Source organism: Salmo salar, chromosome ssa01 (genome assembly GCF_905237065.1).
Source record: "Salmo salar chromosome ssa01, Ssal_v3.1, whole genome shotgun sequence".
Lineage (NCBI taxonomy): Eukaryota > Metazoa > Chordata > Actinopteri > Salmoniformes > Salmonidae > Salmo > Salmo salar.
In genome coordinates this window covers 148,654,508-148,942,865 of record NC_059442.1, presented here as the reverse complement: position 1 = coordinate 148,942,865, position 288,358 = coordinate 148,654,508, and the positions used below count along the sequence as shown (strand labels likewise).

At 43.0% G+C, this 288,358-nt stretch overlaps 9 protein-coding genes, 2 long non-coding RNA genes and 2 pseudogenes across 37 annotated transcripts; 5 read left to right on the top strand and 8 right to left on the bottom strand.

Annotated features, from left to right (window-relative positions):
- Window positions 1-11,452: 11,452 nt before the first annotated feature.
- Window positions 11,453-25,218, bottom strand: LOC123728974 (zinc-binding protein A33-like; annotated as a pseudogene).
- Window positions 25,219-57,384: 32,166 nt separating this feature from the next.
- LOC106567816 (ceramide transfer protein) lies at window positions 57,385-112,081 on the top strand. 2 transcript variants are annotated; one of them, XM_014137581.2, is made up of 17 exons: window positions 57,385-57,712; window positions 57,912-58,094; window positions 59,355-59,489; window positions 72,268-72,384; window positions 77,918-77,995; window positions 94,208-94,315; window positions 96,012-96,147; window positions 97,298-97,381; window positions 97,609-97,859; window positions 98,055-98,141; window positions 98,272-98,364; window positions 100,535-100,630; window positions 100,829-100,961; window positions 106,958-107,028; window positions 107,210-107,338; window positions 107,630-107,759; window positions 109,423-112,081. In XM_014137581.2, exons 2-17 carry the CDS (start codon window positions 57,978-57,980, stop codon window positions 109,548-109,550), a joined length of 1,893 nt encoding a protein of 630 aa, XP_013993056.2. In that variant the 5' UTR covers window positions 57,385-57,712; window positions 57,912-57,977; the 3' UTR covers window positions 109,551-112,081. The 2 variants fall into 2 exon arrangements, with proteins under 2 accessions (XP_013993056.2, XP_013993064.2); XM_014137589.2 differs by lacking the exon at window positions 77,918-77,995.
- Window positions 112,082-112,502: 421 nt separating this feature from the next.
- On the bottom strand, window positions 112,503-131,345 carry hmdh (3-hydroxy-3-methylglutaryl-coenzyme A reductase). The gene is given in 19 exon segments (NM_001173919.1): window positions 112,503-113,831; window positions 114,005-114,159; window positions 114,251-114,409; window positions 114,514-114,654; window positions 117,398-117,858; window positions 118,116-118,273; window positions 118,380-118,538; window positions 118,680-118,874; window positions 125,209-125,314; window positions 125,316-125,415; window positions 125,744-126,003; window positions 126,359-126,519; window positions 126,663-126,782; window positions 126,968-127,180; window positions 127,504-127,588; window positions 130,034-130,121; window positions 130,258-130,369; window positions 130,541-130,742; window positions 131,303-131,345. Coding segments are annotated over 14 exon segments (2,079 nt in total). The 5' UTR covers window positions 130,706-130,742; window positions 131,303-131,345; the 3' UTR covers window positions 112,503-113,831; window positions 114,005-114,159; window positions 114,251-114,409; window positions 114,514-114,654; window positions 117,398-117,701.
- A 2,768-nt stretch (window positions 131,346-134,113) lies between these two features.
- Window positions 134,114-136,263, top strand: LOC106567829 (V-type proton ATPase subunit G 1). Its single transcript, XM_014137601.2, has 3 exons — window positions 134,114-134,340; window positions 135,180-135,280; window positions 135,472-136,263. Exons 1-3 carry the CDS (start codon window positions 134,259-134,261, stop codon window positions 135,643-135,645), a joined length of 357 nt encoding a protein of 118 aa, XP_013993076.1. The 5' UTR covers window positions 134,114-134,258; the 3' UTR covers window positions 135,646-136,263.
- Window positions 136,264-137,575: 1,312 nt separating this feature from the next.
- copt1 (High affinity copper uptake protein 1) lies at window positions 137,576-175,925 on the top strand. 6 transcript variants are annotated; one of them, XM_014136650.2, is made up of 15 exons: window positions 137,604-137,789; window positions 147,069-147,198; window positions 158,204-158,339; window positions 162,240-162,312; window positions 162,466-162,634; window positions 162,944-166,794; window positions 167,111-167,241; window positions 167,354-167,532; window positions 167,791-167,849; window positions 168,400-168,456; window positions 169,939-170,062; window positions 170,308-170,397; window positions 170,791-170,868; window positions 171,730-171,837; window positions 175,330-175,925. In XM_014136650.2, the coding sequence occupies exons 3-6, from the start codon at window positions 158,223-158,225 to the stop codon at window positions 163,143-163,145; spliced, it is 561 nt and encodes a 186-aa protein (XP_013992125.1). In that variant the 5' UTR covers window positions 137,604-137,789; window positions 147,069-147,198; window positions 158,204-158,222; the 3' UTR covers window positions 163,146-166,794; window positions 167,111-167,241; window positions 167,354-167,532; window positions 167,791-167,849; window positions 168,400-168,456; window positions 169,939-170,062; window positions 170,308-170,397; window positions 170,791-170,868; window positions 171,730-171,837; window positions 175,330-175,925.
- On the bottom strand, window positions 163,888-166,631 carry LOC106567795 (anaphase-promoting complex subunit CDC26). The gene is made up of 3 exons (XM_014137536.2): window positions 166,546-166,631; window positions 166,087-166,187; window positions 163,888-165,836 (listed from the first exon to the last, which is right to left on the bottom strand). The coding sequence occupies exons 2-3, from the start codon at window positions 166,165-166,167 to the stop codon at window positions 165,651-165,653; spliced, it is 267 nt and encodes an 88-aa protein (XP_013993011.2). The 5' UTR covers window positions 166,168-166,187; window positions 166,546-166,631; the 3' UTR covers window positions 163,888-165,650.
- On the top strand, window positions 167,162-173,630 carry LOC106567441 (U4/U6 small nuclear ribonucleoprotein Prp4-like; annotated as a pseudogene).
- Window positions 175,926-176,156: 231 nt separating the features above from the next.
- LOC106567435 (RING finger protein 224-like) lies at window positions 176,157-177,805 on the bottom strand. The gene is made up of 2 exons (XM_014136684.2): window positions 177,569-177,805; window positions 176,157-177,190 (listed from the first exon to the last, which is right to left on the bottom strand). The coding sequence occupies exons 1-2, from the start codon at window positions 177,803-177,805 to the stop codon at window positions 176,891-176,893; spliced, it is 537 nt and encodes a 178-aa protein (XP_013992159.1). The 3' UTR covers window positions 176,157-176,890.
- Window positions 177,806-194,886: 17,081 nt separating this feature from the next.
- Window positions 194,887-198,436, bottom strand: LOC106567788 (uncharacterized). Its single transcript, XR_001320170.2, has 2 exons — window positions 198,155-198,436; window positions 194,887-197,753 (listed from the first exon to the last, which is right to left on the bottom strand). It is a non-coding gene; the product is annotated as an uncharacterized lncRNA (long non-coding RNA).
- A 2,074-nt stretch (window positions 198,437-200,510) lies between these two features.
- On the bottom strand, window positions 200,511-242,374 carry LOC100380321 (phosphatidylserine decarboxylase). Of its 8 annotated transcripts, none has more exons than XM_045724544.1 (8): window positions 242,204-242,374; window positions 220,146-220,744; window positions 215,275-215,440; window positions 208,214-208,450; window positions 207,892-208,039; window positions 207,482-207,631; window positions 207,003-207,163; window positions 200,511-203,877 (listed from the first exon to the last, which is right to left on the bottom strand). In XM_045724544.1, the coding sequence occupies exons 2-8, from the start codon at window positions 220,319-220,321 to the stop codon at window positions 203,602-203,604; spliced, it is 1,314 nt and encodes a 437-aa protein (XP_045580500.1). In that variant the 5' UTR covers window positions 220,322-220,744; window positions 242,204-242,374; the 3' UTR covers window positions 200,511-203,601.
- A 9,430-nt stretch (window positions 242,375-251,804) lies between these two features.
- On the bottom strand, window positions 251,805-272,858 carry LOC106567778 (uncharacterized). Of its 2 annotated transcripts, none has more exons than XM_014137509.2 (10): window positions 272,438-272,858; window positions 271,407-271,800; window positions 270,903-270,963; window positions 269,577-269,891; window positions 263,019-264,996; window positions 262,816-262,872; window positions 262,392-262,596; window positions 258,333-258,466; window positions 258,143-258,214; window positions 251,805-255,434 (listed from the first exon to the last, which is right to left on the bottom strand). In XM_014137509.2, exons 2-10 carry the CDS (start codon window positions 271,779-271,781, stop codon window positions 255,164-255,166), a joined length of 3,468 nt encoding a protein of 1,155 aa, XP_013992984.2. In that variant the 5' UTR covers window positions 271,782-271,800; window positions 272,438-272,858; the 3' UTR covers window positions 251,805-255,163. The 2 variants fall into 2 exon arrangements, with proteins under 2 accessions (XP_013992984.2, XP_013992993.2); XM_014137518.2 differs by having other exon boundaries at window positions 262,392-262,593.
- A 3,728-nt stretch (window positions 272,859-276,586) lies between these two features.
- On the bottom strand, window positions 276,587-282,188 carry LOC106567759 (uncharacterized). 13 transcript variants are annotated; one of them, XR_006758157.1, is made up of 5 exons: window positions 282,118-282,188; window positions 281,665-281,789; window positions 281,388-281,474; window positions 277,256-278,165; window positions 276,587-277,049 (listed from the first exon to the last, which is right to left on the bottom strand). It is a non-coding gene; the product is annotated as an uncharacterized lncRNA (long non-coding RNA). The 13 variants fall into 13 exon arrangements; XR_006758154.1 differs by adding an exon at window positions 280,298-280,414 and having other exon boundaries at window positions 277,256-277,612; window positions 278,056-278,181; window positions 281,388-282,187; XR_001320156.2 differs by lacking the exon at window positions 282,118-282,188 and having other exon boundaries at window positions 277,256-277,612; window positions 277,701-277,874; window positions 278,056-278,181; window positions 281,388-281,967.
- A 152-nt stretch (window positions 282,189-282,340) lies between these two features.
- On the top strand, window positions 282,341-284,863 carry LOC100196280 (vesicle-associated membrane protein 5). Its single transcript, NM_001141309.2, is given in 3 exon segments — window positions 282,341-282,461; window positions 283,825-283,968; window positions 284,221-284,863. Coding segments are annotated over 3 exon segments (378 nt in total). The 5' UTR covers window positions 282,341-282,458; the 3' UTR covers window positions 284,452-284,863.
- Window positions 284,864-288,358: the final 3,495 nt, after the last annotated feature.

The window sequence follows — 288,358 nt, the reverse complement described above, 5'->3', positions numbered from 1 at the left end:
GGAAAAGATCCAAGAGGTGTAACCATAGTTGGCCATAACAGTTACAAGAACAACCGACAGGTGCATATCTAAAGGGTATTTAGTCTTCCCTGTGGCTCAGTTGGTAGAGCATGGTGTGTGCAACGCCAGGGTTGTGGGTTCAATTCCCACGGGGGGCCAGCACAAAAAATAAATAAATGAAATGTATGCATTCACTACTGTAAGTCGCTCTGGATAAGAGTGTCTGCTAAATGACTAAAATGTAAAGGTGTCCAATGACCTAGAGCACATATAGAGTACTAGTTTTGCTGACTCCTTCTGAAATAAATAATTGCCACATACGTACTGGAAAATTCACAATACCTACTGAATCACTTTTTATAGCTACTGTTTACAGGCCTCCTGGGCCATATACAGCGTTCCTCAATGAGTTCCCTGAATTCCTATCGACCTTGTAGTCATGGCAGAAAGTATTCACATTTTTGGTGACTTTAACATTCACATGGAAAAGTCCACAGACCCACTCTAAAAGGCTTTCGGAGCCATCATCGACTCAGTGGGTTTTGTCCAACATGGCTCCGGACCTACTCACTGCCACAGTGATACTCTGGACCTAGTTTTGTCCCGTGGAATAAATGTTGTGGATCTTAATATTTTACCTCATAATCCTGGACTATTGGACCACCATTTTATTACGCTTGCAATCACAACAAATAACCGGCTAAGACCCCAACCAAGGATCATCAAAGCCGTACTATACATTTTTCGGACAACCCAAAGATTCCTAGATGCCCTTCCAGACTCCCTCCACCTACCCAAGGATGTCAGAGTACAAAATCAGTTAACACCTAACTAAGGAACTCAATTTAACCTTGTGTAATGCCCTAGATGTAGACGCACCCCTAAAAACAAAAAACATTTGTCATAAGAAACTAGCTCCCTGGTATACAGAAAATACCCGAGCTCTGAAGCAAGCTTCCAGAAAATTGGAACGGAAATGGCACTACACCAAACTGGAAGTCTTCCGACTAGCTTGGAAGACAGTACTGTGCAGTATCGAAGAGTCCTCACTGCTGCTCGATCATCCTATTTTTCCAACTTAATTGAGGAAAATAAGAACAATCCAAAATGTATATTTGATACTGTCGCAAAGCTAACTAAAAAGCAGCATCCCCCAAGAGAGGATAGCTTTCACTTCAGCAGTGATAAATTCATGAACTTCTTTGACGAAAAGATCATGATCATTAGAAAGCAAATTACAGACTCCTATTTAAATCTGCGTATTCCTCCAAAGCTCAGTTGTCCTGAGTCTGCACAACTCTGCCAGGACCTAGGATCAAGGGAGACACTGAAGTTTTTTAATACTATATCTCTTGACACATTGATGAAAATAATCATGGCCTCTAAACCTTCAAGCTGCATACTGGACCCTATTCCAACTAATCTACTGAAAGAGCTTCTTCCTGTGCTTGGCCCTCCCATGTTGAACATAATAAACGGCTCTCTATCCACCGGATGTGTACCAAACTCACTAAAAGTGGCAGTAATAAGGCATCTCTTGAAAAAGCCAAACCTTGACCCAAAAATATAAAAAACTAAATCGGCCTATATCAAATCTCCCATTGCTATCAACATTTTTTGAAATAGCTGGTGCGCAGCAACTCACTGCCTTCCTGAAGACAATGTAATCGAAATGCTTCAGTTTGGTTTTAGACCCCATCATAGCACTGATAGCGCTCGTCTCAAATAAAACTGAAGGACCTCGGCGTTACTCTGGACCCTGATCTCTCTTTTGACGAACATATCAAGACTGTTTCAAGGACAGCTTTTTTCCATCTACGTAACATTGCAAAAATTAGAAACTTTCTGTCCAAAAATTATGCAGAAACATTCATCCATGCTTTTGTCACTTCTAGGTTCATCCAATGCTCTACTTTCCGACTACCCAGATAAAGCACTAAATACACTTCAGTTAGTGCGAAACACAGCTGCTAGAATCTTTACTAGAACCCAAAAATTTGATTTTATATTACTCCAGTGCTAGCCTCTTTACACTGGCTTCCTGTTATGGCAAGGGCTGATTTCAAGTTTTACTGCTAACCTACAAAGCATTACATGGGCTTGCTCCTACCTATCTTTCCGATTTGGTCCTGCCGTACATACCTACACGTGGTCACAAGACGCTGGTCACAAGACGCAGGCCTCCTTACTGTCCCTAGAATTTCTAAGCAAACAGATGGAGGCAGGGCATTCTCCTATAAAGCTAAATTTTTATAGAATGGTCTGCCTATCCATGTGAAAGACGCAGACTCGGTCTCGACCTTTAAGTCTTTATTGAAGACTCATGTCTTCAGTAGGTCCTATGATTGAGTGTAGTCTGGCCCAGGAGTGTGAAGGTGAACGGAAAGGCACAACGAACCGCCCTTGCTGTCTCTGCCTGGCCGATTCCCCTCTCTCCACTGGGATTCTCTGCCACAAACCCTATAACAGGGCTGAGTAACTGGCTTACTGGTGAACTTCCATGCCGTCCCTAGGAGGGGTGCGTCACTTGAGTGGGTTGAGTCACTGACGTGATCTTTCTGACCGGGTCTGCGCTCCCCCTTGTGTTTGTGCCATGGGGGAGATCTTTGTGGGCTATACTCGGCCTTGTCTCAGGATGGTAAGTTGGTGGTTGAAGTTATCCCTCTAGTGGTATGGGGGCTATGCTTTGGCAAAGTGGGTGGGGTTATATCCTGCCAGTTTGGCCCTGTCCGGGGGTATCGTTGGACAGGGCCACAGTGTCTCCCGACCCCTCCTGTCTCAGCCTCCAGTATTTATGCTGCAATAGTTTGTGTCGGGGGCTAGGGTCAGTCTGTTATATCTGGAGTATTTCTCCTGTCTTATCTGGTGTCCTGTGTGAATTTAAGTATGCTCTCTCTAATTCTCTCTCTTTCTTTCTCTCTTTTGGAGGACCTGAACCCTAGGACCATGCCTCAGGACTACCTGGCCTGATGACTCCTTGCTGTCCCCAGTCCACCTGGTCGTGCTGCTGCTCCAGTTTCAACTGTTCTGCCTGTGGCTATGGAGCCTTGACCTGTTCACCGGACGTGCTACCTGTCCCAGACCTGCTGTTTTCATCTCTCTAGAGACAGCAGGAGCGGTAGAGGTACTCTGAATGATCGGCTATGAAAATCCAACTAACATTTACTCCTGATGTGCTGACCTGTTGCACCCTCTACAACCACTGTGATTATTATTATTTATCTATGATCATTTGAACATCTTGGCCATGTTCTGTTATAATCTCCACCCGGCACAGCCAGAATAGGACTGGCCACCCCTCAGAGTCTGGTTCCTCTCTATGTTTCTTCATAGGTTCTGGCCTTTCTAGGGGGGTTTTCCTAGCCACCGTGCTTCTACAACTGCATTGCTTGCTGTTTGGGGTTTTAGGCTGGGTTTCTGTACAGCACTTTGTGACATCAGCTGATGTAAGAAGGGCTTTATAAATACATTTGATTGAGGTAACTGCAGCAGCAGAAGACAAGGCCTGGATCTAGTAGTTGTAGTATGGCTAGGCCTCCTTATAGATTTTTCCGGTGGTATCCCTGCCTCAGAGAGATGAGTTCAGACAAGCAGCTGTGTGGGAGTATTTATGATGCCATAGTGAGGTTGATTCAGCCTCCATATAGACCTATAGTCACTTCTCCCACAAGAAGCCAGATGGGGGGCTTGATCATTATAAAGACTTGAGTTACCACTAACAAAGTAGGCCTAAACTAAAGTGCTTTGATCATCTGAGGGGAAAGCCCCATGATAAATCCAACACAGTGGCAGTTGCATTCAGAGTGATTTAGCTACATTACTGCAAAAAAATCCACACTCATTATAATCCAAACCAATTTGTTGGTTCACTGGTTAATGAATGCAAATGTTTTTGATAGGACAGCACGTGATCATCTGTAATCACTTATATTGCCATGGATCTAGATTTTTTTTGGTAAACAGCATTGCCAACAACATTTTACCTAGGCCTGCTAAGCCACAGATAGAACAATGGGTTAGTAAAAATCTTTGACTAGGCTTTGTGTCGCATCTTCGACAGTAATTTATGTTTTGACAGAATGAGTGCGAGGAGGAGAGGCAACAATGCTTGACTGTGACAATCAAGCCCCAACCGTCTATTGCTGCTGACAACACTGGGCAGATTCTCCGCGGCAAAAGACAACATTGGCCCACAACACTCAGCTGGTAACCGTCAATTTCACCGAACAGGCCAGGGACAAGTGCTGTTCACCATTTGAATGAAAATAGCCTTTTAAACGCTTGAAACAGCTAGCTAGTTGCATTCAATTGGACTTGGATGCCACGCTATTCAATTCAAGTTCAAATTAATTTGTGTAGCCCTATTCCCATTGCCTGCCTAGTCTAATTGACAGTAAGTAGCCTAAAGCTCAAGATAATACCTGAGAGCTTACAGTGCCTTGCAAAAGTATTCACCCGCCTTGCCATTTTTCCTATTTTGTTGCATTACAACCTGTAATTTAAATTGATTTTTATTTGGATTTCATGTAATGGACATACACAAAATAGTCCAAATTGGTGAAGTGAAAAACATTTCTGAAAATTCCATAAAATGTATATGGAGAAGTGGTACGTGCATATGTATTCACCCCCTTTGCTAAAAAGCCCCCAAATAAGATCTGGTGCAACCAATTACCTTCAGAAGTCACATAATGAATTAAATAAAGTCCTCCTGTGTGCAATCTAAGTGTCACATGATCTCAGTTCTGAAAGGCCCCAGAGTCTGCAACACCACTAAGCAAGGGGCACCATGAAGACCAAGGAGCTCTCCAAACAGGTCAGGGACAACGTTGTGGTGAAGTACAGATCAGGGTTGGGTTATAAAAAAATATCCGAAACTTTGAACATCCCACAGAGCACCATTAAATGCATTATTAAAAAATAGAAAGAATATGGCACCACAACAAACCTGCTAAGAGAGGGCCGCCCACCAAAACTCACAGACAAGGCAAGGAGGGCATTAATCAGAGAGGCAACAAAGAGACCAAAGATAACCCTGAAGGAGATGCAAAGCTCCACAGCGGAGATTGGAGTATCAGTCCATAGGACCACTTTAAGCCGTACACTCCACAGAGCTGGGCTTTAGGGAAGCATCCAGAAAAAAGCAATTTCTTAAAGAAAAAAATAAGCAAACATGTTTGGTGTTCACCAAAAGGCATGTGGGAGACTCCCCAAACATATGGAAGAAGGTACTCTGGTCAGATGAGACTAAAATTGAGCTTTTTGGCCATCAAGGATAACGCTATGTCTGGCACAAACCAAACACCTCCCATCACCCCAAGAACACCATCCCCACACCATCATGCTGTGGGGATGTTTTCCATCGGCAGGGACTGGGAAACTGGTCAGAATTGAAGGAATGATGGATGGCGCTAATGTAACCGTGTAGGTTCCGTCCCTCTCTTCGCCCCAACCTGGGCTCGAACCAGGGACCCTTGCACACATCAACAACTGACACCCCACGAAGCATCGTTACCCATCGCGCCACAAAAGCCATCCCCTTGCAACGCAAGGGGAAACCCTACTTCAAGTCTCAGAGCGAGTGACGTCACTGATTGAAACGCTATTAGCACGCACCACCGCTAACTAACTAGCCATTTCACATCGGTTACACTAAATACAGGGAAATTCTTGAGGGAAACCTGTTTTAGTCTTCCAGAGATTTGAGACTGGGACGGAGGTATACCTTCCAGCAGGACAATGACCCGAAGCATACTGCTAAAGCAACATTCGAGTGGTTTAAGGGGAAACCTTTAAATGTCTTGGAATGGCCTAGTCAAAGCCCAGACCTCAATCCAATTGAGAATCTGTGGTATGACTTAGATTGCTGTACATCAGCAGGAATCCATCCAACTTGAAGGAGCAGTTTTGCTTGAAGAATTGGCAGAAATCCCAGTGGCTAGATGTGTCAAGCTTATAGAGACATATCCCAAGAGACTTGCAGCTGTAATTGCTGCAAAAGGTGGCTCTACAAAGTATTGACTTTGGGGGGGTGAATAGTTATGCACGCTCAAGTTTTCCGTTTTTTTGTCTTATTTCTTGTTTGTTTCACAATAAAAAAATATTTTGCATCTTCAAAGTGGTAGGCATGTTGTGTAAATCAAATGATACAACCCCCCCCAAAAAAATACATTTTAATTCCAGGTTGTAAGGCAACAAAATAGGAAAAATGCCAAGGGGGTGAATACTTTCGCAAGGCACTGTAAGTATTAGGCCTACTATGGATCAACCGACCCGATTGATCTGAGCAAATGGGTTAAATCAGAGAGGAAGAGATAATCTTTGGTTAAATAGCCTGAAACAGGAAATGGTCCCATAGGACACATAGGCCTACCAACAACCGATGGATCCAACCACACATGAAGCAAAAATACACCTCAAAAGGGAATGCAATTAACATTTGTTTTACGTCAACAAATAGCCTAAAATAGTAATTGGAAATAGTATCATGAGTTTAATTAGCACAAAATGTATGCAAAAGCAACTCATTGGATTGCACAACACTTCCGATAGCTACTCACCCCAACACTTCAGATTTTCATGGAATCCAATGGGCTGCTTTAGCCTAGCTAGCATAGCATGAGGACGAAAAAGGCAGTTTAATTAAAAACTAGCAGTATTTCAATCTTCTCGATTTGTTAGTTCGGATAATGGGATAATTAGGAGTACAGCAACATATTCCATTCCTGGACTTGTCACGTATACTCCCTCTCCGGCCTCTAGGTCATCAGGCTGCTGATTATCCCGCACACCTGTCATCATAGTCTCGCGCACCTGCGCCTCATGACAGTCACCTGGACTCCATCACCTCGATTATCTTCTCTATATCTGTCATTCCCCTTGGTTCTTTCCTCAGGTGTTATTGACTCTGTGTTCATGTCGGTGAGTTGTTTGTGGTTCGTGGTTTATTATTTTTATTAAAAACACTCACTCCCTGAACTTACTTCCCGACTCTCAGCACACTTGTTACAGGATTAGGAATGGTATACAGTAGTTCTTTCCCCAGACCAGGTCACCACAGACAGTTAACCTCTGAGCCTGTCCTGCTCCTATACAGTGTCTGGATTTACTGCCTCATCTAACGGTCTGGTGGGACATCATCAAGCTGTCTTCTCCTGGCTTTTTGGTCGTCAGTCTTGTGTCCTCTGCTAGGTCATTTAATTAAGATTGGGTCAGAAACAGAGGAGCTCAGGCCACACCGCACAACAGACAGTTAAAAAGCACACACAAACCGCTGTGTATCCTCCCTGGCTTGGGGGTCAGCAGCATACAAACGGACAGGCATACACAAGCAGGCACACTCATATGCGCACAGCTGGACTGCAACTGTATCTTTGACATTGCGTAGCGATGCCTGGTGAGTTGGTGGTTGACCCAGAGAGCTATCCAGTTCCACCTCTGAGCTCCTCCTCCCCCACAACAGCCCAAAACCACCTGTCACCATGGAAACACATGTTTATCACTGAAGACAACATGGACCTGATGGAGATCAACATCCTAGACCACTGGAGCCTGAAGATGGGCAGCCAGTAATAGGTGCCAGTCTGGAGGTGATCCACCAATCACAGGCCTTTGTCTGGATGCGATCCACCAATCATTATCTCTAACCTAACACAATGATATTTAACAGAAGACAGCATTTCAACCTCTCCTATAGGCCAATGTATGGTCTGAGCTGAGGAAGTGGAAGGTGGGGGCTGTGGAGCTGCATGGCCTGGAGCTGAGGAGAGAGAGGAACACACACATTACACACACAGCCTCAAACAGCTGAAACACACAGAGGTGTGAGGGCCAGAAGAGGAGCCAGGTACTCTTGCATGCATGCACTCACTCACTCGCTTTACACACACATGTACATGCACATCTAACACATATATACATACACATTAGCAATAGTTTGACAGGCAGTGTGTGTGTTGTCAGGTGATCAAGGAGCTGATGTGTGCGATATAGATACAGTGGGCAGACAAGCAGTTGACCAGACCCTTAACACACTGGAGAACCTGCTTCTTTCAGGCCTGGGAAGAGGTCAGAACACACACACCGCCTCTCTCAGGCCAGAGTCGGCTCAATCCACCTCGCCTCTCTGACAGTCCATCACTACATCCTCAACGTTCTAGTACAGTACACTGTCTCTCTGTCTTAACATTCCTTGGGAAGATCTTAGAGGTTATCATATCATCAGACAGTCTGTCACGTTAAGACACCCCTTCAAATTAGAGGATTCGACTATTTCAGACATACCTGTTGCTGACAGGTGTATAAAATCGAGCACACAGCTATGTAATCTCCATAGACAAACATCGGCAGTAGAATGGCCTTACTGAGCAACAGCAACTTTCAACGCGGCACCGTCATAGGATGCCACCTTTCCAACAAGTCAGCATGACAATGCTTCTGTGCACAAAGCGAGTCCCATACAGAAATAGTTTGTTTCGAGATCGGTGTGGAAGAACTTGACTAGCCTGCAGAGAACCCGGACCTCAATCCTATCAAACACCTTTGGGATGAATTGGAACCCTGACTGCGAGCCAGGCCTAATCGCCCAACATCTGTGTCCGACCTCACTAATGCTCTTGTGGCTGAATGGAAGCAAGTCCCCGCAGCAATCTAGTGGAAAGCCTTCCCAGAAGAGATCAGGCCGATATAGCAGCAAAGGGGGACCCACTTCATATTAATGGCGATGATTTTGGAATGAGATGTTTGACAAGCAGGTGTCCGCATTCTTTTGGTATTGTAGTGTATCTCTTCCCCTGTATGTGTTGCCATATTATATCATCAACCACTGCAGTCTCTCTTACATCTACTCTGTAGTCACATCATACACACAGGTATCGCTTCCCTTACCGCAGGTCACATGTTCCCATCAGTGTTACATCAGACACCACAGTCTCTCCCTTACGTTAACGCAGCACCACCTAAAGCATTACTACAGCAGCTCTCTCTCTGCCTGTCAGCTCCTCCATTAAGCCTAATAGTCATCTACTGGGTTATGGTTTATGCTAGTCATACAACTCTGCAGATAGCTCTGAATATGGATAAGTATAGCTACTAGAGGAGGAATGGCCACGCTTCATGTACAAGCCGTTTTACAGGCTAGAGATGTGATATCTGTGATCAGTTACCCGGCCCAGTATTTGTTGTTTCCATGAATTCATCAGAATAATACCATTTCTTCTTTCCCCCTGTAAAGTCAACTGGCTTTCTTCTTTAAGTAGACAATTAAATATGTTATCTTATAAAATATATATTTTTAAACAATAAGGCCAGATGGGGTGTAGTATATGGCCAATATATCACGGCTAAGGGCTGTTTCTTAGACATGACTCAACGCAGAGAGCCCGAATACAGCCCTTAGACGTGGTATATTGACAATATACAACAAACCCAGAGGTGCCTTATTGCTATTATAAACTGGTTACCAACGTAATTAGAGCAGTAAAAATGAATGTTTAGTCATAACCGTGGCATACGGTCTGATATACCAGGGCTGTCAGCCAATCAGCATTCAGGGCTCAAACTACCCAGTTTATAATGTAGAATAATTGACTATTCAACTTTGACTATACAACTGTTTTGGTCCTGAATCTTGGCTGTGTCTCTGTGTCCTGGTCTGTGTGTGTCCTCCTGCCCCAGGCCCAGGGTGGCAGGCTGGCTGAGCACCACTACAGGCTAGAGAGGAGTGTGTGGGCCGGATGGCAGGGCACGGTGGAGTCAGAGGGTGGAAAGGGAGAACCATAACAAGGCAGAACAGATATGTCTACAGCTGGCTGAGGTTTTTACATCATGTGTGTACAGTAAGTGTTTCTGCCTTGAGGTGTGTGTGTGTGTGTGTGTGTGTGTGTGTGTGTGTGTGTGTGTGTGTGTGTGTGTGTGTGTGTGTGTGTGTGTGTGTGTGTGTGTGTGTGTGTGTGTGTGTGTGTGTGTGTGTGTGTGTGTGTTAGACACGAACGCGTTAACCGTGTGAGTGAATCCCCAGAACATGGCAATCATCTGTGTGAGTCATCTTTGCTGGATAGCTTAAAGGTCCAGAGAAAAGAGACAAATAAGGATGCGTTGTAGACAGGTGCATCAGCAAGCCTCGTAAATATAAAACACATTTTTTTATTTAGTCAATTAGTGGTTCAAAACCAAGAGGGGAACGTACAAGTGCCTGCAGTGCTTTTGCAAAGAGAGAGGGAGAGATAAATAAAGTGAGAAAGTGATTGGGGGGATGGGGCAGAGAGAGGACAGCGCAGCAGTGTAGCCTAGTGGTTGTTCATTAATGTACACCACTACTGTTACTAGGAAAACCTGTCACTCTACAACAGCCTTACTCAATATATGTACCGCGGGCCGGATCCAGAACGGGCTCAATACGGGCCGCGGGTCCCGACTAAATTCGTCCGAGATTTGATTACTGGTATCATATGAACACACATAAGCAGGGACGGACTGGGACAAGAAATCCGACCTGGCATTTCTAACACACTGGCCCATTTCTTCCCTTGAGGACCCTATTATTGGCTAGATCATCATTACACCAAAACCCCAAGCTAGACAGACCCACTAGGCTAAAAATGGACTAACCCATCTAACATTTCCCATAATTCCAGATGACAAGTCCGCCCCTGCAAATAGTGTAGAATTCGAAGAAATTTGCTTTAAAATTTGCTAAAATGTTCCCTTCACACCAGGGCATACTGTGTAGAACTGCAGGAAATTGCACATTTTTCTCTCTGCCAACAAGAGGGGTGTGAACAGTTTGGGGTCGCATGGTGGGGGTTTGTTACTACGCCGATAAATGACAACATCCATCTGGACCTTTGTCACTTAGGAAATGTGTGTGACCGGACCTTCTCAAATAGTGTTTGAGTACCGCTGCTCTATATGATACAAAAGAAGAAACGAGAACAGTCCCTGCAACCACTCTGTCCCTGTTCTCATGGTGTAATATTTTTTCTAGGCTCATATACTGACCTCTGTATTGTGTACATATACTAGTCTTATTGTGATGCTGTCACTAATAGACATATTCAGTGGAAGACTATTGGCTTTAATATCCACCATTCACAATGGACGTATGCTGCATGAGCGTAATATACACACTTCAGTCAGCACAGACATTAGATTATAACTAACACATAACATTTGCACAACAAATTCAAACACATACATTCTGAACAGCAGGTCACAGTACACACAGCCTAGCCCTAGACACTTGCAGTATATATGTACATGTAAGAATACACATGTTATACAAAATATCTATGTACTGACATTTTTTATACAGTATGGTTTCTGCAAATGTAACTGCCACTGAGTTATTTGAATTCTGTGATAACAGCATCCAAATCCAAACGTTTACGAACACAAATGTTTATAGCTCACTCAGAAGTGAGGCTTTAAAAATCAGAGCCTGACAATAGAAAACTTAGAGACTGACAAGCGAGATGATCAGAGGGGCAGAGTTTTTACCATCATTATTTTTGAAAGGGCGGAAGTATGGATAGAGTTTCTCAGTGAAGGTGCAACCAGTGAAAGAGTAGATACGAGACCTGGCCTCTACATCATAAAAGGAGACTTGACTCTCCTCATAATCCACAAATACCCCCACCTTCTGAGGCTTCTCTCTCAGGGAGAGGCAGACAGGAGAAGAGGTATTGGCCTGGTACTGATACCTATTCCTCAGCCACACACGCCAATATCCATTCTGAGGGCTCAGTGTAATGTAACCCTTCCTGTTGCTGGACTCTCTGGTCACTCCTAAATTCCAATCAGTCTTCCCCTTGACCTGCACCTCATAGTAGAATTTCCCTGAGGAGAAGCCCTTCTTTCCAAGGATACCGGTACATAAGGAAAATCTATTTGGGTTGTCAGGGAGATTCTGTCTTCTGTCTACATGTCTCACTTGTTTCCTATCCTCAGACAGGCTGAGACCGGGATGTGCTGTATCAGGGTCCAGAGTCACATCCACTGCATACTGCTGAATTCTCTTCATTGCAGTATCATACATCAACTTCTTCACTTCTGTCGTGTCTTTGGGCACCATTAACTGAAGACATGTTTATCAAAATAACTCCCTGTAATTATTATTACGCGATTAAACTGATTAATCATTTAACTGTAATTAACTAGGAGATCGGGGCACCAAGGAAAATATTCAGATTACAAAGGTATAATTTTCCTAATATAACTTTCCTATATTATAACATTATATATTATATTATAGTATAGGCCGATTATCTTCTGGTTTAAATGGTGTATTTTACCTCGCGTCAGTCTCATTCCAAACGTCGTAAATTGTTGTATCTGCACGAACCCAGTCTTTACTCAAAGTCATCCATACATCAATTGTCTTAAAATAATTGATTTACTAAACTAAGTAATTCACAGAAAGCATACAAACAGTAGTTATCGTTACAAAGAAATGGTAGAGGAATGTTCCCTAGTGGGGCTAAACCGGCATGGCGGCTTGTTAAACAAAGGGTGGTGGGGGTCAGCTGAGAAGACACTACAGAGTTGATAAATATTAACAGTTGATATGCTAATCCTTTGCACATGAACGCTCACTCATTCGGAAACAATTGCAATCAATCAATATATTTATGCTCAGTGTTTCGTAGTGATCTTCGTTGGAAAGGTCGTTCTGTTGGAGAGTTCCCTCTCTCTCTCTCTTGGTTAGAATGGATCTTTCAAAGCGACATTCATTAATGTCGTTATAGAATGGATGTTTCGTCGGTCTTCGCGTTCAATGATAGAATTTCTAGCTGCAGACTATTAACCTGTTATGGCTAGGGGGCAGTATTTTCACGGCCGGATAAAAAACGTACCGGATTTAATTTGATTATTACTCCTGCCCAGAAACTAGAATATGCATATAATTATTAGCTTTGGATAGAAAACACTCCAAAGTTTCTAAAACTGTTTGAATGGTGTCTGTGAGTATAACAGAACTCATTTGGCAGGCCAAAACCTGAGAAGATTCCTTACAGGAAGTGCCCTGTCTGACAATTTCTTGCCCTTCTTGATTATCTCTATCCAATACAGGGGATCTCTGCTGTTACGTGACACTTCCTACGGCTCCCATGGGCTCTCAGAAGGCGGCAAAAAGCTGAATCGTGGCTTTGCAGGCTCTGGCTGAAAAACATTAGCGCGTTTGGATAGTGGCTGGTCACAGTACTGTGAGACTCAGGCTCGTGCACGAGGGGATCCCATGCTTTTATTTTCTCTCTCTTTGTACGTATACACGCTTTCCCGGTCGGAATATTATCGCTTTTTTACGAGAAAAATGGCATAAAAATTGATTTTAAACAGCGGTTGACATGCTTCGAAGTACGGTAATGGAATATTTAGAATTTTTTTGTCACGAAATGCGTCGTGCTCGTGACCCTTATTTACACTTCGGATAGTGTCTTGAACGCACGAACAAAATGCCGCTATTTGGATATAACAATGGATTATTTTGAACCAAACCAACATTTGTTATTGAAGTAGCAGTCCTGGGAGTGCATTCTGACGATGAACACCAAAGGTAATCAAACTTTTCTAATAGTAAATCGGAGTTTGGTCAGGGCTAAACTTGGTGTGTGTCTAAATAGCTAGCCGTGATGGCTGGGCTATCTACTCAGAATATTGCAAAATGTGCTTTCACCGAAAAGCTATTTTAAAATCGGACACCTCGATTGCACAAAGGAGTTCTGTATCTATAATTCTTAAAATAATTGTTATGTTTTTTGTGAACGTTTATCGTGAGTAATTTAGTAAATTCCCCGGAAGTTTGCGGGGGGTATGCTAGTTCTGAACGTCACATGCTAATGTAAAAAGCTGGTTTTTGATATGAATATGAACTTGATTGAACAAAACATGCATGTATCGTATAACATAATGTCCTAGGTGTGTCATCTGATGAAGATCATCAAAGGTTAGTGCTGCATTTAGCTGTGGTTTTGTTTTTTGTGACATTATATGCTAGCTTGAAAAATGGGTGTCTGATTATTTCTGGCTGGGTAATGTCGTGGACGAATCAGAATTAGTTGGGTAACATAGATAATTAAGATGTTTTATTAGTATAATATGCTTATTTGAGGTACTTGTCATTAGAAAGTGTCCTTTGGACTCTGGTGTCTTTTCAGTTGCACGTCTACCTTAGCTGGGGCTCAGACACTTGGGGCCCAGAGAGGGGAGAGGTCAGACTTGTCGTCATGAGAATGTATCTTTACCTATTTCTTAAACCATGTGAAGGGATGGCGTGATTAACCTCTATGGGCTAGGTGGGACGCAGGCGTCCCCCCCGTGGTGCACTCCATCAACAGCAGGTGCATTTCAAGAGCGGCAAATTTGAATCCAAATAAATGTCAAAATTCAAATTTTTCAAACATACAACTATTTTACACCCTTTCAAAGATAAACATCTCCTTAATCTAACCACGTTTTACGATTTCAAAAAGGTTTTACGGCGAAAGCATAAATTTAGAGTATGTTAGGACAGTACATTTACAAGAGTTGTGTGTAATGTTTTGTCAATTCAAAGACAGGGTCACCAAAACCATAAAACCAGCTAAAATGATGCACTAACCTTTTACAATCTCCATCAGATGACACTCCTAGGACATTATGTTAGACAATGCATGCATTTTTAGTTCTATCAAGTTCATATTTATATCCAAAAACAGCGTTTTACTATGGCATTGATGTTGAGGAAATCGTTTCCCTCCAATAACCGGCAGTCAAGTCAGCATCACAAATTAAATAATTAAAATTAGAAAACATTGGTAAAATATTATATTGTCATTTAAAGAATTATAGATTTACATCTCTTGAACGCAATCAACTTGCCAGATTTAAAAATAACCTTACTGGGAAATCACACTTTGCAATAATCTGAGCACTGCGCCCAGAAAAATACGCGTTGCGATACAGACTAGTCGTCATGTTGGGGAGATCTAAAATCGAAAATACTATGTAAATAATCCATTACCTTTGATTCTCTTCATCAGATGTCACTTCCAGGTATCACAGGTCCATAACGAATGTAGTTTTGTTCAAAAAAGCTCATCATTTATGTCCAAAAATCTCCGTCTTGTTAGCACATGATCTAAGCCCGCCGGACTTCACTTCATGAACGAGGGGAAAAAATATATTTACGTTCGTTCAAACATGTCAAACGTTGTATAGCATAAATCATTAGGGCCTTTTTAACCAGAACATGAATAATATTCAAGGTGGACGAATGCATACTCTTTTATAACGTATTGGAACGAGGGTACCCAACATGAACTCGCGCGCCAGGTGTCTAATGGGCCATCATCGTTCCATGGCTCTTGTTCGGTCAGATCTCCCTCCAGAAGACTCAAAACACTTTGTAAAGGCTGGTGACATCTAGTGGAAGCAATAGGAAGTGCCAAAATATTCCTCAGCCCCTGTGTTTTTCAATGGCATAGGTTTAAAGGTAATACAACACATCAGGTATCCACTTCCTGTCAGAAAATGTCTCAGGGTTTTGCCTGCCAAATGAGTTCTGTTATACTCACAGACACCATTCAAACAGTTTTAGAAACTTTAGAGTGTTTTCTCTCCATATATAATAAGTATATGCATATTCTAGTTACTGGGTAGGATTAGTAACCAGAATAAATCGGGTACATTTTTTTTATCCAGCCGTGCAAATACTGCCCCCTAGCCCTAACAGGTTAATGGGGAACCAATGACTTGTCTCCACAATGTCTGTGAGCAAGTCACTCCCTCCTTTTCTTTATTGTGGGGAGGATTATGGCAGTAAATGGACCCTTGTATGTCCTCTCTTAGATCTCACACTTATCCTGTGATAATATATGGCCTAGAGGCTCACTCCCCCCAGTGAGCCTGTCCAGGAGTGGGGTCAAGAGGGGGTTTGCTTGAGATGGGAGTATCTAGAGTTGACAATTGATATATGCCATTGGATGAAATAGTTCTGTTCAATACCGTACCAGGGAGGGACGGTTCTAAGGAGACCAGATACTGGGCTATACCATTAATCCTGTTGACATAGCAGTTACTGTCTGATGTGTTTTATGGATATCTTGTCATACAAAACGTAACCTTTGTGAACTGTTACTAAGTATCTGTGGTTTGTCAATGTACGTTGAAGGGGCTGTATCGTTGCTATAAAAGATCCCTGTAGCCATTCTGTAATCACCTCATTAAATGATTCATTCGAGAGAGTGCATTATTGGGGGTCAAGAACTTTTGCAAAAGTATCTTAAGTATTAAAGATGTAGTTTAACTCGGACTGGTGTGTTTGTAACTCCTCATTTGGTAATGCGGAAATTAGCCACCACATTTGGCGACGAGGATGGGATGTGAATCTTCACTTGGTGATCGCTCCTGACGACCTAGGTAAATCGTGCACGAGGGATCCCTCAAACTTGGGATCTCAGGGAAACCACACTTCGGGAACGAAGCAGATGGACCCACCTTTGATCTGAGAGGCAGCGAGCCGAGTGGATACCACATTTCAAACATCGTTTTTTTTAAAGAAAGAGGTGAGCAAAACACACTTGAAGTCAAGTTTTTAGAAATTAGCCTCTGTTACGTAAGCTCTGAGTGTGTATTCCTTTGTGAGGGGGGCACCTTGGAGGCGTAAACAGGGCCGAGTCAGAGGAGAGCAATCTGAGAGTTTGCGGACTCAATGATACTCTGCCACTGGTCGGTTGCGGGCGACCTAGAGCCGTCCTGACACTGAATTGATCACAGTGGGGATTGGTGCGGTTTGTGGGGGTGAGGGGCCAGGGTGACTGTGTGTGTTCTGTGTGAAACATGGTACTTGGTGAAGCCCTATTGGAATAAGGACCTAGTTCTGAGAATGTCTGTGTGACTGTCTAAGTGACCCTCAGAGGTGGTGAATTCTAATTATTTAAAATGTGCTAGCCAGGTATGCCCTGGGTTACTCTGTGTGAGTATTTTGTTAAAGTTACCACTAGGTAATCTTTGTAGGAGCGTTCTGTGTGAGCGTGAGTAGGTTTACTCTGTGTGAGTAACCTTTCAATTATGTTTTGCTGTTCTGTGTGAACATCGGACCAGTTCTGTGTGAGTATCGGGCCAATCCTGTGTGGGTGATCCTTAAAGTTCTGTGTGAGTACCTAAAAGTTTCTAACGTTTTATATGGATTTTGTGAAAATATGATAAATTGTATGTGTGTGTATAATCGATTACTAGAGATTTGATAAAGTAATGCTGAGAATATAATTAGATACAATTTAAACCATCCATTCGTAGACGTACGTAGGTTGGAGTTGGTATCTTTAATGGATAATTTAATAAAGATGAGGTTTTAAGCGTTATTAAACTGTCTACAATGTTTGGGAAATTGTGCTCTAGAAACTGATTGGAGTGTGTCCACTTTTGGTTATCTTACCCTAACGATGTAACTATAAATGCTTATTGTATTATCCCCGTCTGGGTACAACAGTTGAAACTGTTTTAAGGTCTGAAACTGTTTTATTTTTCCTCCCAGTATGAGAGGAGTTGTTGGATTTATTGAATAAACCGTTTTCCATAAAGTTAGAGCGAACTAAGATGGAATCTCGACGTAGTTTATAAAGTCGGACAAAGCCTAGGGTTACCATCAAACTAATTATCATTGGCTGATTTTAATATGATGAAGTAAAGTAATTGAAATACGTTGAGAAAACATAATCTACTTTTATTAAAAGGCGCAAGATCTGTTTCCTAGTCTATGAATGTTGATTTTACTCTTTGACTGCTAATCTATTCATTTGGCATGTGAGAATCATGGCCGGAGTAACGCTTGGACTTTGAAATTAGGGCTATTTTCTGGGAATTGTCTCGGTAATATGTGCCTAATTTTACGACGACAGACAATTGTGAATGGGTTTATTTGCTGGAAGTCTTGTTTAATTAAATAGCATTGGTGGTACAGAGGTAGAATTCTCGCCTGCCACGTAGGAGGCCAGGGTTGGTATCCTAGCCCATGCACCAGGGGACTAAATGTTAATTTAACTATTGAAATGTTTTGCCTGGAGAGATACGGTTGCTAGCGTTTGTTTAAGATATAAATGTAACGTTTTGATAGCTTGATTAGTTTAAATTGAAAGGCTATTTCATTAGAAAATAATAGCGAGGGAATTTTGATATAATACGTTGTCTGTTGCTGGAACTGACGTACAGAGAAAGAGTGGAATGAAGTATGTTATAAGTATGGCGATTTACATGTTACTTTTAAAGTCTTGGATATTTCATAAGTGTGAAGCTGAAAGAGAAGAGGAAGTTGTAAAGTTTGGTTTTAATCTTACTATAGAGGTAAGGCAGAACGTTAGTTGAGTAGTGGGTTATATTTTTGCTTACGGGTAAAACAAAAGATGAGAAGAGAATTGGTTATGTGCGCTGGGCTATGCTTGGGCTATGTTTGGCTGGAAGGAAGGATTTTGTGATGTGAAACCTGCTTATTGATTCTTGGTTTGAATGTTTGGGTAACACCAGTGAATTAGAGAAGGAAGTTTATGTATTTAAACATTATACTCTGTTTCCATTACGTGGAACAATGTCAGGACAGTACAGTGAATTGCAGGTTGAGTTAATTTTATTTTACAGGGACAGTGCAAATTCATCACAGTTGTGCGTGTGCTTGGCCGGCGTGCGGGTTCCTGTAAGACGTAGAGTCGCAAGATAGCGCGAGGACGCGCTCTTTGTGAGGGGGGTGAGTGTAAAGGAGGTGGTGCGCGCTAAAAGCGTTTCAATCGGTGACGTCACTCGCTCTGAGACCTTGAAGCATAGTTTTGTTACTTCTGTAGTAAAACAATTTCATATGTTTTGGAAATTAGCTAGGTTGCATTTGGTTATTTGAATTACCTTTTTCATTTGCTTTTAAAAGAGAGGTTGGAATCAAGTATGATGCAGTGGAACTTTTTCCCTGATACATAGACATCTGTCTCAAGGGCATCAGTTGTTTTCTTTGTGAGGAACATGCAGACTGTGTTTTGTGTTTTATTTTTTATTTTATTGAGATGCAAACATGAGTCTCTTAGCAACTTTGTCATCTCAACCATTACAGAAGTGAGTTCTTGTGTAGGTTGTTTGTTAATTGCATGCATTTATCACTGTATCATCTGCATACATTGGAACTTCAGACTCTGTACAGACAGAAGGAAGATCATTCATGTATGAGCTGAACATTATTGACCTTTGGGGAATGAAAACATTGTGTATTATGAGTGGAAAAAAGTTAGTTTTGATTCTTATGCTGATAAGACGGCACACTTTTTTAAGGTTTTAGATTTGTTAAACAACAAGGTTTGTTTTTACTAAATTTATGCAACAGGTTGAAATGATTTGATTGCTGGAAAGAGGTTATGGGTTTGTTTATTGTTTACTGTTTATTTTTGGTGTTGTTTTCACTTAATTAAACATTGTATTATCTGATGTGTTTGAGTAGGATTCTTTCCTCCAGGACGGATGAAAGTCAACTGAAGTATGTATGTTAAAGGCGACATGAGAGAACACGTCTCAAACTACATTTTATTAAATGCCTGGGATTAAATATTGCAGGAACAATCCAAAGGTGAAAAAAGCTATCACATATTTGTTGGACATTGGTCTAGTAATGATACCAGGATAATTGTATCTAAGGGTCAATTAAGCATGCATATACATTGATGCAGATTAAAACTAATGATTAATGATTTGAGGGAGCACAGTGGAATTATCATTAGGTTTTGTTTGTAGTTAACTTTTGGGTTTCTGAATCAGTTGTATAATGAATGCTAACGAAGTGTTTTGTGTTTGTCTTTGGGAAAATGGGGATTTCATTGTCTCTCTTTGGAATGTTTCCTGGGGCTATAATCTTGGGTGTGTGAGATTGAGGCTGTAAACTACCTAAATGGAAAAGGCCTGGACATGTTTTGTTTGTTTTTACTTTAGGGTTTGATAATACCCACACACAACACATTTGTTATTACTATTTGTTGGTGTTCTTAAAATAGTATGTTTGATTTGTTTTTCTCTTTCCTGTGGGATTGGTGAGTTTTCCATATGACTTAGTGCTAAAATATCTTAAAGGGGTATACACATGGAATTTTTTGATTTTTTTTTTCTCCCTGACTTTTAATTAAAGATGTGGATTCTTTTGATGATGAAATGTTCTGGATACCAGTTATACAAGAGGCTGAAAATGTTTGAGTTTTTACATTTAATTTGCCTAAAATAGTAATGAAACATTTCTGTGAAGGGGTGGTTTGTCTTATGACCTTTGTCTGGGCTTTCCTGTGTGGTCTGATCAGCCTCATGGGAAAGCCATTTGGATAATACATTTTAGGTCATTTGTTATACTGATTTCAAGGTAATTCGTGGAATGTGCAATTATGATGGAATTTAAAGTTCTTAGACTTTGGACCTATGTGATATAGGGCATTGCCTTTCACTAAGGGTAGGCTGCTTGAAGTCTGTTTTCCTATGACCATATAGGTAAATTATTTTTTCTTTGTGGAGGTTTTCAGAGTTGTGATTTTCATTTGATTATGTTATTTGACATTTTGTTTTATCTTTTGATTTGTAGTAGTGTTTTTTTAATACATTACTCTCATGGAGAGTCATGTGTTAAAAAAATGAGGGAGGATACAGTCCTTTGAGGTTTTGGATTCAGTTCTTTGAAATTTGGATTAAAGTTTACACACCTTGAGTGATATGTGAAGGAGTGTATTGTTGTGTTGTTTGTTCTGTTCTATTCCTGATGGGTTATAGGTCTAACTTCCTGATTCTGTGACTCTGCGATGTAGTTGAAATTGTGATGGGAAGTATTAACCAATGTGAAAGAATAATTTCAATAGAATGTGTTGTTATTCTCTTTGAATAATGTTTAGACATTTGTATTAAGAATAATTGGTAAAAGTAATCATTTATCATGTAGTTAATGAACTGAACTAAACTGTTGTTCTGATCTGTTCTTTCGAGGTTATCATGAAAAGTGACATCAGACGGTATCTTAATGCATGGAAGAGATAATTGGACCGAAAAGTGTGTGTACCTCAAACCCCCTCTAATTGGCTGAAGAAGGAGTGACGAAGGCGTTAAATATGGCCCTGTCCGAACCATTTCTACTGAGAGGAATGGCCGAGCCAGCAACCGGTGTACAGTATCCGATCTAAGCTATCAACTGCTTTTCTCTCATGTTTCTCTCAGGAGTGTGAGAGGAGTCCACGTGGAGTGAGCATGGGGAAAGGTGCTGTTCTAAACTTTTCTTATGTTGCTGGTATATCGGTTGACGAATGGACAAGACATAATGGGCATCTAAGGTGAAACATTGACATTGGGACATTATAATGGGTCATTCACTTTGAACTTTAAAGCTATCTGAAGAAGAACGAAGAGGACGCCAGAAGAATCAGTGCCTGGAGAGAGGGGTTTGGTCAACTGTGCCCAAAACTGTTTAGACTTTTGGGGTATCAGGTTGATTGTAGAGGTCTACACCACGTATAATTATAGTAATTTAGATTAAGAATGCATTGAGATAGTGATCTGTAGAATAATCGTGATAAAATTGTTAATAGTAGAAATTATGGGATAATTATACTGGATGTTAAAATGAATGTACATTCTGCTAATATTGATGTTTGTTTAAATTGAGTTGTTACTTTGAGTGATAAGACCAATTTGAATCACTGAGCAATGTCATTTTGAAATTTTGGTTGGATAATTAACTGAGTTCTAATTATGATTTTAGTTGGAAATTGAATGATTCTTAAAACTGAAGGATTGATTTGAGTTGAGTATGTTAAAATCTATATGAGTGAAGCAATTAATGTGATAGGGATGATTGTTTTGATTGTTGTTAAGAACTAAAGATGTTGAGGTTATTATAAGCATGCCATGGTGAATGCCATGGGTGAACTCTGATCTGGAGAGTGAAAATGATCCTAATCTATTGGATCTATAGGCATTGCCTTATGAATAGTGGAATCATGATGCTTATCTTGGGTGATGTTCATTAGGCACCAAGGGAATACATTTTATTTTAACTAGGAGTCACTACCTGGATTTGTACAACAAGATATGCTAATTTTAGTTTTTGGGATGGAAATAGTCATTTCCAACACACTATGCTGATCCATTGGAGTGTGATAGATAACTAAAGATGATTTTATTAAACTTCATTGGTGCATGCACTGCATTATGCATTAATTATGTGATTTTTACTGTCTATGGAAAATATAGCTTTGAATCTCATAAACTGTATGCATTTTTTGTTTTTCTTCATGGGTTCGTGCAGGTGACTGTGTATCATAGCATTCCCAGACAAATTGCTAGAGTGTTTAGTAAATGTTGGGGGATGGTAATAAGAGACAGTGCTGAGTTTCTTGGGATGTTATGTGCAGGAACCCCATGCAATGAGTTATTGTTTTGTGATTTTTGGTATATGTCGAATATATGTATGTTCTATGTGAATGAACGTTCTTAAATCTGGTGATTTTCTTTTAAGTTGAGAGGGGACACAGAGGGATGACTGTCTTTTCTGTTGTGATGAAGCCTGTGTTTAGACACTGGTTCCGCTGTAACGTTACTGTTCTGATTCTCTAGAAGGGACGGAGTCCCTTGAGAGGGGAATGTCGTGGACGAATCAGAATTAGTTGGGTAACATAGATAATTAAGATGTTTTATTAGTATAATATGCTTATTTGAGGTACTTGTCATTAGAAAGTGTCCATTGGACTCTGGTGTCTTTTCAGTTGCACGTCTACCTTAGCTGGGGCTCAGACACTTGGGGCCCAGAGAGAGGAGAGGTCAGACTTGTCGTCATGAGAATGTATCTTTACCTATTTCTTAAACCATGTGAAGGGATGGCGTGATTAATGGGGAACCAATGACTTGTCTCCACAATGTCTGTGAGCAAGTCACTCCCTCCTTTTCTTTATTGTGGGGAGGATTATGGCAGTAAATGGACCCTTGTATGTCCTCTCTTAGATCTCACACTTATCCTGTGATAATATATGGCCTAGAGGCTCACTCCCCCCAGTGAGCCTGTCCAGGAGTGGGGTCAAGAGGGGGTTTGCTTGAGATGGGAGTATCTAGAGTTGACAATTGATATATGCCATTGGATGAAATAGTTCTGTTCAATACCGTACCAGGGAGGGACGGTTCTAAGGAGACCAGATACTGGGCTATACCATTAATCCTGTTGACATAGCAGTTACTGTCTGATGTGTTTTATGGATATCTGTCATACAAAACGTAACCTTTGTGAACTGTTACTAAGTATCTGTGGTTTGTCAATGTACGTTGAAGGGGCTGTATCGTTGCTATAAAAGATCCCTGTAGCCATTCTGTAATCACCTCATTAAATGATTCATTCGAGAGAGTGCATTATTGGGGGTCAAGAACTTTTGAAAAAGTATCTTAAGTATTAAAGATGTAGTTTAACTCGGACTGGTGTGTTTGTAACTCCTCATTTGGTAATGCGGAAATTAGCCACAACAGTACTCTGCTGACATAATCTAATGTTTTGCTTTCGCTGTAAAGCCTTTTGAAATCGGACAGTGTGGTTAGATAAAGGAGAGTCTTGTCTTTAAAATGCTGTAAAATAGTCATATGTTTGAAAAATTGACGTTTTTGTATTTTTGAGGAATTTGTAATTCGCGCCACGCCTATCATTGGATATTGGAGCAGGTGTTCCGCTAGCGGAACGTCTAGATGTAAGAGGTTAATTAATATCAAAGACTTGTTATTATTCTGTCGGTATCGATAGTTTAACCACGTGGTATGGTTACTTCAGTAGAGGGATGCATGGTCAAACCTATTGGCCAACTCGTAATGGAGTGGAGGCCTGGTCTGAAGAAAGTAACCCTGGGTGGGGGTTTTATTCGGAATGACAGAAAAAGGCTGTCTCATGACACCAGGTCTTGTCTGTGTCCCTGGGGGCGTGCCGATGACTGAGTTAAGCTTTGAACAGAAATACAATTCTATCATATTAACATCAGTACATAGCCTCTCAACATATTCCAAATAGCTTTAATCTTATTAAATCATTGTATACAACCATTTAGATGTAAGTCCCATAGCTGAAGCTATTATATAAACCTTAGTATGGTAATATGGTACTATTGTCTCCAATGAGTATCACAAAATTGTACCAAGCGGACCAGTTCGTAGCTGGATTCTTCACTGATCTTTAATACCTTCTCCAGAACATAAATGTCGTTCGGTTCCCCAATTCTGTGAGTTGGAAGAATTTCCTTTGTCTCTCTATCAAACCCCTCTCTGTCTCAACTGGGCCATGCGGCAGGACATTCTCCTTTAGAATTTTATGACCACCTTCACAGGGCCTGGGTAGGGAGAGGTAGGTAGGGGGATGGTGCAAGGGGGAGGGGGTCAACTGTGCTCCCTGTTTCCAGAGAGAGGGCAACGTCATGACACTTCACTCCAGAGTGTCTCCTCCAGCTTAGACACAGCTCGCCTCAGGTTCCCCACACCCAGACTGGTGTGAATACTGATCTCAGACCAGTCCTTGGTGGGAGGTAGGGTGCTGAGGGATGGGGAGCTCTGGAGGAGGTGGAGCTGCTCCAGCTCAGTGCTTGTCCTCTGTAGCTCAGCGATTTCCTGCTGCAGCTCTTTAATGAGCCCTTCAGCCTTCCTCTCTGCTGCTTTCTACTTCTCCTCAATGAACTCAGCCTGGCTTTTCTCAATGGAGTGCACCAGAGCAATGAAGACCTGTACGCTGTCTTCTATCTCTCCCTCTGCGTCTCTCTTGCTGATCTCTACTAAGTGTTTTATATCCTGAACCTTCTGAAGTCGTTCCTGAATCATCTGCTGCACTTCTGCCTTCATCTTCCCCAGCTGAACTTTTCGCTGTCTATACTCTTTAACTAGAGGGACATTGTAGTGAGTCTTGTGTTCTGTTTTCATGCACAAGAGACAAACACACGTCTGGTCAGTCCTACAGAACAGCTCCAGGAGTTTGTTGTGCTCCTTACACATCCTGTCTTCTAGGTTCTCCACAGGGGCAATCAGCTTGTGTCTCTTCAGGGCTGGGGCTATCTGATGCGGCTGCAGATGAGTTTCACAATAAGAGGTCATACACTCCAGGCAGGACTTCAGAGCCTTGAACTTCGTGCCAGTGCAGGAGTCACAGGCCACTTCTCCAGGCTCGGGAGGGCGTTGGTCTGGGCTGCTGGTAGTGTTCACTTGAACTGACTTCCTGAACTGAGCAGCCATCTCATAATTGAATATTGCGGTATGGTTCTTGAAACATAAACCCTCTACTTTCATATCACATCAAAATAATTTCATATTACATTAAAATAGTTACTGTACACTGTTTTAGCACAGTTGTAGCCAACAGTATTATTTTGTGACAAGTTTGTGGTGTCTGTCCGTTTACACACAGGTGTTCAGAGACGCAGATAACTAATTAGCACAGGTAGTCCACTCTGTTTTCCGTTAACAAGCACAGTAAAGTGGAAATATGCCCGTGTGAGAATCCTAACCCTATCAAGGTGTGTATCAATTTAACGTTTTGTTTTCTGAAAATTGTTTCTCGCCAAGATTAAAGTAAAGGTCCTTAAAAAGCGATGCGCGTTAATGTTCAGAACGAACGTTGCGGCTCTTATCAAAACGCTACCCCCTTACAGAAAATTCCTTCGTCCAATGACTCTTATGTGTCATTTAATGGAACTGAGAGTCATGATCAAGGGCTAGGTCAATACATCGACCTACTCACCTGTGTATAACTGTGGTTGCTTTCTCTACTGTTTCTGTTTGTAGTACTGTATCAAACAAGGCTTAGAGATTGCATGTAGTTGTTTCTTAAGTGTATGCGAGACTGTCATAACATGTACAATACACACTCCGTGTTTCCAGCAAAATTTTACTTCAGCATGACTTGAACATGCTCCTCCCCAATTTTTACTGTTATGCGTTTTTTCTGCACTTCCTGGTAGACTTAACCCTTTACATGGCCTAACTCTTTCTGACAAACTGATATAACTGATGTTTTTCCCAAAAAATTTTTTACAATTTTATTACCCCCCCCACACACACACACACACACACACACAGAATGACAAAGATTCAAATACATGTTCGTGCTAATTGCTTACACTCAGACATGCATTTTCTACGCATATTTCCTATTATAACTGAGTTGTCCCTCCTGTTCCTCCTCTCCTCTGTCTCTCCGGTATTGCAGCAGGTCCAGGCTGAGGCCCAGGGGTTGCAGAGGGAGATACAGTGCTATCAGGAGGCTGTGAAGAAGGCCTTTATGAGAGGAGTGTGTAGCCTGAACGTGGAGACACTGGGCATGTTCCACTCAGGACCTGGAGGAGAGGTCAAATGTGAGAAATAAGTTGTTATTCCTCTCAAATGTAAAGACAGAATACTTGGGGCCTAATTTCTTTATTCCATTCACTCATTGCATGAACTAATCACTGATTGATGAAAGTATAATACAGTGGAGACATGACCTATCCACTGACAAAGGGTTTAGTTAGGATACTTAAAGAGAGGTAGGAAGGAGTCAACCAATCTTTTTTTGAGAGCTTTCTCATTTCACTCATGTTGAATCCATACAGAATCATTAACTGCACACCACACAAGCTCTGATCATTTAGTCATTACTCAATCTGTCATTATTCTCCGTTCCACCTTCCTCTGCTCTGACGGTAGCTGGGCTAGTAAACAGTCCTTCATGACCTGCAACCATATTTGCCTCTCTCCGTGGATTTGCGGGCTTGGTGCGTGCGTGAGTGTGGGTGTAGAGAGGTGGTCTGGTTAATTAGTGTGTAAGTTATGGGAGATGTTCCCCCTGATGCGGGTGACGAGTGTAATTCAGTGGGAGAGGGAAAGTGCTGAGTGGACTGGGCCTGGTTGGGTTGGACTGCCTGGGGAAGGTCACGGTGCTCTCTGTCAGTGACAAACCATCCATACTCTACACCAACACTCACTCACTGGCCTTATGCTCCACTGTTCCTGAACATTGGAGGATTGGTTGATTTCCAGTTAAGTATACATTTTTTCAAGATGATTGACAAGAAAAATAAAGTCCATTCCATCGGGTATCTCACTGCACCCTCAAATGCCATGTCTTGAAATATACAGACAGACAAATTAAAAGTACATTTACATTGTAATACTTCTGACAGCCATCTTTCCAAATCCGCCCATAACTTTTGGACTTCATAACATTCCCAGAAGGCATGAATTATTGAGTCATTAGTAGTTTTAAACTTCAGACATGACTCTGCCATTGTGTTGTAGAATTTGTACATTTTGTCTCTTATATAATAACTTCTATACATTAATGTATACTGGATTAAGCATACATTTGTGTTATGTTCAAGCATTCCCTCCATCTTGTTCTAATATCAGTCATTTTTAAATATTAGTTCCAATAGTTCATATTTTGTTCTAAGAGATTGTCAGTTTAATAGGCTCTCTGCAAGGTTTTGGATAGCTTAGCTATCATATGAGTATCCTTTTCTGACTCAAATAGGATTCCCTGAAGATTTTTCTGACGTCCAAAAGATTTCAAATCGAAATTATGTGAGGTGAAAATATCTACATTGGTCAATCCAAAATTGCTTTTTAAAGCTGTTATGGAAATTACCAAGTCATTTACGGTTCCTATGCTTTTTGTTTTTAATGTAGACCAATTTATCTGTGAATTCTGAATAGCTATCCAAATATTGTTCCATAGGGTTGTGTTTTTAGGGAGTGATATTGGTTCTTGTAGAGTATGTTTCATTTTCTTCCATATTGTTATAATGTACTTAACTAAGGTGAGAGGTGACTGTATAGTTCCCTTAAGGAAAAGCACCTTTACTAAATCTGCTTTCTCTGTGAGAGCTTCCCATGTCTGGAATACACTGCCATCAGACACACATAACTGCACCACATATCACACTTTCACAAAATGCATGAAGACATGGCTAAAGGTCAATCAGACTTGTGAACATAATCCCTAGCTGTGTATTGCCGCTTTCCATGTTGTCTGTTGTCTGTAGCTTGTGAGGTGTGGAAACACTGTTGTTTTTATGGATTTTGTCTTGTTGCTTTTTGTTCTATGTTGCTCTGTCTGTATGCTACATCTTGCTTGTCCTATGTTGCTCTGTCTGTATGCTATGTCTTGCTTGTCCTATGTTACTCTGCGTGTGCTCACTGTTCAATGATTGTCTATATTGTAATTGTTTTTAATAACCTGCCCAGGGACTGCGGTTGAAAATTAGCCGGCTGGCTAAAACCGGCACTTTTACTGAAACGTTGATTAATGTGCACTGTCCCTGTAAAAATAAAATAAACTCAAACTCAAACTATGAAGTTGTTAATGTTCTTAGCTTTATCCTTAGAAAATAGACACTAAAAAAGATTCTGGGGATGAGCATGCATGTCTTCAATATGTACCCATTGTTCCTCTTTAGTGCATTTAACTATATGAATTGATACAATTCCAAGTCTGGATGGTTAAAACCACCCTCTGACTTTGGAAGAAGTAAAACTTTTCTTTTTATTCTATGAGTTGTATTTGCCCATAGAACGTCTGTTATGACCGAGTATGCTTTTTTTAAAGAATGTCTTCAATAGGGTAATTGGTATTACCAAGAGTAAACCTAAAAACGTTGGGAGCCATACCATTCTGAATAGGTTTATTCTACCTGTAAGATGTATGGGAATATTGCTCCTTTTAATTAGATCTGCTTTCTTGAATAGCTTTTCTTACTTTGAGAGAAAAAGGAGTAGTCTTTTGTAGTTGGGAATAGTACATCTCCAGGTGTCGTGTAAATTATTTGTAGAGATGAGACCCTCTGTCACGTTCTGACCAGTATGAGGGTTATTTTGTTAGTGTAGGCTGGTCAGGACGTGGCAGAGGGTATTTGGTTTATGTGGTTTGGGGTGTGTGTATTATGTAGAGGATAGTTGATTTATGTATTCCGGGGTTTTTTGGTCACTGCTCTATGTTAGTCTATTTCTATGTTCTTTCTAGTTAGTCTGTTTCTATGTTTAGTTAATTGGGGTGTGGACTCTCAATTGAAGGCAGGTGTTGTCTAGTTGCCTTTGATTGAGAGTCCTATATATTAGGGTGTGTTTGTAAATTGTGGGAGGTTGTCTCTTGAATTGCTGTCTTTAGCCTTCAAGTCTGTATTCGTCGTCCATCGTTTAGTTTTGTTTGTGTAAGTGTTTTCATTAAAGTTAATTATGAGCACTCAACCCGCTGCGCCTTGGTCCATTCCAGACGACAACCGTTACAGAACCTCCCACCAAATCCGGACCAAGCAGCGGAGGAAGGAGCAACAGGTGGACTTTGAGGAGCAAAGGGAATTTGAGTTGGACCAACGGGAGAAATGGACATGGGAACAGATTATGGCCGGAGAGGGCCCATGGAGAAAATGGAGCGAAGACCGGGAACGCTACATGGGAACACGACTGGCGTTTAAGCCGGAGAGGCAGCCCCAATAATTTTTTTGGGGGGGGCACACGGGTAGTTTGGCAGGGCCAGGATTGAGCCGCAAGCCAAATCCCCGTGCTTATTGGGGGCAGCCTATTATTAGTCAGGTCCCGTGCGTTGGAGTGATGTGCACGGCGTCGAGGCCGAGTATTCACAGGCCGGTGTTCGCAGTACCTGCGCCCCGCATTTGTCAGGGGAAAGCGGGCATCCAGCCAGGAAGGGTGGAGCCAGTACTGCGCTCGAGACCGCAAGTGCGCCTTCACGGTCTAATATATCCTGTTCCCGCTCCTCGCACTAGCCCTGAGGTGCGTGTTCACAGGCTGATACCTCCAGTACCAGCAACACGCATCAGGCTTCCAGTGTGTCAACCCAGTCCGACTTGGCCTGTTCCCGCTCCCCGCACTAGCCCTGAGGTGCGTGTTCCCAGGCTGATACCTCCAGTACCAGCACCACGCATCAGGCTTCCAGTGCGTCAACCCAGTCCGACTCGGCCTGTTCCCGCTCCCCGCACTAGCCCTGAGGTGCGTGTCCCCAGGCTGGCACATCCAGTACCACGCATCAGGCTTCCAGTGCGTCAGCCCAGCCTCGAGAGTATCCGGCAACAGTGTGCAGTCCAGAGTATCCGGCAACAGTGTGCAGTCCAGAGTATCCGGCAACAGTGTGCAGTCCAGAGTATCCGGCAACAGTGTGCAGTCCAGAGTATCCGGCAACAGTGTGCAGTCCAGAGTATCCGGCAACAGTGTGCAGTCCAGAGTATCCGGCAACAGTGTGCAGTCCAGAGTATCCGGCAACAGTGTGCAGTCCAGAGTATCCGGCAACAGTGTCTAGTCCGGAACTGAGTGAGTCTGCCTGCAACCCGGAACTGAGTGAGTCTATTAGTAACTGTGTTTCAAATGAGTCTGCCTACAGAGTGGAACGGAAGAGGTCTGCCTACGATCCGGAACGAGGGGAGTCTGCCTACGGCCCGGAACTGAGTAAGTCTATTAGTAACTGTTTCAAATGAGTCTGCCTACAGAGTGGAACGGAAGAGGTCTGCCTACGATCCGGAACGAGGGGAGTCTGCCTACGGCCCGAAACTGAGCAAGTCTGTCTGCATTCTGGAGGACAGTAGGCTGGAGCCAGAACCACCTCCTGTATAGGTGGGTTGGGGAGGGGGGGGTGTAGCACAAGTGCCGTCGGTGACGGCAGCCACCCTCCCTTCCCTCCCTTTAGTTTAAGGGGGGTGTTGCAGGAGCACCGTCGGTGACGGTGGCCACCCTCCCTTCCCTCCCATGTACTTTTGGGGATTTGTTAGTGTTTTGGGGGTTATTTGTTGTTGGGTTTTTTTGTGTGTGAGGTGCATCCAGGGTCTGCACCTTTGGGGGGGGTAATGTCACGTTCTGACCAGTATGAGGGTTATTTTGTTAGTGTAGGCTGGTCAGGACGTGGCAGAGGGTATTTGGTTTATGTGGTTCGGGGTGTGTGTATTATGTAGAGGGTAGTAGATTTATGTATTCCGGGGTTTTTTGGTCACTGCTCTATGTTAGTCTATTTCTATGTTCTTTCTAGTTAGTCTGTTTCTATGTTTAGTTAATTGGGGTGTGGACTCTCAATTGAAGGCAGGTGTTGCCTTTGATTGAGAGTCCTATATATTAGGATGTGTTTGTAAATTGTGGGAGGTTGTCTCTTGAATTGCTGTCTTTAGCCTTCAAGTCTGTATTCGTCGGTTTGTTTGTGTAAGTGTTTTCATTAAAGTTAATTATGAGCACTCAACCCGCTGCGCCTTGGTCCATTCCAGACGACAACCGTTACACCCTCTTTGGAGGTTCCTTGAATTTTCCTTTTTTTATTGCTATGTCTATCAATATTATCAAATGTATGAATTAGATGTCCTGCTAAGATAATATACTGAACAAAAATAGAAATGCAACAATTTCAAAGATTTTACTGAGCTACAGTTCATATAAGGAAATCAATCAATTGAAACAAATTAATTAGGCCCTAATCTCAGTGGTGTACAGTATTTAATTAAAAATACTTTAAAGTACTACTTAAGTAGCTTTTTGTGGTATCTGTACTTTACTTTACTATTTATATTTTGAAAACTTTTACTTCACTATTTTCTTAAAGAAAATAATGTACCTTTTTTTTATGTACATTTTCCCTGTCACCCAAAAGTACTCGTTACATTTTGAATGCTTAGCAGGAAAGGAAAATGTTCAAATTCATGCTAGTATCAAGTGAAGATCTCTTGTCATACCTACTGCCTCTGATCTGACGGACTCACTAAACACACATGCTTTGTTTTTAAATTATGTCTGAGTGTTGGAGTGTGCCCCTGGCTATCCCTAAATAAAATAAAGTGTTGGCGTCTGGTTTGCTTAATATAAAGAATTTTAAATGATTAATACTTTAACTTTTGATACTTTAAGTATATTTTAGCAATTACATTTACTTTTGATACTTACAGTTGAAGTCGGAAGTTTACTTAAACTAGTTTTTCAACAACGCCACAGATTTCTTGTTAACAAACTATAGTTTTGGCAAGTTGGTTAGGACATCTGCTTTGTGCATGACACAAGTAATTCTTCCAACAATTGTTTACAGACAGATTATTTCACTTATAATTCACTGTATCGCAATTCCAGTGGGTCTGAAGTTTACATACACTAAATTGACTGTGCCTTTAAACAGCTTGGAAAATTCGCCAAAATTATGGCATGCTTTAGATGCTTCTGATAGGCTAAGTGACATAATTTGATTCAATTGGAGGTGTACCTGTGGATGTATTTCAAGGCCTACCTTTAAACTCAGTGCCTCTTTGCTTGACATCATGGGAAAATCAAAAGAAATCAGCAAAGACCTCAAAGAAATTGTAGACGTCCACAAGTCTGGTTCATCCTTGGGAGCAATTTCCAAACACCTGAAGGTACCAGATTCATCTGTACAAACAATAGTACGCAAGTATAAACACCATGGGACCACGCAGCCATCATACCGCTCAGGAAGGAGACGCGTTCTGTCTCCTAGAAATAAACGTACTTTGGTGCGAAAAGTGCAAATCAATCCCAGAACAAGAGCAAAGGACCTTGTGAAGATTCTGGAGGAAACGGGTACAAAAGTATCTATATCCACAGTAAAACGAGCCCTATATCGACATAACCTGAAAGGCCACTCAGCAAGGAAGAAGCCACTGCTCCAAACCGCCATAAAAAAGCAGACTACGGTTTGCAACTGCACATGGGGACAAAGATAGTACTTTTTGGATAAATGTCCTCTGGTCTGATGAAACAAAAATAGAACTGTTTGGCCACAATGACCATCATTATGTTTGGAGGAAAAGAGGGGAGGCTTGCAAGCCGAAGAACACCATCCCAACCGTGAAGCACGGGGGTGGCAGCATCATGTTGTGGGGGTGCTTTGCTGCAGGAGGGACTGGTACACTTCACAAAATAGATGGCATCATGAGAAGGAAAAGTATGTGGATATATTGAAGCAACATCAAGACATCCGCCAGGAAGTTAAAGCTTGGTCGCAAATGGGTCTTCCAAATGGACAATGGCCCCAAGCATACTTCCAAACCCTAACCCAAATGGCTAAAGGACAACAAAGTCAATGTGTTGGAGTGGCCATCACAAAGCCCTGACCTCAATCCTATAGAAAATTTGTGGGCAGAACTGAAAAAGCGTGTGCAAGCAAGGAGGCCTACAAACCTGACTCAGTTACACCAGCTCTGTCAGGAGGAATGGGCCAATCCCCAACTTATCGTGGAAAGCTTGTGGAAGGCTACCCGACACGTTTGACCCAAGTTAAACAATTTAAAGACAATGCTACCAAATACTAATTGAGTGTATGTAAACTTCTGACCCACTGGGAATGTGATGAAAGAAATATTATTCTGACATTTCACATTCTTAAAATAAAGTGGTGATCCTAACTGACCTAAGACGGGGAATTTTTACTAGGATTAAATATCAGGAATTGTGAAAAACTGAGTTTAAATGTATTTGGCTAAGGTGTATGTAAACTTCCGACTTCAACTGTAAGTATATTTAAAACCAAATACTTTTAGACTTTTACTCAAGTAATATTTTACTAGGTGACTTTTACATGAGTCATTTTCTATTAAGGTATCTTTACTTTTACTCAGGTATGACAATTGGGTACTTTTTCCACCACTGCCTAATCTATGGACTTTACATGGATGGGAATACAGATATCCATCTGTTGGTCACAGATACCTTAAAAACAAGGTAGGGGCGTGGATCAGAACCAGTCAGTATCTGGTGTGACCACCATTTGCCTCATGCAGCGCGACACATCTCCTTTGCATAGAGTTTATCAGGCTGTTGAATGTGGCCCGTGGAATGTTGTCCCACTCCTCTTCAATGGCTGTGCGAAGTTGCTGGATGTTGGCGGGAACTGTCAAAATACAAAATGTGTGTGTGTGTGTGTGTGTGTGTGTGTGTGTGTGTGTGTGTGTGTGTGTGTGTGTGTGTGTTTTCTTCACTGTCCCCGCTGTTCCATAAGGTGTATTTGTATCTGTTTTTTTTTAAATCTGATTCTACTCCTTCCATCAGTTACCTGATGTGGAATAGAGTTCCATGTAGTCATGGCTCTACCTAGTACTGTGCGCCTTCCATAGTCTGTTCTGGACTTGGGGATTGTGAAGAGGCTTCTGATGGCATGTCTTGTGGGGTTGCATGGGTGTCTGAGCTGTGTGCTAGTATTTTAAACAGACATCTCGGTGCATTCAGCATGTCAACACTTCTTACAAAAACAAGTACTGATGAAGTCAATCTCTCCTCCAATTTGAGCGATGAGAGATTTACATGCATATTATTAATGTTAGCACTTTGTGTACATTTAAGGGCCAGCCGTGCTGCCCTGTTCTGAGCCAATTGTAATTTTCAGAGGTCCCTCTTTGTGGAACCTGACCACACGACTGAACAGTGTCCAGTTGTGACAAATCTAGGGCCTGTAGAACCTGCCTTGTTGATAGTGCTGTTAAAAAGGAAGAACAGCACTTTATTATGGACAGACTTCTCCCCATCTTAGCTACTGTTGTATCAACATGTTTTGACCATGACAGTTTAAAATCCAGGGTTACTCCAAGCTGTTTAGTCACCTCAACTTGCTCAATTTTTACATTATTTATTACAAGATTTAGTTGAGGTTTAGGATTTAGTGAATGATTTGTCCCAAATACAATGCTTTTAGTTTTTAAAACATTTAGAACAAATGTATTTCTCTCCACCCATTCTGAAACTAACTGAAGCTCATTGTTAAATTTTCCAGTGATTTCACTCGCTGTCGTAGCTTATGTGTATAGTGTTGAGTCATCCACATACATAGACACACTGGCTTTACTCAAACCCAGTGGCATGTCATTAGTGAAAATACAACTGCCCTGGGGAATTCCTAATTCTTCCTGGATTATGTTGGAGAGGCTTCCATTAAAAAACACCCTCTGCTTTCTGTTAGACAGGTAACTCTTTATCCACAATATAGCAGGGGGTGTAAAGCCATAACACATACGTTTTTCCAGTAGCAGACTATGATCGATAATGTCAAAAGCTGCACTGAAATCTAACAAAACAGCTCCCATAATCTTTTTATCATCAATTTCTCTCAGCCAATCATCAGTCATTTGTGTAAGTGCCATGCTTGTTGATTGTCCTTCCCTATAAGCATGCTGAAATTCTGTTGTCAATTTGTTTACCTTAAAATAGCTTTGTATCTGGTCAAACACCATTTTTCCAAAAGTTTACTAAGGTTTTATAACAGGCTGATTGGTTGGCTATTTGAGCCAGTAGAGGGGGCTTTACTATTCTTGGGTTGTGGAATTACTTTTGGTTCCCTCCAGGCCTGAGGGCACACACTTTCTAGTAGACTTAGATTGAAGATATGCCAAATAGGAGTGGCAATATTGTCTGCTATTATCCTCTTTAATAAAATCTTCAAACCAAGTTGTCAAACCCCGGTGTCTTGTCACGGTTGATAGACAACAATCATTTTTTTCTCCTCTTCCACACTCACTTTACGGAATAAAAAATGACAATTCTTGTCTTTCATAATTTGATCAGTATGCTTGAATGGGTAGTGTCAGCATTTATTGCTGGCATGTAATGCTTAAGTTTGCTAATCTTGCCAATTAAAAAATCATTAAATAATTGGCAATATCAGTGGGTTTTGTGATGAATGAGTTTGCCTTTTTGGCCAAAATTTAATTTAAGGTGCTCCAAAGCTTTTTACTATCGTTCTTTATATAATTCATCTTTGTTTCATAGTATAGTAAGTTCTTATTTTTATTCAGTTTAGCCACAATTTCTCAATTTGCAGTACGTTTGCAAATCGGTTGTGCAGCCAGACTTATTTGCCATTCCTTTTGCCTCATCCCTCACAACCATACACATTTTCAATACCTCATCAATCCATGAGGATTTAACAGTTTTTACAGTCATTTTCTTAATGGGTGCATGTTTATTAGTAACTGGAATAAGCTATTTCATAAATGTGTCAAGTGCAGCGTCTGGTTGCTCCTCATTACACACAGACCAATAAATATTCTTTACAACAACATAGGAATCACTACAAAACGTATTCTATGACCTCTTACACACTATATTAGATCCAGCCTTTGGAACTCTGGTTTTCCTAGATATGGCTACTATATTGTGTTCACTACATCCGGCCTAATTCTGCTCTGCAGCATTAGTAAAGATGTGATCAATATATGTTGACGATTTAATTCCCGTGCTCTTTGTAACTACCCTGGTAGGTTGACTGATAACCTGAACCAGGTTGCAGACACTGGTAACAGTTTGAAACTTTCTTAAGTGGACAACTTGATGAAAGCCAGTCAATGTTTAAATCACTCAGAAAATATACCTCTCTGTAGATATCACATGCATTTCACACATTATCCAGATACTGACTGTTAGCACTTGGTCTATAGCAGCTTCCCACAATAATGGGCTTTAGGTGAGGCAGGTGAACCTGGAGCCATATTACTTCAACAGTTTTTAACATGAGATCCTCTCTAAGCTTTACAGGAATGTGGTTCTGAATATAAACAGCAACACCTCCACCATTGGCATTTCTGTAGACGTTACAACAATGTATTGCTAACACTGTATCATCACAGGTATTATCTAAGTGAGTTTCAGAGATAGTCAGAATATGAATGTCATCTCTAACTAGCAAGTTATTGATTTCATGAACATTGTTTCTTAAACTACATATGTTAATGTGGGCTATTTTTAGCACTTCTGGGACACTTGATTGCTTTCAATAATTTACTGGGAAGTGTAGCAGAAGTACATTTACATTTACATTTTAGTCATTTAGCAGACGCTCTTATCCAGAGCAACTTACAGTAGTGAATGCATACATTTCATACATTTTTTTTCTTCATTTTCTTTCTTCGTACTGGTCCCCCGTGGGAATCGAACCCACAACCCTGGTGTTGCAAAGACCATGCTCTACCAACTGAGCCACACGGGACCCCGTAAACATGCTTATGTTAATCATCTTAGTGCAGGGTGAGCTGCACACAGTGGACTTCCTACTAGGAACAAACAAGTGAAATGTATGTATAGAGACAAAGTGAAGTCGCAATTCAACGGCTCAGACATGAGACATATGTGGCAGGATCTACAGACAATCACGGACTACAAAAAGAAAACCAGCCACATGACTGACGTCTTGCTTCCAGACAAACTCAACACCTTCCCAGTCTGCTGTCCCCACATGCTTCAAGTTGGCCACCATTGTTCCTGTACCCAAGAAGGCAAAGGTAACTGAACTAAATGACGATCGCCTCATAGCACTCACTTCTGTCATCATGAAGTGCTTTGAGAGACAAGTCAAGGATCATATCACCTCCACCTTACCTGTCACCCTACACCCACTTCAATTTGCGTACCACCCCAATAGGTCCACAGAGGATGCAAACGACATCACACTGCACACTGCCTTATCCCATCTGGACAAGAGGAATACCTATGTAAGAATGCTGTTCATTGACTACAGCTCAGAATTCAACACCATAGTACCCTCCAAGCTCATCATTAAGCTTGAGGCCCTGGGTCTCAACCCTTCCCTGTGCAATTGGGTCCTGGACTTCCTGATGGGCCACCCCCAGGTGGTGAAGGTAGGAAACATCTCCACTTCGCTGATCCTCAACACTGGGGCCCCACAAGGGTGCGTGCTCAGCCCCCTCCTGTACTTCCTGTTCACCCCTGACTCCGTGACCATGCACGTCTCCAACTCAATCATCAAGTTTGCAGACGGCACAACAGTAGTAGGCTTGATTACCAGCAACGACGAGACAGCCTATAGGGAGGAGGTGAGGGCACTCGGAGTGTGGTGTCAGGAAAACAACCTCTCACTCAATGTCAACAAAGGAGATGATCATGGACTTCAGGAAACAGCAGAGGGAGCACCCCCCTATCCACATCGACGAGACAGCAGTGGAGAAGGTGGAAAGTTAAGTTCCTCGGCGTACACATCACGGACAAATTGAAATGGTCCACCCACACAACAGCGTTGTGAAGAAGGCGCAATAGCGCCTCTTCAACCTCAGGAGGCTGAAGAAATTTGGCTTGTCAGCTAAAACCCTCACAAACTTTTACAGATGCACAATTGAGAGCATCCTGTCGGGCTGTATCACCGCCTGGTACGGCAACTGCACTGCCCACGACCGCGGGGCTCTCCAGAGGGTGGTGCGGTCTGCACAACTCATCACTGGGGGCAAACTACCTGCCCTCCAGGACACCTACAGCACCCGATGTCACAGGAAGGCCAAAAAGATCATCAAGGACAACAACCAGCCGAGCCACTGCCTGTTCACCCCGCTACCATCCAGAAGGCGAGGTCAGTACAAGTGCATCAAAGCTAGGACCGAGAGACTGAAAAATAGCTTCTATCTCAAGGCCATCAGACTGTTAAACAGACATCACTAACACAGATAGGATGCTGCCTACATACAGTTGAAGTCGGAAGTTTACATACACCTTAGCCAAATACATTTAAACTCAGTTTTTCACAATTCCTGACATTTAATCCTAGTAAAAATTCCCTGTCTTAGGTCAGTTACATCACCATTTTATTTGAAAAATGTGAAAAGTCAGAATAATAGTAGAGAGTGAATTATTTCAGCTTTTATTTCTTTCATCACATTCCCATTGGGTCAGAAGTTTACATGAACTCAATTAGTATTTGGTAGCATTGCCTTGGGTCAAACGTTTCAGGTAGCCTTCCACAAGCTTTCCACAATAAGTTCCACAACAAGCTTTCCACAATTCCTCCTGACAGAGCTGGTGTAACTGAGTCAGGTTTGTAGGCCTCCTTGCTCGCACACACTTTCTCAGTTCTGCCCACAAATTTTCTATAGGATTGAGGTCAGGGCTTTGTGACGGCCACTCCAACACCTTGACTTTGTTGTCCTTAAGCCATTTGGGTTAGGTTTTGGAAGAATGCTTGGGGTCATTGTCCATTTGGAAGACCCATTTGCGACCAAGCTTTATCTTCCTGGCTGATATCTTGATGTTGCTTCAATATAGCCACATACTCTTCCTCCTCATGATGCCATCTATTTTATGAAGTGCACCAGTCCCTCCTGCAGCAAAGCACCCCCACAACATGATGCTGCCACCCCCGTGCTTCACGGTTGGGATGGTGTTCTTCGGCTTGCAAGCATCCCCCTTTTTCCTCCAAACATAACGATGGTCATTGTGGCCAAACAGTTCTATTTTTGTTTCATCAGACCAGAGGACATTTATCCAAAAAGTACTATCTTTGTCCCCATGTGCAGTTGCAAACCGTAGTCTGCCTTTTTTTATGGCAGTTTGGAGCAGTGGCTTCTTCCTTGCTGAGCGGTCTTTCAGGTTATGTTTATATAGGACTTGTTTTACTGTGGATATAGATACTTTTGTACCTGTTTCCTCCAGAATCTTCACAAGGTCCTTTGCTGTTGTTCTGGGATTTATTTGCACTTTTCGCACCAAAGTACGTTTATCTCTAGGAGACAGAACGCGTCTCCTTCCTGAGCGGTATGCCGGCTGCGTGGACCCATGGTGTTTATACTTGCGTACTATTGTTTGTACAGATGAATGTGGTGCCTTCGGGCATTTGGAAATTGCTCCCAAGGATGAACCAGGCTTGTGGAGGTCTACAATAATTTTTCTGAGGTCTTTGCTGATTTCTTTAAATTCTTCCCATGATGTCAAGCAAAGAGGCACTGAGTTTGAAGGTAGTCCTTGAAATACATCCACAGGTAAACCTCCGATTGAATCAAATGATGTCAATTAGCCTATCAGAAGCTTCTAAAGCCATGACATCATGTTTGGGAATTTTCCAAGCTGTTTAAAGGCACAGTCAACTTAGTGTGTCTTCTGACCCACTGGAAATGTGATACAGTGAATTATAAGTGAAATAATCTGTCTGTAAACAATTGTTGGAAAAATTACTTGTGTCATGCACAAAGTAGATGTCCTAACCGACTTGCCAAAACTATAGTTAGTTACCAAGAAATGTGTGGAGTGGTTGAAAAACATGTTTTAATGACTCCAACCTAAGTGTATGTTAACTTCCGACTTCAACTGGACATGAAATCATTGGCCACTAATACATGGATTACTAGTCACTTTAAGAAAGCCACTTTAAAAATGTTTACATTTCTTGCATTACTCATCTCATATGTATATACTGTATTTTATACCATCTATTGCATCTTGCCTATACTGCTCGGTCATTGCTCATCCATATATTTATATATATATATTTCTATTCCATTCCTTTACTTAGATTTGTGTGTATTAGGTAGTTGTTGTGGAATTGTTAGATTACTTGTTAGATATTGCTGCACTGTCAGAACTAGAGGCACAAGCATTTCACTACACTCGCAAAAACATCTGCTAACCATGTGTATGTGACCAATAACATTTTATTTGATTTAGGGCACACCGCCTCAGTGCTAACAGTATAAATCTGGTTCATAGGCACATGATTACTGCATACAATAGCTGTAGGATCAGCAGAGGTATTCAAGGCAGTTAGAGGGACATACATTAGGTTACTTACATTGTGCCTACCAGCGCCCCTGGTATAATGTACATTTGCAGAAGCATTATGACAACTCAGCGACACAATCGTAGGGATTAACTGAGCTGGGATTGGGTCATTGATAAATCATTGTCTCAACGCAGCCTTAAGGCTGTGAATGGATCCAGGAACCCAAATTATTCGGATGGATCCCATCCTCCTTATAAAATGTGTTTTGTTTCCAAAAGGTATCGAAATTGTCAACAAAATGTACACCCATTGAGCTGCTATAATGACGTAGCCAGTTGTGAAAGTATGCAGGCCATGGAAGAACTGGGACATTTTCATCTACCAGGAATTGTATACAGATCCATGCGACATGGGGCCGTGCATTATCATGCTGAAACATGAGTTGATGGCGGTGGATGAATGGCATGACAATGGGCCTCAGGATCTTGTCATGGTATCTCTGTGCATTCAAATTGCCATCAATAAAATGGTGTGTAAGAACAGCCCTTAGCTGTGGTATATTGGCTATTAACCTTATTGCTTAATTAGAAAACAACCTTTTTGGTCCAAGTGCTGGGATATCAGGGGAAGGGTGTATTCTTATTTATTAGGACGCCTTCACCTCTGCTGTTACTACATTAGGTAGCAGCATAGGCCTCTCCAACCCAGCTCCTCTTTAAATATTCAATTTATCCTTTTTTGAAATGTAACTCTTGCAGGAAAACCACATCTGCTGACAATCTCTAAGTTTTCAAGAACCATATGCTTTTTTCCCCATCATGGAGCGTGAGATGAGTGGAGGCCCCCCACACACACCTCAAAGAAGTGTTGCTCCCAGTCACCCTCTCCCAACCCCTTTAGATAGAGCCCCTCTCCACTCTCACCAATAACCACCATTGAATCTTAGCTATAATGACAAACAAGGAATAATAATGACATCCTCTCCTAATCTGTGCAGAACTAATTCATTTTACTGCAGGTTCGCAAGTCACAAAAATAAATACAATTACAATGTAATATATTTAAATCTTTCCTTCTCTCTCCCCCAAACCAAACCCATCCCTCTCCACATCCCCTCCCTGTTTTCTCCCCTCTTTACCCCACCCAAACCAAGCTTGTCCCAACCTCCCGTCCTTACCTACCCAAGCCAAGCTTGTCCCAACCTCCCATCCTTATCCACCCAAGCCAAGCTTGTCCCAACCTCCCGTCCTTACCCACCCAAGCCAAGCTTGTCCCAACCTCCCGTCCTTACCTACCCAAACCAAGCTTGTCCCAACCACCCGTCCTTACCCACCCAAGCCAAGCTTGTCCCAACCTCCCATCCTTATCCACCCAAGCCAAGCTTGTCCCAACCTCCTATCCTTACCCACCCAAGCCAAGCTTGTCCCAACCTCCTATCCTTACCCACCCAAGCCAAGCTTGTCCCAACCTCCCATCCTTACCCACCCAAGCCAAGCTTGTCCCAACCTCCCGTCCTTACCCACCCAAACCAAGCTTGTCCCAACCTCCCGTCCTTACCTACCCAAGCCAAGCTTGTCCCAACCACCCGTCCTTACCCAGCCAAGCCAAGCTTGTCCCAACCTCCTATCCTTACCCTCCTTGGCCACCCAAGCTAAACTTGTCCCTACCTGCCATCCTTGCTCACCCTTACCCGCCCAAGCCACCCAAACCCTCCCAAGCCAAGCTTGTCCCCTACCTCTCAGACATACTTAATATAGACGCATCCAATCTCATTAATTCCCGCCCAACATATACCCTATGCATCCACATACTCATTCTCTCCCACATATTCTTCATCCCTCACTCTTCTCTCACCCTGCCATTTATATACACAAACACACACATACACACCTACACTCGCCCCCCACACCCACACACACAGAACAGTTATTGACATACATGCTATATTTAGCCCTTTGTCTTTTCACTGTCCATTGGCATCGGCTACTTCTATCGTTATTTCATAGAGAAGATCAGTTATTTGAGTAAAGTTGAGTATAGATTGTATTGGGGGGAGGGGGAAAAGGCTATTGTCTCAATTTATGATAAGCTGGTCTCAGGCATCACTGAGCCTAGTGCGCTCATCGATATTTCCTACTTTGACCTCTTCTCTAAGCAGGGGGCTCTCCTTCTTCAACTGGGAAGGTTTCTGGGGAGGTTTCTTGTAGCTTGATTAGGGCTTCCTCGGTGCTTGTGAATTCCATCCTTTTCGTTCCCTTCCATACCCACAGCATTGCCAGGAAGCAGAGTTGGAATTTGATTCCTTTTCCCTCCAGTGACTGTCTGATTGGAATGTAATGCTTGCGTTTTTTTCTCAGCCTAGCAGACAGGTTCTGGATGAATCGAATGGACTGGCCGTGGATTTTGATCTCCTTTCCCCCCTGTGTCTTCAGAATGTTGGTCAGATGTCTGAGATATGGCTTTTTCTTTACAACTCTGCCTAGAAGGCCAGCATCCCGGAGTTGCCTCTTCACCGTTGACGTTGAGACGGGTGTTTTGCAGGTATTATTTAATGAAGCTGCCAGTTGAGGACTTGTGAAGCCATCTGTTTCTCAAACTAGGCACTCTAATGTACTTGTCCTCATGCTCAGTTACTTTTACATTTACGTCATTTAGCAGACGCTCTTATCCAGAGCGACTTACAAATTGTGCACCGGGGCCTCCCACTCCTCTTTCTATTCTGGTTAGAGCCAGTTTGCGCTGTTCTGTGAAGGGAGAAGTACACAGCGTTGTACGAGATCTTCAGTTTCTTGGCAATTTTTCGCACGGAAAAGCCTTCATTTCTCAGAACAAGAATAAACTGATGAGTTTGAGCCTGTAATCGAACCCACAAATGCTGATGCTCCAGATGCTCAACTAGTCTAAAGAAGGACAGTTTTATTGCTTCTTTAATCAGAACAACAGTTTTCAGCTGTGCTAACATAATTGCAAAAGGGTTTTCTAATGATCAATTAGCCTTTTAAAATGATTAACTTGGATTAGCTAACACAACGTGCCATTAGAACACAGGAGTGATGATTGCTGATAATGGGCCTATATATGCCTATGTAGATATTCCATAAAAAATAAGACATTTCCAGCTACAATAGTCATTTACAACATTAACAATGTCTACACTGTATTTTTGATAAATTTGATGTTATTTTAATGGACAAAAAATTTGCTTTTCTTTCAAAAACAAGAACATTTCTAAGTGACCCCAAACTTTTGAACGGTAGTGTAGTTCCACAGCTTGAAGATTACCATGCAAGGGTATTTAGCATTCTCCTCTTTTCATGACAATCCCGTGACATCGTTCCAGGTCCTTTGGTGCTGTATCCATGTGAAGTTCCTCTGATATCAGCTTGACCACGTAGCTGGAAACATCCCCTTTTTCCTCGTCTTCGGGTAAGGACAGTTTCTCATGTTGTTTCGTCTCTGTTTTCTTGCTGGCCCAATTCATATTCTAAAGTTTGCAACTTTGTTTCCAGAGGACACATTTTGTTTTCTTGTTCGTTCATACGCAAATATTTGTTAGATCTAAAGTATTTGTAACATTCCCAAATTCCAAGAGAATTATGAATATCATGATATTTGAATATAACTCATACAACATACAACTCCTCTCTGCAGATAGTATCCCTCCACCATGTGATGAGGCTGGTGGCAGTAGTTTGGTCCCCCTGCTGGCCTCCTCTGAGCTCAACCTAGTGCTTCCCTCTGACTCCTTCACACACAGACACTCAACACAGACACCACTTTGTTCAGGCCTCTACTGATTATTCTAATGATTTAACATTTTATTTATACCAGAAGAATATCTTGAGGTTGAGAACTTGTTTTTTGAGAGAGACCTGGCAAGAAACTGATGATAGTTTCTGCTTGCTGGACATAAAATGAGAGTTAGAATGGGAGATGTACCCTGATGCGGCCACTCTATTATGAGACTGAGGACAAAACTTGCTGATTGCTACAACATTGAAAATATATAATTGGTTGTGATTATTGGTGTGTTATCAATCACTGTTAATTTAGCTTTCTTGCCCTGTATCTCTCAGATAGTGATTCCCGCTGGCTCTGAGGCGGTGTGTAATGAAAGGGAGAGGAGAGGAAAATAAACATGTGAGGAGAAGAAAAGGAGAAGCAGGAATATTCAGCAGGTGTACCTACCTTCTCCTAACACACTGGCTTTACCAGCTCTTACCCACTAGGTGGCACCACATCCACCAACAGACAGTAAGGGTCACTGGCTGCCTCACAAATGACACCCTATTATTCCCCTTATAGTGCACTTTAAAGTAGATTATGCTAATTTAGGATTATTATGAGATTATTGTAAGACATTACAAGGGTACCATAGGTGCTCATGACAAGTCTTACGTTACTGTATTATAATGCATTGTATATTTTGGCTGTACTGCTACAATACTTACAGACAGCAAATGAGGGATGCGTGAACTGGTGTGTATCTGTCATTAAAGTTGAATCGACTTAGTAAAAGAGTTGTAGTGAAAATGTTCTCTCCTGGCTTGTTGTTTGGTGTCCGTTGGTGACAGAGAGTTCCGAGGCCAGTCTCTGCTTGCACCACGGGTCCTTGTGACTCTGGGAGAGTCAAGGTCAGTCGTCTCCACAGCAACCTGAGGGTAACAGGGACGACCCGCCCTTCTGTAGCCCCGTCCTGGTGGAATGCCACCGCCCCTCTCTCTCAGGTACACTGTGACATCACCGCTATACACTTTTCCTTTGACTGCATTCTATCTAATCTCACTCACTCTTTCTCTATTCTTCTTTGTGTGTCTCTCTCTCGCTCTGAATCAGCTGGCTGTCAGTCAAGCGGGGTTCAGCAGGTTTGGCCAATCAGCACAGCCAATTCGGAACCCCTCCCACAACAACAGGACGCACACCTCTTCCCCACAAATACATACCATCAAAGCAGTGAAGTAAACACACACACATGCATGCACATAGCCTGTGTATACCTCTGTACACAGGTTATGTAGCCTACACTATGCACCTCACACACAAACAAAACTACCGCTATAACAACACAACGGCTTGGCATTTTGATAACTCTCAGTTATCAGGAGTGTATTTGTATTGTATAACTAGAAGTACATTTTTGTATTCAATAAATAATTTCCATCGCTATCGGGAAACCAGACCCTGACCCAGATTACCGGCTCAACATTTTCCTCTTCCTATAGCGGATTGCCGGGACCACATTTTACATTATTAAACCATGCTGTGGGCTGTTAAGCATTTGTTTACACTTTGTTCTGTCATGTTACCTCTTTGTGTAGCTAGCTAACAACCTGGTAAGTTTACCAATATATCAAAAAAATGCGGGGACACAGAAAGAAAGGAAAAAGGATAGCTGCTTCTTCTTTTTCTTCTGTCAATGGTGCATAACTGGCTGCAGGGAAGTCAAGCGCAGGAAAGCAGAAATGGGTAACAACTGGAGCACTTTAATAATGCACAAACAAGCTGCACCCAGAACAAACAAAATACGGGTAAAATAACCCGTCGCAAAACCAGTCATAAGGGCACATACACTTAACAACAAACAATTCCACACACAGACATGGGGGGAACAGAGGGTTATATACACATCAAATAATGAGGGAATTGAAACCAGGTGTGTAGGAAAACAAGACAAAACAAATGGAAAATGAAAGGTGGATCGGCGATGGCTAGAAGACCGCCGCCCGAACAAGGAGAGGAACCGACTTCGGCGGAAGTCATGACATCTTCAATGGTACTATGGCGGTCTGTAAACAATCATTATAGGTGCATGCCACCACCTACTGTACGGGTGGGAAACTATATATATATATATAAAAAATATCAATTTCAGGAATGGGGGGGACGTCATCATCCAAAATACAAAAACAAATAGACACATTAAAAAACCCATCCCACTCCTTCAGTCACAGTCCAATTCAAGTCACATCCCTACACAGGCTTCAGGGGCCTTAGGGCAGAACAGGATTTCTTGCAATGCCTCGGCTGTAAACTCGGCTGAGTCCCAAAATGCGTTCTGCTGCACTCACTATGAATCCATTTTTCTATGATTTCTTCTCCGTTTGTGCTGTGCCGTTTATGGCCATTGCAATAAATGCTACAAAGTCCATATTTTTTACATATCAGGATCCCTCAGCTGCCGGGGAACAGTCACTGGTGTAGGCTGTACTACCATTACTTCTTCAGCTCTACTCGCTCCTTCCACTCTTCTCACGGCCTTCAGGTAGGAAACACGCTGACAGCCCTTAATCTTGTCACCTCTGTCTCCTTCATCCTAACAGGGCAATCCGGAAATTTGGCAGATGTTCATCACCACAATTGCATCATCTAACCTCCACTTGCATTCAATACTCTTCACGTCTGCATACACTTGACATATGTCCAAATCTTTTGCATTTATGGCACTGAAGGGGTTTGCACAAAGGTTCTTACAGGTTATCTCATTTAGCCCAACTTTACATGAGAAGGGAGAGACTTCATCAAAGAACAAAAGTACGTATGAAGTTAATTTCTTCACTCCATCTACCTGACGGGTCAGTCGACGTGGACTGCCCACTCCACTTTCTTCCTCAGGTATTACATCTGCACATATTTTATGCGCCACCCTTGATCATGATTCAGTTCCATTACATTACACACGAGCCATTGGACAAAGGCGTCTTCGCTTGCGGTATGGTTTCGGCAGCATAAGGACCTTATCTTTCATGTCAGCGAGAAATAGTTTTCAAAAAACAAAAGGTTAAATTGATACACACCTTGATTGGGTTAGGGTTCCCAAACGGCCATATTTCCATGTTACAGTGCTTGTTTACGGAAGACAGAGCGGACTACCTGTGCTAATTAGCTAGCTGCGTCTACGAATACCTGTGTATACCTGTGTATAAATGGAAGACAGACACCACAAACATGTTGTCACTGACAAATTCTGATAGGCACTCTGATTTGAAGATCCATACACAAAACATTCCACTCATATATCTTCTTGAGGCCCATGCACGATTCTGCTCTGCAGCCCACTTCTTGTGACCCTCACGGATGGCACTTCACCCAACACATCCATGACATTAATCGAGACTTCAAAAGGTTCTCCTAGGTTACATTGGTCCAAAACCCTCACTCCGACTAAAAACGAGTTTGAGTTTGCTATTTTACACCACAACTTTACTTCTCTTGTTTCCTTTCTTTTTCGCCACTGTAACCCACTCATTATCACTCTTCGGGTTTTCATCTTCACCCGACTCGCCAGCTGCTTCAAACAATACATCCATTTCCACCATCTTCGAAAAACCTTCCTTGGACATCACCTGCAGCATGGTGGGATAGAGGAACATCCTCTTCAGGAGATCAATGACCATAGCATAAATGACAGAGTACAGGTTTTGAAATAAATACTTCAACTGTAAATTCATCAGAACTGTGCCGGGTGAAGATTATAACAGTACATGACCATCTTCCCTCACCCTGCCATTAATATACACAAACACAGACATCCACACACACGCACACATGCACAACCATAGAACAGTTATTGACATACATGCTATATTTAGCCCTTTGTCTTTTCACTGTCCATTGGCATCGGCTACTTCTATCGTTATTTCATAGAGAAGATCAGTTATTTGAGTAAAGTTGAGTATAGATTGTATTGGGGGAGGGGGAAAAGGATATTGTCTCAATTTATGATAAGCTGGTCTCAGGCATCACTGAGCCTAGTGCGCTCATCGATATTTCCTACTTTGACCTCTTCTCTAAGCAGGGGGCTCTCCTTCTTCAACTGGGAAGGTTTCTGGGGAGGTTTCTTGTAGCTTGATTAGAGCTTCATCTGCGCTTGTGAATTCCATCATTTTCGTTCCCTTCCATACCCACAGCATTGCCAGGAAGCAGAGTTGAGATTTGATTCATTTTTCCACCAGTGACTGATTGGAATGTAATGCTTTCTTTTTTCTCAGCCTAGCAGATAGGTCCTGGACGAATTGAATGGACTGGCTGTGGATTTTAACCTCCTTTCCCCCCTGTGCCTTCAGAATGTTGACGTCAACATAGGCCAGCATCCCTATGGAACATTTCGACACCTTGTAGAGTCCATGCCCCAACGAATTTAGGCTGTTCTGAGGGCAAAAGGTGGTGCGACTCAATATTAGGAAGGTGTTCTTAATGTTTTGTACACTCATTGTATAGTATAACCTGAATAGTGTTGAACTGCCCATAGAACTGTTATGAAGGACCAGGCAGTAGTGATAAGAAATAGCATTCATTTGCCTCCTCTGAGAATAATGTGAGGAGAAAGTAATATCATTGTTGATAACAATTGGGTTAATCTCACTGAGAGTTTCCAACCTTACTGAAATAGTCCTGAGTCCTCACATTAAACAGAAGCAATACCATCATCCATGCATTCAGACTTTTACTTCTGGTGAATGATATAATTTAATCGTATCATAAAAACAAATGTGGTCATGCAGCTATTTCTACAGAACAACACTATAAACACATATTAGTGGGACAGAGCTGAATCAGTAGAAAAGAGCTGCGGTTTGGATGAGAATATTGGGAATCAATCTAGAGTTGCTTTGTCCAGTAACACTCAGAGCAGACTGGAGGACAAAAAGGGATTGATTCCACCAGTCAGCAGGGTATCAAAGAGGAGAGACCCTTTACCACTGAAAAAATACAACCATTTCTCTCTTTCTCTTGCTCTCTCTGGCCCCCAAGGAACTCAGTCCGGCTTTAAATTTACTCTTGAAAGTTGTAATAGTAGAATGCACAAGGTGCAATTTCAAAATTGAATAGTGCATCATCAGTTCCTATTGTCATGTTAGTCATTACATACCTTAGAGAGATGTTTATAACTGTCAAGATCAACTAGCGCATGTCAGCTAAAAAACCCCAGAATATTTAGTTTTTCTAGCCCACACACACACCTGTCCCTCTATGCTCACTTCACTCCCCAGGGAAATTCTGTACTTGTTTGCTGTCTGACCAACCGTCCACTCCGTTTGTCTTGTCACCTGTTCATTGCCAATGCTGGCAGAAGTTGAATAAAGTGTTTGTGTGTGTGTGCCTGTGATGAGGATGAATGAGGACGACAGACAGAGCCTGCCATCATCAGCAAACAGAGAGAGACAGAGGGGGAGAGCGGTAAACACAGGGCCTGAAAACTGCAGGAGCGAGAGGGGGAAGGGGTAGGTTGCTGAAGATGGGGTTATTGTAGGTTGCTGTATTTTACCTTTGGGTCAAATAAAATGTAAATGATCAATAGAGAATTTAAGGAAAGGGAATTTCCACTTATTTTAAATAGAAATTAGGCAGATCATGGCAAAAAATGTATTATGTAGCTAATCCAGTTGCATTATCAAATATGATATGGTAGATCATCTGTACCAGTACTGTAGCTAAATAAAGCTATAAATAAAAATGAGAAGAACATTTGAAGTGCTCTTATTCACTGTGGTCTGTTAGGGTTTCTCATTGTAAATAAGAATGTGTTCATATCTGACTTGCCAAGTGAAATAAAGGTTACATAAAACATAAATACATGTAAACATAGGTTATCCCAATGTAACAGTATAGCTTCCGTCCCTCTGCAAGGGGAACAACTACTTCAGGTCTCAGAGCGAGTGACGTCACCCGATTGAAACGCTATTAGTGCGCACCACCGCTAACTAGCTAGCCATTTCACAACGGTTACACTCACCTCCCTTTTGACCTCCTCCTTTTCCGCAGCAACCAGTGATCCGGGTCAACAGCATCAATGTAACAGTTTAGCTTCCGTCCCTCTCCTCGCCCCAACCTGGGCTTGAACCAGGGACCCTCCCTCTGCACACATCAACAACTGACTCCCACGAAGCCTCGTTACCCATTGCGCCACAAAAGCCGCGGCCCTTGCAGAGCAAGGGGAACAACTACTACAGGTCTCAGAGCGAGTGACGTCACCCGATTGAAACGCTATTAGCGCGCACCACCGCTAACTAACTAGCCATTTCACATCGGTTACATCAACTATTTAGTGCAAACACACACAGTGCAGCAAGATTTTAATGTGTCCCTCTCAGTCTTGCCAGGTCAGTCAGCTCAGTGACATCATCCTGTCAGTGTGACTATACAGCTGCCACAGCTGTTGTTGTCACAGGCGTCAGAATGAGTAGACCAAGGTGCAGCGTGGAATATGTTCATCTTGAGTTTAATGAAGAAATGAACACTTTACAAATTAAACAAAAATTACAGCCGACAGTTCCGTCAGGTACTTACAACTAAACGGAAAACAACTACCCACAAAAACAAAGGAAAAACAGGCTGCCTAAGTATGGCTTCCAATCAGAGACAACGATAGACACCTGCCTCTGATTGGAAACCATACCCGGCCAAAACATAGAACACAAAACATAGAATGCCCACCCACCTATCACACCCTGGCCTAGCTAAATGGAGAAAACACAGCTCTCCCAGGTCAGAGCGTGACAGTACCCACCCCCAAAGGTGCGGACTCCCGGCCGCAAACCTGAACCTATTGGGGAGGGTTCGGGTGGGCATCTATAATTGGCTGATCCCCCCGCTCCTGTGTTGCCGGAGGAACCAGACCGTGGATCAGCGCCGGAGGCTCTGAACTGCCGACCGCCGCTGAAGACTCTGGGCTGCAGGCCGCCGCTGAAGACTCAGGGCTGCAGGCCGCCGCTGAAGACTCAGCGCTGCAGGCCGCCGCTGAAGACTAGGGGCTGCAGGCCGCCGCTGAAAACTCAGGGCTGCAGACCATTGCTGAACACTCTGGGCTGCAGACCTTCGCTGAAGACTCTGGGCTGCAGACCGTCGCTGAACACTCTGGGCTGCAGACCGTCGCTGGATGCTCCGGGCTGAGGAGCGTCTCTGTAGGTTCTGGACTGGGGACCTTCGCTGCAGGCTCCGTGCCATGGATCATCACTACTGGTTCCGCGCCATGGATCATCACTGGAGGCTTTGTTGCATGGATCATCACTGGAGGCTCCGGGCCATGGATTATCACTGGAGGCTTCGTGCCATGGATCATCCCTACAGGCTCCGGGCCATGGATCATCACTGGAGGCTTCGTGCCATGGATCATCCCTACAGGCTCCGGGCCATGGATCATCACTGGAGGCTTCGTGCCATGGATTATCACTACAGGCTCCGGGCCATGGATCATCACTGGAGGCTTCGTGCCATGGATTATCACTGGAGGCTTCGGACCATTGATCATCACTGGAGGCTTCCTACGGGGAGCTGGAACCGGTCTCAACAGACTGGGGAGACGTACAGGAGACTGGGTGCGCAGAGCAGGCACAGGGCTCACTGGGCCGTGGAGGCGCACCAGAGGTCTGGAGCTCAGGGCTGGCACAACCCGTCCTGGCTCGATGTTGACTTTAGCCCGGCAAGGGCGGAGCACTGGTACAGGACGAACTGGGCTGTGCTGGTAAATGAGGGGTACCGTGCGTAGAGCAGGCGCAGGATAACCTGGGCCGAAGAGGCGCACTGGAGACCAGATACGTTGAGCCGGTGCACTTCTCCCTGGCTGCCGGCCAACTCTAGCATGGAAACGGTGAGGAGCTTGCACCGAGCGCACAGGGCTGTGAGTACGCACTGGCGACACAGTGCGTATCACCGCATAACACGGTGCTTGCTCGGTCACTCGCTCCCCACGGCAAGCACGGGGAGTTGGCTCAGGTCTTAAACCCGCCTTAGCCAATCTCCCCGTGTGCCCCCCCCAACAAAATGTTTTGCCGCTGAATTTCGGCCTCCTGTTGCTTGCCTAGCCATTCCTCCCAGTATCGTTGTTCCGCCTTCGCTGCCTCTATCTCCCATTGCGGACGGCGATACTCCCCAGGCCTTGTCCAGGGTCCTGCCCCATCTAGGATCTCCTCCCAGGTCCACTCCTCTGAGCCATACTGCTTGGTCCCGCTCCTCCTCCTGGAGAGTGCACGCTGTTTGGTCCTCTTGTGGTGGGTAGTTCTGTCACAGGCGTCAGAATGAGTCGACCAAGGTGCAGCATGGAATATGTTCATCTTGAGTTTAATGAAGAAATGAACACTTTACAAATTAAACAAAAATTACAGCCGACAGTTCCGTCAGGTACTTACAACTAAACGGAAAACAACTACCCACAAAAAACAAAGGAAAAACAGGCTGCCTAAGTATGGCATCCAATCAGAGACAGCGATAGACACCTGCCTCTGATTGGAAACCATACCCGGCCAAAACATAGAACACAAAACATAGAATGCCCACCCACCTATCACACCCTGGCCTAGCTAAATAGAGAAAACACAGCTCTCCTAGGTCAGAGCGTGACAGTTGTACCTTACTGAGCTCCAAAAATACACACACACATACACTGGGCCCAACAGCCAGCAAATGAGGAATATGCAATATGAGCAGGATGTGATTGAATCAACCTGCTGTCTCTTGACTCCCAGCCGTTGACTCACATCCCATAACTGAAAACAATTCCAGGGAGTGCAGGCTGTTTTGCATCTCATGGTGATTGAATCAGATCCTTAATCTCATCCACTCTAATATTAAACAACAGGCCATTTACAAGCACTCCCTTTGGCTACGCTATCAGTATTATGAAATGTGGAAAGATTTTTGGGAGGATTTGTATTGACACAACAACTAGAGGTGACCTCAGAATTTGAGGTGAGATGATGTGTTACTCTTCAACTCTTTAACTGTGGACTGAAAATTGTTTTTGGATTGCAAACATACATGCTGGCCTGCATTCTCTCTCTCTTTCTCTCTGTCTCCCCCTCCCTCTCGGCAGTGGTGTAAAGTACTTAAGTAAAAATACTTTAAAGTACTACTTAAGTAGCTTTTTGGGGTATCTGTACTTTAATATTTACATTTTTGGACAACTTTTACTTTTACTTCGCTACATTCTTAAAGAAAATAATGTACCTTTTATTTCGTACATTTTCACTGATACCCAAAAGTACAGGAAAATTGTCAAATTCATGCACGTATCAAGAAAACATCCCTTGTCATCCCTACTGCCTTACAAACATGCTTTGTTTGTAAATTATGTCTGAGTGTTGGAGTGTGCCCCTGGCAATTCTTAAAGAAAAAAGAAAAAAAAGAAAATGGTGCTGTCTGGTTTGCTTAATATAAAGAATTTTAAATGATTAATACTTTTCCTTAAGTATATTTTAGCATTTACATTTACTTTTGATACTTAAGTATATTTAAAACCAAATACTTTTAGACTTTTACTCAAATAGTATTTTACTGGGTGACTTTCACTTTTACTTGAGTCATTTTCTATTAAGTGATCTTTATTTTTACTCGAGTATGACAATTGGGTACTTTTTCCACCACTGTCTCTCCCTCTCTCTAAAGACTAGAGCAAATCCTGGCCCCCTGAGAGCCTCAGTAGTGACATATGCTCCCAGTAAGCAGACAGACAGACTGAGCCTCTAAAGGCTGACTAACAGGAAGGAATGGAGCTAATTATTCAGGCCTACAACTATACATGCTGAAATATAGGTATATTTGTGTATTATCTAGCCTGTTTTTGCCAGGGTGCAGGGGTTTGCCAACTGCACAAGAATTTTGAATCCCCACACAATGCCTCATATACTGTCTCTATATACAGCAATGTTTTCATACACCTCTGAGAGGAAACCTGTATTTGACTGGGTAATCTAAAGAGGAAGTTAGGAGTGACCCAGCTACACAATGTAAGCCTCCAGCTACAGTATACAGATGTACACGGGCAGTCCCAAATCCAGACACATTCATTTCATCCTTCCTCCACATACAGTTTGTTTTACTTGCTGGCATTGGCACTGCCTAACATTGCAAACATTGGTTCAGTAATCTCCCTGAGTAAGACCCAAATACTCGTGTTCCCACATAAAGGCAAAAGTTTTGGCTCAGTGAGGTAATAACTGGTTGGACATAGTCACCCTTAGCTCTGGACCTTGCACAAACTCTAACATTGCTAAATAATGCTAAGCTATGCCTGGAATCCACAGCGCTGAACGTAATCTGCTGCTTGGAGGGAAGAGGGCTGGTATTGTTGTTCGATTAACAGAGGTGTGTGTGTGTGTGTGTGTGTGTGTGTGTGTGTGTGTGTGTGTGTGTGTGTGTGTGTGTGTGTGTGTGTGTGTGTGTGTGTGTGTGTGTGTGTGTATTCAGCTAATGGATGGAGGTCTTGTGGTTTACTATCATGGGTCTCATGACCACACTGAGCTCCAAGTCAGAGCCATAGAACCCATGACACAGCCATGTGATGACCTGTTAGTAGAGGAGAGGTTTTCTCTTAGGCTCCGATCTAGGATCAGTTTACCCTTGCTAAATACCCATTTTAAATCCACAAAACTGACATAGATAAGTGTTTACAGGTAATTTAAACACAAACACGTACACACACACACTGAAGCTTGGCTGCCTACCACTGTGACACAGATACAATGCATTCAGAAAGTATTCAGACCCCTTGACTTTTTCCACATTTTGTTATGTTACAGCTTTATTCTAAAATGTATTAAAATATTTTTTTCCTTCATCAGTCTACACACAATACCCCGTAATGACAAAGCAGAAACAGGTTTTTAGAAATGTTTTCAAATGTATAAAAAATAGAAATACCTTATTTACATAAGTATTCAGACCCTTTGCTATGAGACTCGAAATTGAGCTCAGGTACATCCTGTTTCCATTGATCATCCTTCAGATGTTTCTACAACTTGATTGGAGTCCACCTGTGGTAAATTCAATTGATTGGATATGATTTGGAAAGGCACACACCTGTCTACATAAGGTCCCACAGTTGACAGAGCAAAAACCAAGCCATGAGGTCGAAGGAATTGTCCATAGAGCTCCAATACAGGATTGTGTTGAGGCACAGATCTGGGGAAGGTTACTAACAAATTTCTGCAGCATTGAAGGGTCCACAAGAACACAGTGGCCTCCATCATTCTTAAATGGAGGAAGTTTGGAACCACCAAGACTCTTCCTAGAGCTGGCCGCCCGGCCAAACAATCGAGGGAGAAGGGCCTTGGTGATGGAGGTGACCAAGAACCCGATGGAATCTCTGGCAGAGCTCCAAAGTACCACTGTGGAGATGGGAGAACTTTACAGAAGGACAACCATCTCTGCAGCACTCCAGCAATCAGGCCTTTATACTAGAGTGGCCAGATGGAAGTCACTCTTCAGTAAAAGGCACATGACAGCCCGCTTTTATTTGTCAAAAGGCACCTAAAGGACTCTCAAACCATGAGAAACAAGATTATCTGGTCTGATGAAACCAAGACTGAACTCTTTGGCCTGAATGCCAAGCATCACGTCTGTAGGAAACCTGGCACCATCCCTACGATTATACATGGTGGTGGCAGCATCATGCTGTGGAGAGGTTTTTCAGCTGACGGGACTGGGAGACTAGTCAGGATTGAGGGAAAGATGAACGGAGCAAAGTACAGAGAGATCCTTGATGAAAACGTGCTCCAGAGCGCTCAGGACATCAGACTGGGGCAAAGGTTCACCTTCCCCATGTCGCAAGGATCTGTACACAATTCCTGGAAGCTTAAAATGTCCCAGTTCTTCCATGGCCTGCATACTCACCAGACGTCACCCATTGAGTATGTTTGGGATGCTCTGGATCGACATGTACGACAGCGTGCTCCAGTTCCTGCCAATATCCAGCAACTTTGCACAGTCATTGAAGAGGAGTGGGACAATATTCCACAGGCCACAATCAACACCCAGATCAGCTGTATGCGAAGGAGATGTGTCGCACTGCACACTAGATACTGACTGGTTTTCTGATCCACGCCCTTACCCTTTTTTTTTAAGGTATCTGTGACCAACAGATGCATATCTGTATTCCCAGTCAAGTGACAGCCATAAATTAGGGCCTAATGAATTTATTTCAATTTACAGATTTCTTTATATGAACTGTAACTCAGTAAAATCTTTGAAATTGTTATCTGTTGAGTTTACATTTTTGTTCAGGGTACATACTGTATCTACCTCAATTACCTTGTTCTCCTGCTCATCGACTCGGTACTGGTACCCTGTGTATATATTGTTTATCTATTATTACTTTTATTATGACGTGGTTTACTTTTCTATTATTTATCTATTTTCTTTCTCTGTATTGTTGGGAAGGGCCCATCAGTAAGCTTTTCACTGTTAGTCTACACATGTTGTTTACGAAGCATGTGACAAATAAAATTGGATTTGTGTAGGCCACCAAATGGATTAGGACTGGAGGAGAGGAGGGAATGAGAAATATCACACAGGCGTGTGTGACAGGAAGAGCCGCTCAGCTGAGCATGGAATATCACATGACTGTGACTTATACTTAAAGCTCTGGCTTTCCTGTGAGTCAGAGCATGTGACCTTACCAATATGACTGGTAGAGCGAGGGAGGGAGGGAAGGCAGGGACAGAGAAGAAGGGGGTGCGCTAAAAAGATAAAAGAACTTGGGATTTTAGTGGGCTCTGGTTATGTCATTGACGGTTAGAGGAAGGGCTTTAAGAATTGAGTCAAGGATGTTGTTGGTGTGTGTGTGTGTGTGTGTGTGTGTGTGTGTGTGTGTGTGTGTGTGTGTGTGTGTGTGTATGGCACTCCTGGGCCCACATAAATCACTGATTTCCCACTCATGGCACAGTGTCTGTTTTATATGAAAACACAGGTATTATATATTTAGGTGTAGTTTTCCTCAGTGGTACTGTTCTAATGGGTTGTTACTGAAACACAAACACACTAATACACTGGAATCAGTAAATATCGGTGTACTGTTCCTTACAGACTATGCCATCAGTGATCTCATGTCAATGAGAAATAATGTAATCATTGATATGACATGCTACTTAATGCATATGTAGTACTACTTACTGTATATGTAGGAGGGGTTTACTTGTTTTTTGGGGGGAATGTATTTAGTGACGTCACCCGAGCAGCCAGCGCCCCTTCCACGCGCGAATCCGACAGGCGTAAATATGGCGTAGCTGTCAGACGCGCTAGAAAGACAAATATTTACTGATATAAAGATGTTTTCGTCGTAGTAAATACGGGATTTTATTGCATTTACCAAGTCAGATATTCTTTATTTCAACTAGCTGCTAGTGTTTTGAGTATTTCAAGCTGGATGGAAGGTTTGCGGCTAGAAGAAAACATAAAGGGGCGGGTGCGAGTCATTCCTGGCTAGTTCCTACCTGACTAGCCACTCCGCTATCGTTATAGCTTATCTAACGTCACAGGCTAGTGACACAAACAGCCCTCCAGGTGAACAGTCAATTTGGACAAACACTAGCTAATAATAATAATTTTATGACATAGCTAAGACATTTATATAGTTAACGTCGTTAGATCTGGCTAGTAACGTTAGATGTGTAACAGTTATTTCTTATCGCGGATGCTATTATTGCGCTCTGTAATTTTTTTAACTTTCTGTAGCTAACGTTAGTTGTTTGTATTCATTTAGCTCGACTGTCAGCCAACGTTCGCTTCCTAGCTAGCTAGCTAGCTAGTTAGCTAGACAACACTAACAATGTCGGATAACCAGAGCTGGAATTCTTCGGGTTCCGATGAAGATTTGGAGACCGCGGAATCGGGAGTCGGACAGCCTGTTGTTGGAATCGCCGAGTACAGTGGAATCCTCAGCAAGGTAACTGATCTGACGTCAAACCTGACTTGAGTTAATTAGCTAGCTAGCTAACGTTAACTACCGTAGCGAGGTGGCTGAGATGGGTAGCTAGAGACAGCTAGCTAGCCATATGCAGGGCTCTACAGTGCGACCATTTTACTCGCATATGCGCCTACATATTTTACTGTGCGACCCGTAATTATTGTTTAGGTGCGCCTAGAAAAAAATGTAAGATTGTAACTTTATTAGCTTTGCGCTTCTAAATGTGTTGTGTGCGCCTACATTTTCCCAATGTATGTGCTCCAAGTAAAAAAAGTTTAGCGTAGAGCCCCTATCTGGCTATACACCGCAATTGCGCTATGTATATTATTAGCCAATAATATACATAGCCTATAAGCCTACTGTAGTGATATGGACTAATTAAACGATAGTGTTGGTTGACAAAGTGTCAGTCCTACTGTTGTTGTGCACAAGAACCAAAGCGCGCGAGCTCTTGTTTTGTGTTGTTTGTACATTTTTTTTACATTTCAAACTAGCTAGCCAAACAAAGGTAACCAAACCAGGCACACACACTGTCTAGCTGACAGCTGGCCCATCTTAACTCGATCGTGGTTTCTGAAAGCCTTTAACAAAACGGTAGCTCGCTAACGTTAGGCATTAGCAAGCAGAATATTATCTAGGTAAGCATCTAATTGAAAGCTGTGTGGGTTGCCATTCTAAAGTCTGTCCATAGAAATAGAATGATCATTCTATTTATGTGGCCTTAATGGCCAACCCAAACAGGTTGAGAGTATAGCACATCATAATCATGCTAAACTCACCTGCGTTATCATAGTAAGCCCTGTACATGTGATAAATTAATTTTAGATGGATGAATGGGTTTTCTCTTTACATAGTTAACTCTTTCACACAGCCTTGTGAGTGCATGCTTGCCACAGATTATTACATCAGACTAATGCCACAGTAGAATACTGCATCAAAACAGTAGTCAACAAACCGATATGAATTTAGAAGGTAATCATATGATTCTACCTTCCTAGTGTTTCGTCAACTACCCATTGTGTGATTGAAGTGGTTGTTGTCGTCCAATCTAAGTGTCTCATTTAGCTTTTTCAGACTGAAGTGGCCAACTTGTGCCAACAATATGTCATTACATAGGGCAAAAAGGTGTATTGTGTTTGATTATTGTGCGCATCCTCGTTATAGCATGACCACATTGTGAATTCCTCCCTCCCTCAGAGCTAAGTAACTTTAATTTGCATTCCATTACCTCTCCTTCAGTGGACCAACTACATCCACGGCTGGCAGGATCGCTGGGTGGTTCTGAAGAACAACACTCTGAGCTACTATAAGTCTCAGGACGAGAGAGAGTTTGGCTGCAGAGGGTCCCTGTGTCTCAGCAAGGCTGTCATCACTGTGAGTACACTGCACAGTACTATAGAGTAGACTACTATACTATGTTACTGTACTACTTTATAGATGCTTATAGGGCCAATCAGCAGTTTAAATAATAACAAAGCATCCTCCCCGCCACTGTTTCGGTAAAAAGCTGAGTGATGGGGCTGGAGAAATGTAATCACTCTAAAGTTCATAGACAGAGCTATGGATGCAGGGACTGACCATCCATGATATCAACATTATAGTTTAAACCATGTTTTGAGGCTTTACAGTATAAATTTACATTTACTTTGTTTACAAACATTGGAGTAAAATAAGCTTATATTCTGGGTTCTGATGATTCTTCAAGAATCAATGGGTACATATCATTAATTTCATTAAGTCCAGAAATTGATGTAGCAATTGCTGATTGATCCTTTTAAGTCTGTGTCCAAATCTTAATGATGAGAGAGAGTTCCCTGTGTGTTAGAAAGGCTGTCCTGTAAGTAGACATCCAACTTCAAACCTACAACACAGTGTCTTGTCTTACGTCTTGTCTTGGTGCCCTGCCAATATCAAGATCCATCACATACATACTTCTGAGCTCTTATTGATTTCTGACTCCAGTTGAGAACCAGTTGAATGAATGGATATGTGAAAGATTTGGAAGTGGTATTTTATGGACAGTGTAACAAGCTAGAGAGGGATCAACTATTGACATGGATATCCATTTAATATTAACTCTGAGAGGTGCATTGCATCTAAAATGTGCCCTCCTTATAAACAACTAAGAAATGAGAGTTGAGTGCATAATACTGTTGTTTAAATTTTAAAACAACAACACAGAACTCCTGATTTAGACTTATTGCTGGAGGGTAAGTAGCTCCTCAGGTGACTGCTGGTTTTAACACAACACTCTTATCTAGGGATCAACTTAGGCTCTACTCAGCCCTACTCAGATCCTTTCACAATGCGTCTATCCATCAGTCTCTCCAGGATTCTGCGATGGCAATTTTGTTTGCAAAATCAACAATTCCCTGCATGTTATGTGAGGGCTTGCAAATTTGACCACTGTACTATTTTTGCATAAAACTGTCAAATCGTTATCGCATAAAACTGACCCATTGCTGCAGTACAAAAAGAGGGACTGCAATTTCAACCCATCACCACACAAATAATATGGTTCAATAAAGCGACACGTCAACAAACATTTTCCATTGTCAGTGCATTTTTTGTGACAAATTGGACAAAATCATCACATACTGCCATGCACAATGTCAGAATTGCTGCAGCAAAGTCTACCGTTTTGCCCACAAATTTCACCAAAAATCCCTTCATGATCCTGGAGGGGCTGATTCTTCTTTCCTTGAAGTAACCACTGATCTAACAGTATAAGATCAAGGCTAGGTGACAGCTATCATAGATTTGACCAGTCCAGTTATGTCATTCACTGACTATAAGGAGGATAATGACATGAATGACAAAGGTTGGGTTCAAAGGTCAGGTTCTCATGGTAACTCATTAATTAACTGCTATATACAGTGCCTTCGGAAAACATTCAGACCACTTTACTTTTTCCACATTTTTGCTAATTTATAATATTAAAAAAATCACATTTACATAAGTATTCAGACCATTTACTCAGTACTTTGTTGAAGCACCTTTGGCAGCGACTACAGCCTCGAGTCTTCATGGGTATGACGCTACAAGCTTGGCACACCTGTATTTGGGGAGTTTCTCCCATTCTTCTCTGCAGATCCTCTCAAACTCTGTCAGGTTGGATGGGGAGCGTCACTGCACAGCTATTTTCAGGTCTCTCCAGAGATATTCTATCAGGTTCAAGTCCGGGCTCTGACTGGGCCGCTCAAGGACATTCAGATACTTGCCCTGAAGCCACTCCTGCATTGTCTTGGCTTTGTGCACTCCTGCGTTGTCTTGGCTTTGAGACTTGTGCATGAAGCTGCTCCCCAATTCACCACAAGGGCTAGCCGGCCGCAGCGAGCTGTAAGCGAGAGTATGCAAGCATGCAACTTACCTCTACCTTGGCACTACAACACTAGACTCGTCACATGCACCCTGCGGTTGCCTGCCGACACACACACACACACACACACACACACACACACACACACACACACACACACACACAGCGGGATGAATGAGTGACCTGTTCCCAGGCTGGTCAGAATTGTCAACCTATTCAGTCTTTATTTATTCAGCTTCATCCATTCTCTACCACTGTAAATATTAACTTCAACTGTAATGTTGGCCATGTTCCAGACCTGGGGAGTGTACTTTCCAAAACTGAAGCTTCCATGGCATTGATCATAAACAATCAACAAAAACTACCATAGGATTATTAAATGCCCCATGGCTCAGACACAATCTGATTAGAATGTCAAATGAGACACACACACACACCAGCCAGGCGGGGGAGAATGGCTTGCAGGCACCAGCCAGGCGGGGGAGAATGGCTTGCAGGCACCAGCCAGGCGGGGGAGAATGGCTTGCAGGCACCAGCCAGGCGGGGGAGAATGGCTTGCAGGCACCAGCCAGGCGGGGGAGAATGGCTTGCAGGCACCAGCCAGGCGGGGGAGAATGGCTTGCAGGCACCAGCCAGGCGGGGGAGAATGGCTTGCAGGCACCAGCCAGGCGGGGGAGAATGGCTTGCAGGCACCAGCCAGGCGGGGGAGAATGGCTTGCAGGCACCAGCCAGGCGGGGGAGAATGGCTTGCAGGCACCAGCCAGGCGGGGGAGAATGGCTTGCAGGCAGGAGTCATGAGGAAGGACAATTGGGTTCCAAGTTCTTGTGACTGGATTGAATACTATCTACTGCTCTTCAATTGAACAGATTGCCTTTATTCTGGAATGAAGACACCCCCCCACACTTTCTCTTACTCATTCTATTTTTTCACTCAGTCTCCCTCCCTCTCTCTGTATGTCTGTCCCTTTCTGTATGTCTCTGTATATGTGTATATTAATATCAGCCTTTGCATGTGAGTGTGCATGTGGCTCTGACACACTCTACAATTCCTCTTGTATTGAAGACTCCCAAATAAGGTTTACACTCCTCCGTTACACAAAGTGTGTCTCTCTCACTGAAGTGGAAGAGGTGTCTGCTGCTTGCCTGAGGCTGTTTTGGCAGCAAAATATACACACACATTGTCATTCTCCAGTGCTCAGTGATCACCAGTCAGGTTAGAACATGCAGGTGGCTTTACTTCCTTGTCAGTGTTAACAGACATGGTATCATGTCAGCAAGACAGAGGAAGGTGTATGTGAGGTCACAGGGTTACACTTAAGCTCATAGCACCTCGCGCAGTGTGTGTGCGTGTGCGTGTGTGTGCGTGCGTGCGCTGAGGGAAGCAGAGAAAACAGTGGAAGACCGAGAAAGAAACGACCCAGGAAAAGAGAGCTAGAAACTCAGAGGGACACTGCCTCTTCTGAGCCAGATGGGGCTGACGATGCTTTAAACCCCTGCTCTGTCTTTGTCAGTCTGTCTGCAGTCTCTGCTGCTGCTCTGCAGCCATTCAGCTGATTTGGTGGGAAATGAACCGTAGAGGTCTCGCTTTTATTCCCTCCCTCTGGTGGTGTGTGTATGTGTGGTCTGTGGTAAATTCGAAGCTCGAGCCAGTGTATCGGTTGAGTGGTCAAATAGCACAGATCCTTGTCGATCTGCAGCATGGGCATTTTCTCTCTAATTCATTCTCTGTGTCTCTCTGTGTGTGGATTTAGATTGTCAGCTGAATGCTATTAAAGTGTGACTTCTCAAAGCATAAACACAACTGAACAGAAGGGGGATGTGTGTGTAGGTCAACCAGTTTGTGAAAGAGTAAAGCCTGCTGTCCTGGCTACACACAAGCAGGTGGTCCACCAGACTGTGGGACTGAGGTTTAAAGAAGGTGCATGTTCTATTGTCACTCTGGCTTTTCATAGCAGTACTAGAAAATAGGCTTGGGAGATATATTGTATTTCAAAATAAGATTTTCTTTGCGGGGGTTGGTGGGTGCGATGCCATTGCTTAAATCTAAATGGAAGTATAACTAAGAAATCGAAGATGTGTCAAATAAATGATATCCAGCTCAGGGCTCCAGGTTTGCGTTTGGTTGGTAACTTGCTAGTGAAGTGGCTAGATGTCAAGATCAAGCTTCTTGGTTACTGCAGAGACATTCAATCCCCTCCTGGATCCAGATCCTTGTTGCCTAAATTGATTTGTTTGCCCATTCGATAATACCGTATACCCTGGCATGGTACAGAAACGGTATGAAAATCTGGGTTCTGCCCAACCCTACAAGAAAAGCAAACATGAAAATGGTATGCAGCATTGTTCATAGGCCTTCTGTATGCCTGGATCTTTTTGAAATTGGGCCTATTTTTCATTGGGTGGTCTGAGAATGAATATGGTCCGTTTTGTTTATTCCCAGCACATTAATAAAAGTGTGAGTGACCCTGCTTATGATTACAGCAAAGCACACTCTTTAGTGATCAATTCCTCAGTTCAAAAGGCTGGAGATCAGCAAGAACCCTGCCTGATTTGTGTAACAGAATAATATAGGCCTTTGGCCTCGCCACTCAGAATGACACTAGTATCCATCATTAGCTCCAGATTTAGCTCCAGCTCTCCTCCCTTTAGGGGCTAGGAGACAGACGAAACAGGAGGGAGCCTCTGTTGATTGATGCTCTCTCTCAGCCAAGGCCATCGGCAGTGATACTATCTGAGCAAAGCTGGCAAATCAGAGTTCAAGAAGCATTTACAGATGTCAATGTCAGTAAATTCAGCATTCTTCTCTTTGCCCACCTCAAACCCTCCAGCCCATTTAGGGTGTTATTGCAGAGGGAAGCTCTTTGATTGGTTTAACATGTCCAAGGAATGGCTGAATCTGGGTTGTTCAGTAATATTGTAGGGAGAGGAAGAGCAGGGGCAATCAGAGTTGATTTGAAGGGGTTATTGAAATGGCATATTCACTGCAGTTTACAGCCAAGACTAGAATTCTTTACTCAATAGAAGGAAAATAATGCATTATTGCATTGTGTTATAGCCTAGGTGTGATCATTTTCTTGTCCCTAAGAAGTATTAGTAGTATTAGACCTAATATTAAGGTAATGAATGATGGATTGCATATGCTTCTAGGGCTAGACTACACCTCTCTGGTCTGTCTTCACGGTGCTCTTTGCGCAATTACGCACCTGACCTCCGCTGCCTTTCAGCTACAGCTTTTCCTCTTAGCCCTTGGAGTCCCAGGAAACGCTAGACTACAATAGCTTGTTGTACACTTAATTCAAGCATTTTATTTACTTCTACTAGCCTATCAAGGAGAATTTCCAGCTTGATCTTGCTTGCTGATTGTAAAATAGGCGGAGAGAGCGCTAGCTGTTCCCATGTGCTATAGGCTATGCAAGCCTCCGCTATTCCTCTTCACTTGAAATCCCAGGAAAAGCTATAGGCTACAAAAGCTATAGGACATGTTTTGTTTTTTATACTAAGCCTAATGGTCTTTTTGTCAAGAGAAGCAGGCTTGCTCTTGCTAAATATAAAATAGGCCTAGGCCAAATGAACTGTCGCCCGGGACAGACTGAGAGACAGCGAAAAAGTGGAAGGCACTTGCAAACCACTTGAGCAACGAGGCAAGCATTGACATGATGTAAAAGATGTGCAGGCTAAACAGCGTCTGTTGTTGAATTGCTACATTTCTATATTTTTTATTACTTGTATACTGAACTAAAATATAAACGCAACATGCAACAATTTCAAAGATTTGACTGATTTTACAGTTCATATCAGGAAATCAGTCCATTTGAAATAAATAAATGATCCATAATCTATTGATATAACATGAATGGGAATACAGATATGTATCTGTTGCTCACAGATCCCTTAAGAAAAATAGGCGCGTGGAAGTTGCTGTCGTACACGTCGATCCAGAGCATCCCAAACATGTTCAATGGGTGACATGTAAGATGAGTATGCAGGCTATGGAAGAACTGGGACACTTTCAGCTTCCAGGAATTGTGTACACATCCTTGCAACATGGGGCCGTGCATCATTATGTTGGAACATGAGGTAGTGGCGGCGGATGAATGGCACGACAATGGGCCTCAGGATCTAGTCACGATATCGCTGTGCCATCGATAAAATGCAATTGTATTCGTTGTCCGTAACTTATGCCCGCCCGTACCATAACCTCACCGCCACCATGGGGAACTCTGTTTCCAAAATTGACATCAGCAAACCGCTCGCCCTCACAACGCCGTACGCATTGGTTTGTGTTTTTGAGGCCCGTTGGACGTACGGTAGAGAAATGAACATTAAATTATCTGGCAACAGGGGCCTCCCTAGTGGCGCAGTGCTAGCTGCGATCCCAGGCTGTGTCGCAGACTGCCGCAACCGGGAGACCCATCATGCAGTGCACAATTGGCCCAACGTCGTCCGGGTTAGGGGAGGGTTTGGCTGGCCGGGTTGTCCTTGTCTTATCATGCTCTAGCGACTCCTGTGGCAGGCTGGGCGCAATGCACGCTGACACGGTCGCCAGGTGTACGGTGTTTCCTCTGACACATTGGTGCGGCTGGCTTCTGGGTTAAGCGAGCAGTGCGGCTTGGCAGGGTCGTGTTTCAGAGGACGCACGGCTCTCGACCTTCGCCTCTCCTGAGTCCGTACGGGAGTTGCAGCGATGAGACAAGACTGTAACTACCAATTGGATATCACGAAAAAGGGGTAAAAAAAAAAAAAAAAGAAGAAAGTTATCTGGCAACAGCTTTGGTGGACATTCCTGCAGTCAGCATGCCAATTGCTCACTCCTTCAACTTGATACATCTGTGGCATTGTGTTGTTTGCCCAAACTGCACATTTTATAGTGGGCTTTTATTGTCCCCAGCACAAGGTACACCTGTGTAATGATCATGCTGTTTAATCAGCTTCTTGATATGCCAACTGTCAGGTGGATGGATTATCTTGGGAAAGGAGAAATGCTCAGTAATAGTGATGTAAACACATTTGTACTAACAATTTGAGAAAAATAACCTTTGTGTGTATGGAATTTTTACTTTTTATTTTTATTTCAGCACATGAAACATGGGACCAACACTTTACATATTGCGTTTTATATTTTTGTGTACATTTAAGTATTATTTGCAGTTGTCACTGACAATGAACACACCCTGGAGCACTGAATGGTCTTGTTACCACCTTATTAATAGGCCTACATCGTGCAGTAGGATGCGTTGCTCAGTTGATTGACAGTTGTACTGCAGAATGTTAAACGGTCCGCTGGTGTGGATGCTCGACAACATTTATAGTGATGTATAATTTATCGTTATAGTTATCGTCCTTGGTCTGGATGGCCCTTAACTTTGGCTAAAGATTTGACATGTTGAATCTTGGAAACTCCAGCCAAGGACATGAGACGTTCTAAAACTAGACGGTTAACATCAAACAAATCGTTGTGTTGTTTCATCTTCTGTATGTGAACTGGGGTTTATGATCATGGCTATTCCATGCTAGTAGACCAGTGACTTGTGTGAAGTAGCTAGCTAGTTAGCCAATATCAGTGTGGCTTTCAGACCAGAAATCAGAAATACAACAGAAGGTCAAGTAATGTTATACATATAAGTTAGCTACTTACGACTAATATACAGTGCATTCGGAAAGTATTCAGACCCTTTAACTTTTTGTTACGTTAGTCTTGTTCTAAAATTGATTAAAACATGTTTTTTAAATCATCCATCTACACACAATACCCCATAATGATGAAGAAAAACAGTTTTTTAGAAATGTTTGCTAATTTGTTAAAAATAAAAACAGAAATACCTTATTTACATAAATATTCAGACCCTTTGCTGTGAGACTCTAAATTTAGCGCAGGTACATCGTGTTTCCATTGATCATCCTTGATGTTTCCACAACTTGATTGGATCCACCTGTGGTAAATTCAATTGATTTGGACATGATTTGGAAAGGCACACACCTGTCTCTATAATGTCCCATACTTGACAGTGCATGTCAGAGTAAAAACCAAGCTATGAGGTCGAAGGAATTGTCTGTAGAGTTCCGAGACAGGGTTGTGTCGAGGCACAGATCTGGGGAAGGGTACCAAAACATTTCTGCAGCATTGAAGGTCCCCAAGAAGGAAGACAGCCTCCATTCTTAAATGGAACTAGTTTGTAACCACCAAGAATCTTCCTAGAGCTGACCGCTTGGCCAAACTGCGCAATCAGGGGAGAAGGGCCTTGGTCAGGGAGGTGACCAATAACCTGATGGTCACTGACAAAGCTCCAGAGTTCCTCTGTGGAGATGGGAGAAGCTTCCAGAAGGACAACCATCTCTGCAACACTCCACCAATCAGGCCTTTATGGTAGAGTGGTCAGACGGAAGCCACTGCTCAGTAAAACGCACATGACAGCCCGCTTGGAGTTTGCCAAAAGACACCTAAAGACTCTCAGATGATGAGAAACAAGATTCTCTGGTCTGATGAAGCCAAGATTAAACTCTTTGGCCTGAATGCCAAACATCACGCCTGGAGGAAACCGGGCACCATCCCTGCGGTGAAGCATGGTGGTGGCAGCATCATGTTGTGGGGATGTTTTTCAGGGACTGGGAGACTAGTCAGGATCGAGGGAAAGATGAACGGAGCAAAGTACAGAGAGATACCTGATTAAAAACCTGAGCTAGAGTGCTCAGGACCTCAGACCAGGGTGAAGGTTCACCTTCCAACAGGACAGTGACCCTAAGCACACAGCCAAGACGACGCAGGAGTGGCTTCGGGACAAGTATCTGAATGTCCTTGAGTAGGCCAGTCAGAGCCTGGACTTGAACACAATCGAACATCTCTGGAGAGACCTGAAAATATCTGTGCAGCGACGCTCCCCATCCAACCTGACAGAGCTTGAGAGGATCTGCAGAGAAGAATGGAAGAAACTCCCCAAATACAGGTGTGCCAAGCTTGTAGCATCATACCCAAGAGGGCTCGAGGCTGTAGTCGCTGCCAAAGGTGCTTCAACAAAGTACTGAGTAAATGGTCTGAATACTTTATATAAATGCCATATTTCAGTTTTTATTTTTAATAGAAGTGACTCGTTTCAGGAAACTAGGCATATGTCACTACTTTACAGGAGCGTCATTTGAACATACATTCATGTGCCTTAGTAACAAACTTGTATTCAAGCCATAAATATGGATACAATTGTTAAATTACAAACATAGTTGGTTTAGCCATGTAAAAAAACAGGAACCTTCCCGCTAGCCATGATTGGCTGAGATAATAGATGGGCTGGACATGCCGGGAGATGAGTTTGGATTGGTCTGCATGCTTCTGTCTATAACGTGTGCTGTTCAGTATGTGTTGACAGTCCTTTATACCATGCCATTTTTTCAAGATATAACGTTAGCCATTGAGAACAACAAAACTTTTGTTACTTTTCTCAACATTGACTCCCTAAATTAAGGAGGTGCTATCAATAGATCAGTTGGAAAAAGTGATGGGCTACTTTCTGCGTACTTCACGGTCAGTGTTAACCGGAGTGACTTGACACAATGCTGGCCAAACAAGATGTAGCTACAAACAAAACGGAGTTAAATGGTCCAGGTCTGCCATGAAACTTTATCAGGTGTTAAATGAGGTGAAAGGGTGATTGGAGTGCCAACTTATTTGCTTACTAGACTTTCTGCCTCTACATTAACTACAGAAACGTCTACTATTGCTCCAATTCTAGCTGTGAATACGAGGGATTGATTCGTACCCGTTCTAGTAGTCCTCTGGTTCTGATAGCTGTTGATCTGCGACATCAGAAGAAGATTTCTGACCTGAACTAACTGGCCAGGTTATTACACACACACACCCGTTTGTTTTACTATCCTTGTGGGAACCAAACAATTGATTCCCATTCAAAATCCTATTTTCCTTAACCCTGATTATTAACCTAAGCCTAAAATAGCCATTTTCCTTGTGGGGACTGGCGGAATGTCCCACATTGTCCTTGTTTTACCATCTTTGTGAGCACTTCTGGTCCCCACAAGGATAGTAAAACCAAACACACACACACTCCATTCAAAACAAACAGTAAAGCAGTCAAACACCCTGGTCTCAGACTTGGATGCTGCTGTTGTTTACTGAAAGAGATTTGACATCTCCCTGCTGCGTTTATGGGTCAGAACGTCCTCACTCACTCTACAGTTTAATCTATCCCCCTCTCCTTCTCTCGCTCTCAATTCAATTTCAATATATGGGGCTTTATTGACATGGGAAACATATGTTTACATTGCCAAAGCAAGTGAAATAGATAATAAACAAAAGTGAAATAAACAATACAAAATTAACAGTAAACATTACACTTACAAATGTTCCAAAATAATAAAGACAGAGACATAATGATGTTCCAAAATAGTTAAAAGTACAAAAGGGAAAATAAATAAACAGGTTGTATTTACAATGGTGTTTGTTCTTCACTGGTTACCCTTGTGGCAACAGGTCACAAATCTTGCTGCTTTGATTGCACACTGAGGTATTTCACCCAATAGATATGGCAGTTTATCCAAATTGGATTTGTTTTCTAATTCTTTCTGGGTCTGTGTAATCTGAGGGAAATATGTCTCTCTAATATGGCCATATATTTGGCAGGATGTTTAGAAGTGCCGCTCAGTTTCCACCTCATTTTGTGGGCAGTGTGCACAGCCTGTCTTCTCTTGAGGACCAGGTCTGCCTTCGGCGGCCTTTCTTAATAGCAAGGCTATGCTCACGGGGTCTGTACCTAGTTGGGGTCTGTACCTAGTTAGAGATTTCCTTCATTTTGGGTCAGTCACAGTGGTCAGGTATTCTGCCATTGTGTACTCTGTTTAGTGCCAAATAGCATTCTAGTTCAGTTTTTTTTTTGTAAATTCTTTCCAATGTGTCAAGTAATTATCTTTTTGTTTTCTCATGATTTGGTTGGGTTTAATTGTGTTGCTGTCCTGGTGTCTGACTGTGAACAGAGCCCCAGGACCAGCTTGCTTAGGGGACTCTTCTCCAGGTTCATCTCTGTAGGTGATGGCTTTGTTATGGAAGGTTTGGGAATCGCTTCCTTTTAGGTGGTTGTAGAATTTAACGGCTCTTTTCTTGACTTTGATAATTAGTGGGTTTCGGCCTAATTCTGCTGTGCATGCTTTTTTTGGTGTTTTACGTTGTGCACAGAGGATATTTTTGCAGGATTCTGCATTCTGAGTTTTTGTCCCTTTTTTTTTTTTAATTTTAATTTTTATTGGTTGGTGAGCAGACTTCCAACCATAAAGGGCAATGGGTTCTATAATGGATTCAAGTATTTTTAGCCAGATCCTAATTGGTATGTTGAATTTTATGTTCCTTTTGATGACATAGAAGGCCTTCTTGCCTTGTTTCTCAGATTGTTAACAGCTTTGTGGAAGTTACCTGTGGCGCTGATGTTTAGGCCGAGGTATGTAGAGTTTTTTTGTGTGCTCTAGGGCAACGGTATCTAGATGGAATTTGTATTCGTGGTCCTGGGAACTGGACCTTTTTTGGAACGCCGTTATTTTTGTCTAACTGAGATTTACTGTCAGGGCCCAGGTCTGACAGAATCTGTGCAGAAGATCTAGGTGCTGCTGTAGGCCTTACTTTGTTGTGGACAGAAGCACCAGATCATCAGCAAACAGTAGACATTTGACTTCAGATTCTAGTATGGTGAGGCCGGGTGCTGCAGACTGTTTTAGTGCCATTGCCAATTCGTTGATATATAAATGTTAAGGAGGGTGGGACTTAAGCTGCATCCCTTTCTCACCCCCTGGCCCTGTGGAAAGAAATGTGTTTTTTACCAATTTTAACCGCACACTTGTTGGTCCCTCCTTTGCTGCTATAACAGCATCCACTCTTCTGGGAAGACTTTCCACTAGATGTTGGAAAATTGCTGCGGGGACTTGCTTCCATTCAGCTAGTGAGGTCAGGCACGGATGTTGGGCGATTAGACATAGCTCGCAGTCGGCGTTCCAATTCGTCCCGAAGGTGTTCGATGGGGTTGAGGTCAGGGCTATGTGCAGGCCAGTCAAGTTCTTCCACACCGATCTCGACAAACCATTTCTGTATGGACCCCTCGCTTTATGCACGGGGGCATTGTCATGCTAAAACAGGAAAGGGCCTTCCCCAAGCTGTTGGCACAAAGTTGGAAGCACAGAATCGTCTAGAATGTCGTATGCTGTAGCGTTAAGATTTCCCTTCACTGGAACTAAGGAACCTAGCCCGAACCATGAAAAACATCCCCATTATTTCACCTCCACCAAACTATACAGTTGGCACTATGCATTAGGGGAGGTAGCGTTTTCCTGGCATCCGCCAAACTCTGATTCATCCGTTAGACTGCCAGATGGTGAAGCGTAATTCCTCACTCCAGAGAACGTGTTTCCACTGCTCCAGAGTCCAATGGCGGCGAGCTTAACACCACTCCAGCTGACTCTTGGCGTTGCGCATGGTGATCTTAGGCTTGTGTGCGGCTGCTCGGCCATGGAAACCCATTTCACGAAGCTCCCGACGAACAGTTCTTGTGCTGACTCTGCTTCCAGAGGCAGGTTGGAACTCGGTAGTGAGTGTTGCAACCGAGGACGGACTATTTTTAGGTGCTTCAGCACTCGGCGGTCCCGTTCAGTGAGCTTGTCATTTTGCGGCTGAGCTGTTGTTGCTCCGAGACGTTTCCACTTCACAATAACAGCACTTAGTTTACCCTTCAAATCCCCCCCCCCCTCTTTCTTTTTGACAGGCCCACTATGTTAAATGTTTTGTTGATGTGATTTATATATACTAATCATATTTCTCTCTCTACCCTTTCTCTCTATCTCTACCCTCAGCCCCTTGAGTTTGATGAGTGCAGGCTTGACATCAGTGTTAATGACAGTGTATGGTACCTGAGAGCCATAGACTCAGAACACAGACACCAGTGGATCAACTCCATCGAACTACACAGGGTAAGAGAGACACATCACCAGAGACTGCAATATGTCTTTCTGATTGTATTGTATTTGAATTCTGTCATTTTGAAATGGAATGGATCTAACTTGGTTCTTTCCTCTGCTGTATTCTTCTTTAAATGACATGTTTTATTGCCACAACTTGTAAACGCAACATGCAACATCCTATTTTACAGAATTACAGTTCATATAAGGAAATAAATTAATTGAACTCTAATCTATGGATTTTGCATGACTGGGCAGGGGTTCAGCCATGGGTGGGCCTGGGAGGGCATAGGTCCACCCACTGGGGAGCCAGGCCCAGCCAATCAGAAGTGTTTCCCCAGAAAAGGGCTTTATTACAGACAAATACTCCTCAGTTTCATCAGCTGTCCAGGTGGCTGGTCTCAGACATTCCCGCAGGTGAAGAAACCGGATATGGAGGTCCTGGGCTGGCATGGTTACACGTGGTCTATGGTTGTAAGGCCGGTTGGACGTACTGCCAAATTCTCTAAAATGGCGTTGGTGATGGCTGATGGTAGTGAAATTAACATTCAGTTCTCTGCCAACGGCTTTGGTAGACATTCCTGCAGTCAGCATGCCAATTGCACGCTCCCTCAAGACTTGAGACATCTGTGGCATTGTGTTTTGTGACAAAACTGAACATTTTAGTGGCCTTTTATTGTCCTCGGGACAAGGTGCACCTGCGTAATGACCATGCTGTTTATTCAGCTTATTTATATGCCACACCTATCAGGTGGATGGATTATCTTGGAAAAGGAGAAATGCTCACTAACAGGGATGTAAACAAATATATGCACAACATTTGAGAGAAATATGCTTTTTGTGCATATGGACATTTTTAGGGTCTTTTATTTCAGCTCATGAAACATGGGACCGCACTTTACATGTTGCCTTTACATTTGTGTTCAGTATATTTACCACTATCTAGGTTTCCATCCAATCGGCAACAGATTTTTATGCAAATATAGACTGCTGCGCGACTCGGGAGGCACACTTTCACCACCCTGTAAAGTTCGTCATAACTTATTTCGTCAGCCTAATATTCTGCATGGTTTCCGGAGTCGTAGTGGACCACACACCTTGTCATCGTGTGACTCCAAGTTTACTTTGATATGATGGTAATTATATCAATATTTGCACATAAAGGTGTTTCCATCGCCATTTTCTCACATAATACATTTTACCGACACACAAAGATCCCATCATCTTGAACAAACAAAGGATCTTTCCGCATTTATAAAATTGTATTGAAACTTCCTGTTTCCATCACAGTTGTCATTATATTTTTTATACGGTATGACTTTACTCAAACAGCTGACTGAAGACAGGATGGCTGGGCATTCATGCGATCGAGTCAGTTTCTGCTGTAAAATGGACTTGCTTCTTGCTGAAACAAGCAGGGTGTTGTAGCAAATGAGTCTTCAGTTGCCTAGGCAACACCCCCCTTGCCTGCAGCACATACAGTCAGGAGCGGAGGAGAGTATAAAATGTATTTTATTTATATATATACACTGCACAAAAAAATAAAGGGAACACTTAAACAACACAATGTAACTCCAAGTCAATCACACTTCTGTGAAATCAAACTGTCCACTTAGGAAGCAACACTGATTGACAATAAATTTCACATGCTGTTGTGCAAATGGAATAGACAACAGGTGGAAATTATAGGCAATTAGCAAGACACCCCCAATAAAGGAGTGGTTCTGCAGGTGGGGACCACAGACCACTTCTCAGTTCCTATGCTTCCTGGCTGATGTTTTGGTCACTTTTGAATGCTGGCGGTGCTTTCACTCTAGTGGTAGCATGAGACGGAGTCTACAACCCACACAAGTGGCTCAGGTAGTGCAGCTCATCCTGGATGGCACATCAATGCGAGCTGTGGCAAGAAGGTTTGCTGTGTCTGTCAGCGTAGTGTCCAGAGCATGGAGGCGCTACCAGGAGACAGGCCAGTACATCAGGAGACATGGAGGAGGCCGTAGGAGGGCAACAACCCAGCAGCAGGACCGCTACCTCCGCCTCTGTGCAAGGAGGAGCAGGAGAAGCACTGCCAGAGCCCTGCAAAATGACCTCCAGCAGGCCACAAATGTGCATGTGTCTGCTCAAACGGTCAGAAACAGACTCCATGAGGGTGGTATGAGGGCCCGACGTCCACAGGTGGGGGTTGTGCTTACAGCCCAACACCGTGCAGGACGTTTGGCATTTGCCAGAGAACACCAAGATTGGCAAATTCGCCACTGGCGCCCTGTGCTCTTCACAGATGAAAGCAGGTTCACACTGAGCACGTGACAGACGTGACAGAGTCTGGAGACGCCGTGGAGAACGTTCTGCTGCCTGCAACATCCTCCAGCATGACCGGTTTGGCGGTGGGTCAGTCATGGTGTGGGGTGGCATTTCTTTGGGGGGCCGCACAGCCCTCCATGTGCTCTGGTAGCCTGACTGCCATTAGGTACCGAGATGAGATCCTCAGATCCCTTGTGAGACCATATGCTGGTGCGGTTGGCCCTGGGTTCCTCCTAATGCAAGACAATGCTAGACCTCATGTGGCTGGAGTGTGTCAGCAGTTCCTGCAAGAGGAAGGCATTGATGCTATGGACTGGCCCGCCCGTTCCCCAGACCTGAATCCAATTGAGCACATCTGGGACATCATGTCTCTCTCCATCCACCAACGCCACGTTGTACCACAGACTGTCCAGGAGTTGACGGATGCTTTAGTCCAGGTCTGGGAGGAGATCCCTCAGGAGACCATCCGCCACCTCATCAGGAGCATGCCCAGGCGTTGTAGGGAGGTCATACAGGCACGTGGAGGCCACACACACTACTGAGCCTCATTTTGACTTGTTTTAAGGACATTACATCAAAGTTGGATCAGCCTGTAGTGTGGTTTTCCACTTTAATTTTGAGTGTGACTCCAAATCCAGACCTCCATGGGTTGATAAATTGGATTTCCATTGATTATTTTTGTGTGATTTTGTTGTCAGCACATTCAACTATGTAAAGAAAAAAGTATTTCATAAGATTATTTATTTCATTCAGATCTAGGATGTGTTGTTTAAGTGTTCCCTTTATTTTTTTGAGCAGTATATATATCTTATCTATCACACACACACAGTTGAAGTCGGAAGTTTGCATACACCTTCGCCAAATTCATTTAAACTCCGTTTTTCACAATTGCTGACATTTTAATCCTTGTAAAAATTCCCTGTCTTAGGTCAGTTAGGATCACCACTTTCTTTTAATAATGTGAAATGTCAGAATAATAGTAGAGAAAATAATTTATTTCAGCTTTTATTTCTTTCATCACATTCCCAGTGGGTCAGAAGTTTACATACTCAATTAGTATTTGTTAGTATTGCCTTTAAATTGTTTGACTTGGGTCAAACGTTTCAGGTAGCCTTCCACAAGCTTCCCACAATAAGTTGGGTGAATTTTGGCCCCTTCCTCCTGACAGAGCTGGTGTAACTGAGTCAGGTTTGTAGGCCTCCTTGCTCGCACACGCTTCTTCGGTTCTGCCCACAAATTTTCTATAGGATTGAGGCCAGGGCTTTGTGATGGCCACTCCAATACCTTGACTTTGTTGTCCTTAAGCCATTTTGCCACAACTTTGGAATTATGCTTGGGGTCATTGTCCATTTGGAAGACCCATTTGCGACCAAGCTTTAACTTCCTGACTGATGTCTTGAGATGTTGCTTCAATATATCCAAATATTCTTTCCTCATGATGCCATCTATTTTGTGAAGTGCACCAGTCCCTCCTGCAGCAAAGCACCCCCACAACATAATGCTGCCACCCCCGTGCTTCACGGTTGGGATGACTTATGGAACTCTGACCTGTTCGCCAGACGTGCTACCTCTCCCAGACCTGTTGTCCCAGACCTGCTGGAACCCTGACCTATTCACCGGACGTGCTACCTGTCCCAGACCTGCTGTTTTCAACTCTCTAGAGACAGCAGGAGCGGTAGAGATGCTCTCAAAGATCGGCTATGAAAAAGCCAACTGACACTTACTCTTGTGTTACTGACTTCTTGCACCCTCGACAACTACTATGATTATTATTATTTGACAATGCTGGTCATTTATGAACATTTGAACATGTAGGCCATGTGCTGTTATAATCTCCACCCGGCACAGCCAGAGGAGGACTGGCCACCCCTCATAGCCTGGTTCCTCTCTAGGTTTTGGCCTTTCTAGGGAGTTTTTCCTAGCCACCGTGCTTCTACACCTGCATTGCTTGCTGTTTGGGGTTTTAGGCAGGGTTTCTGTACAGCACTTTGTGATATCAGCTGATGTAAGAAGGGCTATATAAATACATTTGATTTGATTTGATTCTTTGGCTTGCAAGCCTCCTTTTTCCTCCAAACATAACGATGGTCATTATGGCCAAACAATTATATTTTTGTTTCATCAGACCAGAGAACATTTCTCCAAAAAGTAGGATCTTTGTCCCCATGTGCAGTTGCAAACCGTAGTCTGCCTTTTATGGCGGTTTTGGAGCAGTGGCTTCTTCCTTACTGAGTGGCCTTTTAAGGTTTGTCGATATAGGACTCGTTTTACTGTGGATATAGATACTTTTGTACCTGTTTCCTCCAGCATCTTCACGGTCCTTTGCTGTTCTGGGATTGATTTGCACTTTTAGCACCAAAGTACGTTTATCTCTAGAAGACAGAACGCGTCTCCTTCCTGATCGGTATGACGGCTGAGTGGTCCCATGGTGTTTATACTTGCGTACTATTGTTTCTACAGATGAATCTGGTACCTTCAGGTGTTTGGAAATTGCTCCCAAGGATGAACCAGACTTGTGGAGGTCTACAATTTCTTTCTGAGGTCTTGGCTGATTTCTTTAGATTTTCCCATGATGTCAAGCAAAGAGGCACTGAGTTTGATGGTAGGACTTGAAATACATCCACAGGTACACCTCCAATTGACTCAAATTATGTCAATTAGCCTATCAGAAGCTTCTAAAGCCATGACATCATTTTCTGGAATTTTCCAAGCTTTTTAAAGGCACAGTCAACTTGGTGTATATAAACTTCTGACCCACTGGAATTGTGATTAAGTGAAATAATCTGTCTGTAAACAATTGTTGGAAAAAAGACTTGTGTCATGCACAAAGTAGATGTCCAAACTGACTTGCCAAAACTATAGTTTGTTAATTAACAAGAAATGTGTGGAGTGGTTGAAAAACAAGTTTTAATGACTCCAACCTAAGTGTATGTAAACTTCTGACTTTGTGTGTGTGATGTCCCAACTTCTTATCTTGCCAAATTTAAGGAGTTTTGTTTACACACCTCCTTGACAGTATATATTTTTTCTTGGGGGATTTTTTTCTTACGTACGTACAAAAAAAAAATGCTATTCGAACGGTTATAACGGTGACCACGGTCATTTGGCTGACAAATAACCGTCGTCCAAAATTCCATGATCGTCACTTGTGGTACATAGTTGGTTGAGAGTTGTTTGTCATTTCGCATAGCATTCAGTCATAGGTAACTGTATTAACCATGTGTGATGTGTCTGTTTCTACTAGAGCCTTAGAGACGGGAGGATAGACAGTGGAGTCATCCAGAGGACCTCACTAGTCCCTCCATCAGCAGTGTGTTTAATGGCAAGTCTATCTATACTAAACCCAAAGCTACTGTTTGATCTATTTCCATATAGCACAGTACTCTTAATATAGTGTGTGTGTGTGTGTGTGTGTGCGTCCGTCCTTTTATCCAGAGTTGTCATTTGATGTTCTCAACATTTATAAACAGGACAGATAAGGGGGGAGTGAGTGGCACCTATTGTTTACACTCAGAATGAAGGACAAAGCTTCCACTGTTAAGTTCATGTTTTAAGTATCCCTATATTTCTGTTACGGGGATATCACTCTGTTATTAGTGCGCCTGCACAGGGGTCTCGTTGTTGATGGACCTGGCCTGAGTGCAATGGCAAGCATGGAGTGTGCTAATACGGTTTAGTAAACGTTGTTAAACTGGAACCTAGTCGTTGTGTCACTGAGTTAACATTGGTAGCAGAGGATAGCTAATAACTACAATGTGCCACCTCGGTTCGACGAGAAGAGGTTGTATGAAAGATGGGAAAATGAACTTGGAATCTGGACACGGGTTACTAATCTGGACAAGAAAAGGCAAGCACTTGCATTGGTATTATCGCTCAAGGGAAGAGCGAGAGATACAGCACTGGAAATAACCCTGGAGGATTTGAACAAGGATGATGGTATAGGAACTTTGATTAGAGCACTGGATTCTGTGTTTCTTAGAGAAGAGAAAGACTGTGCCTACGAGGCATATTCAAACTTTGACAGTGTTACTAGAGACATTTCGGTTGCAATGACGGACTACATAATGGATTTCGAACAGAGGTACACTAGGATGCACAAGTACGACATGGTTCTCCCGGATGCAGTGTTAGCTTTCAAGTTGCTAGATACTGCCTGTCTGGATGGCAGGGAGAAACAGTTGGCTTTGACTGCTTGTACTGTGCTGACTTTTGCATCAATGAAGTCGGGGGTGAAAACACGTCTGTTCGCGCCAGTAACAGATGGAATGCAAGTGAGTGACTCAAGACAACCAGAAGAGGGCACCATTGCCCGGGACAAATCCACGACAAATATGGAAGGAGATCAAAATGTGCTATTCGTCAAAGCACTTACTGTTGGGTTAAAGACTGTCCTCATAAAAATGAACAAGTTAAAATAAGAGAGGAAAATGTAAACACAGAGAGAGAGCAGTGTAACATTACACTGTTTTCAAACGAATCTGCTTCTGATACTGGGATCTTGGTAGTTGATGGAATCCTTAAATCAAATTTTATTGGTCACATACACATGGTTAGCAGATGTTAATGTGAGTGTAGCGAAATGCTTGTGCTTCTAGTTCTGACCATGCGGTAATATCTAACAAGTAATCTAACCATTTCACAACAACAAAGGAAAGAATAAGAATATGTACATATAAATATATGGATGAGCGATGGCCGAATGGCATAGGCAAGATGCAGTAGATGGTATAGAGTACATATCAGATGAGTAATGTCAGGTATGTAAACATATATAAAATGACTAGTGATACATTTATTACATCCAATTTTGAATTATTAAAGTGGCTAGAGATTTGAGTCAGTATGTTGGCAACACCCACTCAATGTTAGTGATGGCTGTTTAACTCTTGACGGTCTCCGTCCCATATGCGGGATCAACATCCAGCGAAAAATCCTATCGCCATATTCATAACAAAATTTTAAATATTTTTTTTCAAATATAGGACTATTTTATATCGTTTTATAGATACACCTCTCCTGAATCGAACCACGTTGTCTGATTTTCAAAAAGGCTTTACAGCAAAAGCAAAACATTAGATTATGTTAGAGGAGTATATCGTAAAAGTAGCCACATAGCCATTTTCCGACCAACCACATGCATCACAAATAACCAAAAAACAGCTAAATGCAGCACTAACCTTTGACAATCTTCATCAGATGACACTCCTAGGACATCATGTTACACAATACATGCATTCTTTTGTTCGATGAAGTTCATATTTATATATAAAAACAGCATTTTACATCGGCGCGTGACGTTGACTAACTATTTTCCCTCAAATGGATCTGGTGAAACAGCGCTACAATTTACTAAATTACTATTCGAAAACATTTTTAAAATGTAATATTGTCATTCTAAGATTTATAGATTAACATCTCTTGAAAGCACCTGCAATGCCAGATTTAAAAATAACTTTACTGGGTAATCACACTTTGCGATAAAAGGGATGCGATACTCAGAAAAATAGGCTACCGTTACAGGTCAGCGCCATCTTGGAACAATCGCATATCAAATCTACTCTTGTATACTATTGTCAATAATCCCTTACCTTTGATTATCTTCATCAGAAGGCACTTCCAGGGATCCCAGGTCCACAACAAATGTATTTTCGTTCGAAAAAGTTAATCCTTTATGTCCCAATAGCTTCTTCTTGTTAGCGCGTTCTGAAGGCTGCACCAAATGTACCGTCGTCCACGGGACTCCTCTCTTACCAAAATGGGAAAAAAAATATTTGTTCGTTCAAACATGTCAAACGTTGTATAACATAAATCTTTAGGGCCTTTTTCAACCAGAGCTCCAATAATATTCAAGGGGGACGATTGCATTGTCTTTCAAAACGTTTCGAAAGGGGAGGGTAGCCAGGGGCGCCGGCATCATAATGGTGATGGCCCTCCCCATGTGACCACGTTCCACAGACTCTCATTCTGTCAGTTTTCACAGTAAAAGACTCAAACCACTTTGTAAAGACTGGGGACATCTAGTGGAAGCCATAGGAAGTGCTCAATGAACCATAGCTCACGGTGTGATTTATAGGCAAAGTGATGAAGTTGAGTCCACAATTCAGAATTCCACATCCTGTTATGATCTGTCTCGGGGTTTTGACTGCCATATGAGTTCTGTTATACTCACAGACACCATTCAAACAGTTTTAGAAACTTTAGGGTGTTTTCTATCCACAACTATTAATTATATGCATATCCTAGCTTCTGAGTTTGAGTAGGAGGCCGTTTTAAAATGGGCACGAATTCTTTTCAAAAATCGCAGTAGCGCCCCCTATCCTAGGCGAACTTCAAGAGGTTTTAACAGTCTGATGGCCTTGAGATAGAAGCTGTTTTTCAGTCTCTCGGTCCCTGCTTTGATGCACCTGTACTGACCTCGCCTTCTGGATGATAGCGGGGTGAACAGGCAGTGGCTCGGCTGGTTGTTGTCCTTGATGATATTTTTGGCCTTCCTGTGACATCGGGTGGTGTAGGTAGTTTTCCCTCGGTGATGCGTTGTGCAGACCTCACTACCCTCTGGAGAGCCTTACGGTTGTGGGCAGAGCAGTTGTCGTACCAGGCGGTGATACAGCCCGACAGGATGCTCTCGATTGTGCATCTGTAAAAGTTTGTGAGCGTTTTTGGTGACAAGACAAATTTCTTCAGCCTCCTGAGGTTGAAGAGGCGCTGTTGCGCCTTCTTCACCACGCTGTCTGTGTGGGTGGACCATTTCAGTTTGTCCGTGATGTGTACGCCGAGGAACTTTAAAACTTTCCAACTTCTCCTACTGTCCCGTCGATGTGGATAGGGGGCTGCTCCCTCTGCTGTTTCCTGAAGTCCACGATCATCTCCTTTGTTTTGTTGACGTTGAGTGTGAGGTTATTTTCCTGACACCACACTCCAAGGGCCCTCACCCCCTGTAGGCCGTCTCGTCATTGTTGGTAATCAAGCCTACCACTGTAGTGTCGTCTGCAAACTTGATGATTGAGTTGGAGGTGTGCATGGCCACGCAGTCATGGGTGAACAGGGAGTACAGGAAAGGGCTGAGAACGCACCCTTTTGGGGCCCCAGTGTTGAGGATCAGCGGGGTGGAGATGTTTCCTACCCTCACCACCTGGGGGCGTCCCGTTAAATGCTGAGCTGTAATCGATGAACAGCATTCTTACATACAGTGGGGAGAAGAGGTATTTGATACACTGCCGATTTTGCAGGTTTTCCTACTTACAAAGCATGTAGAGGTCTGTAATTTTTATCATAGGTACACTTCAACTGTGATAGACGGAATCTAAAACACAAATCCTGAAAATCACATTGTATGATTTTTAAGTAATTAATTTGCATTTTATTTCATGACATAAGTATTTGATCACCTACCAAGACCTGTTAGTTTTTCTTTAAGAAGCCCTCCTGTTCTCCACTCATTACCTGGATTAACTGCACCTGTTTGAACTCGTTACCTGTATAAAAGACACCTGTCCACACACTCAATCAAACAGACTCCAACCTCTCCACAATGCCCAAGACCAGAGAGCTGTGTAAGGACATCAGGGATAAAATTGTTGACCTGCACAAGGCTGGGATGGGCTACAGGACAATAGGCAAGCAGCTTGGTGAGAAGGCAACAACTGTTGGCGTGATTATTAGAAAATGGAAGAAGTTCAAGATGACGGTCAATCACCCTCGGTCTGGGGCTTCATGCAAGATCTCACCTCGTGGGGCATCAATGATCATGAGGAAGCCCAGAACTACACGGCAGGACCTGGCCAATGACCTGAAGAGAGCTGGGACCACAGTCTCAAAGAAAACCATTAGTAACACACTATGCCGTCATGGATTAAAATCCTGCAGCGCACGCAAGGTCTCCCTGCTCAAGCCAGTGCATGTCCAGGCCTGTCTGAAGTTTGCCAGTGACCATCTGGATGATCCAGAGGAGGAATGGGAGAAGGTCATGTGGTCTGATGAGACAAAAATAGAGCTTTTTGGTCTAAACTCCACTCGCCGTGTTTGGAGGAAGAAGAAGGATGAGTACAACCCCAAGAACACCATCCCAACCGTGAAGCATGGAGGTGGAAACATCATTCTTTGGGGATGCTTTTCTGCAAAGGGGACAGGACGACTGCACCGTATTGAGGGGAGGATGGATGGGGCCATGTATCGTGAGATCTTGGCCAACAACCTCCTTCCCTCAGTAAGAGCATTTGAAATGGGTTGTGGCTGGGTCTTCCAGCATGACAACGACCCGAAACACACAGCCCGGGCAACTAAGGAGTGGCTCCGTAAGAAGCTTCTCAAGGTCCTGGAGTGGCCTAGCCAGTCTCCAGACCTGAACCCAATAGAAAATCTTTGGAGGGAGCTGATAGTCCGTATTGCCCAGCGACAGCCCCGAAACCTGAAGGATCTGAATAAGGTCTGTATGGAGGAGTGGGCCAGAATCCCTGCTGCAGTGTGTGCAAACCTGATCAAAAACTACACGAAACGTATGATCTCTGTAATCGCAAACAAAGGTTTCTGTACCAAATATTAAGTTCTGCTTTTCTGATGTATCAAATACTTATGTCATGCAATAAAATGCAAATTAAATACTTAAAAATTATACAATGTGATTTTCTGGATTTGTTGTAGATTCCGTCTCTCAGAGTTGAAGTGTACCTATGATAAAAATGACAGACCTCTATATGCTTTGTAAGTAGGAAAACCTGCAAAATCGGCAGTGTATCAAATACTTGTTCTCCCCACTGTAGGTATTCCTCTTGTCCAGATGGGTTAGGGCAGTGTGATTGGGATTGCGTCGTCTGTGGACCTATTAGGGCGGTAAGCAAATTGGAGTGGGTCTAGGTTGTCTGGTAGGGTGAAGGTGATCCTTGACTAGTCTCTCAGAGCACTTCATGATGACGGAAGTGAGTGCTACGGGGTGATAGTCGTGGTGGTGGCCATCCTGAAGCATGTGGGAACAGCAGACTGGGATAGGGATTGATTGAATATGTCCGTAAACCCACCAGCCAGCTGGTCTGCGCATGCTCTGAGGACACGGCTAGGGATGCCGTCTGGGCCGGCAGCCTTGCGAGAGTTAACACGTTTAAATGTTTTACTCACGTTGGCTGCGGTGAAGGAGAGCCCGCAGGTTTTGGTAGCGGACCGTGTCAGTGGCACTGTATTGTCCTCAAAGCGTGAAAATAAGTTATTTAGTTTGTCTGGGAGCAAGACATTGGGGTCTGCGATGGGGCTGATTTTCTTTTTGTAGTCTGTGATTGACTGTAGACCCTGCCACATACCTCTCGTGTCTGAGCCGTTGAATTGCGACTCTACTTTGTCTCTGTACTGACGCTTAGCTTGTTTGATTGCCTTGCGGAGGGAATAGCTACACTGTTTGTATTCGGTCATGTTTCCGGTCGCCTTGCCCTGATTTAAAAGCAGTGGTTTGTGCTTTCAGTTTTGCGCGAATGCTGCCATCAATCCACGGTTTCTGGTTGGGGAAGGTTTTAATATTCGAAGTGGGTACAACATCACTGATGCACTTGCTAATAAATTCGCTCACCGAATCAGCGTATACATCAATGTTGTTCGACCCTATCCGGAACATATCCCAGTCCACATGATCGAAGCAATCTTGAAACGTGGAATCCGATTGGTTGGACCAGCGTTGAACAGACCTGAGCACGGGCGTTTCCTGTTTTAGTTTCTGTCTATAGGCTGGGAGCAGCAAAATGGAGTCGTGGTCAGATTTGCCGAAAGGAGGGCGAGGGAGGGCTTTGTATGTGTCGCGGAAGTTAGAGTAACAATGATCCAGGATTTTGCCGGCCCGGGTCGCGCATTCGATATACTGATAAAATTTGTGGAGGATCTGCTTTAGGCTCTGCTGTGATTGATACTGCATGTACACGCACAGTGTGTGGTGCAAAATGGCTTGATACCAATGTCAGTGAAGTAAATATGAAAGAAGTACAAAATATGATTGACACACCAAGCAACTGAGCTTTCAAGTTTGGAGATGGGAGAATCGTCCATCTACCAAGGGAGTCAAGATACCAGCAAAAATGTGTCAGACTAAGTGTTACATTGAAACAGAGGTGGTCACTACAGATATCCCCTTACTATTAAGCAAAGCTTCCCTGAAGAAGGCAGGGGCTGTACTAGACATAAAAAATGACATGGCAGTGATGTTTAAACAACCACTGACCTTTGAACTTACTTCCTCAGGCCACTATTGTATAAACATTTTAGACAAAGACATCACACAGAGTCCATGTAAAAATGTGATTCTGATGCACAGAGCACATGGAGATTCTGACAGTCACAGAGAACATGAACACAAAGGAAAAACACGAAGTATTGTTAACTTCACTAACAGTTTGGCCATGCTACAGTTGAGACTTCAGAAATGACTCAGCAGTTCTGAGAATAATGACAATGAGAGTATTTCCATTCTACAGCAGATAGTTAACAGTTGAGACATGTCAGAAATACAGCAAACCTAAGCCCAGGCCAGCTGTTGGTTTGCCACTGGCTTCTAAGTACAATGAAACATTGGCTGTAGATCGACATGAGCTAGGACCAAGTGTGTGATACCTTCACATAATCAACCACTTCACACGCTTCAGTGCTGGAAGAATTGTGAATACAAAGAAACCCAGTGAAATCATCAAGCACTTCATACATTCCTGGATAAGTGTGCATGGCCCGCCCCAGAAATTGTTGTGACAATGGAGGAGAATTGAATAATAATGAAATAAGAGACATGGCTGAGAAATTCAACATGGAAATAAAGACAACTGCTGCATACAGTTCTTGGAGCAATGGACTTCTGGCGAGACATAATCAAACACTCACAGGAGATGCTGAAAGTGAAGCAAGACAATGGATGTGACTGGAAAACAGCCCTAAATTGGGCTTTGTTTGCAAAAAAACTAAATGCACAATGTTCATGGCTACAGCCCATACCAACTAGTGTTCGGGCAGGACCCTAATCTTCCCTCTACTGGTTGACAAGCCACCAGCACTAGAATGGACCAGTGCGAGTGCATGGGTGGGACAGCACCTTTCAGCACTACATGCAGCGAGAAAAGCCTTCGCTGAAGCAGTGTGTTCAGAGAATTCGCAGGGCTCTGCGTAAACGGCTTTGACCCACCCACCGATGAGAAGTACGAGACTGGTAACAAAGTGTACTACAAACGAGTTGACTGTCGAGTGGAAAGGAGCGGGAGAATTCATTGGCCAAGATGGTGTGGTGATATTTGTGAGGCACGATGGTGTGGTGATATTTGTGAGGCACGGAGGCACCATTGTCAGGGTGCATCACTCAAGATTGTGGAAAGTAAATGATCAACAAGATGGAGGGGCTGTTGCTGAGAATCAACCTCCTAATTAAAATGACAAAGACAAATTAACAGACACGAACCTACCAGATGTCGCATCCAATGATATGGACACTGAAACTGACACAGGAAATGGAGCAGAGACCTTCAACCATGCCACAGGTAATACTGTTGAGCATCCAAATTAGGAAAACATTCAACAAGAGCCACGTGTTAATCAATCAATCAAATGTATTTATAAAGCCCTAATTACATTAGCTGATGTCACAAAGTGCTGTACAGAAACCCAGCCTAAAACCCCAAACAGCAAGCAATGCCGGTATAGAAGCACGGTGGCTAGGAAAAACTCCCTAAAGGCCAGAACCTAGGAAGAAACCTAGAGCGGAACCAGGCTATGAGGGGTGGCCAGTCCTCTTCTGGCTGTGCTGGGTGATTATAACAGAACATGGCCAAGATGCAACAGGTCAGCACCTCTGGAGTAAATGTCAGTTGGCTTTTCATAGACAACATTGTTGTTCCAATCTGAAAACTGGACAAACTGTTAAATACATGGACAGAGAAAGTGGTATTCCACATACAGAAACAGTCGAGCAGGAAAAGCCAAAGGAAAACACCAGAACTGGTACAACTTGCAGTACTCTGAACCAGGTACATTTTCTGGTACAACAGGGTCAGCTGACCTGTCACTTGTAGATAATCTCAGAATTGAACCAATGGAAAATCAAGAAAAACAGAATGACATTCAAAATTATGTACTTGAAACAAAGGACGTGTCATTTGACTCAGCTAAGCTAGATGAGCTCAGTAATTGAAGGAAAAATAGTGTTTAAGGAAGTCAAAGACATTAGACAAAAATGTGTCTCAACAAGGTGGGTTAAGCATCCTTAACTGGAATAGTGCCAAAAGCACGTCTAGTGGCTAGAGGTTGAGAAGCTGGCTGCTAAAGAACTCCCAAAAGACTTTACGACATGCGCCTCAGAGTCACTCAGATTGCTGCTGACAGTGATCTGCCAGAAAATTGAAACTTCATTCCATAAATATCAAATTTGCATTTTTGCAGGGAACAGAGCTGTCAAGGGACATTCACATCTGACCTACGCCTGAAGCTAAGAACGAAGCAACACTGTGGAAACTAAAGTGTGTGTATGGCCTGGCAAATGCATCACTCTACTGGTACAAAAAAGTCAAGGCAGCAATGCTGAGTACAGGTGGAAAAATGTCAAGTGTTAAATATGAGGTATTGTCATCACAGTAGTTTCTTCTACTGCATACAGTATAGTACACACCACCATTCGTCCATCGACTTGGCTTGGCTTGATCAAGACTGCAATGTGACTGGAGTACTTGCCTGTCATGTTGATGACTTCATCTGGGGTGGCTCACAGACCTTTGCTATAACTGTGATTCCACACCTCAAAGCTATTTTCCAGGTCAGCCATGAGGAGCATGATAAACTCTATGCCAACATAACAAAAATTATTACAGTTGATGGAAAAATACTGATTTAACAGGAGAACTATATCAATAATCTTCAACCTATCCACATGGATAATTCAACAGCCATACAAAGGAATTCCCCTCTCTGTGGAGTTGAAGCTGATCAATTGAGGTCAAAGATAGGTCAAATTCTATGGGTTGCTAGACAGCGTAGACCTGATGTAATGTTTGATGGCTTCAACTTGGCATCCAACACAACATGCCAATGTACAAACCATTCATGAGGCAAACAAAGTTGTTAAACTGAAATCACAAGTGACTAAAGTTTCAGCATGTTGGAAAAGATGACTCTCTGAAACTAGTTGTCTTCAGTGATGCTTCGCTAGGGAACCTTACAGATGGAGGCACACAAGGTGGACATCTAGTCGTGTTAATGGGGGAAGGAGGAAGATTCTCACCTATCTGTTGGCAGTCAAAAAGGATCAGAAGGGTTGTCCGAAGCACACTTGCTGGGTAAACCCTTGCGGATGGAATTGACAATGCTATCTTTCTTGCAACTCTGTTCTCAGAGCTTACCACTGGTGAGACAAAACGGCACATTCTACCTGTAGTTTGTGTCACTGACAACTACTCCTTAGTTGATGCTGTGAAGTCAACCAAGTCAGAGAAAAGACTTTGTCTTGAGATTAGCAGCATCAAGGAACTTATTCAAGCACAGAGAATCCAGCGGATTCTGTGGTCGGCCACAAAGGAACAGCTTGCCTACTGTCAGACTAACAGAGGAGCATCCGGTCTTGTGCTGCTAAAGACACTCAGTAATGGAAAGTGAATTATGTTATTGATGTTTTATTTGTCTTTAAAGAAAAGTGGGAGATTGTTAAGTTCTTGTTTTAAGTATCCCTATATTTCTGTTACGGGGATATCACTCTGTTATTAGTGCGCCTGCACAGGGGTCTCGTTGTTGATGGACCTGGCCTGAGTGCAATGGCAAGCATGGAGTGTGCTAATACGGTTTAGTAAACGTTGTTAAACTGGAACCTAGTCGTTGTCATTTCGAGTTAACACTCACTGACACACACACACACACACAGAGTAATGTGTTGTACAGGGCTCTGCATCGCTGATCCAGCTTATAATCTTTTCCACAGATGCCCTCATCCTTCTGGAATTATGCCCTATTACTCATCATAGAGGAGAGAGAATGACTAGATCAAATGAAAGTAAGAAGTCTTATCAAGTAGGTCACATATTTGAGAGAGAAGGGCAAGAGAGAGGAGGAGGGAGAGGGTGGGAGAGAGTTGTGGATAGATGAGAATAGAGAGCCAGATAGAGAGGAGCAGTGGGAGGAGGAGAGGCAAGACGATAAGGTATGAGGCAGGAGGAGTGTAGGAGTGGGAGGACCTTATTCCAGACAAGAGCAGGGATTCCTCAGTGACTTTCTGAGCCCATCTCCTAGGGAGGGATTTGCTTATGCAGTGGTCATGGTGTGAGAGGTTGCAGGTGGTGTGAAGGCGAAAAAAAGGCACTCTGAACACAGCCGAACAAATAGTGGACCTATTAGCATGTAATTAACATATTTAAATAGTGAATATTGTGTTTGTATGTGGTGTGTCTGAGGCTAAAGAGCCAGACACCAACACTGCAGCACATGGTATTGAATGTGTCCTTGACGGCAGAGTAGCCACTAGAGAATGATATGATTTTTTGGGGGGGGAGGGGCGATACCGATCTTGGGGGGTCAAGGAGGCCATTGGCCGATATTTTAGCCGATATTCAATATCATTGTTTGAACATTTTGATTACAACATTTCCAAAGACAGCCGTGTATGCATCAATTTTAAAATCAAACAATACATTTGACTAAATAACAACATAATGGTAATGATTTTATTTGAATGGTAAATCTCTTGATAAACTGGATACATTTAGATGTCATAGGCCTACTCACATGCCAGGTGAATGCATATTCAATAGGAGTGTGCATGCATTGAGTTATTTTGGCTGATCAGTGGAGTTTATGGTGCTACAGATGACAATCTGTTGGCCTTCCATTTGGGACTAATATAAGTCTACTGATCAACAACATTTGCATAGAAGCATCACTCCAGCATGTCACACCCGTATGGAAGGACATCATATAGGCACAGCTCTTTAGTTTTTTAGTTGTCAGGACTCCTCTGTAAACAACTCAGCTTCTAGGATAATTTGAAACGACTCAATTGACCTGTCGAGATGGGCAGGTTGTAACTTGATCCTACTGCTACGATTGGATAGAGCAAGGCTGTAAATCTGCTCCCTTTCACGTCTCTTCACATCTCTCTCCATCGCTCATATGATAACTAGCTCAATGGCAATGACATTCGCTAACAAGCCATACATTTCCAGATTAGAGCGTGGTTCAGTTTTGTTTGCCTCGAAGTGAGCATAGAAGGTATTTAGCTTGGTCTGGTAGGCTCGTGTCACTGGGCAGCTCGCGGCTGGCTTTCCCTTTGTAATCCATGATAGTTTGCAAGCCCTGCCACATTGGACGAGTGTCAAAGCCGGTGTAGTAGGATTTGAGCTTTAGTCCTGTGTTGATGATTTGCCTGTTTGATGGTTCGTCGGAGGGCATAACAGTATTTCTTATAAGTGTCCGGATTAGTGTTCCGCTCCTTGAAAGCGGCAGCTTTAGCTCAGTGCGGATGTTGCCTGTAATTCATGGCTTCTGTTTGGGATATGTACGTACGGTCACTGTGGGGACAACGTTGTCGATGCAGTTATTAATAAAGCCGCTGACTGATGTGGTAACTAGAGTCCTGCAGCTTAGTATCCGCTTCATCGGACCAATTCCATATTGAGCATGTCATTAGAACTTCCTGTTTTGAGTTTTTGCTTGTAAACAGGAATCAGGAGGATAGAGTTATGGTCAGATTTGCCAAATAGAGGGCGAGGGAGAGCTTTATATGTATTTATGTGTGTGGAGTAGAGGTGATCTAGAGTTTTTTTCACCTCTAGTTGCACAGGTGACATGCTGTAGATATGAGGTAAGACGGATGTCAGTTTCCCTGCATTAAAATCACCGGCCACATTTTCTTGTTGGTTTATGGCCCTATACAGCTCATTGAATGCAGTCTTAGTGTCAGCATCGGTTTGTAGTGGTAAATGCACAACTACTGTATGAAAAATATAGAAACTCTTTTGGTAAATAATATGGTCTACAGCTGATGAGTTATTCTAACTCAGGCCAGCAGAAGCTCTAGACTTCCTTAATATTAGAGATGGGACACCAGCTGTTGTAAACAGAGACACACACCTCCAACTTTGAGCTTACCCGACGCTGCCGTTCTGTCCTGCCGCCGGTGCATAGAAAAACCAGCTGTATATTATCCATGTCCTTGTTCAGCCACGACTCAGAGAAACATAAGATATTAGTTCTTCAGGTCCCATTGCTAGGATAGACTCGAACGGAGCTCTTCCAGTTTGTTCTCCAGTGATTGTACGTTCGCCAATAGAACGGAGGGTAGAGGCGGTTTATGTACTTGCCGACGTAGTTTCGTCAGGGTGCCTGCACGTCAACCTCTCTTACGCCGTCTCTTTCTCTTCTGAGTGGTGGGGATTAGGGCCTGGTCTGGGGTGAGCAGTATGTCCTGCGCCGCCGACTCATTGAAGTAGAAATCTTCATCCAAATCGAGGTTGGGGATCGCTGTTCTGATGATGTCCAGAAGCTTTTTTTGGTCATAGGAGACGATGGTGGAAACATTATGTACAAAAAAGTTAAAGCTGCAATATGAAATGTTTTGGGTGACCTGACCAAATTCACATAGAAATGTGCATTATAGATTTGTCATTCTCATTGAAAGCAAGTCTAAGAAGCGGTAGATCTGCTCTATGACCGATATTTCGCTGCTTCCTGTTCTTAAATTTAGTTTTTGCGTCTTCTACTTTCGGTTTTTGAACACTAGCCTCAAACAGCTGAAAATACAATATTCTTGGTTATGGAAAATATATTTCACAGCGGTTTAGAATATGGTACAATAATTCTCTACAGAATACTGCTTGTTTTGTCACATAAACTGAAATTAGACAAACTATTAGAATTTTAGCAACCAAGAAATGGCGGAGCGATTCCTGCATAGTGCACCTTTTAAGATCAGCACAATAAAACACAAAATTGCAGAATTGATCATGAACCCGTATGATGGCCGCTATCTCATCCAGCTCCATTCTATCCTCCATTTCTCTCTGTTTGTCTGTGTAGACTGATATCAAACACACCACTGCTTTGATCCTGTGGGTTGATTTTTGTCTTTTATCAACCAACCAGATAAGAAACTGCTTTATATTCAATAGCAGCTCTGTGATTGGTGGATAGTGGCTGTATTGAACTATCATTGTCAGAATGAGAGCAGCCGATTGGCTGAGGGCGACAGTAGTGATGAAAGCCTCGGTGGAGGCAGGGAAAGGGTTACTCCCGGCCATTGAAAGAGAGTAACCTCTGGCTGGTGGATGCAGGGCCAGGCAGCAGCCATGTGAATAGGCTGCCCTCTGGTTGTGAGGAATGGAAGCACATGTTTTCATCTTAGTTGAAAATACCTAACTAGGCTACATGCTACATGCTCTCTTCCACATTAACCCTTAACTCCTGTAATACTAGGCCCCACAGAGTATCTGTCATATTTTCTGAGTGCTATTTCACACAGGGTGAATCACCATGTCAAATCATGTAATCTCCAGAGAGCTTCCCTCTTTTCCCACCAGTCTCTCTCCCAATCTCTCTCCCTTTTCCTCCCTCCTTTTCTCTCTTCCTCCTTCCCCTCTATTTTAAGTTTATGGGTAATGTAAGTCAGAGAGCTGTAAAGGGAGAGGCCAGAGGGCTTCCATCCATCCTCACTCCTTTACAGGAAGTCATCCTGTGACAGCATTCTGTGGTTGTCATGATCCCTGTTGCCATGGTCACACTACATTGCTGCCATAGAAATGGAAAGAATAGAAGGTGCTTGGAAGTGCTAACCCTGGAAATTTGACTGGTAAACTCATGGGTACACTTGCAATAGCTGCCTGGTATAGTCCCCGGCTTAAAACAAATGACTTTCTGTTATGAGATGCAGAGTAAGACAAGTTGTTTTGCACATATCTTATTGCTTTTTTGTTTTCATGGCAGGCTGAAGGAGAGTGCGGCAGCTCTGTCATGGTCAGAAACTCTTCCTTTCTAGAACCTGACCATTAAAGTATTTTCATACACGTTGAATGGGGACTCCACTTCCCAGTCACTCCATATTTGCTCATGTGCATTTAAGTTGTGGCATTCAAGAAACTGGCGTAGGGAGTTGGGTGAGAAAAAATATATTTCATATTCTTGCTGATTTGGGAGGGCTATGTAGGAATAGACATCTGCAGCAGTGATCCACTGAGATTGGAGCAGTAGGTTTTCAGCCACATACTCTCCTTCCCCAACAAAGCTCAGCCTGACCCAAAGTTGCTGAGGTTGGGCTGCATAGCCCCCAGGATTGGGAACCATGATGGAAAACTTGCTCAGTTGTGATAAGAGAGGGGGACCACAGCACCTAGACCGCATTCTGACATTGTGTGTTACTAGGTTACCACATTTGGCTCACAGCAAAAACGTGACCATTTTCAAAAACTATTTTCTTGTCTGCTTGTTTTAGTCAATTACAAAGCTACATTTAAGAAAATGACTGTCTAAAGATTACTTTTCAACATTGCCTGCTCCCTAGCGTTCTCACTACTTAGAAAAACATGATATTGTAGTGCTTCCCTTATGCCACTTTTCATGACTGCTAGCAGCCATGTGAGTGCTAGCTAGCAACCGACCAGAACATTAAGCTAGCCAAGACCAACAACACAGACTATACAGCTACAAGTAGTGAGTAGAGTTACAAACAGACTATACAGCTACAAGTAGTGAGTAGAGTTACAAACAGACTATACAGCTACAAGTAGTGAGTAGAGTTACAAACAGACTATACAGCTACAAGTAGTGAGTAGAGTTACAAACAGACTATACAGCTACAAGTAGTGAGTAGAGTTACAAACAGACTATACAGCTACAAGTAGTGAGTAGAGTTACAAACAGACTATACAGCTACAAGTAGTGAGTAGAGTTACAAACAGACTATACAGCTACAAGTAGTGAGTGGAGTTACAAACAGACTATACTAAACAAGTTAAATGTCTTGCCAGAGAAGTTGTAAAAAATAACGGCTGCGGCTCTATTTTGCCAGATGTTGTGCTATGCAACTCATCACTGACCGGATGTGACAATTATGGTCGTGATAAAGGCCTATGCAATGTATTTCTGTAATGTCAGTTGAGTTGAGTCAACACATCACAGGTTGAAGGGTACACTTCCTGCTTTTACTTCCTGGCCTGGGTACACTCAAAATGACTGCAAGTCCATGCATTATGCCATCATTGACTCTTCCTATTCATTCTATTTCTATGGTTACTGCACTTTCAGGGTCATAGAAATAACTGTGACAGAGAGAAAATAAGTAGGGATGGAGACTATTTGCATTAACCTCATACTCTGTCCTAGTGTGACTAGTAGAGGTGAAGGGGCTTGTTGATCAGTGGGTTTACTAGTTGAGGTTTAGTAACTGAATATACTGACTGTGTGATAGCAAGTTGAGATCTGGTACATTTGGTGGTAGATGTATTGATGTGGTGATAGTATGTCACCCCCTTAATAGACTTGATATTTTACTGATGTGTTGTTGTGTAAAGTTAATGATATCTGTTAATGTCTTTCTCTCGCGCCATGTGTCTAGGCTGAGTCTGGGTATGGTTCAGAGTCCAGTCTGAGAAGACATGGCTCTATGGTGTCTCTCACGTCTGCTACCAGCGGCTACTCCACCACATCCACCTCCTCCTTCAAGGTGAGTCTTGACTTAACACACACACAGAAGGCTGTACTTTCAGCTGACATTAACCCAGTGCAATTATCAAACGCCCGCTCGTTTTTTTGACCTGTTAAAGCTGGTGCTTTTCTGTTGTGCCAGGATTGGTAATTTACCGGTCTTACTGTATATGAGCTCGCTTGCGTTGAGGTGGGAGTGGTGGCAATATCTGAGGTGTGTCCTTAGAAATGTGCGCCAACGTGCCAAATTCAGGCAGCGCTGGTGGGGATATTTAAGACGATCCAAAAGCTGGTCTTTGCGGTAACGAGGCATGGATTTTGACAGTGGAAATGCAGTCTATCCAGCCGTGACGCACAGTGCCCATGGAAAAAGAGATGTGCCTTTTGTGCCTGTAAACCTTGTGAATATAGAAACATAAACAAAAGTTTTTTCCCGTTTCATTTGATTAAAAACAAAGCGTAGCCTCCTTTCAATGAAGGCTGGTTATTTATGTTTGTGTCCTGCCCAATGCATTCGCCAAGTAGTCAAGACTGTTATGAAGACTTGGGCTCGTAAAACCGCCTTGAAATAAATCTTAATCACCAAAGCTTTATTAAAAGACCAAGCTTGGGAGTATCCCCTTTTTATTTATGTAGGCTATTATACTTTATTTTAGCCAGCTCCAGTTATTATTTTGGATGTGTGTAAAACATCAGGGGACGAGAAATTATGTAATTTGGTGACACTCATATTTAGAAAATGTTTTAGTTATTGCTTGTTTTGTTTGATTAAAAAACAAGCCCTTACAGGCTACCCTTACCCTACTAAAACGAAATCTGGTTCAACAGCAATGAGCCTGGTGTCTTACCCTGGCCATGCATTAGCCAAGGAGCCTGTCCATGAAACGTTTCTAAATGGTCTACTCCTGAGGCTTTTGCATTATTCACACAGGCCTACCTGCAGTGCAGAGGCTACTGCATTCGGCCTGTATCCATCCCCGTTTCTGTAGAGCGCCTCTCTTGTTCAGTTACCAAAGACGCGCTCCTCCAAACATATTCAAATAGTTCAGTCCTATAATGCCATATCAACGGTAGGCCTAGGCTATATCTTACTTGTTTAGGACGTGCCTCACATACAATACTCTTGTAAATTGTATTGTATTTTTTATTTGAGAAGTGCGATGCGTAAAGCCCTATACTCATTGAAGCCAATTACAACGCTGTCCAGTGTCAACACAACACTATATTGAGCAAACACTGGATTCTTTTTGACTGTTTGTTGCTATTACTCGTTACTAGCCTATGCTATTTAATAAACCATATCAATCCACAATGGACTAGGAAGAGAATATTCTGTGCCCCCATCTGAATTGGAGTTGATGACAACGCAAAGACCGTCAATAACCTACAGAACATAAAATGAAACGTGGATTAAGCTATGAAACGTGGATTAAGCTATGAAACGTGGATTAAGCTATGAAACGTGGATTAAGCTATGAAACGTGGATTAAGCTATGAAACGTGGATTAAGCTATGAAACGTGTCGATTGGTCAGTGAGTGGCCAGGCCCTCGTCACAACTATTCATCAAAACCTGTCCCTTTCACGCTACAGCCTACTATTGAGCTCATTATTGAAACATATTTCTGACACAGCCCCAGACCTACCATTGCCTTAAGTTCCTTAAAATAGAGCCCAGGGTGTTTGCTGACCATGTGTTCCCGTTTGGTTCTGAAGGGCCACAGCCTGAGGGAGAAGCTGGCAGAGATGGAGACGTTCCGAGACATCCTGTGCAGACAGGTGGACACGCTGCAGAAATACTTTGACGGCTGCGCCGATGCCGTCTCCAAGGACGAGTTGCAGAGAGACACAAGTAAGACCATCAATGAATCAATCAATCAGATGCATTTGTCAATCAAGTCTTCAGCGCTAACTAGACAGCCACCCAGGCCTAGTATTATGAGGTCTAGTCTAACTAGACAGCCACCCAGGCCTAGTATTATGAGGTCTAGTCTAACTAGTCTAAGTAGACAGCCACCCAGGCCTAGTATTATGAGGTCTAGTCTAACTAGTCTAAGTAGACAGCCACCCAGGCCTAGTATTATGAGGTCTAGTCTAACTAGTCTAACTAGACAGCCACCCAGGCCTAGTATTATTAGGTCTAGTCTAACTAGACAGCCACCCAGGCCTTGTATTATGAGGTCTAGTCTAACTAGACAGCCACCCAGGCCTTGTATTATGAGGTCTAGTCTAACTAGACAGCCACCCAGGCCTAGTATTATTAGGTCTAGTGGGAAGAGAAATCACATGCAGTTGATCTGTGAGACCAAACCCAATGGGTTCCTACTTATTGCTGCAAACTGTTGAACATAAAATATTACCTAACTCAAAGAACATTGGAATACCATAAAAATAAGAAATGCCAAACGTGTGGATCATGAAAATATTTTGCTTTGGGGAAACATTTGCAGAATCTTTAGAGGAATGTGTTCCGTCAGCCCCCTTATTGAGATGCAGGTTTTCCAGTCTCTTTCCTCTCTCGCTCTGTTTCTCTCCCTCTCTTTCTCCCTCCCGCTCTCTCCTTCTCTCGCTCTCCTTCCCACTTTCTCAGCTTTCCTCTAACCCCCTCTCTCTCTCCCCTCTTTCTCTTGCTCTCTCTCCCTCTTTCCATCATCCCTCTTTCTTTGGGCTGCCTGAACATTTGCTCATGGTAGAGTTTGTGCGTTGTCATCGTGCCAAACAACAGCTGTCAATGACCACAGACAATCAAACAGTTCCCATCAAGTCCCTCCCTCTATCCCCCCTCTCATCTCTCTCGCTTCCTCCGTCCATCCCTCGCTCCTGCAGAAGAAGCCAGGGCATTGTTGTGGCATTGAGTACAGTAGAGTTCTGTTAGCCTGCCATGCTCTGTGGCTGGGTGCATGCATAAGCAACTCTTGGCACTACCCTACTCTGGCTCTGTTGGTGGCTCTGCAGTGAACTGTATGACCATGGCTGACTTCTCACTCTCTTTCTCTCTCAAGTTGTGGATGATGATGAGGATGATTTCCCCAACACTCGCTCAGATGGAGAGTTCATCCACAACAACAACGGCAGCAAGGAGAAGCGTAAGTGAAGCAGAATACCTTCTAAAGAAAAGTTACGTTTCCACTTCCTTCAAACTTTGATCAGTTTATTTTTTAGCATTCTGTCTGAAAAAGCAAGTGTAGTTCTTGTTCTCTTATCTAATGGACAGAGAAGGCTTTGGGACTGGAGAAACATTTTAAAAAGGCTCATTCTGTCTTAAATCAATGTTTCAAACATCTATTTTAACAAATATTCCTCTCCTGCTCAGTATTCCAGTCTCTGAGCCCTAAGGACATCAATGGGATAGATTTTAAAGGCGAAGCCATCACGTTCAAGGCCACCACAGCTGGGATCCTGGCCACCCTGTCCCACTGCATCCACCTGATGGTGAAGAGAGAGGACAGCTGGCAGAAGAGACTGGACAAGGAGCTGGAGAAGAGGAGGAGGACAGAGGAGGGCTACAAGTCTGCTCTCTCTGAGCTCAAGAAGAAGTCTCACTTCAGAGGCCCTGATTACGAGGTGAGAAGACTGCAAGACAGACTGAGTCAGTCTTTATCTTTCTCAGCTGTTCTTCTGTTCAGTTGTATGGTTTGTCAGTTCTATGATTGTTTTTAAAGTAGGTGAAAATACATCTCAGTCTCATCCTCAGGTAATCAATGCCATGTTACTCTTCTCTTTATCCTTATTTTCCTCCTCTCCCCCCCCCCCCTCCAGGAGGGGCCTAACAGCCTGATCAATGAGGACGAGTTTTTTGATGCAGTTGAAGCAGCTCTGGACAGACAAGACAAGATAGAGGAACAGGTACCAGAACAAGGGCAAAACCCCTCGGCCTCAATTGGTATAGAATACCTCTCATTCTATAATAATAATGATACGTCTTCGTATTCCATTGAGTACATATGTTTGATCCTGGCCCTGTGTGTGTGTCTAGTCTCACACTGAGAAGTTGAGGATACAGAGGTCCAGTCCAGTTCCTCCAGGAGATGTCTACTCCATCATGGGATCACACAGATTTGCCGACAAGGTTATTCACCTCTATTAGTCCTGAGCACCTTACTTTAACTATCACCATCATTCTCTCCCTTTCATTCGTCCTCTCCCCCCACCTCTCTCTCTCTTTTCTCTCTCTACTCTGATTGTCGTCTGTCTGCGTCTGTCTGTGGGTCTGTCTGTGTCTCTCTGTCGGTGTGTGTCTGTCTTTCTGTCTGTCGGGGTGTGTCTCTGTCTGTCGGGGGGTGTGTCTCTGTCTGTCGGGGGGTGTGTCTCTGTCTGTCGGGGGGTGTGTCTCTGTCTGTCGGGGGGTGTGTCTCTGTCTGTCGGGGGGTGTGTCTCTGTCTGTCGGGGGGGTGTGTCTCTGTCTGTCGGGGGGTGTGTCTCTGTCTGTCGGGGGGTGTCTCTGTCTGTCGGGGGGTGTCTCTGTCTGTCGGGGGGTGTGTCTCTGTCTGTCGGGGGGGTGTCTCTGTCTGTCGGGGGGTGTCTCTGTCTGTCGGGGGGGTGTGTCTCTGTCTGTCGGGGGGTGTGTCTCTGTCTGTCGGGGGGGTGTGTCTCTGTCTGTCGGGGGGTGTGTCTCTGTCTGTCGGGGGGTGTGTCTCTGTCTGTCGGGGGGTGTGTCTCTGTCTGTCGGGGGTGTGTCTCTGTCTGTCGGGGGGTGTGTCTCTGTCTGTCGGGGGGTGTGTCTCTGTCTGTCGGGGGTGTGTGTCTCTGTCTGTCGGGGGTGTGTGTCTCTGTCTGTCGGGGGTGTGTGTCTCTGTCTGTCGGGGGGGTGTGTCTCTGTCTGTCGGGGGTGTGTCTCTGTCTGTCGGGGGGTGTGTCTCTGTCTGTCGGGGGTGTGTGTCTCTGTCTGTCGGGGGGGTGTGTCTCTGTCTGTCGGGGGGTGTATCTCTGTCTGTCGGGGGGTGTGTCTCTGTCTGTCGGGGGGTGTGTCTCTGTCTGTCGGGGGGTGTGTCTCTGTCTGTCGGGGGGTGTGTCTCTGTCTGTCGGGGGGGTGTGTCTCTGTCTGTCGGGGGGTGTGTCTCTGTCTGTCGGGGGGTGTGTCTCTGTCTGTCGGGGGGGTGTGTCTCTGTCTGTCGGGGGGTGTGTCTCTGTCTGTCGGGGGGTGTGTCTCTGTCTGTCGGGGGTGTGTCTCTGTCTGTCGGGGGGTGTGTCTCTGTCTGTCGGGGGGTGTGTCTCTGTCTGTCGGGGGTGTGTCTCTGTCTGTCGGGGGGTGTGTCTCTGTCTGTCGGGGGGGTGTGTCTGTCTGTCGGGGGTGTCTCTGTCTGTCGGGGTGCGTGTCTCTGTCTGTCGGTGTGCGTGTCTCTGTCTGTCGGTGTGCGTGTCTGTCGGTGTGTGTGTGTGTGTGTGTGTGTGTGTGTGTCGGTCTGTCTGTCTGTCGGGGTGTGCGTGTGTGTCTTCTGTCTGTCGGTGTGTGCGTGTGTGTCTTTCTGTCTGTCGGTGTGTGCGTGTGTGTCTTTCTGTCTGTCGGTGTGTGCGTGTGTGTGTGTCGGTGTGTGCGTGTGTGTCTTTCTGTCTGTCGGTGTGTGCGTGTGTGTGTGTCGGTGTGTGCGTGTGTGTGTGTCGGTGTGTGCGTGTGTGTCTTTCTGTCTGTCGGTGTGTGTGCCTTTCTGCCTGTCTATCTCTCTGCCTGCCTGTCTGTATCTCTCTGCCTGCCTGTCTGTATCTCTCTGCCTGTCTGTCTGTATCTCTCTATCTCTCTGCCTGTCTGTCTGTATCTCTCTGTCTGTATCTCTCTGTCTGTATCTCTCTGTCTGTATCTCTCTGTCTGTCTGTCTGTATCTCTCTGCCTGTCTGTCATGTCCTTTCCTTTAGCCACATAGTCACTCTCCTCTGATAGTCACTCCCCCTCAGGAAGTCCACAGATTCAGCTCTGAGGTAACTGCTCCGTGGCAGTGTAGTGCCCCCCACAGGACTGGCTGAATTACTACACTTTCATCCCACAGGCATCTGTCTCTTTCAGCATGATGCTAGCTTCCAGCATGATGTTGGCTGCCCCTCTGACGATGCTATGTTGCTGTTGAGATAATACTGTATTGTCTGTTAGCACACAGATTTACTGGCCTCTGCATGTCATCGCGGCTACCTCACAATACAAGCGTTGGCTTGTCTTTCCTGTATCACTTTTGTATTTATCGGTGAGCATTTCTCTCTCTGACCTTTAACCCTGTCTGTCCCTTCCTCTTCCTGGTTGACTGTGATAGGTGGAGGAGATGGTGCAGAATCACATGACCTACTCGCTGCAGGATATGGGCGGAGACGCCAACTGGCAGCTGGTGGTGGAGGAAGGAGAGATGAAGGTAGGAGAGAGGGGGAGAGCGAGAGGAGAGAGGTGATGGTTATATTGCCACTGTCAGTCTTGTTATACAAATTAATACAAATGTACATGAATAATACATATGCCCCCATCATCTAAGCCAACTGGAGCAGTTTGAGTCCCACACACACATACCTGCACATCTGTTTAAACATCTTCCATCTGTATGTATGTTGTGAAGGTGTACAGGAGAGAGGTAGAGGAGAACGGTATCGTCCTGGACCCCCTGAAGGCCACTCACTCTGTAAAGGGAGTGACAGGACACGAGGTGTGCCACTATTTCTGGGACACAGATGTACGCAACGACTGGGAAAGTAAGTTTCATCTGAACAGTAAAGTTGGTATATCTGGCACTACAGTTTTCTTTTTTTCTTAGATTTTTTTAAATGTAAAACAGCATCGCAACAGCAATGCAGAAACAAACAAAAAACAGTTGCCATAAGGTAAGTACAGTACAATATATGAAAGCAATTATGATAGACTTTTTACCATTTACCAAGCTATCCATTTCTCCCAGTTTCTTTTAAAAACTGTTTTTTGAATTATTAAAGCATATGTAAATCTTTCCATAGCAAAAATCTATTGACTTATACTTGGCAATTCTTCAGACTTTGGGTCTTCTACTTTTTACCAACTCCTGGTAATGACTTTTGTACTAGCGGCAAGTCAAACTTAAATCAAGTATCTATCACTGTTAGTCACAACTTCTGGAACATTGCCAAGGTACATTACAGGGCAAGTTCTAGAGACTTCATGTCCCAGCATATCTTCTATTACAGAACATACTTTCTCCCAGAACACTGTTCATTTCTTACATTCCCAAAAGATGTGTGGTTGTCATCTACATGGTCACACAGACACCAGCATGGTTGTTGTTTACCTAGCGGTGCTTTATGATTCTAGGTGTGATATATTTTTCCAACAAAATCCATGTTCTTACGTTTGTAGAAGTATGTTGTGTTTTGCATATATTGTCCCAATCTTCCTCTGAAATATCAGTCTTTAATTCCTTTACCTATTTTGCTTTAATATAAAAGGTTGAATCTTTTCTAGAAGCAATCAGGTCATGACAGAGTGAAGAAATTGTGTTGGATGTTCCTGGTTTATATAACATTTCGAATGACATGATAGTCCCATTTGGTATTGTATCTTTCATTTTGATCGATTTTCCCCATACCAAAATTCACCTTTAAATTCTGAAAATGTAAGAGCTCCCGAGTGGCGCATCGGTTTAAGGGACTGCATCTCAGTGCTAGAGGCGTCACTACAGACCCTGGTTAGATTCCAGGTTGAATCACAACCGGCCGTGATTAGGAGTCCCCATAGGCCGGCGCACAATTGGCTCGGCGTCATCCGGGTTTGGCCGGGGTAGGCCATCATTGTAAATAAGTGTTTGTTCTTAACTGACTCACCTAGTTAAATAAAATAAAAAGAGCTTTCTGTCCTCTGCAATGGTACAAAATTCTGTCATGCCTAGGGCTGTGACGGTCACGAAATTCTGTCATGCCTAGGGCTGTGACGGTCACGAAATTCTGTCATGCCTAGGGCTGTGACGGTCACGAAATTCTGTCATGCCTAGGGCTGTGACGGTCACGAAATTCTGTCATGCCTAGGGCTGTGACCCTCTTCATGCCTAGGGCTGTGACGGTCACGAAATTCTGTCATGCCTAGGGCTGTGATGCCTAGGGCTGTGACGGTCACGAAATTCTGTCATGCCTAGGGCTGTGACGGTCACGAAATTCTGTCATGCCTAGGGCTGTGACGGTCACGAAATTCTGTGATGCCTAGGGCTGTGATGCCTAGGGCTGTGACGGTCACGAAATTCTGTCATGCCTAGGGCTGTGACGGTCACGAAATTCTGTCATGCCTAGGGCTGTGACGGTCACGAAATTCTGTCATGCCTAGGGCTGTGACGGTCACGAAATTCTGTCATGCCTAGGGCTGTGATGCCTAGGGCTGTGACGGTCACGAAATTCTGTCATGCCTAGGGCTGTGACGGTCACGAAATTCTGTCATGCCTAGGGCTGTGACGGTCACGAAATTCTGTCATGCCTAGGGCTGTGATGCCTAGGGCTGTGACGGTCACGAAATTTCATCAGCCGGTGATTGTCAAGCAAATAACTGTTGATCTCACGGTAATTGACCGTAATTAACATAAACACATTTAGCATGTCCTGGCTTCCACAAGCCACTGATGCAGAACTTTGGAACATCTACATTTCAGAAAGTCTAATAAATCCAGGTAATATAGCCTACACCTTCACAACAAATCCATTATTTATTTTAGACATGTCTAAAGAAGCATGATATGAAGAAAATGTAGTCTATTTCAGAACCACAGAATAGCATACTCTGAGTTGTCCTTATGTTAGGTCCTGATCTGGCCATGCCAAATGGCTGTGGGCTACACTACTTCATTTAGCAGACAAGATTTGCTTCGACTTCCGTGGCATTATTTTATAGTATGAAGAATACAATTGAACAAAGCAGAATAAAATAGAAAGGATATTTTCTCCAAACAATTTGAGGGAGTGCGCACATGCGGCTATTCTGTGTTGAGCGGTTAACAAAGAAATAGGTATTCCTATTTAGAGTTATTAATGTAACTTTAGTTGTTCTATAAACGTTGGGCTATATGTTTAGATTAGTAATACATTGTAAGGCTGCATGATGCGACTCTAATGATGATTTGTAAAAAGTATCTTGAAAGGCATGAGTTCTGCTTTGTTTTTGCGCAGGCTGTACACACATCAGTCACTCATTCACCATTTGACAAGCACTTGATAATGCCTAAAATTTCCTGCCGGCATCCCCTTTGTGTAGCCGTAAATAAATTCTTTAGGCCCTAATCTACGGATTTCATACGACTAGGAATACAGATATGCGTCTGTTGGTCACAGATGCCTTAAAAAAAGGTAGGGTCGTGGGTCAGAGAACCAGTCAGTATCTGGTGTGACCATTTGCCTCATGCAGCACAGCACATCTATTTCTCAGAGAGTTGATCAGCCTGTTGATTGTGGCTGTGGAATGTTGTCCCACTCCTCTTCAATGGCTGTGTGAACTTGCTGGATATTTGCAGGAACTGGAACACGCTGTCGTATACGTGCTCAATGGGTGACGTCTGAGTATGCAGGCCATGAAAGAACTGGGACATTTTCAGCTTCCAGGAATTGTGTACAGATCCTTGCGACATGGGGCCGTGCATTATCATGCTGAAACATGAGGTGGTGGCAGCGGATTGTGACAATGGGCCTCAGGATCTCGGCACGGTGTCTCTGTGCATTCATTCAAATTGCAATCGATAAAATGCAATTGTTTTCGTTGTCCGTCGCTTATGCTTGCCCACACCATAACCCCACCGCCCCCATGGGGCACTCCGTTCACAACATTGACATCAGCAAACCCCTTGCCCACACGACGCCATACACAATGTCATTCATCTGTTAAGAGAAGACTTCTCCAGCGTGCCAGTGGCCATCGAAGGTCAACATTTGCCCACTGAAGTTGGTTACGATGCCGAACTGCAGTCAGGTCAAGACCGTGGTGAGGACGACGAGCACGCAGATGAGCTTCGCTGAGACGCTGAATAAAAGCTTCACTGACAAAACTACACATTTGGGCTTTTATTGTCCCTCAGCAGGAGGTGCACCTGTGAAATGATCCTTGATAGTAATTTGTCCCAGAGGTTGAACTGTTTTGGGGGGACCTCTACTGGTAGAGAGGCAATAAATACAGCAGTCTATGGACTATTCATTTTCACTGCCTTTATTCTAGAGCTGAAATCTAAGGGAAGAAGTGACCATCTCTCTATATCTTCATGAATATTTTGGATAGTTGGCTTATTTGTTATAGCTTTGTAATGTATTGTGTTAGGTTTACCCCTATACTTTGTTATAGCTTTGTTAGGTTTACCCCTATACTTTGTTATAGCTTTGTTAGGTTTACCCCTATACTTTGTTATACTTTGTTAGGTTTACCCCTATACTTTGTTAGGTTTACCCCTATACTTTGTTATACTTTGTTAGGTTTACCCCTATACTTTGTTAGGTTTACCCCTGTACTTTGTTATACTTTGTTAGGTTTACCCCTATACTTTGTTATAGCTTTGTTAGGTTTACCCCTATACTTTGTTATAGCTTTGTTAGGTTTACCCCTATACTTTGTTATACTTTGTTAGGTTTACCCCTATACTTTGTTAGGTTTACCCCTATACTTTGTTATACTTTGTTAGGTTTACCCCTATACTTTGTTAGGTTTACCCCTGTACTTTGTTATACTTTGTTAGGTTTACCCCTATACTTTGTTATACTTTGTTAGGTTTACCCCTATACTTTGTTATACTTTGTTAGGTTTACCCCTATACTTTGTTATAGCTTTGTTAGGTTTACCCCTATACTTTGTTATATTTTGTTAGGTTTACCCCTATACTTTGTTAGGTTTACCCCTATACTTTGTTATACTTTGTTAGGTTTACCCCTATACTTTGTTATACTTTGTTAGGTTTACCCCTATACTTTGTTATACTTTGTTAGGTTTACCCCTATACTTTGTTATACTTTGTTAGGTTTACCCCTATACTTTGTTATAGCTTTGTTAGGTTTACCCCTATACTTTGTTATAGCTTTGTTAGGTTTACCCCTATACTTTGTTATAGCTTTGTTAGGTTTACCCCTATACTTTGTTAGGTTTACCCCTATACTTTGTTATAGCTTTGTTAGGTTTACCCCTATACTTTGTTATAGCTTTGTTAGGTTTACCCCTATACTTTGTTATACTTTGTTAGGTTTACCCCTATACTTTGTTATAGCTTTGTTAGGTTTACCCCTATACTTTGTTATAGCTTTGTTAGGTTTACCCCTATACTTTGTTATAGCTTTGTTAGGTTTACCCCTATACTTTGTTATACTTTGTTAGGTTTACCCCTATACTTTGTTATACTTTGTTAGGTTTACCCCTATACTTTGTTATACTTTGTTAGGTTTACCCCTATACTTTGTTATACTTTGTTAGGTTTACCCCTATACTTTGTTATACTTTGTTAGGTTTACCCCTATACTTTGTTATAGCTTTGTTAGGTTTACCCCTATACTTTGTTATAGCTTTGTTAGGTTTACCCCTATACTTTGTTAGGTTTACCCCTATACTTTGTTATAGCTTTGTTAGGTTTACCCCTATACTTTGTTATAGCTTTGGTAGGTTTACCCCTATACTTTGTTAGGTTTACCCCTATACTTTGTTATACTTTGTTAGGTTTACCCCTATACTTTGCCGTGAAAAAATATTTACTCCATTTCTAATTTTCTCTATTTTTGCATATGTTTGATACTTAATTATCAGATCTTCAACCAAAACCTAATATTAGATTAATGGAACCTGAGTTTACAAATAACACAAAATTATACTTATTTTATTTATTTAACAAAGTTATTCAACACCCAGTTCTCCTGTGTGAGAAAGTAATTGCCCCCTTACATTCTAACTGGTTGTGCCACCTTTTAGCTGTTGATCAGTCTCTCACATCGCTGTGGAGGAATGTTGGCTCACTCTTGCATGCAGAACTGCTTTAACTCAGCGACATTTGTGGGTTTTCAAGCATAAACTGCCACACCATTTCAATTTTGATTAGGTCTGGACTTTGACTAGGCCATTCCAAAACTTCAAATTAGTTGTTTTTTAGCTAATTTCATGTAGACTTGATAGTGTGTTTTGGATCACTGTCTTGCTGCATGACCCCGCTGCGCTTCAGCTTCAGCTCACAGACGGATGGCCTGACATTCTCCTGTAGAATTCTCTGATACAGAGCAGAATTCATGGTTCTTTCTATTAACACCATATGTATATTTTATTTCCTGTAATGGGGTATAGTTAGAGTAGATTTTGTGTTTTGTATAATTTAGTTTGTATCCTGAATTGTAACCATATCCTTCTAACATATTTGTTAGTTTTGGGAGGCAAGTATTACAAACTAGCACGTCCTCAGCATACAAGCTGATTTTTATGCTATTTTCCTCGGAGGGTAATACCTTGTAGTTCCTAATGTTACCTTATCGTTTGGTGCTAGGGGCTCAATATGTAAGGCAAACAAAGCTGGGGAGGTGCACCATCCCTGGACTGCATTGTAAAGTCATTTTATTTGTCAGATGGGATCTTGATAAATGGTTTTAAAACACAGAATTGCATCTGGCACTTCAGTTTTCAATACTGTCATTTCCTGCAATGTTGCCAATCTCTGTAGTAAGGTCTCAATGTTCAATAATTCAGTGATTTATTTGATATATTCTTATTCTGGTCTCTCTTTACTGTAATTCAGCTACAATTGAGAACTTCAATGTTGTGGAGACGTTATCGGAAAATGCTGTTATCGTCTATCAGACACACAAGGTAAGAGAGAATGAGTTAAACACAGATGCCAAGGTTTCAAACCCAGACACCTTTAGCGTTTTTAAAACATTTGTTCCACTGAACATCCCACCACAATAGACATTTTAATTGCATAAAGAGTGCCTTTTAAGTGTGTTTACTAAATGACTGAAAGTAAAACCTACGTGTGTGTGTGTTGCAGAGGGTGTGGCCTGCTTCTCAGAGAGATGTGCTCTACTTGTCTGCCATGAGGAAGATCCTGGCTAACAACGAGAACGACCCTGACACCTGGCTGGTCTGCAACTTCTCTGTGGACCACGACAACGCCATGGTCAGTATAACCCCCCTACCCCTGGTGACCCAGACACCTGGCTGGTCTGCAACTTCTCTGTGGACCACGACAACGCCATGGTCAATCTCAGTCTAGTCTTTTTGGAGATGGGCTTTTCCAGGAATTCCTGATTCCCCAGACTGACCTTAATCTATTTGTGGGGGGGGCTGTTACAATAACGACCTGGTTCATCAAGGTAGAGACTAAACATGCATACAAATATTTATCTTATATTTTCTTTGGTCAATGCTTGTGAATTGATGATCTTTCATATCGTTGTCCCCCCCTCAGCCCACCAACAGGTGTGTCCGTGCCAAAATCAACATCGCCATGATCTGCCAGACCCTGGTAAGCCCACCAGAGGGCGACAGAGAGATCAGCAGAGACAACATCACCTGTAAAATCACCTACGTCGCCAACGGTGAGCTCACCTCCTAAATCACTCTGATAGCCACGACAGATGACCATGCTAGAACGGACAAATAAGCAGTATTACAATAGCCATGTAAACTCAGCAAAAAAAGAAACGTCCCTTTTTTAGGACCCTGTCTTTCAAAGATAATTTGCAAAAATCCAAATAACTTCACAAATCTTCATTGTAAAGGGTTTAAACACTGTTTCCCATGCTTGTTCAATGATCCATAAACAATTAATGAACATGCACCTGTGGAACGGTCGTTAAGACACTAACAGCTTACAGACGGTAGGCAATTAAGGTCACAGTTATGAAAACTTAGGACACTAAAGAGGCTTTTCTACTGACTCTGAAAAACACCAAAAGAAAGATACCCAGGGTCCCTGCTCATCTGCGTGAACGTGCCTTAGGCATGCTGCAAGGAGGCATGAGGACTGCAGATGTGGCCAGGGCAATAAATTGCAATGTTCGTACTGTGAGACACTTAAGACAGCGCTACAGGACCACGTGTAACCACACCTGCAAAGGATCGGTACATCTGAACATCACACCTGCGGGACAGGTACAGGATGGCAACAACAACTGCCCGAGTTACACCAGGAACGCACAATCCCTCCATCAGTGCTCAGACTGTCCGCAATAGGCTGAGAGAGGCTGGACTGCGGGCTTATAGGCCTGTTGTAAGGCAGGTCCTCACCAGACATCACCGGCAACAACGTCGCCTATGGGCACAAACCCACCGTCGCTGGACCAGACAGGACTGGCAAAAAGTGCTCTTCACTGACGAGTCGCGGTTTTGTCTCACCAGGGGTGATGGTGGGATTTGCGTTTATTGTCAAATGAATGAGCGTTACACCGAGGCCTGTACTCTGGAGCGGGATCGATTTGGAGGGTCCGTCATGGTCTGGGGCGGTGTGTCACAGCATCATCGGACTGAGCTTTTGCAGGCAACTCAACGCTGTGCGTTACAGGGAAGACATCCTCCTCCCTCATGTGGTACCCTTCCTGCAGGCTCATCCTGACATGACGCTGCAGCATGACAATGCCACCAGCCATACTGCTCGTTCTGTGCGTGATTTCCTGCAAGACAGGAATGTCAGTGTTCTGTCGTGGCCAGTGAAGAGCCCAGATCTCACGTCTGGGGACCTGTTGGATCGGAGGGTGAGGGCTAGGGACATTCCCCCCAGAAATGTCCGGGAACTTGCAGGTGCCTTGGTGGAAGAGTGGGGTAACATCTCACAGCAAGAACTGGCAAATCTGGTGCAGTCCATGAGGAGGAGATGCAATGCAGTACTTAATGCAGCTGGTGGCCACACCAGATACTGACTGTTACTTTTGATTTTGAACCCCCCCCTTTGTTCAGGGACACGTTAGTCACATGTCTGTGGAACTTGTTCAGTTTGTCTCAGTTGTTGAATCTTATGTTCATACAAATATTTACACATGTTAAGTTTGCTGAAAATAAACGCAGTTGACAGTGAGAGGACGTTTGTTTCTTTGCTGAGTTTATATACAGTACCAATAACTATGTATTCTTCAAATAGGTTTTGTGATATTTGAAGCAGGGCCAGTATCATTAGACTATATATTGTATATGAATCTACAGGTGTTGTGAATTAACCTGTTCTTTGTGATATCCTGTGTAACGTGTATTTCCTTTTCATCTAAGTGAACCCGGGAGGCTGGGCTCCTGCCTCAGTCCTGAGGGCCGTGGCCAAGAGGGAGTACCCCAAGTTCCTCAAACGTTTCACTGGCTACGTCCAGGAGAAAACATCAGTGAAACCTATTCTCTTCTGAGGTTCACAGGACTCACTACACCACTGTCCACACAAGACTGTTCCGAACATAGCATACCATGACAACCCGAACATAGCTAGCCCTCATGCTTGGTCTCTAACTTGGTCTCCAGCTAGCTTCAATGTAAGCCCTCATGCTAGCTTCAATGCTAGGTTCCCATTCTACACCTCATGCTAGTTCTTTATACTAGCTCGCTCCTCATGTTAGTTTCCTATGCTAGCTCGCATGCTAGTTTCCTATGCTAGCTCTCAAGCTAGTTCTTATGCTAGCTTCCACATTAGCTCGCATGCTAATGCAGAAAGACCTATGAGAATAGCCTAAATGTAAAAAAAATGATCCCTTTTCTGGCAGAGATATATTGATATAATATATAAATGTATGTGTTAAGAAATTTATAAGAAAGCAATTTAAGACATAAAGAAAGAACATGGCTCTATTTTAGTCCTGCTTTTTGTAGTTGTCCTTTTTTAAGAAATGGAGTGTTAATATTTTGTGTTGATTTTGCTTTTTATAATAATCAGTGGTGTCACAGCTTACTCTCATGCTGCTAATTTTTCGAGTACGACAAAACAATTTGGCCTCCTTTTTTTTCCCCCCAGAATGAATGTTGTGTTTGTAAAAAAAACAGTGTAGAGGGGTGTCATTGAACTATGACCCCTATGATATAAGACTTGACCTTTTGGTCTTTGTCTCCCTGGTGAAAACACCACTTTGCTGGTGCTGATGGAGGGACGAGACTAAAAGTTTATTTTGTTTTCAAATGTTGAAAATGTTTGTTTCTTTATTTTGGTGGTTGTACTTGAGTCAATAGCTAGGTTTCCATCCAATTGGTGATAAAGAATGAGAATTTTCCCACCAAACTGACTTGTTGATAAAAATCAGTGCGTGATGACGTAGTGCACACTATGTACTTTTTTCATGTACTGAATAAAAATCTAAAATTCCATGTCCTTCCATCGCGTTTTGACACAGCTGTTGCCATAAATAGCAAATGTGCCTACTCTTGTCTTGGCACGTGCGCTCTAGCAAACAACTCGCAGATACAGTGCTGGTAGGCTAGTCTACATGAGATTATTATGGATTAGAGCGAGAATATTTATATTTGTCAAGTTGATCATCATGTCACCGGAATAAGACCCTCTATTTATTGGAAAGGAACATCAAGCTCATCACCGTGTACTTTCATTACCCTGTAAAATTCATAATTTAGCCTATTTCATCTGTAGTCTAATAAACGGCATGGTTTCCCGAGTCGTAGTGGGAGGTCCACACACCATATCATTGTGACTCACAATATTATGGTTATATCAATATTTGTGCATAAAAGCATTTCCACCATTTCACTCATGATTAATTTTAGACACAAAGATCAACATGTTGAACGAACAAATTCTGTTGGCATTTAAAACAATTTACCGAAACTTAGTTTCTAGCACAGCTGTCGCGATTTCTTTTTTCAAATAAAAACTGGTTGGAAACGTGGTTAGTGATGACATGCTGTAGCAGCACAAGTTAGAGTTGGGGTTTTAGATATCTTCATTATAACTGTATATCATGTCAGCAACCATCTCTGCTTCAGAACTGTCTTTTTTTTATGCCTGCAGATGCTTTTTGTGACTGAATCGACTCCATATGCCTTAGACTGGGGGAGATAACCCAGTACGTTTTGGGATGGGGTAGGTGAGAGGGTGCTGATAGACAGTACACCCATATGAAATCACTAGAGAAGTGCCTAGGCCTGAGTTCCAATACCAGATTATCCTCCTCTCTTCGTTGAAATAATCAACCCTGATATGACTGAATGGAAACCTGAAACTTGACTTTCACTTCTCCAATTGGCCTGATGTTCAGTCAGTCATTACTTCTAGAAAGGGAGGAAGGAAGCAGGCCCTTTCAAGGTATTTAGACAGCTCCTATGTTTTACAGAGGACAGAAGCTTTGTCTCCTGCTGGGCACTTCAGTGAAACAATGACTGTCTCCACAGAGTGAAAACCCAAGTCTTTCATTTCAGATACCTATTTATATGAAACTAAAGGGTTTGGGGGTTAATGTCAAATTCATGTCATACCTCTTAATTGTGATATTGCAATCAGCAGAAATTGATTTTCACATAAAATATCCTTGGAGGATGTGAACTGTATGCTGGCTTTCATTCCCCAACTGATCAAGTGATTTTAACTTTGAACATTCACCAGTGTGCAAAGTCATCCAATAATTGATAGCACAATTTATGTATAAAGCCAAGTGAAGAAAAACCTGGTGGGAAAGACAATTCAAAGTCTGGTTTCCCAGACTCTGATTGAGCCCACTTCTGGACTAAAAATGCATGTTCTACATTCATTTGTCCTGGAATAGGCACAATGTGGGTCTGAGAAACTGCCCCAATATCTCTCCTATGAATTAAGTTGCACTGAATGTAAATACAAGTGGTCATGCAAAATCTTTTGGGATTGACTTAAAACCATACTGTGAAAATGTGGCACTTCTTTAGCTCTGTTTGGAAAGAAAAATTAAATTCACATTTTTCTCCAGTTCGGTGTGCTTTGAATCCTTGTTTTCCCCCCCTTCTCTCACCATCTACAAACTCAATGTCAGTAATTCTACTGAAAGCCAATAAGTCATGGTATTTGGGTTGTGACAAAATACATGTGACTAGAAAACCAGTTGACAGTGACATATGGCTTGTTGGAATGAACCTAAGGCAGGGTTTCCCAAACTCGGTTCTTGGGACCCCAAGGGGTGAACATTGTTTTTGCCCTAGTACTACACAGCCGATTTAAATAAACTAATCAAGCTTTGAGAATTTGAATCAGCTGTGTATTGTTAGGGCAAAAACCAAAATATGCACCCCTTGGGACCGAGTTTGGGAAATGCTACCCTAGGGACCGAGTTTGGGAAATGCTACCCAACAAATAGCAAACATAACCTTGTCCTTTTCCAATAAATAGTTAGTCTCTTAAAAGCAGTTTATTGAAGGCGACTTGTATGGCTTTGTTTCATCCGGTATTCCCACATACATCTAAACACTCGCTGAAGCAATGCAACTTTAGTCCCAAACCTCAACTGTAGTGGTTTAGACACCATTTAAAAGGCAGACTAATAGCGCAATTGAAATTTAAAAGGCAATGTTTCAACACTGCATATGTCAGCTCAAATTTCAAGTTGTGCTATACGGCGGATTTTCAGTGCTACGGATTGAATCAAACCATTTCTTACACATTCCCAATAAAAAGGTACCGCAAAACACTGCAGTGTAAGGCATATACTCAGACCAAGAACACTCAATCATTAAATCATACTGTACACTCACATTATAGCTAGCACCTTGGTTTGACATTTATCCAACATTATTGATAAAACAAATTCATACATTAAAATCACGAGGTATGGCAGGTTTAATTTGAAACTAAACTATCTACGGCAATACTAGGCTTGCCTCAAACAACTATTTGTCAACTTAGTGCAAAACATCTTGCCCTTAGCAACGTTTTAACCAAAGATTTAGTCAGAAGATTTGGGTTGCATTCTGCCCAATCCTGCACAGATTACAGTATATTGCCCTGGCACTTCTCCAGATACTGTAAGAAGCTGATCACCTGCACATACACTGAATGTGTGCCTCTAGAATGTACCCATAAATAAATAAAAATATTGCTTCAGGGCATTTGATCACAACAAACCTGTTGTCCATGACATAGGGGGTTGTGTGGCTGTGGGCACACAGCCATTAAAGACCAAATGCTTCTGCAAATTAAATTCTAATTTCAACTTCGTCAGTCTGTCCACATGATTCCAGTGGCCATTTTAAAGACAATGGCACATTTGTGAATTTGCAAAAATCAAAAATAATAAAATACAAAATCTTTTTTTCCCCCATTCAGACAATCCCACTGCACACACAGTGAATAAACAGAGTCCTTTGAGTTCCATTCTGCACAGTGTATTAACCAGTCAGATATCTCTGAGGTTAGCAGCAGACAGAAGTACTTCTCCCCCAGAGTGTCCAGCCCAAACCACTCCTTTCCAAAACTGTTCCATTAGCAGTTTTATTTCTGTTGAAATAAAATGAACAGCAGCCATCTTCTGGGTAGGAGGATGTATTGTTGCAGGCTGGATGCTCTGAGATGAAAGGAGAATGCTCACACTGGGCTAATCCTCAGCTCCCAGAATTCACTGCAGGTCCTCTATCACTAGAAGGCTCATTGTGATTGGTTGTAATGTATCTGTCACGCAGCCTCCTCTAAGTGGGACTGAGCTATTTGTGGCACATTGGCTTGAGATCTGAGAGGGAAAAAGAAACATTGAAAGTAAAGCAGTCATTAATCTTTTTCAGGAAGTGTGAACAGAGTAGCATTCTCCCTTTTAGAAGAGTCTCTGGAGTGTAGTTGTGAGCCATGAGGGTTAAGTGTAGTATACCTACTGTGAGTCAGGGGGTTATGGGTAGTGTAGGTTACCTGTTGTGGGTCATGTGACTCTGTACGAGGTGTCCGGCGGCGAGAGCGGACATCAGAGACAGTTCTCCTGCCAGGACTGTGGCACAGACCACGCTGGCCAACTGACGGGCATTATCCCCTGGACCAGTTAGACTGGCACCCTGCACACCCAGCATCTACAATGGACACGCATACGGGTTAATACATATCCTTATTGGAGGGGTTAACACACAGATACACACACACACACACACACACACAGAGTACCTGTAGACAGGATTGTTGTGGTGCCAGGTTGGTTCCCCCTCCTACAGTGCCCAGTTCTATAGAGGGCATGGTACAGCTGATATACAGGTCCTCTCCTTCAGGACCTGCTTGCTCCATCAGAGTTATACAGTTACTGCTGCCCACTGTCTGGGCTGGGTCCTGGAGAGAGAGAGGGAAGGGGGGGAGATTATATAGGACAAATATATTTTTATTGGTTTAGGTAAGACAGAATCTCAGAAGATCAGACTTTTCTTTTTAAGTACCTGTCCACAGGCAATGTAGATGGCAGCTACGATGTTAGCAGCGTGAGCATTGAAGCCTCCTATACTACCAGCCATGGCTGAGCCCACTAGATTCTTATTGATGTTCAACTCTACTAGGGCAGTAGTACTGGTCTTTAGGACCTGGAGAGACAGAGAGCATCATCTCAAAACAAAGGAAGGGGGAAATCACTGTAGTGTCTAAAATATTTGCTTCCACCAGTTCAGTTCTTCCAAGTCAGTATGTCTCAGTGTGTATGTACCCTGTGTCTCAACGTACAGACATGCTCACATTTGTTGGTACCCTTACAGCTCATTGAAATAATGCTTCATTCCTCCTGAAAAGTGATGAAATTAAAAGCTATTTTATCATGTATACTTGCATGCCTTTGGTATGTCATAGAATAAAGCAAAGAAGCTGTGAAAAGAGATGAATTATTGCTTATTCTACAGAGATATTCTAAAATGCCCCGGACACATTTGTTGGTACCCCTTAGAAAAGATAACAAATAATTAGATTAGTGATATTTGAAACTAATTAGTTTCTTTAATTAGTCTCCAATCTCGTAATCAGTGATTCAGCCTATTTAAATGGAGTAAAGTAGTCACTGTGCTGTTTGGTGTTATTGTGTGCACCACACTGAACATGGACCAGAGAAAGCAAAGCAGAGATTTGTCTGAGGAGATCAGAAAGAAAATAATAGGCAAACATGGTAAAGGTAAAGGCTACAAGACCATCTCTAAGCAGCTTGATGTTCCTGTGACAACAGTTGCAAATATTATTAAGAAGTTTAAGGTCCATGGAACTGTAGCCAACCTCCCTGGGCGCGGCCGCAAAGAAGGATAGTGTGAATGGTTGACAAAGAACCAAGGATAACTGCCAAAGAGATCCAAGGTGAAGGTACGTCTGTTTCTGATCGCACCATCCGTCGCTTTTTGAGTGAAAGTGGGCTCCATGGAAGAAGACCCAGGAGGACCACTTCTGGGAGAATGTCCTTTGGACAGATGAGTCAAAACTGGAGCTTTTTGGAAAGTCACATCAGCTCTGTTCACAGATGAAAAAATGAAGCTTTCAAAGAAAAGAACACCATACCTACAGTGAAACATGGAGGAAGCTCGGTTATGTTCTGGGGCTGCTTTACTGCGCCTGGCACAGGGTGCCTTGAATCTGTGCAGGACTATCAAGGCATTCTGGAGCGAAACGTACTACCCAGTGTCAGAAAGCTGTCCCAGGTCATGGGTCCTCCAACAGGATAATGACCCAAAACACACAGCTAAAAGCACCCAAGAATGGATAAGAACCAAACATTGGACTATTCTGAAGTGATCTTCTATGAGTCCAGATCTCAATCCTATCGAACATCTATGGAAAGAGCTGAAACTTGCAGTCTGGAGAAGGCACCCATCAAACCTGAGACAGCTGGAGCAGTTTGCTCAGGAAGAGTGGGCCAAACTACCTGTTAACAGGTGCAGAAGGCACCCATCAAACCTGAGACAGCTGGAGCAGTTTGCTCAGGAAGAGTGGGCCAAACTACCTGTTAACGGGTGCAGAAGGCACCCATCAAACCTGAGACAGCTGGAGCAGTTTGCTCAGGAAGAGTGGGCCAAACTACCTGTTAACGGGTGCAGAAGGCACCCATCAAACCTGAGACAGCTGGAGCAGTTTGCTCAGGAAGAGTGGGCCAAACTACCTGTAAACGGGTGCAGAAGGCACCCATCAAACCTGAGACAGCTGGAGCAGTTTGCTCAGGAAGAGTGGGCCAAACTACCTGTAAACAGGTGCAGAAGGCACCCATCAAACCTGAGACAGCTGGAGCAGTTTGCTCAGGAAGAGTGGGCCAAACTACCTGTTAACAGGTGCAGAAGGCACCCATAAAACCTGAGACAGCTGGAGCAGTTTGCTCAGGAAGAGTGGGCCAAACTACCTGTTAACAGGTGCAGAAGGCACCCATCAAACCTGAGACAGCTGGAGCAGTTTGCTCAGGAAGAGTGGGCCAAACTACCTGTTAACGGGTGCAGAAGGCACCCATCAAACCTGAGACAGCTGGAGCAGTTTGCTCAGGAAGAGTGGGCCAAACTACCTGTAAACAGGTGCAGAAGGCACCCATCAAACCTGAGACAGCTGGAGCAGTTTGCTCAGGAAGAGTGGGCCAAACTACCTGTTAACAGGTGCAGAAGGCACCCATCAAACCTGAGACAGCTGGAGCAGTTTGCTCAGGAAGAGTGGGCCAAACTACCTGTTAACAGGTGCAGAAGGCACCCATCAAACCTGAGACAGCTGGAGCAGTTTGCTCAGGAAGAGTGGGCCAAACTACCTGTTAACGGGTGCAGAAGGCACCCATCAAACCTGAGACAGCTGGAGCAGTTTGCTCAGGAAGAGTGGGCCAAACTACCTGTTAACAGGTGCAGAAGGCACCCATCAAACCTGAGACAGCTGGAGCAGTTTGCTCAGGAAGAGTGGGCCAAACTACCTGTTAACGGGTGCAGAAGGCACCCATCAAACCTGAGACAGCTGGAGCAGTTTGCTCAGGAAGAGTGGGCCAAACTACCTGTTAACAGGTGCAGAAGTCTCATTGAGAGCTACAGAAAACGTTTGATTGCAGTGATTGCCTCTAAAGGTTGTGCAACAAAATATTAGGTTACGGGTCCAGCTCATTTTTGTCCATGCCATTTTATTATTTACAATATTATGTTGAATAAAAAAAATCTCAAGCAAAATATGGAATAAACAATGGTGGATGCCAATTACTTTTCAAGTTATGTGAAAGAATTGTGCATTCATTTTTTGTGGAGGGGTACCAACAAATTTGAGCGTGTGTGAGTGTGCGTCTCCGTGTGTGTGGTTGTGAGTGTGGTTGTGATTGTGATTGTTGTAGCTGTAACATACCTCTCGGACCACCCTGGCGGGGACGGTGACCTCACACACAGCAGACTTTCCCCGGCCCAGGATCCAGTTCATGGCTGAAGGTTTCTTATCAGTGCAGTAGTTTCCGCTCACCGCTAGAACCTGAAGCTCAGGGAACTGCTGCTGGAGTCTGCCCACTGCCTGCTCTGTACCCTACAGACACACACAGAGACAGTTCATATGTGGTATTAGACACCAGAAACAGCATTCTTGTTAGTCCATTCCATCACCAGTAAGTAATTCCTCTGAAGAATGTAGCCTCTCTAAAATGGACACCTTTACTGCATTACCTTTTAGAATGGTAACTCACACACACACACACACAGCATAGTCTGACCTTAGAGAGCATGTTCATGCCCATGGCGTCTCCAGTGTGGGACTGGAAGCGGATGTAGAGGTTCCTCCCTGCTAGACCTACCAATAGCTTGTCCAGACGGGCAAACCTAACAGACAGAGGCAAATATGCAACTACTGTACAACAGAACAATACTATGTGACGGCCAATTTAAACTACATCATTGAGATCAGAGTAGCTAGAAGTTGCCCCCAGTCACTGACCTAGGGCCAGTTATTTTCTATAAACCACATTACGTGAGGTTACAGGTATGATTGGATAATCTGATCATTATAACATGACCCAACCTATATATTGATCTGTGTGACCCTGAGGTGACTGTGACCTTTAACCTTTGACCCTGACCTGCTGGTGTGGTCGAAGGCATCCTTGATGGTCCTGAAGCCCTCTGTGGTCTCCAGCCAGGCCTTGACCTCTACAGCCCGGCACGCTGAGGGCAGCCGTACAACAGGACCCCGCGTCATACCGTCAGCTAGCACCCTGCTGCTGCAACCGCCACTCAACTGGAGAGAGAAAGGAAGGTTAGAGGAGACACAGAGTTAGCCCACGCTAGACATATACTCTACACTCAGAGAGTTAAACTACAATAGACGTATACTTTACACTCACAGCGACGGCCCGGCATCCTCTGTTTGTGCTGGCCACAAGGCAGCCTTCTGTTGTTGCCATGGGAACATGGAACTGCTTCCCATCCAATAGGAGAGGGCCAGCAACGCCCACTGGCACGGGCATGTAGCCAATAACGTTCTCACAGCAGGTGCCCATCACCTGATAAGAGAGGAAGACATGGGATGGGTGAGGGCAGTACCACAATAGACCTTACTGGGTTGATTTCAGACCAAGGTTACTTCAACTGTCTATTTCAGTAAACGGGAGTAGCAGCAGTTGTAGTCCCTATGAGTAGGCTACCTTAGTGTAGTCATAGTCCTTGTAAGGAAGACAAGCCAAGGCAGAGGGTGATGGTAGTTTGGATGATAGCATCTCTCTCCGGATGACCACGCCCCTCTCTGGTGTTTCCATGACAGCCTCCAGCTTATAGGTCAGGATGTTCCGTGATGTCACCAGCTCCATCACCTCGGCATTGCTAAGAAAACGAGCGCCCAACTGGAAAGAGGCATATGCAGAGAGCCATAAATACATATCAATATTAACACATGCAGGGCCTTCAGAAAGTATTCAATTGAGAAAAGCTGAAATGTCTTGAGTCAGTAAGTTTTCAACCCCTTTGTTATGGCAAGCCTAAGTTAGTTCAGGAGTAAAAATGTGCAAAAAAATCTAAATTAAATTGTATTGGTCACATACACATGGTTAGCAGATGTTAATGCGAGTGTAGCGAAATGCTTGTGCTTCTAGTTCCGACAGTGCAGTAATATCTAACAATTTCCCAAAAACTACCTAATACACACAACTCTAAAGGAGTGAATGAGAATATGTCCATATAAATATATGGATGGATGAGCGATGGCCGAGCAGCATAGGCAAGGTGCAATTGATTGTATAAAATAGAGTTCATACACATATGATGAGTAATGTAAGATATGTAAACATTATTAAAGTGACATTGTTTAAAGTGACTAGTGATCCATTTATTAGTGTCCAGTGATCGGGTCTCAATGTAGGCAGCAGCCTCTCAGAGTTAGTGATTGCTGTTAAGCAGTCTGATGGCCTTGAGATGGAAGCTGTGTTTTCAGTCCCTCAGTCCCAGCTTTGATGCACCTGTACTGGCCTCGCCTTCTGGATGGTAGCAGTGTGAAGACAGTTCACACTGCCACAGGGTGGTTGTTGTCCTTGATTATCTTTTTGGCCTTCCTGTGACATCGGGTGGTGTAGGTTTCCTGGAGGGCAGGTAGTTTGCCCCCGGTGATGCGTTGTGCAGACCTCACCACCCTCTGGAGAGCCTTGTGGTTGAGCGCGGTGCAGTTGCCGTACCAGGCTGTGATACAGCCCGACAGGATGCTCTCGATTGTGCATCTGTAAAAGTTTTTCAGGGTTTTGGGTGACAAGCCAAATTTCTTCAGCCTCCTGAGGTTGAATAGGCACCATTGCGCCTTCTTCACCACACTGTCTGTGTGGGTGGACCATTTCAGTTTGTCCGTGATGTGTACACCGAGGAATTTAAGAAACCTTTCCACCTTCTCCACTGCTGTCCCTGCGATGTGGATAGGGGGGTGCTCCCTCTGCTGTTTCCTGAAGTCCACGATCATCTCCTTTGTTTTGTTGACGTTGAGTGAGAGGTTGTTTTTCCTGACATCACACTCCGAGTGCCCTCTCCTCGTTGTTGGTAATCAAGCCCACTACTGTGGTGTCGTCTGCAAACTTTGATTGAGTTGGAGGCGTACATGGCCACGCAGTCATGGGTGAACAGAGAGTACAGGAGGGGGCTGAGCACGCACTCTTGTGGGGCCCCAGTGTTGCGGGTCAGCGAAGTGGAGATGTTGTTTCCTACCTTCACCACCTGGGGGCGGCCCATCAGAAAGTCCAGTACCCAATTGCACAGAGCTGGGTTGAGACCTAGGGCCTCAAGCTTAATGACGAGTTTGGAGGGTACTATGGTGTTGAATGCTGAGCTGTAGTCAATGAACAGCATTCTTACATAGGTATACCTCTTGTCCAGATGGTAGGGCAGTGTGCAGTGTGATGGCGATTGCATCGTGGACCTGCTGGGGCGGTATGCAAACTTTAGTGGGTCTAGGGTGGCCGGTAAGGTGGAGGTGACATGATCCTTCCCTAGTCTCTCAAAGACCTTCATGATGACAGAAGTGCGTGCTACGGGGCGGTAGTCATTTAGTTCAGTTATCTTTGCCTTCTTGTGTACAGGATGGTGGCCATCTTGAAGCATGTGGGGACAGCAGACTGGGATAGGGAGCGATTGAATATGTCCGTAAACACATCAGCCAGCTGGTCTGCGCATACTCCGAGGACGCGGCTAGGGATGGGCTTAGTTTGTCTGGAAGCGTGACGTCGGTGTTCGTGACGTAGCTGGTTTTCTTTTTGTAGTCCGTAATTTCCTGTAGACCCTGCCACATACGTCTCGTGTCTGAGCCGTTGAATTGCGACTCCACTTTGTCCCTGTACCGGCATTTCGCTTGTTTGATTGCCTTGTGGAGGGAATAACTAACTGTTTATATTCAGCCATATTCCCAGACCTCTTTCCATGGTTAAATGCGGTGGTTCGCACTTTCAGTTTTGCGCAAATGCCGCCATCAATCCACGGTTTCTGGTTAGGGTAGGTTTTAATAGTCACAGTGGGTACAACATCTCCAATGTACTTCTTTATAAACTCACTCACTGAGTCAGCGCATAGATCGATGTTGTTATGGTCCGATCAGCCTCAGATATCTCAGTCCGCTTAATCAAAACAATCTTGAAGAGTGGATTCCGATTGGTCAGACCAGCGTTGAATGGTTCTAGTCACTGGTACATCCTGTTTGAGTTTCTGCCTATAAGACGGTGGGAGCAAGATGGCATCGTGGTCGGATTTGCCGAAGGGAGGGCGGTGGAGGGCTTTGTATGCATGGCCCGAAGTTAGAGTAGCAGTAATCGAGTGTATTACACCCACGCAATCAATATGCTGATAGAATTTAAGGATGTCCCTCTCAGAGCACTAAAAAAGGAAGAAGTCCTTTATCTTGGCACCAGAGCTCAAATAATTGCCACCAATACGCATACAGCCTCTCATGGAGGGCACCCTTGCAGACTGAATGGCAGCAATAATATCAGGGGCCAGGCCCATAGGAACCAAATCTCCGGCCTTGCTTGCTAAACCTGCCCAAGGACCCGGGGCAACAGGAGTTGCCACGGGTCCCCGCCTGAAAGGCAAATGATCTCCGTGAACCAAGGCTGCCTGGGCCAACGGGGAGCCACAAGAATCAATGATAATCCCTCCCTGCGCACCCTCTCCAACGTGGGCGGAATCAGAACCACTGGCGAAAACGCGTACAGGAGGGTTCCGAGGCCATTGGTGCGCCAACAGGGGGCACTCGGGTCCCACATCAAGAAAAATAGACCACTGTGCATTTTCTTGCGATGCGTAATGATCTACATCAGCCCTGCCAAAAATGGGCCATACCTGGGAAACCACCCAGGGGTGTAGCCTCCCTTCCTGAGAGACAGGGTCCCACCTGGATAAAATATCTGTACCAGAATTGAGGCAACCGGGGACATGCATCACCCAAAATGAGAGCATGTTCGCACTGCTCACCAGCAAAAGGGAATGAGCAAAGGTCAGGAGGGAGAGAGACAGTCTCTCCCCCTCTGTTGATGCACGCCAACACTGACATATTGTTGGTTCTAACCACCACAAGCCAGCCCAACAAAAGCAGGGAGAAGCACCAGGTACATCGTTAGGCACTCCGGGTAAATGATATGCAGTGGGCTCTGCACCAGTGTCGATACCCCCCCAAATCAAGTTGCCTTCATTCAGCGCACACCGATGAGTCTTTCCCGATCACCTTGCGGGATACAACTCAGCCCATGGGAGCCCACTGACAATAGACAAGGGTCCCACCACTGGGTCACGGCCCATAGGCCTGACACGGACACTCAAAGCCACCGGCTTAGGCTGCGAGATACGTCCAGGTGAGTGGCTAGCACTCAGCACTGATAGGGTCTCGTCAACAATAGCCCCACGGTAATGACTTCCATCACAGAAGCCATCATCCCAATAGGCGTAGGAACTCACGTGTGACCTAGCCAAAATTTGGCTAAGCAGAACCAGAACCCAGACACCCTCCATGGGGATAGAAAAGCTTGAGTGAGTCTAGCTTGAGACCCAGAAACAGAATGTGCTGAGATGGAGTCAGATCCACATTTTTCTGGTTTCTTATTAAGCTAGAAACTGAATACGGGAGAGCAGCAAGGATTTTTAAAATACCGCTTGCCCCCTCAACTCCGCTGCCACCAGCCAATCAGCTGTAATAGCTGGCGGATCGTGAGCATTCTGAGTTTGTAGACTGAGGTGCTTGCTGAGGTCATGTAGGTCTAGAATGGAACGCAAAGTCACATCCCTTTTCAGAACCAGGAAATACCAGTGGTACCAGCCTTCCTGGAGCTTCAACAGAGGAACCATTCGGATTGCCTGCTTCTGGAGACCGGAGGATATTTTCTCCCTCAAAACAGGAACTGAGGCCTCGGGAACAGTCGACGTGTTGACGTTACAGAAGCGTGGGGGACGCACAACAAATTGTAGCCTGTACCCTGACGTCACTGTTCAATGATCCAGGGTGACACTGCGCATGCACGCCATTGGTTGGCGCAGACAGTGAGCCTCCAGTGACCTTCCATCTGAAGGGGCGGGACGCCACCTTGTGGACTGGGAGAGATCGGTTCTTCATCCATTTCCACCACTCTTGACAACAGTGTGTGCGAATGTGGAGAAGGGACACTTTTCATCAAACTCACATGCGGGAGACAACACTTTTGACATCTGTGAACACTGTGGAACTTTGGAGTTGAAAAAAAGGTTTACCTAAAGCCCGACCCACAATGGGTCCCATGGCTCCAGCGATAAGCGATGTAGCCCGATTGACAGTACTGTCGTCACAACGAGCCTGGCTGGCACCCAGCACTGGACCGCACGTATTAAAAATAGACCCAGGGGAAAAAACATTATCATGGAGGTTACTGGGGACAGGTACTGGCTCTCCAGCTTTTGAGCACCTTGTAGACTAGCTGGGAATAGGAAAGACGGCTCTGAAAAACGGACCCCTTCTGTGGTAACAGACACATTTGTGTCAGGTAATATTCGTAATCTAATCTTATTCCCAGGAATGAAAAGCGCTGAGCTGGAGAAAGGCAGCTCATTTCTGTGTGTAGGATAATAGCATGGTCGTGTCCAACCCTGCTTGTTCCCTCAACTCCGCTACCAACCATCAATCGCCTACAGGTCCCATAGCCTTTATCACTAGAGACCTCATTAGGGACTAGTGAGATACAGGCAGGAATTAGCAATGAATCCCTGTAATGAGCCACCTATGGGGGAGGGGTGACCCGTTGTGGACAGAGTGAATCGCCCAACTTATTACTCCCACTCTGAGGAGATTGATAACCGTTGAACCCTGTGAATACCATGGAACACGTGGTACCAGAAGGGCATTAAACATGGACGAGCTTCCAACACACATTGTGCTTCTGTATAACCTGCATGAAGCCAGGCCCCCCTTATGGGCACAGAGGGCTCCGGCAATGGCTGACGTAATACCCCATATGCCGTAACAAAACGTAGGGGCACTGTCGTCACAGACATTTTTGTGGAGTGGTGCAGCTGCTCGGAGGCTACTTCCTCATAGGAGTAGCATGCAAGCCCCCGCTCTCACTACTCCCTCCAACTCCAGGAATTGAGAATAGGAATGGGGTTGCCAAAGCGCTGGGGGGACACTAGTAAGCGTTATTCACCGGAAGTTATGCATGCTAGACGACGTTAGCCAAGAGGCTCTTTAGTCTAAGCTAGCATCTTTGACTGCAGCACGGTCCGTTCAGAATAGCCAAGCGACCGGGACCTAAATCCTTCTGGGAAGAGAGGCAAGCGGTGCTTAACCAAGGCAGACACAGGCAGCAGGGGTATACCCACATCATTTATACCCACATAATTTGTTCACCCACTCGTTGAATAGCCTCACGTAAACCAGCGACACAGTGCACAGGAGCCAGGAGACATTCGACCCGACCAACGACCTGAAACGTCGCCGCAACTCAGACGAGGTACAGGCACCCGGGAGAAGAAGTCACTATCAACAACACCAAGACCCCTAAAGAATCCTACACAATTGACAAGAGAACCTCCACCGCGGACTAGTAGTGGAACAGTGCCAGCCGTCCCCTAGTCTCGTACACAAAAAAAGCAAGGGCATGCACCGAGCCGAGACATAAAAGACAACCATTACAGACATTGGGGCATGGTCGCAAACCGGCTTATTAGCCTTCGTCGTTTCGGTCACGTTAGCGATCTTACTTATTGCTATAGCCAGGCAAATTGAAGAATAACTAATTGTTTGTGATTAGGAAACTTATGAGAACCATACAAACTTCAGCACACAACGTCCAGGGGGTGAGCAAGCTCTACCAATTATGGACCGTTTGCGCAATGCAAAACAGTCTTGTGTTCCAATTGTTTTAATAGCGTGAAAAGCGGAATATTTGAAGGAATGATTCCGAGCCTCACGCTTATCACCTGTGGAAGAAGAGGCTTCCAGCGAGGTGCAGATTATATTGGCCTTGTCAGGCGTGATTGTAGAACCTTCAACCAAAGTCACGATAGTGCAACTCCCCATAGTATGTTGTACCGAAGTTGACTGACTGAAAAGGAACCGTGTTTAAGTATTGTGAGCAAAGAATGGTAATATTTCTAAGTGTTGAGTGGTTGTGCTGTGTTTTAATACAGTTGTGTTTAACATAGTATGGTGCTGGATCCTGAGCGTAGTTGTGTAAAGGGGAAGCTCACCTCAGGGTTTCTGAGGATGGACAGACACTGGTCCAGGGAGCGGGGCTGGGAGGGGGGGTTGGGGAGAGACGTAGTTGTGTCTGGAGTTGGGGTAAAGAAAGAAGGTGGGGGGGGGGGCACTGTCCCCTAAACTCTGAGGAAGAGGTCCATTCAGAGAGAAGGGACCGTTCTGCACCATTGAGGCCACCAGGGGTTGAATCACCTCAACTACAGAAAGAAAGAGAGTGAGTGAGAGAGAAAGAGAGTGAGTGAGGAAGAAAGTAGAGGGGAGAGAGACATAACAATGAGACCAACAGACTTATACATTTACATTTTAGTCATTTAGCAGACGCTCTTATCCAGAGCGACTTACAGTAGTGAATGCATACATTTCATATATTTTATTTTTTTCTGTGCTGGCCCCCCGTGGGAATCGAACCCACAACCCTGGTGTTGCAAACACCATGCTCTACCAACTGAGCTACAGGGAAGGCTGTAAATTATAAACAGAGGAGTCTCAAAACAAATCAAGCACAATAACCTTGGCTCAGCTTACCTCTTTCCTCTTTGGCTGCTATGTTAGAATCAGTTTTAGCCAAAGGGTTTGGGGTGCTGTTGGTTGTCGGGGATATTTTAACAGGTGCAGGATCCCTCCTGCAGCAGTCCTCAGCCCCCTTATGGCTCAGTGCAGGGGCGGAGATAGAGTTGGAGATGGGGCTTTTTAGGGACAACTCTGTCTCAGCCGGCTCAAAGAAGACGTACTTCACAGCCAGCAGCAGAGCCAGACCCAGGGTTATCACCTGCTCCAGCTCCATACTAACAAGAGAAGAGAGAGCTGAAAAACTTTACAAGATTTTGCTTTCACAGATTCAGTTTCTTTTTTATTTATTTAACTAGGCAAGTCAGTTAAGAACAAATTCTTATTTTCAATGACGGCCTAGAAACAGTGGGTTAATTGCCTTGTTCAGGGGCAGAACGACAGATTTTTTAACTTGTCAGCTCAGGGATTGGATCAAGCAACCTTTCGGTTACTGGCCCAACGCTCTAACCACTAGGCTACCTGCCGCCCCAGTTGAGGCTGAGTCACCAAGAACAGAAGGGCAGAGGGAGAATGTTCTAGAAATAGTCCAGTCCACCACCCAGAGGCGGGAGTGGTGATATAATGACTTACCTGGTGAGCGGTATTGGCCAGAGAGTGAAGTCTTGGTCCATCCTCTGGACTGTAGGCCCATCGAGAGCTAGACTACTGCTGGCGCCCTCCACTGTCCGGTTCTGACCTGGCTGCTCTGACACCAGACGACTGTGGGCATGGACCAGAACCAGACCTAGAGACTACAGGAAGAGAAGAGTCCACATTCTTTATGCACATATTCATTATGCTGTTCTTTCTCCAATGTGACCATGCGATCTTGACTGTCTGGGTTACGGTTGTTAACTAAGGGTTTGGGGTAGTGCTAAGGTTGGTCAATTTTTACCATGATTATTTTAACCCTCTGTGTAACAGGGTTTGGTTTGTTGTCCTCCTCTTCAGCCATAACACGGGCAAAGTGACTCAGCTGCCAGACGGGACGGCCCTCGCGGCTCTCCCTGGACAGCTACACGCACACACACAGGGAGAAAGAGGTGAGGAGATGTTACACACACACACGTCTGAAAAGCCTCCCTTCACATGCCGACTCTTATCTTAAAGACCAGAGAGAACAGACACACACAAGCTCAAACGCAGACACACACAATTTCAGACACACCTCAGAATCTTTATTCCTGTGCCCATCCTTACCTCGAGGACCAGGGAGACGCAGGCAGGGAAGAAGGTCATGAAGACAAAGTAGTTGGCCAGGACAGACATGCAGCCGAAACAACACATCATCTCCAGCTGACGCACACCTGACATGGTGCCCACTCCAATGACCAGACACTCCACCAAGGCATCCAGGGTGAAGGTAGGTCCCAGGATAGCCATGCCCTGAGAGATGTTTTCTCTCACCTCTTCCTATATAGAAAAACACACATCTAGGTTAAGATTTCCCTTTACATAAACCACTAAATCCCATTGATTTAAAGAATCTCTGTTCCGCTGGTCAAGAGTGCAGCTCCGGTATAAAAGTTAGTTCAGAAGTCTCACATCAGCAAAGCTATGATAATAGTGAGTTACTCCAAAAATGCCAGTAGCCAGCCACTGTTTCTTGAGACAACAGTTGAGTCCCAATATTCTTTCTTGGCTTCCCAGAGATGTGTGGGCAGTCTGGGCACCATAGATATACATATATTAGTGTTTTATGTATTCTGTGGAAGGCACTGAGAGAGGTTGCTTACCTGTGAGTTGGAGCTAAGGGCAAACTTGGCCAGGGTACAGGCCTTGGACAGGTCAATGAGGAGCAGGAAGAATGGCAGAGCTTCACTGAGGAGAGAAAACACAGTTACGTTTCATAAAGGGGTTCTGGATAACATGTAAGACAAGTGTAAGGACTGGGATAGGGATTTGACATTTGACTGTTTGAGTACTCACTTTTTTTTTTTTTCAGAGTTCTCAAAAAATAAGAATAAATCGGGTATTTTTAGAACAATGCCCGCACTGTGAAAAAAATGTGCACATGTATCTATACTGAACAAAAATAAAAACAACAATTTAATTGATTTTACTGAGTTAGTTCATATGAGGAAATCAGTCAATTTAATTCAATTAATTAGGCCCTAATCTATGGATTACACATGACTGGGAATAAAGATATGCATCAGTTGGTCACATACCTTTAAAAAATAAAAAGGGCCTCAAAATGGGCATCAGGATCTCGTCATGTAATTTTTGGCGTTCAAACTGAGATCGATAAAATGCAATTGTGTTAGTTATCCGTAGCTTATGCCTACCCATACCATAACCCCACCGCCACCAAATTCACTAAAATGATGTTAGAGGCAGTTTATGGTAGAGACATTAATATTAAATTCGCTGGAAACAGCTCTGCTGGACATTCCTGCAGTCAGCATGTCAATTGCATGCTTTATCAAAACTTGAGACGTCTGTGGCATTGTGTTTTGTGTTACAAAACGGCACCTTTTAGAGTGGACTTTTATTGCCCCCGTGTGTAATGATCATGCCATTTTAATCAGCTTCTTGATATGCCACACCTGTCAGGTGGATGTCTTATCTTGGCAAAGAAGAAATGCTCACTAACAGGGATGTAAACAAATCTGTGAACAACATTTGAGAGAAATACACCTTCCTGGGATCTTTTATTTCAGCTCATGAAGCACGGAGCCAACACTTTACATGTTGCATTGATATTTTTGTTTGATGTATATGCCAACAGTGGCTAATTTATAATAACTACTACAAATAAATCCTAATTTCCCCAAAATATCAATAAAAACAAGTTCAAGATCAAATTACCGAAACTTTAAAATAAACTGGTTATATTATATATTGTAAAACAATCTCCAAAAAGGTAGTAACCTCAGCAGTGGAGCTTGCTTGTAGAAGCTTATGGAATAGCCTTGTTTTGTTAATTTAGCAGACAAGACACACTCATTTCCTGAGCGCTTACCAGTCATGACACACCTATTTTATAGTAGGGATGCACGATAAATCGGTGAACATATCGGAATCGGCCGATATTAGCTAAAAATGCCAACATCGGTATCGGCTCATGTCTAGTTTAACGCCGATGTACAAAACCGATGTCAAAGCTGACGTGTATAACTGTATAACGTAGGTACATGCCGTAATGACGCCACGTAAAGTGTTGTGCAACACAGCATTCATAACCTAGCCCACAAAGTCTGCTGTGTGGATCAAGCAGTCATTTGAAAGAGTAGGACATTTTCAGCGAGATAACTCAAAAGGCGAAATCCATTAAAGCCAATATAATGAAATGAATTGCCCTTGACAATCAACCGTTCTCTGTTGTGGGTGATGTTGTCTTTCGCCGACTGGTCGAGCACCAGTACACACTATCATGTGAGCTATTTTTCAGATGTTGCCCTACGGGAGTTACACAGTAATAGCGTCACTGCTATTAGCTTCAAGATATACATACTATGGAACGCCGTTTGGGTCTTTACGTGTCAAAAAAGATACAGTAGCACTGTCAAAGCTGTACAAAGAAGTCTGCAAACAACCAAACACCGGCCACGAATGATGTGTTTACAATACCACGTTGGTAATAAAGTATAATTTGTTCAAACGCAACTTCTGGGATACCTAGCTAGCACCAATACAACCAGCCTGAAAACAACGACCAGTAGAAACTGTATTCATTTTCATTATTCTTAGCAATGATTTAGGAATCCGTGTAAGTATTAGCTAGGTTGCCACTTGTTCGCTTATTGAAATTGAACTTCAGTTCATGAAAATAAATGGCTAGCCAGCTAATTATCCCTGTTGCCCAAAGCTAACGTTATAAGCATCCAGCTAACTTCATCTGGCTAGTGAGGCTCGACCGGACTTGGTTGTGTTGTGAAGCTAGCCACAATAACGATTAGGCACAATAGAGGAATTTGCGGTTTGCATTCAAAAAAGAAAAGCGTAATTGACAGTGATGCAAATGAATACAAATAGTGGAATTATGCCATACATTTATTTTGAAGGCTAACCTCAAAGTCACTGTACTAGAATGCATAAAAGGCCACTAACATTTTTAGTATCGGGTATTGTTTTTTTTGCCGAGGAAAATATCGGATATCGGTCAAAAATGTATCATATCGGTGCATCACTATTTTATAGTAAAAAATATTATGTAATATAACAAAATAAAATAGGACAGAATATTGTGAAGTGTTGCGCATCTCACATCTGGAAAAGTTATTCTCAAAGCCGGTTAGGCGAGTCAAGTAAGAGGATGCTTACTTTAGGCCTGTCAACTCTTTCCCCAGGAAGTGAATGACCACGGTGCTGAAGACAAAGCTGGAGAATACTGTGAAGAGACCCGCTATACCTAGAGGCAACACAGAACAGACCATAACATATTAACAAATCATAACATACATCATCAGGTGGGTGTTAGTTACATGTGCATGTACACAAGACAATAGATGTTTGTATTGTTACAGTTCTTGTGAAATGAGACTTACCAAGGATGTACTTGGAGCCCAGCTGTCGAAGGTTCTGGAACTGAAAGTAGATGTACACGATGGCCATGCAGCGTGTCACCGTTAGAATGATTACATCACTGTTTAGGATTCTCTGTAGAAGGAGAAAGCATTCTATTTAATATTCTTTCCAAACATGACTGATGTCTTTGCTGTGGTGGTGTCACAGCAGCTTTTAGACGCAACACTAATCTTGGTAGACTAGAATAAAACATAATAATTGTCCTAGATGGTCCACATTCTATTGTGTGCCAGGCCAGCTCACCTCCTGTAGTTTGGGACAGCCATTGCTCCAGCTGCAGATTTGGTCGCTAGTGGCCAGGTTGTTCATGGACATGAGACAGACGGTCAGGGCAATGGTGCCCACAATCACCTCCCAGGGGTGAGACGCCACCATCAGGCCATGCAGCCTGAACACCCCATTCAACATGGTGGATACACACCGGGTTAACACCTGGCTGGGGTCACTGGGGAAGCACGGCGAAAAAGTAACATGGTCACTCACACACACAACGTTCTTGGTCACTGAGTGACTTACCTTAAAAAAACGAACCCCCTAACCCTGTTAATTAACATGTTTCAAAACAAGACTGAAAAAAAGCACACACCCACCCCTTGGCTAACCTTAGCTTTATGAGTTATGACTAGGCAAGAGTAACAACATAACTAGCTAGCAAAGGAGCTAACGTTAGCTACAGTAACTAGTAAACAATACAAACAGCAAACGTATAACTAACCAGCTGTGACCACCATAACGTAACTGTCAGTTGTAGTTGACATATCTCACTACATCGTTCATTAACTTGCGTATCTGACAGCATGGTAAGTTAACTAGTAGTAGTTAGCAGCAGTATCGTTAGCTTGCTAATTTACTAGCTGTCACTCCCAGCCCAAGTCCAGTGTGACTGTGAATGTCTCGAATCACTCGAGATCAAGGTCATTTTATGCCACGCTATTATAAAATCAACCACTCACAACATTAATTTTAACTTAATCGCTTACATGTAAGAGCAACAAAAAAAAGTACCTTCATTTAAGAGTCGTGTATGTCCAACTGACCCATCCACAGGCACACGGCTAGTTGTCTGATGTAATCCGCTCACAAAAAATGGCGAAAGAGGAAATCGTCTGGTTACTGCGTCAAATGGTGGGCGTGGTTAAAACGTAGGGCCTTAGCTCAGAGTAGTGCCGCCTTCACATGTTGTCGGAACAAGGAAATGTCCGACTTGCTGAATCCATGAACGCGGCACGTATATAACCACAAACTGTTAGCAAGTCGGAAATGTCCTAGTAGCGACTAGCACATGAATGCAGCATAGGTCTGAAGACTCATGTAAATAAGGTATTTATGTTTTTTATTAAAACGTTTTATAAACCTGTTTTCGGTTTGTCATTATGGGGTATTGTGTGTAGATCGATGAGGGAAAATTAATTTAATACATTTTACAATAAGGCTGTAACGTAACAAAATGTGGAAAAGGGAAGGGTAATACTTTCCAAATACACCGTATATATTAAATGTTTTGTACCTTTGAATCAACATTTCTCATGTTGAGCAGAGCATCCACCTAATGTTTTACAAACTCATATCATTGTGTGGTATTGATCATTTGCACGTTTTCTGACAAGCTGATTGTCAAAGCCTGTGACACAGACAAAGGCCCTGAAGTGAGAAGTTTTGCAAACATTACTCCAGTCTGTCTTTATGTTACACCACTTGATCCGTGTTGGAGCTCTATTTGCTCTTATTATCAGATATAGGTCACCTGAAAATATTTTTTTGGTGTGCTTGATTTAAATTGAAGTTAGCCGTTTTGGGACCATTGTTTCTATTATACAGCTCAAATTATTGTTATTAGTCAAAGAAATTGAAGTTATGTCCATCATGAAGTTATGTTCGTCTCTTGCAATGGGAATGGATCCCTTTGTTTCCTGGCTTGAGCACCACTGGCACTGGTCTGAGCCATGTAGGACTCCCGAGTGGCGCAGCGGTCTAAGGCACTGCATCTCAGTGCTGGAGGCGTCACTACAGACCCCGGTTAAATTCCAGGCTGTATCACAACCGGCCAGTGGTGTAAAGTACTTGAGTAAAAATACTGCAAAGTACTACTTAAGTACTTTTTTGGTGTATCTGTACTTTACTATTCATATTTTGACTACTTTTACTTCACTATATTCCCAAAGAAAATGATGTACATTTTACCCCATACATTTTCCCTGATACCCAAAAGTACTAGTTACAATTTGAATGCTTAGCAGTACAGGAAAAAGGTCCAATTCACACACTTATCAAGAGAGCGTCCCTTGTCATCCCTACTGCCTCTGATCTGGTGGACTTATTAAACATAAATGCTTCCTTTGTGAATTATGTCTGAGTGTTGGAGTTGCCCCTAGCTGTCAAAAAAAGAAAATTGCCTTCTGGTTTGCTAAATATAAGGAATTTGATGTATATAATTTACTTTTACTTTGTACTAACTTTTGCTTTGTGGTCCCGTGTGGCTCAGTTGGTAGAGCATGGTGTTTGCAACACCAGGGTTGTGGGTTCAATTCCCACGGGGGACCAGTACAGAGAAAAATGTATGAAATGTATGTATTCACTACTGTAAGTCACTCTGGATAAGAGCGTCTACTAAAATGTACTTTTACTCAAGTATGACAATTTAGTACTTTTTTCACCACTGTACTTGAGTACATCTAAAATCTGATACTCTTAGACTTTTACTCAAGTAGTATTTTACTGGGTTACTTTCACTTGAGTCATTTTATATTAAGGTATCTTTACTTTTACTCAAGTATGACAATTGAGTACTTTTTCCACCTCTGCAACCGGCCTGATTGGGAGTCCCATAGGGCGGCACACAATTGGCCCAGCGTCGTTAGGGTTTGGCCGGGGTAGGCCTTCATTGTAAATAAGAATTCAGAACTAACGTTGGCTAATGCGATTAGCATGAGGTTGTAAGTAACTAGAACATTTCCCAGGACAAAGACACATCTGATATTGGCAGAAAGCTTAAATTCTTGTTAGAAATATTATGCTAAAGAAAGTCAAGTGAAACATTGAACAATGTTGTGTGTTATTACATGCTGACCAGACCGGACACGTCGCGTGCACGAGCGTCGCAAAATAAATTTAGAAATACATGTTATTCAATTATTGCACCCACACTGCTCTCGCACCAAACGAGCGTCTGCGATGCCAAGTGCTAAAATAGAACTCCTTTCTATTTCTGACGCAGATCGTGCTGCAAGTCCTGCCTCTCCCATCTCCTCATTGGTTTATAGAAGCAGGTACCCACGTGCCATCCTCATTGGTTATACCCACGTGGGCGATTGAAAGACGAAATGTTTTGGCAGTTGTCGTGGCAAAGATGAAAAAGCTTGGAAGGAGGAGAGATGACTAGAAACTATTCGGTTGGCCGTTTTATGTGTGGATTAACTGTTGGAGTAGAATACATTGTGCATTTCAGGTAAAATAACAACTCAATGTTTATATCCCAGGACAAATTAGCTAGCAACAGCTGTAATACGGCACCGACGCAAACCGACCGCACTCCAATAATTACCCAATCATGTGGTTTGAGCCTGACAACGATATCAAAGATACTTCTAACCTAAAATAGTATATTTCAGTTAGGGGACGCCTCCTCTGAAGTGCGCGTGTGCACAAACTCAATTCAACCTTCCACGCCGTCTAAACATCGTAACTTTGGCAAAGCGTCAAGTCTAAAACGTATACGCTGTTCGTGACATAGTTTTGGGAAAATAATAATGTATTGATCAGTTTCATCGATGAGAAAATTTGCAGAATGTTGGCCCAGTTTCACCCTCTCACACTACACGCGACTGGACGTGTCAGGGTTACCCCTTCTGTCTGTGACGCGCTGTCAGCTGACTGCAGTAAATTCACCAACCTTCGCTGCAAACACAGAACAGCAGCTGGAGGAACCACATTCTTGTCCGTCTGTTTCTCTCCGAACTAAACAATGGCTAGCCAGTCCCAGGGTATCCAGCAGCTTTTGCAAGCTGAAAAACGAGCTGCAGAAAAAGTAGCAGAAGCCCGCAAACGTAAGTTAAAATCTGCTGTCATTGAACGGCGTAGATACCTTGATTAGTTAACGTTAGCTAGCTTAGTTTAACTTTTTTTCTGGAAGGTAGCTAGTTAATGGCATAAGTAAAATTTTAATTATAAACAACTACTGTAATAAACCCCAGATTTGACAGCCAACATATATATTTATTCCTAACTGCAAAGTGTGAAGATGGCAAGCCTTCAATCAAAGATGACTAGCTACCTAGCCAGCAGATCCGACCCGCTTGCTTACAGCTGCGCAATTAGGTTCGGACAGACTTCCTGTATAGATTTAATGGCGTTTAAGACAACCGTGAACTCGTCAGTAATCTTCAGGTCGCAAAGTCGAAGCTTTAGAAAGAGGCCCGAGTTCCTTACTTGGAATTCCGAGTTGGTTGACCATTCAAAACGATTTTGTTTCCCTGTCGGAGCTTGTTTAAAAAAAAGTTGCCTCTGTTTTAAAGGGAAAATTGACAAATCTAAATGTATCCGTTACCCTTCAGTCTACTCCAACGGTTGGTTTCCCAGACCCCGATTAGGCCTACCTCTGGACTAAACACTTTAAATGGATATTCTCCACTGAACATGGTTTTTAGCCCCAGACTAGGCCCAGACTTAAAATCTATGCCTTGATTGTAGGCTACTTGCTTCTTTCCTCACAATTCTTTCACTAAGTCTCATTTCCCTATCAAACAATAGGATTTCACTTCCTATTTTGTCAAGAAGCACACAACAAACTGCGTAGTTGGGAACTTGATTGAACGATGAATTTAATCATTGTTTATTTCACTTACTAGGCCTAAGTGCAGATTTTTTTTCCCTTCGGTTTGATCAGGTAAGAACCGTCGGCTGAAGCAGGCCAAGGAGGAAGCCCAGGCCGAGATTGAGCAGTACCGTATGCAGAGGGAGAAGGATTTTAAGACCAAGGAGGCTGCGGTGAGACACTGGGGGAAAGTTTTAATTTGCAAATGGGAAACATGAGTCATGTTTTCCTAATCATAAGGCACTGTAGTTGGTAGCTAAATTGATAAGACCTTAACATATAATAACTTATTTAATACTTACTGTATGTTTCAAGTGGTTTGTCTTGTAAGGTGGCCTAAATCGGTCTTCCATTTCTCCATTAGGCTCTTGGATCCCATGGTAACTCTGCTGTAGAGGTGGACAAAGAGACCGTGGGCAAGATGGGTAGCATCCAGACCAGCTACCAGCAGAACCGGGAAGGGGTGCTGGGCAACCTGCTTAAGATGGTGTGTGACATCAAGCCAGAGATCCATGTCAATTACCGTTTTGCTGGTTAAACCCCCTCATCACAACCCCTTATTAAACTAAGGAAACACTGAGACACTCTGATTGCACTGCCATCAGTTGACACATGCTTCATTGACACATCTACTACACCCATGCATGGTACAAACCTCTTTGCTTGCCTGCTCACAACTTTAATGTTATACCCACAAGTTTATTTTCTCTATAAATATAATCAACAGATGTGTATATGATTCAAATAGGTATACATTTGTCCAGTCAAAAATAAAGCATATTCACTCTGTTGATTAGTCAAAGCAGGCAGAGGTTCTTTTGGTCCTATCCGGTGTCTCTGTTTCCCATCTTCATTGCTTGTAGTATCAAGGTTTTTATGTAAAGGTTAATATGTGTGTGTGTGTGTGTGTGTGTCTTGCTATGCAATTTTTATTAATATGGACATATTGTTCTTGTTTTATTTGTGGAGACCAAAATACAGTGCTTATTTCACTTAATGGACTGTTAGGCCTGGAAAAAAAAGATTGCTGTTTTGTTTGAATGTTTTACTGCTGTCCCAATTTGAATCTTCATCTCTATGAATATATTATCCTGTATAGTGGATGTTCCTCTGTTCACAAATATTGTGACTTTATTAAACTAATAGTGTTCTCGTAGTTTATTCTTGAGTGACTGAAGTCACCATATCCTGTTTTCCTAATTTATTTCCTAAATTCTACACAAGTGCCTTGTGTTATTCAGCTAGACTGTTGGAACATTTTACATTTACATTTTAGTCATTTAGCAGACGCTCTTATCCAGAGCGACTTACAAATTGGTGCATTCACCTATAATATCCAGTGGAACAACCACTTTACAATAGTGCATCTAAATCTTTTAAGGGGGGGTTAGAAGGATTACTTTATCCTATCCCAGCCTGATTGCTCTGTTCACTGAAATAGAATGGTAAATGCAGCAATAAGGCTGGTTCCACCAGACCAGACTTGTCCAGCAGCCTGATACAGGAACACTGGAACAGACCAAAGAAAGCAGAACAACTGCAGCCATGTCTGGGACTTCTGGATAAGACATCATACATTGACAATCTTGATATTGCTGCCCCTGCTGAGTTTACATGCTTTATGTGCTCAATAAAGTACTTCATAAAGTACTAATTTTATCCTCAAGAGGTCACTACAACATCCCAATATGTACATGTAATCTCAGAACTGATTTAGGTAAAGAATGCTTGTTTCCTCAAACAATAGCTTGAGTACTTCAAATTATTCTCAATTTGATCATTTTTTTATTTACCCTTTATTTAACTAGGCAAATCTGTTAAGAACAATTTCTTATTTACAATGACGGCCTACCCAGCCAAACCCTAACCCGGAAGACGCTGGGCCAATTGTGCTCTGTCCTATGGGACTCCCAATCATGGCCGGTTGTGATACAGCCTGGAATCGAACCAGGGTCTGTAGTGACGCCTCTAGTACTTAGACGCAGTGCCTTAGACTGGGAGCCCCAACATTGATTTTTAATTTACAGTATGCTTTAGATCATTAACATGTTATGTAGCTACAGGTAAGAGTTCACCACGAAAATAAACACATTGAGAATATCTGTGAATGAAAACGTACATTTAGTTGTTTTTTGATGGTAACATGAAATGTCAAATACACAGATGTTATACGATGTTATGTAGGTTTATAACATGTCGACATCGTACGACATCGCGTCATCGTTCGGGCTGCCATGTGGCGGGGTTTGCACTAGTTACCACAGCCAGAAAATCGTGAAAACAAAATATCACTTTTTGGTCTTAATTTAAGGTTAGCAATGTTAATAAGGTTAGGTTTAAAATCATATTTTAAGAAGATAAATTGTAGAAATAGGCGGAGTTTAGGACTTTGTGGCTGTGGTAACTAGTGACGACATTGTGACGGCGGAAATGCCTGCCCTGAACGGTCGTCTGATTGGCTACCATACGAAAACATGCGTGCTACGTCTACATTTTCCTGCCTTGTCAAAAGTCATCTTGCTGTGGTTATTGTATTTAAGTGTGACGTGTGCTGTCGGCGTTTTGCCAGTAGAGTAAACGGGAATCTGGACGTTCATTTGAAAGCTAATAGTTAATCATTCGGTTGTGAGTTATTAGGCCAAAGAAAATCACGCTGGAACCGAGTTCACTATATGTTGTGAGGTAAGCGCGTGCATGCCCGGGCTATCCTCTCTATCATTTTCTCGCTTGTGTTTGACCTCTGTATCAAGCTAGCTACGGGGCAAGCTAGTAGTCTATCAAGTACTGGAGTTAACTTGATAGCTAGCAAAATATTTTTGGGGGTATCATGCAACTTCAGCCATCTCACAATTTAAACCAAATGTTCCAAATGTTCCAAATATCTATCCTGGCGATTGACATCCCATTTTATCGAATTTATGATTTTCATGAAGTCAGTTATGGTTGAGGAACACTTGGATTTTGTATTCGCTAGTTGCAGTACACAAAACGCTACAGTACTTTGTTGCAAACGACTCCTTGATCTCTCCACTTCTAGGTTTCACGTGGACATTTTTCATTATGCTCTACCTATTCCGAAACAAGTAGCTAGGCTATCAAGACAGATCAAATTGTCATGCTTGTTAAATTGTCATCTTCCGCACAAGCTTAAAATATACTCAATATTTCAATGTGTATTCCCTATTCCACAGCTAGAACTTCAGGCTACAAATATGCAACAGTACGTTCTACTTTCTTAATTTTTTTAGGCTAATTCAATTGCAGCCTTTTCAGAGCTATGATGAAACATGTAACCAACTGTGTCACCTATAGGCTCAGTGCACTACAGTAGGATTCCTCTTTCGTTGCTTTTCAAGACCAATTCCATCTCTGAACACGACCCATTAGTTAACCCCTCTGTAACAGAGAAAAAAAGTGGACATTTTTAATGTGCCTACAGCCCAAAGGTGCCATGACCTATTGGTAATTATTTATGGCAGACCAAAAGAACAGTAAAAAAGGTCAAGGCTGGACAACCAGAATAATATAGATTACATACATTTATCTCTCATAGTCGGTACTCACTGATTTTTATTGTGGGAAGTCTGCTTTTAAATTGCACTTGACAGCCACGGGAAACTCTGCCCCAATGCACACATCTATGGTCTTCAGAGACTAAGAGGCTCTTCATCAAGATCTGCCCATCATCTTTTTGAGTTCACTTTCTATTCGATTGCTCTGGAATAACAGAGTAACTCATAACTGGCTTTGTCATATTTTCATTTACTCTCAAATATGTGGATGGGAGGAATGTTTGAGTGGGGAAACAGTGCCCTATTGTCTCTGTGTATCAGGAGGACAGAGTGACAGTATCCAATGGGCCAGGCTGTTCTCTAGCTCTGTAGTTGGCCCGCTTTCTCATTGGCATCACTCCAATGTGACTGAAACTTGTTTGCCTGGCAAGGCTTCTCATTCTCAACAACAGGTTTACTTTACGGACAGACTTATACTTAGGCTAGTTAATAAAGGCAGCAGGGGACAAGTATATTTGACTATGACTTAAATTTTCTCCGCCAGGCTTAACTGACTCCTTAGAAGGTGAAGTGGATTCTTAGTGATTGTTTTGATCTTGGTTATTGGTTGAAATCTGAACGTTTTATGTCCTGCAAACAAAAAGCCATTGATCTGTTTCTGAAACTCGGCCTTTGCAGATTTCCCGAAACCAGTTGGGTCACACAACCATTCTATTCCATGAATGGTCCTATATGAGATTCCTGCTATTTAGTGTACACAAAGCAGTGGAATGATAACACAAATGACAGGTACATTTAAATAAGGCTTAAACACTTCTAAATCAAAGATGGAATGATGAGAGCGTGATCAGAATTTAATGGATAAAATCACATTTGAATTGGCAACCTTTTGGTTATTGTACCTCAACCTGTATTGTTCCACACTATCAGGCTTTAAAAGGTGGAATGTAGGCCTACATTGTCAATTTATTATTTTATCTAGCCTGTGTAGCAACTAGCTAGCTACCCTTTACTGTACTATCTTTGCCTCAAGTAGTGGCTCTTGTGCATTCATTAGGAATGTCTTCTGAAGTCTGGCAATTATGCAACATGTTGGGCAAAATGAGGTAAGTGGTGTACTGTTAGGCTTAGGTCTACTTGATTATGTGGGGTCATTGATGGTGATATCATACAGTGCAGTATTTTTGACCATCTTATTGTTTTGATATCACAATATTATTTTTGCATTAGTTTGCTGTACCTGAACCAAAACTAGTTTGTTACCATCTTCTTTTTAAGTAGGTAGCACTTTTATTTCAGTGACTGATCAAAACATGGCTCTCTCTTGTCGCTCTGCAGCAAACATATGGTGTTTGGAACATCGAATCACAATGCATATAAAATTGTGAGATTCGCAATATGTATCGTGAGCTCCCTGGCAATTCCCAGCCATAGTACACACACTTGAGTAACTAGTAGTCTTCACTAAATAATTGAATTATCACATCTAACGACAATGTTTCAGTTTGTGCAGTCATAGAATGTTTTGTTGGTAATTGTGTCTCAATGTTAATTTTGGTTCCTTACTTTTGTACTCTGCGCTATTTACTGCACATTTCATAATTGCTTCAATCACTGTCCTCTTTGTTGGGGATTGTTATGAGCCAGTTTTATAAGCTGACCTTTCATAAAAGGTGTATGTCGGCCTTGACACCTTTTACCTACTTTTAATTAATGTTTTTAAAAGCTGGAGGTGAGAATAATAAAAAGAATCCTCAGCAATCTACACAGAATTACCCCATAATGACAAAGCGAAAATAGATTTTTAGACATGTTTGCATATGTATTAAAAATAAAAGACAAATCTTATTTACATAACCTGTCTTTTTACGCTGCTGCTGTTCTCTGTGTATGCATAGTCACTTTAACTATACATTCATGTACATGCTACCTCAGTTGGGCCGACCAACCAGTGCTCCCGCACATTGGCTAACCGGGCTATCTGCATTGTCCCACCCACCACCTGCCAACCCCTCTTTTACGCTACTGCTACTCTCTGTTCATCATATATGCATAGTCACTTTAACCATATCTACATGTACATACTACCTCAATCAGCCTGACTAACCGGTGTCTGTATGTAGCCTCGCTACTCTATATAGCCTGTCTTTTTACTGTTTTATTTCTTTACCTACCTATTATTCACCTAATACCTTTTTTGCACTATTGGTTAGAGCCTGTAAGTAAGCATTTCACTGTAAGGTCTACACCTGTTGTATTCGGCGCATGTGACACTTTGATTTATTCAGACCCTTTGCTATGAGACTCAATTGATCTCAGGTGTGTCCTGTTTCCATTGAGCGATTTCAACAACTTGATTGGAGTCTACCTGTGGTAAATTCAATTGATTGGACATGATTTAGAAAGGCAAACACCTGTCTGTATAAGGTCCCACAGTTGACAGTGCATGTCAGAGCAAAAACCAGGCAATGAGGTCGAAGGAATTGTCCGTAGAGCTCCGAGACAGGATTGTGTCGAGGCACAGATCTGGGGAAGGGTACCAAAAAATGTCTGCAGCATTGAAGGTCCCCAAGAACAGTGGCCTCCATCATTCTTAAATGGAAGAAGTTTTGAACCACCAAGACTCTTCCTAGAGCAGGACACCTGGCCAAACTGAGCAATTGGGGGAGAAGGGCCTTTGGTCAGGGAGGTGATCAAGAACCCGATGGTCAGTCTGACAGAGCTCCAGAGTTCCTCTTTGGAGATGGGAGAACCTTCCAGAAGGACAACCATCTCTCCAGCACTCCTCCAAACAGGCCTTTATGGTAGAGCGCCCAGGCGAAAGCCACTCCTCAGTAAAAGGCACATGACAGCCCGCTTGGATTGCCAAAAAGCATGTAATGACTCTCAGATCATGAGAAACCAGATTCTCTGGTCTGATGAAACCAAGACTGAACGCTTTGGCCTGAATGCCAAGCGTCACATCTGGAGGAAACCTGGCACCATCCCTACGGTGAAGCGTGGTGGCAGCATCATGCTGTGGGGGTGTCTTTTTCAGTGGTAGGGACTGAGAGACCAGTCAGGATTAAGGGAAAGATGAACAGAGAAGTACAGAGATCCTTGATGAAAACCTGCTCCAGAGCGCTCAGAACTTCAGACTGGGGCAAAGGTTCACCTTCCAACAGGACAACGACCCTAAGCACACAGCCAAGACAACACAGGACTGGCTTCAGGACAAGTCTCAATGTCCTTGAGTGGCCCGGCTAGAGCCCGGACTTGAACCCGATCGAACATCTCTGGAGAGACCTGTCTTACATCATTTAAAAGCTTAACTTCTTGTTAATCCAACCGCATTATCAGATTTCAAAAAGGCTTTATGGCGAAAGCATACCATGCGATTATCTGAGGACAGCGCCCCACATCAAAATACTTTTTCAAACCAGTACAGGCGTCACAAAATCAAAATGGCGCTAAAATAAATCACTTACCTTTAAAGATCGTCCTCTGTTTGCAATCCCAAGGGTCCCAGCTACACAATGAATGGTTGTTTTGTTCGATAAAGTGCTTTATATCCCAAAAATGTATGTTTATTTGGTGCGCTTGATTCAGTAATCCACTCGTTCAACATGTGTACAAACAAATCCAAAAAGTTACCAGTAAAGTTTGTCCAAACAAGTCAAATGATGTTTCTAATTAATCCTCAGGTACTCTAATATCTAAATAAACAATACAATTTAAGACGGAAAATAGTATGTTCAATAGGGAAGATAAATAACGAAGAGCGCGCACCTCAATCACGTGCGCAACAAGACTACTTTTCTAATTAGAGACACCTTGGAAAAAACTACAACTACTCGTTCATTTTTCGAAAAACAAGCCTGAAACCCTTTATAAAGACTGACATCTAGTGGAAGCCATAGGAACTGCAATCGGGAGCTATTTATTTGTATATCCCACAGACTAGCATTGTAATGACCTGTGACCTCCAAAAAAACAAACATTTTTTTTTTAAATCCGGATGGATTTTCCTCGGTTTTCGCCTGCCATATCAGTTCTGTTATACTCAGACATTATTTTAACAGTTTTAGAAACTTTAGTGTTTTCCATCAAAGTTGAGTGAAGTTCAATCTTGTGCTTCTCTGCGCAGGCTGATATTTTTTCTGCGAGGCAGTCCCGGGGGAGCTTAGAGGGAACATTGATTACATGTATTCTTCGCTGCAAGTTTTAGTCTCCACATCTTACCACAAGGCAAGTGTTCATGTTTTCTTTGACTTAACTGTCTCAGAGTTTGGGCACCATAAAGTCTAGACTTCAGGAAACATCAGAGGGCACCTCCACATCGACAGGACCACAGTGGAGAAGGTGGAAAGTAATTAATTTTTTTAATATTTTTTTTTAAGTTCCTCGGCGTACACATCACTGAAATGGTCCACCCACACAGACAGTGTGGTGAAGGTGCAACAACCTCAGGAGGCTGAAGAAATTTGGCTTGGCACCTAAAACCCTCACACACTTTTACCGATGCACAATTGAGAGCATCCTGTCGGGCTGTATCACCGCCTGGTACAGCAACTGCTCCGCCCACAACGGTAAGGCTCTCCAGAGGGTGGTGCATCACCGGAGGCAAACTACCTGCCATCCAGGACACCTACAGCACCCGATGTCACAGGAAGGCCAAAAAGATCATCAAGGCCAACAACCACCTGAATCACTGCCTGTTCACCCCGCTATCATCGAGAAGGTGAGGTCAGGACAGGTGCATCAAAGCTGGGACTGAGAAACGGAAGCTATTTTTCAGTCTCAAGGCCATCAGCCTGTTAAACAGCCATCACGATCATATTAGAGGCTGCTGCCTATATACATAGACTTGAAATCACTGACCACTTTAATAAATGGAGCACTAGTGATGCACCGATATGATATTTTCGGCCGATACAGATATCCATTATTTTCCCTTCCAAAATACCCGGTATTTAACATTTATGGGGCCTTTTTAAGCATTCTAGTACAGTTAAATAGGTAACACATGGACGCAGCGGTCTAAGGCACTGCATCTCGGTGTAAGAGGCATCACTATAATCTCTGGTTCGAATCCAGGCTCTATCACATCCGGCGATGATTGGGAGTCCCATAGGGTGGCGCACAATTGGCCCAGCATCGTCCGGGGTAGGCCATCATTGTAAATAAGAATTTGTTCTTAACTGACTTGCCTAGTTAAATAAAGGATACACAAACCACACTGACCAAAAAATTATTTAGTTGGCATTTACATATGTCCCCATTTAACAGTAAAACATAATCAAAACCTATTTCTTTCACTTGCTTTTTCATTTCTTCAGTTTCATTCTCAACCAGGATTTCTATGGAAGGCCGTTTGGGTCTTTCCGTGTCAAAAAGAAACGTGTCAAATAACGTTATTTGACACGTCCATAAAAAATTGTGTAGTTATTACGCATTGATTACACTCACTCGTATTTCATGTCACAACGATTAATCGATACGTATGCTATGACGCTGGTAAAGTTGTCTCGCACACCTACAGTGCAGGTCATAAAAAAGCTAGCTAGCTCATGGATGCAATCAATGTTCTCCCCAAAAACATAGCAAACCGACTATCTGTTTCAGTAGCTATTGTTAGCTAGCTAACTATATAGCTAGGTGTCATCTAAAACAACCCTAATTTATAAGACAGTTTTTATTTGATTAATGGTGGTCGGACCCATCTATGTGAAGCTAGCCACAATAAGGATTATCCACAATAGTGGACTTTGCGGTTAGCCTTCAAAATAAATGTATGGCATAATTCTGCTATTTGTATTCATTTGCATTAGTCAATGACGTACTTTTATTTTGAAGGCAAACCGTAAATTCCACTGTTGTGCCTAGTCCTTATTGTGGCTAGCTTCACAACCCGGTGCGATCGACCCTCACTAGCCAGATGAAGCTAGCTGGCAGCTTATAACATTAGCTTTGGGCAACAGGGTTAATTAGCTGGCTAGCTATTTATTTTCATGAACTGAAGTTCAATTTCAATAGGTGAACAACAAGTGGCAACCTAGTTAATACTTACTCACAAGGATTCCTATATCATTGCTAAGAATAATGAAAATGAATGCAGTTTTACTTGTCATTGTTTTCAGGCTGGTTGTATTGGTGCTAGCTCGGTACCAAGCTAAATCTAACTACCCCAGAAGTTGCGGTCGAACAAATTATGCTTTATTACCAATGCGGTATTGTAAACGCATCATTCGTGGCCGGTGTTTGCTTGTTTGTAGACTTTTGTACAGCTTTCAAAAAAATGCATACATTTCACCTTTATTTAACCAGGTAGGCTAGTTGAGAACAAGTTCTCATTTACAACTGCGACCTGGCCAAGATGAAGCAAAGCAGAGTGACAAAAACAACAGTTACACATGGGATAAACAAACGTACAGTCAATAACACAATCGAGAATCTGTATACAGTGTGTGCAAATGAAGTAAGGAGGTAAGGCAATAAATAGGCCATAGTGGCGAAGTAATTACATGTTAGCAATTAACACTGGAGTGATAGATGTGCAGATGAGCATGTGCAAGTAGAAATTCTGGTGTGCAAAAGAGCAGGAAAAAAACAAATATGGCGATGACGTAGTTGGTTGGATGGGCCATTTACAGATGAGCTGTGTACAGCTGTAGCGATCGGTAAGCTGCTCTGACAGCCGATGCTTAAAGTTAGTGAGGGAGCTGTAAGTCTCCAACTTCAGTCATTTTTGCAATTCGTTCCAGTCATTGGCAGCAGAGAACTGGAAGGAAAGGTGGCCAAACGAGATGTTGGCTTTGGATGACCACTGAAATATACCTGCTGGAGCATGTGCTACGGGTGGGTGTTGCTATGGTGACCAGTGAGCTGAGATAAGGCGGAGCTTTACCTAGCAAAGACTTACAGGTGACCTGGAGCCAGTGGGTTTGGCGACGAATATGTAGCGAGGACCAGCCAACGAGAGCATACAGGTCACAATGGTGGGTAGTATATGGGGCTTTGGTGACAAAACGGATGGCACTGTGATGGACTGCATCCAATTTGCTGAGTAGAGGTTATTTTGTTGGAGGCTATTTTGTAAATGACATCACCAAAGTCAAGGATTTGACAGTGCTACTGTATCTTTTTTGACACGTAAAGACCCAAACGGCATTCCATAGTATGTATGTCGTGAAGCTATTACTGTCTAACTCCGGTAGGGCAACATCTGAAAAATAGCGCACTTGGTAGTGTGTACCGGTGCTCAACCAGTTGGCGAAAAGCCAACATCACCCCTGACAGAGAGCGGTTGATTATCTTGGCTTTAATGGATTTCGCCTTTGCGTTTCGCTGAAATGTTCTTACTCTTTCAAATGACTGCTCGACTTGTTGACTGCTCGATCCAAACAGCAGACATTGTGGACTAGGTTAGGAATGCTGTGTTGCATGTGTAGCGCAACATTTTACGTGGTGTCATTGCGTCATGTACCTACGTTATATAGGTAAGCATGGCAGCTTTGACAGCAGTTTTTAACATCAGCATTTAACTAGACATCGGGCCAATACCGATGTTGGCATTTTTAGCGAATGTCGGACGATTTTATATCGTGCATCCCTACTAGTCACTTTAATAATGTTTACATATCTTGCATTACTCATCTCATGTGTATATACTATTCTACTGTATCTTAGTCTATGCCGCTCTGACATTGCTCGTCCATATATTTATATATTCTTAATTCTATTCCTTTACCTAGATTTGTGTGTATTAGGTACATGTTGTGAAATTGTTCTACATTACTTGTTAGATAGTATTGTACTGTCGGAGCTAGAGAAACAAGCATTTCGCTACACCCGCAATAACATCTGCTAAACATGCGTATGTGACCAATAACATTTGATTAACAATTCCCTTGTACAGGGACCCAAGCACAAGAAATGGCAATATTAGTTGTTTTATGCATCAGCATTCAGTTTATGATCAATTATTTTGATCAGGGAAGTTTTTTTTGTTTAACAGTCTAACAGTCTAAGTGATGTGGATTGACCACACTGACTGTTTGTCTGGTTAAAGGATGGTTTTAGACAAAGGTGTAATGGTTCCTCACTCAAAGATGTCCCACAAAGTTTACTTCATTTTTCTTCACTGCATTAGGGATAGCGTAAACAGCCGTTTCGGTTTTAGAAAAGATAAAAGATTGTTGGAGCAGTAAACAAATAAGTGACTGGACATCCCATTATTTCTTCAGTTGGTTGTTTTGTCCAGCACACATGTTTTGGATGTGTTCTTAAAGGGGCAATCCGCAGTTGCTACATTCATTTTTGGGGAGGGGGAAACCGTGTTATTGGCTGGATCAAAGGAAATGAGAGGCAGAATGGTCACATGAGGCGGACAGTCATGAGAAGGCAGATTAGTGCACTTCGGCATGACGCATTCACTTTCCCACTCTCACACATTCACTCTCTCCAGCAGGCGAGCACACTCGGGATCAGACTACACACCTGTACACATTGATGGGTTGCATGAACACTCGCACACATTGACAAGTATCTTGTCATTGATTTGGCTGTAACAGAAGTTCTGCATGTGGTGAGACATTTGGGTAAGTTTTTTTAAAAGTTAGATTTTAACTGGAATAAAACAATATTACATATCAATTATCGAATCAAGAATGTTTAGGCCACCATTTTAATAATGTACATTTCCTTGTTGTATGAAATGTACTTAAGCTGTCTTTACTTTGCATGCGCCAATGCATCTTTTTGGTTGTTCTGGAAAAAAGCATCGACTCTATTTGTTTCCTGCTTTATGTTTAGCTCAACTGAGTGGGCTAATATGAAGGGATTAGGCTAATTAACTATTACCCATTCTACTTTGACTGACTGAGAGCAGTCTTTTGTAATTTGAGTCATCTACATGAATGATGAAAATCATTCTTTGTTGTAAATATCTTCCAGCATTGTGTAGCCTACTTCAGTTTCCACTCGGGTACAAAACTATTTACTTTGGTTAAAGATCAGAGTTCTTAGGTTTATGATTCCAAGGACTTGCAGGAACATTTCACAATGGCTTTTATAACCTCATGTGGAGTGTGATTATATTCACAGTTCTTTGAACTCTGAGACGAGTGCTGTGTAACACGACTTTAGACTGTTCTTGTCTTGCTTTAAAGGGCACAATGGTCTTCGCTTTGGACTTCTCAGCAACTGATAAGAATTTAAGGTTCACGTTGACTTTGATGGAATGTTTATTTCTAAACCTAAGAGGACTTACATGTTGGACTTAACGCGAAGAGAGACACCACCCATTATGAATAGCCTGTCTTTATAACACTGTTTTTGAGTATTAAGGTCAATTTCGTTGTGTACTTGGTCATAATGTCTACCTGAGTCTGGACTGTTTGTTTTGGTGAGGATTAGGCCCATATGTTCAAAGGGCTAACTTCTCACTGTGGCAACAACTGAGTCTAGCAGAGCTGAGTAGAAAAATATGAGGTAACAGATGTCTTGACTGGCAGGTTAATTGATGTGATTTTGGGTCTTTTCATTTTGATTCTCGATGTCTGTTTTCCTTGTCCCCGGATGTCATTGGTTTCTGCCTCGGGGTGTCCCAGACATTTGGTATAACATGTTTTTCTCTAATTTAATAACATTAATGTCCGTTAAGTGGGCATTTATTAGGTTATAAAGGCAGTTTTCTACGGATGTGGCCTCTGGTTGTTTGGCCATTAAATTAGTAATGGTCCTGGTAGAGCTCTCGAGTCAAGTAGAACATTTTCCCACCTCGATTGATTGCCCACTCATGTAGGGAGTGAAGGTGCTTTCAAGGTGCCATGGCTAGTAGACATGGATGACTCTGGAACTGTGTATGAAATAGCCTTGGCACACAGTGGTCCAAACTGGCTTCACAGTTCTTGGGACCATGTGGTTATGTTTGTAGCCTAAAATGTGCTTTCCTCAATATAGGTACATTTCGCATCCAAACACAACTAAAATTAGCCTAACTACCAGGAATTGCATTATCAATATCTAGATTACAAAATGGCAAAGCTGAAATTGTTATCTTGGCCTAGAAATGTTCATAGTCTGAATTCCTTGATGTCCAAGGAAATGGTTTCAACCAGCATTTACAATAGACCCCAGCCAGCGTTCTCCACCAGTGGGTTCAGTACAGTAGGTTGAGGGGTTCATAGTGATTGTGAGATGTTTTAACCATCTCTCCAAAGTAATAACACTAGGCACTTTGGAGAATTTGACTGACTTGTTTAATTATGGTGTTAACTTTTTAATCAGTGCTAACCCAGGAGCATTAGAGGATCTGGGGTTTGTCCTCAGGCTGGTGCTGGTGGCACGGTGCCAAGCCCAGGACCAGGCTACTCCAAGTCTGAGTGGTTACCCACTTTATCCCTCTTCAAGCTCAGAGTAAAACACAGACCTGGAACTCAGCTTCAAACATGAATCTTTGCAACATTTTTGGCACAGCCGAATACCTAGGCCTATTTGGGCGATTTCCGTGGGAAGGTTAACCTGAGCATGCCCAAATAAAGTTAACAATTTCCAAATGAGGTCTATGTTAGTTCTGGCTTTATTTGAAAAGTAGGAAAGTGCATGAATTTTGGCCAATTCCGAGTAGGAGGGCAAGACTCAAAGGCTTCAGTCAATCATGTGACCAACCACCTTGTTTCAGTCCTATGTGGAAACATTTGAAATGGTGTTTCTTACATTGGATTAAAGTAGAGACTCAGAACAAGAATATGATATCATACACTACAGTTGAGGAACAAGGGGGAAAGTAATGCTGCTTTGAAAGTTGAACTTGTAACACTTTTGAGAAAATGGTCTGTAAATGTTTTGGTACACCTACTGGAGAGCTCTGCTTTGTCTACACCGGCTATTCCCAAACTGGGGTACGTGCAATGCCGTCGGGGGTACCCAAATAAAAATGTGACTCACATTTTCAAACTGTTTTTTTTGATTTTCCAACGGGGCTATACATTTGGGTGAGGTTTTCTCGCCTGAGTAGCCTCGTTTCACTGCCAAAAATAAAATTGAACCATCTAGTGTTCAGCGAAAAAACACAATGTCAAATAATTAACATCAAATCACATTAACCGTTACTCTCTCGCGGGAATTCCACTAACGGTCCGGAGAGCTCCAACTTTTTAATCATGGCCTCAATTTTGTCCCGCACATTGAATATAGTTGCAGAGTCCCTGTAATCCTAGATTCAGATCATTCAGGCGAGGAAAAAAGAATCACCCAGGTAGGCCAGTCGTGTGAGAAACTCGTCATCATGCAAGCGGTCAGACGAGTTAAAATTATGTAGCCAATCGTAGCTGCTGCTCATTCCTTTTTCTCCGAACATGGATAAATGGTTAAAAAAAGTAAGGCCCGTATCCATAGAGAGACATACCAGCTCTACTGGTAGTAGTGCACCTGTCAACGACACAAGTTGTTCTGCTTCCACGAGCACATCCAATGCTAGCATCAGTAATTCTACATTTGTTGCTAGCCCAGCTAGCATGGACACTGACAGTTGTAAATCTGATGCAGCCAAAGAGCTACTGCCCCATTACCCAGGAAAGCACCGAATAACAGACAGGGACGTTGGACCATCGAAGAGGTGCAAATATGATGAGAAATACATTGATTTGGGGTTCACCTATATTGGGAGTAGTGCCTTTTACTCAGCCACAGTGTGTTATATGTGCAAAAAGTACTATCTCACAACTCGATGAAACCTTAACTCTTGCGCAGACATTTAGAAACTAAACATGCCAATTTGAGTGAGAATTAGGACGACTTTTGAGTAGTAAGACATGTCTAAAAGCAAGTGGCTAGGACAGGCAAGCCCCAAACTATTGTGGACTTAATTCTTCCTGCTGCCGTGGATATGGCTGGGACAATGCTGGGGGGAAAAGGCCCGAAAAACTATACAGGCAATTTCTTCATCAAACAACACTGTTTCACAACGCATTAGTGACATGGCAGGAGATGTTTTGAAACAATTACTGCTTTGCATACAAGCCAGTGAATTCTATGCGTTACAGCTGACGTGGCGTGCCTGGCACAGCTCCTGGTATATGTCCGTTACGTTTATGGGGGGTCAAGTAAGAAAGAAATCCTCTTCTGGAAACCAGGACAACAGGACAGGATATTTTTTAAGTACTGGACAGCTTTGTGATATCAAATGAACTTTGGTGGTCAAGATGTGTTATCTGTACTGATGGAGCAAAAGCTATGACAGGGAGACATAGTAGAGTGGTAATGTGCATGCAAACAGTTGCTCCTGACGCCACTTGGGTACACTGCAGCATCCACCGAGAAGCTCTTGCTGCCAAGGGAATGCCTGACAGCTTGAAAGATGTTTTGGACACTACAGTGAAAATGGTTCACTTTGTTAACCTCTGGGGTATGTGGGACGCTAACACACTATTCAACAGCCAGTGAAATAGCAGGGCGGAAAATTCAAAACAACAATCTCATAATTCAAATTTCTCAAACATAAAACTATATCCCATTTTAAAGATGCACTTCTCGTTAATCCAACCACATTGTCAAATTTCAAAAAGGCTTTACGGCGAAAGCATAACATTAGATTATGTTAGGACAGCGCCGAGACAAGAAAAACCACACAGCCATTTTCCAAGCAAGGAGAGGCGTCACAAAAACCAGAAATGCAGCTAAAATTAATCACTAACCTTTGATCTTCATCAGATGGAACTCATAGGACTTCGTTACACAATACATGTATATTTTGCTCTAAAGTTCATATTTATATCCAGAAACCCCATTTTTACATTGGCGTGTTATGTTCAGAAATGTTTTGCCTCCCAAAACTTCCGGTGAATGAGCACATCAATTTACAGAAATAATCATCATAAACGTTGATAAAATATTCAAGTTATTCAAAGAATTATAGATGCACTTCTCCTTAATGCAACCGCTGTGTCAGATTTCAAAAAAGCTTTACGGTGAAGGCAAATTCTGCAATCAGATATCAAAACAAGCCATACAGATACCCGCCATTTGAGTCAACAGAAATGACAAAACTTACATTATAAATATTCACTTACCTTTGATCTTCATCAGAATGCACTCCCAGGAATCCCAGTTCCACAAATGTTTTTTTTTTTCATTTTTTTTCAATAAAGTCCATAATTTGTCCAAATACCTCATTTTTGTTCGCGTTTAGTCCACTACTACAAATGCAGGAAGCGTGCGCAAAGTGTCACGAAGAAAAGTCAAAGTTCTATTTACGTTCGTAGAAACATGTCAAATGATGTATAACATCAATCTTTAGGATGTTTTTTATCATAAATCTTCAGTAATATTCCAACCGGACAATTCCAATGTCTTCAAAAAAGAAAAGGAACACAGCTAACTCTCAAATGAGTGTGCGCCACTGAACTCATGTCATTCTCTGTCATCTGACTCCAGGAGCTCTTATTCTCTCCACAGTCACAGAAGCATGAAACAACGTTCTAAAGACTGTTGACGTCTAGTGGAAGCCTTAGGAAGTGCAAAATGAACCCATAAGTCACTGTATAGGCAATCACTTGAAAAACTACGAACCTCAGATTTCCACACTTCCTGGTTGGGTTTTTCTCAGGTTTTTGCCTGCCATATGAGTTCTGTTAAACTCAGACACATATTTGGTATCATCTGTATACCACCCCAACCTTGTTACAACACAACTGATTGGCTCAAACGCAAATCAATTCTACAAATTCACTTTTAAGGCACACCTGTTAATTGAAATGCATTCCAGGTGACTACCTCATGAAGCTGGTTGAGAGATTGCGAAGTGTGCAACGCTTTAAGGGTGACTACTTTGAAGAATCTTGAATATGAAATACATTTTGATTTGTTTTTAACACTATTTTGGTTACTACATGATTCCATGTGTTATTTCATAGTTTGGATGTCTTCACTGTTATTCTACAATGTAGAGAATAGTAAAAATAAAAACCCTTGAATGAGTAGGTGTGTCAACTTTTGACTGGTTGTGTGTATACAGTTGAAGTCGGAAGTTTACATACACCTTAACCAAATGCACTTAAACTAAGTTTTTCACAATTCCTGACATTTTATCCAAGTAAAAATTCCCTGTTTTAGGTCAGTGTTGAGATTTCTAGCTCACTCAGGAAAAGAAAAAAAAAATAGATAAAAGAGAAGCAAATGGGTCTGTGTTCAATTAAATGGGGAACGAGTGATTTCTTTAAGTTTCTTAGATGCTCAGATATGTTACGTTATGTGCGCATGCGCAGCTTCACTAGAGACTTAAATTACAGCACCTGGTAATCACTTCACCGTAGACAATCATCAGGAGCACACAGCCCGTTGGTATGTAACTGCGAACTACTCAGTCTAGCTTTGACGTTTAAGTCACTTATGTTTGTGCACTGAACGTTTACCTCACTGTGTCGGTGTTAGTAACTTATAGCTCGCTGGGTGCGGTAGCTCAGCGAACCAGATGCTATATAGCATTAGGCTATTATTATCAGCCATTTGCATTGTGCTGATTGTTCGGAGCACTCTGCTGGTTTCTGGTGGCGGTGGTGATAGCGGTGGTTTGGTTCGGTGATCCATGGTGGAGTGCCGCATTATGTTGCGTTTGTGTAAATCCTTTGGACGAGGCATGTGGTGGCATGGGTTCTGTGTCCTGTGACAGCGTCCATAGCAACCTGTGACGGCAGAGTCACTGTGCGCATGCTCCTCTGACGCTGGGCATTCTGGGTGATGTAGTCGGTGCTGTTTTAAGCCAGATTCGCCACATCTTTGGTGTTGCAGGCTTATTTGATTTATTATTTACATTATTATTATATTACTTGAATAATATACTAAATAATATCTGAATAATATATTGTCATTACTTGTTTGTTGTATTTCAGGTTTATGACCTGTGGTCATTTTGATTTAAAATAAAATTAAGGACAAAACACGAGTCATGACATTGTGTGCTTCCTGGTGAGCCTTTTCGGAGGGCTAAATAACGAAAATCCGAACAGTTAGGATCACCACCTTATTTTAAGAATGTGAAATGTCAGAATAATCTTAATTTTATTTCAGCTTTTGTTTCTTTCATCACATTCCCAGTGGGTCAGAAGTTTACATACTCAATTAGTATTTGGTAGCATTGCCTTTAAATTGTTAAACTGGGGTCAAATGTTTCGGGTAGCCTTCCACAAGCTTCCTACAATAAGTTGGGTGAATTTTGGCCCATTCCTCCTGACAGAGCTGGTGTAACTGAGTCAGGTTTGTAGGCCTCCATGCTCGCACATGCTTTTTCAGATCTGCCCACAAATGTTATATAGGATTGAGGCCAGGGCTTTGTGATGGCCACTCCAATACCTTGACTTTGTTGTCCTTAAGCCATTTTGCCACAACTTTGGAAGTATGCTTGGGGTCATTGTCCATTTGGAAGACCCATTTGCGACCAAGCTTTAACTTCCTGACTGATGTCTTGATGTTGCTTCAATATATCCACATAATATTCCTCCCTCATGATGCCATCTATTTTGTGAAGTGCATCAGTCCCTCCTGCAGCAAAGCACCCCCACACCATGATGCTGCCACCCCCGTGCTTCACGGTTGGGATGGTGTTTTTTGGCTTGCAAGCCTCCCCCTTTTTCTTCCAAACTTAACGATGGTCATTATGGCCGAACAGTTCTAAACTTCAAAATGGCAGCAGGTTTACGGGCGCCAAACCAATTGTGCTATTGTGTGTGTTTTCACGTTATTTGTAACTTATTTTGTACATAATGTTTCTGCAAGCATATGTTACGGCAAAAAAGAGCTTCTGGATATCAGGACGGCCATCACTCACCTCAGATTGGACAGATTTTTTTTTTTATACAACAAGGAGGACGCACAAGGCATTCTCCAAACACTCCACAGGGCCGACAGCCCTGTTATTTGCAAGAGGAAGCGACACAGGTACAGAGGACAAAGAGCCGGATGCCTGGTCAAGACCCAGATAAGGCGAGTGGGGAAGCTGCCGTTACCGTCAATACTACTCGCCAACGTGCAATCGTTGGACAATAAATAAGACGAGATACGATCACGAATATCCTACCAACAGGACATCAAACTGTAATATCCTGTTTCACGGAATCGTGGCTGAATGATGACATGGATATTCAGCTAGCGGGATATACACTGCACCGGCAAGATAGAACAGCACACTCTGGTAAGACAAGGGGGGGGGCAGTCTGTGCATATTTGTAAACAGCTGGTGCACGACATCTAAGGAGGTCTCTAGATTTTGCTCGCCTGAAGTAGAGTATATCGTGATAAATAGCAGGTCACACTACTTGCCTAGAGTTTTCAGCTATACTTTTCGTGGCTGTTTATTTAGCACCACAGACAGATGCTGGCACTAAGACCGCACTGAGTCAGCTGTATAACGAAATAAGCAAACAGGAAACCACTCACCCAGAGGCGGTGCTCCTAGTGGCCAGAGACTTTAATGCGGGTTAACTTAAATCGGTTCTACCAAATTTCTATCAGCATGTTAAATGTGCAACAAGAGGGAAACTCTAGATCACCTGTACTCCACACACAAAGATGCATACAAAGCTCTCCCTGGCCCTCCATTTGGTAAATCCGACCAACTCAATCCTGATTCCTGCTTACAAGCGAAAATTAAAGCAGGAAGCACCAGTGACTGTATTAAAAAAAAAAAAAAAAAAAGAAAAGTGGTCAGATGAAGCAGATGCTAAACTACAGGACTGTTTTGCTATCACAGACTGGAACATGTTCCGGGATTCTTCCGATGGCATTGAGTACACCACATCAGTCACTGGCTTTATCAATAAGTACATCGAGGACGTCGTCCCCACAGTGACGCTACGTACATACCCCAACCAGAAGCCATGGATTACAGGCAACATTCGCACTGAGCTAAAGGGTAGAGCTGCCGCTTTCAAGGTGTGGGACTCTAACCCGGAAGCTTAAAAGAAATCCTGCTATGCTCTGCGACGAACTATCAAACAGGCAAAGCGTCAATACAGGGCTAAGATTGAATCATACTACACCAGCTCTGACGCTCGTCTTGTGGCAGGGCTTGCAAACTATTAGACTACAAAGGGAAGCACAGCCGCGAGCTGCCCAGTGACACGAGCTAAACCACTTCTGTGCTCGCTTCGAGGCAAGCAACACTGAGGCATGCATGAGAGCATCAGCTGTTCCGGACGACTGTGTGATCACGCTGACGTGAGTAAGACCTTTAAACAGGTCAACATACACAAGGCTGCGGGGCCAGACTGATTACCAGGACGTGTGCTCCGGGCATGTGCTGACCAACTGGCAGGTGTCTTCACTGACATTTTCAACATGTCCCTAATTGAGTCTGTATTACCAACATGTTTCAAGCAGACCACCATAGTCCCTGTGCCCAAGAACACAAAGGCAACCTGCCTAAATGACTACAGACTCGTAGCACTCACGTCCGTAGCCATGAAGTGCTTTGAAAGGTTGGTAATGGCTCACATCAACACCATTATCCCAGAAACCCTAGACCCACTCCAATTTGCATACCGCCCAAACAGATCCACAGATGATGCAATCTCTATTGCACTCCACACTGCCCTTTCCCACCTGGACAAAAGGAACACTTATGTGAGAATGCTATTCATTGACTACAGCTCAGCGTTCAACACCATAGTACCCTCAAAGCTCATCACTAAGCTAAGGATCCTGGGACTAAACACCTCCCTCTGCAACTGGATCCTGGCCTTCCAGACGGGCCTCCCCCAGGTGGTAAGGGTAGGTAGCAACACAACACATCTGCCACGCTGATCCTCAACACTGGAGCTCCCCAGGGGTGCGTGCTCAGTCCCTTCCTGTACTCCCTGTTCACCCACGACTGCATGGCCAGGCACGACTCCAACACCATCATTAAGTTTGCAGACGACACAACGGTAGGCCTGATCAACGACAAGACAGCTTATAGGGAGGAGGTCAGAGACCTGGCCGGGTGGTGCCAGAATAACAACGTAACCAAGACCTAAGGAGATGATTGTGGACTACAGGTAAAGGAGGACCGAGCACACCCCCATTCTCATCGACGGGGCTGTAGTGTAGCAGGTTGAGTTCCTTGGTGTCCACATCAACAACAAACTAGAATGGTCCAAACACACCAAGACAGTTGTGAAGAGGACACGACAAAGCCTATTCCCTCTCAGGAAACTGGAAAGATTTGGCATGGGTCCTGAGATCCTCAAGGTTCTACAGCTGTAACATCGAGAGCATCCTGACTGGTTGCATCACTGCCTGGTACGGCAATTGCTCGGCCTCTGACCGCAAGGCACTACAGAGGGTAGTGCGTACGGCCCAGTACATCACTGGGGCTAAGCTGCCTGCCATCCAGGACCTCGACACCAGGCGGTGTCAGAGGAAGGCCCTAAAAATAGTCAGACCCCAGTCAAAGACTGTTCTCTCTACTACCGCACGGCAAGCGGTACCGGAGTGCCAAGTCTAGGACAAAAAGGCTTCTCAACAGTTTTTACCCCCAAGCCATAAGACTCCTGAACAGGTAATCAAATGGCTACCCGGACTATACAGCGCAAACGGGCTCTAACCAGAATAGAAAGAGTAGGAGGCCCCGGTGCACACCTGAGCAAGAGAACAAGTACATTAGACGCCTCGCAAGTCCTCAACTGGCAGCTTCATTAAATAGTACCCGCAAAACACCGGTCTCAACGTCAACAGTGAAGAGGCGACTCCGGGATGCTGGCCTTCTAGGCAAATCTGACTGGCCAATAAAAAGATGGGCAAAAGAACACACTGGATAGAGGAACTCTGCTTAGAAGGCCAGCATCCCAGAGTTTTGAGTATAAGCAAAGGGTCTGAATACTTACCTAAGGTATTTCTGTTTTTGCTTTGCCATTATGGGGTATTGTGTGTACATAGGTGGGGGTTAATCAATTATAGAATATGGCTGTAAACTAACAATGTGGAAAAAGTCAAGGGGTCTGAGTTCTTTACGAAGGCACTGTGTGTGATAAATATTTTTATGTTAGGGTGCAATAACTGCTATTAAAGCTACATGTTGTTATTCAAGCCTAAAGTACCATGACCTTTTAACATTACAAAAAATGTGTTATCTTTAAAATATAAAGTCTTTTTCAGACTCTAACATCCATAATGGTTGTTTTTCCTCTAAAGTACTAACGAAAATTACAATCTTTTTAAAATAGTTTTTGTTCAGGCATGCCTTTCCTCAATGAATATCCATGTTTTGACCTATGTCTTACAAACTCAGACTTTTGCTAATATGTTAAGAAAAAGCTTGACCTACATTTAACATCTGTAACGCTTCATATTTGTGTTCTACAAAATGCCAATATTTAGAAGTCTGCTTTCTTGAGTATAGACCCCCCCCCCAAGGTGTACTGTAGACGCACACATCAAACATTTCATTTATATTTGCTTTGTCCATTCTTTGAAACATTAAAGATGTTATTTTTGTGTGTAAATGTAATGTTCATACTGCTGGAATCGCCCACCTACAACAAAAGCAACCTGTCATGGACAAATGTGTGTGTAAGGTGAGAAGTATGCGTGACTGTTCTCTTTTGTGTCTGTATTTCCTGGTTCTTGCAGTACTACATTCGAGACGAACATGGACCACATGGACCACACGCACCATGATCACAGCAAAATGGCTGGCAGCATGGCTCCTCCCATGGTCACAGGCTCCCACGAAGATCATCTAGGTGGAGGAGGGGGCCATATGATGGTGAGTGGGCTTGGCACTCTGAAAAAGAAATCAGTCACATACTAATTTCTCTCTGTTACAATGTGGGATGTACTTATGCTTGATCCAGTAATGTAGTACGGAGGGTGTGACGCAATTGCGGAGGCCAATTCAAGCTCCGCGTCGCCGTGCTCCTCCCAAAAATGTTTACAATTCTGAGGGCTCCGTATAGCTCCTCATTGATATGATTGGTTGACGGTATGTGGGGGTGGTACATCCTGTAAACACAAACTCACTCCCTTAACAACTTCCTCCACAACAGCTCTGCTCTGCTCCACGAAACGCAAGAATTACGAATGCCCTGACTTTTGCAGAGGCCGCATCGCAGTTAATGCTGTATGTTCAATGCAAACACTGTAATGACCATAAATTGGCTTTTAGGCTTAGCACCCCATCTCTGCACTTCCTACAACCTCCTCACAAAGTTGTAAATCTGATTCAGATGAATGGTTTTAATTCAACTCTAGTTCAAACGGCCTGCTTGACATCTCTCTGCTGTGTGAGCTGAATCAAATGAAATGTTATTGGTCACATAGACATGGTTAGCAGATGTTATTGCAAGTGTAGCGAAATGACTGCTTCTCGTTCCTACGGTCCAGCAATATCTAACTAGTAATATCTAACAATTCCACAACAAAAACCTAATACACACATCTAAGTAAAGGAATGGATTAATGTATAAATATATGGATGGGCAATGTCAGAGCGGCATAGGCTAAGATGCAATAGATAGTATAGAATACATATGAGATGATTAATGCAAGATATACAGTTGAAGTCGGAAGTTTACATACACTTAGGTTGAAGTCATTAACTCGTTTTTCAACCACTCCACAAATTTCTTGTTAACAAACTATAGTTTTGGCAAGTCGGTTAGGACATCTACTTTGTGCGTGACACAAGTAATTTTTCCAACAATTGTTTAGACAGATTATTTCACTTATAATTCACTATCACATTTCCAGTGGGGCAGAAGTTTACATACACTAAGTTGACTGCCTTTAAACAGCTTGTAAAATTCCAGAAAATGATGTCATGGGTTTAGAAGCTTCTGATAGGCTAATTGACATCATTTGAGTGAATTGGAGGTGTACCTGTGGACGAATTAAGGCCTACCTTCAAACTCGGTGTCTTTTGCTTGACATCGTGGGAAAATCAAAATAAATCAGCCAAGACTGTAGACCTCCCACAAGTATGGTTCATCCTTGGGAGCAATTTCCAAACGCCTGAAGGTACCACGTTCATCTGTACAAGCAATAACACGCAAGTATAAACACCATGGGACCATGCAGCCATCATACCGCTCAGGAAGGAGACGCGTTCTGTCTCCTAGAGATGAACATACTTTGGTGCGAAAAGTGCAAATCAATCCCAGAACAACAGCAAATGACCTTGTGAAGATGCTGGAGGAAACGGGTACAAAAGTATCTATATCCACAGTAAAATTAGTACTACATCATCAACAACATGAGGCTGTTCAGCAAGGAAGAAGCCACTGCACCAAAACTGCCATTAAAAAAAGCCAGACTACGGTTTGCAACTGCACATGGGGACAAAGATTGTACTTTTTGGAGAAATGTCCTCTGGTCTGACGAAACAAAAATAGAACTGTTTGGCAATAATGACCATCGTTATGTTTGGAGGATAAGGGGAGGCTTGCAAGCCGAAGAACACCATCACAACCGTGAAGCACGGGGGTGGCAGCATCATGTTGTGGAGGTGCTATGCTGCAGGAGGGACTGGTGCACTTCACAAAACAGATGGCATCATGAGGACGTGAAATTGTGTGGATATATTGAAGCAACATTTGAAGACATCAGTCAGGAAGTTAAAGCTTGGTCGCAAATTGGTCTTCCAAATGGACAATGACCCCAAGCATACTTCCAAAGTTGTGGCAAAATGGCTTAAGGACAACAAAGTCAAGGTATTGGAGTGGCCATCACAAAGCCCTGGCCTCAATCCTATATAACATTTGTGGGAAGAACTGAAAAAGCGTGTGCGAGCAAGGAGGCCTACAAACCTGACTCAGTTACACTAGCTCTCAGGAGGAATGGGCCAAAATTCACCCAACTTATTGTGTAAGGCTACCTGAAACGTTTGTCCCAAGTTAACAATTTAAAGGCAATGGTACACTCAATTAGTATTTGGTATGTAAACTTCTGACCCACTGGGAATGTGATGAAAGAAATAAAAGCTGAAATAAAATAATTCTCTCTACTATTATTCTGACATTTCACATTCTTAAAATAAAGTGGTGATCCTAACTGACATAAGACAGTGAATTTTTACTAGGATTTAAATGTCAGGAATTGTGAAACTGAGTTGAAATATACTTGGCTAAGGTGTATGTAAACTTAGTGACTAGTGTTCCATTTATTAATGTGGCCAATGAGTTCAAGTCTGTATATAGGCAGCAGCCTCTCTCTGCTAGTGATGGCTGTTTAACAGTCTGGCCTTGAGATAGAAGTTGTTTTTCAGTCTCTCTGCTTTGATGCACCTGTACTGAACAGGCAGTTGCTCGGGTGGTTGTTGTCCTTGATCTTTTTGGCCTTCCTGTGACATCGGGTGCTGTAGGTGTCCTGAAGGGCAGGTAGTTTCCTCTGGCGAGCCCTGCGGTTGTGGGTGGTGCAGTTGCTGTACCATACAGTGATACAGCCTGACAGGATGCTTACAATCGTGCATCTGTAAAAGTTTGGGTTTTAGGTGACAAGTGAAATTTCTTCAGCCTCCTGAGGTTGAAGAGGCGCTATTGCGCCTTCACCACACTGTCTGTGTGGGAGGACCATTTCTGTTTGTCCGTAATGTGTATGCTGAGGAACTTAACTTTCCACCATCTGCACTGCTGTCCTGTGCATAGGGAGGTGCTCCCTCTGCTGTTTCCACTATCATCTCCGTTTTGTTGACGTTGAGTGAGATGTTATTTTCCTGACACCACACTGAGTGCCCTGCCCTCCCTGTAGGCTGTCTCGTCGTTGTTGGTAATCAAGCCTGCTACTGTTGTCGTCTGCAAACTTGATTGAGTTAAAGGTGTGCATGGCCACGCGGTCATGGTGAACAGGGAGTACAGGAGGGGGTTAAGCACTCACCCTTGTGGGGCCCCAGTGTTGCGGATCAGTGAAGTGGAAATGTTTTTTCCCACCTTCACCACCTGGGGGAGGCCCGTCAGGAAGTCCAGAACCCAATTGCACAGGGCGGGGTTGAGACCCAGGGCCTCAAGCTTAATGATGAGCTTGTGGAGGGTACTATGGTGTTGAATGCTGAGCAATAGTCAATGAAAAGCTTTCTTACATAGGTATTCCTCTTGTCCAGATAGGGTATTGTGCAGTGTGATTGCATCGTCTGTGGATCTATTGGGGCGGTAAGCAAATTGAAGTGGGTGTAGAGTGACAGGTAAGGTAGAGTTTATATTGACTTGTCTCTCAAAGCACTTCATGGTGACTGAAGTGAGTGCTACGAGGCAATAGTTGTTTAGTTACCTTTGCATTCTTGGGTACAGGAAAAATGGTGGCCATCTTGAAGCATGTGGGGACAGCAGACTGGGATAGGGGAGATTGATTATGTCTGTAAACACACCAGCACATCTGCGCATGCTTTGAGGACGCGGCTGTGGATGCCGTCTGGGCCGGCAGCCTTGCCAGGGTTAACACGTTTAAATGTCTTACGTCGGCCACGGAGAAGGAGAGCCCACAGTCCTTGGTAGCTGGCCGCGTCAATGGCACTGTGTTATCCTCAAAGCGGGCAAAGAACATGTTTAGCTTGTCTGGCAGCAAGACGTCAGTGTCTGCGACGTGGCTGATTTTTTTATTTTTATTTATTTTTTTATTCCTTTTGTAGTCTGTTTTTTTAGTCCAATTTTTTTTTGGTTCTGTCCCTTTTCTCCAGAAAATGACCTTCTACTTTGGCTACACAAACGTGGAGCTGCTGTTTGCCAGCCTTGTCATCAACACACCTGGAGGTAAGTTAGTGCGTGTTCCCAGAATGTATTTTTAGACTTGAAATGTAATGCAAAAAGTATTTCATGTAATGACCATGGCCATTGATTATTCATAAAACAAAAGATAACATTGGTTAGTCAATTATTTAACACCTTTCTACCATGTCTCCTCAGAGATGGTGGCGGCCTGCTTTGGTTGTTTCCTGCTGGCTGTGCTCTACGAGGGGCTGAAGATCGGCAGGGAGTTCCTGCTGAGGAGGAACCAGGTTAACGTGCGTTACAACTCCATGCCTGTCCCGGGGGCAGACGGCACCATGGTCATGGAGACCCACAAGACTGTAGGGTGAGTTAGACAACCATGCAACAGGACTCCTTACTAACCGGACACATAGTAAGTAGTACTGCAGTGAAGTGGTCCATTTCACACCCCAATAGTGAGACTTCTAGACATTGCAGTTCAAAAGGGCTACGCGCTCCATATCAACTTGCAGTAGGAAAATGTGAAGCCTCACTGTATGTGGCGAATGTTGTGGACATAACAGTTTTTAAATGGCTTAGTTTGCCACTAACACCTGACTTGCATAGTGCTGTCAATTAGTTTATTTGAAAACATGACTTATTTAACAATCCTGTTTCCCCTTCTCCCCTGCAGCCAGCGGATGCTGAGTATGGCACACTTGCTGCAGACGGTGTTACACGTCATCCAGGTGGTGGTCAGCTATTTCCTCATGTTGGTCTTCATGACCTACAATGCTTATTTGTGTATGGCCGTTGCAGCCGGGGCAGGCCTCGGATACTTCTTATTCAGCTGGAAAAAGGCTGTGGTTGTTGATATCACCGAACACTGTCACTAATTGCCCCCCTGGTCTCTTCATCTTCCCACACACACACACATTCACACACACACACACATACATTCACACACAGGTATTCTCCATTTAATCGTCATCATGCATCCAGTTTTATACACTTATCTTATTTGAACGGTTCACTTTGTCACAAAAGTTGCTTGATGGAAAATGTGAATTATGACTGAGCTTTTACATTTGTGACATTCAAGTCTGTCCTTTTAGTAGGTCCAGAAGACTACCCTAGCTAACTAGCATGTTGGTATTCCAAATGCTGGCTTCTGTTAAACCAATACCACTCCTGTCTGGCTCCACAGCTCTGTCAAGGGCCAAACATCCACTTCCCCCAGTTGTGCCATTCTTCCATTCCCATTCTGTTTTTGTTATTGCGCAACAACCAGTGCAGGTTCATCCTTGTAGCACTGGGGCTCTTCTGCTCACAGGGCTATTTACGACCCTTACAACATCTCTCATTGAAGATCATTGTGAATAGGGCCCAGCGTTTTTTACCTGACCCCACCTGGGCCCTAGTTAAAACCAATGTGTTCTTCTGAAGCCTAGTCATATCTGCATTCCATCTGACAATCTGGCTGGGGGGGGGAGCCCAACATAATCAGTGTCTCACAACTACAGGAGTCAAAGGTCATACTTGGGATTGTGTGGAGATGGTGGGGCAGCTCTGGCTGTATGACTGAGCCTTACTAAACCCTTTGCCTTAAAGGAGGGAAACATGACAGCCTAGGCCAACTGTAGTCTACTGACAAGTGCCAGTGTTTTTTTTTCTTTTTTTAAAGATTGTCCAGTGGACAAGCAGTGAAGTACAGTACACTTTACATGTCGTGTGATTATATACATTAGTGTAATGCAGCAGAGCGTGACAACCTTTGAAACCCTCTTCATGATACACACTGCTATGCAGTGTTCGATTTTGGTAGTTTATGAATGACAACCTCATTATTTACCAATGACACTCGGCACTCGAAGGCTTGATCTGACACACAAATGTAAATTGACTCTTGTACATCAAGAAGCCAATGTAAAATGTTCATAATATAACTTGGGAGTAACTTTTGGTGCATTCATTCAATAGGGTTAAATTAGTTAGCATGTCAACACATGGATACTAGTGTCCTTATTGGAGCAAGTGCTCAGATCCCAAGGACAAGCAGGGAACTATGGGAAAGTATGAGGATGGATCTAGTGCTTTCTCAGACTGGCCTAGTAACACAAGATTACTGCACCTCTTGTGACCTATCGGTGCTTACGCCTCACAGTTAACACTTTGACAGGAGGGGATATCTATGAAGTAGAACCTAAAGAGAAAGTAGTATTTTTAGTTTATCTTGATTATAATTATTTTCATCTGAGAAGTGACTAGTAAATGTTTATCAGTTGCCTAAGGCTGTGTTTTACACAGGCAGTCTGATTCTGATCTTTTACTGATTTGTTTGGCAATAGAGCTGATTTGATTGGTTAAAGGACCAATTAGTGGAAATGTCAGAATTGTCTGTCTCTGTAGACAGGCAGCCCAATTCTGATACATTTTTTGTTGCACTAAGTTAATTGGTCTTTTGACCAATCAGATCTGGGAAAATGTCAGTTGTAGAAAGATCTGATGTGATTGGTCTAAAGACCAATTAGTGGAAAAAAATATCGGAATTGAGCTGCTTGTCTAAATAGCCTTCGTGACGTGCTGTGCCTGGTTTGGGGGTCAAATTCCTAGTTGCTATAACTGGATTTAACAGCCGCACATTCTCATTACATTACAATCAAGCCAGGGACATTAATAGTTAGTGTATACTTGAACATATTATAACTGTTTCTGCTTTACCACATGGGATCATGTATAAAGATTTCTTATTAGAGTCTACTGTACAAATCGAGCGTTGAAGTTAATGGGCCAAAACAGCAGTGGGAATCTGACTGCCACTCCAGCGCAGCAACAGTGTGAACATTACCTGGACTGTTAAGTCCACAGACATGTCTGTATAGTATGATGTATTTACAGTGCTGTAATCATCTAGAGAAAACAAGTAATAAATGGTATCATTCAAGAACTGTATGTTTGATTCTGTTGCATTCTCATAATGCAGCCTTGAAGGCCAATAAACTACAATCATACCATTGTAAGAACTAAATCAGTTATTAAAGTCCATTCCATCTTGCCCCAAAGATGCTACCTTCACCTTCCTGGGACTACCAAGTCTGGATTTTTGTAATAAAGGAGGGAAACCACTACAACAGCTCCCATGAAACATATTGTACAAAAGGCCACACGCTTTGCATCGCAAGTCATAACATTTCAGGTAAATGCAAGAACATTACTTTAAAAGATGTGTTATAAGCAAAACGTGATCCTCAAACTACACTTCTTTGTAGAGAGAATTCTGATCTCAGGCAAGCACACAAGTATCCCGGACCATGTCAATAGCATTGTTACTGTGCCCTCCACACACCTACACTGGTGGAGCCAACAGTTTGAGCAGTCTCGTTAATGTGCCCATTAGGAACCTAAAACTGCAGGTTTCCAAAGAGTGAGGGCAAGGTGTTGGGTTTAGGATGGGGCTTGTAGCCTATTCTCTCGTTGATCATCTGTCCCCGTGTCTTCCCATCCCCTGTTCCACCGCTGGCCCCCACCATGTTACTAAACGTAGCCACACCAACAACATCCACTTCATCCCTCTGTTTTTTCCGAATCTGAGAGAGAGGGGGGGGCGGGGGTGCGTAGGTGGTTAGACAGAAGTTCTGGTATGTATAAATCATGTCCTTTTTTTGTGCTTTTGTCCCACCCAAGGCGTGGATTTTGTGCCAATCATCAAGCGTTTCTTAAAGTTAATGAGGACTTGAAGAAACTGGTAGCAGGCAATCCATCAACAAGGGAAAGCCTCTTTATTATGCCTTTTTAAGCCGCCAGGTAAATGTTATCCATGATGCTGTGGCTACTCACCTCAAGCTCTTTCTTGACACTCTCAAACTCCTCAGTGTCATCCAACTTCAATTCCAGACGGGTGGGCTTTCTGCGCAGCATATTATATCCACTAATGTTAGCTGTGAAGCAGATGTGCCCAAGACTGTCAGTATTACCTTCTACTAGATGGCTAAAGACAGAAAGGTGACAGATCAATTATCGAGTGTAATAATATGGCTTGCATTTGCTAAATCACTTAGCTAGCAATATACAATTACTAAACAATAGTTCATGTTAGGCTACCAAACAAATGAATCACACTAAAATCTCTGCAACAACTTGCTAACGTTACTAGCAAGCTGTCAAGCTAACTAAATAAAAGATTAGTGACAGATCAAGCACGGCTAAAGAGGGCAAAATTGAGCGCTCCATACGTCAATTGGTCTCGGATCCAGTGGTACTCACAAAGAAAAAGGCTAATCGTTCATATTTGCTTACATTTTGTTAATGTTGTTTATTTGGAATGCAGTAGCTAGCTAGCCTAGCCCTGTAGAATCCGCTATAAATTGACGCAGGGCTTCTGGGTAACGTAGTTTTCAGCCATGGCCCGTGTGGGTATGTTTGACCTCCTTTCCACTAGATGTCGCTGTGAAATGTGAACAGGCAGCCACTTTTGTGTTTTGATTTTGCTAGCTGGTTGCGGTTCTTGTGTAATTGCGTTATTTCAAACCCAATACTAAAATGCAGGTAAATTAATCACCTTAAATGTTGAGCGTTTTGTCCATTTGGTGATGCTTTGGGCAAACTGCTGTGTCGTTCGCTAGCTAGGTTATCTGACGTTAGCTAGTTAGTCAACGTGTTCTTGTGTAAAGACTACTTTACAAACCCCTATGATTTTGTCAGTGTGTCCTAGCCATTTGATTTACTGATTTAGGGAGTTGTCAATTTTTGGTCAGCAAATTGATAGTTAGTAAACTACACACTTGTGTCATTAAATTGAGGTGGTTCGCTATCAAGTTCTCATTCCATTCATTCATATCTGTGTGGCTATTGTTTACTCCAGGACAGTATCATTCATTGTGGTGAACAGTGGGACCAGACATAAAGACCAGAGATGTCTGACGAGGATGAAAAGACCAGGATTTTCTATGACAGTCTGGAGGAGAGGGAGAGGCTGGGACGAGAGTCCTCTAGGTCAGGCAAAGATTCTGTCAAAGCAGGCATTGAGGCTGTCAACATCAACTGTTTATGGTTGGCGTCGTGTGTGTGTGTGTCTCAACTCAACTTACTTTCTCTCTTCCCTCAGGTCCCTTGAGCTTGAGGAACACATGAGTGAGCGCCAGTCTGAGGTATTGGCTGACTTTGAGCGCAGAAAGCGAGCGAGACAGTCACAGTATCCACTGACGATGCAGAGGTTAAAGCTTGCTTACGGGCCCTCGGAGCCAATCGCACTGTTTGGTGAGGGGCCTGCTGAGAGACGAGAAGGTGAGTCACAAGCATGCTTCTGTCCTCCCCTTCTAATATTTTAATGTGTGGATTAACAATTAAAGACCCTCTGAAGATCCTCTGATGCTTTTACAACATGTCACCCCTATCAACTTAGCAATTAAAATGGCAGTTTTGAGGTATTGTCTTTCTGCTTGAAAACACCATATCGATAGTTTTATGTTTTGCATGCATTATATCCACCTCTAACCTTTGCTCAACCTCTTTCTTCCTCTTTCGATTTTATTTATTTTCCAGGCTGAGGAATATCCTTTCTGTAGTGGGCCCAGATGCACTAAAGAAATCTAAGAAGAATGGTGAGAAATCCAAACGTTCCCAAGAGGAGGGTATGACATGTGGCTTGACTCTCCAATATATTTCTCTCAGTACTACAACGTTTTCACTCCATATGGAGATACAGTACCAGTCAAAAGTATTTTTACTATTTTCTACATTGTAGGATAATAGTGAAGACATCAAAACTATGAAATAACACATATGGAATCAAGTTACAACCAAAAAGTGTTAAACATATCAAAATACAAAGTACAAGAACTTCACAAGACCCTCAGCGTATGTCCTCCATCAAAGTCTCCAAAATAATTCAAGGACCTGTCTTGTTCGTAAAACTGTTGTAGAATATCGTAATTTTCTCTGCCCACTCAGAACCTGAATAACTTCTGCAGTCAAATCGGTGACGACAGGCCTATATCCTTCTGCCAATTTAGCCCGAGTCCCTCAGTCTCCTCTCATTGCACTGCACAGACAGGAATGGTCTTGTGGGGTTTTATGTCCATTTAGCCATCAAATAAGCATTTGTTAGAAGAATTGCCCTTGTCGTCCTGACTTGTTTTTTGTTCTTTCTAGGAGTGGCCTGTGTAAACTGTGGAATGTTCGACTGCACCCTTATCCATACTCTTCGGGGTTAGAAGAATATCTTATTTTTCTCAATCGTTTGAGAAATTGCATTGCAATTACTCTTTTCCTTGACTTCTGTTGTCCTAAATTAGGGCTGGGCGGTATACTGTATTTTACGATATATGGACCGGTTTGGGTTTTTACTTTACAGTAGACTAGAATACAGTATATACATATTAAATGAGTAAAGCAGTATGTAAAGTTTGGTCATACGCACATCCTTAAAAACATGGGTGCTGGGCTAATAAAGAACAGACCCGACGAAGATCCGTTTCAGATCGAAACGTTGTCAATAAAGTGGTGAATTGGGAGCTTTAAAGCAATGTGTAAACATTTTAAAGTGACCAGTGATTCCATGTCTATGTATATAGGGCAGCAGCTTCTAAGGTGCAGGGTTGAGTAACCTGGTGGAAGCCGGCTAGTGATGGCTATTTAACAGTCTGATGGCCTTGAGATAGAAGCTGTTTTTCAGTCTCTCTGTCCCAGCTTTGATGAACCTGTACTGACCTCGCCTTCTGAATGATAGTGGGGTGAACAGGCAGTGGCTTGGGTGTTTGTGTAGACTGAAATCAGCATGTTTGTGCAACAGTGTCTTCTAAATCAAAGAGGAATACGCAAAGCAAGAATGTCAGCAACATGAAGTAGCTAAGAGAATTCAATTGTTTTTTTTAACCTTTATTTAACTAGGCAAGTCAGTTAAGAACAAATTCTTATTTTCAATGACTGCCTAGGAACAGTGGGTTAACTGCCTTGTTCAGGGGCAGAATGACAGATTTCTTTTTTTTTTACCTTGTCAGCTCAGGGATTCGATCTTCCAACCTTTCGGTTACTTGTCCAACGCTCTAACCACTAGGCTACCTGCTGCCCCAGGTAGCCAAAGATTATAGGGTCCCCTAAGAAACACTTATCAACACTTTAGTTCCTTGTTCCTACCCTGTCATTAACTCCTCCCTGGCATTTTCATTCGTTGTCATGTCAAACAACACTAGTTAAAGTGCCCACTATTATATTCTAACTATAGAATTTGAATAATCATTCTATTTCCATGATTCCAACAGTTTACCCATGTGTTTTGCTCTAAATCGTTAGTAAAATCGCAACGTTTGGCTAAAAATAAGGTCTACATTGTTTGCCCATATTGTGCAGCCCTACATGGCAGTGTGGAAGTGATCTCAAATGAGTGCAACAAATGCAGAAATTTATGAAAATGCAGATTTCTTTGAATTTAACAGTATTTAAATAATCAAAATGGAGAAAGACCAATTGAAATCACTTAGAATGATGTGTTGCCCCCATAGGGTCACGCACTACTCATGAAGAAAATGTTGAACTTTCATTATTCAAAAACATATAAAATACCTTCATACTGTCCTTTTTATTTTTATGCAGTGATATGCTATTTTGGCCATATCGCCCAGCCCGATCCTGAATGATAAATAAGTTAATAATTTGATAATGATAATAGTTATTCTCTTTTCCTGTCCTCAGGCCACAACACCTACGTGGGGGCCATCTGTTTCCATCCTCAGGCCACTCTGACTCTGGAGGACTCTGATGTTAACATGGCCTCCTGTGCTGCCAACGGCTCCATCAAACTCTGGAGTCTGTACAGGTCTGCTCTGGTTGATATCATACTGTGTGTCTGTCTTTATCTCTGTCTGTCAAATGAGGGAAGCTACCTAAAGTTTGATCAAATATGATTCAGGAAAATATGGTGAGGGGTTGAGAAAAGCAGTGTTTTTTCTAAATGTTCACAGTTATCATAAACAGTAGCTAACTGTGAGCTGGTGAAATGAATGGTGGCGATTAAAAGGCATGTTGTGTTGTAACCATGGTAACCCCTTTCTCTCTCTGCAGTGATGAGCCTGTAGCTGACATCGAGTGCCACTCCCAGAGGGTAGCATGAGTAGCCTGGCACCCCTGTGGATGCCTCCTGGGCACCACCTGGTGGGTGAATTTATTTGTAAAAATTCTTTAACTTGTTCTATCATTTTCAGAATGTCCAATCCAGGCAATACAATAAAAACAAAACATGATCACTTGCACCAAATGTCTCAACTTTAGCCATAGATAGATGTTACTCTCGTCAGACTTGTCATTCAAATTGAATCTGAAGTGGGGCTCTCTCTCTCTCTCTCTCACTCTCTCACTCTCTCTCACTCACTCACTCTCACTCTCTCACTCTCTCACTCTCTCACTCTCTCACTCTCTCACTCTCTCACTCTCTCACTCTCTCTCTCACTCACACTCTCTCTCTCACTCACACTCTCTCTCTCACTCACACTCTCTCTCTCACTCACACTCTCTCTCTCTCTCTCTCTCACACTCTCTCACTCACAGCTATGACAACTCCTGGAGGCCCAGGAGGGACACAGTAAAGGAGTCCTCGACCTGCACTTCCACCCTGACGGCTCTGTGGTAGGCACTGGGTAACATCTCACTGGATATACTATGAAAGTTTGGAGATACCGAAGATGTCTCTGAAACCCAAAAAAAACATCATTTTTGTTTTGTCTTTTGCTTGTCTCTGCACATCCTGTTACAATGCATGTTGCCAGCGAATGGCTGGTCACTTTTGTAGAGTATTATCCCATCCATTATTTCTACAACAAACCTTCAGATATCTGGAATCTCGTGTCCTCTCCAAAAGGAAAACATTAGCTAGAAAAGGCTTTTATCAACCCCGTAATTGAAGAGCTGTCAGGTCCAAGAGCATATCTATATTTGGCCTATAGAAGGGAATGGGGTCTATAGTAAAACAATGGTCTTATTCTGTGATTCAATAATCTGTTTAATGAAGGCCAGTAGATGTTCACCCAGTTCTCATTTAGAGGCTTGGCAGAACAAAGAGCCTCTCAGTGGCTTGCTGGATTTGAATCATACAAGGATATTCCCTTCAAGTCCCCTCTTAATAACATGCTGTCTTACATACACTTCCCAACTCTCTCAGTGCACAGTGATCTCATACATATAATCAACTCAATCTACTGCCTGAGCAATTTGGAGGACTGAGAAGGTTTAGCAGCTTGTTATGTGATGTTATAACCTCCTAAATGAAATGAAGGCAGATGCAACAACTGGCTCCATGTGACACACGAGCTGATGTGTTTGTGTACAGATCTACGCTATTGTTGGAAAGTTTCTTGACTGGTGCAAGTCAGTCAGCACATATTGATTTACAGTAGAAGGAATTACAGATCACTATTCGCCCCTCATCTACAGGACTGTTAGTTTAATATTTGTTTGCCTCGGTATACAATATTAATCTCTCTCGCTCAGGGGTCTGGATTCGTTTGGGCGTATTTTGGACCTTCGGACCGGGCGCTGTGTGATGTTCCTGGAGGGCCATCTCAAAGAGATCTACAGCATCGACTTCTCTCCCAACGGGTAAATGACATGGTGGATTCTGTTTTTAATGATATATTATGGATAGGGCCAGATAGTCCTGACCGTGTGATCTAAACTCAGCAAAAAAGGAAAGGTCCTCTCACTGTCAACTCTGTTTATTTTCAGCAAACTTAACGTGTAAATATTTGTATGAACATAACAAGATTCAACAACTGAGACATAAACTGAACAAGTTCCACAGACATGTGACTAACAGAAATTGAATAATGTCAGTATCTGGTGTGGCCCCCAGCTGCATTAAGTACTGCAGTGCATCTCCTCCTCATGGACTGCACCAGATTTGCCAGTTCTTGCTGTGAGATGTTACCACACTCTTCCACCAAGGCACCTGCAAGTTTCCAGACATTTCTGGGGGGAATGGCCCTAGCCCTCACCCTCCGATCCAACAGGTCCCAGACGGGCTCAATGGGATTGAGATCCGGGCTCTTCGCTGGCCATGCAGAACACTGACATTCCTGTCTTACAGGAAATCACGCACAGAACGAGCAGTATGGCTGGTGGCATTGTCATGCTGCAGCTTCATGTCAGGATGAGCCTGCAGGAAGGGTACCACATGAGGGAGGAGGATGTCTTCCCTGTAACGCACAGCATTCAGATTGCCTGCAATGACAACAAGCTCAGTCCGATGATGCTGTGACACACCGCCCCAGACCATGACGGACCCTCCAAATCGATCCCGCTCCAGAGTACAGGCCTCGGTCTAACGCTCATTCATTTGACGATAAACGCAAATCCGACCATCACCCCTGGTGAGATAAAACCGCGACTCGTCAGTGAAGAGCAGTTTTTGCCAGTCCTGTCTGCACTTTTTGCCAGTCCTGTGGGTTTGTGCCCATAGGCGACGTTGTTGCCAATGAGGTCTGGTGAAGACCTGCCTTACAACAGGCCTACAAGCCCTCAGTCCAGCCTCTCTCAGCCTATTGCGGACAGTCTGAGCACTGATGGAGGGATTGTGCATTCCTGGTGTAACTCAGGCAGTTGTTGTTACCATCCTGTACCTGTCCCGCAAGTGTGATGTTCGGATGTACCGATCATGTGCAGGTGTTGTTACACGTGGTCTGCCACTGCGAGGGCGATCAGCTGTCCGTCCTGTCTCCCTGTAGCACTGTCTTAGGCGTCTCACAGTATGGACATTGCAATTTATTGCCCTGGCCACATCTGCAGTCATCATGCCTCCTTGCAGCATGCCTAAGGCACGTTCACGCAGATGAGCAGGGACCCTGGGCATCTTTCTTTTGGTGTTTTTCAGAGTCAGTAGAAAGGCCTCTTTAGTGTCCTAAGTTTTCATAACTGTGACCTTAATTGCCTACCGTCTGTAAGCTGTTAGTGTCTTAATGACCGTTCCACAGGTGCATGTTCATTCAATGTTTATGGTTCATTGAACAAGCATGGGAAACAGTGTTTAAACCCTTTACAATGAAGATCTGTGAAGTTATTTGGATTTTCACGAATTATCTTTGAAAGACAGGTTCCTGAAAAAGGAATGTTTCTTTTTTTGCTGAGTGTATAACTACGGCCCTGGTGGGAAAAACTCCTGGCCTTACTTATTGATGATGATGATAAGCCTGAGTGTGTTTTTTGTAGGTCCAGCATTGAAACTCTTCTCCTCTGTTTATCTACCACGCAGCAACAAGAAGTGGGGATAACTGTATACTTCTGGCCCTTCTTTGGACACTGTGTTAACTAACCTCCAAACGAGCTTCAATGCCATACAACTCTCCTTCCGTGGCCTCCAACTACTCTTAAATGCAAGTAAACTAAATGCATGCTCTTCAACCGATCGCTACCAGCACCAGCCCGCCCGTCCAGCATCACTACTCTGGATGGTTCTGACTTAGAGTATGTGGACATCTACAAATACCTAGGTGTCTGGTTAGACTGTAAGCTCTCCTTCCAGACTCGCATTAAGCATCTCCAATCCAAAATGAAATCTAGAATCGGCTTCCTATTTCGCAACAAAGCATCCTTCACTCATGCTGCCAAACTTACCCTCGTAAAACTGACTATCCTACCGATCTTTGACTTCGGCGATGTCATTTACAAAATAGCCTCCAACACTCTACTCAGCAAACTGGATGCAGTCTATCACAGTGCCATCCGTTTTGTCACCAAAGCCCCATATACTACCCACCACTGCGACCTGTATGCTCTCGTTGGCTGGCCCTCGCTTCATATTCGTCGCCAAATCCACTGGCTCCAGGTCATCTATAAGTCTTTGCTAGGTAAAGCCCCACCTTATCTCAGCTCACTGGTCACCATAGCAGCACCCACCCGTAGCATGCGCTCCAGCAGGTATATTTCACTGGTCACCCCCAAAGCCAATTCCTCGTTTGGCTGCCTTTCCTTCCAGTTCTCTGCTGCCAATGACTGGAATGAATTGCAAAAATCACTGAAGCCGGAGACTCATATCTCCCTCAATACTTTAAGCACCAGCTCACAGATCACTGCACCTGTACATAGCCCATCTATAAATAGCCCATCCAACTACCTCATCCCCATACGGTTATTTTTATATTTGTTTTTGTATTTGTTTTGCTCCTTTGCACCCCAGTATCTCTACTTGCACATTCAGCTTCTGCACACCTACCACTCCAGTCTCTATCACTCCAGTGTTTAATTGCTAAATTGTAATTATTTTGTCACTATGGCCTATTTATTGCCTTACCTCCCTAATCTTACCTCATTTGTACACACTGTATATATACTTTTTTTTCTATTGTTATTGACTGTATGTTTTGTTTATTCCATGTGTAACTCTGTTTGTGTTGCACTGCTTTGCTTTATCTTGGCCAGGTCGCAGTTGTAAATGAGAACTTGTTCTCAACTAGCCTACCTGGTTAAATAAAGGTGAAATAAAAATAAATAACACCTGTAAGGTGTGGGACCTGCGTTACAGGAAGTGCATCTACACCATCCCCTCCCATCAGAACCTAGTGTCCTCCATCAAATTCCAACTTGAGTTTTTCCAGATCCCAGAGACTACCTACTTCAGTTATTAATTTCACATTAAATGGATATTTTGGGATTTTGGCAATTAGGCCCTTTATCTACTTCCACATAATTGGATTCACGAGTTAATCTGACTTTCTTTGTCCATGCTAGGAGATTCCCGTAAACTTCCAGTCATTGCGCTAATGCTAGTTAGCATTGGCTCATGAAACTACCTCTAACTTCCTTCATACTGGACAGAGACATAAAAATGATATCCATGAGTTCATCTGTCTCTTGGGAAGTAATTAAAGGGCCTGATTGCCAAAATCCCCAAGTATCCCTTTAACTTAATTTAAATTGATCCAACATATGAACTGAAAATACTTGATTGACCCTATAATGGCATATACAGGTAACCCTTTGTACATTTTCATGCCAACTAATATCTCAAAATGATTTTCAAAAGTCAAACGGAAAAGGTTTAGCAGCAAGCTATGTACTGTTATAACTGGTTGCAATTTTTCCCTCTTCCTCTCTTAGCCAATGACGGTCACTTCCTCCTGACCGGGGCCTATGACAACACAGCCAAGGTGTGGACCCACCCAGGCTGGTCCCCCATGAAGACCATGGCGGGCCACGAGGGTAAGGTGATGGGCGTGGACATGTTCTCTGACGGACAGCTCATCGCCACCTGCTCCTACGACCGCACCTTCAAACTCTGGATGTCAGAGTGGGCAGGGGAGGGAGTATCACCCATAGAAAGAGAATGGCATTCTATGGTACCTTCTATTTCTATGGTAATACCGAACTGCCATCCCATACAAATAGAAGATCGTAAACCAAGATCTGCAAAATATTAGCTTTTTCACGATTGACGGATGAGTCTTTGAACATCCTAAATATTCTGAATTGTACACGTCTGATTTTAATTTAGTAGATGGTTAAATTATTATTGAACAACAACGTTAGTCTCTTGTTGTCTACAACTTTGAATTTGTGGGCATAGCTCCTGTCCTTTCTCCCAGATAATTTGTTAAATAGTATGTTTTAGGTCATTTGTAAACATATGAGTCAGTTGGTGTTAGAAGTCGATCCCATTGCCCTTTGTCTAGTTTTTAATAAAAACATTAACTCTATATTTTCTTCTTCCATTCTTTTACACTTGCACATGACAAAATGGTTACATACAAAATAATGGAAACACTTAAATGAGGGATACGAAGTATATTGAAGGATGGTGCTTCCACACAGGTGTGGTTTCTAAATGAATTAAGGGTCATGCATGAAAATGCTGGACAGGCATATATTTGAGCTACTATGGCTTACTATAGGATGACAATGCCCCATCCACAGGGCACGAGTGGTCACTGAATGGTTTGGTGAGAATCAGTCACCACATCTCAACCCAACTGAACACTTATAGGAGATTCTAGAGCGGCACCTGAGACGGTGTTTTCCATCAACATAAACAAAACACCAAATGATGGAATTTCTCGTGGAAGAATGGTGTCTCCTCCAATGGAGTTCCATACACTGGTAAAATCTATGCCCAAGTGCATTGAAGCTGTTCTGGCTCATGGTGGTCAAACGCCCTATTAAGACATTTAATGTTTGTTTCCTTTATTTTGGCAGTTACCTGTACATGCTCACAGTGATAAATTATACTATAACTCAACGAAGTGTGTATAAAATAGACTTTCAACAATCAAGGTACCAATAGCCTATATGTCCAACTGCATAGTTGAAAGGAGGCAGTAGAGGAGTCTCAGTTGTAGGTGAGGTCACTGAGGTCTTTATCCAATGTCCCATTTTGAGTGCTGAAATGTTCTTTCTCCCACGATGTGGGGAAAAAAAATTGTCCCCCACACAACTTTGTCAGTCTCGTGAACACTGTTCTTCCCAGTAGTTTTTTTTTTTTTTCTGTAGTACATTTTTCCTTGGTCAGATCACGCAGTCAGGCCCTAGTTCTAACCTATATTATCCATTGTGTAGCCTTGGAAGCCTAGGCATCCCTATAATCAGTTACAGCAGGCACTGTACTGGGGAAAACTGCTGCCCAGATGCTTTAAAAACTCTTGTCATTCATACATGACTGGGCATCCTAGCAGCACCACCAGCAGCAGAAGAAGCGCCTGCAGCAAGGGCTCCGGTGGAAGCGAGGCTCAGCCAGTCCTCCATGGTTCCAGGTGGCCTGAGGCTGCTCTATGATGGGCTGCTTCCCAAAGGAGGGCTTTTGCTCCAACTGGTTGCCTAGTTCTCTTCCTCCCTGCTGGGTGCTGGACCTCTGGCTGTCCATGTCAGCCTTGACCCCCAGGAAGGCTGCTAGGTCCAGGTCCAGGGCTGTAGCTCCCCCGCGAGGTAGCGGGGTGTTCTGCCGGCATTGTGGACAGGGGATCCACATCTGCTGGGGAGTAGGAGAGGGAGCAGGGTTGATTGGGACACGTTGGTTTGTCAATCCATTATAGATATTTAGGTAGACTAATGGTTATGACTGCTGTAGCTAATAATGAGCTCTCAATACAGCATTCCTCTTCGAAAAGTATCTGGAAAGGAATCTGTTGCTCTTTAGGATTGGTCAAGTTAATTTGAGATTATGCATATTGGCTGACCCTAACAAATCAGTTCTCCCCTTTATCAAATCTCTTTCACTAAATCAAAGGAACAAGTGAGCTAGCTATAGCTTGACAAGGCCCAGTCTGTTTGAGCTATTCTGAAAGTGGTCCCTAATTGACCAGAGATGCTGCCTCTGTAGGACTGCTGTCGTGACAGTCAGACCCACCTGCTCATTGAGGATGGTGTCAAGGCGTCTCAGGCAGGCCTGGCAGAAGGTATGGCCGCAGTAGAGCTTGCGTGGCAGCCTCTCAGCCAGGTTGAAGGCACAGAAGCAGATGATGCAGTCCAGTTTACGGCTGTCTCTGGATGGTGGAACTCCTCCGGCCGACACACCACCCTCTACAGGGGCCTCTTCTGGGGCATGAAAGTCTTGGGCATCGGGTACTGGGGCTTCCTCCTCCATCCTGTACAGGAAACTAGAGTATGAATGGTGCATATTGCTGGTGACCATGTGACATTACGACTACAACTACTTCTACAACTGATAAAATATTTATAGCACCTGTTACGTGCAATACATTGCAGCCCAATGCTTAATAGTTCAAATAATCAAACACACCTGAAACCAAATGATTGGAGAAAACGAACAGTTGATTAATACAAATGGTGAGGAATGGAATTAATAAGGGATTTAGACTCAAGAAAAAGGATTGAGACCCATGTTTGATGTCAGCTGTGGACTTCTGTTACAGCATTCTCTGTCCGGTTAGTCAGTTATGTGACGGTATAAGACAACAGGTTGATTGTAAGCAGAGACCAATATCTATTTACTGGATAAGAGTGTCTGCTAAATGACTAAAACCGAATGTCAGTCTCAGAGCTTCTATACCAGGGGTTCTCAAACCTTGCCGTTAAATGTATTTGAACTATTCCACAGCTACCAAACCAGGTGAATTAGTTCAGGGCTGCAACAAAATTGTGAAACGTCTGGGGGTCCCCGAGGAGAGGTTTGAGAACATCTGTTCGTTAGTACCTGTTGACTGTCCTTAACTAAAACATTGCCTAACAGAACTGGGGAAAAAACATGGTGTACCTTCTGGTTTGTCCTCCTAAAGGTCCTTGGTAGTTCCTTAGAGACCTGCCATGACTTCTGTTTCAAAGCAACCTCCGTCCCAGGACCAGTCCAGTGTTGTACTCCTTTACTGACAAACTAAATCTACAGTATAGGGTCAGATAGTAGAGAGATGACCTTATTACATAGCCTAGTTCCTGTTGTCCCTAGTACAATCCCCTGGAGGGTAGGTCTTCCTCCCTTTATCTCCCCTGTTGTTCTGCTCTACTCTTCCACAGAAGCTGCTCTAATGAAGGGCAAACAATTTGAGCCTGCAGCGGCTCCTCAGGCCGTTTAATATTTCAGGCTGCCCGTCCCTGTGAACTCACACTCATAGGCCTGTCAATGGAGCGTGTTACATATTAAAGAGGCCACAGAGAGCAGTGGGGTTCTCAGGGGTAGAGAGAGCTTATTATCCTCATCTATTGGGCCGATGAGATGGGCCCTCTGCCTCTCTGCCCTACCATGTACACAATCAAACACACATGTGCACAAACACACGTGCACGCAAACATGCGCATGATAACACACACACAGGCGACCCAGGCTCACATTCCTGTATGGAGGGAGCAGGTAGCAGATCAGCTTACACTGGCAACAATAGACAAGCAGAAACCCTACACTCTCCATTCACTAGCATCCAGCACTCATCGGAGTAAGACCTGAAGTCCAGAAGACCCAGTCACACAGGGCCCATACACAACATACTGTAGGTATCCTTGTAACCTTCACAATGTGACATTGCCTTGTCCAGTATGAAAATGACCCCGAGCCCATATTAGCCTCTTCTCCCAGGACACCGCTTTCAGATCTGAAGAGACTTGATAGGTGTAAGCAATATGGTGATTGGTAATGGACATAATGGAACTCATATCTATCCAGTTCCAAGAGATCTGAAAACACCAAGGTGTTAGGGACTAGAACAAGGATCCAGTGTTTGTTTTCCTTATACATTGGTGTTGAGATACACTAGATGGTAGCAGAGATCAGACAGACAGATATATACAGTGGGGGAAAAAAGTATTTGATTTTGTATGTTTGCCCACTTACAAAGAAACGATCAGTCTATAATTTTAATGGTAGGTTTATTTGAACAGTGAGAGACAGAATAACAACAAAAAAATCCAGAAAAACGCATGTAAAAAATGTTATAAAATGATTTGCATTTTAATGAGGGAAATAAGTATATGACCCCTCTGCAAAACATGACTTAGTACTTGGTGGCAAAACCCTTGTTGGCAATCACAGAGGTCAGATGTTTCTTGTAGTTGGCCACCAGGTTTGCACACATCTCAGGAGGGATTTTGTCCCACTCCTCTTTGCAGATCTTCTCCAAGTCATTAAGGTTTCGAGGCTGACGTTTGGCAACTCGAACCTTCATCTCCCTCTACAGATTTTCTATGGGATTAAGGTCTGGAGACTGGCTAGGCCACTCCAGGACCTTAATGTGCTTCTTCTTGAGCCACTCCTTTGTTGCCTTGGCCGTGTGTTGGGTCATTGTCATGCTGGAATACCCATCCACGACCCATTTTCAATGCCCTGGCTGAGAGAAGGATGTTCTCACCCAAGATTTGACGGTACATGGCCCCGTCCATCGTCCCTTTGATGCGGTGAAGTTGTCCTGTCCCCTTAGCAGAAAAACACCCCCAAAGCATAATGTTTCCACCTCCATGTTTGACGGTGGAGATGGTGTTCTTGGGGTCATAGGCAGCATTCCTCCTCCTCCAAACACGGCGAGTTGAGTTGATGCCAAATAGCTCCATTTTGGTCTCATCTGACCACAACACTTTCACCCAGTTGTCCTCTGAATCATTCAGATGTTCATTGGCAAACTTCAGACGGGCATGTATATGTATTCTTGAGCAGGGGGACCTTGAGGGCGCTGCAGGATTTCAGTCCTTCACGGCGTAGTGTGTTACCAATAGTTTTCTTGGTGACTATGGTCCCAGCTGCCTTGAGATCATTGACAAGATCCTCCCATGTAGTTCTGGGCTGATTCCTCACCATTCTCATGATCATTGCAACCCCACGAGGTGAGATCTTGCATGGAGCCCCAGGCCGAGGGATATTGACAGTTCTTTTGTGTTTCTTCCATTTGCGAATAATCACACCAAATGTTGTCACCTTCTCACCAAGCTGCTTGGCGATGGTCTTGTAGCCCATTCCAGCCTTGTGTAGGTCTACAATCTTGTCCCTGACATCCTTGGAGAGCTCTTTGGTCTTGGCCATGGTGGAGAGTTTGGAATCTGATTGATTGCTTCTGTGGACAGGTGTCTTTTTTACAGGTAACAAGCTGCGGTTAGGAGCACTCCCTTTAAGAGTGTGCTCCTAATCTCAGCTCGTTACCTGTATAAAAGACACCTGGGAGCCAGAAATCTTTCTGATTGAGAGGGGGTCAAATACTTATTTCCCTCATTAAAATGCAAAACAATTTATAACATTTTTGACATGCATTTTTCTGGATATTTTTGTTGTTATTCTGTCTCTCACTGTTCAAATAAACCTACCATTAAAATTATAGACTGATCCTTTCTTTATCAGTGGGCAAACATACAAAATTAGCAGGGGATCAAATACTTTTTCCCCCCACTGTATATAAATGCAGCCAGCCACAGCATGTTCAGGATGAGTGTAGGCGGCCGACTCCTAGGGGGAGGAGGACGGCCACAGAATGAAATATTTAATCAAAGACTGACCATTGCAACATATGTTTTTCATAAGTTATTGTTTGTTATCGAGTTGCTTCCTCCCTTGCGCCGTAAAACAGGTCTATGAAAGATGAGTAAAGGAAGAAAACAGCTGATGCTTATCTTAATCTTCTGCAAATAGAGATTTCCCTGTGTCTCTGAACTTCTGTACATGCTTAGTAGCATATTTAGCTTTAGTTCTCACCATGTTATTCTAGAGAGTATATTGTGGTTAGGTTATTGTAGTAAGTTAAGATTAAATCCATACTGCAGAAGATCCATACTATACAGCGTTTTAAATTTAAAGGGTTATGTTCCAATGTTCGCGGAGACTGCATTCACAGTAAACGCTGCATTTGTTGGCTCAATCGGAAATGATCTTTACATTTCAATAGTGCTATAGTGTGGCTCTTCTGCAAACCGGATTTAGCCCTTTAAAAAGTAGTTTTTATTTTTTGGTAGTGGAACATTCCTTGAAATAACATTATATAATTAATGTCTACTCTATACTGTCTCCTATGTGATGGAAATACATTCAACTTGATTTCCATAGATATTTTGACTAAGGCCTCTCAGTTTAATCATACAAAAAAATACATCAAATCAAATTTTATTGGTCACATACATGGTTAGCAGATGTTAATGCGAGTGTAGCGAAATGCTTGTGCTTCTAGTTCCGACCATGCAGTAATATCTAACAAGTAATCGAACAATTTCACAACAACTACCTTATACACACACAAGTGTAAAGGAATGAATAAGAATATGTGCATATAAATATATGGATGAGCGATGGCCGAATGGCATAGACAAGATGCAGTAGATGGTATAGAGTACAGTATAAACATATGAGATGAGTAATGTAGGGTATGTAAACATTATATAAAGTGCCATTGTTTAAAGTGGCCAGTGATACATTTATCACATCCAATTTTTTATTATTAAAGTGGCTAGAGATTTGAGTCAGTATGTTGGCAGCAGCCACTCAATGTTAGTGACGGCTGTTTAACAGTCTGATGGCCTTGAGATAGAAGCTGTTTTTCAGTCTCTCGGTCCCAGCTCTGATGCACCTGTGCTGACCTCGCCTTCTGGGTGGAAGCAGGGTGAACAGGCAGTGGCTCGGGTGGTTGTTGTCCTTGATTATCTTTTTGGTCTTCCTGTGACATCGGGTGGTGTAGGTGTCCTGGAGGGCAGGTAGTTTGCCCCTGGTGATGCGTTGTGCAGACATCACTACCCTCTGGAGAGCCTTGCGGTTGTGGGCGGAGCAGTTGCCGTACCAGGTGGTGATACAGCCCGACAGGATACTCTCGATTGTGCATCTGTAAAAGTTTGAGTGTTTTTGGTGACAAGCCACATTTCTTCAGCCTCCTGAGGTTGAAGAGGCACTGTTGCGCCTTCTTCACCACGCTGTCTGTATGGGAGGACCATGATGTGATGTCCGTGATGTGTACGCTGAGGAACTTAACTTTCCACCTTCTCCACTACTGTCCCGTCAATGTGGCTAGGTGGGTGCTCCCTCTGCTGTTTCCTGAAGTCCACGATCATCTCCTTTGTTTTGTTGACATTGGGTGTGAGGTTATTTTCCTGACACCACACTCCGAGGGCCCTTACCTCCTCCCTGTAGGCCGTCTCGTCGTTGTTGGTAATCAAGCCTACCACTATAGTGTCATACAAAGTAATAGCACTGTTAACGTTGGTCTGTATGGGTCAATGATTAACAAATGAGACAGTGGAACATTTTACCCTTTGCTTATTTACTGACCCAATGTTAGTATGTCTCTCAGTATAGGGACTATTTGACACACAACAGAAGAACAGGTCTGTTTCATATATGATCATGTTTTACATTAACAAAAATAGGCTGCTGTCCCAAGTAGGGGATCATCACTCACCTTATGTCCTTTGTGTGCTCATGTTTATTTATTTATTTAACCTTTATTTTCAAGGTTTCATTGAGACCAAGGTCTCTTTTGCAAGGGAGCCCTGTATCTTACCATTACACAACAAATTACACATAGAAAATACACCAGAAAATGAAAATACAAAGACAATACAAAAACATAAAATAAAACACAATCACATTCCTCAACAGAGGTCCTCAATCAACACTGAACTGCCCGAAAGGCACCAATACATCCATTTGTAGGGAACTCTGAAGATACATGTTCCATACATGGGGTGCAAAGAAACTAAAAGCTGTTTTTCCTAAGTCTGTAACAGTAAAAGACTGTTTCCAGAGTTAGCCATCCCTGTGATCAGCTTTGATAAATCGTACTTCTATGCGTAAGTAAAGTTTTTGCAAAAGGGCTTCATAAATTAATAAAATGCCGTGTTTTGACCTACGTCAGGTCTAAGAGGGCCATCCTACTTTCTGATAGAGCAAGCAGTGATGAGTGCCAAACCTGTCCCGAGATAAAATAAAGTGCAATATGGTAAACTGCATCTAACGGCTTAATGAAGTGGCTGCTGCATTCATGTAGATCTGTGGTTCCCAAACTTTTTGTAGTCCCGTACCCCTTCAAACATTCAACCTCCAGCTGCATACCCCCTCTAGCACCAGGGTCAGCGCACTCTCATGTTTTGCCATCATTGTAAGCCTGCCACACACACACTATACATTTATTAAATATAGGAATGAGTGTTAGTTTTTGTCACAACCTGGCTCGTGGGAAGAGACAAAGAGCTCTTATAGGACCAGGGCACAAATAATAATATAATAATAATCAATAATTTTGCTCTTTATTTAACCATCTTACATATAAAACCACATAACTCTGCAATGTTGGGTTGTACTGGAGAGATTCTCAGTCTTAAATCATTTTCCACACACACAGTCTGTGCCTTTATTTAGTTTTCATGCTAGTGAGGGCCGAGAATCCACTCTCACATAGGTATGTGCTTGAAAGGGCATCAGAGTCTTAGCAGCTCGATTTGCCAAGACAGGATACTCTGAGCGCAGCCCACTCCACTATGTCTCCCTGTAAAGGCTTTTGCGCCATTAGTAGATACCAACATGAGCAGCAGCTAAGTTTGGCTACATACGGACCGTTAGTGGAATTCCCGCGAGAGAGTAACGGTTAATGTGATTGGATGTTAATTATTTGACTAGGCTACCTGTATTTCAAATCAAATCAAAATCAAATCAAATTTATTTATATAGCCCTTCGTACATCAGCTGATATCTCAAAGTGCTGTACAGAAACCCAGCCTAAAACCCCAAACAGCAAGCAATGCATGTGAAAGAAGCACGGTGGCTAGGAAAAACTCCCTAGGAAAAACTCCCTAGAAAGGCCAAAAACCTAGGAAGAAACCTAGAGAGGAACCAGGCTATGAGGGGTGGCCAGTCCTCTTCTGGCTGTGCCGGGTGGATATTATAACAGAACATGGTCAAGATGTTCAAATGTTCATAAATGACCAGCATGGTCAAATAATAATAATCATAGTAGTTGTCGAGGGTGCAACAAGCACGTCCGGTGAACAGGTCAGGGTTCCATAGCCGCAGGCAGAACAGTTGAAACTGGAGCAGCAGCATGGCCAGGTGGACAGGGAACAGCAAGGAGTCATCATGCCAGGTAGTCCTGAGGCATGGTCCTAGGGCTCAGGTCCTCCGAGAGAAAGAAAGAGAGAATTAGAGAGAGCATATTTAAATTCACACAGGACACCGGATAAGACAAGAGAAATACTCCAGATGTAACAGACTGACCCTAGCCCCCCGACACATAAACTACTGCAGCATAAATACTGGAGGCTGAGACAGGAGGGATCAGAAGACACTGTGGCCCCATCCGATGATACCCCCGGACAGGGCCAAACAGGCAGGATATAACCCCACCCACTTTGCCAAAGCACAGCCCCCACACCACTAGAGGGATGTCTCCAACCACCAACTTACCGTCCTAAGACAAGGCCGAGTATAGCCCACAACGATCTCCGCCATGGCACAACCCAAGGGTGGGGCGCCAACCCAGACAGGAAGACCACGTCAGTGACTCAACCCACTCAAGTGACGCACCCCTCCCATGGACGGCATGGAAGAACACCAGTAAGCCAGTGACTCAGCCCCTGTAATAGGGTTAGAGGCAGAGAATCCCAGTGGAGAGAGGGGAACCGGCAAGGCAGAGACAGCCAAGGGCGGTTCGTTGCTCCAGCCTTTCCGTTCACCTTCACACTCCTGGGCCAGACTATACTTAATCATAGGACCTACTGAAGAAATAAGTCTTCAGTAAAGACTTAAAGGTTGAGACTGAGTCTGCGTCTCTCACATGGGTAGGCAGACCATTCCATAAAAATGGAGCTCTATAGGAGAAAGCCCTACCTCCAGCCGTTTGCTTAGAAATTCTAGGGACAATTAGGAGGCCTGCGTCTTGTGACCGTAGCGTACGTGTAGGTATGTACGGCATGACCAAATCAGAAAGATAGGTAGGAGCAAGCCCATGTAATGCTTTGTAGGTTAGCAGTAAAACCTTGAAATCAGCCCTTGCCTTAACAGGAAGCCAGTGTAGGGAGGCTAGCACTGGAGTAATACGATCCAATTTTTTGGTTCTAGTCAGGATTCTAGCAGCCGTATTTAGCACTAACTGAAGTTTGTTTAGTGCTTTATCCGGGTAGCCGGAAAGTAGAGCATTGCAGTAGTCCAGCCTAGAAGTAACAAAAGCATGGATTAATTTTTCTGCATCATTTTTGGACAGAAAGTTTCTGATTTTTGCAATGTTACGTAGATGTAAAAAAGCTGTCCTTGAAACAGTCTTGATATGTTCTTCAAAAGAGAGATCAGGGTCCAGAGTAACGCCGAGGTCCTTCACAGTTTTATTTGAGACGACTGTACAACCATCCAGATTAATTGTCAGATTCAACAGAAGATCTCTTTGTTTGTTGGGACCTAGAACAAGCATCTCTGTTTTGTCCGAGTTTAAAAGTAGAAAGTTTGCAGCCATCCACTTCTTTATGTCTGAAACACAGGCTTCTAGCGAGGGCAATTTTGGGGCTTCACCATGTTTCATTGAAATGTACAGCTGTGTGTTGTCCGCATAGCAGTGAAATTTAACATTATGTTTTCGAATGACATCCCCAAGAGGTAAAATATATAGTGAAAACAATAGTGGTCCTAAAACGGAACCTTGAGGAACACCGAAATTTACAGTTGATTTGTCAGAGGACAAACCATTCACAGAGACAAACTGATATCTTTCTGACAGATAAGATCTAAACCAGGCCAGAACTTGTCCATGTAGACCAATTTGGGTTTCCAATCTCTCCAAAAGAATGTGGTGATCGATGGTATCAAAACTCGCTGTTGGCTGGGCTCCCTGCCTGTGCCATTAAACCCCTACAACTCATCCAGAACGCCGCAGCCCGTCTGGTGTTCAACCTTCCCAAGTTCTCTCACGTCACCCCGCTCCTCCGCTCCCTCCACTGGCTTCCAGTTGAAGCTCGCATCCGCTACAAGACCATGGTGATTGCCAACGGAGCTGTGAAGGGAACGGCACCTCCATACCTTCAGGCTCTGATCAGGCCCTACACCCAAACAAGGGCACTGCGTTCATCCACCACTGGCCTGCTGGCCCCCCTACCTCTGAGGAAGCACAGTTCCCGCTCAGCCCAGTCAAAACTGTTCGCTGCTCTGGCACCCCAATGGTGGAACAAGCTCCCTCACGACGCCAGGACAGCGGAGTCAATCACCACCTTCCGGAGACACCTGAAACCCCACCTCTTTAAGGAATACCTAGGATAGGATAAAGTAATCCTTCTAACCCCCCTTAAAAGATTTAGATGCACTATTGTAAAGTGGTTGTTCCACTGGATATCATAAGGTGAATGCACCATTTTGTAAGTCGCTCTGGATAAGAGCGTCTGCTAAATGACTTAAATGTAAATGTCAAATGTAAAAGCAGCTCTAAGATCTAGGAGCACGAGGACAGATGCAGAGCCTCGGTCTGATGTCATTAAAAGGTCATTTACCACCTTCACAAGTGCAGTCTCAGTGCTATGATGGGGTCTAAAACCAGACTGAAGCGTTTCGTATACATTGTTTGTCTTCAGGAAGGCAGTGAGTTGCTGCGCAACAGCTTTTTCTAAAATGTTTGAGAGGAATGGAAGATTTGATATAGGCTGATAGTTTTTTATAATTTCTGGGTCAAGATTCGGCTTTTTCAAGAGAGGCTTTATTACTGCCACTTTTAGTGAGCTTGGTACACATCCGGTGGATAGAGAGCCGTTTATTATGTTCAACATAGGAGGGCCAAGCACAGGAAGCAGCTCTTTCAGTAGTTTAGTTGGAATAGGGTCCAGTATGCAGCTTGAGGGTTTAGAGGCCATGATTATTTTCATCATTGTGTCAAGAGATATAGTGCTAAAACACCTTAGTATCTCCCTTGATCCTAGGTCCTGGCAGAGTTGTGCACACTCAGGACAATGGAGCTTTGGAGGAATACGCAGATTTAAAGAGGAGTCTGTAATTTGCTTTCTAATGATCATGATCTTTTCCTCAAAGAAGTTCATAAATGTATTACTGCTGAAGTGAAAGCCATCCTCCATTTGCGAATGCTGCTTTTTAGTTAGCTTTGCGACAGTATCAAAAGAAATTTCGGATTGTTCTTATTTTCCTCAATTAAGTTGGAAAAATAGGATGATCGAGCAGCAGTGAGGGCTCTTCGATACTGCACGGTACTGTCTTTCCAAGCTAGTCGGAAGACTTCCAGTTTGGTGTGGCGCCATTTCCGTTCCAATTTTCTGGAAGCTTGCTTCAGAGCTCGTGTATTTTCTGTATACCAGGGAGCTAGTTTCTTATGACAGATGTTTTTAGTTTTTAGGGGTGCAACTGCATCTAGGGTATTGCGCAAGGTTAAATTGAGTTCCTCGGTTAGGTGGTTACCTGATTTTTGTCCTCTGACGTCCTTGGGTAGGCAGAGGGAGTCTGGAAGGGCATCAAGGAATCTTTGGGTTGTCTGAGAATTTATAGCACGACTTTTAATGCTCCTTGGTTGGGGTCTGAGCAGATTATTTGTTGCAATTGCAAACGCAATAAAATGGTGGTCCGATAATGCAGGATTATGAGGGAAAACATTAAGATCCACAACATTTATTCCATGGGACAAAACTAGGTCCAGAGTATGACTGTGGCAGTGAGTAGGTCCAGAGACATGTTGGACAAAACCCACTGAGTCGATGATGGCGCCGAAAGCCTTTTGGAGTGGGTCTGTGGACTTTTCCATGTGAATGTTAAAGTCACCAAAAATTACAATATTATCTGCTATGACTACAAGATCCAATAGGAATTCAGGGAACTCAGTGAGGAACACTGCATATGGCCCAGGAGGCCTGTAAACAGTAGCTATAAAAAGTGATTGAGTAGGCTGCATAGATTTCATGACTAGAAGCTCAAAAGACGAAAACGTCTTTTTTTTTTTTTTGTAAATTGAAATTTGCTATCATAAATGTTAGCAACACCTCCGCCTTTGCCGGATGCACGGGGGGTATGGTCACAAGTGTAACCAGGGGGTGAGGCCTCATTTAACACAGTAAATTCATCAGGCTTAAGCCATGTTTCAGTCAGGCCAATCACATCAAGATTATGATCAGTGATTAGTTCATTGACTATAACTGCCTTGGAAGTGAGGGATCTAACATTAAGTAACCCAATTTTGAGATGTGAGGTATCACAATCTCTTTCAATAATGGCAGGAATGGAGGAGGTCTTTATACTAGTGAGATTGCTAAAGCGAACACCGCCATCTTTAATTTTGCCCAACCTAGATCGAGGCACAGACACGGTCTCAATGGGGAAAGCTGAGCTGACTACACTGACTGTGCTAGTGGCAGACTCCACTAAACTAGCAGGCTGGCTAACAGCCTGCTGCCTGGCCTGCACCCTATTTCATTGTGGAGCTAGAGGAGTTAGAGCCCTGTCTATGTTCGTAGATAAGATGAGAGCACCCCTCCAGCTAGGATGGAGTCCGTCACTCCTCAACAGGCCAGGCTTGGTCCTGTTTGTGGGTGAGTCCCAGAAAGAGGGCCAATTATCTACAAATTCTATCTTTTGGGAGGGGCAGAAAACAGTTTTCATCCAGCGATTGAGTTGTGAGACTCTGCTGTAGAGCTCATCACTCCCCCTAACTGGGAGGGGGCCAGAGACAATTAATCGATGCCGACACATCTTTCTAGCTGATTTACACGCTGAAGCTATGTTGCGCTTTGTGACCTCTGACTGTTTCATCCTAACATCGTTGGTGCCGACGTGGATAACAATATCTCTATACTCTCTACACTCGACAGTTTTAGCTTTAGCTAGCACCGTCTTTAGATTAGCCTTAACGTCGGTAGCCCTGCCCCTGGTAAACAGTGTATGATCGCTGGATGATTCGTTTTAAGTCTAATTCTGCGGGTAATGGAGTCGCCAATGACTAGGGTTTTAAATTTGTCAGAGCTAATGGTGGGAGCCTTCGGCGTCTCAGACCCCACAATGGGAGGAGTAGAGACCAGAGAAGTTTCGGCCTCCGACTCGCTTAATGGGGAGAACCGGTTGAAAGTTTCTGTCGGCTGAATAAGCGACACCGGTTGAGCATTCCTACAGCGTTTCCCTCCAGAAGCCATGAGAAAGTTGTCCGGCTGCGGGGACCGTGCGAGGGGGTTTATACTAACGTTACTATCTGTACTTACTGGTGGCACAGACGCTGTTTCATCCTTTCCTACACTGAAATTACCCTTGCCTAACGATTGCGTCTGAAGCTGGGCTTGCAGCACAGCTATCCTCGCCGTAAGGCGATCGTTCTCCTGTATATTATATAAGTACAACGACTGCAATTAGAAGGCATCATGTTAATGTTACTTAGCTTCGGCTGTTTGAAGTCCTGACGAACCATATCCAGATAAAACCTCCGGGGTGAAAAAGTTGAATGAAAAAAGTTGAGTGAGGGAAAAACTAAAAATATACGGTAGTCAGGTAGCAAAGTAAGATCGGCAACAAAACGCACAGCAGCACGTTATGTTGTTATTTCGCTGAATAGTAGATGGTTTAATTTTATTTTTGGCAGTGAAACGAGGCTACTCTGGCGAGAAAAAACCTCACCCAAATGTATAGCCCCGTTGGAAAATATAAATGGACTGTTTGAAAATGTGGGAAAAAAATAAATATTTAAATATCTATTTTTTAAAAATGTGAATCACATTTTTACTTGGTGTACCCCCAACAGCATTACGCGTACCCCTGGGGGTACCCCAGTCAGGAACCCCAGTTTGGTACCCCTGGGGGTACCCCAGTCAGGAACCCCAGTTTGGTACCCCTGGGGGTACCCCAGTCAGGAACCCCAGTTTAGTACCCCTGGGGGTACCCCAGTCAGGAACCCCAGTTTAGTACCCCTGGGGGTACCCCAGTCAGGAACCCCAGTTTAGTACCCCTGGGGGTACCCCAGTCAGGATCCCCAGTTTGGGATTACCTGATGTAGATGATCTCGCCATAGTCTAGGACAGAAGGTAACATTGACTGAATGATCTGCATTCTGCTATTTAGTTATTCTCAACTTCTTAGTTAACTCATCAATATGCTTTTTAAAAGAGCTTATCGTCTATCCAAATGCCCAGATATTTGTAAGCAGGGACACAATCAATTTGGGCACCATCCAAGGTCCCTATTTTTAAATCATTAGAATAATTTTTGTGTGCCCACATTCAATGCTAATTTAAAGTAAAAGGTTTCTGTAAAACAATGAAAGCAAACTGTAGTTCAGACAGAGCCTGATCAACAGTGGGGGCAATGGAATAAACAACAGTATCGTCCACATACAGGTGCAGGTAAAAAATGTTTTACAGACAAACCAATATTGTTAATGTATACAGTAAACCAGGGGAGCATCTTTCACTGGGGATGGGGGGGTACATGTCTTCCCCGCATTCTGAAATTGCATTTTTGACCCCCCCAGTTTTATCATTGCAATGTGATAAAAAAAACAAGCAACAGTGTGCTTTAGGACCATGCGGACGCCTCCGAGTGATCGGGTCGCTGTTTGGAGTGTTTATCCTACTGGATAAAAAAATTAAAGTAATTATGCCCCCCCGACTTATAAAACCAAAGTTGCGTCCCTGCAGTAAACATGTAAAGCCTGTTTAAGCAATACTTGGTATTTTGGTATTTACACGAGTTTCAATCTGCCATTCATCAGCTACTGAAATACACTGAAACTGAAATGCTGCTCACTCATGAAACTTGCAAATATTCTGCACTGGAAGTACCTGTGATCAGTTCTTTCGTAATAACGTTTGTGAGGCTCATTCAGGAATGCTGTTCATCCACTCAGTTGTGCATTACAGGAGACAGTGACGGGTAAGGTTTGATGTGGCCCGAGAGAAGTTGTCCGCAACCAACCACTGATCTAGGATGAGATTAACCTACCCCCCCGATCATCATTCCATCAGGAAGGTGTCAATATCTGACTCAAGACCAGTGGATAACTTTTACATATCCCCCTTGATGACAGTGGCCAAATTTCAAATGAGACCCCATTTTCCATATGGTGCGCTGCTTGACCAGCAGAGTCCCCTGAGTAGCCCTTCATTGAGTAGTGCACTTTATGGGGATTACGGTGTGATTTCAGATGCAGAGAGAGATTGAGCTAGGCAACTCTCATCAATGATGATCATGGTGACCTATGTTGTTTTGTATTCAAATGTCAAACCTGACGTCATCTTGATTCCTACTCCTGCCACATAATTTGACAGTACAATCAAGGCCCTGCCTACTGGCTTTGGCATCACAGAAATTCATAACATATTCTAGAGGCTGTAGTTACACTGATGGACTTATCTTCCATACTTCTCCACTAAATGTTGGTAAATGTTATCTTTCTGGGTTGTATGTGCACAAGCAAAACCAATTTCCCTAACAATAATGTTGTATTGTGTTGTATTGTACTTAAATTTCTGTGAAATGTTGAGATCTTTAATGTATGAGGTTTTGCATGTCACGAGAAGTACATTGCATGATATTTTTGTAATTATTTTTAGCTATGACCTAACTTTATTTACACTGTCAACTATCCACAGGAAGTAAAACAAATACACTTGCCTTCTCCTGTTTCTTCTCAGTATCTCTCTCTCTCTCTCTCTCTCTCTCTCTCTCTCTCTCTCTCTCTCTCTCAATAAATAACCTTTCTACTGTTGACCGAGGGGTGGGGTCCTACAGATGTAGGATCTTAATTTGAGCCAGTTAAATACAGCAGGAAAATAATTGTTTGGATTATAATTAATGTACATTTTTCACAAGGGAAAATTCAAAGTGTAAATTACAAACTTCAGAAGCCTTTTTAAACTTCAAATACACTACAACTTAAAAAAAAAAAAATCTCCTGCAACAGGGTGATCAAATTAAGATCCTATGGGCAGAGAGCACCTGAGGCTGGGAGTGCCAGTTATTCCAGTCAGTACCTTGTAAGGCCTGCCTGCCTGTCACACCAGTTCCCTTCCAGCAGTCTCATAGAACACTTACGTATGCCTCAAGAATCACAACCTCTAATGGAATGTGTGAGCTGGAACAGGTGCATGAATTGTTCTATGACACCAGTGACACTGAGCAATACACTCAAAACTGTACTCTGACAGCTCATTCTTATTGAGGACCAATAAGGACAGAAATCTGTAAAGTGACTTGAATACATTCCTTTAAACCCACAGACACAGTAGTATAATGGTATATTGTAAACAAGTGATATAGTTACTCAGCCTGGTCTCATAGACTAGACGTAACATAGTAAATGTAAATTCGGCACACTAGTATGATATGTTACATTTGGTGTAGGGTGGTTGGTAGGGGTTGATGGGTGGGCATACAATGCAAATGTTGGGTGGTTGCTCGGGGTGGATGGGTGGGTGTATAACTTGAACGGGGTGGATGGGTGTGCGTATAACTTGAACGGGGTGGATGGGTGGGCGTATAACTCGAACGGGGTGGATGGGTGGGCGTATAACTCGAACGGGGTGGATGGGTGGGCGTATAATGCGAACGTCTAGCAACCCAAAGGTTACGAGTTTGAATCTCATCACGGATAACCTTAGCATTTTAGTTAATTAGCAACTTTTCAACTACTTACTACTTTTTAGCTATTTTGCAACTACTTAGCATGTTAGCTAACCTACCTAACCTTAACCCTTTCAGCTAACCCTTCCCCTAACCTTAACCCTTTAAAAAAAACTTAGCCAGCTAGCTAACGTTGGTCACCTAGCTAGACAACAAAATCACACAAAAGTAATCAATGGAAATCCAATTTATCAACCCATGAAGGTCTGGATTTGGAGTCACACTCAAAATTAAAGTGGAAAACCACACTACAGGCTGATCCAACTTTGATGTAATGTCCTTAACAAGTCAAAATGAGGCTCAGTAGTGTGTGTGGCCTCCACGTGCCTGTATGACCTCCCTACAATGCCTGGGCATGCTCCTGATGAGGTGGCGGATGGTCTCCTGAGGGATCTCCTCCCAGACCTGGACTAAAGCATCTGCCAACTCCTGGACAGTCTGTGGTGCAACGTGGCGTTGGTGGATGGAGCGAGACATGATGTCCCAGATGTGCTCAATTGGATTCAGGTCTGGGGAACGGGCAGGCCAGTCCATAGCATCAATGCCTTCCTCTTGCAGGAACTGCTGACACACTCCAGCCACATGAGGTCTAGCATTGTCTTGCATTAGGAGGAACCCAGGGCCAACCGCACCAGCATATGGTCTCACAAGGGGTCTGAGGATCTCATCTCGGTACCTAATGGCAGTCAGGCTACCTCTGGCAAGCACATGGAGGGCTGTGCGGCCCCCCAAAGAAATGCCACCCCACACCATGACTGACCCACCGCCAAACCAGTCATGCTGGAGGATGTTGCAGGCAGCAGAACGTTCTCCATGGCGTCTCCAGACTCTGTCACGTCTGTCACGTGCTCAGTGTGAACCTGCTTTCATCTGTGAAGAGCACAGGGCGCCAGTGGCGAATTTGCCAATCTTGGTGTTCTCTGGCAAATGCCAAACGTCCTGCACGGTGTTGGGCTGAAATTTATTGTCAATCAGTGTTGCTTCCTAAGTGGACAGTTTGATTTCACAGAAGTGTGATTGACTTGGAGTTACATTGTGTTGTTTAAGTGTTCCCTTTATTTTTTTGAGCAGTGTATAATAGGTTTTGCAAATTCCTAACATATTGTATGTTTTGCAAATTTGTAACATATAATATGAATTGTAATCCGTAACACATCATACGAAATGGGTGATAGACATCCAAAAATGAATACATACCATACAAAATGTGACATACTAAATGGAGTGTCTCAGAATTACATACACAATAATAAGACATGCTCTGAGACCAGGTTGAGTTACTGTAAGTGTGGTTGAAAGTAGGGTAATATCTTTATAAGTTGAACAAGTCATGTGTATATCAGTATCCTCATAAGTATGAAATAATGATCATAATGATCATAATTATAATCACCAATAATGTGAATAATTGACTGTAGAAGTGCTAGATTCAATTTGACCCTGTGATGAAGTTCTTCTTCAGGACTTGCATCTGAAACTCCATCTGAAACTTCATCTGAAATCAATAGTTTTCACCCAATTTTGACTAGGTCACACATTTTTATCAGTTGGGAAATCAAGACACCATGTTTGGTTCCTGACTCAAATATTCCCCAGAGCTTAGTCTCATGTCCTTGTCTTTCTTCCTTCCAAACCGGTCTGATAAGGTGGCTGGTGAGAGCAAGAGGAGCTTAAGGCTGGAATTTTGTGTTTACCCACTGTCTTTATTTATGTCTACCTGCACAATTATTATTTGGAAAACATTAAGCATTTATCTGTGAAGGGAGTCTTGTATCTTGTAGTAGATCCACATTTTTACAGTAACCAACATTTTATTTGACTGGGAAAATGAGCTACTGAATAAATTCCACAATACATGTTTGATTGAATTGAACACTAGCTGATTTCTAGGAAGTGTAGCACTACTCCCACTCTGAGAAATACAGCAGGTTCAACCTTAACCAGTTCTGTTGTCACTGTTATGTGACTGTTACACCACAAACTGCTCATGGGTGGAAAGAAGATTGCAGGAGTAACCCTGTAAGACATTGCAGTACACACCATCATGAAAAAGGCCCATACTGTATTTGGACTGAACAATAATTACCTAAGAGTTTTTCCTCACCTAAGAGGTAACCTGGCCAGGAACATCTCTGGGTCCTGCAGTTTTTCTTGGTTAAGTCACATTATCTTGTAAAACTCTAACAATAATAATTATTCAATGCAGTTAAAACACAGTTAATAACACAGCCACACGACTCAAAATCAATTCAATATAATTCATCCATTCTTCTTCTTTCTTATTACAACAGTCTATCATACGCAGTGTAGGTCTTTGTTATTATTCCTTGCTGTTTGACAGTGGCCTTTAAAGTGTTGCTCCAGAGGTTTTGAATAATTTCAGCCAGTAGTTTTCAAAGTAGCGCTCACGAGCCAAAACGGGTCCCCAATTTTTTTTTACACAATTATGTACTACGTCATTCATTTTGTGTGATATGTTACGAATTGCAAAAAAATAAGAATACAAAAAAATGATATGTTTTGAATTCTGATTCGTAGAATATATTATGAATTTGTAACTGAATCTTTAACTTTGGGCCCTAGTCACCTGAGGAGTTGTAGTCCACTGCTGACTGGAGAGAAAGTAGCAATTCATACTCATGCATGTCTTGCCATGTAATTCTGTTGGGGGCTTAGGGTCTAGTAGTTAGAGTGTTGGACTAGTAACCAAAAGGTTGCAAGATCGAAACCCCGAGCTGACAAGGTAAAAATCTGTCATTCTGCCCCTGAACAAGGCAGTCAACCCACTGTTCCGTAGGCCGTCATTGAAAATAAGAATTTGTTCTTAACTGACCTGCTTAGTTAAATAAAGGTAAAAAAAGCTAAGAGAGGCTTTCACACATGGAACCAGTTCATGATGAGGTGACCCTGATATGCTGTAGTAGCTTGCTAAAAATGAAAGATAATTTCTATAAGCTAACGATGCACAGTATAATTTTAGTAATGGTTTCACAAGGCTAAACTATGGATGGTTTTGTGTAACTCAAACAAATAAGACAGCATGAGTGTGATCACATTTCAATTCTCATCCAGTCAGATGAATCAGGCCTCTTGTTTTAACTCTTTTTGTCCAGGAGGGACAGTAAGGTGCTGTCTACCACATACACAGAGAAGAATGACTGGGGTTGGGGCTGGGCTGCAGGACCTGTGGCCTGCTTTCCTGGGACCTAGTTGCACAAAGGCAGCATTGTAAACCCTCAGCAGCAGAGGGACCAGCCCAGCAGATGGATAAGCAGGATGTAGTGGTGTGTTATGGTGTGGAATGGGTGGCGGTGGGGAAACTGGACTGATCAGTAAGGCCCATGAAAACTGAACCAGCCTCTAAGCTAGCTGCCCCTCCTCTAGTTTCACCTCACTGGTTCGGCCAGGTCTGTCAGTGCCAAGCCAAAGGCCAAGAATGTCATCTTTTGTGATGGGTCAGTTTAAGAGAGGAAGTAAAGGGCTATTCACATTCAAATTCCTTGACATCTGTCTACTGTAGCACTTGTCTTACTCTCTAACACTCCCTGAAAACTGGTGAACCATTCACTCAAGGGTGGCCTTTTCACATCATTCAAACACTGACAGACAAAAACAAAATCAGGCACAAAGGCATTAGGGTATAAATATAGCAAAAAATATTTCCATAGCTAAATATAGTCTGTCAAGTGTTCGACAAGAAGAAAAAAAGCAAGCATACAAAGTCATAAGTGAAACGATTATGTGAAAGACCTCTGTTTCAAAGGCAGATTCTGCCATGCTGGCTGTGAGGGCATTTTGCATTCAAGAAGAATCCATTTCGGAATTGCATACAATTTAAATGATACCACTGATGAATCCTTCAAAAACTATACATGTTTAGCCAGTAATGGCTTTTGGCTTTTAAACCAGCTGGTAACACTAGATTGGACAGTGTCTTCAGACAGTGTCCCTTGATTGTCTTAGTTCATATACCCAGAATCCTATGTGGCTGGGGAGTTGTAGGACTATTTCATGATCTGGGCCTATGTTGCCGGTTTACTTCCGTCGGCAGCGAAAGCAGCAGGTCCGACAGCGTCCAAACTCCTCTTCCGCGTCCTCCTTCACTGTGTAGGAGGTCTGGCTGTCATAACAAGGGGTGTTTGAGGCGCCACCATCTCCATTGTTGGTACCTTCTGAGGGGAATGGCGACTGCCCCCCGGGTTTGAAGGCACCATAGGGGTTAAGGGAGTAATTGCGGTTGCTGTAGGTACTGTCCAGAGCGATGGGGTTGATGATGATCGTGCTGTCCTCTCCAGAATGTAGCTTAGCCCGAGGGATGGTCACGTCTCCATAAGGGTTTTCCAGAGACAAATTCATTATGACTGACTGATTATGGAAGGCTGAGAGTACGAAACACAGGTAGATAGGGTCTGTGGCTGTCAATCTCTTGACAGGCTTTTGGTTTGATGTGTTGGATCTCAGACTGGGTATTGAGGCTCTGATCTGAAGCTTTGCTCTCAAAGTTTGTTCTAGTTTCCTCTGGTGACTTGAACTGGTTCCAAGAATACTCCTGTGAAAGACAGATTTCATCATTTTAATACAACTGTATAGTTATAAAGACAATCCTGAAACTACAAAAGCTCTGGTTCTGTTCTGTTTGACCTTCACGAAATTCAGAGAAAAAAGTATTATCACAATGCAGTGAAATGACACTTGGATGTATCTCTTTTTCATTTTCATCCCGACTGCTTCATAGTTTTCCTGCATATTCCTAATCGTTCTCAATTTAGGGTTTATCGATAAACTCCTCATATTGCTAAAATTCGATCCCATTCTCTTTCCAAATAATATTCATGATCATATTTCATGTTGACACCTTTATATGGATGACTACATCTTTAAAAACACGACCTAACACCAACAGTAAAGGCAAAACTTCACCAATAACAAGCACTGATTGTTTATGCTTACCTTTTCAACTTGTGGAATTCCTCAGCAGTCAAGTGTTATGATGTCCCATGTAAAGTCCCCTGGTCTTCTGACAGTTCATATAATCCAGAAGGCACTTAAAGGTTGAATGGTTGTCTCTTGCAGATCTTTCCTAGTGTACTCCCACTGTGGCTTCATTGGAAAAGGGAGCCACACCTGTAGCGATGTGTGTCAGAGTGAGGACTGAGGTGGGGGTGGCCACACACACACACACAGGTGCAACCTTGACTCAAGGATAGACGCAACATAGTAAACGTAAATCGGTCTCCCTCCATTTAGTAGTTTACTTTTCGTATGGTATGTATCAGTTTGTCGATGTCTATCATCCATTTCGTATGACATGTTACGAATTCCACTTTGTTGTTAGCTATGCTAGGGGTTAAGGTTACGGGTTAAGGTTAGGGTTAGCTAACATGCTAAATAGTTGCAAAGTAGTAAGTAGTTGCAAAGTTGCTAATTAGCTAACATGCTAAAGTTGTCCTTGATGTGATTCAAACACACAACAATTGGGTTGCTAGAGGTTTGCGTTATACGCCCACCCATCCTCCTTTGACCAACCTCCCTTTTTTTCATTTTTTTACTTTAGTAACCTTCTGTCTTATGCAACCATACCAAGAGTAACATATCATACTCATTTGAGTGTCAAAGATTTATGTTTGCTAAGTTACATCTAGACTTTGAGGCCAGGCTGTCAAGTGTGAAGGAGTGTTGTTGGTGTATCTGGGAGTCACCTGATCCAATCTCTACGAGAGCAGAGCAGCTACCTGAAACCCAAAGAGGGCGTGGTGATGACTGGCTGCCTCAGCCCTGGTTTATCATTCCTCTAGCTGCTCAAAACACAGGCGGATTTGTCATGGCAACCAGGGCCCATATCCACAAAGCGTCACGGAGTATGAGTGCTGACCTAGGATGTCCATACAAGCTTATTCATAGTGATCTAAAAGTCAAAACTGATGCTAAATCAGCACTCCTACTCTGAGACACTTTGTGGAAACAGCCCTAGTCTCTCTTTCTCCCCCTGCCCCTCCTCTCTCTTTCTCTCTCACAGTATCTCAATCGGTATCTGTCGCCTGCTGCTAACACCACCCATTGCAAATATTCACTTAAAAGCCCTAATATAATGTAACTGGTAAATGACAGTGTAAACACTCAAAGCTCTAATCACACAGGTTGGTCATGATAAGGACAGCAACAAAAACCCTATGACAAAGATTTGTGTTTGTTATTTTTAGTCTGCGTTTGTTGTATTTAAGAGTTTTTTTAGTTGCAGGGAGTGGTTTATAGAAAATAAAAATAGAGAGCATTCTAAGTTTAAACCATGATATTTCAGTCAATCTGAACAGGACTGCCGACATAGCTGCCTAAATGGGTGTTTAGGCTTAGTTCCTGTGTTAAACATTAACCTGGTTCCATATGAAACACATTCCTGCAGCTATTTCCTCTGCTTTGACCCAGAACCTTTACATTTGCAAGTGTGGCGCTCAGCAAAAATTCCTCATACCAATGTTTGTTAAACGGATCAAGGTGAACGAGAGCTTGCTCACAGACAAACGCACACACACGCAAACAGCAATGATTTATATATACACACTAGATGACTAATAGGAGGCACAGTGCCTCCATCTTGGCACTCCCCCACCATTGTACAAAATATTTTGGAAGCTGTAGAAATGCATGTATTCATTTCTACATTTGTTTAAGTATATGTTTTACAGATTAATGTTACTGTCCCCACTGCAACAACAAAAATACGCTCAGACGTCATGCTTTTGTAAGATAATTCTATGGCCTTTTGTTTTCCTCAAGTGGTTTTCCGCGTCAACCCTTTTCACTTTAGTTATTAAGGCGTGGTACCTTTTTTGTGCATTTATGCTCTTAGCCTGCATATATTTGGGTCGTTTTTAACTTTCAGAATTGCCCTCACATAAATTCTTAGAGCTCATAACCATGTAGACATACATTGCACTTTTTCCCCATAGGTCGGTGCAGTACCCTCATTTCACCAGTGAGAGAAAGTAGCATAAGGAGCGAGAGCTTAGTTTAAATTGCTTCACCAGTATCAGATATTACTTCATCCTTACTATCAACATTAGGAATGGGGGTAGGGGAATCTGGTCCTAGATCTGTGATTTAGGGTCACTTCTATCTTAAGCTAATTTACATAGCAGGGGATTGCTCCCATTACCCAATATGACCTTTGTGACATTTTTCCTTCTTGTGCTCCAATCAAATCCCTCCAACATTATCAGCATGGAGTAGCTTAGCTCTGTAGGTCAACTCTAATCCTATAAATATGTGAAGTACATACTTTCTCATCACACGCACATACAAAAACAAATTTTTAAGAATACGCAAAAATTTATTAGACATGTTTTCTTGCTTTTCAAACAATTTAGGTTAAAATCTATGCAGTGTTGAATGAGTCACATGATTCAAGTATATTACAATGTACATATAAAAACAAGTGTGCAACAGGCAGTAGCCAGGCCAGACCCCAGTGTTTGGTTTCTGTATGCAACACTTTGTGGAACGACGATGTAGCCAAGGGGAGTTTGTGTCACCGGCATCTCCCCGGTCTGTCACATCTGTGACCCCCACTCCTCCGAGGCTAAAGTTAAAGGTTCAGAGTTCCTTTACCGAGGGGTCAGAGTCAGGTGAGGTCTCTACCCCCTTATGCAGAGAATTAATCCAGCAGCAGCAACACAAAAAGCACCAATGTCCACATTTGTTCAAAGCAAAACAAATAAAAAATAAATTGAAAAACTAAAATTCCCCAAATAGATTTTTGGCACTACTATAAAACAAACAGAACTACAGAAAAAAAATAGCTTTAAAACAGCTCAGCCCTGGGTATCTGAACGTTCCGCCAAGGGTCTCACAATCATTATACGGTAAGTGCATGATACATAGTTAGTATTGATATCAGCATAACTTAAGCTTTACAGTCTTAACAAAAGTTTTAGCTATTTAACACTGTCATAGGCAGATAACTTCCAGTAACAACTTATTCCAATTCAACCGAACAGTAGAAGACAAAAGTATGAGTTGCCAGTACCAGTTTCCACATTCTCTCCAATGATCCTACCACCAGTGCTGCACATTGTCGTCGGTTTGTTTTTGGAATGACGGTCAGAGGGCTGTACTGTATATTAGCATAAAAAGGTATGGCTCCATTCAGAGGAATACGTCAGGATTTAGTCCATTAATGGATTGGGTTAGATTAACACACGTCATCAATCATCTCAACTCATTATCATATGTTAAACAATGTGTATTCAATGTGACATACACCTTTTAGCAGTCATTTAGGAATGAAAGTGCCATGTGAGTGAGTTATGCTGGCATGCTAAATTGTAACACTACAATAGAACTCCAATAGAAGAGATCCACCTGGTTTGAACCCCCTCCGTGTAGACACCTGTTAGCAGTGCTTGACTTGGAATGAAAGTAGTGCAGGAGCTGTCTTTTTCCAAGTCCATCCGTTAGATCATGTTCACCGAAATACACAACTGGTATGCTACAGAGACTATTTTAGGAGTTCATACACATTTTCCATTCCATTCCATAATGCTACAATGTGGTTAGACCAGGGCTGGAACAAAAGCCTGCACACCCAGTAGCTGTCCTGGTGGATGGTGCCACATTTCATATAAAATATAGCAACATTACAACCAAATACTTTAGTTTTTATCAAATGATTCCCTCATTAAATGAATCAGGGATCAAATGGATAAGGTAGGCTACTTCAAAGCAAGGTGTCACTAGACATGTTTATATATAAGGCTCAAATATTCATTCTTCAGGGGAGATCTATGCACAGCAATTTATTTGTCAATTGTTCCATTTTTTTTTAATGTTACCTGCAGCAGAAATGAGCACAGAGACACACACTGAAGGGTCATTCCGATGATGGCTGATATGTCCATTTTTAAGTGTGCCTTCATGAATTACATTAGCAAAAATCATGAAATACATTTCCATGCCTTTTCATGACCTGATGAAGGGCTTTTGCCAAAAGAGGGTTTATGCGCATTCAGGCTGGCTCATTTTCAATAGGCACAATCTTGAACTGACATCCTACTGTCAGTCACAGATTCACAGACTAGTGGAAAATAAACTTGAACGAAGCGGAATCAGAAAATGAATGCCCATTGGCCATTGCTAGTCAACGCAGATCCTGCCTTCATTCCACTTTGATCAAACCTTTTTGCCTCTGTGTATGAATCTAGACCGGTGACAGGCTACTTTGTTTTATAGAGGAGCCGGTACGCAATTCATCAAACATTTGAAGTGTCGGTAAGGCCTCCGGGTAGCTCAGTCCCAAGTCAAGCACTGCCTGTTAGGCATCACTTACAGTAAAACAACAGCGATAATTGGCATCAGGCAGGCAGCACTACTAGCTACCACTCTAATGATGATTAACAACACATTGTTGGGATGGCAGAGATCGTACATCATGGGCTTACTACAACAGGGTTGTATTTATTAGGGCAGACTGAGGCAAAACATTTTACAACGGAAAGTCCAGGTATTCAGCCTGTTTTCTTCTGGCAGGTGCCTAATGAATACGACCCAGACTCGTCTGACTGGGAGGAGTGGTGCCAGTCTGTACCTCCATCACAGGGAGGGAAGAGTCCACATAATCACCCCCAACACAAGCACCTTCTCTGGGGATGGCAGAAGAGGGAGAGACCAAAGGAGAACAGGAAGGCATTCAGTATCAGAATGAAGGAGGGAGGGAAATTAGAGAAGGAAGAGGGTAGACGTGTGGCCTCTGGTACATTCCTTCTTCGTGGTATGTGTACTGTAGGTGTGTGTATACTGTACATTGTATAGGGAAGCCTGTCCACATGATAGAGGCTGTGTGTGACAGGGGTTATCTGTATGTGTGGAGATGTGTCTTGCTAGCCTGGTCCCAGATCTGTTTGTGATGTATTGCCAATGGCCATATGAGTTGGGCTACACAGCACTAGCCAGATCTGTAATCAGGCTGGTGTCTTGCTGCTTGTGTCTGAAATCTCAGGAGGAACTCCTAGTTGAAGAGGATACCCCTGACAAAAGGCAATATGGGTATAATTTAGCAACAATTTTTTTTAAAGCTATGTCATTATTCTTATGGAATGTAAATGTAACTAATTGCTATAAACTATCTTGCTTTTGCTGGTCAGGTATGTACACTAGTTGTAATCAACTGTCCAACTGGCAATAAGTAAATTGTTAATAGAAACTCTAGTCAAAGAAACGGGGAGACCCCTTAGTAGTAATGCAACAGTGGTGACTGAGTTTTTTCTGTAAGTCCATCAGTGTGTCGTATGCCAGCCGTACGTGAATGAGTGTGTCGTATGCCAGCCGTACGTGAATGAGTGTGTCTAAGTCAGCCTGTGCACCTCCGCTCAAATCTGTACACACATGTTAGTGTATCCATCAGTTTATTTTAGTCCGTTTCCCCCCAGAAAGTGTCTCTCTGGTTGGCCATCTCGGCTCACAGTCCCCAGAGGTTCTCCATAGCGGATCTTCTGGCCGGCCTTCAGGTTGAAGCTGAAGTCGTGCGGAGCCTCGAAGAGAAGGACTATAGTGGAGCCCAGGTTGAACTCTCCCAGGTGCTCCCCTTTCCTCATGCTCACGCCCTCCTGGTTGTTGTTGGACAAGTAGCTGAAGTCGTTGTACGAGCCTTTGCTGTAGCGTGGGCTGTTAGTGCGCAGCTCCTGGGTACATACACACACAGAGAGAGAGAGACAGACAGACAGACAGAGAGAGAAAGGATACAGTTTAGAAAATATATTATAATAATGATCCAATACATACAATGTCAAGTGTTTTGAGCATCTGGTGAAAAGGATTTGATCTATATCAATCGATTTGATATAGAGACTTATAGTCACGCATATATTAAATCCACGTGACACATGGGGGAATCAAAGCCATAGCCCTGATGTTGCATGCACCCTGCTCCAAACAACCCTTAACACTGAAAGGATATCTCATAACTGTCCCATTTATCCAGTGCCCATCATGTGATGTGGTGGTCCCGTGTGGCTCAGTTGGTAGAGCATGGTGTTTGCAACGCCAGGGTTGTGGGTTCGATTCCCACGGGGGACCAGTACGGAGAAAAAAAATTTATGAAATGTATGCATTCACTACTGTAAGTCGCTCTGGATAAGAGCATCTGCTAAATGACCAAAATGTAAAATGTAAAAAATGTGCAAAACATTTGAGGAGAATAGTTGAATTGGAGTAAGCCCCATTAGACGATGAGCAGCATGATAGCTGCTGAATGAAGTCATATCCTCCTGTTATGTTGTTGACGGTCTGGTTGGGAACAGCTTATGCCACATTTCATCTTTCCCGTCTCCCCTCTCCTCACCCTTCCTGATCAGGCTCTTCTTAATGACAGCCAAACCAGCAGGTGATGGTGTTGGCTTACAGTTAACCCCCTCACCTACATATTAAAACGACCACGTCATCCTAAGCCTCTGGTCTAATCAATGGAAGTATATGGCTCCTATGGGAAATCAGTCAGTTTAAACACAGAGTGGAGAGATTAAATAGGCCTATCCGGTGTGTGTGTCGGCAGGGAAATGGCCTGACGTACAGGTAAGTGGGACAGGAAGCAGAGGGAGTGAAAGCTCACATTGCGAGAAGAAGTGCAATAGGGGTCAGAGTGACAAGGGGTCAGAACCTCTCTTAACCTGTTAGGGCTAGGGGGCAGTATTGACACGGCTGGATAAAAAACGTACCCGATTTAATCTGGTTACTACTCCTGCCCAGTAACTAGAATATGCATATAATTATTGGCTTTGGATAGAAAACACCCTAAAGTTTCTAAAACTGTTTGAATGGTGTCTGTGAGTATAACAGAACTCATATGGCAGGCCAAAACCTGAGAAGATTCCATGCAGGAAGTGGCCTGTCTGACAAGTTGTGTTTCATCTGGGCTCTTTTTATTGAAGATTTAGGATCTTTGCAATAACGTGACACTTCCTACGGCTCCCATAGGCTCTCAGAGCCCGGGAAAAAGCTGAAGGATATCGAGGCAGGCTCTGGCTGAAACACATTATCGCTTTTGGCAAGTGGCCGTTCAGAGTACTGTGGGCTTAGGCGCGTGCCCGGGTCGACCGAATGCTTTATTTTCTTTCCTCTGTTTACCTAAATGCAGATTCCCGGTCGGAATATTATCGCTTTTTTACGAGAAAAATGGCATAAAAATGGATTTTAAACAGCGGTTGACATGCTTCGAAGTACGGTAATGGAATATTTCGATTTTTTTTGTCACGAATTGCGCCATGCTCGTCACCCTTATTTACCCTTTCGGATAGTGTCTTGAACGCACGAACAAAACGCCGCTGTTTGGATATAACTATGGATTATTTTGAACCAAACCAACATTTGTTATTGAAGTAGAAGTCCTGGGAGTGCATTCTGACGAAGACAGCAAAGGTAATAACATTTTTCTTATAGTAAATGTGACTTTTCTGAGTGCTAAACTTGCTGGGTGTCTAAATAGCTAGCCCTGTGATGCCGGGCTATCTACTGAGAATATTGCAAAATGTGCTTTCACCGAAAAGCTATTTTAAAATCGGACATATCGAGTGCATAGAGGAGTTCTGTATCTATAATTCTTAAAATAATTGTTATGCTTTTTGTGAACGTTTATCGTGAGTAATTTAGTAAATTCACCGGCAGTGTTCGGTGGGAATGCTAGTCACATGCTAGTCACATGCTAATGTAAAAAGCTGGTTTTTGTTATAAATATGAACTTGATTGAACAAAACATGCATGTATTGTATAACATAATGTCCTAGGGTTGTCATCTGATGAAGATCATCAAAGGTTAGTGCTGCATTTAGCTGTGGTTTGGGTTTATGTAACATTATATGCTAGCTTGAAAAATGGGTGTCTGATTATTTCTGGCTGGGTTCTCTGCTGACATAATCTAATGTTTTGCTTTCGTTGTAAAGCCTTTTTGAAATCGGACAGTGTGGTTAGATTAACGAGAGTCTTGTCTTTAAAATTGTGTAAAATAGTCATATGTTTGAAAAAATTGAAGTTTTTGCATTTCTAAGGTTTTTGAATAACGCGCCACGGGATTACACTGGCTGTTACGTAGGTGTGACGATTTGGTGCCACCTATCCTAGAGAGGTTAAGTCAGCATTATTTCTACTGTATGTAGTGTTATGTCCTAATAATTAATCTTTAAGTAAATACTATGGCACAGTACCAGAACAGGCTCAGACCAGGCCCCCAGTGTCTGGTCTGGAGTGTGAAGTCACGAGCTCTGCTGGTTGGCTACTGCGTAGCTACCTAGTGGTGTCAAAAGTCCTGGTCTGCCCTAGAAAGCCTATGTAAATTACAATCATCAGAACAGCCAAACTATTCTTTTTTTTTAAGTCTGTTTTGGGCTCTAAAATGTGTTTATTATGATCAAGTTCAATCCCCACAGTGAATTATTTAAAAGTTCGCAACAAATTGAGATATTTAGTTAAATAGTGATCCATTCTGACTACTACATTTGTCATCACACAGGATCACATCCTGACACAGACCAATCACTGGCTGGCAGGCTACGAGGAGGCTCTCGCCCTCATGCACTCTTTGCGCGTCTCTTAGGCAGGATGACAACGACTACGTCGACCATGATCCTTTGCTAGTTATGGCCACTTTCACCATGATCCTTAGCGATTTTTTTGTGACAGTCAGCAATATGGCGGGCTTCAAATTCAAATACTTCTATGGAAATCTCCCAATGGTGCTATCACTATCTACTGGTTTTAATGTCTATGGGTCAGACTAGTAAACATTCACCCTAAGTGGGCTGCAGCGCTAACTAACCTTGTCAAAGTAGATACGTATGGAGCCCACGTTGGTGGCCCCTACAGCGGTGAGGGAGAAGAAGCCGTGTGTCCACTCTCCGCTCAACACCACCCTCTCATTATGGCAGAACAGTTCTTTGATCCAGCGGGCCACGCCAGGGTTCACTGACATCAGAGAGCCTGGGAGGGACACGGACAGGGAGCAGGAGGTAAATACACAGCTATACAGACACGACACAAAACATGAGGTATAATACAAACACTGCAAGCAGCACCATATTTATACACCAAATATGATTTTAGGACTGTGCCATTTTAGATCAGATAGGAGTGAGGGTGCAAGGTGCAGCATGGCGAGTCTGAGTATGTGGAATGAGTATGGTGTGTGTCCAGGACATCCTGGGATTGTCCTAGCATCATCCTACCGTAGCAGAGTAATTCTGGTGTTTATATATGAAGCGTATAGTAGGAGTAGGACAGTCCTAACAGGGTACTGACCGGGGAAGTGTCTTCTGTGGGCCACCCTCCAGTCTGTGGGGGAGTGGAAGCAGTGGTAGTCTCCTGGAGCCAGGTACACCACACAGTGGAACAGCTCATTCTCCTCTTTAGTCACCAGCAGGTCCTGAAACGAGCTGGGGTCCTCTTCATCTGGGAAAACACGCATACATCCACCATTATGGTCAGCAGGCAGGGTGTACAAGGTGTGTCATACAAACCAATCCTAAATGACCTCTAATCTCTGTGCTAGACAAAACAAATGGGCAAGGTGAGCCTATTAGGTCTATAACATAAGTGAAATATTTCCACCCAATCCTTTGAGATTATCAAGTCTAAAGGAGGTAGGGGGATTAAGGGTCAAATTGGGATTGGGCATTAGACCAGGAGGGGGAAAGGGTAGAGGTATTCACTTGATGGCTTGATGGTACTGTTGATGGCCTCAGCCCAGGTGTGTGGTCCCAGGAAGGTCTCCAGAGAGTAGGTGACTCCTTTGACTTGCTCCACCTCACAGTTCCGCACTCGCCCAAAGTGCAGGATCTTCCCATCTGCTGGGCTGATCTGAAAAGCACACAGACATTATGGCTTTAGCCAGGGATCTACTCCTCTGTGTGTATAAAAGCCAGTAGAGAGAACTCTGATCAGACAGAGCAGGAAGAGTAGTTCAAATTCACACACATACAGACAGTTCACATATACGTGTGAACATGCACGCACGTACAAAAACACACTTACCACGCAGTGTGAGTCGCACACGGGCCGGATAGCCGGTTTGAGTTTCCGTCTAAAGAACTCTCCCAGGTTCCTGTACTGAATTAGGTCTTCCACAGCAGCCTCCTGCATGTTGACACCAAACGTCCAGATATACAGACTGTAGACTGGCTTCCTCAGCCAGGTCGGCAGCTCCACCTGGTTCAGCCGACCCCAGGCCCGAGACAGCAGCCGTGTCGGGATGGTCTTGTACAGAGCAACCTGAACCAAGGAGGAGGAGAATGTTGGGTTACACTACACATAGCTAGACTCCATGTTCTCACATTGGCTGCATCCTGGCTCCTTGTTTTTGTGGTCTGGCCAACTGCTATGGTCATTGTTACACCAAACGACCATAGGAGTTGGCAACAGTGCACAAACAGATCTGGCACCGAGCAACTGCTTCTCTACTGGGAGAACTCTAGGAGGAGAAGCTAGAACCCTGGCAGACGAGGCTATTGAAGGCAAGGTGACATCTTGAATAAAAGTATTAGCCTCCCATATCACTAGGTCAATTGCATCAAGGCCATGTGCGGGACAGGTAGTAAGGTTGAGGTGTTGACAGCGTTTTAAGACGCCTGAATAGATCAAACTTTTGCACACCTGAAGTTCTGTCTTAGTTTACAGGTGCATTGTAAAAGCCTAAAGTGAACAGGTAGAACTCACACAAACTGTGTACATTTGCAAAATCATCTTTTCCAGATCACTGCAAAGTTTCAGTCGCATAGAAAGCCATCAATTCACGGCTTTAAGGATACCTAAACATAAACCTAGCCCTAAGCTGTACTCACCAAAACACGACCACATCTGAGCAGCAGCGTCGGTTTGAGCAGCAGCATCAAAAAACCAAAGTAATCGAAATTTATTGATTCCTACATCCCCTTCTACTCTATTTATCTCTGCATCCATGAGATGTGACCAGTCAAGTTGAAGGAGCCGCCTGTCACTTGACCTCTCTGCACAGGTGTAGAACATCCATCTGCGAAATTCAGTGTGCAATGAAGTGAAGAGTGACAAAGCGATCTGATGATCTGACCCTCCTTGCACCTGCAAGCAGTCAGGACTGTTTAGATTCCTCTATCGCCTGAGCGATCCAGATGGTTTGCTGCTTGACTTGCTGCTGCTGCTGCTTCTAGCTGTTCCCTGGGCCAGGCTGGAATCATCAATAGCGTCTGCCTAGCTAAGTGGATTAGTCATGTTCTGGACCAGCTGACATGAGGAAGGAGGAGAAAAGGACTCTAATAAAGCTTACCTATCCTCCCCTTTGAAAATGTTGCGAATCGGATGTTGCAAGATATCTGATGATATAGATGGGGTTAAATACACAAAACATGATTAATTTAATACCGGGCTAATCCTGATGTGTGGAAGCAAGCCTCGTTAATTATAATTAGTTGACTGTGCACTTTAGGGATCTGCAGCCTACAGGATCAAATCCGTCTCAAGTCCAACTCGGCTACGAACAGACCGCGGCACAATATATATATATTTTTTTTGACATGGCCTCCAATGCGAGGACAGAATAATTAATAAACACAATGACAGATTTAAAATAGACCTAAAATAGAATAGGACTTAAACAGGTAGGTAGGAGGGGAAAGGGCCTAGAAAATCCATTTCATCCACAATGTGGCTCAATCCACATGGAGTTCAGGGCTAAATTAAAAACCATGAAAGTGATCAGAGTTCAGACTGAACAGAAATACAAACGTAGGAGAAATACTGGGGCGTATTTAATGTGGGTTACAATCCAAATTATTTTCCAATCGTTTCATTCTGAACAGAACCATTATTTTTTTCCCTTCCAGCCAGCAAAATTAAGTTCTGAACCGACTCAAACCCCCAAAAAGTGAATGTTTATATCGTTCCTTTCTGATCCATTTTTTACATTTAGCTCGACATCAAATTACTTCACCAATCAGTGCGCATAGAGCAGCTTGCTATGGAGCAAGCAAGTTATAGTTGTTCACATGCATTGGAGAGACAAATTTGGATGCGAGATATGACAAATTTTGCGGGTGGGGAGGGAGCAAGAAAGGGTGGAGAAGGAGGCTTGGTTTGAAGCGCTGGGCATCTTATGACATGCACTATCTGAATTAGGCCCAAAGAATTATACCTACGGGAGGAGCGGCTTTTATGAAGGAACTTTGAATGTCTTCGACCTTCAGAGAGTTGACTTAACGTTGGGCCACAGCTAGCTAGCTAACAAGCTTGTGGATGCAGAGGCACCAGAATTTAAATAAAAACACGTCTTACCTTTTAGTAGTTAATAAATCCAATGTGAAACGTGATTACTATAGTATCTTTAACTAACATTGAAAAAGTTAATCCATTCTAAATCTAATAAAAAAAATCTGTCCCTAATTGCTGAACCACGCTTGTAACGTCAGTAGGCTACAGTAGCCTATGCTTTGGAGGGGGAAGCGCAGGTAGCCTATACACGCACTGGCAAAGATTTTAAGCTGGCAGGCAGACATTGGAACAAGTTTCTGAGTGACAGAGTGAAGGCTTTGCATAGGCACTTTGTTGATGGGGAAAAAATTCCCGGAAAGTAAAATAACATTATTCCCAAGCTTTTAAAATAATGGTTCTGTTCCGGAACAGTATAGTTCACTTTCATTCCCGGTTCCGATTCGGTTCCTCAAAAAATGTATTTTCCAGTTTTCCTGGTCGCAACATACGGAACATTGCAGATAGAACTATAACGTACAGATCAAACTGATGAAACGAGCTGACAAAATGATTCAATGTGATTGATAGAGAAGCACCCTACATGAACAAAAGTATGTGGACACCTGCTTGTCAAAAATCTCATTACAAAATCATGGGCATTAATATGGATTTGGTCCCCCCTTTGCTGCTATAACAGCCTCCACTCTTCTGGGAAGGCTTTCCACTAGATGTTGAAACACAGCTGCGGGGACATGTTTCCATTCAGCCACAAGAGCATTAATGAGGCCAGGCACTGATGTTGGGCGATGAGGCCTGGCTCGCAGTCGGCGTGCCAATTCATCCCATAGGTGTTTGATGGGGTGGAGGTCAGGGCTCTGTGCAGGCTAGTCAAGTTTTTCCACACCGATCGACAAACCATTTCTGTATGGCCCTCGCTTTGTGCACGGGGGCATTGTCATGCTGAAACAGCCTTCCCCAAACTGTTGCCAAAGTTGGAAGTATGGAATTGTCTAGAATGTCATTGTATGCTGTAGTGTTAAGATTTCCCTTCACTGGAACTAAGGGGCCTAGCCCAAACCATGAAAAATAGCCCCAGACCATTATTCCTCCTCCACCATATTTTACAGGTGGCACTATGCATTGGGGCAGGTAGCGTGCTCCTGGCATCTGCCAAACCCAGATTTGTCCATCAGACTGCCAGATTATGAAGCGTGATTCATCACTGAAGAGAATGCGTTTCCACTGCTCCAGAGTTCAATGGAGGCGAGCTTTACACCACTCCAGCCAACGCTTGGCGATGCAAATGGTGCCCTTAGGCTTGTGTGCGGCGGCTCGGCCATGGAAACCCATTCCATTAAGCTCCTGAAGAAGAGTTATTGTGCTGACGTTGCTTCCAGAGGCAGTTTGGAAGTCGATGGTAAGTGTTGCAACCGAGGACAGACGATTTTTACACGCTACGCGCTTCAGCACACAGCGGTCCTGTTCTGTGAGCTTGTGGGGCCTACCACTTCACGGCTGAGCTGTTGTTGCTCCTAGACGTTTCCACTTCACAATAACAACACTTACAGTCGACCGGGGCAGCTCTAGCAGGGCAGAAATTTGACAAACTGACTTGTTGGAAAGGTGGCATCCTATGACGGTGACACGTTGAAAGTCAGAGCTCTTCAGTAAGGCCATTCTAATGTCAATGTTTGTCTATGGAGATTGCATGGCTTTGTGCTCAGTTTTATATACACACAAAAAGCAGAATCCACTAATTTGAAGGAGTAACCACATACTTTTGTATATATAGAGTACGTCTGTTCTACAACATTACTATCTGAATGTTCTGGAACGTAAAACACACCGTCCTGAATTTAAGCCACCGGTGCTGCCTGCTGAGTCTAGATCCGCCCACATAACTCACAGGCAGTTAGCTCCTGTAGCTAAAGATAAATCACAGATAATGTCCAAACTGCAGAAAATGAGATCAGCAGACGCTATGGATGGCAGACAAGTTCAATCTCCACGACTGAGTTTCCCCTTTGAAAAATGGTCCAGGGTAGGTGGAATAGATCAACATTTCATTAACATTAAATGCTTATTGGCTGATGGTAAGGGATAAACAGTGTCCATTGAAACTAAGTGCACTCAGTCGCCCTGTGACTATGACAGCGCGAGCGAGCAAAGCAGGAGAACAAAAAGCATTTCTCTGTTATTGTGTGGCCCACACAAAGGGCCTTTGATAGGCTGTACGGTAGGGCCTGTACAGTGAAGCTCTGCAGGTCCATATGGGTCCAGCCATCTGTGTCAGGGGAGGGGAGGTGCACCTCACACAGGGATGGGCATTTTAAATGATTTCACTATTGGTCTCAGGAGAGGCAGTACACTATGTACAGACGGGTGGGGGTGGGAACGGTGCCCTCAGCACAGACGGGTGGGGGAGGGGAGCGAGAGGACCAGGGGCGGGTGTGTCTGACATGGAGGGAGATAGAGTAGCCAAACCAAGTTAGACAAACTTGTTGCTGCGATAGGTTCTCTATCCTCTCATCTGGTAGTGTGTGTCTTGATGTAAAGGAGCTAGCTAGCTACACTAGCCAGCTAAGTTAGTTAGCCAGCTAGCTAGCTGGGCTAATTGAGGCGATTTTGTTGTGCGTCCTTGACGACAACAACTCACTCATATTAAACAGCCTACCTGTTGGTTGATCATCCAAGCCTACTCCTAATTTAGCCAACTTAATTCCGTAATTGTAAATCCATTTAGCATTGATTAAAAATCTCTCACTTCACTTGCTACACATGGAGCCTCTGACTGTAATACTTTGATTGACCGACAATAACAAGAGTGAAAAGTGTGTAGGCTACCGGTACATTTTATTATTATTAAAATGGGGCGCACTCATAAAACTGTTGTTTTATTCAAATGTATAATGCCATAGTCTAATAATTTTATTACGTTTTAGACAAAGTCTTTACATTAAAAAAAGGCAGACAGATACACTACAGGTCAAAAGTTATGACACCTACTCATTCAAGGGTTTGTGTTTATTTCTTTTTTACTATTTTCTACATTGTAGAAGTAGCCACACTTTGATAACAGCTTTGCACACTCTTGGCATTCTCTCAAAGAGCTTGATGAGGAATGCTTTTCCTACAGTCTTGAAGGAGTTCCCACATATGCTAGCACTTGTTGGCTGCTTTTCCTTCACACTGCGGTCCAACTCATCCCATCTCAAATTGGGTTGAGTTTAGGTAATTGTGGAGGCCAGGTTATCTGATGCAGCACTCCATCACTCTCTCTCTCTTGGTCAAATAGCCCTTACACAGCCTGGAGGTGTGTTTTGGGTCATTGTCCTGTTGAAAAACATATGATAGTTCCACTAAGCGAAAACCAGATGGGATGGCGTATCACTGCAGAATGCTGGGCTAGCCATGCTGATTAAGTGTGCCCTGAATTCTAAATAAAATCACAGACTGTGTCACCAACAAAGCACCCCCACACTTCACGGTGGGAACCACACATGCAGAGATCATCCATTCACCTACTCTGCGTCTCACAAAGATACAGTGGTTGGAAACAAAAATCTTTCATCTCAGACCAAAAGGACACATTTCCACTGGTTGAATGTCCATTGCTCGTGTTTCTTTTCCCAAGCAAGTCTCTTCTTATTATTGGTGTCCTTTAGTAGCAATTTCTTTGCAGCAGTTTGGCCTTGTAGGCCTGATTTCATGCAGTCTCCTCTGAACAGTTGATGTTGAGATGTGTTTGTTACTTGAACTCTGGGAAGCATTTATTAGGGCTGCACTTTTTGAGTCTGGTAACTAATGAACTTATCCTCTGCAGCAGAGGTAACTATGGGTCTTCCTTTCCTCTGGCGGTCCTCATGATAGCCAGTTTCATCATAGTGCTTGATGGTTTTTGCGACTGCACTTGAAGAAACTTTCAAAAGGTCTTGAAATTTTCTGGACTGACTGACCTTCATGTCTTAAAATAATGGACTGTCGTTTCTCTTATGCTCTTTGTTTGTCTATGCTAATTTCAGCTGTTCTTGCCATAACATTTTACCAAATAGGGCTATCTTCTGTATACCACCCTTACCTTGTCATAACACAACTGATTGGCTCAAATGCATTAAGGAAAGAAATTCCACAAATGAACTTTTAACAAGGCACACCTGTTAATTGAAATGCATTCCAGGTGACTACCTCATAAAGATGGTTGAGAGAATGCCAAGAGTGTGCAAAGCTGTCATCAAGGCAAAGGGTGGCTACTTTGAAGAATCACAAATATAAAATATATTTTGATTTGTTTAACACTTTTTTTGGTTACTACATGATTCCATATGTGTTTTTTTCATAGTTTTGATGTCTTCACTATTATTCTACAATGTAGACAATAGTCAAAATAAAGAAAAACCCTTGAATGAGTAGGTGTCTCCAAACTTTTGACTGGTATTGTGTGTGTGTGTATATATATATATATATATAATGAATACTCTTGCAAATAAGATGTTATTCTTAACTGACTTGCCTAGTTAAATAAAGGTTCAATAAATAAATAAAAGTAATGGAATACTAACGTCCGTTCGGATATTTAAATAACTGTGCCCATCCCTACACACACATCAGTGCCTCTAACAGACCACCTCTAGCCGAGAAAACCTAGGGTCACGACGCAGGGGAAACTAACGACCATAGGGGTTATTAGAGTGATGATAATGCTTTTTCAAGTGTTCACGTTGTACTTTACCTTGTAAGAGAGGAACTCTTATCCTACTCCACAAGTATTCTAAGAGTTGGTACCCCTGGATGCTGAGATTGACATTCATTCACACACAAACCCACAGATATACACAAATAAATGATGCAGCAGCTGTTAGCAGGTAAATACTCACCCTGCTTGTTGGTCTCCAGCCAACCTTGGCCAGGGGCTTGAGTGCACCGAAGGTCAGGAAGTAGTAGAGGAAGCTGAGCGGCCATGAGCGCAGCCGCAAGGCGGGCCGGGACATGCAGCTCAACTGGCCAAGACGACGCCGCAAGGCCAACTGAGGGAACTGCAACCTAGGCAACCATACAAAACGCTGGGTTGGCACAGGTATGGCCATGTATACATAGTACACACAAAACAGTCTCAGTACAGAAACACTGAAAGATGACAGGCAGGCAGGCAGACCGACAGGCAGGGACACCGACAGGCAGGCAGGGACACCGACAGGCAGGCAGGGACACCGCCGGCATTCCGCCCGGCTGACAGCCAGGCAGGACAGAGGCTCACACATTCACCCACAGACACTCTCCCCCACAAACACCCAAACAGGAAAAGCACGTGAATAATGCACATACCTATGTCCACGCAATGGACATGACACAATGGTCCTACACAAAGACGTGTTAAATACCGGCATAATGGGAAAAACAAAATGACACAATGATGCCCTCTTACTTTATACTGTTCAAACACAATCACACAACACAGTAGCCTATTTCCTGATAGGAATGTACGTTCACATGTTCTGACTGCACACATCCTCCCCACTGTATCCCCAAACTCTCTTCAACAATGTAGATGGTACTCTTCTACAGTATCTCATCCAAACCACCACATGGTTCGTTTCCTAAGAAACTCCTCATATATTCATATTTCATACAGAATCCACCCTACTCTTCAGGCTGCTTTTAGTCAGGCCAACTGTGTGTTTCCTTAAAATAACCTAATGTCTAACTGCCATCCATCCAGATCTCTCAATATGCCAAGTTAAAATTGCTAAAAAAATTAATTAGCCTTAGCCGATAAATGCGGAGCGGGATTTTGATGACAAACTTTGTGCTTGTCATCAAAGTGTGGATGGTAAACACACTGCATAAAATGCATAGAAACAGCATATCCACCCAACAGCCAAATCAAATCATCTGCGCATGAATATGCCTGGCTGCACTGTTAAACAGTCTATTAAAATAGGCTTAAGTGGCTGTGATGTATTGCCCTGGTTCTGAACAATAGGACCAACTAGGGCAGCAGTGATGCAGCAGTGGACTCTAAAGGGGGAGGCCAATGTTACCGCAACAAGGGACATCCAACGCACGCAATGTGCAAAACCAACGTCTTTGTCCAAAACCACAGGCCGTGTACGAATACCCGCACTTGCGTTCTAAAAAGTAGGTATTTTGGTATGCAATTAAAAAAAATAATACTAATATATAAATAAATATATACACACATACATACATACATACATACATACATACATACATACATACATACATACATACATACATACACACATACATACATACATATATTTATTTGTATTCTTTTTTAATTTTTGCATACCCAAATTATTTATTTGCTAGTATATACATTTTCAAATCATAATGAAGGAATGGCTCTGCTATGTCCACATTAGCTTTAGTAAGTCAGGGGATGTGGATTGCACTTGGCCCTGAGAGTGATGAGCCAGAGCTAACAGGCCTGAGAAGAGAGGGGGGAGAGAGGGGGTATAATACATTCTGCTCTACAGCTATCTATAGGCCTAAAGAAGACCAGTCCACTCTAATCAGGAAAAGACACAAGCGTGCCATGGATAGCTTCAACACTGACTCCCTACTAGACAGTCAGCAGCACCTTAACACCTACCACTGGCATAGAGGTGACCTGTAGGCCAAACCGAGGAGGCAAGTCTAATGACAACAATGAGTAGGACTGGATACGTTCAATTACAACAGTTGACCCTGACAATCTCACGCACGACCACACACAGAAGCTCAATCAATTCACACAGACACACTGACATCACTAAGCTAAGGACCCTGGGACTAAACACCTCCCTCTGCAACTGGATCCTGGACTTCCTGACGGGCCGCCCCCAGGTAATGAGGGTAGACAACAACACATCTGCCATGCTGATCCTCAACACCGGTTCCCCTCAGGGGTGCGTGCTTAGTACCCTCCTGTACTCCCTGTACACCCACGACTGTGTGGCTAAGCACGACTCCAACACCAACATTACGTTTGCTGATGACAACAGTGGTAGGCCTGATCACCGACAATGATGAGACAGCCATTAGGGAGGAGGTCAAAGACCTGTCAGTGTGGTGCCATGCCAACAACCTCTCCCTCAATGTGAGCAAGACAAAGGAGATGATCGTGGACTACAGGAAAAGGAGGACCGAACAGGCCCCCATTTACATCAACGGGGCTGTAGTGGAGCGGGTCGAGAGTTTCAAGTTCCTTGGTGTCCACATCACCAACAAACTATCATGGTCCAAACACACCAAGACAGTCGTGACGAGGGCACGACAACACCTTTTCCCCCTGAGGAGACAAACTATTTGGCATGGGTCCCCCAGATCCTCAAAAAGTTCTACAGCTGCACCATCGAGAGCATCCTGACCGGGTGCATCACCGCCTGGTATAGCAACTGTTCGGCATCTGACCGTAAGGCGCTACAGAGGGTAATGTGTATGGCCCAATACATTACTGGGGCCAAGCTTCCTGCCATCCAGGACCTATATACTAGGCTTTGTCAGAGGAAGGCCCAAAAAAATTGTCAAAGACTCCAGTCACCCAAGTCATAGACGTGTCTCTCTGCTACTGCACGGCAAGCGGTACTGGAACGCCAAGTCTAGGTCCAAAAGGCTCCTTAACAGCTTCTATCCCCAAGCTATAAGAATGCTGAACAATTAATCAAATGGACACCTGGACTACTTACATTGATTCTCTCCTCTTTGTTTTTACACTACTGCTACTCGCTGGTTATCATCTATGCATAGTCACTTTACCCCAACCTACATGTACAAATCACCTTGACTAACCTATACCCCGCACATTAACTCAGTACCGGGCCCCCTGTATATAGCTGCGTTATTGTTATGTAATTCTACTGTTACCTTTTATTTTATTTAGTAAATATTTTCTTAACTCTATTTCTTGAACTGCACTGTTGGTTAAGAGCTTGTAAGTAAGCATTTCACGGTAAGGTGTAAACCTGTTTTATTCGGCGCCTGTGACAAATAAACATTTGATTTGATTGATTTGATGACACACACTCACAGGTCGGTCAGTGGCCCCGCTGTGTCTTTAATCCCTGTGTCATTATAGACCTGTTTTGCCTCAGAGCTGAATCAGATCAATTAAATGGTGCTTTACAGGCTGATGTTGATGCGCCCTTTGTGAAACTACAGCCAGTGCTTAACGATTGTCCCCAGCACAGCCATTCAGACAGAACAGTGCCCATATTGTTCCGCACACACACAGATCTGAGGATGGTTTTTCAATCCGGAGCAGTGTGTGGAGCTGTGAGGTTCAGTGGGTCTACACAGACAGTCCTATCACCACCTAAGACTGTCTAATTTCTCAAGGGTTTGATCACCACAACATAACAGTCGGGGGGGAAAGGTCATCAACAAATCTAATGATCCATAGCAAGAGATCTAAGATACTCCTGATTCTAGAAATCTGGAATTATTGAGTCATCAGGGAAAATCACATCTCTGATTACTTTGGCTACACGGATGGCAGGGTAGGGGACTACTTCCACGGAGGCATGCTGCTGATGTGGCTGTATGGTGCCGTTCAGTAGGTCGTGTACTGGAGCTAGCGACTGCTCTCCTCACAGTCACCGCTGGTTGGCTGGCCTGGTTTGGACTGCAGAGTGTGACACTGGGCCACTCATCTTTTCTAAACTCTAAACAGGAGAGCAATATTTACTACTCACAGCCTGGACAGGTACACAACAGCCTATAAGATTAGAGCTAATATAGCTAATATAGCCTAAACAAAGTTATTTGCATAATGTTTAACCCCTTTATAAAAGGATATAAAAAAAGGCAAAGAAATAATTTAAATGTAATTCAATCTCAATTCTCATAGAAGTCTACCAGTGCAGAACATTTTAAATATTTAAAATCTTTACCAATTACCATTTCCTGGCTATCCCGTCTCTAGCTTGCTCTCTATCACACAAAACGCACGCTCCAGCAGCACCCCCCTCTCTTCCTCAATGCAGGCACATATTAGCCAATCACTGACTGCATAGCATTCTGTCTCTCCTGCCTCGCTCTATCCACACTAGCCGAGTCTTAGCCTTCACGCAGCTCTTGAAAACTCCATCTATCCGTTACTTCTTTCAGGACCACTTCTGAAGCTGGCAGGGTAAGGCTGGACCAGATGCTTTGTTCCCCCTTTGACTGGCCTGCCTGTTCGGGGCTTAAGGACATTACGTTGCAATTAGGCCAAACAGAGGCTTTGTGCTGCCTGGGACACAGCGAGAGAGAGAGAGAGAGACAGCGAGAGAGAGAGACAGCGAGAGAGAGAGACAAAGAGACAGAGAGACAGAGCAGAAGATTGAGAGAGAAAAAAGATTGAGGGGGCTTTGGGAGTGCAGACCAACTGTACCCACTCAATAGTCACCCCCTTGGCTCACACTTGTCCCCATGCTCATGAAGCAGCCAGGGTACAGCTCAACACAAAGTACACAACACAACACAACCACCCACTCACAAACCACACCACTGCTACAGCTTCAATCTCGCGGCAGAACATTACATTAATAGTTCCCTCTATGCTCGCTCAAGTCATCCCTCTCAGGCTCTTTCAATCCATCTCTACCACTCATGTACTGTAAACAATCCCTCTATAGGCTAAGTACCATTCATTCTCTCTCCATGTCAGTCCTCTCTCTGTCATTAACAGCAGGCATGTTATACACACGTCAAGTCATCCTGTAGTCATTCATCTCGTTCCCTCTCTCTCTCTCTCTCAGCATACCTGAATCGGTTCCTGTGGCTGAGTGCTTGGGCCCCCTGGCCTGAGCTGTTGCCGCCGCTGACTCCCCCCTGCTCCCCAGAGGAGCTGATCGGCCGGAGCCGGCGCACATCAACCCTAACTCTGTGGAGATTGTAGCAAGACGGAGGGCTGTGCAAAGACTTGCAGCATCTCACCATTTCCCTGAGCTCCGCGCTGCTGCCCGCTGCAGGTTCCTGCTCTGACACATTATCACTGAAGGTGTGGGGAGATTAGACACTTCTTTCACTGGGGCTGCCTCTCTCTCGCTCAGTGTGCACACGTCTGTTCTCTCGCTGGATCTTGTTCTCTCGCTCCGCTATTCTCAAGCCAATCCCCCTTCTCTGGTAGGACGGATGTGACGTGGTGAAGGGGGGTAATCCGTTCGCGCCCTCTCTTCGCTCTCTGTCATCTCTCTCTCTCTCTCCGGGTTCCAGGGGCCTCAAAGTTATTTTGTACCAGTGTGCAGAGGCAGGGTGCCAGAAGGTGGGGTGACTGTTTCACAGCTGATCTGAGAGGAGCTGCAGCTGACTGGTGACAGTGAGAGACTGGAGGAGGACTGGTCTGCCTGGGGGGAGGGGCAGCTTGATGAGAGAGAGAAAAAAATCCCATCAGCTACAGTGTTCATGGACCCTGTTAAAGATTCCTGGCCACTCCCCTATACTGCTAATAAGTGTTGCGTTGTATAACAGTATAATTCGGCATTCATAAGGATGCTTGCCGTACCTTGTTTTTTTAACTTAGGTTTTGGCCTGTTTTGAAAGCCTGGCTAGCCTCCACTGCTTCCTACCTTATCCTATCCTACAATCAGCCGATGGGGGGGTTGGAGGGGCATCTGGACCCTCTGTCTCCCAACTACACGAATAACAGAAATTAGACTAATTGTCATAATCTGCTATCTATTCATTCCCTGTTGTTTTGTTAAGAGTGAATCATTTCAGAACGTTAAGCATTGGTTATCATGAAGATAACTTGGTTAAATGAATGTCTATTATTAAAGCCCATCAGCTTTCTTACTTGTCTGACTTTTCCAAAATAGCCTCGGGTCGAAATCGCATGTCTTGTTTAACACATGAAAAATAGCTTTTACGCACTAGCAAATAATCCCTTTGGTTTGGTGTCAGTTACATTAATTACGGTTCAAAGGACTGAAAAACAATCCCTAAAAATACCACAGTCAGACAACAGATGTCTAACGATGACACTTAACGTTCTGAAATGATTCACTCTTTACAAAACAGCAGGGAATGAAGAGATAACAGATCATGATCTTATTAGCTAGCTTTCCATCCAATTGTCCACAGATTTTCATTTGAATATTCTAAAATCTGCATTAAAAAAAAGCATTTTCTCACTAGTGGTGTTTACACCAAACAGAGTTGTTGCGGATAAAAATCTGTTCATGATGACGTAGTGTGCGCAAAATGTACTTTTTCCCTTAAAAAATGTCATGCACTGAATAAAAACCTAAAAGTTCAATGTGTTTGGTCACATTTTCAACTCTACCGATAGTTTTGTCACAAAAACTGTTGGGTTAAATATCAAATGTGCCTACTCTGGTCCAGGCACGTGCGCTCTAGCCAACAGCTCATAGACACAGTGTGGGTAGGCTGTGTTGGTTGGCTAGTCTACATGAGATTATTATGGATAAAATATTGTTATTTGTCAAATGGCAGTCAAGCATCGATCACGTCATCAGAGTAAGACCAATATTTATTGGAAAGGGGCATCAAGATCACTGTGCACTTTCACCACCCAGTGAAGTAAATAATTTTTTTAATCTGTAGCCGAATAAAATGCATTGTTTCCTGTAGCCTGGGTAGCCGCTACTTGGCTTTATGGATCTCCACTATGGGAGATCCATAAAGGGCTTGATGTGGACAGCCGGTAATCCACTCGAGTGTCCCGGCTACCGGTTCGTACTTTCTCCATTCAGGCTGCAAAGGCTTCAACTTTATTACAGTTGAAGTCGGAAGTTTACATACACCTTAGCCAAATACATTTAAACTCAGTTTTTCACAATTCCTGACATTTAATCTTAGTAAAAATTCCCTGTTTTAGGTCAGTTAGGATCACCACTTTATTATAAGAATGTGAAATGTCAGAATAATGGTAGAGAGAATGAATTATTTAAGCTTTTATTTCTTTCATCACATTCCCAGGAGGTCAGAGGTTTACATACGCTAATTAGTATTTGGTAACATTGCCTTAAAATTGTTTAACTTGGGTCAAATGTTTCAGGTAGTCTTCCACAAGCATCCCACAATAAGTTGGGTGTATTTAGGCCCATTCCTCCTGACAGAGCATGAGGAATGTATGACTCAGATGTAACTGAGTCAGGTTTGTAGGCCTCCTTGCTCACACACGCTTTTTCAGTTCTGCCCACAAATCTTCTATAGGGTTGAGGTCAGGGCTTTGTGATGGCCACTCCAATACCTTGACTTTGTTGTCCTTAAGCCATTTTGCCACAACTTTGGAAGTATGTTTGGGGTCATTGTCTATTTGGAAAACCCATTTACATCCAAGCTTTAACTTCCTGACTAATGTCTTGAGATGTTGCTTCAATACATCCACATAATTTTCCTACCTCATGATGCCATCTATTTTGTGCACCAGTCCATCTTGCAGCAAAGCACCCCCACAACATGATGCTACCACCCCTGTGCTTCACGGTTGGGATGGTGTTCTTCGGCTTGCAAGCCTCCCCCTTTCCTCCTAACATAACAATGGTCATTCTGGCCAAACAGTTCTATTTTTGTTTTATCAGACCAGAGGACATTTCTAAAAAAATACGATCTTTGTCCCCATGTGCAGTTGCAAACCGTAGTCTGGCTTTTTATGGCGGTTTTAGAGCAGTGGCTTCTTCCTTGCTGAGCGGCCTTTCAGGTTATGACGTTATAGGACTCGTTTTACTGTGGATCTAGATAATTTTGTACCCGTTTCCTCCAGCATCTTCACAAGGTTCTTTGCTGTTGTTCTGGGATTGAGTTGCACTTTTCGCACCAAAGTATGTTCATCTCCAGGAGACAGAACGTGTCTCTTTCCTGAGCGGTATGACGGCTGCGTGGTCCCATGGTGTTTATACTTGCCGATTATTGTTTGTACAGATGAACGTGGTACCTTCAGGCGTTTGGAAATTGCTCCCAAGGATGAACGAGACTTGTGGAGGTCTACAATTTGTTTTCTGAGGTCTTGGCTCATTTCTTTTGAGTTTCCCATGATGTCAAGCAAAGAGGCACTGAGTTTAAAGGTAGGCCTATTAGCCTATCAGAAGCTTCTAAGATCGTGTCATGCACAAAGCAGATGTCCTAACAGACTTGCCAAAACTATAGTTTGATAACAAGAAATTTGTGGAGTGGTTGAAAAACAAGTTTTAATGACTCCAACCTAACTGTATAAGTGTATAAACTTCCGACTTCAACTGTAATGGTGAGAAGGTGAAAAAAAAGTGGACTTTATGAAACACCATTTTCTCCCACCGTGCTAGAGAGGCTAAATGCTAATCGCGGATGTTGCGTATCATGTTCAGCCATTCAGGTTGCTGCAGTTTTTTTCACGCCTAACCTAGCGTAGCAGGCTTAAAAGAAACAGAACCCCTGGTCTGATTGTTTCGAAATAAAAAAGTTGTGCTTATTGAACATAGTTTTTGTATTGGATTTGTTGGCATGAACTCGTTTACGGAACATTATAGTTTTAATAAATATTAAATATTTGTGAAGTGAAATAATGCATCATACCGGCTGTATTTCTATATTATACATCTTGAAAACTTGATTGCTGATATGCAACAAAAATAAAATGGCACTATATCAACAATGGACTAATGAAACAAATACCAAAAGATAGTTTTGGGGTGGAATTTTCCTTTAACCCTGAGCAACATGGGCCTGGTATCCACAGTACTCCACTAAATATACATTTTTCAACACGATAACATCTTGTATCCACCCCCCCATTTCATTGTTTTACCTAAATGTACTGTAATTTAAGATTTAAAACTGCAAATTTCTCTGCCGCATGGCAAAATGTGTAGAATTTCAGGATATTAGCTTTAAAGCGGCAACAACAAAAAGTTTCTGAACTATGATAAACGTGTAGAATAGCAGGAAATTTGCTTGAAAACGGCAAAGTTCTCTCTCCGATGCCAAGAGGCGGGCCTTTAATATTGGTTAATCTGACCATGCACTGCCGAAGTTATAGTAAAACTCATATGCTATTTTTATCTAATGCGAGTTGTGTGCTGATGGGGGGGTCCATAATGAATTTGCTATCACAAAGAGGTCCCCGCCGGTCCCAAAAAGTTTGAAAACCCGACCTAGAAGGCCTCTCTAGAAAAATAGCACACTATACTCCCAGATTATCCAACTATTTTCTCAATATTGTTTATCCATCAGTGTGATGTTGCACCTTTTTGGGGGGTGAGAGTCTTCAGTTAACACTATTAGTCTCTCAAGCAACGTATGTCTTCACCAAACAGGGAGCCGGTCCCTGAAAGCAGGACAACACCCACTTCCTTCCTTAACTGACACACTGACGCTACGGACTACTGTTATGAGTAATCTACTCATAATAACAGTTACTGTAAAGACATAGGAACTGTCAAAAGTAACACTTCAGTACAGATTCTGTTTATCCCAAAATTCACTTTGGATTTTGTTACCACTTCCTGTAACATTTCCCTATTAAACACTATTCTGATTAATTAGATTACATTAAACACTTCCATAAACATAGTTACATATTTCAGATAATGCATTATACAACGTTAATCTAAAATTGTGTTTTTCCATATTAAAAACAAACTCTGAACATTACCTTCTGTTGTCTGAAGCGTGAATCAAATTGACAAAGGGGAAGTTAAGTCTCTCACTGCGTGCTAGTTAAAGGTGAAGGCTAGTCAGTTCCCTCTACTCTCTCACAACAAAGTCCTGCGTACTGGCTGGACAAGCCCTTTAAGAGACTAGAGGGTGGGCGGGCAGATATCACGTTCAAGGGACTATAATTGCTGGGTGATGTCATCTGACTCACCACATGCCAAAGTAGCCTAATGGTCCAAATGCACAAATCTACTGTAGAATCTACAGCAGTAATACGATAATCATCTCATCAAATTGACAGTGGGGCCATCTTAACGATAAGTTTGGGGTGATGAACTAGACTTCACAAATATTCAAATGTGTACAGTAAAGATAGCACTGTGTAATCAACTAAGCCTACAAACAGCCGTGTACATGTAACTGCCAAAATAAAGGAAACACCAACATAAAAGTGTCTTAATAGGGCATTGGGCCACCATGAGCCAGAACAGCATCAATGCACCTTGGCATAGATTCTACCAGTGTCTAGAACTCTATCGGAGGGGTGCGACACCCTTCTTCCATGAGAAATTCTATAATTTGGTGTTTTGTTGGGGGTGGAAAACACTGTCAGGTGCCGCTCCAGAATCTCCCATAAGTGTTAAATTGGGTTGAGATCTGGTGACAGACAGCCATGGCATATGGTTTACATAGTCTTCATACTCAAAACATTCAGTGACCACTCGCTCATGCCCCGTTGATGGGGACATTGTCATCCTATGAGGGCATAGCCATGGTAGAATAAATTACCCTAAGCATGATGGGATGTTAACTGCTTAATTAACTCAGGAACCACACCTGTGTGGAAGCACCTGCTTTCAATATACTTTATAGCTCTCATTTACTCAAGTGTTACCATTATTTTCCCAGTTACCAGTAGAGAGTGACCGATATGGATTTTTTAGGGGCGAAGCCGATTTCTGGGGGTCAAGGAGGCCGATATTAAATGTTTTAATTACAATTTCCCAAAGATAGCCATGTATGCAATAATGCATACATTTTAATGGTAATACTTTAATTTGAATGGTAAATCTCTTTATAAAATGGGTGTATTATATTTCCATTCAAATAAAGGTATCTATTCATGTTAATGTTTTTAAATGTATGTAAACTGTAAAGTTTTTTGCCTGTAATGCATTTGTGCCAATGTTGTGACAAGGTAGGGTTGGTATATAGAAGATAAATAAATTTTACCAAATAGGGATAACACTTTTGGTTATTATGTGATTCCCTATGTTATGTAATAGTTTTGATGTCTTCACTATTATTCTACAATGCAGAAAATAGTCAAAATAAAAACCCTGGAATGAGTAGGTGTGTCCAAACTTTGGCTGCTATACTAAGCTTACTAATGACAATGACATTATTATAATAACAACAACGGAATCAAGGAAAAGAGGGTTATTATTATTATAATTTCACAATTTGGAAGTGTAAACACTAAATAAATTAGAAATAATACCAGGGAGGCTGGTCTAATGAAAATAAAAGTGCAAAGCGTTTATCACAGCATAGCAAAGATTAAAAACTGCCGAATTTGTGAAATTGTTGTGTGAGCCTTGGTGCTCACGGAATCAGTAGGCTTTCAACCAAACACTCAAATAGTCAACATAAATCAGGATAGGTCTTATTTCTGTAGATATATATGGCACATTTAACATTTAACAGTTAGCACAGGAAAAAAAATGTATGAAATGTATGCATTCACTACTGTAAGTCGCTCTGGATAAGAGCGTCTGCTAAATGACTAAAATGTAAATGTAAATGTTATAGACCTATTAAGTTGAGGTTTCCTCTATCCTCTCTTTTCTTAGACAATTAAGGCAAGGGCTGTTTTCTCGTCTCCTAACTCTGCTGCTGCCTCCGCCGCATTGCTCTCAACACCAATATGGTAGTTAAGAAGAACTACAAATTGTCAGACAGGCCACTTCCTGCTTGGAATTCTGTCAGGTTTCTGCCTGCCATATGAGTTATGTTATACTCACAGACACCATTCAAACAGTTTTAGAAACTTCAGAGTGTTTTCTATCCAAATCTACTAATAATATGCATATTCTCGTTTCTGGGCAAGAGTAGTAACCAGTTTAAATCGGGTACGTTTTTTCATCCGGCCGTGAAAATACTGCCCCCTATCCTAAACAGGTTAAGAGAAGGCCAGTTTTATTGCTTTTTTAAATCAGGACAGTTTTCAGCTGTGCTAACATAATTGCAAAAGGTTTTTCTAATGATCAATTAGCCTTTTAAAATGATAAACTTGGATTAGCTAACAACGTGCCATTGGAACACAGGAGTGAAGGTTGCTGATAATGGGCCTATGTATATATTCAATAAAAAAAATGTAAATCAGCCGTTTCCAGCTACAATAGTCATTTACAACATTAACAATGTCTATACTGTATTTTTGATCAATTTGATGTCATTTCAAAAACAAGGACATTTCTAAGTGACCCCAAACTTGAACAGTAGTGAGTATGTGCATTTATCCATACTACATGCAAATGTAAAATATGTTACATAAATACACAATACCTCTGTCTTTACCCAAAGAGGAACTGCTAAATCAGTCTGTAGAGAGTGAGAGACAGGGAATGCTCCAATCCCCAATTTCCTTGTAGCTGGCCCAGAATGCTGTGTCTTTGGCTTGTCGGAGGGGAAATTGAGAGCCCCTGTCTAGTCTGCTCATTACCATTCCATTCGTGTCTCAGCCCAGATTCACCATGAGAAGAACTCAGGCCATTGTTAGGAGGCCATGTGCATGTGGGTCTTTGAGAAGCCAAATGAGACTTGTGAAGTGTGAGCCTAACTCTCTGACAAGTGTGTGTGTGTGTGTGTGTGTGTGTGTGTGTGTGTGTGTGTGTGTGTGTGTGTGTCTCCACAGTAGTGCTGAGCAATAAGTGCCTTTTGAGGTCGGTTCATTTAATCACAGTTTTCAATGCTGTAACACAAAACAAATGATGGTAGTGATTGGCCATTACAGCATATGACTTATTAATAAACTACCCTTTATTCACATTACTTTAATAAAATATTTCAGTTCTGTATATTACATTGTTTATTTGATGACTTAATATTTTATTCAAGTCATCATATAATCTCTGCTCAGGCTGTAGCAGCCAGCTATCCCTGTGCTCCCCTGAGTCATCCTTCAGGCTAACCATAGCGTACTTCCTGCCATTTGTCTGACAAAAATCACCATTTCAGTAGTTCTTCAAAAGTAGATCAGGCATACTTTTAACACTGCTAAATCACAACTATCAATCAATTACATGTACTGTCGTGTAGAGACCTAAGCAACCTCTCTTTATTCCCCTCGTGTCGCTCTATCGCTCTTCCTCTCCATGTCTGTCTGCCTGCCCCACAGGCTTGCCCGGAAAGAACCAATGAGAACAGGCACAATGGATTCTGGTCATTGTAGTTAATTACCATCTTTCGGCGCTTAACTATGATGAGTTGGGACAACATATCCCAGAGACAAATCTCTCTAAAGAAACAGCACAAATGGTGCGTTGAGTGGACAAAAAAACATGGAATTCAAATACTTGAACAGACTTCAGTCAGTTATTTAAAAACTAAAATAAACCAACATTTTGGTTAATCGCCCAGCACTAATATAAGGTGAGTGTGTATGGGTGTTCACACTTCAGAGTGTGTGTGTGTGTGTGTGTGTGTGTGTGTGTGTGTGTGTGTGTGTGAGAGAGTGTGTTCATAGTCACGGTGGGAAGTTGAGATGCCATGATGACAATGCTGACCTTGACAGTGACCAGGGGACCTTGCCAAGTCACTTTCTGATAGTCGCATGTTGTATTGGACAGTTCAAAAGTGGGTGCGACCAAAAGTCCACCACGTTGACTGTTCCATGCTTATTTACAATATAGCGAGATAAAAACATCAACTTAAGTCTGGGAAATTCCCTAACCCATCCCCAAACTAGCCAATGAGCTTCCATTTGCACTGTGACAAAACCTCACCCCACACTCAATTGATTGCAAAGCCCTATTGAGAAAGTCTGCATACCAGGCCCCCAAAGGGTACACTTCAAAATAGGCAAGAATTTATTACAGAACTGCCGTATAAATATTCACCCTTTTGTAGCTAAAGCAAATAAGCCCACCAATCTGTTAGTTTACATAAGGTTAGTTCCTTTACATACAGAAGTGAAACAGTTTAAAGGGATGTTTTGTCAAGTACAATTTTGTCAAAAGACATACTACTGTGACCCAGAGAGACTAACAGTATAAAAGAGACTATGGTGCATAAACAACAGCACTGATTCTACAGAGAGGGAAAGAGGATAGAAATGGCATAGGATACATTTTTACAGGGTTGGGGGAGATTCCATTTATTTTCTGTAGGCTATTTGGTTAATGAATGTACATAAAATGAAGAGAAGACAATTTGAAGAGATGCCTTCTGTGCTTTTTTGCATTCTCATACGGTCCCATGGTATCTGTAAAATTACATAATTATGTGCCAGTGGCACAAGTCCTAGACCAGGGGTCCAAATCACATTCAGCTGTGGGACGATTTTTCCTTGAGCAGATGGTCCAGAACATAGTTATAAATAATTTGTACACTGCAAATCGACTGCAAGAAACCCAAACAGATATAGTATGAGAAAAACAGAATACTTTCAAACCATGAATACATTGGTATATGATCATATATGCCCAGAGCTTGACTTAAAAAAAAATATATATATATATTTTTAATTTAACTAGGCAAGTCAGTTAAGAACAAATTCTTAAATACAATGATGGCCTACACCGGCCAAACCTGGACGACGCTGGGCCAATTGTGCGCCGCCTTATGGGACTCTCAATCACGGCCAGTTGTGATACCGGCTGGATTCGAAACAGGGTGTCTGTGGTGACGCCGTCTAGCACTGAGATGCAGTGCCTTAGACCGCTGTGCCACTCGGGAGCCCCAGAGCCCCCGACTTGGACTGAAATAGGTTCTGGTACTCATTTTGGGTGCCGGTACTGTTTGTATTTAGGTGCAGGAGCTCCACAATACTTTTGAGATAATATTCTATAAGAGGAACAGGAGCTCAAGCAGTAGAAAATGTGAGGTGTCGGTACTCAGCTCCGGTGAACTCCTGCCCAAGTCAAGCACTGCATATGCCTATTTATGCGTGGGAATACTTGGGAACAGATTTCCTAAATAAAGAAAAAGCACTGAGCTCATTTCCTGGTGATATTACAATCATGTCCAAGAACAAAAATGCTAATTTTGTAAGTATTATTTTATTTAACTTATTTTTTGCTCAGAAAACTTGGGGGGGCCCCCAAATTAAAATCACCGGCAGGCCAAATTTGGCCCGTGGGCCGCCAAATTGGGGAACCCCATCTTAGACTCTACAAAGTCATGATTTAAGTTATATCACTTAAACCTTTTCCCTTAGGCATTCAACATGGACCTTTCAGGCTACCACTTGACCTCAATACTTACACAGTGCCTACACCTGCAAAACAATATTGCAACCCTGGGCTTTCCCCATGATAATTTGCGCTAGCATAGAGCTCTATATTGCTTCATATATAGGCTACACAGGGCTCTACAGTGTGACCATTTTACTCGCATGTGCGCCTAAAAGACTCTCAGTGATTTGAGAGTCTTTGACTTGGTCTTACAGTATCTAACACATGCATGGTAAGATGATTACACTATAGAAAGGGAGGGGAAAAGTCACAGAAATGGCATGAAAAACAGGCTTACGCTTGGTCCTTCTGATCGGTCTGATCTTATGGTTGTTGGTTATCTGCAATGACATCACCTATTTTGACACTTGGCCGTCTCCCATGTTAAATAGCCTAAACAAACAATAGGCTACGTGGAGCTTGTTGTGCTTACTACCATGACACACCGACATGGGGCCTGTCGTGATTACTCCTATGACACTAACACTACGTACACTTAAAAGATCACTATTCCAACAATAAAATCCCACAGAATGAGCCTCAGTATCACTTCTGGATTAGGTTTGCTAATCCAGCTGTTCCAAACCAGTTTGATTAGGTCAACAACTTGTAAGGCATTAGAAACAAAGGGATAGACCAAATAAGCCTAGTTCTGCACTCAGAAAAATAGACAGAATGAAAATGTAGCACTAAAACTGACGAAGACAACATATCGGGCATAATTTGAAGCTATGATGTACGGAAGTCCAGAGAGGACAGATTAATAAAAAAAAAATCCGTTATGTCGAGATCACGACAGATGTGCTCTAAACAAAGTCTTAGATCTTTGTAGTTTTACTGCCTCTGATGCACTACGACATTGCTGTCGATCTATCATTACTAAATCCACTCCTATTAAATCAAGTTTATCTTGTGATCTCCACAAAACAACTTTTGGCTGCTTTTTCTTCACTCTGTGGTCCAACTCATCCCAAACCATCTCAATTGGGTTGAGGTCGGGTGATTGTGGAGGCAGGGTCATCTGATGCAGCCCTCCATCACACACCTTTTTTTGGGCCATTGTCCTATTGAAAAACAAATGATAGTGGGACTAAGCGCAAACCAGATGGCATGCGTAATGCTGCAGAATGCTGTGGTAGCCATGCTGGTTAAGTGTGCCTTGAATTCTAAATAAATCACTGACAGCATCACCAGCAAAACACCCCCACACCATCACACCTCCTCCATGCATCACGGTGGGAACCACACATGCAGAGATCATCCGTTCACCTACTCTGCGTCTCACAAAGACACGGCGGTTGGAACCAAAAATCTCAGACCAAAAGGACAGATTTCCACTGGTCTAATGTCCATTGCTCGTGCTTCTTGGCCCAAGCAAGTCTTCTTATTGGTGTTCTTTAGTAGTATTTTTTTTGCAGCAATTCTACCACGAAGGCCTGATTCACAGTCCCCTCTGAACAGTTGACGTTGAGATGTGTCTGTTACTTGAGCTCTGAAGCATTTATTTGGGCTGCAATTTCTGAGGCTGGTAACTATAATGAACTTATTCTCTTTAGCAGAGGTAACTCTGGGTCTTCCATTCCTGTGGTGGTCCTCATGAGAGCCAGTTTCATCATAGCACTCTATGGTTTTTGCGACTGCCCTTGAAAAAAACGTTTTAAAAAGTGATGTCTTAAAGTAATTGGACTGTCATTTCTCTTTGTTTATTTGAGCTGTTCTCGCCATAATATGGACTTGGTCTTTTACCAAATAGGGCTGTCTTCTGTATACCCACCCCTACCTTGTCACAACACAACTGATTGGCTCAAAACGCATTAAGGAAAGAAATTCGACAAATTAACTTTTAACAAGGCACACCTGTTAATTGAAATGCATTCCAGATGACTAGCTCATGAAGCTGGTTGAGAAAATGCCAAGAGTGTGCAAAGCTGTCAAGGCAAAAGGTGGCTACTTTGAAGAATCTCAAATATATTTTGATTTGTTTAACACTTTTTTGGATACTACATGATTCCATGTGTTAGTTTTGAAGTCTTAACTGTTATTCTACAATGTAGAAAATAGTAAAAATAAAGAAACCCTTGAATGATTAGGTGTGTCCAAATTTTTGACTGACTATGTAGAATGAACAAATTCTACGTACGGTAATTTTTAAAAATACACTGCTCAAAAAAATAAAGGGAACACTCAAACAACACAATGCAACTCCAAGTCAATCACACTTCTGTGAAATCAAACTGTCCACTTAGGAAGCAACACTGATTGACAATAAATTTCACATGCTGTTGTGCAAATGGAATAGACAACAGGTGGAAATTATAGGCAATTAGCAAGATACCCCCAATAAAGGAGTGGTTCTGCAGGTGGAGACCACAGACCACTTCTCAGTTCCTATGCTTCCTGGCTGATGTTTTGGTCACTTTTGAATGCTGCCGGTGCTTTCACTCTAGTGGTAGCATGAGACGAAGTCTACAACCCACACAAGTAGCTCAGGTAGTGCAGCTCATCCAGGATGGCACATCAATGCGAGCTGTGGCAAGAAGGTTGGCTATGTGTCTGTCAGCGTAGTGTCCAGAGCATGGAGGCGCTACCAGGAGACAGGCCAGTACATCAGGAGACGTGTAGGAGGCCGTAGGAGGGCAACAACCCAGCAGCAGGACCGCTACCTCCGCCTTTGTGCAAGTAGGAGCAGGAGGAGCACTGCCAGAGCCCTGCAAAATGACCTCCAGCAGGCCACAAATGTGCATGTGTCTGCTCAAACGGTCAGAAACAGACTCCATGAGGGTGGTATGAGGACCCGACGTCCACAGGTGGGGGTTGTGCTTACAGCCCAACACCGTGCAGGACGTTTGGCATTTGCCAGAGAACACCAAGATTGGCAAATTCGCCACTGGCGCCCTGTGCTCTTCACAGATGAAAGCAGGTTCACACTGAGCACGTGACAGACGTGACAGAGTCTGGAGACGCCGTGGAGAACGTTCTGCTGCCTGCAACATCCTCCAGCATGACCGGTTTGGCGGTGGGTCAGTCATGGTGTGGGGTGGCATTTCTTTGGGGGGCCGCACAGCCCTCCATGTGCTCGCCAGAGGTAGCCTGACTGCCATTAGGTACCGAGATGAGATCCTCAGACCCCTTGTGAGACCATATGCTGGTGCGGTTGGCCCTGGGTTCCTCCTAATGCAAGACAATGCTAGACCTCATGTGGCTGGAGTGTGTCAGCAGTTCCTGCAAGAGGAAGGCATTGATGCTATGGACTGGCCCGCCCGTTCCCCAGACCTGAATCCAATTGAGCACATCTGGGACATCATGTCTCGCTCCATCCACCAACGCCACGTTGCACCACAGACTGTCCAGGAGTTGGCGGATGCTTTAGTCCAGGTCTGGGAGAAGATCCCTCAGGAGACCATCCGCCACCTCATCAGGAGCATGCCCAGGCGTTGTAGGGAGGTCAAACAGGCACGTGGAGGCCACACACACTACTGAGCCTCATTTTGACTTGTTTTAAGGACATTACATCAAAGTTGGATCAGCCTGTAGTGTGGTTTTCCAATTTAATTTTGAGTGTGACTCCAAATCCGGACCTAATTGCCTATAATTTCCACCTGTTGTCTATTCCATTTGCACAACAGCATGTGAAATGTATTGTCAATCAGTGTTGCTTCCTAAGTGGACAGTTTGATTTCACAGAAGTGTGATTGACTTGGAGTTACATTGTGTTGTTTAAGTGTTCCCTTTATTTTTTTGAGCAGTGTATATTTTCCATAACAAAAAAACATTGTATTTTCAGCTGTTATACAAAACCGAAAGTAAAATACAAAAACTAAACTTAACGGGAAGCATAGAAATAGCATATAGAACAGATCTACCGCTTCTTCGACTTGCTTTCAACGAGAATGACAGATCTAAGTAACATTTCTATGTGAATTTGGTCAGGTCGTCCAAGAAGTTACATATTGCAACTTCTTTAAGAAATCATAATTTAGAGTATTTCTTAATCATTTGGAGCACAATGTGTAAAAATGTCTTTCAAAAAACGATATACCGGTTAAAGGTGTCTTTCGCAACCCTAAATTTCATATCGTTCAAGCTTACATTTTTGCCTACATACAGTGCATTTGGAAAGTATTCAGACCACTTGATTTTGTCCCACATTTTGTTACATTACAGCCTTAATCTAAAATGGATTAAAATTGTTTCCCCCCCCTCACCAATCTACACACAATATCCTGTTTTTACTTTGTCATTATGGGGTGACATTTTTGCAAATCTATGTATATATATATATATATATATATATATATATACTGCTCAAAAAAATAAAGGGAACACTTAAACAACACATCCTAGATCTGAATGAAATAAATAATCTTACTAAATACTTTTTTCTTTACATAGTTGAATGTGCTGACAACAAAATCACACAAAAATAATCAATGGAAATCCAATTTATCAACCCATGGAGGTCTGGATTTGGAGTCACACTCAAAATTAAAGTGGAAAACCACACTACAGGCTGATCCAACTTTGATGTAATGTCCTTAAAACAAGTCAAAATGAGGCTCAGTAGTGTGTGTGGCCTCCACGTGCCTGTATGACCTCCCTACAACGCCTGGGCATGCTCCTGATGAGGTGACGGATGGTCTCCTGAGGGATCTCCTCCCAGACCTGGAATAAAGCATCCGCCAACTCCTGGACAGTCTGTGGTGCAACGTGGCGTTGGTGGATGGAGCGAGACATGATGTCCCAGATGTGCTCAATTGGATTCAGGTCTGGGGAACGGGCGGGCCAGTCCATAGCATCAATGCCTTCCTCTTGCAGGAACTGCTGACACACTCCAGCCACATGAGGTCTAGCATTGTCTTGCATTAGGAGGAACCCAGGGCCAACCGCACCAGCATATGGTCTCACAAGGGGTCTGAGGATCTCATCTCGGTACCTAATGGCAGTCAGGCTACCTCTGGCGAGCACATGGAGGGCTGTGCGGCCCCCCAAAGAAATGCCACCCCACACCATGACTGACCCACCGCCAAACCGGTCATGCTGGAGGATGTTGCAGGCAGCAGAACGTTCTCCACGGCGTCTCCAGACTCTGTCACATCTGTCACGTGCTCAGTGTGAACCTGCTTTCATCCGTGAAGAGCACAGGGTGCCAGTGGCGAATTTGCCAATCTTGGTGTTCTCTGGCAAATGCCAAACGTCCTGCACGGTGTTGGGCTGTAAGCACAACCCCCACCTGTGGACGTCGGGCCCTCATGGAGTCTGTTTCTGACCGTTTGAGCAGACACATGCACATTTGTGGCCTGCTGGAGGTCATTTTGCAGGGCTCTGGCAGTGCTTCTCCTGCTCCTCCTTGCACAAAGGCGGAGGTAGCGGTCCTGCTGCTGGGTTGTTGCCCTCCTACGGCCTCCTCCACATCTCCTGATGTACTGGCCTGTCTCCTGGTAGCGCCTCCATGCTCTGGACACTACGCTGACAGACACAGCAAACCTTCTTGCCACAACTCGCATTGATGTGCCATCCTGGATGAGCTGCACTACCTGAGCCACTTGTGTGGGTTGTAGACTCCGTCTCATGCTACCACTAGAGTGAAAGCACCACCAGCATTCAAAAGTGACCAAAACATCAGCCAGGAAGCATAGGAACTGAGAAGTGGTCTGTGGTCCCCACCTGCAGAATGACTCCTTTATTGGGGGTGTCTTGCTAATTGCCTATAATTTCCACCAGTTGTCTATTCCATTTTCACAACAGCATGTGAAATGTATTGTCAATCAGTGTTGCTTCCTAAGTGGACAGTTTGATTTCACAGAAGTGTGATTGACTTGGAGTTACATTGTTTTGTTTAAGTGTTCCCTTTATTTTTTTGAGCAGTGTATATATAAAAAAATGAAATGTCATATTTACATAAGTATTCAGACCCTTTTACGCAGTATTTTGTTGAAGCACCTTTGGCAGCGATTACAGTCTTGAGACTTCATGGGTATGACGCTACAAGCTTGGCACACCTGTATATGGGGAGTTTCTCCCATTATTCTCTGCAGATCCTCTCAAGCTCTGTCAGGTTGGATGGGGAGTGTTGCTGCACAGCTATTTTCAGGTCTCTCCAGAGATGTTCGATCGGGTTCAAGTCCGGGCTCTGGCTGGGCCATTCAAGGACATTGAGACTTGTCCCGAAGCTACTCCTGCGTTGTCTCTTGGCTGTGTGCTTAGGTTCGTTGTCTGAGGTCCTGAGCGCTCTGGTGTGGGTTTTTGTCAAGGATCTTTCTGTACTTTGCTCCGTTCATCTTGATCCTGACTAGTTTCCCAGACCATGCCGCTGAATAACATCCCCACAGCATGATGCTGCCACCACCATGTTTCACCGTAGGGATGGTGCCAGGTTTCCTCACGACGTGACGTTTGGCATTCAGGACAAAGAGTTTCTCATGGTCTGAAAGCCCTTTAAGTTCCTTTTGGCAAACTCCAAGCGGGCTGAGATGTACCTTTTACTGAGGAGTGGCTTCTGTCTGGCCACTCTACCATAAAGGCCTGATTGGTGGAGTGCTGCAGAGATGGTTGCCCTTCTGGAAGGTTCTCCCATCTCCACAGAAGAACTCTGGAGCTCTGTCAGTGACCATTGGGTTCTTGGTCACCCCCCTGACCAGGGCCCTTCTCCCCAGATTGCTCAGTTTGCCGGGCGGCCAGCTCTAGGAAGAGTCTTGGAGGTTCCAAACTTCCTCCATTTAAGAATGATGGGGGCCACTTTGTTGTTGGGGACCTTCAATGCTGTAGACATTTTTGGGTACCCTTCCCCAGATCTGTGCTTAAACAAAATCCTGTCTCGGAGCTCCACAGACAATTCCTTCGACCTCATGGCTTGGTTTTTGCTCTGACATCTACTGTGGCACGTTATATGTGACTGACGGCTCACACCGGTCTTATGTTGCAAAATTTGAGTGTTTTTTACATTGGCTAAAAGTAGAGACTCAGAACTAGAAAATGGTATATCATACATTACAGTTGACGAACAATGCGAAAGTAATTTTGTCTTGAAAGTTTATAAACTAATTTTTGAGAAAATGGCCTTTTAATGTTTTGGTACCACTATTGAAGAGCCCCTCTGTCTACACCCATTCAGCATCGTTCACACCCTCTTAAGCTATAGCCCCACCCATCTCTTTAAGGGTTGATCCGAATGTACTAACAGCAGTCAAGCCCCCAAGCTAACTTGATAGCTACTTCCAGACATCTACTTGAGAGAGCGAACAGCTCACTGAACATTAATCGCCATAGCGGCGCTGGTTCGGCTGTTATGTTATCCAGAGCATTGGTGACTGCAACTGTGATGTCAGATTGTCGTTTCATAAATTCAGAGCATTTCACGTTCAGTGTGCACACCGGATGCTCTGGCCGATGAGTAAAGTTGATCCAAACGTTCTGACCTCACAACGGCAGTCAAACACCCAAGATAACTGGCTAACATTGGCTAGCTACTTCCAGACAGAATGAGAGCACACCCCACTCTGACCATTTTACTCACCCTAGCAGAGCTAGTTAGGCTGTTTTCATGTTATCCAGAGTGTTGGTGACTAACTGTGCTGCTCGCTTTTTTGCAGACTTTTACTGACACCCGCCATATCCAACGGGTGTGGAGCGTTCGTAAATTCATCAGTTATTCTGCGCTCTCTGGCACACTCAGATGAGTGCTCTGAAATCGGTGTAGATGGCCAGACTGTATTTACGAACGCACCCGAAATGGTTACTTGCATAGTGGAGTCTTTTGTTTATACAAGTAAACAACTAACCATAATACGAATAATAAGGTCATACACGTAACGTTAGCAAGCTAGGTAAACAATGAACCATAATAACTCATGACGTTACTACCTTGCATGAATCTGCAGGTTGCTAACCAACCAGGTTCAATGTGAGCTAGCTAATATTAGAAACATGTCATATCTGAAAATGTAGCTAGCTAGACTATCTTACCCGTATAGATCTTTCATGGTTGGATGTGTCTCCTGTCGGATGCCATGGTTGCCCTTAGTTTGAAGGAGACAAGTGTTTTCTCCATCTCCTTAGCTATCATACTCAAATTCCACTGATTTTAAAACTCAGTCATCTAGAAAGTGGAGAGCAACACATATGCAGTTTTAATACACAATACATTTTTTTCCCAAAATGCTCAAATAGACAGAGGTGAGCTATATGGCAGACCAATCCAAACTCATCTCTCGGCATAACCAGCCCTCTCATTATCTCAGCCAATCATGGCTAGCGGGAAGATTGCTGTCTTTTTCTGTGGCTAAACCAACTAAGCTTGTAATTTAACCATTTTATTCGTATGTACAGATGGCATACAAGTTTGTTAAGGCACATGAAAGTTCACATTTGAGAAGGCATTTCGTCCAAAAAAAACATATATATTTTTTTAAAGTTTACGTTCGAACGGCTCTACTGTAGTAGAAGTAGTAACCCGCGACATACTGCGTTTCAAACTGAAAGTAGACAGCCCTAAACCCTCAGCCCTTGGGGGAATCCCCGCGGCCATATTTGTCGTCGATCCAAATGATTAGCTAAGCAAGGGAAGCTTGCAACGTAAGCCCCTTAGCACTCGTTTTTAAATGAAGTTTGCGAATGTACAATTATGTTCAGTTCGGGGCCTGAAACGGCCCATAATTCAATTTGCGATGACTGTACATCCCCTAAGAAAAGTCACCCAAAACTTAAAACCTCATCATTGAGCTCGAGGCCCTGGGTCTGAACCCCGCCATATGCACTGGGTCCTGGACTTCCTGACGGGCCACCCCCAGGTGGTGAAGGCAGGAAACACCTCCACTTCACTGATCCTCAACACAGGGGCCCTACAAGTGTGCGTACTCAGCCCCCTCCTGTACTCCCTGTTCATCCATGACGCCGTGGCCACACACGACTCCAACTCAATCATCAAGTTTGCAGACGACACGACCATAGTTGGCCTGATTACCAACAATGACGAGACAGGCTACCGGGAGGAGGTGAGGGCCCTGGCGGAGTGGTGCCAGGAAAATAACCTCTTCCTCAACAAAATGAAGGAGCTGATCGTGAACTTCAGGAAAAAGGAGAGGGAGCACATCCCTATCCACATTGACGGGCCCACAGTGGAGAAGGTGAAATGCTTCAAGTTCCTCGACATACACATCACTGACGATCTGAAATGGTCCACCCACAGACAGTGTGGTGAAGGCGCAACAGCGCCTCTTCAACCTCAGGAGGCTGAAGAAATTTGGCTTAGCCCCAAAGACTCTCAAACTTTTACAGATGCACAATTGAGAGCATCCGGTCGGGCTGTATCACTGCCTGGTACGGCAACTGCAACGCCCGCAACCGCAGGGCTCTCCAGAGTGTGGTACGGTCTGCCCAACGCGCCACCAGGCGCACACTGCCTGCCCTCCAGGACACCAATAGCAGCCGATGTCACAGGAAGGACAAAAAGATCATCAACCACTTGAGCCACAGCCTGTTCACCCCGCTATCTTCCAGAAGGCAATGTCAGTACAGGTGCATCAAAGCTGGAACCAAGATACCGAAAAACAGCTTCTATCTCAAGGCCATCAGACTGTTAAATAGCCATCACTAGCCGGCTACCACCCGGCTCCTCAACCCTGCACCCTAGAGGCTGCTGCCCTATATGCACATAGAATCACTGGTCACTTTAATAATGTTTACATACTGCTGTACTCATTTCATATGTACAGTTGAAGTCGTAATTTACATACACTTAGGATGGAGTCATTAAAACTAATTTTTCAACCACTCCACACATTTCTTGTAAACAAACTATAGTTTTGGCAAGTCGGTTAGGACATCTGCTTTGTGCATGACAAGTAATTTTGTCCAACAATTGTTTACAGACAGATTATTTCACTTATAATTCACTGTATCACAATTCCAGTGGGTCAGAAGTTAACATACACTAAGTTGACTGTGCCTTTAAACAGCTTGGAAAATTCCAGAAAATGATGTCATGGCTTTAGAAGCTTCTGATAGGCTAATTGACATCATTTGAGTCAATTGGAGGTTTTCCTGTGGATGTATTTCAAGGCCTACCTTCAAACTCAGTGTCTCGTTGCTTGACATCATGGGAAAATCAAAAGAAATCAGCCAAGACCTCAGAAAAAAATTGTAGACCTCCACAAGTCTGGAAATTGGTCCCAAGGATGAAACAAACGCCTGAAGGTACCACGTTCATCTGTACAAACAATAGTACGCAAGTATAAACACCATGGGACCACGCAGCCATCATACTGCTCAGGAAGAAGACGAGTTCTGTCTCTTAGAGATGAACGTACTTTGGTGCGAAAAGTGCAAATCAATCCCAGAACAACTGCAAAGAACCTTGTGAAGATGCTTGAGGAAACAGGTACAAAAGTATCTATGTCCACAGTAAAAAGAGTCCTATATCGACATAACCTGGAAAGCTAGGAAGAGGGTTCAGCAAGGAAGAAGCCACTGCTCCAAAACCGCCATAAAAATGCCAGACTACAGTTTGCAACTGCACATGGGGACAACGATCATACTTTTTGGAGAAATGTCCTCTGGTCTGATGAAACAAAAATAGAACTTGTTGGCCATAATGACCATCATTATGTTTGGAGGAAAAAGGGGGAGGCTTGCAAGCCGAAGAACACCATCCCAACCGTGAAGCACGGGGATGGCAGCATTTTGTAGGGGTGCTTTGCTGCAGGAGGGACTGGTGTACTTCACAAAATAGATGGCATCATGAGGAAGGAAAATTATGTGGATATATTGAAGCAACATCTCAAGACATCAATCAGGAAGTTAAAGCTTGGTTGCAAATGGGTCTTCCAAATGGACAATGACCCCAAGCATACTTCCAAAGTTGTGGCAAAATGGCTTAAGGACAACAAAGCCATCACAAAGCCGAGACCTCAATCCTATAGAGAATTTGTAGGCAGAACTGAAAAAGCGTGTGTGAGCAAGGAGGCCTACAAACCTGACTCAGTTACACCAGCTCTGTCTGGAGGAATGGGCCAAAATTCACCCAACTTATTGTGGGAAGCTTGTGGAAGGCTACCCGAAATATTTGACCCAAGTTAAACAATTTAAAGGCAATGCTACCAAATACTAATTGAGTGTATGTAAACTTCTAACCCACTGGGAATGTGATGAAAGAAATTAAAGCTGAAATAAATAATCCTCTACTATTATTCTGACATTTCACATTCTTAAAATAAATTGGTGATCCTAACTGACCTAAGACAGGGAATTTTACTAAGATTAAATGTCAGGAATTGTGAAAAACTAAGTTTAAATGTATTTGGCAAAAGGTGTATGTAAACTTCCGACTTCAACTGTATATACTCTATTCTACTGTATTTTAGTCAATGTCACTCCGACATTGCTCGTCATAATATTTATATATTTCTTCATTCCATTATTTTACTTTTAGATGTGTGTGTATTGTTATGAATTGTTAGATATTACTGCACTGTTGGAGCTTGGAACACCAGCATTTCGCTACACCCGTATACTAACATCTGCTAAATATGTGTGTGTGACCAATCAAATGTAATTATATGTAGGGACTGAAAAAGCACAGTGCACAAATCATACCGGGTGTGGATTTTCCTTCGATTAGGCTATTTAAGTGTAATCAGTAAACAGTGGGCTGAACTAGTGTTGACAGCAAGCATAAGAACACCTGTGATATTGTTCTCCACAATACCCATCCTGGTACCTGGGACCATGACTAGGTCCAAAGATACAGTAGATTGACACCAGATGTTCTCCCTACCTGGGTTTCATTGGCGATGCGTGGAGGCACCTCGATACCAATCTTTGTTAGCTCCCGGTACTTGTAGTGGACGTACTGGTCGTATCCCATGTAGACTCCGCCAGTGGCGATGAGGAGAGGAAAGGGCCTGATGCGAACCTGAAGGCCGAGAGAGGCTGCATTGAACCGCTGTCGCCCTGCACCATGCATATAACACAAGGGTAATATTAGGAACAGTTAGTTCTTTCCATAACAAGTCTTGCATATTCAGTACCAGTCAAAGGTTTGGACACACCTACTCATTCAAGGGTTTTTCTTTATTTTTACTTTTTTCTACATTGTAGAATAATAGTGAAGACATCAAAACTATGAAATAACACATATGGAATCATGTAGTACCCCCCCCCCCCCAAAAGAAAGTGTTAAACAAATCAAAATATACTTCATATGTTTTATTCTTCAAAGTAGCCACCCTTTGCCTTGAGAGCTTTACACACTCTTGGCATTCTCTCAACCAGCATCATGAGGTCGTCACCTGGAATGCATTTCAACTAACAGGTGTGCCTTGTTAAAAGTATATTTGTGGAATTTCTTTCCTTAATGCTTTTTGAGCCAATTAGTTGTGTTGTGACAAGGTAGAGGTGGGTATACAGAAGATAGCCCTATTTGGTAAAAGACGAAGTCCATATTATGGCAAGTACATACTTTGTTGCTGTGTGCGCCGAGTCTGACATCCCCTTAGAAAAGCTAAGAAAGCTACGGACGTTTCTAGTGAAGCATTGCAAACAGGGAGGAGCGTTGCCCGAAAATGAGAGCAGCCTCCATCAAACTCACCTGCCCCGTGTGTTTGACCAACATATGACTGCCGTTCTACAGAAGAAGTTTGAGGTGGTTGTTGACGAGACAACAGAGGCAAGGGATTCTAAAAATCGTCATTGGTGAGTTAACAGCCTATTTATATGTCGTTGCAATAGCCTACATTTACATTCTGCAATGTGAATTGTCCGCATGCAAATTGTGATATTCCAAACAATGAGATATCGTGGTGAAATATAGCGATGCATAATGTCAGCAGCAGTCTGCCTCTCCATCTAGCCAACTATCACTGTATCTATATTGTGTTTACACTTGGAATGTAAATAACTTATTGTCACAATATTATTTTAGGTTAAAACATAATTAAAGTTCTTCCTTATCTTTCATTGCAGGTGTTGAAAACCAGTACTTTCCGGTGGATGTCATTTTCATGGACAGATGCAACTACTCAACTTTTTCCCAAGCTATACTAGCCTCCCTCCACAGCAACGATCTCAACCTGAATGATGCCTGGGCTTTGGTCACAGATAATGCCTCCTACTGCCTGAAGACATACAAGGAGGTTCTGAAAGGAGGGATGACCAACAGTGTCCATGTAACCCGTCTCCATCATGTCATCAATCTGGTGGGTGAGACCTGGCAGCACTACAAATACTTCTCTGAAGTTGTGACATGGAAAGAGAAGATGGGTGAGCTTCCTCATTATGAAGGAGTTTGTGCAGGCCAAGGCTCCTCCTGAAGCAGTGAGCTCCAGTTGGAATAGCTGGTTTGAGGCAGTGAAGTACCATGCAGATCATGTTCATCTGTACAGAGAGTTTTTGTTGGCAGAAAAGTTATCCCAGGCAGTTACAAACATCCTCAGCCAGCTGGAAACAGAGGAGAAGGTTGCTGCATTGTTGCCTAGATTCTTGCATGACTTTTTTTCCATTTATAATGAAACACTTAGTAGAACTCTGTATTGAAGCACTTGCCTTGATTAAAAAATAGTGAACTGTTGTGTTGCATCATTACACATGTACTGTTATATCTTATTAAATTGTTGATGTTTAATTCATTCATATTATTAGACATTCTTTCTGATGATAACATTTGCGTAAATCGTAAAACACAGAATAAAAAAAAATATATATATTTTTTTTTTAAGAAATTGGAAAAGAATAAAACAGATTTCAAAGGGCCCTAGGAAAAGCAGCCAACACGTGCTCAGCATATGTGGGAATGCCTTCAAGACTGTTGGAAAAGCATAGAGAATGCCAAGAGTGCGCAAAGCTGTCATCAAGGCAAAGGGTGGCCTCTATGAAAAATCTAAAATATTTTGATTTGTTTAACACTTTTTTTGGTTATCACATGATTCCATGTGTTATTTCATAGTTTTGATGTCTTCACTATTATTCTACGATGTAGAAAACAGTACAAATAAAGAAAAACCCTTGAATGAGTAGGTGTCCAAACTTTTGACTGGTACTGTATATATTTTTCTCATAATTCCTATTGTAGCTAAATGTGCACGTCATGTTATTGTAAATAAACCATAGAACCAGGAAGACTGATTACAGAGTTGAGACAATGGCCTAGGCTACTCGCTGGATAGTGTGATAGAGTTGACTCACAAATTATGTAATTATTTGTGTCTGTGAAAGTTTTTACTGATAATGTACTGGCTAGAATGAGAGAAGCTCTAATATGAACAATTAATAGACCAGTGTTTGGCAATCTCACAGCCCAGGGTGGTTACGCCAAACGTAGAATAATATCTAGGCCTAACAATTTATGTCTCGATTTTTGCATCAATGCACACTGAAACCATTGTGGTGTAATCAGAGGTGTAGTAGAGGGTAAATGTTTACCTACCTTTTTTTATTTTGCACAAGCATTGACACACATTTTTTACCCACTACATTACTGCGTGTAATCCATTAGCACACAACTTAAGACTCAAATGTCTTGTAAAATATAAAAATATATTGCTTTGTCAAAAGAATACTATAGCAACTGATTGATACACCTACTAAGGCCAGTGGAATGTTCAGTAAGTTGGTACTACAATTTGCACCTCAGTTTCTGAATTTGCTACATTGGTGTCAGAGGAGAGATGGTGACCCTGTGACGCCATTGAAGTAATGCACTAGTAAGGCTCTGAAGCTGTTTTAAAGATTGTTTAAGTGATACAGGATAGCAGTAATGCCACTTTACTTTTGGTTAACACACTACTTACTACCACTGAGCATGTTCATCTTATTAGCACAGAGACTAATGGGAATGTAGTCTAAGAGTGTTTGACAGCCCCAGTCACCATGTTGGTTGTAAAAGCCTGGGTCTTGTCTGGGACTGTTGTATGAGGATGTCAGTGTGAAACTCACCACTGGATAATGAACGCCATGGCCCTGGATGAAACTGTCCGGCTCCTTGTGCTCTGCAGCGGAGCCAGCCACTGCAGGCAGACAGAAGAAGCACATACTCTAGTTTTATATTTCAATAACTATCCCAATACCACATTAAGAGATCGGAGCTACAATATACAGTACCAGTCAAAAGGTTGGACACCTACTCAAAGGTTTTTCTTAATTTTTTTACTATTTTCTACATTGTAGAATAACACATATGGAATCATGTAGTAAAAAACAAATTCATGTAGTGTTCAACAAATCAAAATATTTTAGATTTTTCTAAGTAACCACCCTTTGCCTTGACAGCTTTGCACTCTTGGCATTCCCTCAACCAGCTTCATGAGGAATGATTTTTCAACTGTCTTGAAGGAGTTCCCACATATGCTGAGCACTTGTTGGCTGCTTTTCATTCATTCTGCGGTCCAACACAACCCAAACCATCTCAACTGGGTTGAAGTCAGATGATTGTGGAAGCCAGGTCATCTGATGCAGCACTCCATCACTCTGCTTGGTCAAATAATCCTTACACAGCCTGGAGGGGTGTTGAGTCATTGTTGAAAAACAAACGATAGTCCCACTAAGCGCAAACCAGATGGGATATCACTGCAGAATGCTGTGGTAGCCATGCTGGTTTTAAGTGTGCAATGAATTCTAAATAAATCACAGTGTCACCAGCAAAGCACCCCCACACCATCACACCTCCTCCTCCATGCTTCACGGTGGGAATCACACATGCGGAGATCATCCGCTCACATGCTCTGCGTCTCACAAAGACACAGCGGTTGGAAACAGAAATCTCAAATTTGGACTCATCAGACCAAAGGACAGATTTCCACTGGTTGAATGTCCATTGCTCATGTTTCTTGGTCCAAGCAAGTCTCTTCTTATTGGTGTCCTTTAGTAGTGGTTTCTTTGCAGCAATTTGACCATAAAGGTCTGATTCACGCAGTCTCCTTTGAACAGTTGATGTTGAGATTGGAGATGCACAATATATTGGTGAATATATCGGAATCGGACGATATTAGCTAAAAATGACAACATCGGCCCGATGTCTAGTTTAACGCCAATGTGCAAAACCGATGTCAAAACTGACGTGCATACCTATATAAATGTAGGTACATGACGTAATGATGCCACGTAACATGTAGCGCTACACAGCATTCCTAACCTAGCCCACAATGTCTGCTGTGTGGATCGAGCAGTCAACAAGTCGAGCAGTCATTTGAAAGAGTAAGAACATTTCAGCGAAACAACTCAAAGGCGAAATCCATTAAAGCCAAGATAATGGAATTAATTTCCCTTGACAATAAACCGTTCTCTGTCATGGGTGATGTTGGTTTTCGCCAACTGGTTAAGCACTGGTACACACTACCAAGTGTGCTATTTTTCAGATGTTGCCCTACCGGAGTTACACAGTAATAGCGTCACTGCTATTAACTTCACGACTGACAGCGATATCAGCCCCAATGAGCATGCTGAGTCTGACAGCACAGTGGGTCGTTGAGGATTTCGTACTGAGGAAAGTCGTATTGCATGCTCATGAATGTACTGGTTGTCATACCGCTGCTGCCATTTTTTAAATTTGGAAACATGAAAACACTAGCTAGCTCCATGCGAACAACTGACTCGAGAAATAAGCTCATCAACTGCGCCTGCAGCAGACGTGATACCCTCTGTCATGGCATTGAAACGCCTGCTCCTCAAAACTGCCAACACAGGCTATGAACAAGCGATTCGGTGGCATTCTCTCTTTACTGTGTCGCCACCATGCTCATGCTATGTACAAGGACCGCTACTTCGATGCTTCGACAAAAAACAGAGTTTACGTGAAATGTTACATACACAGCTGGACAAGATGGAAACGGACACAGTGACAGTGAGCACCGAGGAAGAGAGGCCACGGAGAGACAGAGCTGAAACTTCACTGCTTGACATGTATGACGAAATCCTGGTTGAGAATAAAAAGACTAAACAAATGAACAACGAAACAGCCCCCCCCCCTTAAAAGATTTAGATGCACTATTGTAAAGTGGTTGTTCCACTGGATATCATAAGGTGAATCCACCAATTTGTAAGTCGCTCTGGATAAGAGCGTCTGCTAAATGACTTAAATGTAATGTAAATGTAAGTGAAAGAAATAGGTTCTGATTATGTTTTACTGGTAATGGGGACATACGTAAATGCCAACAAAATCACTTTTTGGTCGGTGTGGTGTGTGTGTAACCTTTATTTAACTAGGCAAGTCAGGATCGGTGTCCCCGCCGCGAGACAGTTGAGCTAACATAGACTAATGTGATTAGCATGAGGTTGTAAGAAACCAAATAAAATCCCAGAACATAGACATATCTGATATGGGCAGAAAGCTTACATTCTTGTTAATCTAACTGCACTGTCCAATTTACAGTAGCTAATACAGTGAAAGAATACCATGCTATTGTTTGAGGGCAGTGCACAATTATGTACTTGAAAATGTATCAAAAAACAATTAGGTACATTTGGGCAGTCTTGATACCACATTTTGAACAGAAATGCAATGGTTCATTGGATCAGTCTAAAACGTTGCGCATTGCTGCCATCTAGTGGCCAAAGTCTAAATTGCACCTGGGCTGGAATAATGCATTATGGCTTCTTACATTTCAAAGATGGTACAACAACAACAAAACACGTTTTTTTCCCTTTGCATTATCTTTTACCAGATCTAATGTGTTATATTCTCCTACATTATTTTCACATTTCCGAAAACTTCAAAGTGTTTCCTTTCAAATGGTATCAAGAATATGCATATCCTTGCATCAGGTCCTGAGCTACAGGCAGTTAGATTTGGGTATGTCATTTTTCTGTGAACATAAAAAAAAAAGGGGCGGATCCCATTAAGAACAATGACGGCCTACATCGAAGCAGGATGTCTACGTATGGGTGGTCCCGGGAATCAAATCGACTACCCCTGGTGTTACAAACACCATGCTCTTCCAACAGTTCACATTTTTGCGCCAAGAGTACTTTCATCTTTTTCCTGCCAGCATGGTCGCCAAACCACTAAACTGTTAGTGGCACTGTCACAATGCAGAATCATAACATTGTTGGGGGGGTTTACAACACATATATTACTGACTAGTAGTATCGTTAGATATAAAATGTTCTTGACACGAGTGACAAGACATTTGCATCATAAGAGCTAGGTGGCTAATGTTAGCCGCAAGAACTTATGAAATGAGCAAACCGGTGTTCATTTTCTCCCATCAACACAATTATATTATGACTCTTCCAATGGTGTGTAGCCACCATGCATTGGAATAGCAACATAATTATGTCAAATAAACTTTCACAAGCAAATTACAACATAACCTGCCAATTTTCCTCGCTGTCAGTGGCAGCTGATTACAGCGCAACTTTCCTAAGGACGCTGCCATCTTGTGAGTGTGTAGAACGCTCGTGTAAATAACCAATCAGAACTCGGTATTGAGGAAAGCTTCTTCGTCTTCACAAGACGAATATTAATCCTAGCTGGAGGTCTTTGTCGCCACCTAATGGATTGTGATACTATAACACTTTGTCTGATTGTGCCAAAGAGTATGGCAAATATTTGTATAACTAACCCAAGATAGACCACAGCCTGTTGTCTCCTATGGGAGCAAATTAATCATAGTGGGCAGAACAAGCAAGGAGGTGGGCAGAGCCAAGCACTAGCTAGTGAGAGCCTATTGGTTTTTTTTGCATGTATTTGCATATTTCCGTTAGGGGAACGCATACTCTGTGAAGTGCGCGTGTGCAATTTCTCAATTCACCCTTGCATTCCTTCTAAACAACGACATTTTTTGAAACTTTGACAAAGGGTAAAGTCTACAAAACTCAGTCCACTCTACTCGTAACGTATTTTAGTTTTCGAAACAGAAAACTGTATTCAGATCAAATGTTTAATCGATGGGAAAATTTGCAGAATGTCGGGAAAAATCCATCTCCCTCTATCCTCTCCCACTTTTGGTCCCATCCGGATAAATATCTTGTCTCATTGTTCTATATTTGAGTATGGGTTGTGGCGAGATTTACCATTGAAATACCGCGAGAGTTTGGACTTCCTGGCGTATTCCGTTGCTATGGCGATAGCTTCCTAGAGTTAGGTCCTTTGGCGATGGTAGAAAATATACTTTAAACTATAGACTGTATATTGGTTTGCTCATTCATCTGTGATGACAGTTAGTATTCATAAGTATACGTCATAAGGATGCAAGCTAAGGTTAAATTGATGCTTATTTATAAAACCCTCTTAGGCCTCACTCCCCCTTATCTGAGATACCTACTGCAGCCCTCATCCTCCACTGTGTTGTCTGTACCCGTTCTGCCAGTCACATTCTGTTAAAGGTCCCCAAAGCACACACATCCCTGGGTCGCTCATCTTTTCAGTTCGCTGCAGCTAGCGACTGGGATGAGCTGCAAAAAACACTCAAACTGTTTTGTCTCCATCTCTTCATTCAAAGACTCAATCATGGACACTCTTACTGACAGTTGTGGCTGCTTTGTGTGATGTATTGGTGTCTCTTCCTTCTTGCACCTTTGAGCTGTTGTCTGTGCCCAATAATGTTTGTACTATGTTGTGTTGCTACCATGCTGTGTTTTCATGTGTTGCTGTCATGCTATGTTGTCTTCTTAGGTCTCTCTTCATGTCGTGATGTGTGTTTTGTTTTTATTTTTAATCCCAGCCCCCGTCCCCGCAGGAGGCATTTTGCCTTCTGGTAGGCCGTCATGTAAATAAGAATTAGTTCTTAATTAATGGACTTGCCTGGTTAAATAAAATAAATAAAAGGATGTCACCGTGACATGCCAATTAGCTAACATCACTGTCCTCGGGAAGCATGACATGAAGGTGCACCATTGCGTTGGTGTTTTACTTGTACGGCGGTGCTTACCAACTTTAAGTGCTTCAACATGGGAGCTGTATTCCCAGTTTGGCCAATGTTTTCTCTGCCATGATTTTATTTCAAGTAGTATAGTAACAATAAGTTATTTATTGTGTAGGCTGTTAATATACTACTTGAAATAAACTAACACTCTAGATCTGTGATTCCCAAACCTTTATGCTCGGCCCCACTTCCAGCATTGGTGAATATCCCGACTTGGACATGAAGCGCGAACACGCAAATATATACTGAACATAAATAGAAACGTAAAGTGTTGGTCCATTGTTTCATGAGCTGAAATAAAATAACAACATTTTCTATATGCACAAAAAACTTTTTTCTCTCTCAAATGTTGTGCACAAATTTTTTATATCCCTGTTAGTGAGAATTTCTCCTTTGCCAAAATAATCCATCCATCTGACAGGTGTGGCATATCAAGAATCAGTTTAAACAGCATTATCATTACACAGGAGCACCTTGGGCTGGGGACAATAAAAGACCACTCTAAAATATGCAGTTTTGTCACAGATGTCTCTAGTTTTGAGGGAGTGCGCGCAATTGGCATGCTGACTGATGGAATGTCCACCAGAGCTGTTGGCCAGATAATTGAATGTTAATTTCTCTACCATAAACCGCCTCCGTCATTTTAGAGAATTTGGCAGTACGTCCAACCGGCCTCACAACCGCAGACCACATGTAACCATGCCAGCCCAGGACCTCCATATCCAGCTTCTTCCCATTGCAGAATCGTCTGAGACCAGCCACCCAGACAGCTGATGAAACTAAGGAATATTTCTGTCTGTAATAACACCCTTCTGTGGGGGAAAACTCATTCTGACTGGCTCCCCAGTGGATGGGCCTATGCCCTCCCAGGCTCATCCATGGCTACGCCCCTGCCTATTCATGTGAAATTCATATATTAGGGCCTAATATGAACTTTAACGGAGTAAAATTGTTGCGTTTATATTTTTGTTCAGTATAGGTACCATTGACTTACATTGGATTTGTGCCACACATGCTAAAAGTTATAATTTCAAGTTGTAACAGAGGCCAGGTAAACAAAACCAAAGCATGGATTGCTGTCATACCTTGTCCATAGACTGTTTACCCTATGTAACCGGTGTGAAATTGCTAGTTAGTTAGCAGGGTGCGCGGCTTTTGTGGAGCGATGGGTAACGATGCTTCGAGGGTGGCTGTTGTCAATGTGTACAGAAGGTCCCTGGTTCGAGCCCTGGTAGGGGAGAGGAGAGGGACGGAAGCTGTACTGTTACACCTACATGGTGTCAGTTTCACTTCCAGATTTCTCAAAAGGAAAGATGGTTATTTCAGCCAAACAAGTATATCAGTTTGCACAGCCAACTAATTAAAGAAATGACACAAATACACTTTAAACACCATTTTATTCGTAAAATATATATTACAATTAAAATGATTGACAATTCTAACCTTTAGTGTTGGTCTGTGAGATGCATGTCTACGGTAAGTGCCCATCACTTTTAACATAGGATGAAATAAGGAATACCATTTTTTAAAAAGCAATGTAAAGTTTTATTTTCAGACATGGGGGATCCCAAAATGTGTCACGTTTTTCACTACACGCCAGTGTAAACTAAAGAATCCTGTTATAGTCAAATTAAAAGAAAAAATATATTTCACATCACTCACCAATAACTTTGTCACATTTTTCTACCATTCAGTCTCTGGCCTCAAGAGCAGAGGTCAGAGTGAGGAAGAGAAGGGGCACTCGAACACTTCACAGGGTCTGGCTCTTTGGGAGTAAATATGTGCAGACTTCTGCCACACCAGCAATGCTACTGGCAAATAGGTCCAGGGCAGTGGAGGAGTATATAAACAAAAATTGCAATCCACATGAAGGCTCTCTTAGAAAGTAACCATACACAAAAATACAAGAGAAAATTAATGACAAAAAACCCCCAAAAACTCCAGATTTGTTTTTATAATGGCAGAACACTGTATAAGTTATGGAGAAGTTTGAACAGTGGAATACTTGGGTGTTAAATGCAAACCCCATTAAATCACTGTCACGTAATGACACTAGAAAAATTGTGCTGAACAATTCATGAAAGGATTATGTCAATGTGTGCTGATGCTGAGCTGAATGTTTCCACTTGATTCCAAACAAAGACCTATCTGATATGTAATGATGATTGACCACAGATAGACAAAGTATTCACTTCAAATGAGTGTTCCACAAAAAACTGTCATGATTTAAAAATAATGCATGATGAGAATTATGGTAATGAACTGAATACTACAACTATTTCATTGCTGGTTCCCAGATAAGGATTTTGTTAAAGCAGAAACTTATCCCCACAGTCATTGTTCAATGTAAAAATGAAATTGCAATAAGGACAGGCTGTTTGGTATGACAATGCTAGAAGTGTAAGCTGAAGTAGAAACAGATCGGGCAACCAAGCTAGGTCTTCCAATCTAAGGCATCAGAGTTGTTAATGAACCTATTTACAGGCCTGATTTAACTTTTACATGAAAGATTACTGCACACACAAAGAGAAGATGGGTAAATGCTGTTTTAAGACAGACCAGTTACTGATCCATATTTTGCTCAACATCATGTGGCATGGACTGATGTGGATTTTATGGATCACATGTAAAAAAATTATAATAATCCATTCTGAACTTTAACACAACATCTATAATATACATTTTGCAATATAATATACTAGGTAGGCGGTTTAGCAGCAATAGGAATTAGGAAAATATCTACAGACACGCAGCCCACACTCACTTATCCAAGCACGGGACCACTCAGTGCACATTACTTGTAATCCTCAAACACATTCTTATCCTTGGAAAATGGTAGGAGCCAGGAGTTTTTCCTGACCATGTGACCACCTGAAAGATTCTGTGGGAAGATCTCAATTGAAAACTCCTCACGTCGTCTCCTTCTTAAAACCCATTGGAGGTCAGAGGGAAGGGACCTCTGGCTTTCTCATCCAATGGGTTTTGAGAAGGAGACAAGCAGAGAGGACACAAGGAGTATGCAATTGAGATAACTAGGGCCCAGAGTTTTTCCAGGAAACATGTTCAGGAAAAATCCTGTCCCTAGAAATGTTCAGCAGCTATTAGAAGATGAGGCCATATCACAGCCAGACAATTGAATAACCCTAACCTGTGACCATCCAGCATTAGAATACTGGGAGACAGACACGGTCAAGGGTGTCAAGAGTCCATATGCAGAGGAGTTTGAAGTCTACGACAGTTTAAACAAAAAAGGGGCTGCCTACAAAATAAATCCAAAAACAAAGATGTTGCATATTTCATATGTCCAAAGAAAAATGATGCAGCAAAAAGGAAAACCAATCCACAGGAAGGAACCGCACAAAAACAAAAAAAACAATCCAGTTTGTGATCAAAGATAAGGTACATTTCTACCGAATGACCATTTCCATGGATACTTAGTCCTTTACAGTGAGCCAAGGGACTTAAACCTTGAGGCCTTTCGACCCAAAAGGTCCTCGTAGTACGACTGTGTAGCTAGGTCAGGGAAAGGCAAACTTTTTGGCGGGATTTCGAAATTCAATGGAGGGCCGCACAGATTTTTGGGGGACAGAAAAACTGCAGTTATTTGGAAATATATAGGCCCATTATAATTTCTACATTCCATCTAGATTTAAACAATCAAGAGTGGCCGTGAGTATTTTATCTAACCCAAAATCATTTTTATTTTAAACTTGTATTACTCAAACCTCCTGTGGGCCAGATTGAATGGGCTCATAGTTTGCCCAGTCCTGATCTAGGTCCTCAACACTGAAGTAGAGATAATATACCATCTATAGGAAATTCACATTTTCACATAAGTATCGAATCGTGTTCGCACATCAGATGATGGACCAGATGATGCACATCAGGTGAAAAAGACTGTTAACCATGGACTTTTCCTTTTCTTTACAAATACTGCAAAATATACATATTGTTTCACTATGATTCAGGATGGGAAAATCCTCATCTAGATCCCAGTCGGGTTATCAGGGGGATGTACTGAACTGATGCCCCCACATGTAGCATCTTTCCCAACAATGCATGAGGAGGTAGAGAGAAACATGGGGCACCAATCCAAGGTGCTACTGGTGGTCAGTTACCTCCATTCCTAAGGCCAGGCTAGCAGTGAGGCTGTCATCAGGGGAGTAAAGCTGCACATATACCGTTGGCTCTGTCAGAAACAATTGTGTCCCCACAAGGTCCCGTTCAAAACAACATTTTAATGAATGAGTTGAGAAATCTGAATGAGGTAAGAAGGAAAGTGCTCAGGTATGGGTTGTCAAACTTGCCGTCCATGTGTTCACATGTGAAAGTTCCATGAGTGTGTGCATGTGTGAACGAACGCACACATCCAAGTATGAGCGCCCAAAATTCTGTTATCACAGTTTCAATTATAGTTCCTAAGAACAAAAAAAGTCAGTCATTGTTCAACCACTATTCATTATCTATCATAAAATCCTCTTTGCTGGATTGAGTTTAAATTTCCATAAAAGGCACACAATAAGTTGATTATTTCTACCACTTCAAAGTCTGCCAGTTCTAAAACAAATCATCTGAATGGGCATTTCAGGGGCCCCGAAGTAGCAAAACCTAACACGATCATAGAAATCTCTTTACATGCTCTAATTATTAAAATCCGGTTTCATAAGCCCAATCAATTTACAAAACAAGCTGTCCAAAAACTGAGAATGATGAACTGTGTGCAATGTATGTGTGTAGCATGTCACAAATGATAACTTGTTCGCTCTATAATGTGCTACTTTGACCTGAAGGGCTTGGGTCAAAAGTAGAGCACTACGATGAATAGGGTACCATTTGTGAGAGTGTATTTAGATGTGAAATAGAGGGTATTGTGGGGCTGCTCAGTCCTCCAGGCCTTGGCGGGTGAAGAAGTCTTCCAGCTCGCTTAGCCTCTCGATGAGCATGACATCCAGGTCGGCATCGTCAGGCCTCCCCCGCCGACCACGCCCCCTGGGGCCCTTTACGCGCAGGGGCGCCATGTTGGCCCGGACTTTGCGTTTGCGCGGCAGTGTGAAGTCGGGGAAGTCCAGTACACGCTTCCTCTTCTGGTGGCCAATGCAGACCAGCGAACCGTTCTTCTCCTTGGGCTCCTCGAAGATGGTCTCCAGGCTCCTGGTATGGGAAAACAATATGCTAAACCATATGCTAAACAATATACTAAACCACATGCTAAACCACATGCTAAACCATATGCTAAACAATATACTAAACCACATGCTAAACCACATGCTAAACCATATGCTAAACAATATACTAAACCACATGCTAAACCACATGCTAAACAATATGCTAAACCATATACTAAACAATATGCTAAACCATATGCTAAACCATATGCTAAACCATATGCTAAACCATATGCTAAACCATATGCTAAACAATATACACTAGTGCTGAGCGATTAGTGCTTTTTTGAGGTCGGTTCAGTTTCGATTATTAAAAAATAAATTACTGTTTTCGATTCCGGTTATTTAAAAAAAATATATATTAAATGCACTATGCATGTTGAATGCATTAACACAGAATAAAACAATGAATAAAAGTTCCATGATGGTAGTGACTGCCCATTACTGCTCATCACTTAAATCATAATTTAAAAAAACTATTTCAGTTGTGTATATTACTTTTGTTTTAGTTATTATTTCATTATAAGTCATCTCATCTCTATAGAGCTGCTGTCTATGCTGTCTGACAAAATCACTATTTTGTCAGAGTTGGGTATCTCCGGCGCGGCTCACTCTTGGATTGCGTCCTACCTGACAGGTCGCTCCTACCAGGTGGCGTGGCGAGAATCCGTCTCCGCACCACGTGCTCTCACCACTGGTGTCCCCAGGGCTCAGTTCTAGGCCCTCTCCTATTCTCGCTATACACCAAGTCACTTGGCTCTGTCATATCCTCACATGGTCTCTCCTATCATTGCTACGCAGACGACACACAATTCATCTTCTCCTTTCCCCCTTCTGATAACCAGGTGGCGAATCGCATCTCTGCATGTCTGGCAGACATATCAGTGTGGATGACGGATCACCACCTCAAGCTGAACCTCGGCAAGACGGAGCTGCTCTTCCTCCCGGGGAAGGACTGCCCTTTCCATGATCTCGCCATCACGGTGGACAACTCCATTGTGTCCTCCTCCCAGAGTGCTAAGAGCCTCAGCGTGACCCTGGACAACACCCTGTCGTTCTCCGCTAACATCAAGGCGGTGACCCGATCCTGTAGGTTCATGCTCTACAACATTCGCAGAGTACGACCCTGCCTTACACAGGAAGCGGCGCAGGTCCTAATCCAGGCACTTGTCATCTCCCGTCTGGATTACTGCAACTCCCTGTTGGCGGGGCTCCCTGCCTGTGCCATTAAACCCCTACAACTCATCCAGAACGCCGCAGCCCGTCTGGTGTTCAACCTTCCCAAGTTCTCTCAAGGTCACCCCGCGCCTCCGCACACTCCACTGGCTTCCAGTTGAAGCTCGCATCTGCTACAAGACCATGGTGCTTGCCTACGGAGCTGTGAGGGGAACGGCACCTCCGTACCTTCAGGCTCTGATCAGGCCCTACACCCAAACAAGGGCACTGCGTTCATCCACCTCTGGCCTCCCTACCTCTGCGGAAGCACAGTTCCCGCTCAGCCCAGTCAAAACTGTTCGCTGCCCTGGCACCCCAATGGTGGAACAAGCTCCCTCACGACGCCAGGACAGCGGAGTCAATCACCACCTTCCGGAGACACCTGAAACCCCACCTCTTTAAGGAATACCTAGGATAGGATATAGTAATCCTTCTAACCACCCCCCCTACCCCCCCCAAAAAAAAGATTTAGATGCACTCTTGTAAAGTGGTTGTTCCACTGGATATCATAAGGTGAATGCAGCAATTTGTAAGTCGCTCTGGATAAGAGCGTCTGCTAAATGACGTAAATGTAAATGTAGAAGTTCTTCAAAGTAAATAAGGCATACTGTTATGACTGCTGAATACCAACTAGCAATCACTAAGATCATGTATTTTCAGGTAGAGATACCTCGCTAAGCAACTGCTCTCCTCTTGATGACATTTTTCTGTCTCTTTTACATAACATGTGTAAAAGCTACACAGACCGGGCAAGTAGACGCATAATGGTTTATGGTCATTGTAGTTAATGACCGTGTTTTCTGCGCTAAACTACAAGCTCACAACAACAAAAAACTGACCGAAATGGAATTCAAATAACTGAACCGACATTGGTCAATGAGTTGTTTCAAAAAAAAATTATAACAGAAGTGTCAGTTAAACCGCTCAGCAATACCATATAATAAACAAAATGATAAACCATATTAAAAGGGGAAATTACACTGAGATTAAGATTTTTCACATTAAAATGTATACCAAACAAAAACCATTGAAATCAAAGTTGAATAAACCATACAACTACGTATAAGGACTACTTTTAACAATTTCCCCAGAAAATGTTACAAAAACACATTTCCAGGAATAACTGTAGAGATACAAAGTTTGGTAACGGAATAAAACTTAGAAATTTTACAGTAACTGTTACCAAACTTTGTATCTGCACAGTTTTTTACAGTTAATGTTTTTATTTAGTGTGTAAATTGGTCAAAGTAGTCATTGTGCATAGAGGTGTATGGTTTGTTAAACTTTGAAATCAATGGTTTTTGTTTGGCATACATTTTAAAGTGAAAAATCTGAGCCTCAGCGTAATTCCGTTACCTTGGAATTGCCCTATGCCTATTTTAACAGCCTATTGACTAACAACAAGCGGTTTCAATATATTGTCAATTGTCATGTTCTCCAACTTGAGGTACAGTTTGAATAATAAAAATTATGGCTGACCTGTTGGGAGTGGGTGATTTATAATTCTTGTTGGTGTAAATCTCTTCCAAGCTGAACTCCTTCTTCTTCAGTCTGATGGGATGTACGCCAAAACAAACATGTAAAGCACAGTTGGCACTCTGTGTGATCACATGAGCCGTGGTATTTCAATAATCCCATTGTTTTGTTAGTTTGTGAGTTTTTAACTTACCTCTTTGGTTTGGGCAGGCCCATGGGAGTGAGGTTGTTGTCTGGTTTGGGAACAGTCTTCCGAATGCGGATCTGGGAAACCCTCTTGGAGCGCTGGCATGGCTGGGTTCCCACACTCGCATCATACAGACCACCCTACAGAACAAAAGAAAGAAAAAGTGAGCAAGATCACAGAACCAGAAAAGAATTGCATTTTAATAATATGGCAAAGGGAGAGGTACAACCAGCTGGATTGCAAGAGTTTGTGTTCAGACAATGGAAAAATCAATGATGTTCACAGGGAATAAAATACAAAAGTCACTCCGTGGATCAAATGAGCATCCTCAGTCATCACCAAAATGGTGTTCCCACTGTCACACAACATTCATCAGCCCCCTTAGGTCCAGGACTAGACTGCAGCGACTGCAACTAAGAATTAGCTAAATTGTTCAAATCCGGTGGAACATTTGTTGTGCGTGATCCCTATAAATTGTAAGGATTATTCAGAATCAGATCCACACCTACAGGTAACTGACAAAATAAAGGAAACACTTGAGTAAATGAGGGATACAAAGTATATTGAAAGCAGGTGCTTCCACACAGGTGTGGTTCCTGAGTTAATTAATCAACAACAAATTCTGGGCGGGCCATTATTTTGGCCCCCATAGGTTGACAATGCCCCCATCCACGGGGCACGAATGGTCATTGAATGGTTTGATGAGAATGAAAACGATGATAACCATATGCCATGGCTGTCTCAGTCAGCAGATTTCAACCCAAATGAACACTTATGGGAGATTCTGGAACGGCGCCTGAGACAGTGTTTTCCACCACCATCAACAAAACACAAAATTCTGGAAATTCTTGTAGAAGGATGGTGTCTAGGGATGTGCTTCTCTTTCATATGCATCTAGATATATGGGCTCCGATACAAAACATTTTCATTTGGATCAATTCGGTGCGATTTGGTTTGATTAGGGGAATGAATTTATGTGATTTGGATCAATTCGATACAATTACATGCATTTTTTTGCATGAACACATTTATTTTCCATTTATATCTGCTGCTGATGGGAGCTCAGGAGCTGGGCCTCAGCTGGATCTGTCTGAGATGACTTCTCTAAGCTGAGTGGCACTCAGTGTGTGTGTGTTCCTCAATGTCAATGGTGTGTGTAGGTACCTGAGCTGAACCATAGGGCAGCTCAGGTACCTATGCTTTTTGTCCCCCTACTTTTTATCTGAAAATCACCAATTTGTCATTTTTGCAGATAAAATGTTGAGTTGACACTATGACAATACTAATCTTTAGAAATTAGAATGGCATTTAGCCAATTAGTATACTGCAGCTTTGGATTTTACCCAGTCTCAAAAGCAAATGGTTTAGAACGTTTGGAATTTTAAGGAGAGTTTCTCCCACTCCAACCAATGAATGTGACCATGCACAGCTCCAAAAAAGTATTGCTGTCACTTATGAAATGACCCTGTTCATGTAACAATGACCAAATACACTGACTGTTTAAAGCAAAAACTACCAAAACCATTTCTTATAGTGAACCTAAACAAAATCTGAATGATTGAAAACCCCAATCAGCTGTTGGATGGGAGTTGCAACCACTCCGGTAAAACGCAATTGGTAACATTTAGTTGAGTTACAATTAGTTGAGGCAATCAAATTACATTCATTGTTTTATTTAACTAGGCAAGTCAGTTAAGAACAAATTCTTATTTACAATGATGGCCTACACCGGCCAAACCTGGATGACGCTGGGCCAATTGTGTGCCGCCCTATTGGACACCCAATCACAGCCGGTTGTGATACAGCCTGGATTTGAACCAGGGTGTCTGTAGTGACGCCTCTAGCACTGAGACGCAGTGCCTTATATCGCTGCGCAACTCGGAAGCCCAAAACTGAACTGAAGGAAAGGACGCACCAATTCAGTCACAACAGATGAGGTATTTTCAGAATAAAGTAAAAAAAACAAAAACAGAGATTGGTAACTTTTGAATGGGTTTTCTGGCTGATGCATGCTTAATTTGGATCGGTTAGGGTTTATATCTTAAACATTTGAACCGAAGACCGTTGGGTATTGATGAATGGTGAATCGTTACATCCCTAACATGTGGGCTCCCAAGTGACACAGCGGTCTAAGGCACTGCATCTCAGTGCAAGAGGCATCACTACAGTCCCTGGTTCGAATCCAGACTGAATCACATCCGGCCGTGTTTGGGAGATCCATAGGGCGGCGCACAATTGGCCCAGTGTCGTCCGGGTTTGGCCAGGGTAGGCCGTCATTGTAAATAAGAATTTGTTCTTAACTGACTTGCCTTAACTGACTTTACTAAGGGTTGGTAATAGGCCGATTGGTCGGCTATTTGAGCCAGTAAAGGGGGCTTAGGTAGCGGAATGACTTTTGCTTCCCTCCAAGCCTGAGGGCATACACTTTCTAGTAGGCTTAAATTGCAGATATGGCAAATAAGAGTGGCAATATCGTCCGCAATTATAATTTTTAGTTAGTCTCACTCAGATAACATTAAAAACTGCAAACATTTCTCCCCCACCTTATGACAAAGTGTGTAGAATTGCAGGAAATTGGCTGTAAAACAGCTATTTTTCCTCTCCGCCCTATGGTAAAATGAGTAGAATTGCATGAAATTAGTTATACATTTTTTTATTTTATTTTTTAAAATCGCTAAATCTTCTCTCTGCCCCATGGCAAAATGTGTAGAATTGCAGCAAACTTGCTTTAAAATGTAATTTTTTTTATTCTCTAGGGCTGCACAATTTGGACAAAATATATCATTGCGATTTCTTGGGCCAGATATTGCAATTGCTATTATGAATTGCAACACGTGGGTGAAAACCATGTGTGATGGAATTACCAAGTTAAAACAACTGTCAGGGTAGAGAACGTCACTTCTAACATGAGATCATGTGAATTAACACACTGTGCTAACTGAACACAAAACCAAATGAAACTCATCTTTCCCACCATTGTTATAGGCTACATATGATAACAGATAGGATTATAACGCCTACATATTAACAAGTCAAAATATATTATTGATTCATTCATGAATAACATTATGAGTTCCTATTTACATTTACATTTTTTTTTTTTTACATTTTAGTCATTTAGCAGACGCTCTTATCCAGAGCGACTTACGAGTTCTTAAATAACCTAAGTTAATTATTTATTCAAGCAGCCGTGGGCTGCAGATGGAATATGAAGCTTATGATTGCGTAATTATGTATAAATAGGCTGAATCATTATTATAAGTAAAAGTGACTTAAAACGCATAGCCTACTGATTGCAAGGTGCAGTCTGTGTCCAAAACATTGGCGTCTGGTCCAGTCATTCAATGTGACATGTTTCAACTCATCCCTTAATTTTGTTATACAGTGTTGGGATGGTGATTTGGGAGAAATATGTATATCTCCTATCCAGCTTGTTTATCATCTTCTTGAAGCCATCTTTGCTGACTGTGTAAATAAGAACCATGTCTTTGGCTATCTGATAGCCTCTGACTTCTATGCGGCTGCGGTGTGTTTTTTTGTAGGGTGTTACACTTGAAAACACATCAGCAACCAATGTGTGGTTGTGGCTGAGGGGCTTTGCTGCTGTTGGGTGCTTTTTTTTACTATTCAATCATCGTAAAGTAGTGGATGGTTATTCTTCAAATTATTAAATCAATTGTCAAGACAACTCAGACAGTTTTTGAGGTTTGCCTGTACCGAAATACTGCCATAGCACTGAAGATGCGCCCTTCTTTGGCACCAAATTTACATTCTTGTTAGCACTAGCAGCACCGGACACACTGAGGTAAAGCCACAGAGTTGCTAAACGTTATACTGTACTGTCTTTGGTGAAGCCCTTTCTCTCCTCACCAGCATCTAAATGTGCGCTCTAACCAGGGACGCTTGTGATTGGCCAGCATGTGCATGCCATGCAGAGTGAGAGACACCCGCGAGCAAATGCAGCCCCTCATGAGGAGTGTGGCCCCCACACCTATCAAAGTTGCCCATCCCTGTCTAGTCAATCAAAGTCCATTCTAAGACAGTTACTGTACATGCCAGGCTCACCTCTCTGGATGGGCTGCGGCCACGCAGACCAGGGTATTTGACGTTGGCACTGACGATGGCAAAGCTGGGCACAGGCTCGGGCTGGTTATCCAGACGCAGGGTCTTGGGGCTGTGGCTATGACTGGTCTTGGGGCTGGAAAGGGCCCGCTCTGGGGAGAGTCTGACCCATCGTCGCCGTGTTGGTGAGAAGGTGAGAGACGTACTGCTGGGCAAAAAACAGGATGGAGACGCATAGTTCATGATGATATTCAATAATAGGCATAGGTTGTGCATCACTTATACATGCTGTTTATCCTTTGAGATGCCACTGACAACAGCAGTAACATAGTAATGTAGCCAGCCCATATTCGTTTGCCAATCAATTAGTACATTGCATTTGCATTTCATGGACATTTAATAGTGCCACGTCTAGCCGTCTGCTCACCTTGCTGTGCTAGACATTCTGACAGAGGTAGCTTCTTGACTGCATGATTGAGCATAACTGCAATTACAAACCAACAAGCAAGCAAACAAGAAATCAGCAGAATATCTTCAAATGTTCACTATAATAAGTAAATCTTTATTCTCTTTATTAACAGAGCCATTTTCATAAGCCATTAGCACATGAAAATGCCTATCAATACTGACCTGTGGTCATTGTCCAGGCCAGGAGGGCCTGTGTAGTCCTTGAGGGGAGGCAGGGGAGGATACATGTACTTCTGTGACTCTATAAACTGACACATCACCGTCTCCACCGCTGTGGCCGACAACCTCATGAGGGGCATGGGGCGCTTATGTCTGAACCAGAGGCGGAAGGAGACGGGGGAGGATGCAGCCAGCACGGTGCTCAGACCCGCCTTAGAGAACTTGGAGAAGCCCATCTGGCTGAAGAGGGACATGGGGAACTGGCCTGTGGCATGGAAGAGGCCGTGCTGCAGGGTAGAAGCGTCTCTGTCCAGGGCCTTGCTGCTACAGCAGAAGGAGGAGAAGGTCTGGGCTAGGGGCCCTAGTTGCAGGGGGGACAGAGGCAAGACTGGGTTGCCCAGAATCACCAGGGGCTGCCAGTGGTGCTGCGACGTCTCCTCCTCCAGCTCCGGGAGAGACATGGCTAGAGCGCCACTAGTGCTGCGAACGCCTTTCAGGGCCCGCTTTTTACAGGAGGACCGGTCCTTATTCCAGTGGTTCTTCAGCTTGGAGTTGAAGAAGCACGGGAGGTTCCCCCATCTGCTTTGACCACCATCCGGGGGTGAGGGGAGCTCCGGGGAAGGGCTGGAAGGTAGGTGCTGGCTGGCTGTGTTCGACAGCTGGAGTAGGAGGGCCTGGCCTTGGGGGTGGATGGATCTAACACCAACCATGAGAGATTTAGAAGAGCCATTTCGGGGAGAAGAGAGCTTGGAGACTACGGAGGAGTCTAGAGAGGGGCTGGAAGAGTGGAAGGATCGATCCGTGGCTTGTTTGCCCTTCTGAGGGTCCACGTAGCCAGACATGGGTGGGGAGGGCAGAGGGGACCAGGAAGAGGGTGCAAAGACTGAACCTGATAGTGATGATGCTCCATCTGGAGACTTCAGCTGGGAGTGGGACAACGGATTGTGTTGCTGATGAGGAGGTATGGTAAAGTTTAGAGTCTGATTTTCTCGCCCACCATATGATACCCTCATACTCTCTACAAACTGCTTGTGTTGTTGAGTCTGCTGCCTCTCCTCGGCTGTCTCCCTGCCCACACCAACCTGTGGTCGGTCCTGTATCTGAGCAGAGAAGCTACTCTTGACGGACATAGTGGCGGTAGAGGTAAACTCACCGACCGAGTGTGCCTTCGCTTCCCTCTTGTTCCGCCTCTTCCTCTCAGGCTTCCGGTCTTTCTCTGCCTCTTTGGAGGACTGAGTGTAGGCCGTGTGGTCTGTGCGAGGTGGGCTGGTGATCCTAAGTTGGACATTAGTTGAAGCAGGAGCTATTCTTCCCGTGTGCTCGGACCTAGATGACTCTACGACTTTAACGGAATGTGGCGACAGAGAGCAAGCTCCTATAGGGCTCAACTGGACCCCCTCAGGAAATGCAGCCATAGTCCTACCCTTACCCGTAACTGGACACTTATGGACCTCAGTGCTTTTGGACTGGCCTTGGGATTCAGTGGGGAAGTGTACATGAGGAGAGTGTGGATGTGTCTCCATACTCTCTCTCCTGTTCCCAGATTGTGCCTTCTGAGAAGGGGATGGAAGGGGCACTTCCTGGCTGTCACTAGACTCTGTGTCTGCCAGGGCAGAATTGACCAACCAGTTAAGAGCGTCCTGCCCCTTCTCGGCCGCCAGCTCCATGTCCATATCTTCAAAGTCCGACACAGGGGAGTAGTTCCCTTGTATGCACCCCTCAGTGACCCCCTTAGAGGCAGCTTGTCCCATGGAGGATACGGACCGGCCTGACTCTGTTCTTTTCATTTTCCCACCTAACCCCTCTTTGTGGTCACTGCTCGGGGCCGGACTGTGGCCGGGTGAAAATGTTGTCGTCATCATCCATTGACATCCAGTGACGCTCCCCTTGTCTAAGTCTGTTCCTGAGGAGCACGAAGGGTTAGGACTGTGTGGTAACAACTTGGTGAAGTCCTCTTCTTTCAGCACTCTTGGTTCCTTTCCTGTACAACACAAGAAACATTACTTACCAACAAAATAATCTTCAATCAAGTAGTTAAACACTGGCAGCCCGTGGCCCCCATGTTTGGGGTCACTTAGAAATGTCCTTGTTTTTGAAAGAAAAGCACATTTCTTGTCCATTAAAAATACAGCGCAGACAGTCATTTACAACATTAACAATTGTAGCTGGAAACAGATATTTTTTATGGAATACCTACAGAGGCCCATTATCAGCAACCTTCACTCCTGTTTTTCAATGGCATGTTGTGTTAGCGAATCCAAGTTTATCATTTTAAAAAGGTCAATTGATCATTAGAAACCCCATTTGCAATTATGTTAGCACAGCTGAAAACTGTTCTGATTAAAGAAGCAATAAAACTGGCATTCTTTAGACAAGTTGAGTATCTAGAGCATCAGCATTTGTGGGTTTGATTACAGGCTCAAAATGGCCAGAAACAAAGAACCTTCTTCTGAAACTGGCAGCTTCCTTAAATACACTGCTCAAAAAAATAAAGGGAACACTAAAATAACACATTCTAGATCTGAATGAATGAAATAATCTTATTAAATACTTTTATCTTTACATAGTTGAATGTGCTGACAACAAAATCACACAAAAATAATAAATGGAAATCCAATTTATCAACCCATGGAGGTCTGGATTTGGAGTCACACTCAAAATTAAAGTGGAAAACCACACTACAGGCTAATCCAACTTTGATGTAATGTCCTTAAAACAAGTCAAAATGAGGCTCAGTAGTGTGTGTGGCCTCCACGTGGCCTGTATGACCTCCCTACAACGCCTGGGCATGCTCCTGATGAGGTGGTGGATGGTCTCCTGAGGGATCTCCTCCCAGACCTGGACTAAAGCAGCCGCCAACTCCTGGACAGTCTGTGGTGCAACGTGGCGTTGGTGGATGGAGCGAGACATGATGTCCCAGATGTGCTCAATTGGATTCAGGTCTGGGGAATGGGCGGGCCAGTCCATAGCATCAATGCCTTCCTCTTGCAGGAACTGCTGACACACTCCAGCCACATGAGGTCTAGCATTGTCTTGCATTAGGAGGAACCCAGGGCCAACCGCACCAGCATATGGTCTCACAAGGGGTCTGAGGATCTCATCTCGGTACCTAATGGCAGTCAGGCTACCTCTGGCGAGCACATGGAGGGCTGTGCGGCCCCCCAAAGAAATGCCACCCCACACCATGACTGACCCACCGCCAAACCGGTCATGCTGGAGGATGTTGCAGGCAGCAGAACGTTCTCCACGGCGTCTCCAGACACTGTCACATGTGCTCAGTGTGAACCTGCTTTCATCTGAAGAGCACAGGGTGCCAGTGGCAAATTTGCCAATCTTGGTGTTCTCTGGCAAATGCCAAACGTCCTGCACGGTGTTAGGCTGTAAGCACAACCCCCACCTGTGGACGTCGGGCCCTCATACCACCCTCATGGAGTCTGTTTCTGACCGTTTGAGCAGACACATGCACATTTGTGGCCTGCTGGAGGTCATTTTGCAGGGCTCTGGCAGTGCTCCTCCTGCTCCTCCTTGCACAAAGGCGGAGGTAGCGGTCCTGCTGCTGGGTTGTTGCCCTCCTACGGCCTCCTCCACGTCTCCTGATGTACTGGCCTGTCTCCTGGTAGCGCCTCCATGCTCTGGACACTACGCTGACAGACACAGCAAACCTTCTTGCCACAGCTCGCATTGATGTGCCATCCTGGATGAGCTGCACTACCTGAGCCACTTGTGTGGGTTGTAGACTCCGTCTCATGCCACCACTAGAGTGAAAGCACCGCCAGCATTCAGAAGTGACCAAAACATCAGCCAGGACGCATTGGAACTGAGAAGTGGTCTGTGGTCACCACCTGCAGAACCACTCCTTTATTGGGGGTGTCTTGCTAATTGCCTATAATTTCCACCTGTTGTCTATTTCATTTGCATAACAGCATGTGAAATGTATTGTCAATCAGTGTTGCTTCCTAAGTGGACAGTTTGATTTCACAGAAGTGTGATTGACTTGGAGTTACATTGTGTTGTTTAAGTGTTCCCTTTATTTTTTTGAGCAGTGTAGTACCTGCAAAACACCAGTCTCAACATCAAAAAAGAACACAGACACTGGACAGAGGAACTCTGCCTAGAAGACCAGCATCCCGGAGTTGCCTCTTCACTGTTGATGTTGAGACTGGTGTTTTGCGGGTACTATTTAATGAAGGTGCCAGTTGAGGACTTGTGAGGCGTCCGTTTCTCAAACTAGACACTAATGTACTGGTCATAATGTACTGGTCATCTTGCTCAGTTGTCCACCAGTACCTCCCATTCCTCTTTCTATTCCGGTTAGAGACAGTTTGCGCTGTTCTGTGAAGGGAGTAGTACATAGCGTTGTACGAGATCTTCCGTTTCTTGGCAATTTCTCGCATGGAATAGCCTTCAATTCTCAGAACAAAAGTAGACTGACGAGTTTCAGAAGAAAGTTATTTGTTTCTGGCCATTTTGAGCCTGTAATCGAACCCACAAATGCTGATGCTCCAGATATGCAACTAGTCTATAGGAGGCCAGATGTATTGCTTTTTTAAATCTGCGCTAACATAATTTCAAAAGGGCTTTCTGATGATCAATTAGCCTTTTAAAATGATAAACTTGGATTACCTAACACAACGTGCCATTGGAACACAGGAGTGATGGTGGCTGATAATGGGCCTCTGTACGCCTATGTAGATATTCCATGAAAAATCAGCCGTTTCCAGCTAAAATCGTCATTAACAATGTCTACACTGCATTTCTGATCAATATGTTATTTTAAAATGGACAAAAGGACATTTCTAAGTGACCCCAAAATGTTGAACGGTAAGAGTGTATGTATATATATATACAGTTGAAGTCGGAAGTTTACATACACCTTAGCCAATTATATTTAAACTCAGTTTTTCACAATTCCTGACTTTATTTTAAGAATGTGAAATGTCAGAATAATAGTAGAGAGAATGATTTATTTAAGCTTATATATTTCTTTCATCACATTCCCAGGAGGTCAGAGGTTTACATATGCTAATTAGTATTTGGTAACATTGCCTTTAAATTGTTTAGCTTGGGTCAAACATTTCAGGTAGCCTTCCACAAGCTTCACACAATAAGTTGGGTGAATTTTGGCCCATTCCTCCTGAAAGAGATGGTGTAACTGAGTCAGGTTTGTAGGCCTCCTTTCTCGCACACGCTTTTTCAGTTTTGCCCACAAATCTTCTATAGGATTGAGGTCAGGGCTTTGTGATGGCCACTCCAATAAATTGACTGTGTTGTCCTTAAGCCATTTTGCCACAACTTTGGAAGTATGCTTGGGGTCATTGTCCATTTGGAAGACCAATTTGCAACCAAGCTTTAACTTCCTGCCTGATGTCTGGAGATGTTGCTTCAATATATCCACATAATTTTCCTTCCTCATGATGCCATCTATTTTGTGAAGTACACCAGTCCCTCCTGCAGAAAAGCACCTCCACAACATGATGCTGCCACCCCCGTGGGATGGTGTTCTTCGGCTTGCAAGCCTCCTCCTTTTTCCTCCAAACATAATGATGGTCATTATGGCCAACAAGTTATATTTTTGTTTCATCAGACCAGAGGACATTTCTCCAAAAAGTACAATCTTTGTCCCCATGTGCAGTTGCAAACCATAGTCTGGCTTTTTTATGGCGGTTTTGGAGCAGTTGCTTCTTCCTTACTGAGTGGCCTTTTAAGTTTTGTCGATATAGGACTCGTTTTACTGTGGGTATAGATACTTTTGTACCTGTTTCCTCCAGCATCTTCACGGTCCTTTGCTGTTCTGGGATTGATTTGCACTTTTCGCACCAAAGTACGTTCATCTCTAGGAGACAGAAAGCGTCTCCTTCCTGAGCAGTATGACGGCTGCATGGTCCCATGGTGTTTATACTTGCGTGTTATTGCTTGTACAGATGAACGTGGTACCTTCAGGCGTTTGGAAATTGCTCCCAAGGATGAACCAGACTTGTGGAGGTCTACAATTGTTTTTCTGGGGTCTTGGCTGATTTCTTTTGATTTTCCCATGATGTCAAGCAAAGAGGCACCGAGTTTGAAGGTAGGCCTTGAAATACATCCACAGGTACACCTCCAATTGACTCAAATGATGTCAATTAGCCTATCAGAAGCTTCTAAAGTCATGCCATCATTTTATGGAATTTTCCAAGCTGTTTAAAAGGCACAGTCAACTTAGTGTATATAAACTTCTGACCCACTGGAATTGTGATTCAGTGAACTATAAGTGAAATAATCTGTCTAAACAGTTGTTGGAAAAATAACTTGTGTCATGCACAAAGTAGGTGTCCTAACCGACTTGCCAAAACTATAGTTCGTTAATTAACAAGAAATTTGTGGAGTGGTTGAAAAACGAGTTTCAATGTCTCCAACCTAAGTGTATGTAAACTTCTGACTTCAACTGTATATAATCCACACTCAGTCTTAAAAACATTAAACTTTACTCCTTTTTTAAATGACTTAATAAAATGTAACAGGGAGGCATGCACACACATTTCAGCATGGTGCCTTCTAATCTTTAGTGCGTCAACTTCAACTCACCCAGACCATGGAGAGGTGACAGGCCCTGTTTGGTGACAGCAGCAGTCATCCCTCTTGCCAGCTGGCCCACCTGGGTCATGAGCAGAGCCAGGCTGTTGCCATGTGTGGTGCCCTGCTCACAGAGCTGCTCCATCCTCCTCTCCACCACCTCCAGACGCTGGCACAGGGAGCCGAGGGAGCCTGTCAGCAGCCGCTTCATCTCTGCCTGGTGGGCTTCCAGGCAGCGCTTCAGGGTCCCCAGCTGCTCTCCCGTAGGGCCAGCCGGGGGAGTAGGATCAGAGGGACACACCTGAGGCGGAGGAGGGGAGGTAGGCTCTGTGCACAGAACAGTCACAGAGAGGGTGAGTTGGAACTGGGGAGTTTGATTGTCAGGTTTGGGTAGCTGAAGAACACTTTCATAATTTCCCCCGATCACTTCTCCTCACGTTTCAGTCTGATCATTTAGATTGCTGCTGCCTCCTGTTAGCCTACTACTATGATATATCAAATGGTGAGGACGTTTGCTAGCAAGATATAGCCCATCTAACAAGCAGGGAAGGGGTAGGTAAATATAAAATGCCGAAGCGCATTCTTTTAATTTTTTTTTACCCCTTTTTCTCACAAATTTCGTGGTATGCAATTGGTAGTTACAGTCTTGTCTCATCGCTGCAACTCCCGTATGGACTCGGGAGAGGCAAAGGTCGAGAGCCTGCGTCCTCCGAAACAGAACCCAACCAAGCCGCACTTCCTCTTGACACAATGCACATTTAACCCGGGAGCCAGCCGCACCAACGTGTTGGAGGAAACAGCATGCACTGCGCCCGGTCCACCACAGGAGGAGTCGCTAGTGAGCGATGGGACAAGGACATCCCTGCCGGCCAAACCCTCCCCTAAACCGGACGACGCTGGGCCAATTGTGTGCCGCCTCATGGGTCTCCCGGTCGCGGTCTGCTGCAACAGAGCCTGGACTCGAACAAAGAATCTCGACTGGCATAGCTAGAACTGCGATGCTGTGCCTCAGACCACTGCGCCACTCGAGAGGCCCCGAGGCGCATTCTTACTGAGTGACTGCAAATGTCTGCCCGCTGCAAGTTAAGGACAGACACACACCTTCGAGCGCTATGCCTAATATGAAGCTTATTCGGTCTATAAACTTGTAGACAGATAAGTAAATGTTGACAAAATACCTAGGCATATTACAACACTTCCGTGTTCTCTGAACATGAGTATCTTCCGATCCAATTCGGCTATCAACTGTCAATTTACAGATACGATCACGAGTATGGCCAGGTTGGCACCCCCTTAGTTTCTATGCACAACAAACTGATAACAACAACTGTACATTACCTAGTTGTTTTGGATGAACCCAGACATTGCCTTTGTTGCCGGGTCTTTGAGTGCCTTGGACCTGAAAATGACCACGCACAAGTTTACACACGATCCAATACACAGACATTGGATACACATGCAGAAACATAAGCATACTCTACGACAGGGTTCCCCAACTGGCGGCCCAAGTTATATTTGGCCCTTCACATTTTTTTGCGGGGCATTTTTATTGTTGGACATAAGACTGTAAAAACACCAGGAAATCAGCTCCAAGTGACTTCAATTTAATAAATATGTTGCCAAGTATTCCCACGCATAATAGAGACACGTGATCATACACAAATGTAAACAAGGTTCGAAATTATTATGTTTTAGTCAAACAGATTGCGGTTAATATGCAGTCTAAAAATTATTTGTAATTATGTTACGGCCGCCCCCACTCAAGACAAAAAAATAATAAAATAGTCCTACGACTGAATCTAGTTGGTGATCGCTGCACTAACACCACCACACATTCCCCACCTGGTCTGACACTTGTGTCTCTGTTCTTCTGAAATCGGAAGAGCCTACAGTCCCATAGACAGGACCTCTCAAACTGGAGACTGAGCCCAAATCCCTCTGCCTGTGCTCTGCCGGGGTCTGTCTCTCTCTCACACCAGAGTCCATCCCAAAACTACCATCTCTAGCTCTGCTTTCTGCCGGTCTGTGAGACATTGTCACGGTCACCAGAGGTCCTCCACCCTCCGCAGCATTCCTCTGGTCCTTGCTAGTCTCTCTGCACCCTGTGGCCAGTTGTTCATGGTACAGCTGGGAGAGAGAAGGGCATGGACCCACCGACGTGGAGCCGGGCAGCTGCTGACCACCTCTTGGATCAGCCGGAACAGATGACAACATCATCACACATGGGCTGAAGGGCCTGCAGAGCAGAGAGGGGAAAAGAGGGGTTCCTGGGTCAGATTCCAGTTCAGATAATTGTATTGCCAATACAACATGGTTGATTAACGAAGAGATGCCCATTGATTGAATATAAGACCTTATGATAGCTGGATAATCAACTACATTTAATACACAAATCTACATTTTAAAAATGTCTAAAATAAACATATTTCAATCTAATGCTTGCATGCAACCTTGAGGCGAATACCAAATCAATTCTCTATTATTACCCAGCAGTGTGATACATTTAGTTAATCTAGCCATCGTTACCTAACCCCACGCATAATCCCCGACTGCTACAAGTAAACTGGCTCACTACACGTACGAGCTATCTTCTGTGGTTTGACAGATCGAATCTACTACTAGCATGACCAAAACAGACAAACATAACAGCGAGTCTATTGAAGACTCAATTTTGAAAACACTGATCAAGCGTAAATCACTCGCTCACTGCCTGCCTGGATTCCCAATACTCTCTACAATAGCACGACTGTCTACATCTTTTATAATGTAGCTAGCCACTGCGATCAAAACGTCGAAGGGCCCGTGCTACACGACTCGCGCTTTGTTGAAGAATTTTAGCTGGTAGGTTTAGACAATTGTGATAACATACATACCTCGACCAGAGCTCTGCGCCCACTGTGGATATGTGGCTTTACCAAACTTGCCCCAAGACGTGCCCTACAAACTCCTAGATATAATTCCAGTTTGATGTTCCATCCAGACGTCCCGTACTAATGATTTCTATTTCAACTGCGCTTCCGGTGGAAAGCGGCTCTTGATGGGAAGGCGAAAAGGCAGTTTAGCATTACATTTCAGAACCTACCCACTTTGTAAGCAAGTATACAGAGATGGCAATATGTCTCTTTAATATCTAGCTAACCGTATATTTGCAAAATAGTTCCATCCTAACATGGCAATGTTTTTTTGCAAGAAATACAGATTTGTTTACGAACAAATAACTAAATGAATCTCGCTCTTGGATCAGGGCGAGACAATTGGCCAGATTGGATCGTAGTCTACTTCCTTTTGAAGGACTCAGCCATTGGCACAGACCAACCGGCTCGAGCACTCTTCTCCTCCCATTGGTGCATCGATGAGAAACTGCATTATGGGTTACCAAAATAATGTACAGTATAGGCCTTGTTTGCATGACGTAATATTTACAACATATACGTTTTAGACAAATCACACACACCAAATCAGTCTTTTTAATTTTTTTATTCCTCAGTAGTGCTGTCATATTGGGGTCCATATCAATAAGGTTATAAACTATTTGTATTTGGTCCCCAACAAAAAACTAAAAAAAATGTAGGCCTGGCAAAGGGACAGGGTTCCGGTCTTGATGCACGGTTTCGAATACTCCTACAGTTTTGCTTCGGTAGTGCACTTTAACTGACGCCCGGCCCTGAAATACAATTTCCAATGGTAGTGGAAATGAAATAAAAATGGTAAAATATTGAAAAACTTATCCTTTTTAGATTAAACTATACTAAATATATTAATGTCACCAAATAACTGATTAAAACACACTGTTTTGTAATGAAGGTCTACAGTAGCCTCAACAGCACTCTGTAGGTAGCACCATGGCGTAACCGGAGGACAGACAGTCTCCATCCTCCTCTGGGTACATTGACTTCAATCCAAAATCTAGGAGGCTCATGGTTCTCAACCCCTTCCATAGACTTACGCAGTAATTATGGCAACTTCCGGAGGATGTCCTCCAACCTATCAGAGTTCTTGCAGCATGAACTGACCTGCTGTCCACTCAATCAAAGGATCAGATAATTAATCTAGTACAGAAAGCATTAACTACAGCTAGCTAACTCTGCAGTGCATAACATGTGGTGAGTAGTTGACTCAAAGAGAGAGAAAGAAAATAGTTGAAAAGTTTTGAACAAATGAATTTCTCAAATATTATGGCAAAGCAAGAGAGAGAGAAAGCTAGCTATATTTCCTTGTATTTTTTTTCACTTTCAGTTACATAGCTAGGGAATGCAGCTACCTAACATTAGTTTAGCCTACTCAAACAGAGAGGGATAGTATGTTAGCTAGCTGACTGAGGCTATCCAACACTGGAACTCTTCCAAGTTAAGGTATTTATTTATTTCCACTGGGGCCCGCCGGTGTAACTGCTAAAACTGCTTGCTGACTGTACACTGTACTGCATTATTGTAGCGGGTTTATCAAATCAATCAAATTTATTTTTATATAGCCCTTCGTACATCAGCTGATATCTCAAAGTGCTGTACAGAAACCCAGCCTAAAACCCCAAACAGCAAGCAAAGCATGTGAAAGAAGCACGGTGGCTAGGAAAAACTCCCTAGGAAAAACTCCCTAGAAAGGCCAAAAACCTAGGAAGAAACCTAGAGAGGAACCAGGCTATGAGGGGTGGCCAGTCCTCTTCTGGCTGTGCAGGGTGGATATTATAACAGAACATGGTCAAGATGTTAAAATGTTCATAAATGACCAGCATGGTCAAATAATAATAATCATAGTAGTTGTCGAGGGTGCAACAAGCACGTCCGGTGAACAGGTCAGGGTTCCATAGCCGCAGGCAGAACAGTTGAAACTGGAGCAGCAGCACGGCCAGGTGGACTGGGGACAGCAAGGAGTCATCATACCAGGTAGTCCTGAGGCATGGTCCTAGGGCTCAGGTCCTCCGAGAGAAAGACAGAAAGAGAGAAAGAGAGAATTAGAGAGAGCATATTTAAATTCACACAGGACACCGGATAAGACAAGAGAAATACTCCAGATGTAACAGACTGACCCTAGCCCCCTGACACATAAACTACTGCAGCATAATGCGTTAGTTCTATTAGCTATGTTTACTATGATGTTAGCCTACATGGTGACACCGATGTAGGCTATGTGTAGAGGTTAGTGGTTATGATATGATGGTTTGGCTTGGAAAGTTTTTTTCGCCTGGTCAGAGACAGTTGATGTGTTATGCACTGAAGACCACAAACAAAGGGAAAATGTGAGAGCTGGATGCAGGCTAGAGTGTGGAAGGCGTTATTGAATGTGTCACTGTCTGTCACCTGATTACTTAAATTTCTCTCGACCTGTACACAAACGCTGTAAACTTGGCTAAGGTTGTAGCAACCTCATGATGGGTATAGGGAAAATGTGAGTATCATATAGTAGCCTAAACCTATCGATGTTATATTGTTGTACATCAATGTTACAATATGCTGTAATAGAAATAAGGCCATGCTCATTTAAAAAAATGATCTTCCTTCCTAATCTTAAATGGTACCAACTGCCACTGATTTCCAAACATGGCCACATATAGAGAAGTCAGATTTGAAAATTCCTAATAAGAAACTTTAGGTACATATTGTATAAACACAAACTCACTTCCTTGACAACAAACATGGACAACTTTGACGAAAGGCTATCAGAATAAGTTCACAAATAAAAACATCTTTATGATACCTTGTGTAGTGATTTTAAAGACACAAAAATGAGTTTGAACTCCTAGAACGAATTCCGGGAGGTATTGGGCACAGGCGGCCGGTGGCATCTTGATTGGGAGGACGGGCTCATAGTAATGGCTGGAATGGAATGGTATTGAGCACATAAAACACATGGTTTCCATGTGTTTGATGCTGGATTGGCACACATTCAACAAATCTGATACAATAAAGTGGATATTTGTCAAATCTGTCATGATTGATGTATTGTAACAGGCCCACGATGTGGTTACTAAAATCTGATTTTGATATTTGGCTGTTTTTGCTGCATAACATTTAGAAGTTGTCCCTTTTCAGGTTTAGAAGTAAGTAACAAGACCATTTCCCAGGACATAGACATATCTGATATCTAACTGCACTGTCCAATTTACAGTAGCTATTACAGTGAAATAAACTAAACTGCTTGGAGTAACCCTGGATTGTAAACTGTAATGGTCAAAACATAATGATACAACAGTAGCTAAAATGAGGAGAGGTCTGTCCATAATAAAGTGCGGTTCTGCCTTAACGCTATCAACAAGGCAGGTCCTACAAGCCCTAGTTTTGTCGCACCTGGACTACTGTTCAGTCGTGTGGTCAGGTGGTCAAAGAGGGACTTTGGAAAATTACAAATTGGCCCTTAAATGTACACGGAGAGCTAACAATAATATACATGTCAATCTACCCTGGCTCTAAGTAGAGAGATTGACTTCATTACTACTGGCACACAGCTCAGACACCCATGCATACCCCACAAGACATGCCACCAGAGGTCTCTTCACAGTCCCCAAGTCCAGAACAGACTATGAAAGTCACACAGTACTACATAGAGCCATGACTACATGGAACTCTATTCCACATCAAGTAACTGACGCAAGCAGTAAAGTTAGACTTAAAAGTCAAATAAAAACACACCTTATGGAACAGCAGGGACTGTGAACGGACACACACAATAACATACGCACTATACACACACACACGGATTTTATGTTGTAGATATGCGGTAGTAGAGTAGTGGCCTGAGGGCACACAGTGTGTTGTGAAATCTGTTAATTGTTTATAACTGCCTTCATTTTGCTGGACCCCAGAAAGAGTAGCTGCTGCCTTTGCAGCAGCTAATGGGGAGTCATAATAACTACAAAAGGCCAGTTGAAAGTAGGCTCAGCAAAGTATTCCACTTAGAAACCAGATCATAGACCTAGCATTACTTTCATTTATACAAATGTATGGGGTGTAAGAGCCAAAGCAAAGTAGCTGTTACTGAAATAACACTCGAGGATAAAGTTCTTAAAAGAAAAAGCATGGAAAATATACAAGACATGAAATTGTATTTTAGTCACACCAACTGACAACTGTTGCAATTGCCATATCAACAGAGTTGATTGAAATTTGTTTTAGTGTAGCCAATACAAACAAAAAGACAGTAAAAACAGTGTCACAAAATAAAAGACAAAAACCTCCATAAAAGCGTTCATATTTGATGATCGAGGGCCTCTGTACATACTAGTGTAACCAGAACAGTATTGTCCTCACTAAAGTGACTGAGGAAGCTACTAACTAGACTATTGAGATTCAGCCACAGTGTGTGTCATCAATGTGAGGTGTTGAAGTTGCCCCTCGGGGGTCGGCGGGAGGCGAAGGGAGATATGTCTTCGTGGGTGAACATGAAAGTGTCGCTCGGTTTTTGAAGTAACAGGAACTGCAAAGTCAGCCATCATACCGTAGATCACTGGGTGCTTCGCAGGTTCGAGGCATGCTCCGCCTTCAACTCCTCCTGTAACACACAGGTCATGTTGGAAACTTAGGGGTTAGTGGTTTAAGTGTAAGGGGCTGGGTGAGAGTAGGACGTAATGGTTGTCCTCTCACACCAGACGCCTCTTCTCAAACATTGGCTTATCATCCCTCACCTCTGACACACAACCATGTAAAAAGGGGGAACATTCCTAATAGTGTGTGTGTATTTGGGACACGAGAGCTCACCTGCACTTGGCCAGGTGCCTAAACAGGATATGTCATCACACAGGAAGAAAGATGGCAGGAGCAGTGTGTCTCAGGTTCCCCTTGTGTAGGCCAGGTTACTGTAAAAGCACTTTGTGACAACTGCTGATGTAAAAAGAAAAAGGCCAAATGTAGACTTTTGATTGACTGATTGTATAAGTAGATGTCCACTTACCCGTCATGTGGGACGTGTCAACACTGCCAAGTGGCTGGGATGTCCTCCACTGAGTCCACTGTCCTTGCCACCCCAAACACCTCCACCATCGGCACCCCAGCTCCCTATGACCACAGTTTGACGCATTGGCCCACCAGACTCATCACACAGTTGGGTGGAAGTGTCTGGAAATGAAATCAAAACTGAGAACAGTGAACACACCTCGCACAGAAAAAAAAAAACGAGTAGGGCAGAGTGACTAAAACAACTGACACGTGGAGGTTGAGATGTGTGTGTCCTGGTGAAAGAAAGGTCATGTTTTTCAGGGCGTTCTTCCTCAGAGGGAGCAGCATCAGAAGTAGCAGGCTAGAGCCTTCACACACTAACCCCTTCAGAGAGGACCCTTTCAGAGAAGACAGAGGGTACGACAGTCTGCCTCCTCAGTTCCTACACACACATACAGGTTAGAGCCTTCAGATACATACCCTCTAACAGAGCACATCAGGAAACACTGCCACCTTAACTCACCACGCAGACACATGCACACACAAAGAAACCTCCTAAGATTCTCAGTGCAGACTTTAAAACCTTTCTATGCGGAAATGATTACCATGTGTTTGCGTGTTACCTGTAGGAAGTGGTCTATCTGCTGCAGCAGCTCCATGTCTATGGATGTTCTTCTCTGCTGAACATGTGCAGGATGTGAGGGATAGGAGTATAATTCTGCATCCAACGTCTCTGGAGAATGAAGATTCTACACAGTTAAATACAAAGTGAATTCAGTTAAATCGCACATTATACACAGTCCCTGTCCCTCTAGAAAAATATGTAATTATACTCTAGTATAGGGTCCTCGGGACACCAAGGGATGGACGTTTTGTTTTTTGCCCTAACACTACACAGCTGAGGATTCTTCTTCGGTATCACGGCGTTCACACATTTTGTCTGTGCATGCCACCACCTACTGTGCAGTAGTGTATGTTCAATCGCAGTACATTTGTACACCTATATACCACTATTTCATCCAGAATCTCAAAAACATCTTATAAGTCTCCTGCAGTAAAATATTGTACACCCAGGTACTTCTCTGCAGCTGCCACCTACACTCTAAAAACCCACTACCCCAGTCCACTACTTTGACCCTATTGACCCTGCTCCTGCACCATGCCAACAGCACACAACTGATTCAAATTATCAAAGCTTGATGATTAGTTGATTATCAGCTGAGTAGTGTTAGGGCAAAAACAAAATGTGCACCGAGTTTGGGTAACTCTGCCCTATGAGGTCCAGAGCCTGTTGGATATCTGTTCTACCAGAATAAATTGCACCCACCTAGTGTCCCAGGTCTAAATCAGCCCCTGATTAGAGGGGAAGAATGAAAAAGGGTAGTGGAACTTGCTTTGAGGTCCAGAGTTGAGTTTGGGTGCTCTACTACAGTGGTTCCCAAACATTTTGTAGTCCCGTACCCCTTCAAAACATTCAACCTCCAGCTGCATACCCCCTCTAGCACCAGGGTCAGCACACTCTCAAATGATGTTTTTTGCCATCATTGTAAGCCTGCCACACACACTATACATTTATTAAACATAAGAATGAGTGTGAGTTTGTGTCACAACCTGGCTCGTGGGAAGTGACAAAGAGCTCTTATAGGACCAGGGCACAAATAATAATCAATAATTTTGCTCATCAAAAATTGTGAATAACTCACCACAGGTAATGAGAAGGGTGTGCTTGAAAGGATGCAGATAACTCTGCAATGTTGGGTTGTATTGGAGAGAGTCTCAGTCTTAAATCATTTCCCACACAGTCTGCGCCTGTATTTAGTTTTCATGCTAGTGAGGGCCGAAAATCCCCTCTTACATAGGTACGTGGTTGCAAAGGGCATCAGTGTCTTAACAGCACGATTTGCCAAGGCAGGATACTCTGAGCGCAGCCCAATCCAGAAATCTGGCAGTTTCTTCTGATTAAATTCAATTTTCACAGAACAGCTTGTTGCAATTTCGATGCTCTCTTGTTCAGATATCAGTAAGTGGACTGGAGGCAGAGCATGAAAGGGTTATATAATGAATCCAGTTGTTTGTGTCATCCGTTTCGGGAAAGTTCCTGCATAATTGCGCATCCAACTCAGGTGCTTTGCTATATCACATTTGACATTGTCCGTAAGCTTGAGTTCATTTGCACACAAAAGATCATACAATGATGGAAAGACCTGTGTGTTGTCCTTGTTAATGCAGACAGAGAAGAGCGCCAACTTCTTAATCATAGCCTCAATTTTGCCCCTACATTGAATATAGTTGCGGAGAGTCCTTGTAATCCTAAATTCAGATCATTCAGGCGAGAAAAAATAATCACCCTGATAGGCCAGTCGTGCGTGATGACGAGTTTCTCACAAGCAGTCAGACAAGTGAAAATTATGGTCAGTAAAGAAAACTTTAAGCTCATCTCTCAAAACAAATGTGTCAATAATTTGCCCCTTGATAACCAGCACACTTCTGTACATTGTAAAAGCATTACATGGTCGCTGCCCATATCATTGCATAGTGCAGAAAATACACAAGAGTTCAGGGGCCTTGCTTTAACAAAGTGAACCGTTTTCACTGTAGTGTCCAAAATGTCTTTCAAGCTGTCAGACATTCCCTTGGCAGTAACAGCCTCTCGGTGGATGATGCAATGTACCCAAGTGGCGTCGGGAGCAACTGCTTGCACATGCATTACCACTCCACTATGTCTCCCTGTAAAGGCTTTTGCGCAATTAGTACAGATACCAACATGAGCAGCAGCTATGTTTGGCTACATTTGGACCGTTAGTGGAATTCCTGCGAGAGAGTAACGGTTAATGTGATTGAATGTTAATTATTTGACTAGGCTACCTGTATTTGACATTGTGTTGTTATTTCACTGAACACCAGCAGGTATATCTCACTGGTCATCCCCAAAGCCAACACCTCCTTTGGCTGCCTTTCCTTCCAGTTTTCTGCTGCCAATGACTGGAACGAATTGCAAAAAATTAAAATTAAAAATCACTGAAGCTGGAGACTTACATTTCCCTCACTAACTTTAAACATCAGCTATCTGAGCAGCTAACTGATTGCTGCAGCTGTACATAGGCCATCTGTAAATAGCCCATCCAATCTACCTACCTCATCACCATATTGTTTTTAATTTACTTTTCTGCTCTTTTGCACACCAGTATCTCTACTTGCACATCTATCACTCCAGTGTTAATTTGCTAAATTGTAATTACTTCGCTACTATGGCCTATTTATTGCCTTACCTCCTCACGCCATTTGCACACACTGTATATAGACTTTTGTATTGTGTTATTGACTGTATGTTTGTTTATGTGTAACTCTGTGTTGTTGTTTGTGTCACACTGCTTTGCTGTATCTTGGCCAGGTCACAGTTGTAAATGAGAACTTGTTCTCAACTGGCCTACCTGGTTAAATAAAGGTGAAATAAATAAAAAAAAAAAAAATAGATGGTTTAATTGTATTATGGGCAGTGAAACGAGGCTACTCAGGCGAGAAAAAAACCTCACCCAAATGTATAGCCACGTTGGAAAATATAAACGGACTGTTTGAAAATGTGAAGCAAAAAAGTAAACAAAAAAAGTGTCTTTTTATTTTTTATTTGGGTACCCCTGTTTGGGAATAACTGCTCTAGTATATACGAAACCATACCATGCAAGGCAGGGAATGGCAGTGCCTGCCTGTACATGTGTAGTGTCACGTCAACCAAACCAGCTTCAATCTCATGCAGTGGTGCAGGTGTAGTAGTGGCCATATGCAGTATGCCCACCTGTTTCTCTACAGATATACTCACGAACTACCATTGAGAATGATTGAACAATTGAACGATCCATTTTACTTCCTTAAATCTCTGCCATTATTAGGTGGAGGGAATTACCACCAACCTACACCATACAGAGTAGACAATTGTTGATCATTAATTCATACTCACCTGATGGCAGAGAAAGGGTCATGGTCAAAACTCGGTATGTCAAGCCGCGTTAGCTGGGGCTGGACAGTCTTGAACGATCCTTGTAACCTACCATATACATACATACATACATACGCACGCACACTCACCTGTTTGGTATCATAGCTAGCTAGTTTTAGCTCAATGCTTGGTGGCTTTTAATATAATCTCCCTGTCTTGTCTGTCTGTAAAGCCACCAATAATTGAAGGCAGCTAACTAACTAACGTTACTTATTGGTGACTTTAATTTATAACTAACCTGCGGAAGCTAGCTAGCTGGATATGTTCAGGTAATATCACTAACACAGCTTTTATTTGAAAACAGCTAGCGACGTAGTCATGTTGCAGCCCCTCTTCTCTACGCCCACACCGTCTCTGTTCAATCTTGTGGACGACAAAAGAAAAATGAAATGATTATACGTCTTGGTTGTATAAATTCGGAAATTGATTGAACGAACAGTACACGGATGACATTTGAACAAACAAATATAAAACGATCATGTGAATATATCTTCGGTTGCCATGGGAAAAGTCCCTTTTCAATAAACCTTGCCATTTACACTATAAAGTGTAAACTATATTCTTTAACGTGAGTAGAATAACTGTATAATAGATTAGAATATAATAACTGTACAATATAATAACTGTTCCCTGAGATTATTTCAAGCTGCAATAGAACATTTATGCAAAGTCAACCAGGGAGGAAGGTTACCCTCCTCTTCCTTCTACGATATGGCAGGCTGCAGAAATAATGTTGTAAAAAATTATGTGCAGAGCAGTTCACTATCACGAACGAGGCGGAGTGAGTAATTCCACATGCACATGCTACCTTACTAGGTAACTCGGAAATGTCCAAATGACTAGATGGTTGAAGTACACGTGCCGTCAACCAGTTAGCAAGTCGTACATTTCCGAGTTCCATCTAGCACTTGAACGCGGCATAAATTCGGAAAGTCTTCACGCTCTCTCCCAACTAGAATAGTTTCTACTGGATTTTGCACCGACTCGGATACATTATTTATTCTCGGGATAACAATACGATCGTGCAGAAACATGGTAAGCTATTAATCCAAAGTAAATCAAGAAAGGGGAATTGTTTTGTGTGACATTCAAAAACGATTTATTATAATTTGGAATTTAACTTCAGATGCATGGGCTACTTCCACTTTCTTTTTGCCTTTGTTGACGGAATAATGTTCTATGACATTACTTTTGAGACTAGGGAGGATTCATATAGAGCCTACTCTATATTTTATGATAATACAGAATATTTTGTAAACACCATTTACAAGTGGTTAATTAAATGCGTGTTTTGAAACGCTGATTTGTTTGAGCATTCACCTTGGGTGCATCTCAATAGCAAAAGTGGGTTCCTCTGCTCGTCCCACTCCATTCGCCTGTAGTCTAGTGAGTTCAAAGAACATGACAAACAGGTAAGATTACATTCCACATGCTATGTCGGGATTTATTTTACAGTTTAGTTTTCAGACATTGCGCAGATGAGGAGACGGAGAGAGGAAGACAGTATACTTTGAGACATACCCCAGCATATCCTTGCCTAGCTGGAGGTCGTTGACACATTTTATTGCACCTACAGGATAACAATTTAACATATAGGCCTATTCATATTTCAGAGGTGTATCATAAGATTTACTTACTGTAAATCAAAACAGACAACATTGTAAATAGATAATATTAATTTGAGTTTTCAGAACAACAGGTTCAATCAAATGTGGAATTGATTTGACAAATACATTATATTTGAAAGGGTATCATTTATCTTCATATTTTGTTGAATAAAATCGTCCATGAATACCACCCCATGCATTATTTTGCTGTAGCCAACAATGAAAAAAAATGCATTCCTTGACAGCTGCTTGGTTTACAGTTCTTCCTTTTTTAGAGTGATACATTTCAGCCTTGACCTCAGGGTGAAGTTGCCCCTATAAATGCTGATCTGGGGCCAGTTTAATGGTTAAGGTTAGGATTGGGGAAGGGGGGAACTGATCCTAGATCTGTACCTAGGGGAAACTTCACCCTGTAGCGAAACACATTCTACCTCTTTCTATGGCTAAAAAAAGAGAATCTCTTAAATCTCAAGGGAGTTTTGTTTCATTGTTTATATTATATTTAATGTTAGATATTCTGTTCCAGGTGGTTACAGGTTGAGTGACATCTTCAACATTTCTGAGGATGATATCAATATCTTGATTCAATTATGAGATCTTCCTGAAAAGGGGTGACAGTTACAAGCACGAGGCTCATTATCTTTTCAATAAACATGGTGTGGTGTTGTATAATATGCAGTATCCAGTTCATATGTTTTTCAACCCAGTTCGTATGAGTTTATCAACATTCCAGCGCTTTGACAGAACTGTAGGAAAATATTTTTCTTTAATTCACGTGCCATCTCTCTCAGCCTGACAAGAACAGTCGGCTGCGTCAGGCTCAGGAAGAGGCGGAGGAGGTGAAGGTCATCATGATGGACAACATGGAGAAGACCGAGGAACGCAAGGAGAAACTGCAGGACCTTGACAAAAGGGCTAAGGAACTGAAGTTAAAAGTGAGACTGGGATTGCTTTTTAATTATTATTATTTACACACACACTTGAAATGATACCATTTTTATTCTGATCTGATCCAATTCAGATATTTTCTTCAGATGCATCACTTTTTAATATAAAAGCTGTTCAGACCTCATTCTGGCCAAGCCTTCCACAACCAGAGGTCCTTTTTGGTATTCAAGATAGACAGTGGTGTTTTGTCAGAACGGTGAATTGACTTTAGTGCTTGATTGGTTTGTTTGTTTGTTTAGAGCAAGTCCTTCTACAAGACCTCAAGGAAGTTGAATGAGCAGAAGAAATGTGACAACATCAAGGCCAAATGGAAGCTCATTGCTGTTGTTGCAGCCTCGGCCATAATTGTCATTCTAGTAGCCATCTTCATGTTGGTCAACAGATCTAGCCCAGAAAACACACATGATATAGGCAGTATCCCAATGAACAAAGGAGGCATTACACCAACAACCATTGGGCCTGGGAAGTAGGCTATAGCCTAGAATCAATAGGGCTGAAGAGGAAACAAATTGTGGACACTACTTGAACGATACTACTATCGGTCAAAGGTTTTTTCTAGCTTCTGTTGTTGATACTTTACTTGTCCTTGTACACCCATTGGAGACTTCTACAGATCCATCAGGGAAGATAAATAACTTGTTAAAGAATTCCATTATTCAGAATCTTGTTGGGATTACCAATTATCTGTAAACTATTACATCTGATAATATTGAAATCAGAAAAGGTAAGACATTAGGGGTGATGACGAGATAGATTTGGTCTATTTCCTTTCAACAGCATTTATAATGTATTACTGTACATCTTGGGATACACAACTAAGGTTAACCTGAACATAAAATAGTTGTATTTTGTAGTTCATTTGAAAATACAATTTTTTCAGATACTCGTGGCAATAATTTCCTTTGATATTCAAATACAGGTCTCAGAAAAAAATATATATATTGAATACGTCTTTCAGAAAATACTGCAGAGAAATACCTGTTTTTTGAAAACAAAATATTTTATGGTTGCCAAATATTTTATGAAAAACCAAAAACTACAACAGTTGAGTTGAAATATAATGACCATAAGCACATGGTTTGGAGGGCTCCTAGATATGAATCTTAATATAGCCTAGAATTAAATACCTGAAGGACATGGAATCCCCTCAACATTAGAGTAGACCACTTTTGCAGCTTAAAAATGACCAACAAATATACAGTATGTTCATAATGATTGAGACACGGTAATACAGTAACACTTGACATCAAGTTCTTATACATGTGTAGTAATTTTGTGACAATAGTGACATTGTTGTTACATAGGACTTTGGAAATTGCTTTATAATTGCACAATGGAGTTATTACACAAGTGGAATAAGGACAGTCATTGTTCCTTGTGTACAGTAGTTACAAAAATTCAGCTCATTGCTATGCAATTAAAATGCAATTACCAATTATGTAACATGCTAATAAAATGTTTCTTCAAAAGTAATTACAGTTTTATTACACAGGCACAAGAACAGTTATGTTAAGTGGAATGCTAATGGTTACAAAATATGGCTATTAAGTGTCAAAAGGAAACTAAATATCTCAAAACTGAAATAACTATAGCCAAGGTAGGTGGGAAATCATGTTAGTTTGTATTCTGAGTAAACTGTCTCTTTAAATATGTTATAGTGTGTGTTTGAAACAACACTTACCCACAGATGGACAAAGAGGTTCCAAGTTGTTTTTGCTAAGCATCCAACTTGCTGTTTGTAGATGGCTTTGAATTTCTCTGTAGTAATTTCAGGTATCATAAAATTAATTACAACTTTCTACCTTTTCAGTGGCATGTTGAAAGAGTCATACTGTACTTGAACGTCAACTGATTTATACTTATGTGTACAAAATATCATTGGTTTGACTTGATTATGTACACCTATGACAATGGACATTTACAGAATGTTCAGATATGAATGTATTGTGTATATCAAATATGACTGTCAAATAGATTGGAATAGTATAGGAGATTGTGTGTGCTCTATTAATTATATTTCTATCTTCAACATGCAGTTCCATATAAAGTTTGCTAGTTGAAGGCAGACAATCCAATAGTTTCTTAAAAGTAGTCATGAGATCGGTATTGAAATATAAAAAAAGGTACTTGCTTTATCAGATGCGTATTCAAATGGTTTTAGAAAGAAGTCATTTTTTGGGATCTGTATTCAAATACTTTTAGTCACCTCCAAAGTAACTATTTGTTCCCCCTTAAAAATGGTTACCTTCCACAAAGCATAGTTAAAACTATAGTTATCCCTGGTCTGAACCTGAATAACCTCACATTTTCAATGACACCATTCATTTCCCAAAGAGATATATCCAGACAAATGTGTTTTTATATTTTACTGAAGGTACACACCACCATTTACTCTGCCATTCTTGAAGGCCTAGTTGATAGACATCACGTGTTGACAAAACAAGGCATTCCATTGTCAAGATCAGGATTTAACTGACAAAATAATTCCCTTTAAAATTGGTCCGAGAGATGTTGTATTTCAACATGCAACACCATTTTTAGAAAAGAGTGTAACGTCCCTCAATGCTGAACAACTGATTGATAGTCACATTAAATAATAGGCAATAGCAAAAATAGGCCTATGCCCTTGATTGCTAAATAACTGACATTTGTAGTGTAAACACTAGAGGGGATTATGTTGTTGACAATGACACCTGTTCAACCCTTTTATAAACAGTCAACAGGAACTCCCCAATAGACAACTGTGTCTAGTTCATTGACCAGTTGAATGGACATTGAGTCAAAAATATGTTTTGTTGTTATCATCTTGCAGTTGCATTATTGATTTATTTTATCCAGTAAATTAAAGTTAATAAAAAAAAAAAGTACATTAACCCTGATTGCTCATTATTTCAACATGATTGGCTGGCAATTACCAATAGGCTATTTTGTCTTTAAGTGATTTGAATGTATCAACCTTACTGCATTCCAAAGGGGAAATAATCTCCTTTCCCTCATCACAACTCTGCCAGATGGTTTAGAATGTTTAAATTCCCTTAATACATGCTTTGACTCTGCCCTTTCAACCTATCCAATCATTTGGAAAAAGTCATCAAGGACAAGCTAAATAAAGTTTTTAAATGTAATTCAGCCTAGGGCACATAGCATTCGTTTTGCATGCCAGCTTACCCCGGTGAAGGGATTTTGCACTTGATCCAAAAACCTGCATCTCCAGGAGGGACATCGAAGGAGAACTGTATGTTCCACCCAATGATATGTATTAACCATAAATGACTGAACGAGGTGCTCGTTTGAAGAAACTGCGCATCCAGGGGCGTCATTTCAGCAAAACAATTAAGCTAATTTATTTACTGCATTTCTACACCATTTAAAAACTAAAACACAAAAGACATTATCACCTTGTTTCTGTAGTTTCATTCACATCAATAGGGGACCTGCCTAAGCATCAGACTGTTACCATGGTTACCGTATGATTATGCTATTCAGTCTAAAATAAGTATACCTAAAATAGAAGCAAGAGTCTCTACAAGCCAGAATGTTGAGTAAAATGATATTTACAAGTACTTTACCGGTTGTCTGTGCCGACGGTATTAGGGGGAAATAGGGTATCCACAGGAAAGTGTTGTTTCCTCGACCTTTTGCTGCGCCAGTAAATTCTGTCTCTTGTATTTTCAATCTCCTAAGGCATTGCAGGTGATGCACAATATGTTAACAGTAGCATAATGTAAAGGAATGTAATCAGCTGGAAGTGTTTGTGAAATCTACCTGCTGATTGCATGGGCCAACTTTCAGTCTGTGGTTCGGTAGGCTCAGCCAGATTGTGCAAGTGTTTGTCACAGTGCGAGTTGCAAACTAATAAACAGACAAGCGTACTGAAAGTCGGGTTGATAACACTTCCCTGTGGATATTTTGTCTCTGATTACCTCCGACATAGCGACAAAAATCAGCTGACAACATGTAAAGTAAATTGAAATTAAGTTTGTTCAACATTCTGACTGTTCGGCAATGCTGAGCTACATGTTGGAGAGGGGAGTAAGTATTTCACTCTCTGGGTTCTAAAATAGGCTAATAGGGGACTTAATATTCTACAAACTCATGTCATTCAATAATCCAGTGACGATCCGTGGCCCGACGCCTCCAGCGATGATCCATGGCGCTGAGCCTCCAGCGCCGATCCATAGCGTGGAGCCTCCAGCGATGATCCATGGCGCGGAGCCTCCAGCGACGATCCATGGCGCGGAGCCTCCAGCGATGATCCATAGCGTGGAGCCTCCAGCGCCGATCCATAGCGTGGAGCCTCCAGCGATGATCCATAGCGCGGAGCCTCCAGCGATGATCCATGGCGCGGAGCCTCCAGCGCCGATCCATAGCGTGGAG

What these genes read in the sequence shown, in the direction of transcription:
- LOC106567816 (XM_014137581.2), top strand. Translation starts at nt 57,978, where the DNA reads ATGTCGGATAACCAGAGCTGGAATTCTTCGGGTTCCGATGAAGATTTG. An exon ending in AAGACAAGATAGAGGAACAG is followed by an intron (nt 98,142 to 98,271) that starts GTACCAGAACAA and finishes GTGTGTGTCTAG; the next exon opens with TCTCACACTGAGAAGTTGAG. An exon ending in TGGAGGAAGGAGAGATGAAG is followed by an intron (nt 100,631 to 100,828) that starts GTAGGAGAGAGG and finishes TATGTTGTGAAG; the next exon opens with GTGTACAGGAGAGAGGTAGA.
- LOC106567829 (XM_014137601.2), top strand. Translation starts at nt 134,259, where the DNA reads ATGGCTAGCCAGTCCCAGGGTATCCAGCAGCTTTTGCAAGCTGAAAAA. An exon ending in AGTAGCAGAAGCCCGCAAAC is followed by an intron (nt 134,341 to 135,179) that starts GTAAGTTAAAAT and finishes CGGTTTGATCAG; the next exon opens with GTAAGAACCGTCGGCTGAAG. An exon ending in TTAAGACCAAGGAGGCTGCG is followed by an intron (nt 135,281 to 135,471) that starts GTGAGACACTGG and finishes TTTCTCCATTAG; the next exon opens with GCTCTTGGATCCCATGGTAA.
- copt1 (XM_045690077.1), top strand. Translation starts at nt 158,223, where the DNA reads ATGGACCACATGGACCACACGCACCATGATCACAGCAAAATGGCTGGC. An exon ending in GAGGAGGGGGCCATATGATG is followed by an intron (nt 158,340 to 162,239) that starts GTGAGTGGGCTT and finishes CCTTTTCTCCAG; the next exon opens with AAAATGACCTTCTACTTTGG. An exon ending in TGTCATCAACACACCTGGAG is followed by an intron (nt 162,313 to 162,465) that starts GTAAGTTAGTGC and finishes ATGTCTCCTCAG; the next exon opens with AGATGGTGGCGGCCTGCTTT.
- LOC106567795 (XM_014137536.2), bottom strand. Translation starts at nt 166,167, where the DNA reads ATGCTGCGCAGAAAGCCCACCCGTCTGGAATTGAAGTTGGATGACACT. An exon ending in GTGTCAAGAAAGAGCTTGAG is followed by an intron (nt 165,837 to 166,086) that starts GTGAGTAGCCAC and finishes CCTCTCTCTCAG; the next exon opens with ATTCGGAAAAAACAGAGGGA.
- LOC106567435 (XM_014136684.2), bottom strand. Translation starts at nt 177,805, where the DNA reads ATGGAGGAGGAAGCCCCAGTACCCGATGCCCAAGACTTTCATGCCCCA. An exon ending in ACACCATCCTCAATGAGCAG is followed by an intron (nt 177,191 to 177,568) that starts GTGGGTCTGACT and finishes ACTCCCCAGCAG; the next exon opens with ATGTGGATCCCCTGTCCACA.
- LOC100380321 (XM_045724544.1), bottom strand. Translation starts at nt 220,321, where the DNA reads ATGGTGAGATGCTGCAAGTCTTTGCACAGCCCTCCGTCTTGCTACAAT. An exon ending in GCTGGAGACCAACAAGCAGG is followed by an intron (nt 208,451 to 215,274) that starts GTGAGTATTTAC and finishes TCCTTGGTTCAG; the next exon opens with GTTGCTCTGTACAAGACCAT. An exon ending in CAGTACCATCAAGCCATCAA is followed by an intron (nt 207,632 to 207,891) that starts GTGAATACCTCT and finishes GTGTTTTCCCAG; the next exon opens with ATGAAGAGGACCCCAGCTCG.
- LOC106567778 (XM_014137509.2), bottom strand. Translation starts at nt 271,781, where the DNA reads ATGATGTTGTCATCTGTTCCGGCTGATCCAAGAGGTGGTCAGCAGCTG. An exon ending in GGCCTGGACAATGACCACAG is followed by an intron (nt 262,873 to 263,018) that starts GTCAGTATTGAT and finishes TTGTAATTGCAG; the next exon opens with TTATGCTCAATCATGCAGTC. An exon ending in GCCGCAGCCCATCCAGAGAG is followed by an intron (nt 258,467 to 262,391) that starts GTGAGCCTGGCA and finishes TTTGTTCTGTAG; the next exon opens with GGTGGTCTGTATGATGCGAG.